Source organism: Orcinus orca, chromosome 6 (genome assembly GCF_937001465.1).
Source record: "Orcinus orca chromosome 6, mOrcOrc1.1, whole genome shotgun sequence".
NCBI lineage: Eukaryota > Metazoa > Chordata > Mammalia > Artiodactyla > Delphinidae > Orcinus > Orcinus orca.
Window position 1 is genome coordinate 117,713,870 of NC_064564.1, and position 282,545 is coordinate 117,996,414.

General features: G+C 56.7%; 3 protein-coding genes and 1 long non-coding RNA gene across 12 annotated transcripts; 1 reads left to right on the forward strand and 3 right to left on the reverse strand.

Annotated features, from left to right (window-relative positions):
- Positions 1–10,328: 10,328 nt before the first annotated feature.
- LOC101282129 (ficolin-1) lies at positions 10,329–18,562 on the forward strand. 4 transcript variants are annotated; one of them, XM_049711460.1, is made up of 9 exons: positions 10,329–10,481; positions 11,833–11,946; positions 13,418–13,480; positions 13,943–13,978; positions 14,754–14,786; positions 15,225–15,352; positions 15,851–15,980; positions 16,811–16,990; positions 18,085–18,562. In XM_049711460.1, the coding sequence occupies exons 1-9, from the start codon at positions 10,379–10,381 to the stop codon at positions 18,330–18,332; spliced, it is 1,035 nt and encodes a 344-aa protein (XP_049567417.1). In that variant the 5' UTR covers positions 10,329–10,378; the 3' UTR covers positions 18,333–18,562. The 4 variants fall into 4 exon arrangements, with proteins under 4 accessions (XP_049567417.1, XP_049567419.1, XP_049567418.1 ...); XM_049711462.1 differs by having other exon boundaries at positions 16,856–16,990; XM_049711461.1 differs by having other exon boundaries at positions 13,418–13,471.
- On the reverse strand, positions 14,256–15,853 carry LOC125964839 (uncharacterized). Its single transcript, XR_007478118.1, has 3 exons — positions 15,444–15,853; positions 14,941–15,025; positions 14,256–14,835 (listed from the first exon to the last, which is right to left on the reverse strand). It is a non-coding gene; the product is annotated as an uncharacterized LOC125964839 (long non-coding RNA).
- Positions 18,563–32,500: 13,938 nt separating the features above from the next.
- Positions 32,501–38,645, reverse strand: LOC101271084 (ficolin-1-like). Its single transcript, XM_049711466.1, has 8 exons — positions 38,401–38,645; positions 36,876–36,929; positions 36,369–36,404; positions 35,592–35,624; positions 35,025–35,152; positions 34,397–34,526; positions 33,385–33,564; positions 32,501–32,831 (listed from the first exon to the last, which is right to left on the reverse strand). The coding sequence occupies exons 5-8, from the start codon at positions 35,049–35,051 to the stop codon at positions 32,584–32,586; spliced, it is 585 nt and encodes a 194-aa protein (XP_049567423.1). The 5' UTR covers positions 35,052–35,152; positions 35,592–35,624; positions 36,369–36,404; positions 36,876–36,929; positions 38,401–38,645; the 3' UTR covers positions 32,501–32,583.
- A 13,942-nt stretch (positions 38,646–52,587) lies between these two features.
- COL5A1 (collagen type V alpha 1 chain) lies at positions 52,588–207,988 on the reverse strand. 6 transcript variants are annotated; one of them, XM_033415356.2, is made up of 66 exons: positions 207,474–207,988; positions 167,756–167,923; positions 161,496–161,709; positions 160,385–160,547; positions 141,031–141,162; positions 139,716–139,844; positions 138,782–139,033; positions 137,618–137,785; positions 137,432–137,485; positions 132,642–132,683; positions 132,387–132,449; positions 127,762–127,836; positions 126,809–126,901; positions 125,252–125,308; positions 124,360–124,413; positions 123,970–124,023; positions 121,526–121,579; positions 120,071–120,124; positions 118,812–118,865; positions 117,058–117,102; positions 115,632–115,685; positions 115,021–115,065; positions 114,379–114,432; positions 114,102–114,146; positions 113,164–113,217; positions 108,996–109,040; positions 108,605–108,658; positions 105,295–105,339; positions 104,542–104,595; positions 102,265–102,372; positions 101,542–101,595; positions 99,080–99,133; positions 94,836–94,880; positions 94,648–94,701; positions 93,306–93,350; positions 92,734–92,787; positions 91,649–91,702; positions 89,020–89,073; positions 88,144–88,251; positions 86,772–86,861; positions 86,622–86,675; positions 85,232–85,339; positions 82,971–83,078; positions 81,724–81,777; positions 80,605–80,658; positions 80,416–80,523; positions 79,526–79,579; positions 79,318–79,425; positions 78,047–78,100; positions 77,154–77,261; positions 76,508–76,561; positions 76,211–76,264; positions 75,292–75,345; positions 74,695–74,748; positions 73,814–73,921; positions 73,643–73,696; positions 73,498–73,551; positions 73,259–73,366; positions 72,058–72,111; positions 71,202–71,237; positions 70,755–70,808; positions 69,991–70,246; positions 68,968–69,080; positions 65,984–66,052; positions 62,195–62,428; positions 52,588–55,238 (listed from the first exon to the last, which is right to left on the reverse strand). In XM_033415356.2, the coding sequence occupies exons 1-66, from the start codon at positions 207,589–207,591 to the stop codon at positions 55,092–55,094; spliced, it is 5,526 nt and encodes a 1,841-aa protein (XP_033271247.1). In that variant the 5' UTR covers positions 207,592–207,988; the 3' UTR covers positions 52,588–55,091. The 6 variants fall into 6 exon arrangements, 4 of the variants coding, with proteins under 4 accessions (XP_033271247.1, XP_012394175.1, XP_004285061.1 ...); XM_012538721.3 differs by lacking the exon at positions 65,984–66,052 and adding an exon at positions 65,854–65,922 and having other exon boundaries at positions 139,707–139,844; XM_004285013.3 differs by having other exon boundaries at positions 139,707–139,844.
- Between the last annotated feature and the right edge of the window lie 74,557 nt (positions 207,989–282,545).

A 282,545-nucleotide genomic window follows, 5' to 3' on the forward strand; every position in this document is an offset into this window, starting at 1 on the left:
AACTCTGGTCATCCATCTTCAGGCTCCGGCGGAGTCTGGCTGGTGTTATTATCTCTGGGAAATTAAAACGCCCGAGGGTGAGGATTACTTCCTGCCAGAGCCTGGGCATCCTGTCTCTCCCGTCCAACCTCCAGGCACTGGGAGTGGGCAGCTGAGCTCCTCGGGATCCTGGGTCACTGGAGGCGGGGCCCGTGGAAAGCCCAGTGTGGCTGTCAGGCTGGGGGGCAGGCAGAGAAGAGGCTGAGAGAGCTGGAAGGGAGACAAGTAGAGAGAAGGGAGACAAGTAGAGAGAAGGGCAGTGGGGGATGGGTGAAGAGGCCCCTGTGCAGAGCAGAAGGCCAGGGTCTCTCCCCAGCCAGCCCCACTGGGCGGAAGGGTCCCCCCACCCCCGTCTAGGTCTTCAGGGCCCATCCCCCATGCTCAGGACCTATGTGCCAGTGTCCCCGGTCCATCCCTCACCTTCCTCCCAGAAAGAACCCTTTTTATGTTTTAACAGCTTTATTGAGATCTAATTCACATCCCAAAACATTCACCCTTTTTTTAAAAAATAAATTTATGTATTTATTTTTGGCTGCCTTGGGTCTTTGCCGCTGTGTGCGGGCTTTTTCTAACTGTGGCGAGTGGGGGCTACTCTTTGTTGCGATGCGTGGGCTTCTCATCGCAGTGGCTTCTCTTGTTGCGAAGCATGGGGTCTAGGCACGTGGGCTTCAGGAATTGTGGCTCGTGGGCTCTAGACGGCAGGCTCAGTAGTTGTGGCACCCGGGCTTAGTTGCTCTGCGGCATGTGGGATCTTCCCGGACCAGGGCTTGAACCCGTGTCCCCTGCATTGGCAGGCGGATTCTTAACCACTGCGCCACCAGGGACGTCCCCATTCACCCATTTTAAGTGCACAATTCAACGCTTTCTGTGTACTTGCAGAGTTGTGCAACCTTCACCACGTTCCAGTTTTAGAATGTGGTGAGTATTCTATAGTCTAGAATATTCTAGAATATTTTCATCACTTGCAAAGAAAGCCTGTACCCCTTCGCTGTCTCCCCTCTGTGGCCCCCGCCCCCACCCCTGGCAACCCCTGGCCGGTTTCCACGGACTCGCCTCTTCCAGACACTTTGCATCAGTGGAGTCGGGTAGTATGCGGTTTTGTGACTCGCTTCTCCACTCGGTGTGTTTCGAAGGCTCATCCGTGCTGTATCGAGTCAGCACCTCATCCCTCTCTCTGCTCAAATGACGTCCCGTTGCATGGCTAGACCACAATTTGTTTACTCACTTACCAACTGATGGACGTTTGGGCTCTCTCCACCCTTTGGCCATTGTGAGGAGGGCTGCTGTGGACAGCAGGGTCACGTTTTCGTGTGGACGTCCGTTGTCATTTCCCCTGGGACGCACCTGGGAGTGGAATCGCCGGGTCGTGTGGTGGCCCTGGGCCCTGGGAGCTGCGGGCGGTGTCCCCGGCGGCTGCCCCTCTTCCCATCCCGGCCTCCAGAGCTTTGTCGTCCCACTTTGTCTCCCACCCTCATGGGGACGAGCCACCCGTGGGCTGGCCCCAATTCCTGCAGAATTTAGGATTTTTACCCCAAGCAGAGTCCACATACAGGAGCTGGGAGACTCCTGCCTGTTCCGTGAGGCTCGAGCAGTGAAAGTATAACTGGGAGAAGGGCTGGACCCAGCTGGAGGCAGTCCAGGGATGCTGGCGTCAGCCTGCAGCAGCCGGGGTGGGCCGGGGTGGGGGGCGGGTTCCAGCTTCAGCACAGAAGTGTCAGAAAGCACGTCCAGTCCAAACACCCCCTGGCAAACAGGGAAACTGAGGTTCTGAGAGGGCGGGGGTGTCCCTGAGGCTACAGTCCAGCCTAAAGCCTCCTCGTCCTTTCCAGGACCAGACTGCGTCGGACGCCACGGCCAGCAGGACCTGGAGTGGGAGCGTTCATCTGGCAGAGGGAGACATGTCCTCCAGAGGCGTTTGCCGTCAGGGTCTTGCCTTTCATACTTGGTAGGTCCCCACCCTCGCCTCCCCAGGAGGAGAAACGAGGTGATGGCCGCTGAGGCTGGAAAAAAGGTAAGGCAGAGTTTATTCCTTTGCTGCCCTGACTCTTTGAACATGTGCTGCATTTCCCCAGCCAGAGCTGAGCTGCAGGTCAGGAGCCACCACCTGTGCGCCAGCAGGTGCTGCTGACAGAGCACGTGCCCCGGTGCCAAGCAGGACCCAGAGGACTCTGCAGGAGAGAAGAGGGATTGGCTATTTTTGCATGCGTGCCTGCATCTATGTGCACGTGTGTGCATGGGTATACACGTGCATGGTGTGTGTGCATGAGTGTATATGAGCAAGTGTGTGTGCCTGCATGCTTGCGTGCATGGAAGTATGTGTGTGTGTGAGAGAGAATGAGTTCTCATTCTAGAAACAAAGGGAACTGGTTCTTCTCAGCTCCATTTTTAGTGAGTCATTACAGTTCTTCCTCGTTAAATCATCTCTCTAGAAAAAAGCCAATAGAACCAGCAGTCGTATTGGGTATGCCTGCTGGACATACTGAACCGACAAAAGTCAATAACGTCTATTTTCACCAGTAATGATCAATTAGAAAATATAATTTTTCCAAAGGTGGCATTCATACAATAGGAACAGAAACCATAAAGAATCTAGGAATTAACCTAACCCAAACGTGAAACTCTGATAGGACCCTAATAAATAGAGAGACACCGTGCCCTCTGATGGGAAGACCTAATGTTATAAAGATGCCAGCTCTCTCCGAATTAACCTATAAATCCAATGCAATCCCAATCAAATTTTGTTTTTGCAGAACTCAAATGTGATCTAATATTTATGTGGAGGTATTAAGGCCCACAGATAGCTACTCCAACTTCATAAAAGAAGGGTAGAGTATGGACTGTCCTGTGAGATAGTAAGGCATCCTGCAAAGATGCAGGAATAAATGCCACGTGGTCTTGGCACAGAGCTGTGGACTGGAACCCAGAGTTCAGGGACACAGCCCACCAGCCGTATGTGCGATCTTACTTCACCAGAAAGGTGGCCCCGCAAATCCAATAGGAAAGGACGGTGGTTTGGTAGAAGGTTCCAGAAACTGGCCCATGAGATGGAGGGTAATAATGAATCCCTGTGGGGGGTGGGGTGGGGGGAGGTTACCTAGAGATTAGGAGAACCACAGGGAATTAAGAGCCAGATGGGAGAAACAGGAGAATAAAGTTAGAAAATGAAATGCAGGAGATTATCTTTGGGACTTTTGGGGCGGGAAAGACTTCGTAAACCAAACTTTAAAAGCAAAAACGATAAGCTCGGAAAACTTAACAAGGGCAAAGCTACTTTGATGAGCTTCGCTAAGGGGAGCTGACGGAAAGGGAGCAGATATTTGCAGCGTCTTAAACCAACACGTGATTCATGTCTGGAAAGTACAATGAGAAGGCAGTAACCTCAAGGCTATGGAAGAGCAGGTTATGTAAGAGGAAAGCCTTGAAGGTAAAGCGTCAGGACCGCAGGCAACCGTCAGAGCGCTGGGGAGTGCACAGGTGTGGGGAGTGGAGTGGCCAGTGTGGCCCCCGCCGGGGGCACGTCCCTTCTGAAGAACGGTCCCGTGCTATGCAGTCGAATTAAGGCTCCACAGACCACAGGGCCTGAAAATCCCACTCTTGCTGTGAGCACAGGACCCTGGGAGATTGCACAGTGGCCTTGGTGGCAGTGGTGGAGGGCGGGCTTAGAGGTCACCTGGATGATCGCCTTGGGAACGATCAGGCAGGTCCTGACGATGAACACTTGGAAGTTGAAAGCAGTGGACTAAATGCAGATACATATATCAAGATGTATGTTCCTGAAACTCGCACAAACACACACACGCACGCACACGCGATGCCCACGCACCTGACGGGAGAAAGTAGAATTCGGAATAAGCCCCAGTAAATGCCATTTGCCAATGTTAAAAAACACACACACACAAATACACTTTCCAAGAGCATCGTTAAAACCAAAAGATACCCCTGCTGGTACCTGAGGAGGAGAAGGGGGAAGGGGCGTGCGAAGGTACGCTCCTCGGGGGTTGGCCAAGAAATCAGGTCATCTTTAGGATTGGTGACACTGAAGAGGTGGTGATTCCAAAATTATGGGGTCTGGGGTGATTCTCCCTCCTGCCCCTGAAGGTATGTTTGGCAGAAATGTCTGCTGACATCTCTAGTTGTAATGACTCAGGGAGGGGATGCTCTTGGCATCTAGCAGGTAAGAGGCCAGGATGCCATGCAAGGATGGTCCCCACGGCAAAACCGGTCTGAGCCAAAATGTCACTAATGCTGAGACTGAGTCAGCCTGCTGTAGGGGCCTTGTTCATGGTGGGGGAGGGGCTGTTTCCGGCCCGTGAGGGGTGGGAAAGAGAAAAACTTCCCTCCGACAGCTGACATCCTGCCTGCAGTGCCAACTCCTCCCCCAGCCCCAGCTTTTCAAGGATGCTCCAGGAGTGTTCTTGGGAGGATCCCCCCTCTGGGGACCCTGGGCACTTCTGCCTTACCAGGCCCCTTCCTCCATAGAAAAGATTAAAAATTATATTTTACAACGATGGAGGTTCAAAGATGAAGATAATCTGGGCCGAATTTTATTCATTTTTTTTCTTCTGATTTTAAAAGAATTCCGAATCATTTTCGTGAGCACCTAAAACTGTCAATGGGCTGTAGGCGCTGTGCCCAAACGCCCTCACGGACCAGTGGGGGCCGCGTGTCCACATAGCCCCGCCCACCTGAGGGGCGCCGTCCTCCGGTCCTGGGTCTGTGCGCACAGCAGAGCGGGGGCCCCAGGGACACAGCTCCCTACACCCTCGACAAAGCATCCGTGGCCCAGCCCAGCTGCCGGAGGGGCAGGGAGGGAAACTGTGGGTGGGCAATAGAGGTTCCTCCAGCCACCAGCCAGCGGGCTCCACCTCCCAGGTTGTGAAACACCCACCGCAAACTGAGGCCTGGCACAGGCAGGGGGTGGGGGGTGGGGTGGGCAGGCCCTGGAGGGCAGCCCTGGAGCAGGCAGAAACGCGGCTGGGAGGGAGTCACGACCAGCTGCGTGGGGAAATGCAGGCGATGCCCACGCCCCCGGTCACTGACCCCTCGGTCCGTCCCAGACCCCACGCTGCTCACTTATTATCCTCACTCCACGAGGTCCTCCAACCCACCCTGCTATCCTGAGTCACGTGACAAAGAAGACTCAGAGAGGTCAAGTGACTGGCCCAAGGTCACACCACTTGGGTCAGGAGAACCCAGGCCTGACCTGGGTGGTACTGCCTGGGGCACAGTTCAAGGCAAGCCCTGCGTTCTCTTCCCCCCAAATAGAAAATCCCCAGGCAGGTCGGGAGGGTCCCTTTCCTGGGCTCTGGGCTGGACTGGGGTCGGCAAGCAGCCTCTCCCCCAGCTGAAGGGTCCAGGTGTAGATGGCCCTCACAGCCAAACAAAGGTGCCTCAGGGGGATCTCAGGTGTACTGTGTGCAGGACCCCACCAGGTCCGGCCGGCATGTGGCCCCCTTTCCTGCAGCCCTCCAGACACGAGTCCTTCCAGGAGCAGAAAGGAAGGAGGACTAGCTGAGAGACAGGGGACAGCCCAGCTCGGGGAACACGCCCTACTCCTGGGAGGGAGGGGCACACCCCGAGGCTGGCTCTGGTGGCCTGGAGTAGCCAGTTCTCTGCAGGGGCGGGGTGCGGTTTACACCTGTTCTCCCAGGTGCCCTGCTATTCCTGGAGACTCTTGCACAGAAAGATGGAACCTGCAAATGCTGTCGTTACTCATTGCATTTCCCCCAAAGACCCATCAACTCATCAACAGAAATCAGCAGTTTGATTGGACCCCCGTTGACTCAAAGTCCTTTCTCTGCTGCATCCACCAGTCCTAAACAATGAGGTGGCACCCCCTGTCCCAGGCCCCACTGGAAGACCCACCCTAAATCAGACCCACCCTTCCCGCTCTGGAGCTCCTGAAGCTCTGGTGGCTGGTGTGGTCCTTTACCCCCGAGGCAGGACCTGGGTGGAGAGAGAGTATCACCGGGTGGGCTCTGACATCCTTCCTGCAACCGTGGAGTCACGTGCAAAGCCCTCAGGAGAGCTCCACTGTGCAGCCCCTGGTACCGGGATGGAGGGCAGGTGTGCGGGAGTCCCCGGCCCCCTGGGACCACCTCCCCTTAAATGCAGTGTAGCGAGCCACGCCTGTGCGGTGACAGCCGGCATCCCAGGAGCTAGGCAGGACAGGGGGCCCTTGCAAATCTCTGTGCTTCCTGGGGACGGCTGCACTGCTGCAGGAAGCAATACAGAATGATTGAGGCCTCTGCATGCTCCATTTCATTTTATTTAAACTTTCTTTCTGAAGTGGAAGATAACACCTCCTCACCAGAGCGCATGAAACGACCCAGATGAAGCCGGAGCCCAGCGCCAGCCTCCGAGCCCCTTCCCAGTGCCAAGGCCCCCCTCCCGAGGGGGCTGCCATCCTGACTGGGGGCATACTTGCCCTTCTCTCCACATTCCACTCAGCAGGCACCCCCACTACGGCTGTGCAGAGTTGCCCGCTTTTGAAATTTACTTACAAACGCAATCAAACAATGTTTCTTCCCTTGTGTGGCTTCCTCTGCTCAGTGCCCTGTTCGTGAGTTTCCATGATGGTTCGAAGGAAGCAGAGATTTGTCCTGTTACCCTGTGCAGGTTTCTCCGGGCTTGAACACCCCTCAGGCCAGGGGTCCATCCTGCTCTGGGTGGACATTTCGGTTGTTGTAGTTTGGAGTGGGACGTTGTTCTACGTGTCTCCTGTGCCTGGACATGCACTGCCGTGGAGGAGGACTGAGCTCCAGGCTGTGGGACGTCGAGCAGGTACACGCAGGCATTTCTCTGATTCCTAATAAAGTTGAGCACCATTTCATTTTTCTATCAGCCATTGAAATATTCTCTTTTGGAAGTGTCTGTATAAGGCACTTGGCCGCTTTCTGCAGAAGTATTGATTTACAGCAATTCCTTATTTATCCTGGATACAACACTTTGTCACTTCTGTGTGTTGCAAATACCTCCTCCCCCCCGCCCCCGGCATGTCTTTTCACTCTCTTGGGGGTATCATTTGAGAGCCCAAAATTCTTAATTTCAACGTCAATTTTCAGACTTTTCCATTATGTTTAGTGCTTTTCATTCCTACATTCACCAAGGTTATTTGATATCTTACAATGTGGTCTAAAACTATTCCCATTTGGGTCTATAATTCTGCCAACATTGATTTTTTTTTTTATGATTAGGGTCAGGTTTCATTTCTGGTTTTCCCACGTGAATACCCAGTAGCTCACAGTGTTTATTGAAAGTTTATTCAAGAAGGAGAGGGTTGGAAGAGGGATAGAGTGGGAGGTTGGTGTTAGCAGATGTAAGCTATTATATATAGCATGGATAAACAACAAGGTTCTACCGTATGGCACAGAGAACCATATTCAATATCCTATGGTAACCCTCATGGAAAAGAATTTCTAAAAGTATATATATATAAAACCATATCACTTTGCTGTACAGCAGAAATTAACACAACATTGTAAATCAACTATATTTCAATTTTAAAAAGTTTATTGTTTCCCCATCGCTCTGCAGAGCCACCACTGTCACGCACCAAGGGTCCGTCTACGCCTGAATTTGTTTCTAGACCCTTTGTTCAGTTCTGCTGGTTTAGTCTGGATCCTGGAGCCGGTACCACACCATCTCAGTGACTATATCTTCGCGACAATTATTGACCTCAAGCAGAGCAAGTCATCCTTCCTTGTTCTAGTTCAAAACATCCTAATTATTGGCCTTTCAACTTTTAAACAAATTTCAAATTCACCCTGTCAAGTTTCCCAATAAAATGGGCATTTAATTGCTAATGCAGTGAATCTGCGTATCAAAGAGAGAAACTAAGGTTTTTACAATATTGAGCATTTGAATCCATGAACGGAGAATATCCTTCCAATTGTCCTAATCTTTTTAAACATCACTCATTCCCATCTGACGGTTTTCTACTGCCAGACGGAGGACTAGCGTGTATTTTGCTGGAATTATTCACAGTTACTTGATTTTAGTGTCACTATTGCAAATGTTTAAAATTTCATTTTGTAATTCTTTCTGGCTAGCTTTTAGGAACATAATTGGTTTTTACTAAGCTTATTCATTCTAAAAATTTTAATTTTAGATTCTCCTGAATTTTCTACCTAAATCGTATCTTCTGAAAATAATAACGGCCTTGTACCTGCCTTTCCAATTCTTTTACATCGTATTTGTTTTTTCTGCCTTACTGCACTGCCAGTGACACAATGTTGACCAGAAGTGGTCAATCTCTGAGGACGCTTTTCAATTTTCACCATTAACTATGTTGTCGTTTCAGTATCTGTAGCTTCTGGGGATCTGTTTCTATACTCTGTTGTTTCTATTTGTTCTTGTACATGTTGTCTTTTATCCTCATGAACCTGGTTATCTTTTATTGTGTTCTAACGTTTAATTTGGAAAATACATATATTTGCAGAAATCATTTAAATCCTGGGGTCATACTTTTCCCCTTCTGACAAGATTTGTGGTGGTTTCAGCTCGGAGCAAGTGGATACTAGTGACCTAAGGAAGACCTTATTAGAATTTCAGGAGTTGAGATTGTTTTTCCTGGGACACCTAGATGTCTCAAAACCAGTTTGCAGTCCACATTAGGTCTGCCTATGATGATTCATCCTTATTTCTAGGAAGAAATGCCTCTGGATCCCACCCCAAATCCACTCCTTTGACAGAACACAGACCCCAAACTTTGACCTTCAATGCTGCAAAATTGTCGAGGTAACTGACCAGCTTCTCAGCTACCTTTGGGGGATTGGCAAAAAGAGACCCCACATGCTGGTTTCCCCTCTCCAGATCTCTGTTGCTCTCAAGAACATAGCAAAGTAACCCATTCCTACGTGGTTCACTTGACTATGCCTTCAGGCAAATCTCTTTTTTAATGTTTTGTCTGTTTGTCTTTATGAGGATAGATGGCCCCAAATACCTCACCTGCCATTGTCAGAAGTCAAATGACCTTGACTGATCCCGCTTTAAGATACCTGAACTTGGCAGAGTCCTGCATTCTTTTGTGTTCTTAGACCCACATACTCTTAGGAACATTAAAGTGACACCTGAGTGTGCTGTCAACATCTCACCTGCATCCGTTCTATTGGCAACGTGAAAAAGAGGAAGCACCCTAGGATCGGGGTGGGGGGTTGTCACTGGCAGATGGGGTTGAAGGACGAAGACCGGCTGCCTCTCTCCCTGTCCTGACTAAGGCCAGGTGAACAGCCCTGAACGGGCCCCTCTCCAACAGATGAAATCCAGGCCCATGCTGGGGACAGGCTGCCCTGTCCAGGAGCTCAGGGAGGCTGAGCGGTGCCTGAGGCAATGCAACGCCTGAGGCAACACGACCTCTTTGTTCCCTCAGTCTCCGTGGGCTGGGGCCACCTCACAAAAATTTGCAAAGTCTAGTGTCATTCCAGTGCCCATAGAGGTGGTTGCTAAACCTCTGGTCAGGCCATCCCCGGCTTCTTTCCTAGTTGGACAGTGGGTGTGGTTGGGACACCAGCCCACGAACACTGGCCAGGAAAAATATCAAACCACAGAAGAGTTTCACGCTCAGCTCCTCCCCTCTTGTCCTCTTCCTACTCTCCTTAGTGACATTCTACACATCTGCAGAAGCCCTTTACGGAATGCCCACCACATGTCCCGGTTAAGGGCGATCATAGTACAAGATGTGGAGGATGGCCTCTGGGATCTGGGGGGAGATAAGACATAGCCTCGCCTTCCGGTGTAATGACCAGACCCAGTGGTCCTTGGAGCACTAGACAGACTCGAGGTAATGTCAGGCTCTTACCGTGTGACTTCAGTTTCTCCACCTGTGACATTTAGATAATAGTGTCTTCCGAATGGGGCTGGCATAAGTAGTATTTGGCACATAAGAAGTGCTTGGAATTTTTTTCTCTTCCGCTGTGTTAAGTGCTCAAGGACTGCCTCAGTCATTAGAATATTCTGGAAGTCAGGCGAGGGAAGGAGCATCTCTAGCCAACTCCTCCTTATACCCCAGTCAAGGTCTCAGAGTGTTGTTTGGGTGTAGTTGGGTAATGAGGAGGGAGTCTGGGGGACTGGGCTTTCCTTAAGCCACAAAGAAGGCAGACCCTTTCCAACAGAGGGGTCCTGGGAGCTCTCTCGACTGGGAACAGAGTATCCTGCCAGGGGAAGTAAGCCTGATTCAGCGGGCAGCATGGTGGGGCCCAGCAGGAAGGAAACACCCTTTGCCATCACTGGTACCTCCTGTTGGTGTAACCAAAGAAGCCGCAGGAAGTGGGTGTCCCCCACAGGCTCAGGCAAGGGCTGGCTTCCCTGCTCACAAGAGCAAGGTCAGAGACCAGAGGACATGGAGCTGAGTGGAGTGGCCGTGGCCCTGGGGCCCACCGGCCAGCTCCTTTTACTCCTGTGCTTCAGGACCCTGGCCGCCCAGACTGCAGACACCTGTCCAGGTGAGATGGACCTGAATTTCCAGTCCCTGAGAGCTGGTAACTACCCACTCGTTGACCACAGATAGTATCTAGGGTTAAACCCTCCGTAGGCATCTTCTTCTGAAGACTCAACAGCTCAACTTCATCTGCAGACTAGGACACCACAGGCCCAAGGTCACACAGGTCAGAGGGGGGGAGCAGGAATTTAATCCCAGGTCTGTCCAACTCTCAAGCCTGTGATTTTCCCCACGAGCTTCCCGGCCAGGTCTCGACGCTGCCACCTAGGAGGACCATGCCCATCACTTTCTCCGTCTTCTCCTGGACTTTTCAGAAGGATGTTGGAAGATGTTCTAATCCAAGGGCTCCCACGTTTACTTGGGGTTTGCTAGTGCAGATTTCTGGCTTTTACCCCAGAGAGTGCGATTCGGCAGATTTGGGTCTAAGAGGGGGTTGTGGTCTCCCTCCCGATCCCACGCAGGTGGATGGGGCCCACACCTGGCAAGAGGATGTCCCTGAGGACAGACCAGCCTCCCGCTGAGTGGAGGACGTATTTATGGGGAAAGCATAAGGTTGCCCCTGTGAGAGAGTCGCAGCTGGAGACAGACCCCGAAACGACAGTTGCCTGTGTCTCCGGTGAGAGCACAGCTGATTCCCACATCCTCTAAGTTGTCTCTCGTGACGATATTTCAGTTCTGAAATCAACAAAATTAACTATCTTTTTCTGAGAAGGAAATGAATCTCTGGTTCCAGTTCTACTGGAGTTTGCTCTGTGTCCTTGGATCAAATGTGTCCCCTCTCCAGGGGACCTACACAGACCCCTTCCAGTTCAGGAATTCTATGGTCAAAAGTCCAAGGTCTGGGGGTGAAAATGTTACTTTGACCCAGATTCCCCAAGTCATTTAAATATTTATTGTGGTTATTTAGTGAAAGCACTCACTGTTTATGAGGTTCTTTTAAAATGCCATGAATTATACTAAGAAGTTTAAATTCTGCATTATCTAATCTAATCCTCCCCACAGCCCTATTCCTGTCTCCACTTGGGCACCGAAGGGACAGAGCTCAGAGGGGTTGAGTGACTTGGCCAAGGACACACAGCACTGAGGCTGTGGGGAGGCTGGCTCAGGCAGGGTGGACCACAAGGCCAGGGCTCTGCCCTGCATCACCTCCACACCTGACCAGTGCCCACCAGAGGCGGGAAACTCACTGCCAGGCTGACCCTTCATCTGAGACGGGTGACTCGGGCCACAGCCAAGGGCCCAGGCTGAGGTCGCCGCGTGGCAGATCCCCGTGGCTCGGGTGGCCTGTCACGGGCTCTGCAGGGCTCTCAGGCCCAGGACGAGCTCCCTGACTGGTGCTCTGTGTCTCTCTGCAGAGGTGAAGCTGGTGGGTCTGGAGGGCTCCGACAAGCTCTCCATCCTCCGAGGCTGCCCGGGGCTGCCAGGACCCGCAGGGCCCAAAGGAGAGGCAGGCGCCAATGGACAGAAGGGTATGTGCTTGCGCTCGGGCATGGGGGTCACTGAGCACCGGCTCTCCTCAAATTAGAGCCTGGGTGGGCACTGCCCCCTGAGGGTCTCAGGTCGGGAGCTTGGGTCACGACCCTGCTCAGAGCTGGCGTCAGGAGCGACCCCTGAGGCCCACCGGGATCTGCCATTCCCTGAGGAGGGGGCTGGTCGCAGCTAGTCTATGAGCTCACATCGGGGTCCACTTCCATAGAACACCGGCTTCCCGGTCCTCGATCCAGCCCTGCCTTTACGTGGCCGTGGGCCAGATTCCAAGCCACGCGTACCCCGGTATTCTCACCTGAAAACTGCGGCCCCAGCGTTTTCTGTCTGTACCGCAGATGAGAAAACTGGGGCTCAGAGCAGTCAGCCATCAGCAGGGAGGGTGGGGCTGGACCTCAACGCAGTAGGAAGGCCCCCGAGCGCTCCACAGCCCTCCCGTCGACGTGGTGGCCCCCTTGTGGGGTTTCGGGCCCCGAGCCTGGTATGAAGGGCAGGTGTGCACGCAGCTCAAGGGGTGAGTGCCCCGGACCTGTGTGTGAGTGGGTGCTCCAAGGGCTCCGGACACAGGGCCAGCTCGGAGGTCCCCAGCCTCTCACGTCCTGGGAGGCATCCAGCTCAGGGGCCGTGGGCACCCAGGGCAGCTCCTGGGGATGGGAGGGCTGCGTGTGCTCACCACGATGGGCTCCAGGCTGGGGGTCCTGCCGGGGGGACACTGGGAGGAGGGGCCGGGCTGGGGCGGCTGCCCACCAGTGGGAGTTGTTGGCCCGCCCCAAGCCGAGCCGGCGCCCCCTCGGCCCCACCCCCCACACCCACACTCCCCGGGGAGGGCAGCCTGCCGGCAGACACTCCTGCTGCCTTGGCTAAGCCTGGGGCCGCCTCTCCTGACCCTCCCCTCAGCGCTCAGGAGGAGGGGCAGGGCCCTGGGTGGTCCTAGCCCCCTGCTCACATCAGTAACGCAGACCTGGGAGGCCTCGTGGCTCCCGACCCCTCCTCTCTGGAGGTGGAGAGAGAACCACCCCAGAGGGAGGCATAATTGCGCCCGGCCGCCCCTGCGTCCAGGACTGAGCACAGGGCAGGGCCCCGCCTCCCTCCCAGAGCCAAGGGGCCGGAGGGGCCTGTGTGACAGGGTCTCTGAGGATGTGCTCTTGGTCCCAGGCCCCCGGGGGGCTCCGTGACGGTGGCCTGGACCTGGGCTGCTACACTGAGGTGGTCAGGAGCCAGATCGCTGCTGGCTCCCTGGAGCCCGAGCTGGGCGCGCCGGCCGGTCGGCACCGGGGGGCTGTGAGCGCTTTGTCCTCGCCGCCTGCTGTCACCCTCGGGCTGCGTCCCAGGGCAGTGACCCTGAGGATACCGCAGCTGGATGGGAGGGTCGGAGCTGTATCCTTAGGGCAGAGATGCTCAAGTAGAATTCTTCAGGTTGCCTTTTCCTCAATGATGTATCTTTGGAATTTACAGGAGAGCGAGGTTCTCCCGGAGTCCCTGGGAAGGCAGGGCCGGCCGGGCCCAAAGGTACCAAAGGTGATGAAGAGCTAGGACCCCTGAGCAGGACCCCGGGGCCTGTCTACAGAGACATGAGAGATGGAGACAGAGAGCGAGAGGGGGGAGGTGGAGAGAGAGATGGGAGAGAGACAGAGAGAGGGAGGGGGGCCAAGTGAGAGAGGCACCTGTCCTATTTCCTGTTTCCAAAGAGCTTCGAGACAGCGTGTGAACTGGGTCCCGGGTCCGGGGCCCCAGGTCCAGAGCAGCCTCTCATAACCCAGGGAAGAATCCAGGCCTCTGAGCCCGCCCCCCGCAACTCGCCCGGCTGAGACCCAGGCGTTGGAAAAGCGTGGGCCGCGGAGCACGCACGTGTGGTGCCCAGAGCCTCAGCCCCGCCCCCCAGGCCCCAGCTCCCGAGGAAGTGAGCACTTGGGTGGTTTCCAGAGCGGAGGGTCGATGTCCACTGACCAGACGTCCTGTGCCTCTCCTGTCTCTCCCCAGGAGACCGAGGGGAAAAGGGCGCAGGCGGAGAGAAAGGTGAGCCCCTCCGCCTCCCTGGGGTCACTGGGCAGGCTTTGCAGGGGGCTGGGGCATCCGGAGAGCTCGGTCACGGCTACCACCATCTGGGGGAGGAACTCAGACCACACCCCTGGCCCTGTCCCTGCAGCAGATGGGTGCGGGAGGAGGGGCCTCTGAGCCTGGCCTGCTTTGTCAGCGGCTGGTGAGCGCTCAAAGCCCAGAGGCTCCGGAGTTGGACCCAGGTGACTGGCGATACCGCTTTGCTACATGATTTTGGACATTTTGCTTATAATGCTCTGATTTATGCTCATTTATTTAAAAATTTATAAAAGCAAGAAAAGGCAAAACGCCAAGACACAGTCACATGCTCTGGCTACAAATACAAAGTGTGAGGTTGGGGCCCAGACCCACATCCCAAATGCTCCCCAGTACTTTCCACAAGCAGAGGCTGTGCTGGAGACATGGGCTGTGGAAAGCGATAGGCCTGGGGGCGCTGCACCTCCACCGCCGTGAGCCGTGAAGGCCAGGCGAGGTGGCCGGCACGGCGGTCCAGCCAGGGCCCCGCGGGACGGTGCTGGCCGCCAGCCCTCAGGCAGGCCGGATGCAGTGGGGGCCGAGCAAGCCCAGGGATGCTGAGTCTAGGAGCTGATCCGCAGGGCTGGAGGCTGAGAGTCCTGCAAAGAGCTGGATAATGGTTTCCTTTCTCCACGCTGTGTTCATGGAGCAACGGGGCTGAGGGGTGGGGGCGCTGTTTCCAGACATGTGACGTGCATGTCCTCGCTCCCCACAACAGGAGAGCCGGGGCAGCTTCACTCCTGTGCCACAGGTGACTGCGCACACGCCGACCCCCGCACCTCCGCCTGGACCTGCTCCTGCTGGGGGTGGGTGAGGGGGGGTCGACCAGAAGGCCAGCTGCACAGACTCAGGTTCCACCTTCCAAGGATAAAACCCTCTCTGCACATATCTTACTCCCCACTTACCCGAGTGATAGGCAGCCATTGCCTGGATAACTCGAGTATATTCCTGGAGGAGGCCAGGTGCCCAGGAGACTAGGCGGGGGCAGCCCTGGGAGGTGGGGATGGCCAGGTCGACGGGGCCTGGCCATCACAGCCGGGTGGCCTTGGGGGCCGTGTCTCTGTCCCAGGACTCAGAGCCCACCTCCCCCAGGCAGGTGTCCCTGCCTCTCCCTCCTGCCCCCTCTCCCTCCCCCCTGCCCCGCCCAGAGCTCCTGTCCTGGCGTCCATTCCCCGGCTTCCCTTCCCAGGACCTCGGACCTGTAAGGAGCTGCTCACCAGGGGACACTTTCTGAGCGGCTGGCACACCATCTACCTGACCGACTGCCGGCCCCTGACCGTGCTGTGTGACATGGACGTGGACGGCGGGGGGTGGACCGTGAGTGGGGGGGACCCAGCGATGGCCGTGGGGTTCACCCAGCGATGGCCGTGGGGTTCCTGGCAGGGGTGGGCGTGCCTGGGAGCCTCACCTGGTGGCAGAGCACTGTTTAGTGGCCTTTGTGAGACCGTCCACTCCTTCCAGGCAGAGGCTGCCCCCTCCTTTCACTGAGGTCGGGAGAATCAGAAATGTCGGGGGGGCTGTGGGCCCACATGGGAAGGAGTCCCGTGGCTCAGGGCTGGGGGCTCAGGCCCGGAGGTGCCCGCTCCTCTCCAGCTGTGTGGCGTTGGGCCTGCCGCCTGCCCTCTCTGAGCCCGTCTCCTCCTTGGCCCATGTGGGTGTCCCCGGCTGCCCCTGGGCTCTTGGATGAAACCCACGTTCTGGTCCTCAGCCTGTGATGCCGGTGAGCTACCAGCGCTGCTCCCGCGCGTGGCCGGGGTGCTCTGTGGGGGGACGGCAGTGGGGCCCCGTCTCCCCAGCCCTCCCCATCGTGTGCAGGTTTTCCAGCGAAGGAGCGACGGCTCTGTGGACTTCTACCGGGACTGGGCCGCGTACAAGCAGGGCTTCGGCAGCCAGCTGGGGGAGTTCTGGCTGGGGAATGACAACATCCACGCCCTGACCGCCCAGGGTAGGGCCGCGGCCGGGGGCTCTGTGGTGGGGTGCCTGAAATGCACATGCCCCTGACCTCAGCCCTGGGCCATGTGGGCCAGAGGACCCTGCTCCCCCTGGCCCCCGGGGTGGTCACGTGTGACAGCAGGAGGGGTTATTACTCTGAGAACCTAGGACGTGTATTCTCTTACACTGTCTGAGTGTTCAAATTGGAGCAGGTGGATTATTGGAGTGAAGACGACTTCTGGTCTCGGGACCGATCGTGTCTAGAACCCGAGAGTCGGAAGTGAGGGGGAGGCCATCTGGATCGGGGTGGCCCTTCTCCCACTTCCAACGGTTGGTCCTTCCTTGAAACTGGGATCTTAGGCCCACGGAGCCCCTCCCTTGCCTCTCCCGCTCAGTGCATGTGGCGGTCCCCACGCAGGCCCCCTCACCCCACTTCTCCGTTCCACAGAATCAGCTTCACAGCTGGTCCTGAGTTCAACGGCAAACCTGTAAATCCTTTCTTAATCCTTCCACTCCCTCATGGCAACCTTGACGGTGTCCACTCATGTGCCTGAAATCCTTGCAGAAGAAACGACACATACAGAGGTTTCCTGCCGTGGCATTCACAGCTATTTGCAGGAGAATTTAGGGTTTCCCACTAGAGCGAGGCTTCATTCCATCCAGGTCCACTGACTGTGGAATTTCAGGCATGGCTGATGGAGCAGCAGGGGAGCTATTTGAAAACAGGGAGGCATCCCTGAGGTCCTCCCACCAGCCCAGCCTCTCACACCTTCCCGGTGAATTGTCCCGATGCCAAGTTCAGACGTCCCCTAAAGCCCACATTCCCACCCCCCGTGCCTGTAGGCAGAGGGTCCCTTCTGCTGGGCCCTGAGCACCCACCTCCAACAGGAAGCAGCGAGCTGCGGGTAGACCTCGTGGACTTTGAGGGCAACCACCAATTTGCCAAGTACCAGTCATTCAAGATGGCGGGTGAGGCAGAGAAGTACAAGCTGGTCCTGGGAGCCTTTGTCGGGGGCAGTGCAGGTGAGAGTCCGCGCGGGGCACAGCAGTGGCCTGGGCTTCAGCGCGGGGTTTGGGGAAGCAGAGAGGACCTGCTTAGCAACCTGGCTCTGTCTCCCGTGAGTGACCCTGGGCTGGGGCTCCACTTCCTGGGTCCAGGTTCTCCGTCTTTGGATGCAGACACGAAGGTACCTGAGTCTCTTTGTAGCATGGGGACCAGTGACGCCATCAGTTACCGCTCCCAAGGCTGTGTCTGCAGAGCAGTGAGCTGTTCTGAGTGGGGCTTGAGGTCACTGACCCCTTTCCCTGCTAACACCTGGAAGAGGCCGTTCATTTCACGTCAGCCCTTAGAGCCATATTCCCAAACTGGGCTCCACGGAACACAAACCCTGTGGGATGTTCTTTGCCAAAAAGACACCCCGGTCACAGGATGTGGGGAGGCATCTCTTATGGCGCACCCTCTTGAGAATTCCCAGTGTGCACTCTTTCAGGAAAGGTGCTAGGAGCCTGTCTGCTTGTGTTGAACCAGAGCTGCAGAGAGCAAGGTCCTCCCGGGGCGTGGGGGGGGAGTATTGCTAATGGGAGCCTTCAAGCACCCCTTTGCCACACGTGCCTCCTCTGAGCCTCCAGGGAAGGAGAAGGGCAGGGACCCTCCTCTCCATGCTGCAGGTGGTACAGCTGAGGGTCTGGCAGGGGTGAGAAGGGCAGTGGGGTGCTACAGGAACTGGGGTGAGTTGCACACCCAGGGCTGAAAATGGAGCAGGGGGCCCCGGGATGAGGCCGTGCTGTCCCTCTGGGATGACCGCGCAACCTAGGGAGTGGGTATGAAGCCCAGAAAAGCGATGCAGGCTCGGGGAAGGGAGGGCACCTCAGGGGAGAGGACGGCGCGGGTCCTGGTGGTCTTGGGGGAGCCGAGAGGAAACAGGTGAGGCTGGAGGAGGGAGGCATGCACCCTGGGGCCGAGCTCCTGGGCCAGGTGGCTCCATCTGCCCCAGGGTGAGGCAGGATCTTGACGCCCTGGGCGTCAGCTCACACGTCTCTAGAGGGAGGTGGCGCTGGGCAGGCGGCAGGGCAGGCTCCCTCTAGCCCGAGCAATACCCCCACTCCCTCCTGAGCAGGTGATTCCCTGACGCCCCACAAGGACCAGTTCTTCTCCACCAAAGACCAAGACAACGACAAGAGTTCCTCTAACTGTGCAGTGCAGTTCCAGGGGGCCTGGTGGTACAACAGTTGTCACTCGTCCAACCTGAACGGCCGCTACCTCGGGGGGCCGCACACGAGCTATGCCAACGGTGTCAACTGGAGGTCGTGGAGGGGGTACAACTACAGCTACAAGGCAACCACGATGAAGGTGCGGCTCACCTAGGTGGGCGGGGCCCGCAGCCCGACCCCACGCCTCCCCGGGCCCCCTGCCTGCGGCCTCCCAAAACCCCACTCAGTCCCCAGCGAAGGCCAGCACACATGCTCCCTCGCCGCCCCTTTGCTGAACAAGACCTGCTTGCCCAGCCCCTTCTCTCTCATCAAAGGGTCCGAACCCTCGTGCCCCACAGCCTCACCAGAAGGATCACGTGTTAAAGCTGTTTGCTTTCTGGCAGATATCCTCCCAGGTTTCATTTGCGTCTTCGAACATCAGCTGTTCTGAGTATTTTTCCCAGAGCCCATCCACAGCAGGGGCTGTGGTCGAGTCAGGGAGAGTTAGGGAGCCCATTCAGCAGATGTAACCACTGATGTTCCTAGAGGGCAAGTGGCTGTTCCACAGAGCATCAGCCCCCAGCCTTAAGCTCCCACTTAATTTCATCGACGGGTTGGGGGGGATGTCCCCTCCCTCACCCAAAGTCACCTGCTTCTTCCTGATGTTGGTCCCAGCATCTTCATTCATCTTTAAACAAGTCACTCTGAGACTAGAAAACTCTCATTAAAAAGGGGGGGGAGGAGTTAAATAGGGACCTTCCCGCTTTCAATCAGTGCTCTGGGCCAGCTTCCCTGGAAAGCAGCTGAAACACCAAACACAGATCCACAGGGTGGGCTGCGTCCACCCAGCGGAGCAAGGGCAGCTGGCTGTCCACACACCATACAAAACCCCGAGGGGCCTGGCCTCACGCCGCACAACCCTCGGCTTCGGGGCGATTGTAGACCTCAGGGTGCAAAGCGAACAGCCTGACGGGAGATGGTAAAGGAGAGTTTTCTCAGTCTCTCGGGCCGGGGAGAGGTTTCTTAACTGGGACTTCAGAAACACCAGGCATAAAGGAAAAGATTGATGGATTCAACCCCATTAAATCAAAAGCTTCTGTTTATCAAAGGACACCGTAGGAAATAAAAGGAGAGTCACAGAGGGATAGAATCCCTTGGTCACACGTAGGTTATTAGTTTTCTACTGCCGTCTCTACTCATTAACAACAATTTAGTGGCTTAAGAACAAAGGAAACGTGTTATCACAAAGTTCTGCCGGTTAGAAGTCCGACGTGGGTATGACTGGGCTGGAAGCAAGCTGTCAGCAGTGCTGGTTCCTCCTGGAGGCTCCAGGGGAGGGTCTGTTTTCTGACCTTTTCCAGCTTCTGGAGGTCCCTGGCACGTTCCTTGGTTCACGGCCCCTTCTCCATCTTCAAAGTAGCGACAGCACATCACTCCAACCCTGCTTTCATGGTCCCATCTCCCTCTGGGTATAGCCAGAACAGGTTCTCTGAAGGACTCACGTGATGCGACTGGGCCCACCTGGGTATCCCAGGACCATCTCCCCAACACAAGATCCTTCATTTAACCACACCCGCCAAGTCCCTTTTGCCACGTAAGGTGACATGCTCACCAGTTCTGGGGATTAGGGCAGGAAATCTTCAGCAGGGGAAACATTATTCTGCCTACCACAGCCTATTAAAAAATACCATGGTCTCATACCGAGAATATTTAAAGAACTCCTACCAATCAGTAAAAAATTTTAATAGCTCAGTAAGAAGTGGTTAAGAGATTTGAACAGACACTCCACAAAAAATGATATCCATAGGACCAATACATTTATAAAAAGCTTCTGTATTTTGTTGGTTCTCAGCAAAATGCAAATTATAACCAAAACGAGATGCTATGACACACTCATCGGGACGGCTAAAATGTGAAAAACTGACAACACTAAATGTCAGGGATGCTGCAGGGTAAGGGGGGTTTCATATGCTGCTGGTAGCAATGCGAATTGATGCCACTAACTTGGAAAAGTATTTGACATCAACTGTTAGAGTAGAAGACACGCATTCCCATAACCCGGCAATTCTACTGCCTGACGTGGAAATAACTGTTGTGTGCCCCAGGGGCCATGCCAAGAATATCTATAGCCAAGCTCTTCACAGCAGCCAAAACCTGTCATCCACCCAAAGGCCCGTCAGGAAGAAGGCAGATAGCAATGCAAAGATAGTCACGCACTAGAAAGCCACGCAGCAGTGCTAACTGGACAGCTACGGCCACACGCAGGACGGACAGAGCACGACGCAGCAGCTGGCGGAGAAAGCTGGATTCACGAGAGTATGTACTGTTGGCTCCACCTTGTACAAAACTGTTTTCTAAGCAAAAATGACCTGCCGTGTTTCGGATGCCTACTTAGGTGGTAAACGTATACCAGGAAAACAAGAAAGTGGTTGCCCTTGGAGTGGAATGGGGTGGTCACTGGGAAGGGCCACAGATGGCCTTTGGGGTTCTGGGTGGTGATGACAAGCATGTGGGCCACACGATAATAAAAATACCTAGACTACACTTTTCATTTTATAGACTTTTGTGTACATGTTACGTTCACGATTTTATAACCATTTTTAAAGAGAGGGCACACCCGCGATCCAGGGATGTGGGCAACGTGCACATCTTTTCCTGACGTCCACGGTCATTGACTCAGTAACTGAGGAGAGGTCCCTGCAGCCCACCTGGGATTGACCAGACCCCACCAGGTCCTGGCCACAGTCTCTCAACAGAAGTAAAGTCTGCTAGTTGAAACTACACTTTTCTTCCTCAGTAGGTAAGCATCTTATAAACCCAGGAAGATTATAAGTCTAGAAATGATTCATATACTAAAAGCCATAGAATTATGACTTTCATACTAAGAAATCTGGATAGGTTTGGTATCTCATAGTCTCATGACGTTTAAAGAAGTTGGCCTGTTGTAAAGAAAGTCTCATAAATCCAAAGTTAAATATGTCATTAACTCATTGACTTAGTCTTGTAATGTTATCTGGAAAGCTTGGTACATTTATTCACAGTACTGGAATATGTAAGAAACTCCGGGCTCATTGCATTTCTAAGTGAAATCATTAGATTTCTAAAAATTAATTAGTACTAAGAAGGTTTTGTCCACTAGGCTTTTGAAATGCCCAAGAAGGAATTGAATATATTACACTTATTATCACCATTCAAAGTTTTGAAAGTTTAATGAATTCGATTTGTCGTATTCAAAGACCCTTAAAAGCGACTGTTAAGATTTGCAGGTCTTGGGCTTCCCTGGTGGCGCAGTGGTTGAGAGTCCGCCTGCCGATGCAGGGGACACGGGTTCGGGACACGGGTTCGTGCCCCGGTCCGGGAAGATCCCACATGCCGCGGAGCGGCTGGGCCCGTGAGCCATGGCCACTGAGCCTGCGCGTCCAGAGCCTGTGCTCCGCAACGGGAGAGGCCACAACAGTGAGAGGCCCGCGTACCACAAAAAAAAAAAAAAAAAAAAAAAAAAAAGATTTGCAGGCCTTATGAATAGAAAAACAAGATCTGTATGCCAAACGTAAACTATTAGGCTAAGTTTTTGAATCTGTAGCTTTTGGAAACCAAACCTTAATTTTAAAAAGCAGAGTCTTTCCTAAACACAAATGCCTCTCAAACTCAAATCATCAAAACTCAGTGATGTTTCGAACAGCTCCGTGCTGGTACCTGGGGGAGGATCAAATAAGCGAAATCCCCCAAGTCTGGTTCCCAGCACCCTCTCCTGAGCAGGAGGGGAGGTGGGGCCCCACCAGCAAGGTTTCAGCGCATGTGGGGTCATTCCCCCAGCCTTGTTCTCATCACCTTTTCTCTTACTAGTGAATATTTTTATTACCCAAACTTCCCCTCTCCCAGCTTACGCTGTGGAGGCTCTTCCCTTACTCCTGTGGAGTCCGTGTTTGAGACGCCCTGTCCACCCCTGCCCTCTTACGGACCAAGACAAACGAGTCCCTCTACCACTGACCTGGAGGGTCTTTCAGCCCCGGTCAGCTCATTGCCCCTCCTGCCTCCTGTGTCACCGTGTCTGGCACACACTTTATCTCTTTATTTAACACCCCACCAGACGTTGCTCTTACAGGGTTGCACAGCCCATATTCCTCTTGACCTATCTGCATTCTCGCTTTTCTTTTTTGATTATATATAAGTTTTTAATATTTATTTTTTTACTGAAGTATAGTTGATTTACAATGTTGTGTTAGTTTCAGGTGTAGAGCAACGTGATTCGTATATATATATTCTTTTTCAGATTCTTTTCCCTTATAGGTTATTACAAGATGCTTAGAGTTCCCTATGCTATACAGTGGGCCCTGTTGGTTATCTAGTCTATATATAGTAGTGTGTATCTGTTAATCCCAAACTCCTAAATTATCCCTCCCCCACCCCCTTTCCCCTTTGGTAGCCATAAGTTTGTTTTCTATGTCTGTGAGTCTGTTTCTGTTTTGTAAATAAGTTCGTTTGTATCACTTTTTTAGGTGCCTCATATAAGCGATTTCATATGATATTTGTTTTTCTCTTTATGACTTACTTCACTTAGTATGATAATCTCTAGGTCCGTCCATGTTGCTGCAAATGGCATTATTTCATTCCTTTTTATGGCCGAGTAATATTCCATTGATATATGTACCACATCTTCTTTATCCATTCATCTGTTGATGTACATTTGGATGGTTTCCACGTCTAGGCTATTGTAAATAGTGCTGCTGTAAACACTGGGGTGCATGGATCTTTTCGAATTAGAGTTTTGTCTGGATATATGCTCAGGAATGGGATTGCTGGATCATATGGTAGCTCTATTTTTAGTTTTTTAAGGAACCTCCATGCTCTTCTCCATAGTCACCCATGATGTAGCTCTTACCCCATCTTCCAACTCTTTTTCAGTCTTTCTTGCTGTCCAACAAACCCCCTTTCATTTCATATATATATATATTTTTTGACATAGGTCTGCTGGTGATGAATTCTGTCCTTTTTTGTTTTCTGAAAACATCTTTACTTTGCCTCACATTCAAAAAGTATTTTCACTGGGTGTAAAACCCTAAGTTGGCAGGTATTTTCTTCCAGCACTTTAAACATGTATTTCCGGATTCCATTCTTTCTGCTGAAAGTCTGTTGCTCCTCTGAAGGGAACGTGACTTTTTCCCTCTGGCCCTTTACAAGGTTTTCCCTTTTTTGCCACGATGTGCCTGCGTGGGATTTTCTTTGAATGTGTCCATTCTCTCCACTCTTTCAAAGACTTCAGTTACACACATGAGCCTCTTTTTCCCCCGTGTTCCACGTCTCTCATGCTATTTTCTGTATTTTTATTCTTTTTTTCCCCTCCACATTCAGTCCGGATATTTTCTGTTGACCTCTATTCCAGTTCAATAATAAAACCCTTTCCTCTGCTAAGCTGTCAAAACACCTGCCCAGCCTCCCAGGATTGGCAAACGACCCCAGGCGAAGATACCCGCAAATACAGCCACCCGATTTCTATTTCCGCTAGACTTTATTCTGGGAATTCCTTGCAATTAGCCATCTTTAACGCTTAGGAAGAGTGCCTCTGAACTTTGTCCAGCTTTTAATTTATTTTCAGAGGAAGTGTGGTGCTCATTGTCTAATCCGTCATTACTGGAAGTGAGGGCCTGAATGTACAGTTTTCTCTTCTGACGCGAGTTATTTTCTCCTGGCCCTGGAGTTTGCTGGTTAAGCATTTTTAAATCGTCACTGAACATTCATTTGAGGAAATGGTCATCAGTCCTATGGTTGAATACTTCTATTCCAGCTGGTGTTTCGTGGCCACAACGTTGAATGAGCACATCCATGTACACAGCTTTCTCTCATCTGTGGGGTTTTCTAGAAGTAAGTTCCTGGTGAGCGTACGGATTCAAAGTGTGTGCACTTTTCTTTAGGACGTGACACTGTATGTGAAAGACTAAAATCATAAACCACTTCACCATAAAATTATCTGTGTAAGCCGTGTAAAAAGTCACTGTAATAACTAGATCTTAATTCAGGATTTTTTTTCGACACTTGACTTCCCTTTTCCTCTGGGTCACTCCTGCCCGTGCTCTGAGGATTGACTGAGAAACTGGGGACATGTGGCTCAAGGAGCCTGGACATGGTTTGGGGACACGCTTGGTCGTCACCTCTGTCCACTTGACATGCGGCCACGCAATTCCTACCATGGCTTATCTTCAGAATCAACAGGAAACTTCAAAAAATACAGGCTCCAGGCATCACCACTGAGATTTTGCTTTTGCAGGTCAGAGATGGGCCTCCTGAATCTGTATTTTTTAAAATTGATTTTATTGAAGTATAGTTGATTTACAATGTTGTATTAATTTCTGCTGTACAGCAAAGTGATTCACACACACACACACACACACACACACACACATTCTTTTTATGGTCATTTCCAATATGGTTTATCACAGGATATTGAATATAGTTCCTTATGCTGCACAGTGGGGCCCTGTTGTTTATCCATTCTATATATAATAGTTTACATCTGCTAACCCCAAACTCCCACTCCATCCCTCCCCCAACCCTTGGCAACCACAAGTCTGTTCTCTATGTTCTGAGTCTGTTTCTGTTTCGTAGATCAGTTCATTTGTGTCATATTTTATTTTATTTATTTTTATTATTATTTTTTTTTTTGCGGTACGCGGGCCTCTCACTGTTGCGGCCTCTCCCGTTGCGGAGCACAGGCTCCGGACGCGCAGGCTCAGCGGCCATGGCTCACGGGCCGAGCCGCTCCGCGGCACGTGGGATCTTCCTGGACCGGGGCACGAACCTGTGTCCCCTGCATCGGCAGGCAGACTCTCAACCACTGCGCCACTAGGGAAGCCCTGTGTCATATTTTAGATTCCACATATAAGCGATATATTTGCCTTTGTCTGACTTAACTTCACTTGGTATGACAATCTCTAGGTCCATCCATGTTGCTGCAAATGGCACTATTTCATTTTGATGACTGAGTAATATTCCATTGTATAAATATACCACACGTTCTTTATCTGTTCACCTGTTGATGGGCATTTAGGTTGTTTCCATGTGTGAATCTGTATTTTAAGTGCCTCCCCAGGTAGCTCTGAGGGACAGCTGGGCTTAGGACCCACTGATATGCTAGTTTCAGGGCTAAGTGTGCTGTTGGATGATTTCAGGGCAAGCAAATGAAAGCCCTGGGCCGTCTGGCCCATCAGAGCAGAGCTTGCGTGAAAGGAGACAGTGGTGCTACAGGGCATCAGAGCTGAGCTAGTTAACAGGAAGACATTTGGGTTAGAATCCCAGGGACACAGGAGTGGTGGAGCCAGACAGGTTATCAGCTGAGCGACCGGGAGATGCCCAGGCCGCTCGCAGCGCTCAAGCTTGTCAGACCCAGAAAGTCCTGCTTAGTTACTCGGCCGCTGCACCGAGAGCCTCCCAGCCTGCCGGACAGTCGTGGTTTTTGTTTTGTTTTCTGAAGATGCGCTCTGCCCTTGGTTCCCACGCCTCGGTCACCAGCTGATAAGGCCTTTCTGAGGTGGTGGGGAAACAACTTGGACGTCCTGCTGTCCAGGGCACCCGGCCCCCTCCAAGGAAGGGCTCTACGGAAAAGCAGGGCCAAATCCACAGGAGGAGGTGCTCCCGACGTCGCGACAGCTGCCCCTGGCCTCGCTGCACGAGTCGTCCAAGGCGACGGCAAGCTTCCCACACCCGCAGGTCTTTAGGGCAAGATGGAACGGGCACCCATCGGGGCTGCAGAGGAGCTGGTTCTCGCTCCATGTGAAAGTGTGGACCGGAGCAGCTGCGCCTCGCTTCCAGTGCCAAGATTTGGTGATTTCTATTCCCACCCCAATTCGAATTTAGGACACCCCTCTTGCAGGCGCAGGACTCTGGGAGGGCCGTGTTCGCTCCCTTGGGACAGATGGACGTTCCCAGATGGTGCCTGGTTCTCCCAGCTTCCTGACTGGGACTTGTGCCACAGAGTGGGGTGGGCGGGTAGAACTTGCAGCCTCCCGGGAAGCTCCAGGAATCAGATAATTGGCCGCCCCCCACCCATATGGCTCATGAGTCACTGTGACAATGACAACCAAGTTGAGTAGCTCAAGGGTGGCGGAAGAAATGGATAGGAAATTGACGGGAGGCAAAGTCGGCTCAAAGCCCAGAGTGGGATTCAGGACGAGGATGAGATTGCGGGTTCCCCCCTCCCCTCCCTGCACCCCATCCCTCACCTAGGCCACCTCTTCGTAAAGGTAAGTGACAGCTGACTATTTAATATACAACTTCATATCTCAGGGCTGTAATGCAATACAAACTTGTCTTGGTCGCACAGGGCGTGCGGGGGCGGGTCAGCCCTGCAGCGATCCAGACACCCCCAGCCCCGGACTCCAGCTGCTCCTTCCTGAGGCACGTCTCAGGTTGCATTTCTTGCTGCTTCACCTCCACGCCTCCCTGTATCTCTCATCTTAGGGAGGCTTGCTCAGAGCTTCCAGGCTTGGGCAGAAAGGCTCTCACTCCCGAGGCTGAGTAGCTCTATTCCAAAAAATATCTATATATACTTCACTGCTCGTTGGAACTCAAGGACTTTCAAAAAGTCCATCTCTTATTGTTTGGGGTCTAGAGCTGTTCGGGGATTTTCCAACTCGGTAATACCCCAAATTCCTGGACACTTTATTTTTTGCTGCTTGCAAATGGCTCGGGTCTTCCCTAAGCTCTTCTTTTTCTTGTAACGCCTCCTCAGACAGCCAACACAGAAACACACGCCGCTGAAATCCTGGATTTGCAGGATCTGTCCTCGGAGCCCCAGAGGACACGCCATGGGACTGCTTTCCAAGTTTTCAGAAGCAGGCCTTGAATCAAACAAGGTTTTTCGCCCTCGACGCCATGCGCTGGCTGCCAGGCTAATGCCGCCCACTGAGACTTGGTTGCAGTCGCACTGCTCTTAGGATGCAACTTCTGTTCAAGACTTCCGGGATGACAGCTGCTGTGACAAGCAGCCCTCACACTGCAGTGCAGGGCACACGCATGTGTGCTGAGGGCCTCGGGCTTCTCGACTGGGAGGCGGCCCGGGGTCTCTAGGGCTGGTCCAGCAAGAGGCTGCATGACGTCTGTCAACATTCCATCTGTAGCTGTTATGAATGTGGACGTCCAGCCGGGCTGGGCAGGCAGTGAGGAGGTGACGGAAGGCTGACTCCTGTAAGGACTCAGAGCTTCAGGCTGGGCCTGGAAGAAAGAAACACAGACGTCCCTTGCGTGTCACCCACTGCCTGAGTCTTTAATTTATGACGTTTGTAGGATGCCCCCTCTAGACCAGGAGCTCCTTCAGAGAGCAGATGGCCTCACCTGCCCGCCAAAGAGGGCTTTGCGGTCGCAGACGCCTCCTGAGGGATGGCGAGGTGGTGGCTGGATTCTGTCTTTCTTCATTAAGCAATTAGAACTGCTCTAGTGGAGCAAAGAGAAGGCCTTCCCTGGCCTTGAGGGAAGGGGGTCCAGGTTTGGGGTTTTTGCTCTGTTGCTAGTGGCTGGGCTGCAGTTTTAATGGCCACTGAGCCTCCTCTCAGGGTGACCAACCCTCCTGGTTTGTCCAGCTCTGAGGGGTTTCCCAGGATGTGGGAAGTTTGGTCACCGGGAAGACCCAGGGTGACCAGGACAAGGTGGTCACCTCACTCTTCCTGATCGGAGGCTACAGGGAGAGGACAGAAGCCATAGGGCAAAGGGCACTTTGGGTGCAGGGGGAGGAAGGGATGGGAGAGGGGCCTGTGAGCCCCAGGGGTCCAGGGCAGTGATATTCCTCTGGGGACGGGGTCACGCTCCCACAATGCACAGCTCTCGCTTGGTGGCAGGCTGTCCTCTTCTCTGCCACTTTCAACCGTTTCTAAGAATGTCGTTCCCAGCTCTTTGATCCCATCCTAGGTGATACCCCCTCCTTGGTTGCTTTAAAGTGCAAAACTCAGACCCCAGGGCACAGGTGTGGACCAACCTGTGCAGAGAGGAGCACGGCTCTCTCCTCCCTGGTTCTAGGCTCTATGCCTTCATTAATGCAGCCCCAAACAACATCCTATCTGTGGTGAGCAGTATCGTGCTCCATCTGGACCCAGCGGAGCCTGAAACTGACCAGATGGCCCCTTCCAGGTCCTTTTCTGGTAAATAGCTCTTAAGGCGTGGGATTGTTGGAAAAACTTGTAACCTCAGGGGAAGGAAAGGTGAAGGGGCACGAGACCAGTGGATTCCGGTGGCCAGGGCAAGAGTGTCAGGCTGGTTTCGGGGTTTGGGGCCAGTCCCAGCTCCCAAAGTTCAGCTCTGCTGGAGGGAGGGGTGATGTTCCTAATGCCAGCAGAGAGGGGGAGGATTCTGATGGCAAAGAAGGTAGACAGCAAGGCTTCAGCTCTGACCCCGCAGAGCACACCCCGCGCGGGTGTGCGCAGAGGCCATAGAAGGACAGAGCCTTTGCCAGAACCCCGCCCACCGACGGCGCCGCCCTCCTGTCCTGGGTCTGTGCGCACAGCAGAGCGGGGGCCCCGGGGACACAGCTCCCGACACCCTCGACGGAGCAGCTGCCAGCCCAGCTGCCGGAGGGGCAGGGAGGGAAACTGTGGGTGGGGGGGTGGAGGTTCCACCAGCCACCAGCCAGCGGGCTCCACCTCCCAGGTTGTGAAACACCCACCGCAAACTGAGGCCTGGCACAGGCGGGGGGGGTGGGGGGGGGCGGTGGGCAGGCCCTGGAGGGCAGCCCTGGAGCAGGCAGAGACGCGGCTGGGAGGGAGTCACGGCCAGCTGCGTGGGGAAATGCAGGCGATGCCCACGCCCCCGGTCACTGACCCCTCGGTCCGTCCCAGACCCCACGCTGCTCACTTATTATCCTCACTCCACGAGGTCCTCCAACCCACCCTGTTATCCCGAGTCATGTGACAAAGAAGACTCAGAGAGGTCAAGTGACTGGCCCAAGGTCACACCGCCTGGACCTGGCAGAGCCCAGGGAGTCCAGGTCTGTGTGGACACAAAGACCTTGCCCTTCACCAGCTGAAACAGAAACTTACCAGTTCTTGAGATTGGCCAGGTCCATTCTGGGACCCCTCACCTTGGGAGTCCCGAGCCCCAGAGCCCACAGACAGTACTGGGTGGCCAACACAGGCCCTATAAACCTGTGTTGACAGCTGGCCAGGGCAGGGAGCCCAAGGTGCTGGGTGGTCACCAGTGCCAAGGCCGGGGAGCCCGCAGAGCCCCGGGCTCGGCCCCCCAGCCTGGCCTGGACTGGAGGGGAAACTGGGTGGGGGCCAGACAAGAGCAACAATTGTGTCAAGAGCCCCAAAGCCACTGGGTGTGGGGATGGGGGTTCCTAAGGGTTCCATCCATAGGGCCACCCCCGCTGGACGGGAGAAGGGGCCTTCTTCCCATGGGGAGAGTGTAAGGTAGACAGAACCAGAAATCAGACTGGAGTCTGGGAGGAATTGTCAAGGGACAGAGTAGAAAGGGGAGGGGACAGGGGTGTGTGATGCTGTGGGGAATGGAAATCCAGGGGAGGGGGTGCGCCCTGTCCCGGAGGTGTTGTCACTTCAAAGGAGGGGGGCGTCTCTTGGAGATGTAGGCCAGCCTTGCTCACCTGCATCTGGACGACCGCCTCCCCGCTGCAGCCGGGATTTTTGGGTGGGCTGTCAGGACCTTCCAGATAAATGGTGTCTCGGTGAAGCACATTTCTCTACCAATCATCAGGGGTCCCTGCCACCAGAGCAAGGCCCCCCCAGGCTGGGCCTGTGCCCTCCCAGACCACAGTGAAGAATCTGAGGCCTTTGCTCAGGACCCCCCAGTCCTACGCCTTCCCTTCTGCCAGCACAGACACCAAGCCCTTGGAGAAGCAGGAGGGCAGGGCAGGGCCAGTAGACGGATGGGGAGAGCCCAGACCAGGGGACATGCCTGGCCCGGGCCCAGGCTCCAACCTTGCCCCAAACCCCTGCTTGCGGGGGGCAGCCTGCGGCCCTGAGACAGCTCTGGTTGGCCTGCAGGAGCCAGCTCTCACAGGGGGCCAGAGGAAGCAGGACCAGAAGCTTCTCTCCCCAGGGCCACCCAGAGCCGGCTGGCCTACAGTGACCTACGCAGCCTAGTTCCTCAGGTGCCCACCAGCCGGTTACACCTTCCCTTGGCCCCACGTGTCCAAGCACACACTGTATACAGGTGGATGCACATAAAATGCAAGTGAATTATTACATGAGGTCAGTTCCCTCAGCCCCCTTGCTCCCCAAATCCCTCGGACCTCATTTTCCTAAGTACTTAAAAAAAAAGTCTTAGCAAGTCCCAAAAGCAAGAGTGTTTGCAAATAAATTACAGCAACAGTCCCATTAAATGTTTCTAAAAATTGTCTTTTTTAACTCTTAGCCCATCTCTCAATTAAGCAGATTTTATACATAACACTTTAAAAAAGTTTCTGGTTTGCCAAGCAAAGCCTGTTTCTGTGTTTGATAGTTTTATTTTTACCTTCCGCAATAATGACGGGGCACTTAAGAAATTAAGCTTTTTCTCAACAGGAATTTCTCAAGATTTAATTTCACAACATGAATTATAACTTCAAAGTTAGGACTTCTGGAAGGGAGGGTCCTTTCCAGGAAAATCTTGGTTCTAGGACCGAAAGGCTGAGACACAAGATCAAATTCCTGTCCTGCCTTTTCCAGCGGAGGCAGTGGGCACCTCTCCGCTGTTGAAGGCTTAGTCCCTGTGAAACGCAGTTCGTAGGGGCAGGTCAAGGTGGAGGGTGCCTAGGAGAGTCGCCAGCACCAGCTCACAATCCTGACCGTGGCTCCTGGGGCGTGCAGGTGAGGTCTTTGCTGCTCTCGAAGATTGGGCAGCAGAGCCTGGGACTGACGTATGAAGAGTTGCATTATGTGCTCCCTGGCAAAGAGACCGCACCCCTCCAGGAACTGTCATCCCGCCAAGACCTCAAGGAACCAGGTCTTCAAGAAAAGAAAGAGATGATTGGGTATCATTTTATAGCAGCGGAATCCTGCATCTAACACTAACCATCGTGTTTTACGGTTTGACAGCTTCTGTCCTGGGGACCGATCGGGGCCCCTGGCTGAGCGGCTGTGGCCCCGTCCTCGGGCTCGGGGGAAGGAAGGGCTGCCCCCCTCTCCTGAGCCCACTCCCCAGGCTGTCCTGCACTGGCTCGTCTCAGGCCTCTGGGCCAGCGTGAGAAGCAAGAGTGGGGGTGCGTTCCAGGAGCAGTGGCTCCTGACCCTCAGGACACGGCACCTTCCGGCAAGGCGAGACCACCATGGGCCCTCTCCCAGAAAAATCCTGGACATGCCACGTTCTATGTGGCTTTGCACGGTTCTTAGACCCTTGGGGAGCAAGGATGGTAGTAACCACCTTGCACCTTTCTAGATTCTCTCCGGGTAGATGATGCTGCTAGAACAGACACAAGCGGGTTTATGAGGACCCAAATAGTCAGGCAAGGGTTAGGGAGCGGCCAGCGCCGGGACAGGCTGCCACCTGAGGACGGGGGGCTTCTTGGTGTCTGGCGGTGGAGGCAGCGGGAGGAGAGAGCGCGACCCTCCTCAGCAGACACAAGTACAGGTGCTGAGGGCACTGGCGTGTCTCTCAGAGACGGCTGCCTGGAGAGCTGGAGTCTCCCCGCCTGCAGGTCTGTGCTGGCGCAGCTGCAGGGCGCTGTGCACTGAGATCACCCTCCCCTCTCCTGCAGCGCTCCGAGCAGCCCCAGCCGCTCCTCTCCCACTTCCTTCTTTGTTGGTGGCGAGGGATTCCCAGGCCGCCATCACCCTTTGTGGACAGTGGGGGCCCAGGAGCCTGGGCGGTGTGGACTAGCTGGGGCCGGGAGGCTGGGCCTGCGCAGGCCACTTCACCTCTGAGCCTGGGGTCAGAGGACACTTTCTTGAAGGGCCGAGAGTAAAGACTTTAGGATGTGTGGTCACGTGGCTCGGCCTCTGGCCCTCTACTCAGCCTGAGCTCGAAAACTGCCTGGAGGCCCAGCAGGGAGAGTGACACTTGACTGGTACGCAGCCCCACGTGCGGGCCCTGCTCTGTGACTCTGGCCTCAGACCATCGGAAACACCTTCAGCCCAAAGGGCACCTGCAGAGCCAGGTCACGGGGACAGATGGACAGACAGGGGCGCAGGTCAGAGCATGGAAGTGACGAAGGAGTCCCGCGCCTGCTGTCGGGTAAGCAAGTGTCTTTATTGAGAACATGTATGTCTGGCAAGATCTGGATTAGCATTTCCTCTTATCCTCGTGAGTGGGACAGAAGGGTTGGAAGTCAGTGGAGGCACAGAGAGAGAGCCTCCTGCCCAGGGGACAGGATGCGGCTCTGCTGCTCCCGTGGCGCTAGTGACACGGAGGTCCGCGTCACCTTCCTGGGGAGGGCTCTGGACCGGCTGCCCCGCCGGGCTGTGTGCAGAGGGAGCTGCTCCCAGAGGCTCTGGCCGGCCAGCCCCGCCCTAGGTGGCCCGCACCTTCATCTCCGACACCTTGTAGCTGTAGTTGTACCCCTTCCCTGACCTCCAGTTGATGCCGTTTGCAAAGCTCTCGTGGGGCCCCCCAAGGTAGCGACCGTTCAGGTTTGACACATGACAATCCTTGTACCACCAGGCCCCCTGGTACTGCACAGCACAATTGGCAGTATTTTTGTCGCTGTCTTGATCTTTGGTGGAGAAGGCGTTGTCGTTGTGGGACGTCAGGGAATCACCTGCTCAGAAGGAAAGGTCGTCTAATTGGCACACAGGGCTAAGAGGTCCCCGACGCTGGTCCAGGTCAAAGCTGCTGTGTCCGGGTGTGCAACTCCAAGGGGTGCCCCTCACATGACCCCAGGGAGCATCCCTCTGCTGATGTAGTGGCCTTGGTATCCCCTCATCTGGTCTGCTCCTGCCAGCTAACAGGCATCCTCTCACTTAGGGGGAGAACTCTTTTACTCCTCAGGGGAGAATTCCAGTCACAAGAGTGGGAATGGAGCCTTCAGGGAAATGGGCTCAATTATCATCCTTCCCCGTTTTTCATCAGAAATGGTAGTTAATGATAATGCCACAGCTTTTTGGACTTTGTCATGGGTCACATCAGCCTTGTGGGTACACTTAGGTGTGCGTAGTATTACCTTACCGTGTGGATAAGAAACTGGTGAGGTTAAGTCCCCAAGAACATCACACACAGAAGAGGCAGAGCCAGGACGCTAAGCAGGTCCTCTCTGCTTCCCCAAACCCCGCGCTGAAGCCCAGGCCACTGCTGTGCCCCGCGCGGACTCTCACCTGCACTGCCCCCGACAAAGGCTCCCAGGACCAGCTTGTACTTCTCTGCCTCACCCGCCATCTTGAATGACTGGTACTTGGCAAATTGGTGGTTGCCCTCAAAGTCCACGAGGTCTACCCGTAGCTCGCTGCTTCCTGTTGGAGGTGGGTGCTCAGGGCCCAGCAGAAGGGACCCTCTGCCTACAGGCACGGGGGGGTGGGAATGTGGGCTTTAGGGGACGTCTGAACTTGGCATCGGGGCCAATTCACCGGGAAGGTGTGAGAGGCTGGGCTGGTGGGAGGACCTCAGGGATGCCTCCCTGTTTTCAAATAGCTCCCCTGCTGCTCCATCAGCCATGCCTGAAATTCCACAGTCAGTGGACCTGGACGGAATGAAGCCTCGCTCTAGGGGGAAACCCTAAATTCTCCTGCAAATAGCTGTGAATGCCATGGCAGGAAACCTCTGTATGTGTCGTTTCTTCTGCAAGGATTTCAGGCACATGAGTGGACACCGTCAAGGTTGCCATGAGGGAGTGGAAGGATTAAGAAAGGATTTACAGGTTTGCCGTTGAACTCAGGACCAGCTGTGAAGCTGATTCTGTGGAACGGAGAAGTGGGGTGAGGGGGCCTGCGTGGGGACCGCCACATGCACTGAGCGGGAGAGGCAAGGGAGGGGCTCCGTGGGCCTAAGATCCCAGTTTCAAGGAAGGACCAACCGTTGGAAGTGGGAGAAGGGCCACCCCGATCCAGATGGCCTCCCCCTCACTTCCGACTCTCGGGTTCTAGACACGATCGGTCCCGAGACCAGAAGTCGTCTTCACTCCAATAATCCACCTGCTCCGATTTGAACACTCCGACAGTGTAAGAGAATACACGTCCTAGGTTCTCAGAGTAATAACCCCTCCTGCTGTCACACGTGACCACCCCGGGGGCCAGGGGGAGCGGGGTCCTCTGGCCCACATGGCCCAGGGCTGAGGTCAGGGGCATGTGCATTTCAGGCACCCCACCACAGAGCCCCCGGCCGCGGCCCTACCCTGGGCGGTCAGGGCGTGGATGTTGTCATTCCCCAGCCAGAACTCCCCCAGCTGGCTGCCGAAGCCCTGCTTGTACGCGGCCCAGTCCCGGTAGAAGTCCACAGAGCCGTCGCTCCTTCGCTGGAAAACCTGCGCACGATGGGGAGGGCTGGGGAGACGGGGCCCCACTGCCGTCCCCCCACAGAGCACCCCGGCCACGCGCGGGAGCAGCGCTGGTAGCTCACCGGCATCACAGGCTGAGGACCAGAACGTGGGTTTCATCCAAGAGCCCAGGGGCAGCCGGGGACACCCACATGGGCCAAGGAGGAGACGGGCTCAGAGAGGGCAGGCGGCAGGCCCAACGCCACACAGCTGGAGAGGAGCGGGCACCTCCGGGCCTGAGCCCCCAGCCCTGAGCCACGGGACTCCTTCCCATGTGTGCCCACAGCCCCCCCGACATTTCTGATTCTCCCGACCTCAGTGAAAGGACGGGGCAGCCTCTGCCTGGAAGGAGTGGACGGTCTCACAAAGGCCACTAAACAGTGCTCTGCCACCAGGTGAGGCTCCCAGGCACGCCCACCCCTGCCAGGAACCCCACGGCCATCGCTGGGTGAACCCCACGGCCATCGCTGGGTCCCCCCCACTCACGGTCCACCCCCCGCCGTCCACGTCCATGTCACACAGCACGGTCAGGGGCCGGCAGTCGGGCAGGTAGATGGTGTGCCAGCCGCTCAGAAAGTGTCCCCTGGTGAGCAGCTCCTTACAGGTCCGAGGTCCTGGGAAGGGAAGCCGGGGGAATGGACGCCAGGACAGGAGCTCTGGGCGGGGCAGGGGGGAGGGAGAGGGGGCAGGAGGGAGAGGCAGGGACACCTGCCTGGGGGAGGTGGGCTCTGAGTCCTGGGACAGAGACGCGGCCCCCAAGGCCACCCGGTTGTGACGGCCAGGCCCCGTCGACCTGGCCATCCCCACCTCCCAGGGCTGCCCCCGCCTAGTCTCCTGGGCACCTGGCCTCCTCCAGGAATATACTCGAGTTATCCAGGCAATGGCTGCCTATCACTCGGGTAAGTGGGGAGTAAGATATGGGCAGAGAGGGTTTTGTCCTTGGAAGGTGGAACCTGAGTCTGTGCAGCTGGCCTTCTGGTCGACCCCCCCTCGCCCACCCCCAGCAGGAGCAGGTCCAGGCGGAGGTGCGGGGGTCGGCGTGTGTGCAGTCACCTGTGGCACAGGAATGAAGCTGCCCCGGCTCTCCTGTTGTGGGGAGCGAGGACATGCACGTCACACGTCTGGAAACAGCGCCCCCACCCCTCAGCCCCGTTGCTCTGTGAACACAGCTCTTTGCAGGACTCTCAGCCTCCAGCCCTGCGGATCAGCTCCTAGACTCAGCGTCACTGGGCTTGCTCGGCCCCCACTGCATCCGGCCTGCCTGGGGGCTGGCGGCCAGCACCGTCCCGCGGGGCCCTGGCTGGACCGCCGTGCCGGCCACCTCGCCTGGCCTTCACGGCTCACGGCGGTGGAGGTGCAGCGCCCCCAGGCCTATCGCTTTCCACAGCCCATGCCCGCAGCACAGCCTCTGCTTGTGGAAAGTACTGGGGAGCATTTGGTATGTGGGTCTGGGCCCCAACCTCGCACTTTGTAGCCAGAGCATGTGACTGTGTCTTGGCGTTTTGCCTTTTCTTGCTTTTACAAATTTTTAAATAAATGAGCATAAATCAGAGCATTATAAGCAGAATGTCCAAAATCATGTAGCAAAGCGGGATTGCCAGTCACCTGGGTCCAACTCCGGAGCCTCTGGGCTTTGAGCGCTCACCAGCCGCTGACAAAGCAGGCAGGGCTCAGGGGCCCCTCCTCCCGCACCCATCCGCTGCAGGGCCAGGGCCAGGGGTGTGGTCTGAGATCCTCTCCCACGTGGTGCTGGCCGTGACCGAGGCCTCTGGGAACCCCCAGCCCCCTGCAAAGCCTGCCCAGTGACCCCAGGGAGGCGGAGGGGCTCACCTTTCTCTCCGCCTGCGCCCTTTTCCCCTCGGTCTCCTGGGGAGAGACAGGAGAGGCACAGGACGTCTGGTCAGTGGACATCGACCCTCCGCTCTGGAAACCACCCAAGTGCTCACTTCCTCGGGAGCTGGGGCCTGGGGGGCGGGGCTGAGGCTCTGGGCACCACACGTGCGTGCTCCGCGGCCCACGCTTTTCCAACGCCTGGGTCTCAGCCGGGCGAGTTGCGGGGGGCGGGCTCAGAGGCCTGGATTCTTCCCTGGGTTATGAGAGGCTGCTCTGGACCTGGGGCCCCGGACCCGGGACCCAGTTCACACGCTGTCTCGAAGCTCTTTGGAAACAGGAAATAGGACAGGTGCCTCTCTCACTTGGCCCCCCTCCCTCTCTCTGTCTCTCTCCCATCTCTCTCTCCACCTCCCCCCTCTCGCTCTCTGTCTCCATCTCTCATGTCTCTGTAGACAGGCCCCGGGGTCCTGCTCAGGGGTCCTAGCTCTTCATCACCTTTGGTACCTTTGGGCCCGGCCGGCCCTGCCTTCCCAGGGACTCCGGGAGAACCTCGCTCTCCTGTAAATTCCAAAGATACATCATTGAGGAAAAGGCAACCTGAAGAATTCTACTTGAGCATCTCTGCCCTAAGGATACAGCTCCGACCCTCCCATCCAGCTGCGGTATCCTCAGGGTCACTGCCCTGGGATTCAGCCCGAGGGGGCAGCAGCCGGTGAGGACAAAGCACTCACGGCCCCCCGGTGCTGACCGGCCGGCGCGCCCAGCTCGGGCTCCAGGGAACCAGCAGCGATCTGGCTCCCGACCACCTCAGTGTAGCAGCCCAGGTCCAGGTCACCGTCACGGAGCCCCCCCGGGGGCCTGGGACCAAGAGCACATCCTCAGAGACCCTGTCACACAGGCCCCTCCGGCCCCTTGGCTCTGGGAGGGAGGCGGGGCCCTGCCCTGTGCTCAGTCCTGGACGCAGGGGCGGCCGGGCGCAATTATGCCTCCCTCTGGGGTGGTTCTCTCTCCACCTCCAGAGAGGAGGGGTCGGGAGCCACGAGGCCTCCCAGGTCTGCGTTACTGATGTGAGCAGGGGGCTAGGACCACCCAGGGCCCTGCCCCTCCTCCTGAGCACTGAGGGGAGGGTCAGGAGAGGCGGCCCCAGGCTCAGTCAAGGCAGCAGGAGCGTCTGCCGGCAGCCTGCCCTCCCTGGGGAGTGTGGGTGTGGGGGGTGGGGCCGAGGGCGCGCCGGCTCGGCTTGGGGGGGGCCAACCACACCCACTGGTGGGCAGCCGCCCCAGCCCGGCCCCTCCTCCCAGTGTCCCCCCAACAGGAGCCCCAGCCTGGAGCCCATCGTGGTGAGCACACGCAGCCCTCCCATCCCCAGGAGCTGCCCTGGGTGCCCACGGTCCCTGAGCTGGATGCCTCCCAGGACGTGAGAGGCTGGGGACCTCCGAGCTGGCCCTGTGTCCGGAGCCCTTGGAGCACCCACTCACACACAGGTCCGGGGCACTCACCCCTTGAGCTGCGTGCACACCTGCCCTTCATACCAGGCTCGGGGCCCGAAACCCCACAAGGGGGCCACCACGTCGACGGGAGGGCTGTGGAGCGCTCGGGGGCCTTCCTACTGCGTTGAGGTCCAGCCCCACCCTCCCTGCTGATGGCTGACTGCTCTGAGCCCCAGTTTTCTCATCTGCGGTACAGACAGAAAACGCTGGGGCCGCAGTTTTCAGGTGAGAATACCGAGGTACGCGTGGCTTGGAATCTGGCCCACGGCCACGTAAAGGCAGGGCTGGATCGAGGACCGGGAAGCGGGTGTTCTATGGAAGTGGACCCCGATGTGAGCTCATAGACTAGCTGCGACCAGCCCCCTCCTCAGGGAATGACAGATCCCGCTGGGCCTCGGGGGTCGCTCCTGACGCCAGCTCTGAGCAGGGTCGTGACCCAAGCTCCCGACCTGAGACCCGCAGGGGGCAGTGCCCACCCAGGGTCTAATTTGAGAAGAGCCGGTGCTCAGTGACCCCCACCCCCGAGGGCAAGCACGTACCCTTCTGTCCATTGGCGCCTGCCTCTCCTTTGGGCCCTGCGGGTCCTGGCAGCCCCGGGCAGCCTCGGAGGATGGAGAGCTTGTCGGAGCCCTCCAGACCCACCAGCTTCACCTCTGCAGAGAGACACAGAGCACCAGTCAGGGAGCTCGTCCTGGGCCTGAGAGCCCTGCAGAGCCGGCGACAGGCCACCCGAGCCACGGGGATCTGCCACGCGGCGACCTCGACCTGGGCCCTTGGCTGTGGCCCGAGTCACCCGTCTCAGATGAAGGGTCAGACTGGCAGTGAGTTTCCCACCTCTGGTGGGCACTGGTCAGGTGTGGAGGTGATGCAGGGCAGAGCCCTGGCCTTGTGGTCCACCCTGCCTGAGCCAGCCTCCCCCCAGCCTCAGTGCTGGATGGTCAGCCTGGCAGTGAGGTGTTCAAAAATGTTTAGTCTCCGCTTTTGAGAAGTGATGATTGCAACTCACTGTCACGAGGAATAAGGATATTGTCCAGAAGGGCTTAGCTCGGGGCCCAGCCCAGTTGGCTGTTAGCGCACGGGCCTGTGGCTTTCAGACCCGACCGCTGTCAGGTCCTACTCACCTGGTGTCTGACTCACCTGGACAGGTGTCGGGGGCGGAGGCCACGGCGCACAGGAAGGTGGTGGCCAGCACTGCGGGCCCTATGGCCATGGCCACTCCACGCTGCTCCATCGCTCTGCTGTTGGCCGCCCGAGGAGCCCCGTGCTCTTATAGGGCTGTGGCCACGCACTGTCACCTCTGGCCCTGTTTCTCCTCCCGGTGGGGACAGCCAGTTCCTCCCCCGGCTTGTGGCGCTTGGAAGCAGCCTCAGCTGGTTCTCTTCCAGGGCCCAGATCCTCCTTTCTGAGCATCTGACTTCCGTGCTCCCTGCGGACCAGCCCCACTTCCCCTTGGCAGGGACATTTCCCTCCAGCCACCAGGCCCCCTAGGCCCTGCATAGGGAAGGGCCAGCCCCGCCCCCCCCCCATCACCCAGCTCAGCCCAGGCCACACCTGAGGCCTTCTCGGCAGGGGGGGTTGGGGCAGGGTTTGAGGAATTCATCTGCATTTTATGGGCTTCAAGTCTACAGAAATTTAGAAAGTTCTCCTGGGGTCTAGGGTGATTAGAGGGGAGGGCGAGGAGAGCAGGATGTGTGCAGTGGAGATCTCCCCAGGCCGGTGTGCCGTGGGCTTCCGACTGCAGTGGACATGCAGCAGGAGAGAAGCAGGGGTGGCCAGGCCAGGAGCATCGCAAAGCGTGGCCCTGGGACCTTAACAGAGGCTGGACGTGAACCCGACTGCAGCAGTTCCAGCCTGGGGGGCGTGGAAGCGGGGCCAGGTGTGGGGTGGGGTGGGGGAGGGCATGAAATTGCTTGGGGGGGGCATTCAGCACCCACCCCAGGAGGGACCAGGCTGCGTGCTTTTCCCACACCTCCCAGGGAAGGGCCACACGCTGAGGCTAGCTGTCGCCGGGACTCCCGTTAGAGATGGAGGTGGCAAGTTTGTTCCCCCAACCCCGTCCCAACAGCCCCTGCCCAGGTGGGGTGTTGGGATCATGACCCCACGTCAGACAGACTCATGTGAGTATCAAGGGTCCATCGGAGACAATTTCAACGTCCATGGGGTGTGTGGCCTGAGTCTATGACCGCTGCTCAAAGACCTCCACTCTGCAGGGGAGAAAAAGTAACGTTCTCCCCACCCTCTGTGTTCTCAGCTGAGACCCCTGTAATGCAAGACAGAGTAACAGGAGAAAAGCACAGAGAAGGTTCTTAGCACAGGTACTCTGTCCATATGGGAGACACCCTGGGGAATGAGTAATTCCCCGAGGTGGCTTAGAATTCAGGACACAGTACTGTCTCAGGAGGGGAAGGGGAGGGGGGAAGGCATCTTAGACAAGAGGAGATGGTTTTAGGAAAGGGGCCTGGGCCTTGCAGGGCAGGCGGAGGTAGGCTAGTCTGTGACAGTTTGAGTGTGGTGTCCACCTCTGGTGTCCTCTCCTGTAACGAATCAAGGGTCCATCTTCCTGGTTGATGACGCCCCCGGGAGGGGCTGACAGCGGAGTTTCTTGTGGAGGCTCTGTCTTTAGGCAGAACGAGGGAGTGCACAGAAAGCTCCCCCTGTATTTGCTGGTTTTCAAGCACCCACAGCTCAAAATAATCAATACAGTGAAGTGTGTCATGCAGCGGATTGACGGGGGTGTGTGCTGCTGCTGGGATGTAAACTTCGCAAGAGCAGGGGATGCCAGACCTCATCCATCATGAGGACAGACTCGGCTGGCAGAGGTGGGCTCCCTGGGGATGTGGGCTCCCTGGGGATGTGCAGACAGAATGCGAGAGAGACCCCCCCGAGCTGGGGCTGGAACAAAGCCCCTTAGCACCTGTGCTATGGGGGTGAGGGTTGCCCTCCTGGCCGGGGCTGCGCTTCTCACTGAGTGTAGACGGGGCGAGAGGCTGACATTCACAGTGTTCGTACTGTAGCGTCAATAAACTGATGTCCATTTGGCATTTGGGGTGTTGGCTTCATTTAAGAGAATTTGGCCTGTTACAGTAACAGCCTGATAATCCAGTTGAAAGTGCGACCTTGAATAATGGAACGAGTTAGTGATTTTATGGGGAAATCTTGCTGTGTTTATAGTTGATAGTCGAGACCCCTAAATTCATCACGTTCATATGTTTACATTAGCAGATTTCTAAAAATGAGCTTCTACTCGGAAGGTTTTGTTAAAGGCAGACAACTGAAACCTGAAAGCACAAATGTGAATACATTCATTTTGAAAATGCAATTAAGACGTTGAAAGCTGTTAACTTAGTGAATTAATCATAGGCCCCTTAAAGGAAGTGATTCAAATGGGCCTGTTATATATAGAATAAAGTTTATAAGTCCAACTTAAAAGCTTCAGGTATCACGGGACTTTTGAATTGATAATGTTAATAAATTGAACAAATTGCATTTGATTTAATTTAAAAAGACAGAAGCACACCGAGTAATCTTCTCTGTGCCAGAAAGGAAACAAAAGTTAGCGATGAAGCCCCACGGAGGAGAGAAAGCCCCACACGGCAAGCTCAGGCACTGCTCAGCTGCGGTGCCTCTGAGGGCATCTCCTGTTAGAGACGGGACACTGAGACGCAGAGAAGGAAGGATGCTGTCTGGGGACAGCAGAGCCTGCCAGTGGTGAGGCAGGATTAGAACTCTGTTCCCCAGAGGTCCTGGGATGCTATGTCCTGCCCCCACCCCCTCCCATCCTCCTGCCCCATCCTGACTCCCCAGCACCTGCCTGCCGGTGCGCATCTCTGCCCCCCACAGTGAGGGGTTTAGGAACCTGTGCTCAGGTTACTGGTCCAGGGCACCTTTTCCTGCTCAACCCTCATCTTTAATGGCCCCCGCACAGGAATTAGACATTCCTAGCATCCCTGCAAGGCTCCCTGCTGGAGCTGAGAGGCTGCTCACACGGCAAGTGAAGGATTAATCCAGGACGATCCGAAATGAAAGTCTGGTCATTGGCTGCCTTGCACTTGGGCTATTCCTGCTCCAGAATTTCCGAACTCGGATGCCACTGGTGCCCCATGGGCATCCCCTGGGCCAGCGCACAGGGATTCGGTTTCCCGTTCAACTGGCCTCACCAGCAAGAGAGAAAGGGATGTTTAGTGAACACCTGCTACGTGCCCCGTGCTCCTCTGGGCCCCATGACACAGGGGGAAACAGAGCAGACGGCCCCTGCACGCTTGGAGGGGACTGTGTGCTACTGAGGGGAGACAGAAAAGAATCAAAGAGACAAACAATTACATCATACGAATACAGTATGAACTATGACGTCATTTGAAAGCAACGTGCGCTCCAAGGAAATACATGCAGAGCGTCTCGTTAGGGGTTAATCAGACTGAAGCATAAAACCTGAAACCTCTGTGACCTCGCATACAGTGGTCCTAACAGCCCAACGAGTCGGGGGTGACTTCAAGACCCACGTTCCTCCGGCACCTGTCTGCCACCTTCCAAAGACGGCTGCTGTCCTGAGGGCCATCTTCATCCCAGCCAGCAGGGTGGGAAAGAACATGGAGCGCCCCACGGGGGCAACATCGGGCCTGGGGGGGGCACCTCCCTCCCACCTTCCTTCCTTCCGCTGGCTCTGGACCACGGCCCCATCTGGCCACCAGGGTCCTGGGGAAGCAGCCTGGCCGTGTGACCAGGGAGTCTCTTCCGGCGGGTGCTGCCAAGCACACGGGACAATGGACTGAGACTCCGGAGGGCTCATTTTTCAAGGTCACTCTTTGCTTAGTGTGTGTTTTTCATTCATCAGCTTCCGCCCTGCCGTCCCTGTGCGGTGCGTTTCCCGCCAGCAGCGCATCGCGGATTGGATTCTCATCTGCGCTCACGTGATTGACACTTAGCGTGATCGCTGACGTCCCTGTGTTGGGTCGACCCATGGCCTCTTCCATTTACATCCCGTCGTTTTTCCCTCGTGCTTTGCTTCCTTTGTGTTGGTCGAGCATTTTTAGTATTTCATTCTATATCTGCCTTGAATTTGGGGTTCTTCCTCTGTGGTACACTGAGCGGTTGCCCAGGGGATACATTATAAACGAATACCGTCCCCCTCGGGGCTTCACCCATCACGTACCAACCCCTCCACAATCCTTTTTACTACTGTTGTTGTAGAATTTGCTTCTATCTATAGTTTAACCGCACGGTGCGTTTTCATTATGTTGGTCTTAAAAATTCAATAGTCTTTTAACAACGTTTTTAACTGAAAAAGAGTACTTTACACCTATCCTCGTACTGACTTTCTGTCACCCTTTGCCTCTTCCTAAGAATTTGCTTTTGCAACTGGGATCCTCTCCCATCAGCCTGAAGAACTTGCTTCCTCGTTCCTGGTTACGTAAATCTGCTTGCAACAAATAACCTTTATCCCTGGTGGCGCAATGGTTGAGAGTCCGCCTGCCGATGCAGGGGACACGGGTTCGTGCCCCGGTTTGGGAGGATCCCACATGCCATAGAGCGGCTGGGCCCGTGAGCCATGGCCGCTGAGCCTGCGCGTCCGGAGCCTGTGGTCCGCAACGGGAGAAGCCACAACAGTGAGAGGCCCGCGTAATGCAAAAAAAAAAAAAAAAAATTTTTTTGAAGTATAGTTGATTTACAATGTTGTATTAGTTTCTGGTGTACAGCAAAGTGATTCAGTTATGCGTAAATATTTTTTTTCTTATTCTTTTCCATTATAGGTTATTATAAGACATTGAATATAGTTCCCTGTGCTATACAGTGGGACCCTGTTGTTCATCTATTTTATATATAATGGTTTGTATCTGCTAATCCCAAACTCCTAATTTATCCCTCTCCCCGCTTCCCCTTTGGTAACCATAAGTTTGTTTTCTGTGTCTGTGAGTCTGTTTCTCTTTTGTAAATAAGTTCATTTGTATCATTTTTTTAGCTTCCACATATAAGTGATATCATGGTATTTGTTTTTCTCTGTCTGACTTACTTCACTTAGTATGATAATCTCTAGGTCCATCCACATTGCTGCAAATGGCATTATTTCATTCTTTTTTATGGCTGAGTAGTATTCCGTTGTATATATGTACCACATCTTCTTTATCCATTCATCTATCGATGGGCAGTTAGGTTGCTTCCATGTCTTGGCTATTGTAAATAGTGCTGCTATGAATATTGGGGTGCATGTATCTTTTCAAATTAGAGTTTTCTATAGATATATGCCCAAGAGTGGGATTGTTGGATCATATGGTAACTCTATTTTTAGTTTTTTGAGGAACCTCCATAGTGTTTTCCATAGTGGCTGCACTAATTTACATCCCCACCAACAGTGTAGGAGGGTTCCCTTCACTCCACACCCTCTCCAGCATTTATTATTTGTAGTTTTTGATGATGGCCATTCTGACCAGTGTGAGGTGATACCTCATTGTAGTTTTGATTTGCATTTCTCTAATGATTAGTGATGTTGAGCATCCTTTCATGTGCCTATTGGCCATCTGTATGTCTTCTTGATCCAATGAATTTTTTATTTCATATATTGCAATTTTTAGTTCTAATATTTACAATTGGTTCATTTTTTAGCTTTCTTCTCTCTCTTGAAACCCCCATTTCTTTACTCATTATATCCATCCTTTCTCATATATTATTGAATATATTTATCCTACTTATTTTGAAGTCCTTTTCTGTAAATTCCAACATTTGAGGCACCCATTCATTGGTTTCTATTGACTTTTCCCCTCTTGATTATGGGTCATGTTTTCCTTCTTTTGTGTGTCTAGTGAATCTTGATTCTGTGCCAGACATTGTGGATACTGTGTTACAGAGACTCTGAATTCTGAGCTCCTCCTCAGAAGAGAGATGAACTTGGTGCTGGCAGGCAGGTGGGTGGGATCACTTTGAGCCTGGGGGTCTTGGCTCTAGGCTTGTTATAATGGCTCTATTTTGTCCTTAATCCCAGGGCAGAAACTTCAGCCCTGGGATACTGTCCTTCTATTTAAGGGTTGGGCTCCCTGGGGGAAAGCCTGAGGTGTTTATCAAATCCATCCAAAATGATGGGACTTGAACTCAAACTATACTGTGACACTGGGCAGTGCTGAAATCTCCACTCTGCTGTGTTGGCCTCCCGGCCAGTTCCCCCAGTGCATCATGGGCATCTCACCTCACACATGTTCAGATCCGCCATCAGCCAAGGACAGGAGAGGGTCTGTAGCAGATTTAGGGGCTTTCCTGACGTGGCTTCCTCTTTCTTAGGATTTCCACCCCACTCCTCACCCGGTAGCCTGGATCTCTTACCCAAGTCCCCCGCCCAATGAGACAGCCTCCTCTGCTTGAATGATGCTACCCCTGCATCCCATGGACCGGGAGGGCCCTCAGCAGAAGGTCAGAGTAACTGTCGATCTTACCCCACATCCAGTTTCTATCTGCTTTTAGTCCCTCTCCATTGCCCTCTAATAGTTGTATTTTCATAGATACTCTAGACTTTATTGTTTAATTGGCAGGAGGGTTAATTCAATGTATGCCATCTTCCAGTGATTAGACCCTAGAAGTCTGGAGGGTAAGTTGTTTTAAGCTCTGAGTTCCACAAAGCCTCTCGGAAGAGGTGGCATTTGAGCAGGGAACTGAGACGCATGGGTCGGATATGCAATGTTTCAGGTGAGAGTCTTACAGCAAGAGGAAGAGATCTTGGTGGATTTGAGAAGAAGCAGGAAGGCTGGGGTGTCCGAGACAGTAAAGACGAGATGACTGCTAGGAGATGGCGCAGTAAGACCGACATCACCCCTGCCGCAAGCAGGACATTGGTGCAGGGCACTGGCATCCCCTCCTTCAGTCACGTTCTTTCCTCCCCACCGCACTGCCGAAAGACCTTCAATCAGGCCTCCCTCCACACTGAAATATCAGGTCCGCATCTCTTCCACTCAGCCCTGATCACGTCCATTTCCTGCTCCCCAAACCTTTCCCTGGATGTCCGTCCTTGACTCCAGGACAGGCTGTCCGCCCCAGAAAGGGTTCAGAGCCCCCATCACATCTGGGCCAGGCCCGTATCCTTGTCATCTTCGTTATCCTTTTGTCCCCTGGCCAGCCTGGGGATGCTCTCTTCACGACACATGGCACATGTGTCCCTGTCCCATGACTCTTCTCACAGTGACTGCTCAGCTGCAGTGCCCCTTCTTCCCTCCCTCACCTGTAAACCTCTTCTCACTGGGTCATTTCATTCTCTTCCGCCTGAGCCCCATTCATGTCATCCCAGAGGGAACGTGAGGTCAACCAGGGTGGAACAAACACCATGTGTGGCCCTGATGCTCCCCATCCGTGGTCATGTCCACTGGGGTCTCAGGCAGGAGAGAAATACACCCTCGTCCTCTGACAAGCGGTTAAAGAGGTGAAATCGACCCCACACTTATCACCTCCACCCGTCAGAAGCGTCCTGCATCCTTTCCTTTCCTCCTTAAACTCTGTCTTTCTGCACCAAATTCCACTCTGAATCAGGCTGTCAAACTGATTTCTATCGAAGGATCACTGATAAGAAGAAACACCGCTCAAGTCTTTGAGAGACTTGCATTTTAAAGAGATGCACTTTATACAAAACGAACAAATTTCTTTACAGTGTTTTTTTTTTTTTTTTTTTTTTTGCGGTACTCGGGCCTCTCACTGTTGTGGCCTCTCCCGTTGCGGCGCACAGGCTCCGGACGCGCAGGCTCAGCGGCCATGGCTCACGGGCCCAGCCGCTCCGCGGCATGTGGGATCCTCCCAGACCGGGGCACGAACCCGTGTCCCCTGCATCGGCAGGCGGACTCCCAACCACTGCGCCACCAGGGCAGCCCCACAGTGGAATTTTAGAATCAGGGGAGCCAGGGCTGGAGGGGATCTGGGTATGTGCTCGAGCCTTTGCAAAATCCAGCATGCAGGAGGTACCTGCCTTTTCTGTGGCCAGACTGGCTTGGGGTCAAGACCGGAAGAGCTGCCGATGATACTAATGCTTGTGTGTTTCCAAGCAGCAGCTGGATACCTGGGAAATTTTGGGAACTACAAGTTCCAAGCACCAACCAGAGCTGCTGAATCACCAGGGGAGGGACGGCCCAGGAACCTAGGTTTTAACAAACCTTCCAGGTGACCTAGATGCGGGCTTCTGCCAGCACTTTCCAGCACCTTCCAGGCCCTGAGCTCTGAGTACACAGGCTTTCTGTGCGCGTGACGAGGAAGCACCACCTCCCTCCCATGACAAACCTCTCTTCCTTCATTCTGAAGCTCTCGTATTGCCTGGTCCCAGAAGCCCCAGGCATGGATCCCCGGATTGACACAGTCTGTGCCACCGGGAGCCTGGCTATGGAGCCCAGACGGACAGTCCACTCCACTCCCAGCCAACTGTCACCAGAAGCAAAGCCTGGGCCAAGCTGAACTCTCGCTGATAATATTACCAGCCTCTGCCTCTAAAGAGTGTGCAGCCCGGGGTGATCCCAGCTCACTCACTGTACAGCCTTTGTGACGTGCCAGCCTCCACACGGAGCGATTCCAAGCCCATCGTGGGGGCCGGTGAGTAAGACTGCAGGACCTGACCCAGAGCCCCAGGCTGGGTGGGGGGAGACCCGCCTGGGGGAGCACGTGGTGGGATTCACGTGTTGCCCGTGCAGAGATGAAGCGGCAGGATTCAGAGAAGCCTGAGCCCCAGGGCTCCAGGGGTGGAGTGGATGTGGTGGGGGTGAGCTGGGATGTTTGCCAGCTGCCCCAGCTGGCTCCGTGTACACTCCTCCAGGCCCAGGAAGCCCCTCGGAGGGAGGGTCCCAGCCCAGGCGGGGGCTTCCCCTGAACCGAGCTGGGACAGGCAGGATCACGGGAGTCAGATCCAACCCATCGTCCCGACCTGGCCCGAATCCTCTTCCCCATGAAGTCTCCTGAGGATAGGTGTTCGTGGGGACCCCACCCTTCTCCAGGCCTGGCCCTCTTTCCTCAGCTTGCTGGTGCCTTTCAGGCAGCGCAGCTCACGAGACGAGCAGTGAGCACCTGAGAGCCCCGCTTCCATGTGCACGTGGACCTCCGCCTGCATGGGGGCACCTGAGGTCAGGGCCTGCATCTCCTCCGCAGTCACAGCCCTGTGGCCTTTGCTGTGGGCCAAGGTGGCGGCTGGATCAAGGTGGACTGGCGGTATGCGCCCCAAGCCCCCCACACAGGCTGCTTTGGCTCCAGTGGTGGAAATGGGGTTCCTTCTGCCAAGCCATGGACCCTGCCTCTCTTCACTTTTCTCCCTCATCTTCCGGAATGTCAGTTGCAGAGGACCAGCTCCAGCATCCAGCCTTCAAGTGCAAAGGGCCCTCTCCATCGACAAGCATTCCAACAGTCTTTTGGCAGACAGACAGACAGACAGACATCCCAGAGGTACGCACAAGGAATCCCAAAGGAATCTTCTGCCCATCTCCAAATTCTACCCACTGTCCGAGGCTCGGTCACACCTCCTGCTCACGCCAGCCCGCTCTCAGCAGACCCACCCCTCAGCCTGTGGATCTGATCACCGCTGGATGTTTCTCCGGGGTGGCGGCCGGGAGTCTGGTGTCTTCAGATGCACTTAGGCTCATGGGAAGCAGGATGTTCTTCTCTTCCCTCTATCTGCTCCCTTGCCAGCCCAGGGCTGCAGGCCCCGCAGGCGCTGGGCACTTAGAGATTGGTCAGTGGTAAACGTCAGAGGCGTGATACCCTGTAACCTGAGATCACCGGGCTTACGCACAGGGAGCGCACAGGTGGGGTGGGTGCTGGGGAGGCAGAGCTATCACACGGCAGGGACGCTGAGGCCTCGGGACAAAGCGCTTCTCATGCACGATCACATTTGACTCCACAGCCTGGCACAGCATTTCACAGGTGAGGGAACCAGGCAGCTGGACACCTCACTTCTGACCTGTCCCCGTGCATCACGGTTTGAAAGATGCCTGAGGCCTCAAAGTCGGTGAGGAGCACGCCCAGGACGTGCACACACATCTCATGGGATCTTTCCCCGGTTGGGTCTCCAGATGAGACCTTAGTCATAGGGTACCTTGCTTGTAGATTTGTTAGAAACCCTGACGTGAGGACCAGACAGCTATGTCCAGGTCCCTGGCCCACAGAAATGTCAGACGATGCCTGTGTTTTATTTTCAGCTACGTTTGGGGGTAATTTGTTATGTGGCAATAAACGATACAAATGCTGAAAGTGGTGTCCCTAGTCCGTCTCCCACAATTAGAGTCTTTTAGATCGTCCTAACCATTGAGGTTTCTAGTTTTAAAATGAACTGGAGAAAGTCCCAAGTGAAGCAAAATTCTTGCACCATCAAACACGTCAGCTCCCAACAGAGGCCTGGGAATTGGACTTCTCCCAAATCTACGTGATCTCCACTTGTCAATTTGGAAAAATAAAAATAAAAAAAGCAAGCAGGATGTTTTGTGCATGTAGCTTTTGTTGACGTCTTGACTCCTGGGGGATTACTGGAAAGTGGTTATCTTCCTGGCCGAGGCACCAGCTGAGTCCTGCCTTCCCTTCTCCCTGGACCACCTCTCAGAGGAAATCCAGGCGGACGTGCACCACTTCCACGTGCGCATGCCTTCCTCCTGCATCGTCCCCAGGTGCTGGGTAGGCCTTGCACCCTGAGTCCTGACACAGCATCATCAGGCTCTGTTTCCCCTTGTTCTGTGTTTCCAGGTTACTGTGTTTTCAAGTCAGTATGTCCACACTGTATCCATCTGAGGTCCTTGTCACCCCTCTTTTGGGTACCAGTACCTGGCACAGAGCAGGCACTCAATAAAGCGGCATTGAATGAATGAATGAATGAATGTCTGGTAGCAGAACTTTTGGGGGTGGGAGGGGTAGGTCGGGGCAAGGAAGGCAGGTGGGCTGCACGCTTTGTGCAGGAGTCCTTCCCCGAGGGAAAGCACCGAGAGCTGAGGCTGCCCCTCCTCCTTCCCTCCTTTCCTCTAAGAAGAGGTAGGCACTCTAGGCAAGGGGTAAGGAGCCGGCTCTCCCAGACTGACCAGCCGCCAGCCTATCCAGGACCCAGAAATCAGCAGGATCCCAGCCCTCCTAGGCCCCAGCCAGGCAGGTTGGCTGAGACAGACATCTCCACACCCAGCTACCATCCAAATGGAGGCGCTGCCCGAGGCAGGCTCAGCTCTCGGAGGCCAAGAGCCTGGGCAGATACGAAAGGACTTGTGCCCCAAGATCCGGAACCCAGGAGCCCCAGCTCTGCAGCAGCAGAAGCCTCTTAGCAAAGCGCCCGCCCCCAGGCCAGATGGGTGCGCACACACTTTCCTCCCTCCCTCCATCCCTTCCTGCCACTCCAAGGGCACCCTAGGGCATGGGGCAGCAGTGCTAAGATAAGGGGCACTGAGGGCATCTTTTCCAACATGGGAAGCCTGGATTAATTCCAGCTCCAAACGGTGAACGATGGCCTGCTTGCTCCTTTGTGGGGACAGGTGTTTCCCCTCATCCAGCAAGAACTAACGCAGCCCCGTGGGAATGCTAAAGGCCAATGGCCAGCCGTTACCTAGCTCCTGCGGGGGCTCGAGGCACTCTCTCTCCAGGGCGCCTGAGACAGATGCTGTGAGCTGCAGATACTCAGCCGCCCTGAAGCCAAGACCCAGGTTGGCACCCTCACTTCCACCGATCTCACCTCTCCCAAGACGGGGAGCAGAGTCCCGGTGTGAGGGCTCCATTCACGTCTCCAGAAGACCCAGCCCAGCTGCGGGTGGCTGCAGGGGCTTGATGAGCTCCTGCGGACCAGTTGCTGGGGCGTGATGGACGGTGCAGGGGCGGGGGGCGGGCCCTGGGGCTGGGAGAGCGGTACCCAAGTGAGTCTAGCTTCACTGCTCCCATCCCCGGGGATGCGCAAGGTGGGATTGCTCGCTGGTTTCTAGGCTCCGGCCATCCCAGCACCTGCAGGCTCTCCTCCTCTGGCCCAGCCTACGGGCAGGTGCCTTCACCTGCGAAGTCTCCAGGATGAGGAAGGAGGTGCAGAGAAATGGGGGCTCTGCAGGGCCTTGCCCCAGATGGGTCTCACTCAGGACACTACGATCTTAAACGCTAAGCCTCCTCCCCCACCTCCCCGAGGCTCAGCCTGCTCACCTTTGAGCACCCGCCTCCAGTGAGGGGAGGCCACCCCTGGTCTTCCCCAGGCCCCGTCACCCAGCCCCGCGGGGCACCTGTGGGCCAGCGCGACCCCTGGAGGCCTGCGGGTCACTCTAAGTCTCGGTCATGGACTCCTCAGGCCAGGCTGGCGGCTCTCCCTGCAGGACACCTCTCAACCAGGTCATCAGCTTCCGGCCCGTTGGATTTCACTGGCCTCCAAGGACCGGCGCCCGGGCCCATAGCTCCCACAACCCCCGCCTGCCCCACTCCCTGTCTTGACGTCGGTGCAGCAGCTTCCGACCTGTCCGGCTCTGACGGGAGCGCCACACTGTTTCCTGAGTCACTCGTTAGGCGCCGCTGCAATCCAGGCCGAGGTTTCAAACAAGTGCGTTGCTCAGACCTGTGATGAACGAGCTTTCACTGGTGTTTGTCCCACAGAGTGTTTCTCAGTTTCATCTTCAACCGTCGATGCTGAGAAACGGTTGCCTCTTCCAGCCCCGAAAACCCTCGAGTCTGCGGACTCTGTTTCCTCTCGTGCCAAGTGCAGTCGAGAGCAAGCGGCCTGCGTCACCGTCCTCATTCCGACCTCTTCCCAGGTCACGCGCTACTGCTCGTGATCGGCCTGTGAGCTCGCCCAGGTAGCAAAGAGCGATCTGACCTCACTTTCTGCCCCTGGAGACGGGGAGCCTTCCATCTTCTGACAATAGCCCCGCCTCCACTGTCTGGCAGGGGGACCCGCCACTTCGCATTGGTGTCTGTCAAAGCGATTGCCCACTCCTGGTCTCACTTTCCCATCGGCTCCGTTTTGTCCAGGCTGGTGGATCTCAAACCCGAGCCAACCCTAGAATCACCTGTGGGCCTTGTCAAAACACAGGTGACGGGGCCGCCCCCAACGTGTCTGAGTCAGCAGGTCTGCCGCAGGGCCCAGGAATCTGCATTCCTAACGAGGTGCTGACGCCCGTGCCGATGGTCCGTGGACCACGCTCTGAGAGCCACTGGGTCTAGGTTTTGCTGCAGTAACAACAATCCCTGACATCAGCGTTGGCTGAAAGCAACATGTTTCTCGCTCATGCTGTAAGCTCACGGAGGGTTGGTCAGGGACTCCCTCCGGGACCCACTCACTGGGGACGCAGCCACTCTGGGAACTGGTGGCTGGTGACACGCAAGAGGGAGCCAGTATGTCAGACTGGAAGAGCCACTTGCTACTTCTGCTCAGGGTCATTGGCCAGGACGAGCCAGGGGGCCGGGTACTATCATCCCACTCTGTAGCTGGACAGCAGAGGGGGAGCCTGGGGACTTGCCACCTCCACAGGGCGAGAGTGAGGCCCGCACACTGTCGAGGTCGGGATGCCCCAGGATTGTGGAAACTCCCCCAGGAAGCCTGGAGGGCTGGTGCCTGACCACAACCCAAGGGCACCCCAAGGCACAGCTCTGTCTCCGGACGCCCGCTGCCACTTCCTCCGAGGAAGAGCTCCCTTGGCGCGTGGCTTGGGCAGTGGCTTCCTTCCACTTTCTGTGACCTTGGCCGGGATTTTGAGAGCTTCTCCTGTCCTGAGACTGGGGTCAAACACTGGTTTAATGCAGGGGAAGGCCCTGGTCACACTTAAGAAGACAGCCGATCACATCTGTTTACGGTGGAAACATTAATCTTGATTTATTGGAAAAGGATTACAATTATTCCTCTGTTACACAGGTTTAAAATACTTCAAAACACCCTTTCCTGGGCATTACAGTTAAAACGTATGAACGCGCCTACTGGATTTTTAGGAAATGTACCATGTGTCACTCAACATTCTAGTTTTAAAGGCCCTAATGTCCTAGAATCTTTATCACAGGTTTCCTTTGAACCGTTTTCTTCTGCTTTTCGCCCACATGTGTCCGATTATGTAGATGAGGGGGAAAAAATAAAATTACGCCAGAAGAATTTCTGCAAATGCAAGAAGTAATTTTATTGCAATATACCATAGCTAAGTGGTCTGGGGAAAATGGGACACATTTTGACTTCAGTACAAATTACAACAGCTCTGAAGGGTCCAATGGAGGAAAAGATCGACAGAATAAAAGGAGAACTCGGGCAGGATGAGAAATCGAAGTGGAATCACATGACCTAGACAAAACCCACAGGGCGCCCTAGGGCGATGCTCCGACATGGCTTTTCTTTTGACGAGATGAAGGAGAGGGTCGCTGGCAGACGCTGGCATCCTGGGTTCGGAAGAATCTCGAAGCCAGGCTTTTCTTTGGCAACAGCAAGACTCAGTTTCCAGAGGAATCCAGGAAATCCTCGTGGGCGGTGTGTTGTTATTCTTGGGTTGCTCCGCAGTGGTTTCCTCAGCCGGAACCACGGTCCAATGAGGCGGGGTGGGCGGAGAACAGCACCAGAGCTGGGACCTGTCACAGCTCCTCCCGAGGAGGCTGCAAGGGGCCCTGGGGCCTGTCTTGCTTCTCCCATTGTGGAAGGAAAGGGCATTGCACACGGGCAGCTTTTCACAGTAAAGGGATCGCCCTTCCTCGCTGGCCCTGCCAGCCCTCACCCTCGCTCAGGGAGGACCAGTATCAGATGAAGCCCGGCTGGCCCCGAGCGCCTGCGCGGCTGAGACCCGCACCCAGCGCGTTTGCGGATGGAAAAATCCACATCGCTTTCGTGGGGAAAAGGCACCGCTGGCAACCCCGGAGGGACTCCCAGAGTTCATTGCACATGTGTCTGTCTGCTGAGGCTGCAGCAAAGGCGGCCCAGCTGAGGCCACATGCTGCCGCTTCAATTCAGTTCTTGCAACAAACGCAGAAATTAGCACCACAAACGTTCGGCAACAGAATACAATCCGCCATCGTTACACCGTGGACCACGCGGTAAGCGACCATGTGGTGTGTGTGTGTGTGTGTGTGTGTGTGTGTGTTTTCAGATCACAGATGCACGGCCTAAGTTTGGTACCTGGCCTGGGGCGGCTTCACTGCAGTCTGGGAGGAGAACGGGGCCATGGGAGGGAAGGTGACCCGCATTTACCTTAATGTGCTTGGCAAAAACCCGGATGGTGGAGGCAATAGCCAGGATGGAGAAAGATGGGAGAAGGAGGCATGGCAGCTACCCCCAGTGTCACCTTCAAGGAGATCTTAACAGATAGCACCACGAAAGAGAAGTGTAAAAATAAGCACCAATTTTCATTTAATTATCATCTACAGAAAATGTGGTTTCCCTGCCCTGGACATCCTCCCATCAGGCTCTGCAGGAAGAAACATGGAAAAAGGAAGCAATTAAAATTAACTTAAGCCTGCGTTTCCATCTAAGTGCATGTGGAGAAGGCAAAGTATAAAATCCTTTTTTTCTTTTTCTCCCTGTTAAAAAGTAAAACCCAGAGCTAATCAAAGACTTGTCTGAAAGGGGCACCGGCGCCTGCTTTGTAAATGGTGGGGTGAATTCTTGCTGCCCTTGGCAAACTTCTAATTTCTCACACGTCCTTGAGCGGGCAGGGGTGTGGACCACATCCCACGATGGACACCCCACCTGTTTTTTCAATTCTCCCGGTGGGACCAAAGCGGGGTTTACAGGCATGATTGAAAGTCAGGGACACTGTACATTTATGACAATACAATACAAATATTTACTTAAAACTCACAAAAACAAAAGCACCTTTAATCCATCGGAAAGGCACATGCAGGATGACATTGGGCCTGTGAATGGATCTTGTTAAAAACAGAGGCTCTGGAGGGTGAGGCGACCTTTACAAGGCTTGCCTCGGAACAATTTTTGAAGGTCGGGGGAAGTACACATCTTCAAGTTGAATTTTTTCCAAAAAAACAAAACATGATCTCCAAATACTGCAGCCACACCCGGGCCCCTGTGGACTCTCAGTGAACGAGATCCACGGGCTCGGGGGCGAGACGCGTGGGCCCCGTTCCCTTCCCTGGGGAGTGTGGTGTAGACGGAACGGAACTGGAGCAAAGCAGCGGCTGCGGGGCATCTAGGTCATGTGATTCGTCTCCGGGGCCGGGACTCCGGCTCTTTCCCTTTGCTCTCTCTGGGTGTGGAGTGGGCCCGGCGCGGTGGGGAGGGACGAGGGGCCTTCACCGTCCAGGACACCCGCGGGCGGTGCGCTGAGGTCACGAGGTTGCTCTTGGGGCCAGGCTCGCGCGGCTCCTAGCCCACGAAGCAAGCCGGCCCCACTTCAAAGCCAAATTTCTGTGACGCGTCACCAAAGTCGTTGAACATGATGTCCACGATGGGCACTTGCTCCACCTTGGGGGTGTTGATTTCCAGAACGGTCTTCTGATACCCTTTCTTTGTCTGGGGAAGGGGAGGGAGGGGGATGCGGGTCAGCGGGGGCTCCGAGATGAACCAGCCATCCACGCCCGCCACGGCTCCGAAAACCCACCCTCAGCAGGGCGAGCCGTGGGGAGCAGGCGGCGCACCCCAAGACGTCCGCCTCACCCCCCGTCCGGGAGGGGCACAGGAGCGCGCGTAAGGAGGCCGTGCAAGGGTCCGCAGCCCATTTGGACCTGTGTCCCCTCCCCGCCAGGTGGCACATCCACACCAGGGACTCCTTGTTCGAAGATGAGGAAGTCTGAGAATCCCAAGACCGCGACAGCGGATTGCAGGCCCTCCCTGGGGCCATCAGCGGGCTGGACCGCGCTCGGAAGTGAGAGGGATCCGCGTTCACAAGTTCGAGGACAGGGGCCTTACCCGCCCTCAGAGGAGTACTGGGTAAACTGAGGTATGGAGGGACCGGGCGAGCTTGGGGGAGGAGCAACTACTGGGATGAATCAGGCCCTCCCTTGCTCCGACCACCTGTTCCATCCCTGTGAGCATCTGAGTTCACGCTCAGCACCACCCTGGGGGACGTAAGCCCCACGTTTCCGATTAGGAGAGTGAGCCCCAGGAAAGGGACAGAACTGCTCCAGGAGTGGTGTCACCCCTCTGCCGCCCTCCACATCTCCCAGAATACAGGGGGTGAAGGTGCAGGTCCACCCTGGTCAGACAGCACCTACAGCCAACCCTGAGCATTAGGATACTTGTCAGGGAGGCACTGACCCTGTCCCCCATCAATTCCCCCAAGACGAGGGTCCCGGATCCTCGTAGACACGGTCTGCCCACCTGTCTGGGACCAGCAGCCTTCTCCACCTCGCACTGGACCAGGCACATCCTCAGCTGGATCTGGCCCCAGGGAGGCCCTCCCTCCCGTCTTTTCCCCAGCGAGGCATGTCCAGCTGAGGGAGAAGGCAGTGCCTCCCGGGGCCTTGTTCCCCTCCCGTGGGACAGCGTGGGTCCCTCCCTCTGGGGGAGGCCGTGACCATCACCTGTGTGACCACATAAAGCCCCTGGAGCCCTGCATGACCCTGGGGAGGCGCTCAGTAAGTCCAGCTGCTATGAGGCGGCCTTCACTCTCCGGGCGGCAGCTTCCACGACGGCCCCAGCCCCATATCCCCCACGGATCCCTCCCCGGGGGAGCCCACTTGGTGAGGAACAGCCCCTCACGAGGGCACCTTCATGTGACAGCAGCTCAGCAACCTCACGGCACCATTAGGGACAGACTGTGTGTGGCCCCCAGATCCAGGTGGGGGGGCCTTAGCTTACTGTGACGGAGTGGGGAGGCAGAGCCGTTGGGAGCCAATTAGGTCAGAGTGGAGCCTCATGAATGGGACTCGTGCCCCTTTAAGAAACAGCCAGAAAGCTCTTAACCCCGCGTGAAGGCGGCTGTCTGTAACCCGGGGGAGGGCCCTCACCAGAGCCCGTCAGCCGGCGCCCAGCTCAGACATACAGCCTCCAGAACCGTGAGAAACCACTGCTTGTTCTCGACAAGTCCCTGCTCTGCAGTGATTTGTGACGGCAGCTCAAGCAGACGGGAGAGATGCTGGACCACAGCCATGCAGCTACGCTGCCCCCAGAGTCCTGGCCCTCGGAAACTGAGTCAAATGACAGATATTTGTTTTTCTAGGTGCTACCTTTGGGAGGTAATTTGTTACAAGCCATGGATAAGTAATATGCTCTCTGCGGCTCATTTGTCTCCACTGGAACTCCAGGAGGTGGCGAGGATGGAAGGAAGCCTCATGGGGGCAGGGCTCCCGGCCAGGCCTCCACGAAGGCGCCGAGCCTGGGAGAGACCTGCTCTGTGAGCTTCTAGACGTCGCCTCCTGAAGGGCCTCCCTGACCCCGCGAACCTGTCCTCCCCACAGCCCTGCCTTAAGGAGAGCGCTCACTCCTACCCGCAGCAGGCCAGGCTGGAAATGCTTTAAAGCCAGGACTCGCACTTACGAGCCGACGTGCGTCCCCTCGGGAGCTCGTTAGCACTACCGGCTCTGGTCCCTCCCAGAGATGGGATTCAGGAGGCCTAGGGTGGATGCAGCGTCTGCCTGGTTTAGACGCAGCTCGGGCAATTCGGACACACGTGAGTCACGGCCATCCCCTGAGCGACACTGTCTGAAGGACCTGCTCTGGCGGCCAGGAGCTCAAGGGCACAGATGCTACGAGCTTCCAACACGGGGTCCCCAGAGAGGATGCCCAGCCACGCCCCTGCAGGATGGAGCCCTGGGAGGAAGCTGAGCCCTCGCCCTCTCTCGGCCAGTCCAGCGAGGAGGGGCCAGAGTCCACCCTGCCTGCCCCAGCTCTACCCCCTCACTGGTCCGACAACCACCCAGCAGGGACTCAAGTGAGACGTCTGGGCTGGCCTCCCGTGAGCCGCTGCTGTCACGGGGAGCTGTGCGGCCTCGGCCACAGGCGGCCTGAGCCTCGTGCACCCGTGAGCTGGGCAGCCCAGCCTTCTCCTTCCCCACGGGGAGTGGGGCAAACAGCCCTTGGCAGGGCCGGCGCCCGTCTCTTCCGCCCACAAGGGACGGTGGCGCGTGCTCAGCTGGCAGGGTGACTTCTCTCGGATTGATGGGCCCCAGAGCTCCGACGATCAGAGCGCTTAGCGGGGGCATCTGTAAGCTGTAAGCCGCCGTGCGCACACCGCTCCATTACCCCGTCGTTCCTGAGGCATTAATAACCATTATGGGCTGGCAATGGCCCCCGGGGGTGCGCAGAGCTGCACAAGCAAGGGGATTTATGTGGCATGGCTCCTTGGGCCTCCTGCCCGGTCATCTGTGCTCCTCCACAGGGCCGGCCCTGCTCAGTGGCCCACCCATGAGGCTACAGGGCCGCACCGTGCCAGCGTCCGAATCCCAGTGTCCTTGGCCCTTATTTTTTTATTTTTTTTTAAATAGATTTATTTTATTTATTTATTTTTGGCTGCATTGGGTCTTTGTTGCTGCGCACGGGCTTTTCTCTAGTTGCAGCGAGCAGGGGCTACTCTTTGTTGCGGTGCGCAGGCTTCTAATTGCGGTGACTTCTCTTGTGGAGCACGGGCTCTAGGCGCACAGGCTTCAGTAGTTGCACGTGGGCTCAGTAGTTGTGGCATGCAGGCTCTAGAGCGCAGGCTCAGTAGTTGTGGCGCACAGGCTTAGTTGCTCCGCGGCATGTGGGATCTTCCCGGACCAGGGCTCAAACCCGTGTCCTCTGTATTGGCAGCCGGATTCTTAACCACTGCGCCACCAGGGAAGCCCTGGCCCTTATCACCATGTGAATCAAGCAGCCCCCCCCAACCCCCGCCCCGGGGGAGGCAGCTAGCACGCATTCCTTCAGGCCTCCTGCAGGATTACCTGGGAGGGATGTGACTTTTCAAACTGTGGCTGAACTTCCGGTGGGCAGCGGAGTTGGGTGGGGTGAGCAGGCGCTGACCGTTCCAGGCCGTTCTTCAGAAGTGCCCCTATGCCCCACCTCCATGCTCTGCTGGGCCCAACCCTCCCCGGAATCCCCTCCCCTGCCTGAAGGAACGTGGGCCCATGTCCTCCATCAACAGGATTATTCTGTCTAGAGTCATGATCTCTCCACCTCCTCAAAGGCAACATCTTTTCCAGAAGTAAAAATGTCAAGCGCCAAATCCAGATATTCCCATGATGCTAAGTCTTGCCTCTGCATTGGCGATGCCCAGAGGACCACTACAGAGCTCAGAAATGACTGCCAGGATTCCTGGCGTCGGGGCAGAAAATTGGATCGGTGCTGTTGATTTTCTCAAGGAGAAGCTCACGGTCGGGAGTCCCGTGGATCTCAGCTGCGGAGCTCCTGGGCAGCAGGGCTGACTTCTTTGGGTGGAGGCGAAGGAGCCCGGTCCTTCCAGCCTTCTGAGCGATCCCCAAATCTTTGACTGTCCTTCCCGTAGAATGGCAGTTTTGTTCCCCGGGGCGCATGTGGCCATGTCTGGAGGAACTTCTGGTTGTCACAGCTGAGTGGGTAGAGGATCTAGCTGGTCAAGTCCAGGAATTCTGCTCAATATCCTACAGTGCACAGGACCCTTCTACTCCCCTGCCACACCCACACACAGCAAAGAATCATCCGGCCCCAAAGGCTGAGAAACTCTGGTCTAGAACCAGCTTTTCTCTGCATGCCTTAAGGGAAGAGAACAGGAATGACAGGTGGAAATAATGGGCAAACGGGTTCCAGCTCATTTCTCAGAAGAGCTTCCTAACACTGAGACTTCAGAACCGTGGCCTGGGCTGACTCAGGAGGTAGTGAGCTCCCCGTTGATGGAGGCATTCAAGGTGCAGCTATGCCAGGAAGGGACTGTGGTGGGAAGAATGCTGGGGTGGGAATTAGGAGATTCAGCTCTGCCACACCCTGAGGGTCTTGGCAGGTCACTCACAAAATAAAGCGAAGACCCTGATGAGTGGTTCTCACCCAGGAGTGGGGAGTGCTCCTCGTGCCCTGGGTGCATGGATGCTGGTGATGTCCTGAAAGGCTCAAGCAATGGGCAGCTGCCCCAGATGCTGACAGCACACCCACGTCATCAGGAGACGTTGGGCCAGAGGGAGAGGACTTTGGATTGCAGGATTAAGGAGGGTCCGAGCCTGCCCTGTACTGGGAACCTGCAGAGCCGGGAGGTCAGGTTCTGAGTTCGACAGCAGTACTGGAAACTTCTGGGCAGGGAGCTTCGAGAGGAAGAGGCATGGGGCACTTGAATCTTCCCAGGAAGCTCTCAAGAGTGCAGGAGGCTTCTGAGCTGCATTAGGGGGCCAGGGGCCTCTGCCTTTTCACCCCAGTCGGTTCTTCACAAGATACATTCTCCCAGCATCCCTTCCAGGGAACGGTCTCTCTTCCAGAAAACCAGTCTGCACGCTTTACCAGATGACACGTATGGGGCCACCCAGAGTGTTTCCCTTTCTGCCGTGGAAGCCAAGGAGCTCCAAGCCCCGTCCCAGGCTCTGCCTCTGCTCTACGAGAGTCCCTGTTTCTCCTCACACCTCCACCGTGACTGCCTTGTGCCTGTGAGCCCGTGTTGCCTAAAACAATCACAGGAACAGGGATTCTTCTGGGGCTCACGGCAGCTGAGCACGGCTCTGAGGTCGTTTTAGGCACGTTCCCCCTGGAACAGCCCTGTGACGCGGTGCTGTTATAACTTCTGTTTGTAGAAGACAGACGTGAGGGATGACTTTACCCGGTGCCTCACGGCCTTCTGGGAGCAGCTTGGCGTCTGCGTCAGGAACGTGAACACATGCTGGACGGCTGAGGCTTCCGGATGCTTCTGGATCTCTTTCCACAGGGAACTGCATCCCTATCTGACCTTAAACAGGGACCAGTTCTGCGCATTCCATGGGCAGGTCTGAAGGACTGACCGTCACCAGTCCCAGGGGCCAGGGCAGCGTGGAGGGGAGGCCGCCCTTCCGGGCACCCTGGCCCCATGCCTGCCCTGCACTCACCTCTAGCCCCAAGGAATCCCTTGGGGGTTATAACTGGATCCTTTTGTAGGGAGAAGGACTGGAGCTTCCCACAGCTGAAGGGTCCATCCCAGTCGCAGCGGGGCAGCCAGGGAGCAGGCAGGACGTGAACTTGGATCCACCCGAGTCCTGCCCTCAGCGGCTACTAGCGACCCAGTGGGTCAGCGCTGCCCTCCCACTTTCCTGCCTTGCAGGGCCATCCAGACACTCTGGCTTGGCCAAGTAGCCAGACCACCTCAGCAGGCCTTAGGGAGAACCCTCAGATCCCACACACACGCCCCGAAAGCACAGGACAGGAACGCCCAGCGGGGAAGATGGACGCACAGGCAGGAGCACTGGCTGCTCACGAGCACGCAGAGGCAGCTCAGTGCCCGGGACACCTGTGACCAGCTCTGATACGTGTCCTGGCCACTCTGTACAACAAGGGTGTTGGAGCCAAGTGGTGAAACCTTCTGGAACCAGGAAGAACCAGAAGGGACTGCACATGGTTCCCTCAATGTGGAAATCCACGGGAAGGGCCCTGACCGGAACTGGGGCCTGGGAATTAGCGAAGAGCTTTCCCGACCTCGAGACCAGAGGCACAGTGCCTTCCAGAGGAGAGTGTCCACAGGCGCCGGCACCGCGAAACTGGCCCTGGACACTAAGTGTCCCCCAAGGGAGCCAGGCTGGGTGGGAGGCCTCGGGCAGGGTCTCTGGGGAGCAGGTGGTGAGAGGCCGGGAGTCTGATGTCAGATGTGACACTAAGACCCGCAGAGGCGGTGCTTCCTGCTGACACCCCCATCTCCAGTCCTGGAAAGGGCACAGGAGGGACACGACCGAGGGTGTCACCAGGACTGGGCCCCGTGCACGGCCCAGGACAGGAGGATGCAGCTCGGACCCGGGCTGCCCAGGGCAGACGCAGCCCCGGGAGGCACAGTCGAGGGGCTGACCCTGGCAAGCGCAGGGGCCGGGGGCCGAAGAGCGAAGCAACCCCAGGCCTGACTGGCTTCTCGGGCCTGAGCAGAACGTCCTTCCCAGAGGGCGGCACAGGGTCCAGGGAGGTGACCCAGCGAGGGCCGGGGGTGTCACAAGGGCTGACACTGTCAATGCCCTCTGAGTCTGCAGGACACGTCCCAGCATGGCCACACTCCCAGGAGCAAACTCAGACTCAGCTCCGGACATTCCCCAAAAAGGAGGCGTCTCGACTTCCGCATCGGACCAAGAACGCTCCACGTCACAGCAGGCACGGGATCAGGGACCCCGGTCGGCCTTTGCCATCAGGTCTCAGCGTGGCCTTCCCGACCCCAGCTCCGCGGGAAGGTCCCCACCGCTGGCCTGGGGATTCCACGTCCGCCAGCCACGGTCAGTGGCACCGTGCCTGGGCCCTCGCTGCGCACAGGGCCCGGCACACGGTAGGTGCCCGAGAAGTTCGTGGTGTCCGAATGACCTGCGTGAGGCACCGACGGACGCCGTCCCCCATCCCCCCCCGCCCCAGGCAGGGCTGCGGGCGACACTCACAGCGCAGCCGTCCACCAGGGCGCGAATGTAGGGGCTGTTATCGTAGGACATCTCCTCATCGTTGGAGCCCAGGAAGCGCATGGCCTTGTCGTAGCTGCCCGTGGCGGCGTCCTGCCAGGCGACCGACTGGTAGCAGTTGTAGGTGATGTTCTGGTGGGCGGAGGCGCTGAGCAGGCGCAGGAAGGTCATCTGGACCACGCCCACGGGGTTGCCTTCCGTGTCCACGTAGGAGAGCTGCAGGGGCACAAGAAGGGGCGCTCAGCAGGGAGGGCACACAGGCTGCGCAGAGCCCCTCGTCCACACGGCCGGGGCTTCCAGAGCTTCAGCCACTCGCTGTCTCCTCTGGTCACCTGGGCCACGCCCAGAGCCCCGCCTGGAAACCTGCTGCACGCCCGGGCCCCGGGCCCCAGGCCAGCATGCGCTGGGCTCTCTGGGGGGTTCCCTGGAACACTGTGAACCACGCCTCATTCCTTTCAGGGACCTAGATAACCCGCCCACTCTACTTTACCTGGTTGGTCCCTACTCAGCCTCCAGGGTTCAGCTCATGTGCCTCTGCCTCCAGGAAGCCTGCCAAGGTTAGGTGCCCTCACCCACCTTGGCCCGGTTCAGTGTCCATCTTTCCTACTGGCTGTCAGGCCCTCCACACCAGCACTGGACTCCTGTGTCAGAGGCACCTGGGGCCTGGTCTGCAGCCCTCCCTGGACCATGAGTACCCTGAGGGCATGAGCTTGGCATGTACATCCCTGTCACTGTGCCCCGATGCCGGAGGAAAAACGGTGCTTGTTAGATTATGCTAATACATGAAAACCACTGGCTAATCTCTGTGACGTACAAGGACCTGGCTGGGGCCATGAGAATTGGAGACAGGAAGGGCAGGTGGCTTCGGGGAGGAAGGGGCCTGAGGCATGGGGTCTTGGCCAGCAGACAGGAAGGCTGGCCTGTGAGAGGGTCACAGGACATACGGCCAAGACCCAGAAGCCTGGAGGGACCAGGCAGCATCGTGGAGGCACAGGGGAGAGGCCCTTCTTGCCCCTGCCCGGGCATGGAATCCAGTGGAAAGCAGAGTGGGCCGTGCCGTGGCCTGGGGTGGTCAGCCCACACTGAGCGGGCAGTCCGGGGCGCTCTGGCGGCAGGAGCCTCGCTGAAAGCCCCGCTCTCTGCCAGCAAACCCAGGGCAGCACTGGGAGACAGTGTTGGTCCTCCAGTGGCTTCGCAGCATTGCAGGTCGGATGCACGCGGGGCTGAGAGCTCAGCCGGGCGCGGCCAGTGCCAGGCGTCCCGAGAGACGGATCGGTTTCCGCGTCTTCTAAACTGCAGCTTTCTGAGCTGCTGGACACAGCAGGGGCGGGGGCGGTCCTTAGCCCCTGGGACGAGGCGGCTCTCTCCTCTCCCTGAAGGCCCTCAGCGTGAGAGGCCAGGCTCTCCTCACACACCCAGCAGAGCAGGGTGGCCCATCACGTCTCCCCGTCAGACGACGCACAGACGGACGTCAGCATCTGAGACCCGCGTTTCTCCTCCCTGCTCTGTCTCGGACCCTAGCCCCCAGCCTACCCTAAGAGAGCCGTCCTGAACACACGAGCGAGAATTTAAGCCGATATTGTGCACGTATGTATAGAGATGTCTATACAGTTAGAGCTGAAGGCGGTGAGCCAGGCCTGGGATCCTGCCCTTGCCGCCGGAGCGGGGGGAGCGCAGAGCTGCTGGCCAGCTCCCCACACAGCCACCAGACACCGACTTCCAGCCGGACCTTGAGGAGGGAGAGTGAATACCAACCGCAGTCTGGGCCATTGGCTGTTCCTCCTGGACGGAAGGCGACTGACTGTAGGGAGGACGCATGCGCAGAGAGAGGCGGGCAGTGCTGGACGCAGAAGGACCTGAAGCCCCCAGTGCCGGGCAGGTGGAGGATGACAGGCACGGCCAAGCCCCGCCCCACGATGGAGTCCCAGAGCCCCGTCATGAGGCCCCGCCCTCCCGGCGGGAAGCAGCTCTGCAGTATCACCTTCACGTGGGGCGCCCAGGGCAGCCGGCCCAGAAAAGCACCTCTTTCTTCAGGGAGGGACCTGTATTTATGCCCTGTCCACTCTGATGGTCACAGGCTGCTAGAAATGATGCAGCAGGAAAATGCCAAAGATGCGGTGATGTTTCCCCTAGACTGTCCCTTCACCTCCATCCTTGGTCAACTGTTTGTGAAACAGGACCCAAGCAGCAGACAGGCTCTGGGCTGGTGGCTGAAAGTGGGTGTTCTCTACCTGCTTCCACAGAGCAACGGGGTGGGTGTGTGGGGCCCTGTCTGGAGAAGGCCACCAGCACGGCTGCAGAAAGGACCACGGCCCCGGCTCCTCCTGACTCCCGCGCCCCCCACCCCCCCACCTCTATCCACCCGGCTCAAGGGCCCCGGGCACTGCCTCCCCGAGTGGGCGTCCACTTCAGGTCCTTCTGCCTGCCAGTGGCTCCTTCCCGAGGATAGCACCGAGGAGGTGAAGGAGAGAAGAAACAGCAGGAGAAAAAGGGGGTGAGGGTGCCGGAGGTCCCCACACAGAGACGAGAGGAAGTCCCCTGACGTGGCAAGGTGAGCGCAAACCTTCAGTATCTGGAAAGAGCCGCAGTGGCTGGGAATCAGGGCTACGGGCCGTGAGATATTAATTGAGCACGAGTACCCCCGGGCCTAGGAACGGGGGGTCCCCAAGTGCAGCGGGCAGAGGCCGCTGGAAGGCCCTACTCTGAGTCCTGGGGGAACGTGGCCCTGGGACCCCCCGGGGAGCCAACTGAGGGCAGAGGGTCGGGCCCGCAAGTCGTGGACCCGAGAGCTGGCTTCTGAGTGAGAAGGACGTCCTTCAAGGATGGCCCAGGTGGGACACTAGCCGAAGAGTGAACGCAGGAAGCAAAGGGGGCTCTCGTGGCACCTGCAACGCGGCCACATCTGGAACCTAGTCCTTGAACTTGCCGGGAAGGGAGCACAGAACTCTGCACTTGATTCCGGAAACGGGCCCAAATCAAAACTCCCGAGATGCTCGGGGAAAACACCCTGCCGCGTGGCAGCCGTCGCCGGCCCCATAGGATCGGGTCCAAATGGCCTCGGCCTCTATACCGGCTAGAAAAGCATCACATCCAGAACTTTAGAGGGATGCCCGTTGCCTTTCACCTCCGGGATGGCCTATTCAAGATTGGCTCCCCAGAAGTTAACACAGGGACCAGCACGGTCGCGGGCGATGCCGCGGAGAAGCCCAGGGTCCCGTCGGCAACCGGAATGGCCCCTCGGGCCCCAGCCACAGCAGGGGCAGGGCACAAGTAGGACGGATCCTGGAAAGAACTGGATGGTTTAATGGTCCAGGACCCACTTCCTCCAAGCTGCCCGCTAGGACTTAGCAAAATAAACCCTCCACTCCTGGTGTCTCTGGTCTCAACTCCTGGCGGCACCCAGCGGGGGCTCTGAATGCCAGCTTCGTGTCCTCCACCCGAAGAGACAACCAACCATTCAGCTGCTCCCGGCTACAGTGAACCCTCGTCAGCGTGGCAGGAGGGGCCGGCCCGCGTCTGGCGGTCGTGGCCGTGGAGCAGTTTGGCCAGAGGGCGAGAGCAGGTGCGGCGCTGGGGGCGATTAGTCCCATGCAGAGCCGAGCCAGGCCGTGCCGCAAGCAGACAGCCCCGTGGCCACTTACCAGGGACCCTCGCTTGTACTGACTGTACCAGGTGGAGGGCTGCTCTTTGGGCCAGCGGGCCATTTTACTCTGCAAGATACGAAACGGGTGGGTTTAACGGACACTGCACACGAGTCGAAGGCCGTCTTACCAGTTTGCCACGCTTGAATTCACTGAACCAGGAACCCGGGTTTTCTTTGGGCCAAGAAGTGATTCTGGCCTAAACATCGAGGCGGGAGGTGGGGAGGGAGAGAAACAGAGAGAACGACAGTGTTACTTCTGCCTTCACGAGAAATGCTCCCACGTCCTGCACACACGCCTTCTCCCCGCCCAAGCGGGCCTGCGTCCTGCCCTCACGGAGATGCAAGATGGCCTCCTGGGAGAAGATCCCTTAGGTGCACCTAACTCCCCCAGAGCTGGGCACTCGCTCCAGCATGGACCCCTGACCATGATGGGGACGGGGGAGCCCTGGTGCCTTCCAGGCGCAAGCACCTGCTTCACGTGCAGGGCCACAAGAGCCTGCATCTGACCCGTTCTGGGTATCCAGCACCTAGGACAGAGCCTGGCACCTCGTGACTTCAGAAAACTGCTCGTGGAGTGAACTAATGAAGGGGTGAACGGGCGGATCCTCACTCGTCTCGCCCAGAGACTATCATCTACTACTGATAGGCTGAGAGCAGACAGGTGGGCGTTCCCTGATTCGATCCCCTGATCTGGGGGCGTGGCTCCATCTCCAAGGCCTCTACCTGCGGACAGAGTGGGCAGGAGACCCTACTGAGGTCCGGCTGGGTGTGAGGCGTGCATGTGTGTTTCTGCATAGGATGTGGGCGTACATGGTGTGTGTGAGCGTGGTGTAAAATGGTGCGTGTGCAGCGTGTGTGCCGGGTGTGTGGTGGGGTTTTCTCTCTGGGGAGAGTGACCACAGGTCCAGCCTGTTCCCAGCTGTCCCTCCGGTGCTCTGCCTGGGTGCCAGGTCCCGTTCCCCATTCCCTGGCTTCTCCTGAGCTGGCCTCGTGCAGGGGATCCTGAGAAGCGGCCCCACTGGAGGAAGAGCAAGCCCAGCCTGCCCCCCGCCCCTCGGGACTCTCCCCTCTGGTTCCAAACCTGCTGCTGTCAGCACTGCGCCCGAAAAGCACGAAGGCCACCTCCTCCCAGAGCAGGACCAGAGGCGTGGGCAGGTTGGCGCCTCGTCCAGACTTCTGCCCTCCATCCCCAGCCCTTCTGCCACCAAGGGGGCCCTGCAACCCGGGAGACTGGGCAGAATGCCTCAACCCGCCCGAGGCTCCCAGCCCGTGGGGCCCTGGCGGTCAGCACTGGTGCAGAGGACAGGCAAGGAGCAGCGGGCGTCACTCAGCGCCCCAAGCCCACCGTCCGCCTGGCTCCACCACCAGCAAGGGCTCCTGGGGGGCGTCCTACTGGCTCTCCAGCAGCGAGGCCGTTTGCAGAGGACAGACAGCAACAAAAGAATGAGCCAGCATTTTTCCACTTGATTTTCCTCCTGGGCCTCTGCCAGATGCAACGGTCCTGAGGTTTGAATTTCCTTGTGAACCACAGGGGTCTTGTTGCCAGGAGTGTGGGTTCCCAAGGATTTAAAATTCCAGGTAGGGAGAGCGTGAACATGAAACAGGGGTCCCCAAGACATCCACGTCAGTGCAGAGCCCCTGTTCCTGCCGGCCCACAGGAGTGCCGGAGCTCCCCTCGGTGACAGTGAGATTTAGGGAGAGGGCACCTCTCCCTCCAGAGGAAGTGGCTCTGGGCGCTGAGGCAGCCGGGAAGCCGAGGACCACAGGTTGCCCGGCTCCTGCCGTGCCCCACCCTGAACCTGCACAGGTACCATGGCTGCGGCTCCAGGAACCCACTGCCCTCGGCGTGCGGCACGGGATGGGGAGCCCTCTGGGAGGGACATTACGGAGGAGGGTCTGTCCAGGCAGATGCAAAGGGCACTGCGGCCAAAGTCTCCACCATCTTCCCAGGTAGAGACCTCGCCCCCCTTCCTCACTTGTCCTGGGCCACAGTGGGCCTGGCCTCCAACGCGTGCTTGAGAGAAAGCAGCACACGCCTGCCACACATGCCTGTCCCTGCACGCCATCCACACGCCACCCACCCGCCACCCACGTGCCATCCACACGCCACCCACACGCCATCCACCCGCCATCCACGTGCCATCCACACGCCACCCACGTGCCATCCACCAGCCATCCACACGCCATCCACCAGCCATCCACGTGCCATCCACACGCCACCCACACACCATCCACAAGCCACCCACGCGCCATCCACGTGCCACCCACACATCATCCACGTGCCATCCACGTGCCACCCACAAACCATCCACACGCCATCCACGTGCCATCCACCAGCCATCCACATGCCACCCACATGCCACCCACACACCATCCACAGGCCACCCACACGCCATCCACCAACCATCCACGTGCCACCCACACGCAACCCACACACCATCTGCACACCATCCACCCGCCATCCACACACCATCTGCACGCCATCCACCAGCCACCCACATGCCACCGCACACCACCTGCACACCCATCCACACACACTGGTTCACACCCTTCCGCACACACAGAGACCCCACCACAGAGGCGAGGACGCTGAAAGACCACAGAGGAGACTCAGATCGACACCCCACAAAATCTCCACGGATCAGAACCTCGCTGAACAGACTGTGAGGGACGCATGGCGCTCAGGAGCGACTACCCAGGAAGCTGACGCTAAGAATTTCAGCAAACGCCAGCTTCTAAAAGACGTATTTGGGTCACTTTCGCTCCCAAAAGTCCTTCCATGGGTTTCAGGTTGCTCTGAGGTCAGAACTGTAGGGTCATTTTAGAAAGGATTTGACCAACCAGTGGCGGAAATCCCAGCCCCAGGCGTGGTAGGGGGAAGATAGCCACGAGCCAACCACCCCTTCAACTTCCACAAATGAGGCTGCACTAAGCCCGTCCCATTGCTGGAAATTTCTTCCTAAGGCAGATTCAAGTCTACTTGCGGAGGGACAGCCGTGAGTTTAGATCTGGCCCGTTTCTGGCTTTCATTCTTAAAGCTGCCCGCACGTGAAATGCCTGGAGCCCTGGCCCGGCCCCACCGGGAGAGGAGGCCACGGAGGCGGGTACTCACCCCCTCGGACTTCTTGTCGGGGAAGACGCACGTCGAGCCCCCGGCTGTGAAGTTGCAGTAGACTTTGAAGGAGTCCCTGGAGCAGCCTTGGTTCGGATCCACCCAGTATTCACCTGGATCGCAGGGTCAGGGGTGGGGTTAGGGAGGGAGGCGGGTCGGGAGAGCTGCTCCTTGGACAGTTCCAGAAGCAGCTGCCACATCTCAGTCCAGCAGGGCCAGCACACAGCCCGGGCATGTGCCGCAGCACAGCCCTTTCTGGGCTTTGCCCAATGGCATCCTGCTGGGCCCACAGAGTGACAGGGACAGACGCATCACCAAGAGCACAGCTGGAGCGTGAGGCCCTCGGGGTCCAAGCTCTGCCTGCTGGCGGGTGGATGGGAACCCAGAGGTGCTCCAGGAAAACTCCTAGAAGTTCACGTACTTAGGGTCAGAGTCAACTGGAACCACAGGCATCCCTTAAACCTTGCAGAAGAGTTCATCCTTCCCAGAGCAAGCCAGTGTGATCTTATTTTCTAGCAGGTAGGTAGTGCTTGGCTATTAATGGTGAGAATGGGACTGAAGTTCTGGAGTCTAAATAGTACTTGCCCAAGTACAACATCAAATACAGCACGACGACTCCTGCTAACACTGACAGCAGCTGCGGCCAACACCACGTCAGGCCCAAAGCATTTCATACACTGTATACACGTCCTCTGATAGGCACGTGTTTTAATTCCCATTTTGTAGGTAGGGATCATGGGACTCCGGGTAGAGCAGGTTACCTGCCAGACAGTGGCTAAGATTAGACTAGACCCCGGCTCTGCGTGACCTCACAGACTTGACCTCTTTCCCCGGCCTCCCAGGACGGCTTCCCCTCCTACTATGATGCCTCGTCAGGTGACAAGGGGGACCTGCATCCCCACTGCACCAACGGGGACCTGAGGCCGAGCGAGGTGCGTGCCCGCCCAGGCCTGGGTCCCTCCCGCCACACCGGCTGCTCAGCCCCGACCCCTCCGTTTGTCCCCGGGTCCACGGTCGCCTTACCGTCGGGGAAGTCAGGGTGGCAGAGCTGAAGGTCTTTGCAGGTGCGCGCGGGGTTCTGCTGCGTGCCCAGGGGTCGCTTCATCTGCTCGATCTCCAGCTTCAGCGAGTTGAGGGAGCCGAAGATCTCCTCCATGCCGTCCGCGTAGTCCATGTAGTTCTCACCCTCCCCTTCGTCCATCAGCTGGCTGGCGTCGATGTTCCGCCGGGTCCTGGACGCCTGGATCGGCAGGGGCTGGATGACCTCGCCTGGGGGGCCCTGGGTGTGGAAGAGGGACAGTGACGGATGGGAGAGGACGAGGCGGCCCCGGGTGGTGGCCGGGCCGGGACCGCCAGGGCCGCACCTGCAGGGTCCTGGGCCGCAGACGCCGGCCCCTCCTGGTAGTACAGTCCTCTTCCCTCTTCTCTGTCTCTGGAACATTCCACACCCATCCCTCGGGGCCCTGTCTAGGGCTGCCTGCTCCTGCCACACACATGCATGCATGCACACACACGCACACACACGCATGCATGCACATGTGCACACACAGAGGCACCTGGGCATACACACGCACGCACACACACACCCCTCCCCCTTCCTCTCTCCTCAACCAGACTTCCAAGGCGGAGGCACCCTGGGCTGACCTGTGTCCCGGGGAAGGGGACAGGCCCCGCTCTGCCACACACGTTTCATAACGTTTTGGGATTGAACCACACAGTTGCTTCCACGATTCCCTCGGTGTTAGGAGAACCCCCATCTGGCTCCCAAGTCCTCAAGGGCTACTCACCGGCAGGCCGGGGGGTCCTGGCTGGCCTGCTTCACCCTTCGGGCCAGTTGGACCCTGGGGAAAAAGGAAAGAGAACCAACCTTGGTCACTGAGGCCTGATGTGACTTGAGTCCCCCTTGAGGTCTAGAATGATCCCCGGAAACACGTGGAGAAGGTGGAGGGACAAACCTAACATGCTGGGGCCCCTTCCCAGTCCCAGGTGTGAGAACTGGACACCCCAAGGAGGGGACTTAGGGGGACAGAGCCCTTTCTGCAAGGCAGGGAGCCTCAGTCTGAGATGACTCAGGGTAGAGGTGAGCTCAGGGCAGCCCAGTCACAGAGGAGGGGTGTGAACGACCGGCCCCAGGAGTCACGGGGGAAAGGGGACCCCAGGGCGGTTCTCATCCAAGGGTGATGCACGTCCCCCCCCCCGGGGGGCACGGGCCGCTCAGGGGCAACACCACTTACTGAGGATCCCTTAGCACCTTTTGGACCAGGAGGGCCCTGCGGAGAGAGGGGCAGAGCGTCAGCTGGTGGGCGGTCCCTTCCCCTCCCGGCACCAGCCTGCTCTTCACGCCCTCCTTGCACCCGTGTCCCCCCTCCAAGAGTCTACGCTCGTACTTGCTTGACAGGGGAGGTGAGCGGGGGCAGGCGCTCACCCACACGGAGGCCAGGAGTGTCCCGAGTGCCCCGGGTCAGCCTCCCACCCGCCCCAGCAGGGAAATCACAGCTCAGGCAGCCAGAGGCCCTGACACGGAGCCGCTCCAGCCCTCGCAGCAGCCCACAGCAGGTGCCAGCATCGGACCAGCCGGGGCTACCTTGGGCCACGTGCACCCGGGCCCAGGTGGGGCTCAGAGGCTGACTAGTTTCGGGTGAGAAGAGACTCAAGGCCGGAGGATGTCTTTGCAGTCCTGGGTCTCCCAGCTGCATGGGGGGGCCCCAGGCTGGTGACTAGAAGACGGGACACCAACTCCTCACATCCGGGCCGGGCTGGCTCTGCTCATGCTGACGGGGAGGGTGGGGGGCCAGCCCCCAAGGTGCCTACCGTGGGCTGTCCACATGCCCTACAATGCCCGGAGACAGAGGTTCCCCACTTCTCCTCCCCAGCCTGAAACCAGAGCCCAGTGACCGCACTTCCTTGCTTCCACTGCTCGGAACGCGCATGTGAATTAACGAGCAGATCAACCCGTGGTGCGGGGCACCAGGTCCACCTGGGCGGTGGCCCAACCCCAGGGGGTCCCATGACTTCCCTGTAACTCTGAGGCCCATCCCCCCACTCTCCCAGGACAACCCGGGGAGCCGCGCGCCCCTCCCAGATACGCACCGGCAAGCCAGGGGGGCCCGGGGGGCCGATCGGGCCCGAAGGACCAGTGATACCCTGAAAGGAGCAGAAATGCAGTCATCAGTGTTCGGATCAGGAGGGAGCCTGTCCTGCAGCCACGCCCCTCGGTTCTCGTTGGCCTCTTCCCCCAACACGGGCTGGCCACGTGCGAGGGGAGCCCTCGCTCCCTGCTGGGCCCGGCAGGGCCTGAACACCTGCTGTGAGGCTGGGCACCCGGCGCTGCTGCCCACAGGGCGGTGGGGGGGCGGCTGAGTGTGAACGCTGCCTTCTAACGTTCTAATGTGAACCGTCCCTGCCTGGTCCCCTCTGGCTGCTTTCCGCTCCCGAAGCAGGGGCCGCGGGGCGGGGGCGGCAAGTGTCCTGGGGTCCTGTCTGCTCTGTCTGTCCATCCGGCCTCCCAGTGGCTTTTCCCACACTCGGAGTTTGCAGCCTCTGAGCCGACCCTCTCTCCAGGTCTCAGTGCCGCAGGGAGACACCATGGACGAGGCCGGGCTGGGGGGACGTCACCCCACAAGCTTCCTCCCCGCCTCACGGCTCTGCCGCCTCCAGCTCTGTCTCGGGCGTCCTGTCCTCTTCCAGGTCAGGTGCAGGCCAAGGTGGGCAAAGCACAGGGGCACATGTGAGCCTGTCACACCTGGCTTGGGAAGCGGTCATTCACAGGCTGGAGTGCGGCCCTGTGGCCCTGACATGGGGACGGGAAAGACCGGCCTGCCAGGTCCCCCCGCCCCCTGCCTCCACTCGCTCCCCGCCTCTCCTGGCCATGGAATCCACTGCAAGCAGCTCCCAGGCGCAGGACGGGCGAAACCTGCAGGCTAAGCGTTCCCTGGCTGTGGTTTCCTGGGGGCTTCAAACTCCAATTAGCGACAGGGGTTCCCAGGCAAGTCTAGGGTCAGGTGTGCATACACGGGGTCAAGGTGGGAGCAAGGATGTGGCTGAGCGTCGCCAGTAACCTCCTGGACAATTAGCTGGGTCGGAGGGTCTTGCACAGAGTGGGGGGAAATGACCTTCACTTCTGAGGTCACCAGGACCACGAGGGCTAATGAGGGCCCGGGCTGGGCTCCAGTTCTGCCCCAGGTTGCTGTCACCTGGGCGAGCCCGTGCCCTCAGCTGTTCCCATCTTGATTTGATGGACGTGGGGACGTCCTTCCGGCTCTAACGAACACAGAGCCAGCAGCCCACGCACCTGTTCTCCCTTAGGGCCAGAGGAGCCCTGCGGGCCGGGGAGGCCGCGGTCCCCCTTTTCTCCCTGTTCGCCCGGAGGTCCGATGAGCCCGATCAAGCCCGGATGTCCCTGTGGGAAAATGAAGGGGCGTTGGCGGTGGCGACACCTCCCGTCCAGCCACGCGGGCCAGCTAGACGTGGCAGCACAGCTGAGTTTCAACCTGAGTTTCAACCACAGAGTCACCTGGAGCCCCATCTCACCTTTTCCCCTTTGGGTCCAGAGTCTCCTTTGAGGCCAGGGAGTCCTGGGGGACCCTGCGGGGGAGGCAGCGGGATCAGAATTCTCGTTCCCAATCCCGCCCTCCGCCACCACCGGGGGCTCCTCGGGAGCATATCCGGGACTCACCATGGGGCCGGGGGGGCCGTCGGGGCCTGGGGCTCCTGGGAGACCTTGCTCACCCTGAAAGACAGTTGACCCTCCGTGTGAGTCCCGCCCTGGCCATCCCTGTTCCCGTCCTCACCCCTGCTCCCCTCCCTCTGTAGCCGCGCCCCCCAGGCCTCCCCGGGGGCCACTCACCACAGGGCCAGGGATTCCTCGCAGGCCATCGGGCCCGGGCTTCCCAGGGGCCCCCTGGGGGCCGATGGGGCCAGTCTTCCCAGGAGGGCCTTCCAAGCCGGCTTCTCCCTGCAGGGCACCAAGGAGGACACGGTAGGACCCCAATGCTTGAGGCTCCGGTCACCCCAGCCCAGAATTGCTGCTCAGAAACCCCCAGGAGCCTTGGAGAGAACCCCAGATGCCCCCAGATATCCAGGGGCTGACCCCGATTCTCCACATTCCTTATCGAGGCCGCCCTGCCCAATCCTCCACCCACCAGTGTCCACAGTCAACTGTGCTCCAGCCTCCCAGCTGTCATGGCCAAAGCGGCACTTATGGCTGGCGCGGAAGCCCTGGTGGGCACGGCCGCCACGTCCTGGGCAGACGTGGGGCTGGACGAGTTCCATCACTGTCTCAGGCAATGCCGGAGCACCTCCAAGAAGAGGTCCCGCCCAGCACCTCCCGGCGGGGGGGCGGCCTCGAGGGCTCTGGGCACAGGGCTGCACCCTAACCTCACCGCACGGGCACCCCACCGTCTCCTCAGCCCTGACGTGGGCACCGTCACCATCTCTGCTTCACAAGCAAGGCAGCTGAGGCCTGGCCGGGTCAACGCCAGGCCCGAGGGCACCCAGCACTGGCCTCCCCCGCTCAGGCTGGCGGGGCAGACAGAATGTGACAGCAGAGCTGGGGACCCCGGACCCAGAGGCGCAGCCAGCCCGCCTCCCTCTGAGCCCGACCTGCCCCTCTCCGCACGTTCACGCATGTGTCCAGTCCCCACCCCTGCGGCCACCGTGCCGAGGCGCGCTCCGTAAGGTCTATGCGTGGTCGCGGTCGTGACCACGGCCGGGCTGAAAAGCACTTACCTTAGCTCCTTTCTCTCCCTGCCTGCCTTCGGGACCTATGGGGCCGGGGGGACCCTGGAAGGAGCAAGAGAGCGACACGTGACAAGTGGGTCCGCAGAAGCTCAGTGAGGAGCTGAGGAGGGGCCGTGGAGGTCACTCCCAGGCCCTTAGCACGAGGCCAGGGCCTCCACGCCCAGAAAAGGCCCCCGGTCGGGCTGCGGAGAGGGCACTCCAGCAGCCTCCTTTCCTGGCTGCACACCAGGGGCCAAGTTTACTGCAGCCCCAGAGAGAGACTGCATCATTCAATTAGCTGGTTCTGACTTTTCCAAAGGTCTGACCCAGGGGGAAAAGGGGTTTTTTCAGCTCCATGGGTGTTTTTCTCCCACGAAGGCCGTTACTGATGGCGTCAGCAGTGGGCTCATCTGAAACGGAGCGGAGCATCGACCTAGTGGGTCTGAGATTTGATGATGAGGCAGGAAGCTGAGCAGGGAATGCGCTTCAAACAGAAGCACTTTCCTCCTCGAGCCGCCTAGGGCCCCAGGGTCCAAGCCGGGGCGGGGGAAGGGCACACTTCATTCAGGAGGTTGACGGGCAAGGGCGCCTTGCAGGATCACTTACCCTTTTCCCCGGAGGCCCAGACGGACCTGGTTCACCAGTAGGGCCTGGGGATCCCTGGTGTCGGAGAGAGAACAGAGCATTTAGGAATCAGGGACAGTTAAGCTAAGACGTGGCAGGGCTGGGTGGGTCTGAGGCTAAGAAAAACGCAGAGTTTTCAGTCTGATTTGTCCTCGGCCAGCCCTGAAACTGCCTGTCTCTTCTTTTGCAGAATTAGCCCTACGTGGAGGTGGTCCTGGAATCCTCTGCTCTGACCTCTACACTCAGACCGTGGGCTGCAGCGGCGTAGGGGACCCGCCTGCCGCCTGCAGTTCTGCTACATTTGGGGAACGTTCCCACCACGCCTGCCAGCACCCCTTCTGCAGAAGTGGACCCCGTGGCATAGGGAGGGCAGGTGTTGTCCTGGGTCAGCGGCTAGGGAGTGGCAGAACAGCAGACATCTCTCCGGGGGAACTGGCCCCAGAGCCGGTGTCCCGAAGCCTTCAAAACTTGAAGCAACGTTTCAGAACACTTGACATCAGGTGAGAGGCAACGTCTAATGTGAGCTCAGCTCCAGGGGCTGATGTGGAAAGAGCCTTCTGAGGAGAGCATCTGACTCCCATCGGGCAGAAACAGGTCATCCTGACGTTCCGGCGGGGGGCGGGGGGGGGGGCTTCTTGGGGGGGGCGGTCGAGGACGCCGGGCTCTGTGTGCAGAACCACTGTCGGGACTGTGTGTGCGTTTCCCCTTCTGGGAGGAGGGTCCCCAGCTTTCAAGGTTCCTCAGAGGGAGCTCTCAGCCCCCTGTGGTGGTTGAATCACTAGTCTAAGGTAACTGGGTGTAGGTTTTTCTCAGAAATGAACAAAGCAAGCTGTAAACCCCAAGCCCTGACACCTCCCCGAGGAGCTGCGTCAGGGTCCTTAGAGGTCCTGGGCGGACTCACCGTTTGTCCAGATTCACCGTCATCTCCTTTGTCACCAGGGGGACCGTCTTGACCCTGTGGGGCCAAAAGCAAGTTCATTCTGCCTCCTGGACGGGACCCGAGTTCAGGCACCAACACACAACGCGTCCCCGGTCCTCACCCCAAAGTCAAATTCCATCCCAGAGGTGCCGGCGCCTAGGGCGCTCAGAGGTGGGAAAGGAGAGTCCTAACAGACAGAACCGTAAAGGAGAAAACAGGGCCAGCGAGGCGGGTCATGGGCTGTGGGGACCCAGGGGCTCTGCCACCTCGAGCACCTACCGCGGGGCCAGGCTCTCCGGGGGGACCGGGATCTCCGGGAAAACCGACTGGGCCCTGAAACAGAGGAAGAGAGGCATTGGGGCCCTCAGCAAGCCGGCCTGGAGCGCGCTGCCCTGCGTGGCTGCGTCCAGACTGCCGCCCTGCGCCGTCCAGCCCCAGAGCATCCCACTAGCTCTGACACCTCGGTGCCCTTCACAGCAAGGCCTTTCCAGAACATCCTGTCACGTGAGCCACGCAAGCCTGAAAGCGAGCAGCGCAGGCCAGCCCTCTCGACCTCTGGAGGCCCTCAAAGGGCAGGCTCTTGCCCACACTTTTGTTCCTGGAGCCCCCGGCTGACCCTGGAAGCTGGACCTTTAACCCCCAGAAGGCGCTGCTCTGCAGGCCCTCCTGATGCAAAGCCGGGGCAGGCTGCAGGAGGGGAGGGGGCCACACAGAGCCTGCTCCGTCCAGAAAGCTGCCTGGTCCACAGACGTGGCCTCCGAGGTGTCCCCCTCTCCCACCTCCACTGTTTTGGCTCCGTAGCTGGTGTGGAAACCTCTACACCTTAGGAAATCACCCCAAGACCAGCGATGGTCAGGCAGCCTCAGCGCACTGCCCGTTGAGCGAGGATGATCTAGGGGCCCCTTGGCATCTCCCAGGTACTCACGGGGCTGCCTTTGGGACCGTCGTCTCCAGGAGGGCCCTTGGGTCCAGGGGGTCCAGCAGCACCAGAAGGGCCCGACTCACCCTTCTCTCCCCTTTCGCCTTTGGGTCCCTGCGGGGGAAAGGCGGGCACCGTGTTCCCAGAGCCAGCCTTGCGGTTGCCTCGAGCAAGAAGCTTGCTGGAGGTGCGCTCCTCATGGGCACCGGGTGGGAAGGGAGCACATGCCTGTGGCCGGGCCTTGGCCCCTGTGGGTGCCAGCGGCTTCCCGAGCTCCACCAACCCTCAGCAGCTCCCTGCGGGAGTCTGGCTCCCCTGGGGCCGTGAGGGGGTCCGAGTAGCCCACTGGCTTCCCGGGGCCTCTGAGGCCGACACCCGACTTCTAGGTGGGCAGGGTTGACTCCTGACGAGACAGCAGGCAGCGTGGACCCCGAGGGGCTGCAGGGACCCAGGCCGCCCACCCACTCAGTGGTCCTCAGGTGGAGGGAGCCCAGGAGACCTCTGTCCAACAGCCGTCTCCTGGGCCGGAGGGCCGCCCTCAGGGGGGCCTCAAGACACGGCTCATCCGACCTGCGAAGGTCTGCATGTTCCGGGTCTGGGCTGACCAGGTGACAGCGATGGGCCCCACATTTACAGAAGCCAGTGAGAGGGTCCTGGAGCACGGACGGCTGTCCTGGGCGCCCATCACTACCGTCTACGCACACACGCGGACACACACGTGCACGCACACACGCTCACTCGCCACGGCACTCCCGCGCTTTTCCAGCAAGACGCTGAGGTAGGCACAAGAGGAGACGTGACTCCCATTTCAGGATGGAGAAACTGAGGCAGAGCAGGAGCCTCCCACCCAGGACCCAACCACACCGCATCCCCTCCTCCCCCAAAGCCCACCCACTCACCGGGGGGCCCCCTTCGCCGGGAAGGCCAGGCTCTCCAGCTTCGCCGGGCTCACCCTAAGGAGGAAACGTGATGTGATTACAGCAGCGATGAGAACAGCGGTTCCAGCGTCCGGCATTTAGCGAGTCGTCCCTGACATTGGGCTGGGTGGGGGAGGTTAGGGGGCCGGGGGTGAGACGCGGTCACTGTCCTCTGACGGTTCCCAGGACTGGAGGAGAGACAGGTGAGGGACCCAGGGATAAAGCGGTGACAGTGACATACACAGGCATGTGACACACACAGAGCGGGCACGGAGGGTACGTGGGGGCATTAAAGATGGCTTTCCCCAGGAAGGGATGCTGCGGGTGAGTTTTGGAGGACGATTGAGAGAAGCCAGGTGAAAGGAGGAGGGGGACAGCTAGGCAGATCCGTTTGCCGGCAGGTGGGACAGAGCAGGAAGGGCGAGAGTGGTGGCGGCCGACGCTGGGACGTGCCCTATGGCGGGTGGGGAGGGCACGGGGAGAGCGTGCTGCTCTGAGCAGAGGTCGCACACCATTCACTGGTGGTCTCAGCAGGTATGTTTCTCTGTGACTTTCCTATCATAAAAAATGAGCAACGATGGGAGACTTCTTTCAGCTGAATGGCCTGATGTCAGAAAACAAGTTCTGGAACGGCGTGAAAGGAGTGCAAACACAGGGGAGCACACCCATCGCCTTCCTTTTACCCCCAAGGAACTGGGATAAGTGCTTTAAAAGTAGTGCAAACTCCTGGGCCCAGGTGGAGTCAGACTCTGGCACCGTCTCGCCCGCTGCACACGTGCACGCGAGTAAGGCACGTATACACGTGTGCACGTGCATATGTCCAGTGTGCTCGCGTCATCTCCAGGGCCCAAGCCCTAACATTAACCAGATCAGATGAAGAGGACCCGGGGCTATGAGAAAACAGGATTTGACAGAAACGGGAGCTGAAAAGGTAGCAACGACACACTTCAAGGAATAGATAACTATGTCTATCAGAGCCAAATCTCAGAGGAGGAGGTGGCGGGGCCTTTACCGGTGGCTGTTATCGTTTGGAAAATCTCCTGGGTAAGGGCAGGGCTCCCAGGTCCACTGCACACATCTTCTAAGTTTCAAAATGCATCTGACAGGAATGGCCCAGCAGTGCACCTGGACATCTCCGTGTATGCGGTGGACACATACACATGGGTACATGCACGTGTACACGCATACACGCGCGCGCACACACACACATGCTCGCACGTCATACACCGGGATAGTGACGGGGCGTGAATCACCTTCTCTCCCACTGCACCAGGATTGCCTATTCCACCTGGGGGGCCTTGCGGCCCGTCAGCACCTGGAGCTCCGGAGGGTCCTCGGGGGCCGGGGGGACCTGGGGGACCCTGGGAGAAGAAGAGCCATTGAGCCCAGAGAAAACACAAACCTCTACCAAAACAGCAACCAGCCACCATGGCCGGGTCTCCACGAGCCAGTACCACTCACCATCTGACCCACATCTCCCGTCTCGCCCTTCTCTCCTGGAGGTCCCGGCAGACCCTGAGAACAGGAATTCATCAGAAACTCGGCACGTGGGCGTGGCTCTATCCCCCCAACACACAGCTTGCGCTACCTCCCCAGCAAGGCCCCAAGCCAGGCATTCAAAAGCCTCAAGAATGTGCTTTTCAACGTACAGCCACATGTGAGCACGTCCCCCAAATCCCAAGTTTCAGAATTAGCGCAAGGAAAGAATTAGAGAAGTATGCAAAGATTTCCTGATAAGGTGCTTACTGAAGGCGTCCCATAAAACAATGAACCCTCATGAGCCGCCAGCAGGGAAATGTTTGAATCAATTACGTCACCACCATATGCTGGGACACAAGGCAGTGACTGAGAGTCACGTTTTCAAATATAAATAAAAAGTGATGTGTTCCAAGAATGTTTAATGACATTTGACGCGATGTGTCATATAAAAGGAAGTGGGAAGAGCTGGATCCAAACTCTCTATACATGCAGCACGAGTCGCAGTTTGCAAAAACCGAATAGAATTATGCATGTGCGCGTGTGTGTGTGAGCACAGGCGCTTAGGAGGTGTGGAAAGGCACCACCACGTGCTGAGAAGCATTTTTGTTTCCTTTGCCAACAGTTTATCTGTAGTTCCCAACATTTCTACAATGAGCAAATTCACAAATGTCACCGGTTAAGAGAAGTGAATATGGGTGTGTCTGGAATTCTGAGAATTCACAGCACGTCATGTATGGAGATGCCCCTGAAGCCTCGCCTTAGCTTTCAGAAGACAGGAGGGAGGGGACAGGAGGGCCGGGCAGGGCAGGGGCGGGGAGGGGAAGGCGTCACAAAGATGCAGGAATCAGCGGAAGTGCAAACTCTGTTGTTACCTGCAGCCCCACGGGTCCCGGGGGACCGGGAAAACCTCTTGGACCTTCATCACCTTTCTGCCCAAAAAGGCCCTGCTGGCCACGAGGACCTGGCTCGCCGTCAGCTCCCTACAGGGAGATCGTTGAGCATGGTGAGGGCCAGGTACGGGGCCACATCAGCTCGAGGGATGGGGACTCTCTGATACTCACAGAGGGGCCTGGCTGTCCAATGGGGCCTTGAGGTCCTGTGGGCCCAGGTGGACCCTGTGGGGAAGAGACAGAGAGAGTTGTTTCCTGAGTCACAGCTCAGGCCGAGGGAGAAAGGCCAGCGCGCGCAGGGGCCCTGCAGCCAAGGTCATCGGGGCTGCACCCACGCTTGGCCGTCCTGGGCCAGGCTGCCGGCTCTGGAACGTGTGATGCTCTCTGTTCAACCCTGAGCATGTGCTGTCAGGGGCGGGGGGGCAGCCACACCGACGTCCCGCCAGAGGCCACCATGCATCCTCTCGGCCCCCACCACACACCCATGACACAGGCCCCGGAGGTCCCATTTTAAAACGAGGCCCGAGATCACGCGGCTCATCCGTGGCCGCGCGAGGGACTGATTCCAAAGTCCACACCTGGCAGCACAATGCCTGCCCCCAAGCACATTTCACTGTTGGCACAGGGAGAGCACGAGAGAGGCCAGCATGCTGTCGCTGTCCTGGGAAGCCTGACTGGCCCCAGGTCAACAGGGACGTGGTCACTGTCTGCCTGGGAACAGACACGCCTGGCGAAAAGGTCCGCCGTGCAGGCCTCCTTCCACGGCCACCGGGCGGAGCTGCCAGCCAAGTGACAGGCCGTTTGCAAGAACGCACCAGTATTTCTAAAGCAGAATTTTTTTTTTTAAGGGAAAATTAAGAGGCATTTGGTCAGGGTGCTGCCTCTGTTGGAACATCCTGCAGCCCTCAGCATCGGAGGGCGGTGATTATGTCTGTGGGACCGAAAACCTCAAGGACAAAAACGCTGAATCTGCTTTACTTCACAAAACCTGTGAGTGCTTTCTGCTCATCTGTCAACAAGGGATTCTCTTACAGATACATGTTACACGCACACGTGTGCACCTCACACACACCTGTGCATGCACACATGCATGTAGGCACACGCACACATACAAGATTTCAACAGGGAAGGAAAGCCCAAAGCCCAGCTCTGTCCCATCAGTTACCGGTGTGAATGTTGTTATATTATAATGGTTGTTCACGTCAGTGATGCGTGTGGGCCACACCGAGCACACAGCCCTGTGCCGTGGCTCCACTGGTGGCCCTGCACGTGGCTCGTGTGGCCCCTTACCTGTTCGCCTTTGTCTCCCTTGCTCCCCTTCTGTCCCGGTTCCCCGATCTCCCCCTGTGGGAACATGTGAAAGGCCCATCAGACGGTCCAATGATCATTTGCACGTTATCTGCTCCCCTTAATTAATTTTTCTTGGAGAGCGAGAATAATCTCTCCAGGGGGCCCTATAACTTTCCTAAGAAGAAACATTTTCATATATTAATTTGATTTCTTTTTTAATAAGAGAACTAAAAGGGATGAGGCCTTGATCTTACGCTTTGCAGGACTGCACCAGATTTGAAAGTGTGATAAAAAATCACAAGGGAAATGTTTACTTTGTCAAGTTGGATGACATGACAGTATAATAAAGACAACTCAATTACTACGCTTCCAAAGTTATTAAAATCTCTCCCGTGTTTCTGCCGTGCAGGGTTGTCTCCCACCCTGAGAGGCAAGGCATCATCGCTGCAGAGGTGACAAAGTCGGAAATGTCACCGGAAAGTTCTCATAAACAGAAAGTTAAACCGAAGAGAGAAATGTCACTGTCTTCATTAGACGGAGGATAAAATACAAGCTATGGCAGTAACAGCGTCAGGATTATAAAGCACGTTCTTAATGGAAGGGGGCCTTGATCACTGAAGTGGAGACATTTGAAAATAGACGTTGAGTAAAACCTCATTAAATCAGGCTCCACAGATTTAGAATCTGAAATGACTGAGAGCGTTCTCCCGTGCTCTGGCTGCTTCAGCAAACGTCTCCGGCAACACCAAAACTACCCAAGAGAAAAGCAGCGTCTAAGTCCCCTCAAGCATGTCAGAGATCTCATTTATTACCATTATTTGTGAGCTATTCCGAAATCATCCACTAACGCCAAGAATGTCGGATGGCAGTATGGGGTCCCTCTGTCGCCAGAGCCCCTACGTCACCTGCATCCCTTGGTTGAAAAGGAACCCCCCCCCCCCCGGGCTTCCCTGGTGGCGCAGTGGTTGAGGGTCCACCTGCCGATGCAGGGGACATGGGTTCGTGCTCCGGTCCGGGAAGATCCCACGTGCCACGGAGCGGCTGGGCCCATGAGCCATGGCCGCTGAGCCTGCGCGTCCGGAGCCTGTGCTCCGTGGCGGGAGAGGCCACAGCAGTGAGAGGCCCGCGTACCGCAAAAAAAAAAAAGAAAAAAAGGAGGAACCCCCCCGCCAGCTCTGACCTGCCGGCACTGGCCAAGCTTGGCTGTGCGTGGTCCAGGTTGGGGAACCTCACCGAATTCTTCTTACCTTATCTCCATCTTCTCCAGGGGGACCCACAGGGCCAGCTGGACCAGGGAGCCCCACGGGACCCTGCAGACCGTCTCGGCCAGCTGGGCCTTGTGGACCTTTCTCGCCCTAAAGAGGAGAGGAGATCCTTGTTCAAAGGCAGCTCCATCGTGGGAACATCCTGCCACCAGCTCATCCCCCACAGAGAGGCCCACAGGCAGGAAGTGGGCAGGTCCTGGGCAGGGACCATCACCACGGTCCTAATGGATTTCCCTCGGATACACCGAGGGGGGCTCCGAGTCCGGCCTTGTATCACCCCTTCCCCTGCATCTCTGCACTTAATCCTCGCCCATCCTAGGAAGGGCTACTCTTTTACAGATGGGGAAACTGAGGCTCGTTCATAAGCAGTAGAGCCGGGATTCAAACCTCGCCAACCAGATTCCTGGGTCCGTCCAAGCCAGTGGCCAGGAGGGCCTGAGCTCCGGCCTCGGCCAACTTGCTTATTACTCTCCCGATTCCCTGCAAACACCCTCCCTGCGAGAGCACACGGACCTGCACATATGTGCGCACACATGCGCACACACACACGCTCCGATCTTCCCTTCCTCGTGGTTTTGGTTCACTTTCCTACTTGCCCCCTTGGTCATCTCAAACGATCCTCACTGAGTTCTTGCTTAACTTTACCAGCCATGTTCCACGCTGCGAGTGGCTGGAACTTTCTCACCCAAGCCGGGATTCCCTTCTCCCAGCAGAGGCACAGAACGAGGCGTGGACGTCGGGGAGGGGACACGGGTGGGGAAGTGCACAGTCACACAGTCACCGACTTGGGCCGGCATCCTCTCCTACCCCCTCTTCCCCTCTCCTGCTGCACAGTTCGCTTCCTGCTCCTCGATTTAGTTCGTCCTGATGAAAGTTCTTCCCCAGTGAAGCCAGAAAACGCCCAGGCTGACTGTGGCTCACAGGGAACCTTCCTGCCCGACCTGACACCTGACCTTTGTTTGACCTTTTCTTCTCCTGCAGCTACTCTGGAAGCATGACAAGCTTTTCACAGGATGATACAACCCTGAGAGGTTTCTGCTCAGGTATTTACTCTCTTGAAACAATGAACTCAACCGTTTCCAACCGCATCTGTGTGTGCTCTACATGCGTCCAGCGCCCGACGAGAGTCAGGGTTCTGGGGCAGAATTCAGCAGGATCTGTGTCCTGGGAGCCTCACAGGAAGGAGCAGATGCCATCAGAACTGCCGATGACACACTGATCGGATTCTCCTGGTGCCCACGTGTCCAGCGTGGTTCCCACGGGGAGTCCTCGGCCGGGAAGGCAACCAGGGCCCTCTTTCTACCCATGCGCCATGGACAGGGAAACACATAAGGAAAACCACCCCTTCTAACAGAAATCAATCCACGCAGGTGTCTTAACTCAACGGGACACCATCCTCGTAGCCCGTCACCCCAGAACTCGGGCTCCTATGACATTCAGAATTCGAAAGGGAGGTTTGAGCTGGAATTTGTCTCCACGGCTGATTGAATGCAGGGGCAGGCGAGCGTTTCCAAAATCACGTGGCAGACGTGAAACGTGGCCGGGGTGAGGGTACGTCCAGGCAGGAAGGGGGCGCTCTGGGGAGTCGTTTGGAGAAGGGGCTGGTGGTTGGCTTCCCAGGAGGTGTCTAGACAGGAAGGGTCTCTCTAACCCCCTTCATGGAAAGCAAGACTCCAGACCCCCTGCCCCTGAGCTTTCACAAAGCCTCCAGGTTGGGGCGATCACACTTGGGGTTCACTGGGAGGTCGGCTGTCAGGGGTCTGGGAGGAAGCTGCTTATCTGCCGGTCACGTCTCCCGTCCCTTCCTTTCTCCACGCCTACCCCCAGACCAACAACACAAGCACCACCCCAAATACCCACCTTTCCCATACACTGACCAGCTGTGGGCCCGGGCCAGGGGGCAGGGGGCTGTGCACACAGGGCACCCAGAGCCCGGACCGGGGCCAACGCCACGTTTGGACACACTGTCTCCACCCCTCCCCGTGCCTGCACATGCTGGGGTCCAGATGCGTGGGTGTGACCGGCCGAGCCTGGCCCGGACGCTCCCTGAACACCCCTCCGGCTCAGGCAACTCCGGGAAAGAACCTGGCCGCCACCGTGATCGGCCCTTGGACCTCAATCAAGACAGCTGGGCACACACCACACACTGCCCCCATGTCCCCGATCCCGCGGACCCCCGGGGAAATGCCTGGGGAGGGGATAACACGGGGGCAGGGACAGAGCTCCTTCGAGGCAGTACTTACAGGAGCTCCTTTCTCCCCAGCCGGCCCGGGAGGTCCCTGGGGCCCAGGTCTCCCTGGAATTCCGATGGGCCCAGCAGCACCGGCCGGACCTCTCTCCCCTGGAGATCCCTGGGGCGAGGCAAGAAAGTGGTTTATTTCAAAGGCTCTCCAAATGCATGGGTACAACTTCCTAGAGCACCGCCTGGTCGTACCACTCACCCTCTCACTCTAGAGCCCACAGTAGCTCCCCAGGGCCCTTTGCAAACACAAACTATCTGGTCTAGCATTGGGGGCTGTGTTTCTGACACCCTCTTCGCTCCCCAACCCATAATTCCAAGTCGCTCTGCAGTGTCTGAGAACACATCCTCCCTCCGTGAGTCCTGGCTTTGAATGACCTCCTCTGGGACGCTGGCAGCCACTCTGCCCTTTGGGGTCTGCCTGCCACAGAGCATCCACCTGCTGCCCTGCTCCTCCACGCTGTACGTTTTAAGGCGAGGCTCTGGCCCAGGAGCGGGGCTGACAGGTGGACACCTGGACTAATTCTAGGGGTTCAGCATCGCGAGACCACTGTTGCCTGGGGTGTCATCCTGTTCCTGGCCCTTATCACAAGGAAAGGCAGTATTTGACTTCCCCGTCACTGTCTCTCTCAAATGGCCCATAACTCAGGGGAAGGGGGGGGGGTCATTTCATGGTCCACACTCAAACCCAGCCAGGGGCCAGGGGCAGCTCCTGAAGCCCCACTCTGTAGGTGAGAGAGGGGGCTGTCAGATGGGCTCATTTGAAGGGCAGGGGGAAGTAACGCAGATGTCACATTTCCATAAAAAGGCAAGAGCAGGGGGCCCGTGGGCGTGTCTCTGGAGTGTGGGCACAGCCTCTCACGGCCCCCAATTCCCCCAGACCACAGCCCAGGGTCTGGAAACTCTGGATCTCCAAGCCTCTTGTAGCTAGACTCAAAGTTGGGGGGGACCACCTAGGTTAACAGACAGCACAGCTCTGGGGGACAGGCCTCCCGCCTGTGCTGGGTCACCTCTGCCTTGGGCAGCCCCAGGCGTGCGGACAGCCCCACTCTCGAGGCCGTGGAGCTGTGTGTCCGTGCCCGTCCCGGCTGCTCCGGGACCAGACCCACGCGAAGCCTCCTCCACAGGCTGGGGGGCCCATGCAGCGCTCCTCCAAACCGCCCGGCTCTCCAGCTGTCCTCATACAACACGCCCCCGCCCCTGGCCCTTCGTCACCGGCTGCCAGCTCGGGCACACCGTCCACGTCCCTCCCAAGCTCAGCTCCACCACCACAGCTTTCCCAGGACCCACGCGGGGCCAGGGCAGGTGTGCGTGCTCCCCAGGCCTCGGGACGCCCGTCTTGCCTGCAGAGCAGAGGGTGGGAAAGAGGCTCTGTGCTGAGCCAGCACACTCACCGCGGGGCCTGGCGGGCCTGGGGGGCCTTCACTGCCTTTCAGTCCAAGCGCCCCCTGCAAAGCAACAACATGTGGGCAGGGCACCGAGGGGAGACGCCCCCCGGGCTGGGCAGCCTCCAGCTCCATCCCCCCGGCTGGCCCCTCACTCACCACTGGACCAGGAAGCCCTCGGTCCCCGGGGAAGCCACGTAGCCCTGGGGGGCCATCTTTTCCAGGAAGGCCGGCGGGGCCTGGGTCACCCTGAAATCAGAGCCATAGGTGAGTTTCCGAGCGGTGCCCCAGACCAGGGTGGACAGGGAGCTGGGCGGGGCCTGGTCTTCCAGATCCGCTCGGGACCTGGGTCGGAGGTGGGGCTTCCCCGGGCACTTGGCTTTAAAAGGAACCTCCGCGTCTTGACTTGCATCATTGGTTGGCAGGTCCACGTGCTGGAGCGCAGCCCAAGCTCACAGCCGGGGGCCCGTGCGGCGGGCTGGCTCTGCGTGTGGGTGGGGACGGATTCCGACCGGGACTCCAGTCGTCTCCACGGAGGCCCAGGCCCCCACCCTGTCCTTCGGGGCCACGACGGCTGAGCCGGGGCTGAGGGCCCCACGTCTGCCCTTCTCATGTATCTGGGGATCCTCGAAGACTGGGCTCAGGGGAAGGAGTCCGTGGCCGAAGCACGGGAAGCGCTGCCTGAAGAGGACTTGCCGCCCGAGACACTTGCCTCAAGCCTGAAACCACATATTCTGAAGATTCTCCACCTGGGCATGTACCTTCCCTGAAGTTCACTAAAGCTCTGACATCTTCCAGAACTTTCTCCGGGGTCCAACATGGCAGCATCTCGGTCTTCAAACCAGCATGCCCTTGGCTCCTTTTCCAAACTCAGAGAGCTCTCTTTGTGGCCAGACACCTGGCCCTGTATTATACACACACACACGCGTGTCGTTTTTCAAGCACATACACATGTACTCAAGCATATATGCATGCATGCCTACATACGTGTGTGTAATTTTTTCACTATTTGATTACTTCTCAAGTTTAATTTCTTGTATGTGTTCACACAAGGGGCTGGAGAGCTTATCCTTCCTGTGTCCCTCACTGAAAAGCTGAAAACGGGAAGGCTGTTCATTTTTATGCTAAAACACAGAAAGGTATAACCACCAGCTTGGGGTACCCAGGGTGGGGATAGGTATTTTTAATATTTATTCTTTCACCTCTTACAGCGGGCAGTGTTTTGAAGGGTCGCTTTCTGCTAAATCCCACTTAGACACATGAATTGTCAGAGTTGTATCCATTTCTGGGAATGGGCGTGGGCAGCCCGGGGAAAAGGTGGTCCCCAGCCCCCGTCACATCCATCCGGGCGGCAGGTGTGCTCAGCTCCCCTTCAAAGCGAGCAAAAGCTGAACTAAGTTCCTGGTTTGGGGGATCGATTGGCACGAGGAGCACCTGCTTGAGAATTACCCACTCTTCAGAAAAAAGCAGACCAAAGGCCTAAATGGTTCCTTGGGAAAGTCTACCTGGCACGGACGTCCCGGACACTCACCTTCGTCCCTTCTTTTCCGGCCAGGCCTGGGAGCCCTTGTTCACCAGGGGGGCCCGGGGGCCCAGGGTGGCCACGCTCACCCATGGGACCAGTTTCTCCCGTGGGACCCTGTTGGGAAAAGTGTGTCAGCCATAAACCGTGTTCGAGGGACACGCAAGGGAGTAACCTTCTCTTCCTACATCTAAGGACAGCCTGGCCACAGAGGCAAAGGGCCATTGCAAGCCCACTCGACCTCCACATTCCTTTGAAAGTCATCTCCCTCCGGTAAAGATCCAGAAAGGTCAAAGCGAACCAGGTGGGTGGTTTTCAACAGCCACTGCCTGGCCCTGTGGTTCTGTGTCTCCTCCCCAGTGAAGTGGGGCAGGGCCTGCGTTTCCCAGGGTGTCACGGGGAAACCAGCAGAGAGAGGGAGCGGGGAGCGCACCCGCATTTCCTGGGGCAGTACCTTATCCACTGCCACGTTAGGTGGGAACTTTCTGAGAAGCAAGGTGACTGCACCCTGTTGTGTGGCTCTGAGCCTGCAAGCCCGTCCTCACACTGATCCACGGGCGATGAGAACAGCAGCCCTGGGTACTGGATCCAGGGCGGGGAATCAGGCTGCGTGGACACCAAGGGGTGGGCTGCCCACGGGCCTGGCGGCCCCCATGGTTCTGCCCGCTCCGTGTATGTCCATGTCAACAGATCACTCCCCTGCTCTCTACACCTGGTCCCCTGCATGGAGCACGTCTCTAACAAGCACTACGGGCCTCGTGATGCCCTCTTGGCCACACCCAGACCTTGAGAACGGTGGGGAACTTCCGTCCCGAGCGTGACTCTCTTTCCTGTGTGGGTGGGGACCCAGGGCGACCAGTGACACCAGGGGATGCTGTATCTCACCTGAGGGCCGACCACACCCGGGGGGCCTGGAGGGCCGGTCTTGCCTTGGAAACCCTGCAAAGAGAGAGGTGGCACACTGAGATGTCCAGAGCGACCCAACAGAAGGCTCGCCCCCGCCAGCCCTCACCCCACCCCCGAACAGTGGACGTCCCAGCCCTCATTTCAAAGGGCCATTTCTCTTGTTTCATTTTGCGTGCATTTCAGGAAGGTCGTGAAGCCAGACAGATCAGTTTCACCAGCTGCTTCCCGTCGCCCTGGTTTGTGCTGAGAAATATGTTTTAAAACCGTTCATCTTTCTGATGTCGCTAAGCGTTCATTTTCTGAGCAGACTTGGTGTCCCCTGTCAGGAGCCACCTCTGGGCTGTACCTCGTCAGTGACTTTGTGGAGACTGCCCTGCTGCTGTCACCAAGGCTCCCGGGGCAGGGCAGGTGGTTTCACTACCGCGTCCCTCTGCACCGGCTGAAACCGGGACGCGGTGGGGACCTGCAGCGCAGCGGCTGGGAGATATTCTTAGCTCGGTTGCACAGGAATCTCTTGCTTCTGCTCTTCACAGCGGCACGGAGACACCCATCTGGCTGCACTGCACACACGCTCCTCCAGAGGAGAGGGCTGACGGCAAGGCAACGCGACTTTAATTTCCGGCACGTCTACAAGATGCCATCTGCAGGTGTCACGTGATGCTGGGGAAGACGGCAGATGCTACGCCCGGGAGGATTTTAGTGGAAACTCTTTAGAGTCTGGAGAGGGAGGTGCCCCGTTGAAAGCCACAGCGAGAGCTGCAGGGTGGGCTGCCCGCGGGGCTGACGAGCGAGCGCCTCTAATTCACTGCACGACGGCCAGCGTGCCGGCGACGGAGGCTTCACACTCAGCCGCTGGACCTCACAAACCCACAGGGGACTCAGCCCCTCGGCAGACTCCAGGAGGGCTCCCTTCTTTAGGCCCAGCTCAGTTGCATGCAATGGACTAATGCGGCCATGGTCGATGCAGCGTTCCCCGTAGGCAGCCTTTACAGGGTCAGAAATAAGGAATGGTGGACAGGTCGAGAGCACCTCCCACTCGGCGGGCCGGGCAGCAGTGCCCAAGTGGAGGCAGGAGCCTGGGTGTAAGGCAAGCAAGGCCCCCCGCATGGTCCACTGCGGGGACCGTCCACGGCTGCTGAGGCCGGGATCCATCTCTAGCCCCTCCTGAGAAACGGGCTTTGCGGTTGCACTTAGGAGATGTCATGACCTCTCGTGTTTCCAGCCTCTACAGAAAGCACAAGGCAACACCCCAGGGAAGACCTTTCTGGAGGCGTCTGGACTGGCCCGTGGAGGACATGCCACCCCAGGAGGGTCTGGATGGGGGTGCCCCTGAGTCTACGGGGGCAGCTGGGCGTGGCAGGTGGAGCCGGGAAGAACCTGTCCTACTTTCCCAGCAAAAATAAGCAACTTCATCACTTTGCCAGCCTCTTCCCAGAACAAGGCAGACGGGGAAAAGCACACACGACGTGAAACCTTCCATCTTGTCTCCTCAGAGAAGCGTTAGAGAAAAAGATGCAAAGCTAGGAACGTTTTCATTTTTCTCTATCAACAAAAGAGCAAAGTAACCTCCATTTATCAGCCACGGAGCGCCATGCGGAACCCGGGATGGTACAATTAGAAGACGTTTCATCGGAACGAGCCGAAGAGGGACAAAGGGATTTTTTTTAAGCGGAGTCACCAAGAACATATTAAACGTGCCCGCAAAATGCCCTTTCACAGGGATTGCTCTTCCTGGGAGCGCCCGTCAGAGACCTCTGGCCACAAGGACACTGGGTGCAGAGACAAGGGGGCCTCTCGGCCACTCTCCACCAATCTGGTGACAAGGACGTCACCAGGCGCTGTGAGTCCCCAGCTGTCCAAAGCCTGGAGCCCCAAGGTCACAGGTTTGCCTACGCCCTTCTGGGGCACAGGCCTGGAGGGGACACAACGTGAAGCTGGGCCGAATCCCCAGTGGCTCCCGGGACCAGAACGTCATCACATTTCCGATAAATGCTTTTCCTAGAACTAAGAAATGCGGGTGTCCTTTAAGTCCAGCTGACAAAGGCTGGAACGGGCGTTGCTACAAGTCAGGGCCAGGTCAAGGAGAGCCTGTGACAGCAGAGATGCTGGCCCTGAGCACAGCCAAGGGCCCAAACTCCACCCTGACCGGTCACCTGTCCTCCTTCCTATAAAAGGGGACTCGGAAGGAGCCCTCCAGGCCCCCTGCCGTCAACCCCGAGGCCGGAAGGGCCTGGACAGACAGGGCTGGGGGTGGCATAAAATAACCAAACGACAAACAGAGAATCTTCCCAACGACTTTTCCAGATCAGATGCACACAGAACAAACCGGCCACACTCAGACTGCTGCGGGAGGAAGGAAAGGCGGCTGCGCTAGGTTTTTGTTTGTGTCATGATGGTTTCATGTGTGACCTTGGACCAAACTGGCCAGGATGACTTTGCAGCCAGCGCCTGCCTTTGCACACAGAGTGTCACAGGGTTGCTGCCTGCGCTGGGCTCTCCCCGAGGCCACAGAAGATGGCCCGGCCCTCAGGGGCTTTCCCGAGGCTGACCGCCTCCCATAAGCTGATGGGCAGCGAAGGCCAGGTCCCCCAGCCCTGCCCATACTCACCGTCTCTCCTCTCTGTCCAGGGTGTCCCGGGAGCCCATCCTTGCCCGGGGGCCCCTGAAGAAAGCAAAGGAAGGAAGTTGCATTTTGTTCTGAGACGCACACACCTTCGGGGTTTCGTGCCACACCAGGCAACAAAAGCTGCTACTTCATTTCCAAGGCAAAGACGGCAAAGTTACGGTGACAAGTACCACGTGGGACCCAGGGTCTGGGCACCGTCCCCTTGAATGCTCCCAACCACCCTGAGGGTCACCGTCGTCTCCCACGGGGAGAAACCAAGGCAGCGAGAGGTCAGCAGCTCCCTGAGGTCCAGCCAGTGGGAGGTGAAGGAGGATCAAGTGTGTCTGGTTCAGAGGCCAAACTCCTCCCTAACCCGTGCCCCCAAGCAAGCGCCGTTAGGCACTAACTCCAACCACGAGGGGTTTTGCTTTCTCAGAGGAAACATACTGTGTCTGTTGTGAGTTGAACTGTGTCTCCCCCAAAATAGGCTGAGGTCCTAACCCCGGAAGCTGTGACCGTGGCCTCATTTGGAAATAGGGTCTTTGCAGATGGGATTAGGTCAAAGTGAGGTCTGAATGGGTTAGGGTGGGGCCTGATCCAGTGACCAGTGGATAGAGATAGAGAATCTGAAGACACAGAGCGACAGAGAGGCCAGGTGAAGACACAGGCAGAGATACGGGTGAGCACTTGCAACCCAAGGGCGGCCGGCAGGCGCCGGAAGCTGGGAGAGGCCTGGGACGGATTCTCCCCGAGAGCCCTCAGAGGAGGAGCCAGGCCTGCCCACACCTGAATTTTGGACTTTGGCCTCCAGACTGTGAGAGAACACATTTCTGTGGTTTCAAGTGACCGGCTGTGTGGTCATTTGTTATGGCAGCCCTAGCGCCCTAAGACAGTACCAACTAGAGAATCGTGATGGTCTAAATGAAAGAGGGGTCCGTGCTCCCCAAAAGCAGCTCTCTCCAGCCAGAGCTTCCGGGCAGGTCTCCCTCCCCACCCGCCAGCTGCCAGGAGGCCACTGGAGCCTCGGGGAAGATCCAACATCTCTGGGAAATCCTGGGCCAGCCCCACAGGGAAAACGCAGTACTCACCGGGGGACCCTTTGGTCCAGGGAACCCCGTGGGTCCTTGGGGTCCGTTGGGTCCCTGAGGACAGAGAATGGCCAGTATGAGGACAGACATCTTCTCCCCAGCATCTGGGGGGCCCGGCAGCCCTCACCGTCGGCGCTCTGAGCACAGGTACCAGGATCGATTTATCACTGCTCCCCATGACCTTTTCTCTATTTTTTCCAGCCCTTGCCCTCACCGATGCGAAAAGAAGTCCAGTCAGGGGCCGAGGAGGCCAGGTCACAGAGCAAGGTCCCTCGGGGCAGCACGGGCCCAGGACCCAGTTTCCTGACATCTCAGCCACTGTCCCCCCAAACCCCAAGGCAAGGGCCAAGTGGATGGGCTCTCCATCTCCAACCGACAGAAGACTTTACTCCCAGGGAAGGCTACCTCTGACCCCCTTTCCATTTTAGGAAAACCCTCTCCTTCGGCAGAGTCAAAGGCTAGCCTCCCTCTCCCCCGCCCACTGGGGAAGAAATGCAGGGGGGCTATTTAAGGCAGGCTGCTTTCCTGCACATGTTCCTAGAGGTGTTTCCGGGATGTGTCCAGATGCTCACCCGTTCACCCGGAGGGCCGGCCGGGCCATCGCCTCCAGAGTTGCCCTGGGAAGGGAGGGAAAGGTCAAGAAAAGCTTATTATTATTGCTACTCTTACTGTTTTTGAGCAAAGACTCTGGCCTGTAACATCATCAAAAGTTCAGGGTCACATACTGCACGCGTGCCCTCCTGGAGGCTCACCCCACCGGATTCTCAGTAAAGAGCCAGGCCGTGGCTCCCAAAGGCCACCCGTCCCCTTGCCTCTACTGGCACACCTGACACTGAGCCGGCGTCCCCGCGGCTGTGACATTCCAGGAGAACACTCTCCCGCTGTGGGACAAAGGCCACGCTTCCACCAGGGGGTGCAGCCCAAACTCATGAGAAGATGGGACACGGGCCCCGTCCCAGGGCCCACCCGGCACCGGGCAACAGCTGCGCGTTAAGTCAGCCTCCGGGGAGCGTGATCGTGGCTCAGAGCTCATCAGGGAAGGATGTGTGTAGCCCCCGGGCCGTCACATCCGCCCGGCTCTGCACCTCGGCCAGCAGCGGGCCCATCTCCTTCGCAGGAACGCACTTTGCAGATCACATCCTGGACAGGACGGGACAGGACCAGCCCGCCTGGCCGAGGTTTGTTTCCACACTGACGGTGGCGGGTGGGGGGGCGGGGGACGGGGCGGAATTGGCTTCAAGGCCCCAGGGCGGGAGGAGGGGACCCGGAGGATCTCTCACCAGGGCAGGAAGAGCTTGCTCTAGAATCCCAGCAGGGATGTCTCTGCAGCTTCCAAGCCCTTCTCAAGAGAAGAAACGAGGCCTCCCCGTCAGAACTAGGGCGGCGGGGAGAGGGGGAATCTGTCCAAAGCCTGGCTGGGCCTCGCCTCCTGGAGCTGCGGGGCTTCTGGCTGGGAAGTTCCACGGGGGGATGGCCCCGGGCAGCCTCTGCCACGTGACTCAACCTGACCTAACCCATCCGAGGGCTGGTGGAGGAGACCAGCTCCGTCTGAAATACCCCCAAGAAAACGTCTTTCTTTCTTTTATTTTTTCAAGTGAGAAGGGCCATGGGGCACCCTCAGGGGCTTGACATTCTGGTGCATCAAACACTTCGGTCCAGGGCTTCCCTGGTGGCGCAGTGGTCGGGAGTCCGCCTGCTGATGCAGGGGACACGGGTTCGTGCCCCGGTCCGGGAAGATCCCACGTGCCGCGGAGCGGCTGGGCCCGTGAGCCATGGCCGCTGGGCCTGCGCGTCCGGAGCCTGCGCTCCGCAGTGGGAGAGGCCACGGCAGTGAGAGGCCCGCGTACCGCAACAAAACAAAACAAAACAAAACTTTGGTCCATCCCGGGGCCACAGAGGATGCTGAACACATACCTTGGGGCCAGGCTTCCCAGTGATGCCTCGGGGGCCTCTTTCACCCCGTGGACCCTGGACCAACAGGAAACAAGACAGGTCAGCTCCAATCCTCGGCACCCTTGATGCCTCCTTCCCCCCACCCCCCGCCGGGCATGCTCCCACAACCCGCTCCCAATCTGGAAGATGGCCCTCACGCCCAGGGTTACCGTTGGGCCTCGCTGCCCCCGTGGTCCCGGCTTCCCAGGTGTGCCCTGGAATCAGAGAAAAAGGGTGTCGGTCAGTCACTTGACACACCTGTCACTGTCTGGGCGGTGGGCCCCCCTCCTGGGTGATGGAGAGACCCCGCGAAGTCAGAAGCTAGAAAAGACCCTCCTCATCTTTGTTTTAAAGGAAGACTTTTCAGGGTGACAGGATCCACTGCACATCCAATACACACAGCTTTATATTTCTGTACAAGGCCTGCTGAAATTCAATTTTCTCCCTGCTGCCTGATGGATGTTAACCACGCTTATCTGGTTTCCTTCCCTCAAAGCATCTAGCCCTCCCTCCGCCCCCCCTCCTCCCCCTTCATCTCTCTCTCCACTCTCTCTCTCTCTCTCTCAGCAGGGGTGGGGGGAATCGTTATTACAATAAAAGAGAAGGAAGTCAACCCCTTTCCTACATAATTTACTTTTGCTACAGTTAAGGATATTAGCCATTAAATTTTCAACGGGCGCTGCAAACGAACAAACTTGCAATTTAATACATAAATTATGTATCCAAGAGTCATTTGCTTCTCATCTAATAGAATTGAGACTCCTTCTCTCTCTGTGGTTTTGCATTTTCCAAACCAAGGAAAACAAATGCACTGCGTTTGTTTTTTTCTCAAGCAAATATATAACAGCCGGTAAGTGCAGTTTACCTACAGCACATGGAAGTAATGGATCGATCACGGCTCCTATATCTCCACCACTTCTCCATGCATTTTCCGGGAATTTTTTTTTTTTTTTCTGGTTTCTACAGCCCAAGATGGATCTGTATTGCCAAAGGCCACCTGATACATTTCCTCTCACCATCTTTCATTCACTGCCAGCATCAAAACTGCTTTCTAGAGCCTCCCGTTTTGAAGTGAGTTTAATAAAACCTTTTATAATAATGAGGTGATTATGCTTTTTAACGATGCACTCTGCTCTCGCTGCTTTCATTAGATGACGCGATCTTTCAGCTTCAAATAAACATTTGCCTACAAAAACGAATGAAACATCTGCTTTCTTCAAATGATGGACTTCCACCAGCAGAGACACCGCGACCCACCCAGGTGCCTCCCTGGCATTTGCGGGTGAGTCCAGCTGGCACGTCATCTCACGCCCAGCCTCCACCCCACACCACGACCCAGATCGCAGTTCTGATCTCGTCACCTGAAAGGCTCTGGGTTCCGACCTAAACTAACTGTGCCCCGGGCACTGGGAGCAAAACAGAGTCTCAGCCACGGATTCCGTCAGGCCTCCCAGGTGGTGCCAACGCTCTCCAGCTTTCCTTGTAAACGAACCCAGGGCTTTGCATCCCGGTGACTTACGTCACTGAACAGAAGGTGCCCCGTCCACGGCTTCCTTAACAGAATCTCCCGTGAGCGCCTGTCCTTGTGCCCTTGCGGGGGAGGCACGGGCCTTCCCAGAACTAGCCTTGCTCGAGCCAAGACGCCCGACGCAGGCAGCAGAAGCCTCTGGTCGCTGGTGGTGTTCCTAAGGGGTTGGCTCTTCCCAGGCAGGGCCGGCTGGGACCCCGCCTCGGCCCGGGGTGCGGGCCAGTGACAGGGACAGACTGTCGACTGCTGACATGACAGCCGGCTGTATGTGGAATCCACAGCCAGCAGTCCCCCAACCCAGCCAGCCCCTCCGCAGAGGCCAGGACGAGGCGGACAGAAGGGCACCTGCCGGCTCACAAGCAGCTGTCAGACGGGAGGCACACGCGTATCAGCACACACGCCACCGTCACGCGGAGCATCCTAGCACTTAGAAGCAACCACCGGACCAGAATGTCCAAAAGGAGAGTAAAACGACCTCTGCACAGAAGCACAGCCCGCCGGCTCCCTTCCCACCCGCTCTCCACACCAGAGCGGGGACCAGAGCTACGCTAAAAACCTCCCACGTTGCTCCCCCGATGAAAGCCTGGGTGGATTCCTCCTTCCTTCCATGGGAAGGTTCCAGAATAAAGGCGTCTGTCTCTCCGGAGGGGACGATGGGCAGACGTGCCGTAAGTGCTGAGTCTCGCGACTCCGGGGTCCTCTCCCGGGTGCAGGGACATGCGGAGCCCACGGCTAAACAATGAACGCTCGGGGTCTCAGACCCGGGGGCTTGTCCGCCTGCCAGGACGTGCACTAAAACGGCGGCGCTAACTTGTTCGCCGCGAGCCGGCTGATCTCAGACGGTTCCTGGGGACAGACGTGGCCATTTTCCCCTGGAAAATGTGCCTGGACACACCTCTCCCACAATGAACAGACGTGTGCTCCAGTCATGCCTGACCACGGCCCAACCTCTCCCTTCGGGAAAAGCTGGCATCTTTGCCATCCCAGCTCTCTCTAAATGCTGGCGGCCACACCCACCCATGTGGCCACGATACAGCCACATGCAACCCGACAATCCCTGTCAATCCCGAAGGAGATCGTTTCCTCGGGGTGTCCAGGTTTCAGACCCCACGAACCACGTCCGAACCTCAGAACAGGAGGAAGTGTCCCGGTCCCAGCCCCCCCTGCTTTCCAACAACCCATTTTCAGTGGTGACCCTGGTGATCACATGCTGACGCACTGGAACGATGGCCCGTGAGGGCCGGGGGGCATCCAGGCATCTGCCCAAACTTCTCGGCTCGGGACTGGGGAGGCCGAGAAGCATGAGGGGCAGAAGAGGGCGGCAGAGCTTGGACCAGAGCGCCACGGCCCCCAGAGCCACGGCCAGGCCTCTGCTGCTCGACGTGACCCCACGGGGCCTGGACCTGCAGTGCAGCTCCTCCACAGAAGGGCCTGTGTCACATCACATGACCCCGTTAACCGTCATGACCCCTCTGGGGACTCTCACGGCAACATGGAGCGGAAAGCCCTGTGCTCTCCACAAGCTCAGGGGCTGCCCACCCTGTCACCCCGCGGTTCCCACGCTTTTACCAGACCCTGGACCACTTTTCTCAAATGACAGTCTTTCCCTGAAGACACTAGTCAGACTGTCCCTACCAGGAAGAACTAGACAGACAGGTAGGCAGGTAGATGATGGACACACAGACAGTTACAGACACAGACACAGACATGATGTAGACATGACATACATCTAAACATTGCAGATACAGACATAGGTACAGATACATCTAGACACCGATACAGACAAATAGATAAAGGTCTCCCTGTGGTTATGCCGTCGACTTGCACTCAGAAAAGTCCCCGTCTTTCTCTTTTGTGAGCCTGGCAGACACGCTCGTGCACGTGGATTTTGGATGGCTGAAGTCTTCCTCCCTGCTTTCAAGAGATCTCACTGTCTCCGCTCAAACGCAGTAACATGAGTTTGTAGCGAGCACGCTGAGGAGAGGCAGCCCGTCCGTCTGCGTGAGGAGGACCAGCCCGGGGTGGAGGGGACCGGGCTGGGCCCAGCGTCTTCTCCAGGCCTGCTCTGCACACACCCCACACGCCTGTGGACAAGGCCGCTCCGAGTCCAAAGGCCCAGGCGGACCCTTCCTGTCCCATGATTTCCCTAAGCAGTGTTCAGGGCAGCTCCTGCAGGATGGCCTGGGCCGGCAGGGGGCCGGGAGGGCGGCTCCCCCAGCCTGAGCCCTCGGATCACCTTCCCTCAGGGGGACAACAGAGGGAAGCAAAGCGCGTGGCACCTGGCGGGGTCCCGTGACAGTGGCAGCGTGGGAAGAAGAGGAAGGAGGCGACTTGACCCTGGGAGAGCAGAGTCCGTGAGATACAAGGCAGAACTCCTTTCCTTCCTTTTAAACTTAGCCTGGAGGGAAAGTCACTTGGGCTGAAAGAGGAGAATCTGGGTTTCGCCAGTGACCCAAAGGAGATGGCAGGATGGCAGCTGTGCATGAGAAAGCACTGTTTTCTCAGCGTGCCTTCCCCTCAGGCCTGCTGCCCTTTCTACTGCGGCACTGCCCCTCCCGGGGGGCCAAGAGTCACCAGCGCTCAGTGGACAGGCTTAAGGTCAGCTGTTCCAGAAAGCAGTTTTGGCAGCAAAGTGGGTGAGATGTATTGGAGAATATACCCGCGAAATATATATATACCCGACAATAATATATATATATATAAAATATATACATTATATATATAATATATATATAATATGTGTGTGTGTGTGTGTATATATATATATATATATATATATAAAAATATATATATACCCGAGAATAAACAGGACGTATTGGAGAATATACCCGCGAAATACCAAGGCAGCAGAAGAAGCCGCCTGAGCAGAGGCCAGACTGTCCTTACCCGGCCGCCCTTCTCTCCGTTGGCACCAGGAAATCCGGGAAATCCGATAGAACCCTGAAAGAGAGTTAATCAGGGAAGAGGCTTGAGAGCCTGGTCAGGAGGACGAGCGATGCTGCCTGTGCAGCAGGAAGAGTCCGTTAGAGTTCATGGTCTCGGACCGAACTCACCCACTACCCACCACCCATCCACCCACCATCCATCCACCTGTCTACCCACCCACCACTCACCTATCTACCTACCATCCATCCACCTGTCTCCCCACCCACTATCCAACTATATACCCACCCACCCACCCACTATCCAACTATATACCCACCCACCCACCCACCCATCCATCCATCCATCCACCAATCTACCCACCCACCACCCACCTATCTACCCACCATCCATCCACCTGTCTACCCACCCACTATCCAACTATATACCCACCCACCCACCCATCCATCCATCCAGCAAATCACCCACCATCCATTCATCCATCCACCCACCCATCCATCCATCCACCCACCATCCATCCACCCACCATCCACCCATCCATCCATCCATCCACCCACCATCCATCCACCATCCGTCTACCCATCCACCCATCCATCCATCCGCCCACCCATCCACCCATCCATCCATCCGCCCACCCATCCACCCATCCATCCATCCGCCCACCCATCCATCCATCCATCCATCCATCCACCCACCATCCACCCATCTACCCACCCACCACCCAGCATCCACCCACCATCCGTCTATCCATCCACCAAACCACTCATCCACCCACCCGCCTCTCAGTATTTCCTGAGCATCTCACAGACTCCAAATTTAAAATCCAGAACTGAATCCTAACCAGGCTTCCCCTTTCTCCCTCTCTCTGCACTCTCCTCTCACACACCCATCTCTGCAAAACACTGGTGTTTTGGGAGAAAATGGAACGTGTGCCACTCAGATGAACTGGAGATGATGTGTGAACGTCACATTTATGACATTTGTTTTCTGCACCTTGTTGCCATGTTTCGTTATCTTCCCAGAACACCTCTAAATAAAGCATGGCAGCTTATAAAGTCAGAAGTGAATGCAAATTTATGCACCAACTGTGGCCTCGCACAGCTCTTTAATTCTAGAACTTTACAAGGTGCACACAGGCAGGGATGCACTTAAGGGCTTTGATTGGCCGGATATCCAAACACTTACCACGTGAGCTCCCAGTGACACTGTCTAAAGCATTTCTTCAGCACGTCTCTACTCTCTGCGTGACTTAAAATCCTGACCTGAACGTGTGCTTAGACCAGGAAAAGCTGACCGACGTTCAAACCCTGAACTTCTCCCAGGGCGCTGAGCTCTGCCAAGCCACCCATGTGCCCGCCTCCCTGCTCCGAACAGGAGACTGTACCGAGCTTCAGGGGGGAAAACCTGGGACGCAGCCTTCACAGAGCTCGGCGCAGGAGCTGGGTCACCACCCAAGGACTGTCCAAACCGCCTGAGCAGCTTCAAGGTTCTGCCCTCATCTTCCCAAAAAGCTGCCTGAACTTGATCTATATTCTCCCCAAACTCCTCCTCTCTCTCCTCTCCTCTCCCAAAAGGACACGCATTTCAGGAGAGCAAATGGGTCCATCAGCCTCTCTTCCTCCAAATACAGTGGACAGCACTGCAGTCAGCAACGACGTCGCGGCAGACACTACACAGAACTCCTGGTTCACAGCAAACGATCTCCCCTGCGTGGTGGCTGTCGGCTGCTGAGTGGGGGCCTTCGCGTTCCACGGGAAGGACTGACGTAAGCATTGCCATCAGCAACAAGGAAATACCTAGAGCTGCAGCCCAGCCCACGGGGCCCTTCCTCTGCTAGCAAGCGGGGTGTCCAGAGGTCTGAAGCCCAAGGAGGGCAGGATGCACGGACGCAAACCCCAGAGACCCACGAGTTCTCTTTTGCTGTTAATTATGTCTCTAGTGAAGGCAGCTGGTTATTTTTTAAGGAAGAACCATGAATAATAAAAGGTGAGATTAAAAAAAATCATGTTTTAAATGATTTGCAAAGCCTCAAGGAGCTGTTACACGTAAAATAAAGCATGATTTCCTATAAGAAAGGCTTCATCTTTCTTTTATACTCAGTTATGAGCAAATAACTTTTGGATCTCCAGGGTGAGTTAAATCTGAGAGAGGAACACGAGTTCTGGGTGTGGAGAAACCAGTGCATGGCGGTCCCCACGAGGCCAGGGGCACTGAGGACCCCGAGGTGCAGCCCACGCTCAGCTGGGGGGTCCCCTTCTGTGAAAAGGCTCACCTAACTGTCCAGGCCCCTGCCTTCTGACTTAGCCGCATTACCACAGACGGTGGTGAACGGGGCAGAACCGAGACGCAGCTACTGTGACCTTCTGCTTTGTCACAGCAGCTACGCCAGGGAGGGCGAATGGGTGATAGTGTGCGGGGCAGGGAGACGCCAATTGTCAAATCTAACAAGGGAGTTAGTACGTTACCTTTGGCCCTTGTCTTCCTGGGTAGCCAGGCAATCCTGGGACTCCGAGTTTTCCCTGGGGAAATAAAGGAGGTGAATCCACGGCCAGCTCTGTACTTCTCTGAGCAGAGAGAAAGCCAGCGTGGCTTGGCAGGGGACTGGAGCAGGCTGGAGTCTCCAAAGGCCGAGGACACGGTCATCACGGAACGCGCCCTGCCTGGTTTAAAGCAAAGGGCCCTCAAGCAGGGATGGACGCCACCGCTGAAGCAACAGTGGGTGGAGGCAATCGCTCCAAATAAAGGGAAAGAGTTCTTTATCTACGATATTTTGGTCAATCTTTTTGTAAAAGAGTTCCAGCCTTGGGGCAGGACAGGGCGGGATGACTGGGCCAAGCAGAGCTGGTTCCTGTTCGGGGGTGAAGGTAGGGGGTAGGGGAGCAGGACGGGGGTGGGCGGCCTCCTGCAGGTGTAGGAGCAGCTGTCGGGAGCCCTAACCCCGCCACAGAAGATGGTGCACGTGGGTGCCAAGCTCAGACCCCAAGCTTTGTGACCAGCGGGAGGAAGGAACTCTTCCAGGAGTGGATTTGGGGACAAGGGTGCTGGGTGGAGTCAAGGGGACAGGAACCACGTCAGGACTCGCGCCAGCTCCCACCTGGGGCTCAGCCCAACCAAGCCACTGCCTGGACGCCCAAGGCCATCGGGAAGAGACTGTCCCTGGGAAGCGGTCAACCTCCTGTGTCACGTACCTTCTCCCCAGGGGGTCCCAGAGGACCCGGGTCGCCATTCGGACCTCCACGACCCTTGGGACCTTCGGGACCGTCCTCCCCTCTGGGACCAGGTGGGCCGATCTCCCCCTGCAATTCAGAAAGAGAAGGTGAAGGAGACCCCCAGAGTCTCTAGCCCCCCGAAGTCCCCCCCCCGCCCACCGTCTGGGAGTGAGGGGCTGGATCCCAGGCCAGGGCGGTAAGAGCCGCTGGGCCGCCTCAAGCAGATGGACCCTCGTCCTCGCACCGAGGAGACCGGGGCTCTGCTGAGCGACCGACGCCCCTCGGGACCCACACTGAAGCCCTCGCTGCCCTGTCCCCAATGGCCTTCCCCAAATCAAGCCCCTCTCGGCTCAAATCACTTCGGTGACCACGGCAGCCCTGAACTGCTACTTCCCCAAAGAGCAGAAGTGCCTTGCACTGGGGCAGCCGCCTTCTTCTCCTGAAGCCCCAGGAGGTATCAAAATGGACCACAGGCCTGGCTGGGCCACGCCTGGGCGTCATGGCACACGGGAGACCCACAGGGTGTATCCAGAGATGGAAAAAACGAAATGTCACCTCATCCAACTTCCCCAAGTAACAGGTGGGGAGGCCTGAGCCCACACAAGGAAGAGGGCCTTGGGGCGTGGCCAAGTGCAGCAGCAGGGGCGTGGCCCGGCCTCGGAGTGCCCACCCGGGCCCTCTCTATCGATGTGTTCCCCTCCGATCACTGGTTTCCGGGAGCAGCTGCAGGACAGCTGTGCAAACCCCCAACAGAAATGTGCGCTGCACGCATAAAGAAAGCTAATGACTCCCTTATTCCCCAGCCCCAGTGTGTCTACAGGTCGAGGACTCTCTGTCCCTAAGAGATGCTTTTCTCGTTCAACGAAAGAATCCTTCCCATGTTTTCTGAGCACTCAGAATATTAGGAAATGCCAAGCACTGGGCAGAAATTCCTCTCTGGGAGAAATCAAGACTGAGGAGCCTCACTGCCCAGCTGAGGAAGTGTCCCCGCCCACCCCACCCCCGTCCATCCTCATCCAATTCCAGCCAGAGGTCCACTCAGGGTACGGCGTGCAACTGCGGAACGTCTTTTGAAAATGCACTCTCCTCGTATGGACCCAAATGTGTGCATCGAGTCGTTGGGAAGGAAGATAAAAGGGACTTTCACCAGCCAGACAGAGAGAGGCCCTCAGAAGTGGGGAGTCGTCACCGCAGAGAAGGTTCTAGAAAAGCTGTCTTCAGCAGCAATATAACTGGGACAGGACTATGAAATGAACCCCTCTCTTTTATTCCCCTCCCTTCTGACAGAGCCCCGGATCACGTCTGCCTTTTCAGCGTGGGACAAAGCGCCCAGTGTGTGGGCTCTCTGGTCCTGGCAGGTGCTGGTAAGGCATCTGTTTTGTGGAGCACAAGGAGGGCGGCCTGTATGACAGCCCTGTTTCCACGACAGCGTCCATCCAGGCACGTGTGCCGCTGCTGCCACAGCGGGCCCACCGGGGGGTGTGGGCATCCCCTCCCTTCTGCCTGGCCTCCGCGCATTCCGAACTTGTCGGGGAAACTTCCAAGTGTCCCCACGGAAGCAGGCAGCTGGCCTCCTAACCCCACTTCCTGAAGCACCACCTGCATCACCTGCTCATCTGCACGAAAACACCGCCAGTGGCTTCCTGTGGGGCGCCAGCCGCGTGGCACGTGCCATCCCGCCCCAGCACCCACCAGCTTCCCTGGAGCCGAGGCTAATCATTAAGAACCAACTAGGTTGTTGCAACGTCTGACAGCCCAGCAGGAGGTCCCGGAACACAGGGGTCGTCTGGGGATCCGAAGAGCAGCTGAAGAGGTGTTTGGGGGCCAACTCACTCAGAGCGCTGGTCAGGGTGTGGCCCTGCCAGTGACCGGCCGGTGGCCTTGGTCAGGCTGCTACCCTCCCTGGTGAGCTGGGTCGTTTCTGCGACCCCTTCTTCTCTCCCAGACGCCTGTCACCCTTCTTGACCCAAAAGAATTGCTCTGCAAACCAGGGTATCAGCCAGAAAAAAAACAAGTTCCCCCTGACCCACTAATGCAGGGCAAGGACACAGGGCAGAGGGGCCAGGTGACCCTGTAAGCAGGGGTTTAGGACCAGGTGCCAACTGCCATGGCTCCGATCTGGAAGCTGGGGAGGAGCTGGAACTGCCAGCGGCCCAGGAGCCTCCACGGAGGCATCACCTCTGTCCTGAGAAGCTGCCCTGTGGCCCCAGCGGGGCCTCCTGCCCAGCCCACCTTTCCCCGCCCCCGAACACTCACCCGATCTCCCTTGATGCCCATGTCTCCTTTGAAGCCCGGAAAGCCATCTTCACCCTGCACGGGGGACCGGAGAGAGCCTCGGTCTGTATGAGAAACCCCACCGCCCAGGTCCCCCCACCCAGACCCTCTGGGCCCCAACACCAGCGCCAGACATGCTGGGCAGAGGACTGTCAGTGCCCGGCCTCCTGTCCCTCGCGAGATGCGTTCCTGTCAACCCTTTGCATTCTGCGGTTCTGGCTGGCTTTGCAGCCTGCAGTGGGAGCGCTGCAGCCCTGGTCACCCTGTTTGAGTTTAAAAGCTCTGCACGGCCGGGTGGTGGGCAGCCCAGCACCCAATCTGTCAGCACCCGTTTCTCGGAGCACCTTTGTCTCATCCAAGCATCACTATAGGCCCAGTAGCGGCGGACGGGCAGACGTTTGAGTACGGGGAGCCAGCCGGAAGAGCCCCCAAAGGGAATGGGACTACTGTTGATGGCCTTATGGGTGGGGGCGGGAAGAGCTCTCTGGAAGGGACAGGCAGCGCCTGGAAGGATCTGGGGGCGTGCGCTGTCCTGCCTGCAGGCTGGGCCAAGGACGAGCAGGTGGCCGGCGTCTCTCAGTTACCTAGTCCCGCATTCCACGGGGGAGCTGTACACATCCGTGCTATTTGTGAACTGGGGGATTCAAAAGGCCAGTGGCCTACGGTCACTCGAGTTCCCAGGGTGGACCTTCCTGGCTCTTGGCCAAGCCCCTGAGGAAAGGAGGGGACACTCACCTTCTCGCCCTTGGTGCCCTTCAGACCTCGGATGCCGTCTGCCCCCTGCGCAAACAGAGAAGAAAAGTCAGCAGCCACAAGCCCGAGCCTCTACGGACCCCAAAAACGGGCCTGACCCCCAACACCAGGGGAGCTGAGCGTCCCGATAGACCAGTCCCCTCCCACCGCCCCCAGGCTAGGGGGAGAGAGCTCTGTGGCTGTGCGGGGCGTCTTCTAGAAACATCTCGGTCTCTCTCTCGGTCTCTGCTTGGGGAGCAGAGGGGGCGTGAGGCCTGAGCTCGGGCTCTGGAATCAGGCAGACGGGGTCAGGCCCCCCACGTGTGGCCTCTGACGAGGCCCCAGACTTCTGCTCGCTTGGGAAGAGGGGGTGATGACAACCCTCGCCCCATCGCTGCTGGGGGGAGGGGAGGGCGCAGGAAGCCCTGGGATGGGGCCCGGCAAACGGCAGGTGCTCAGTGAGGGGAGCTGTGTGCCACCCGGCGATTTTCGTTCTCCTTTGTTATTAACGTAGAATCATACGTTACGATGGTAGCAGTAATAATTACCACTTAACGACACCAGCCACTCCCACTGCCCTCATCACATCGGCTCAGGACGTTCTCATCCCCGTGACGAATAAGACTGTCGGGGCAGGACCAGCCCCCTCCCTGTCTCCCAGGTAAAACTACTCCATCCCCGGAATGGACTTGACAGCCGTGCCCCCCACCTGCCAGCAGGGTGCAGAGCCTGCCCCCGACCGACTGCCAGAAGCTTCCTCAGGCCACCAGCCCGCGGGGCCCCAGAGACGCCGGGCCTCCCGTTCGGGTCCAGCTGAGGCTGCAGCCGGGTCCCTCGGGCTGCCAGCTGCGCTCTTGTAGCAAGAACCTTGCACAGAATCTGCAGTTCTGAGCCTTTTCTCTGAGGCCCAGGAGAGCTGAGAAAAGCTGTGGAGGGACAGAGGGACGGGGCCGGACAGACGCAGAGAGCTGGGCTTGGCCTGTGCCCATGGCTACATCGGCTTCAGGACAGAGGGGAGGCCGGTTACCCCGAAACCCTGATGTCGGGGGCGGGGGGAGGTGGGCTCTGGCACCAGGTCCCCTCCCCCTTGCCGGGCAGGCCAGCTGGGCTTCCCCTGCCCACGCACTTCCAGAAAGAAGAGGGTAAGACGGCATTGCTCAGATCCCTCCCAGACCTAAAGTTCTACTGTCTCGTGACCCGCCCGAGGCCAGGGCAACGGGGCCAAGGAGACGAGCAGACCAGGGTTTCCCAGTCTCGCGCCATCGCCTTCAGGGTCTGGATAGTTTGTTGTCGCGAGGCTGCCCCGGGCAGTGGAGGGGGTTGGATGGCCTCCCTGACCTCTGCCCTGCCCCTCCAAGCTGAGACGGTCAGAAATGTCTCCAGGCGTCCCTGGGGGAAGACTCTGCCCTGGGGCTAGAGCACCCATCATGGCCCTGGTGGTCCAGCGCTCAGGGAGCGAGGTCAGAGGTCACAGAACAGCCCAGTGGAAGGAGTTGCTGGGCCAGCGGCTGTGAGGGCACAGCGGGGGACAGGGCCTTCCCAAGGCCTCCAGTGAGTGCGTGCGGGGGGACTTCCGCCAGCCCACCCAGCTCCCGTAGGCTCAGGGGGCAACTGATTTGATTTGCCGACAGTCAAGCCCAAACAGAGCCCTGAGGAAGGGGCAAGTCAGAGGGCGGCCCGGGGGATGCTTAAAGGTCAGTGAGATCAAAGAGCTTGGAGGGGCCCCTTTCCCAGGAGGAGGGCAGGGCTGCAGTGGAGGAAAGCTAAGGACCTTGGTCTCTGACGGTGACACCCGGACTTCCCACCCCACCTCCGCTACCAGCGCCCTCCGGGGCTCATCACGCCACGGGCTCTGCAATCTATTTCTCCAATGAGAAGAGCGTTCAGTCCTGCTTCTCCTTCCACCCTCCGCTTGCCCGTCTAGTGGGATTGCTCATATCGCGGATGAATTTAATCAGACCGACAAGATAAGAGCATTCTCCACAAACATCTCAGGGTAGACACCTTCCCGGCTCACGGAATCAGCATGTGGCACGGGCTCCTTGTGCAATGGGAATTTGTAAAACAAACGCGCACAGAGCTCACACAACCAGCACAGTTGCTAAGTCACCGCCCTTATAAACTCACTAGGCAGCATGTGGGGCAAAAGCCTGCTTCAGAGAGAAGCTGCCCATCTAAGGGTCCTGACCTGGGGCATCTCTCTGCCCTTGGCCTTGGAACATCCCAATTCTGGGAAATGGAAGTTGGAGCCCCTTGGGGTCAGGATGGGGTACCTGGTTAGGAATAAGCAAGTCCAGGGTTGAGTTCTGGCTTCTGCATGGATTTACGGGTAATTTGGGGTAAGTTAACTAAAAACTGAAGTCTCGGGTTCTGTGTCCTCCACACAGAACCCTGATGTGGAAAAATGCTTGAAAGTATAAAGGACCGTGAACGACACGGGGAGGGGACTCCGGAGCTTACGGGTGTGTTCCTGCAGATCCCCCAAGATAAACTAGATGTTTTATACACGTTCGTATATATGATACTTCGCATCAAATTACAGTCATTTTGAAAGAAAGACCCACCCTTAGCTTTCCTGTGGGTGGGAAGCCTGAGATTGAAGACACGGCAGCATCTCCACCCCGAGAAAGAAGGGTTCTCCCCACACACACCCCTGGGGGCACAGCCCTCTGCGTGTATACATCCAGAAGCAGCATCACTGAGACTGAATTGCACAGCTCAAAGCAAACCCAGTTAGCTCAGGGCAAACAGACAGGGCCCTGTGTTCGGAGTACTGCTCTGGACCTCTGCGCCCATTTGACACGGTGCCAGGAGCCTTTCAACACGCTGTGAATAAATGGACGTCTCCCACGAACGCGTCTCCCAACAACAAGGTCTGCCCAGATGTGATCGGCCTGGAAGAAACAGCTCCAAGCATCCCAGGAAAGGGCGCCCAGCTCGTCACCTGGGCTGAGATCCACTGCCTCTGAGGGGCTCCAGAGCAGCAGGTCACTTGGCAGGTGGTGACAGTAAAAGGATCATGGGGCAGAAGGGTGCCTCCCCGTCCCAGCAGACGGCCACCACCGCGTTGCTCGTGCTGTCCCAGATGCCCCGGGGAGCGTGCCCTGTTCCCCTGCAGCCCCTCCTGGCCCCGCAGGCCCCTCCCTCACCTGCTCCGGCCCACATTCTGGGACCCAACCTCCCAGACCAGGGCCACCCCAGTTTTGGGGCAGGAGGGAGGTTAAAGCACAGGGGAATCTCTAAAACCGGCCCAGCCGTGCCCCGCAGTCCCGACCTTGACCTTCAGGAAGACCTGAGGCTGTGAGACCCTCACCTTGACTCCACGAGGGCCTGGGTAGCCGATGGGGCCCTGGGGGCCGGGCGGACCCTGGAACCAGAGGGGAAAGCGCGTTAGGCCTATCTCAGGTGGAGGGCGCAGGGCTCACTCTGGGCCACCCCCTGCATCCTTCCAGAACAAGCCAGAGAGCTTGCCTGCCCCTAGCACACTGCCCTCTCACTCCGGGCAGAACGGATGGACGTGCCAGGTCGGACCCGCGGGGGTAGGCATGCGGGCACTGCCCAGCCCCACAGGGAAGGCGCGTCCGCAGGGGTGTGTCTGGATGGGTGAGGACAGGGCTGGAAGCCCCTTCTGGACTGGGCGGGGGGGCAGCCCTGCCCAACCCACAGGAGATGCTGGAGGGGCCGAGGGCACAGCCGGTACCCACCTGGCCTCCCTTCTCTCCCGGAGGGCCTTCTTTGCCAGGGTGCCCCTGTCAGGAAAGAGAAGGCTGGCGTTAGTCAGTGGCCTCTGGGAAAGCAGGCCTAGCCATGCTCCAGCTTCCCAAACTGAGGGTCAGAGCCCAGGTCCCTCCCATTTCCTCCCCGCCCCTCCCCACAGCGGCTTGGTCACCCCCAGTCCTTTAGCCCCAACCTCGGCTGCTTCATCTGTGAAATGGGAATAATGCAGGGCCCCGGCAACAGCAGAGGGGAATGTGCTTCAAAACCCACAGGTGGGCTCCAGGCCCCACTGTGCACCAGCGTCCCCTGACTGAGCCAGAGCCCAGCTGCCCCCAAGCGCAGTGGGAGGGGACAGTGACACAAGGGCGTTTGTTCAAGGCCACCCAGCAAAACCTAATCGGTGGCCAAACAAGGACAGTGAAGTGGGACCAGACCTCCCAGGTCCCAACGCACCCTAGGTCTTCAAAGCCACCCCCCAGGTGACACAGAAGCTGAGCGCAGGGGAGGATATACATCCTACCCCACAGACGCGGAGCTGAGGCCCCGCGGAACTGCTCATGGCTCCTTGGTCACTGCCCCCTCCACCCTGGCGCCCATCAATTCTATTCTCAGGAACTTGACCTTCTCTGACTTTCTGACCCAAGCTGGTGACTAGGTTCAATGCCTCTGAGTCCACGAGCCAAACACAGATGATAAAAACAGAAACAGAAGCATTCATTATCTGGAAATACAGTTCCACCCCCAAGGATTCCAGTAAAGAGAGGCCATGTGGTGTGGGGAGAATGCTGGCAGGGCAGGGTAGGGCGGTCTGGTTCTACTCCTGGTAACACCCAGCCCGCTGTGTGACCTTAGGTAAGTCACTTGCCCTCTCTGGGCCTCCACTTTCGTGTGTGTAAAATGAGAGGGTGGGTTGGCTGCTCATCCAGCTTGATTGTTCTCAAGTTCTAGGACGCTACTTGTAGAACACAGCAGCACTGCGGAGACCCAGAGCTCATCAACTCAAGCAAATGATATGTGTGTGTTCTTTTCAATGTGTATTAGTCATGAACTGGATCTGATGCCATAGCGAATAGCCTATCATGGTGGCAACACGACGGGAAGGATGCAGAAGTTCCTTTGCAGGGTGGGGTACCCCAGGGAGCCCTTGAGGACAGTTAGGCACCGGTCGGACCACGCCACCTGCCCGGGCCTGGAAGGGACACACTGCCCACCATCCCCCTTCCCAAGACGAGGCTCACGGCACCAGCAACCCAGGCCGGCAGGGCTGCACCCAAACGGTGCCCAGGGGAAGATCCTGCCCTGGGAGGGCTGGGAGGGAGGAGGGTCCTGCTCCCTTTGCCATGTGGGCTCTTCATGGGCCTTTTTTACAGTTTCCATCAAACCCAGAATTTTTCTGTGAAGGAGCTGAGGTGATGGACAGCTGTGGTGAAAGCCAGGCCCCAGAGACACACACGGGGGCAGATCCCACATCTCACTCACGTGGGGAAGAGGGCTGACCCCTTCACGTGGCAATGACCTCACTTACATGGTGGCGGTAAGAATAGACCTGATCACAGTGTTTTGGAAGAGATAAAAGAGAGGGACTGATGTCACCACGATTACTCTGTTTGTTTGCTTTCGGCCGTACCAGGCGGCCTGCGGGATCTTAGTTTCCTAACCAGGGATTGAACCTGTGCCCCCTGCAGTGGAAGCGTGGAGTCTTAACCACTGGACCGCCAGGGGAGTCCCTGCCATGATTACTGTTGTTTGAATCAAGGCCAAGCTTCTCAAATGCATTCTAAGTTGTAACTTTCTGGGCATGAGAGTAACTTTCTGGGGGGGAGCACAAGGCTCATTTATTTTAAATGTTTGAACAGAAAAAGATGGAGAGGAAATACATCAAAGTCAGAGCAGCCGCTTTCCCGCCGTGAAAGGCCGGGCCGTTTCCACCCTCCTTTCTGGCCTCCTTTGCTGGCCTTGCCCCAGTATTCTATAACCAGCAAGACTCTGTAATGGAAAAGTAATAAAACTTGAATTATGTGTATTTGATATTTTTCTGATTAAAAAAGCAATATATGTTCATTGTAGACAAATGGAAAAATCATAAAGCTTAAATTATTTGTATTTGATATATTTCTGATGACTAAAGTAATATACGTTCATTGTGGACAATTAGGCAAGTGGAAAAGAAAATTAAAACCCTTCATAACCTCACCACGCATAGCAACGGTGGCCAAGGGTGTGATATAGCACAGCTAATCTATTTTCTCTGCACATTTGCATGCAAAATCGGCATCAGAAGATGTATTTTTAATTTACTGTTATATCATGAGCATTTCCTCATGTCACTGAATATTCATTGGAATTCAATTTTTCCTGGCTCCGTAATATTCCCATGAGCCCACATCCTTTCTGTGTGCTGCCCAGAACAACCTCACGATGTATTCCAGAGCATCGAGTCTGCCCCGAAAGCCCTCACGCTTCTCAAAGGCTCTGAAATCTCTCTTCCTTTCTTTCTGCAGCCCAAGCCACAGCAAAGCAACACAAAGGGGCAAAGGAACAAACCCTCTCTTTCAGCTTGATCAACCATGAGATGCCTCTGTTAAGGAGAGTATTTTTAAATCTTCTGCTGCCTCCCAATTCACCTAAGACAAGGACTCCGCTCCCCTCAGCCTGCAGTGCTGACGTTTTCCCTTTTTATCTTTTGCTTTGAGCATCTTCAGTGTTGACCCAGCACAACCACACTCCCTCGGGTCCTTCACACACTTATAGTTTAAAGTGTGATGGTTGTTTGGGGAAGAGAAATGGAGACGCAGCCCCCTGGCTCCCTAACCCTCTTAAAGGTCCCTCTTTCCCCACAGAATCTGAAAGGAAACGGGTGACCCTTTAGGGACCCTAGTGACTGGAGTTTCAATTCAGAGAGAGGGATTCCAGGGTGTGACTAGGAAGGTCAGGGAGGCAGGGGCCGTGTAGGCACCGCCCCCTTCCTGACATGATGCACTGAGGGAAATGCCCCATGGACACCCAATACTGCAGAAGATGAATAGAAAAAATGACTGGAAGGATGTACATTCACCTGCTATCAGGGTTTGGCCCATAGGAATGGGACCAGAGGTAGTTTCCATTTTGTGATTTTATTTATTTTCCTAATTTTCCAGAAGAAAATATCTTATCATTAGAAAATGCAATTAGGTGTCAATGTAAGTGAAAACACATAAAAGACATATTGCAAAATATTCATCTCTTCATATCCAAACTCAGTCCAGGAGACTGAGTCCCCCAGAGCAGTCCCAGCAGGAATGGGATTGTAATCTGCTGGTTCAGACAAAGGTGGGACGATGGGTGACGTGTGATTCACGGGACCAAAGGATTCTCAGCCGTGAAAATGGAAAGACACCGTCGTCCTATGCCAGTCACCCATCACCAATGAACGGCTGACAGACTGAACTTCCTTGCTTCGCTTTTAACGGCGTTATTATTAACGCAACAAAATAACCGTGTCCGAAATACATAATTGCGCTCATCTCATTTTCTGAAATAGGCTCCCTATTCAGCATCAACTGGATATGCTAAAAATAACCGAAAAACAAAAAACCCACCGGCAACTCACACAAGGGGGGTGGGTGCAGATAAGCTCACGCAGATGGGCCCACAGCCAGCGTTTGTCACTTCCCCGCCCCTCCCCCTCACAGCTTGGCCACAGATGGGTTTGTCCCTCGCTCCCTATTTCTAGGCAGCATCTACTTAGCTCCACAGCTGCGTGTTCACACCCCTCTTCTCCGTGCGTGACGGCTAAAAATACACCCAGCACTGGTGACACACACGACTGCTCGGAGCCCAGCCCAGCCCTCCGCAGATTTAAAAGTACGAGGCTGGGCTCTGATCACGAGCGTCAAACCCCAATCAATAACGGACGTTCCTACTCATGCAATCACCACCCTCTGATTGAACCACATTATGGAAAGTGTGTCCAAAACCCAGTAAGTAATTCCTGAGCAATGAAGCTCGCCATCGGAGAGGTCTTCATCGAAGGAGTTGGAAGAGGAGACGGGGGCCACGTGTGCATGGCCGTCTCGAGAGCGAGGGGAGGGGCCGTTTGCCCAGATTCCCAGTGCCCACCCCTGTGTGGACATGGGCAGGTGGGGTGTAAAGGGTGAGGTGGGCAGTGGTACTCACCGGGGGTCCATCAGCACCGGGCATTCCTGGGAGGCCTGGTTTACCCAGGGGGCCCTGGAACAAACCACAGACTCCATGAGCAGATGCCCCAGGGATCCCCTCAGCTGCCCACCCTCTCTACAAGCCCCCAAAGTTACTCTTCAACATTTCTGCTCAAAGAGCATTTGTTTAAAAAGGTTGTGCTCACAGGCACCCGCTCCCACTGGCTACAAAGCTTCCAGCCGCGGGCAGCACCCAAAGGTAGTGGACCCTTTGCTGTTTCCAGAACCTTCAGTTTTGCTACTGGAAAAAAATCACCCGCCAAGTGAAGTCAGGAGTTCTCCAACAGGGGCGGCCGGGGGCTATGAGGCACTGAGAACCGCCCCTTGGAGGTCACTCTGCCGGTGTCGCCCCAGGTGCTGAGTTCACTGGGCACCTGGGGCTGAGCCACAAGATGTGCAAGGACCCCGGCTCCGGTTCTGTCCCCAGCATGTGCACTCGGGGTGCCGAGGATATATTTAGGGTTGCCAGATTTAGCAAGAAGAAACAAAACAAAACAACAAAACGAGATGCCCGGTTAAATCTGGAATTTCAGACAACACAGTTCAAATTTAACTGAGTGTCCCGTATCTGTTTTTCTTCTCAAATCTAGCAACCTTATACATAGCTAAAGAAAGAAGGGAGGGAGGGAGGGAGGGAAGGAAGGAGGGAAGGGAGGGAGGAAGGAAGGAAGGAAGGAAAGAAGGGAGGGGGAGGGGGGAGAGAGGGAGGGAGGGAAGGAAGGAAGGAAGGAAGGAAAGAAGGGAGGGGGGGAAGGAAGGAAAGTGGGGAGGGGGAGAGGGGGGAGGGAGGGAGGGAAGGAAGGACGGAAGGACAAAGGTCCACACCACAAGCTGGTGACCAGTGCTCCTAATGCACCCCACAGGCAAGCACCCCTATGCCCAGCTCAGCCCACCTACCTTTTCTCCTGGAGGTCCAATTGCACCCTGGGGGCCTGGAAGACCCTGGGAGGGGAAAGAGTGAGCAGGAAAGGTCAGGGAACTTTTCGACTGACTCAGAACCCCTCCCTGCCGTCTGTCCATCTTCCCCCGACCCGCTCCCTCATCTGGGTGCCGACCCCATCCTGGGTCACCTCCAGGCTGCGGGGCCCTCGGGGCTGCACTCAGCGGCCGCTCACGCCCCGGGCACTGCAGACCTGCACCTCCCGCTGCCCACAAGCCCGCCCGGCTCACTCACCTGGGCGCCTGGATTACCCTGCTGTCCCGGGGGGCCGGGCTCTCCCTGGGGACCCTACAGGAAACACAAGTGAGGCACTGAAGGGGGCTCTGGAGGGCGAGCAGGGGGTGCAATCTGCTGTCGTGCCCAGACGGGAAGGCAGGGGGCCAGATCCAGGCCCCCCCGGGCCGGAAGCACACGCCTGTGTCTGTGCAGGCACAGCAGACGGCTGGCCAGGAGGGGCAAGAGACAGGACCTACCAGAAAATATCCCACCCGGCTGAAAATTCCCAAATCCTCACGCCAGCTAAATTCTCCCGGGCCCTTAAAAGAGACGCATGAGACCCCTCTCTGTCTCAGTGGGCGCTGTCACAGCACCTGGCCACCACCAGCTTGCCACGCACAGCGAGAAAGAGGCTTCCCTCCACACCTGTGCTGACGCGGTCGGGCTCTGGATGGAGCAAAGCACCGACTCCGGGATCTCACAACGTGCTCTCCTGCTGGAGGCCTGCACCTCGTGGGGCCGGGGCTCAGAGTCTGCACCCTCCCCGTCACATCCTCATCTGGTTTTGGTGGCACGGATCCCCCTCCCCTGCCCCGAGCAGCTGGGAGTGAGCCCAGGGGTCACCGCCATGAGACCAGGGCACGGGACCCCCAGACTTACCACATTGCCTTTCGGGCCCGGTTGGCCATCCATTCCCGTCACACCCTGGGTGAATGACATTGAAACAAAAGAGACTGAAAATTAACAAGGCTCCACAGGAAAAGTCCACTCAACACAGCTTGGTCCCCGCCCGCAATGTCAGGGGACGCCACACCCTTTGAGGGAGGGGAAAGGCTTGATCCCAAATAAACCCCGAGATTGGCTAGGGTTTAGCGGGGCTGCCAGGCCCCAGCATCACGTGGGGCAGCCCTGAGTTCTCGGACAGCTGGGCAGGGGGGCCAGCCCCGGGGAAGCCACCCCCTGGATGAGCCCTGCCAGAACCACGGGCTTCTGTCTCCCTCCAGGAGCTGCCAAGATGCTACTGGAAGTGTTTTCAAGGGCGGGAAATGGGCATCCTGGTGACAGAGCGAACCCTGCACCTCCACCTGCAAGCCCACACCTGCCGGGGCTGCCCCCCACGGGTGAGCATCAGGGCCCCACGGACACCCAACGCGAACACTGGGCAGCGTGCACAGCCGTCAGTGCGGGCAGCTGCCGGCAGGCCCGAGTGGACCACAAGCTGGGGGCGGGATCTCGAGGGCAGGGATGGGACAGACACGCGAAGGACTTACAGGAGGTCCAGGAGGGCCTGGGGGCCCCTTCGGCCCCAGCAGACCACGAGGCCCCTGCGAGAGGAAAGAGCAAGGAAGGTTCAGACTCGGCCAGGAATCCCAGCCCCCTGCCCCGTCCCCAGCCTCCCTCAGCGACCCCTCTTCCCAGAGCCTCTGCTGCTGAGGCGGGTCTCCTGGGGAGTGTGGCCAACTCAACTCCCCCTTCTCCTCTGCTTCAACTCCTCACCGCACCCCAGCTCTCCACCCGGGCTCTCGGAACCAGAGGCAGGGCTGGCTAGAACTGATAGGGGCTCAGTACCCGCTCCCTGGCCGGGAGGGGCATGTGTGTGGGAACCGCCCCACGCACAGGGGCAGGGGCCACAGAGCGGCCACTACCTGCCAGGGAAGGACCCACATCCGGACGGCTCCCTCCCTCCCTGTCGGCTGGAGAGCTAGAGCCTTTCAAGGCACCGCGATTTCGAGTGCCTTTAATTTTGATCGGACCTTCTCAGATGCACTAGAAGAGAAACCCTTCCCACGTTCATTGCCACTTAAATGTTCCCTTCCTTCTTTTAATACCTAGTCACGTAAATGTTTTTCAGAAGTTGATAACCCAGAAGGCATCGCCTAGACCCGTGTTAAGGGGGGAGCTGTGTTGATGAACCCCATTGTGGCTAACCAGACACCTAGGGTGTAATTTAGTCCCAAGCGGAGGTGCAGACGCCGACCCCGGGCGGGCTCTCCACGCAGCGCCTGCAATATTTCTCCTCAGTTAACGTCCCCGGATGTGTATGGCCACGTTGACGTGGGTAACAAACATGAGATGTTTGAAAAGTAACAGTAAGTGAAAAGGAATTAATGTCCTTTTGTCACTGAGGAAATTGCTCTGGTCTTAAACAGAAGTCAGCTTAGGTAAAGAGCTTTCGGAGGCCCGGGTAGGGGCGCCCTCCTGGAGGACTCTTTATTTGGAAAATGTAGCCATCAGAAAGTGTGCCAGGTCAAGCGACTGCCCCTGGACACCTACCCTGATGAACCCTGGACACCCAACATGGTGGACCCTGGGCACCCACCATCATAGACACTGGACACCCACCATCATGGACCCTGGACACCCAACATGGTGGACCCTGGGCACCCACCATCATAGACACTGGACACCCACCATCATGGGTCCTGGACACCCACGATCATGGACCCAGGATACCCACCACGTCTGTACCTGGAGTCCCAACCACGACCCTCGGGGGCCGGGGCTTCCTCCCTGGCAAAGGCTCAGGCTGACTCCTTAACACTGTCCGCCCACCTCACCCGTTCCTTTCCCGGGAGATCCCCAGATTTGTGTGTCTCAAGGCTGAGCCCCTCTCGAATCTATGCTCTGAGTCGATCACTGATTCTGGCCAGAGCATCAAGGAGGAGACACAGAAGCCCACCCAGTCAGTGGACTTACAGGCTCCCCGGGCAGCCCTCTGGGCCCGACTTCTCCATCGTCACCCTACGGGGGAGAAAAGAGGCAGGATTTTAGGGATAAGCCATAAAACCTGGACACGAGAGAGACAATTTTTCCTTCATCCGTGCAGGATTCTTTGGCCTGGGGCTGCTTCAGCATACGCCAGTTACTAGTCCCTGCGCCAGCAGGCAAAGCGCCGAGTGTCCCCACTCCCAAAGGCTGCAGGTAAAAGGCGGGGTTTGGGGCTCACAGCCCCAGTGAGGGGAAAGCTGGGCAGGAAAAATCAATGGTTACCTGACAGGTAAAGACACGGATGAAAACTAGAATGGCAGAAACTAGGCAGAGATAGATGGCAGACAGGTAGAAAGACAGCAAGATAGAGAGAGATGATGTATAGATAACAGATAAATAGGTAGAGGATCGATAAATAGTAGGTAGGTAGCTTGATGAATAGATAATAGGTAGATCATAGATAGATAGATGATAAATAGATATAGATAGATGGTAGATAGACAGGTGATAGAGATAAACAGATATATATAGATGATAGATAGGTGATAGAGATAAACAGATACAGATAGATGATAGATACATAGGTGAAAGGTAGAGACATGAATGATAGAAACCGGTGTAGGGCAGGATCCTGAGAGAATCACCAGATGCTCTGGGCCAACCCCAAGGGGCCCTAACATCTTAAACACAGACGGGGAGCAAACCAGGATGAGCCTTTTCCTTCTCGCTCTACAAGGAAAGCTGCCTTAGCTTGCCTGGTTCACGACCAGGAGATGCTTGTTCACACCCCGCTTCTCTCCATCAAGGCACTGCCCCCTCCTCCTTCCTTCAGCGCACACATGCACACACCCTGTGCAGGCACGTGCACGCACACACACACCCACATGCACACAGACACACTGCAAATGCACGCACACATACCCACTCACAGTGCACATGCACACACACAGCCCTGCACACGCATGCACACACACACACGCGTGCACGCGCGTGCACCTGCATGCACCTCCTCATTCCAGAAGCACAGACATCTGGGGACCCCTCTCCCCTCTCTCATCTTACAGTGGACCGTGCAGGCTGAGGCCCCAACAGGAGACAGTGCCCTGATGATGCCACAGCCCAGGAGCTGTCAGGACACGCATGCCCCTCTTTCCCAGGTACTGGGGCTTCTAAACCTGTCCCCCAAATACCCCTAACGCCCGAAGAAACTGTCTAAGTGACTGGGGCGCATGGAGGGAGAGGGGCCGCAGGCTTCTCTGCCACAGGAGGGCTGTGCTTCCGTCTAAGGACATCGCTTGGTCTGCAGCCCCACCAAGACGCACCTGACAGAACCAGGACTCAGGGCAGAGCCCACCTGAGTGCCCGACCTAGCCCAGGCCCTGACCTTGGATGGCATCACCACCCCTCGCTCTGTCCACACGCTTCCCTCACCTTGTCCCCACCTCCAGGGCCAAGGAAGGTCATTTTCTGGACTCTCTGCACGTCACTCCTCACCCCAAATCCCAAGCTCTGCCACTCGCTGCCTCTGTCCGCCCCTCACTCAGACACGGAGCTCATCGGCTCCCCCAACATCAAGGTCTGAGATCTGCTTCTACAGGAAGGAAGTCCTGTGTGGCCGTCTGTCCACTCCCATCAACTCCCCTCCCCCCGATGCAGGTGCCGATCACTGCTGCCAGCATCTTGTGCAGTTTTCACCGAGGAGACGGGCAGCAGGTGTGGCCCCCACACAGCAGGATACGTACCCTTTCTCCGTCTTCCCCTGGAGGTCCCGGAGGGCCAGAAGGACCAGGGTCGCCCTGGGAAGCCAAGCAGGGTCAGCGTTAGGCCCGCGGGCAGACACGCACGGCTGTCTCAAGCCCCCCCATGTCGTCTTTCTCTGCTTCTGAGACTGAAAATCCCCACCGCCTCCCAAGACTTTCCCAGAGTCACAGAGGACCCCTTTGGAGACAGGGCCTCCTGGCGTGACGGGCTGCAAAGCTGGCTGGCAGGACTCTCAACCCGGGACTCGGTGTCCTGGAGGAGGGTCGGCTGGACCGGCACCCAGGGACCGGCGGGCACCCCAGGACACCTGGGTCTGAGCTGCACCCTACTGAGCTCTCCGTGTGAAGCAGGGGCATACCCCAGCCCCGCACGCCCCCTGAAAGGGCCACCACTCTGCACTGTGAAGGTCAGCGCTGGTCCACCTGACACCCCTGCAGCTTCAGGCCTTGCACACCATCGGCGCTCAGCACGTGCTCCTCTGTCAGTCCCACGGACTGGCCCTTCCCCCCGGTCTCCCCATGAGTGTCGGAGAACGTGGGCGAAGAAGCTCTGACTAAGGCACACGAGCCACTTCTCAGGGAGGCAGACATGACGGGTGACCCTTATGACAGAATCAACAGCGTGCGTGCGTGTGTGTGTGTGTGTGTGTGTGTGCATGTGTGTTCACGTGCACACGTGTGTGTGCCTGCATGCCCAGGACATGCCAAAACATGAAAGAGGCATCATCTACATCAAAGAAAACAGGTTAAGGGCTGCAAAGAGCATCTCATGGGGACACGTGGGACCGGGCAAGATAACAGGCGGGCCCCCGGCTGCAGCGTGCGCCCCGACCCCCATCCACGGGGCGGTCACGTGGGACCAGCCCACCTCCTGGAGCCGCCCCTTAACGGTGAGAAGGGTCCTCGGGTCCCAAAAGGGCAGCCCCTGGGTTTCCTGAAGGTGTGGAGGGCCCCTTAACAGAGTGGGTTTCCCACGGGAGCTCCACATTCCCTGCCTCACCCACTCGAGGGGGCCACTGGCTCTTTCGCCATCAGCTGCGGGTGCGAAATCGGCTCTCCTTGGGCTGACCTTCCATCCCCAAGGATGTCATGCCCGCGTCTAAGTCCACTGCCCCAGCCTCATGAGGCTCACCAACGACCACTTTGGAATCGAGTGCCCAACCCCCCAGGAAGCCTAAGGCTGCCCAGAAGAGCCTCCCGACAGCACCTCCCCCAGCAGCTCCCAGAGAGGAAACACTCACCCGGTGGCCCTTCTCTCCCGGCAGCCCAGCCAGGCCATCGAAGCCGCGGTCACCCTGCGAGGAGGACAGAGGGCAGCTCAGCCCGTGCCACACGGCCGCTCCACCTGCCTCGGGCCACAGTCTATGCAGCACCTGTGCACCCGGGGCCCCAGGACCCCGCGGAGGGGCCCCTGGCTGCCGCCCCATCACACATTCCACAGCCTTGGGTCCATCATCCCAATGCTTTTCCCCAAAACACCAACAAAGGCTGCAAACAGAGAGATGACCTCTGTCCCAGAGCCACAGACAGCGGCCCAGAGGGTCCTGAGACCTCAGCGTTTGGGGTGATGGCTGCGAAGTCGGGGTGTGTGTGTGTGTGCGCACGCGCACCCTCTGTCTGCCTGTGCCTCTTATCTCGACACCCTCGGGGCTCAGAGTGCCGCCCGCACACAGCAGGTGCGCCTACCCATCTGGCGGATGGCCCAGCTCCGCCCACCCTCGGGCACCCCAGCTCCCCGGCCAGCCCTCCTTCTGCCACCCAGGTGGCCTCCTGGAGTCCAGCTCCCCGCCTCATGGGTGTTGCAAGCCATGTGGGATTGAAGTCAGGAGAAGACTAGTTCAGGCTTGAATACTTTTGTTGGTGAAAGAAGGCCGTAAGCTACTGGGACAGATTCAGGAACCTTCTCCTCCTCCGTCACCGCACGTCCCTGAAAACCAGGGCCGCTCGTTCGCTCGGCGCTCACAGGAGCACCCGAGGGCCAATCCACGCCAGTTACCAGGGGAGCAGGTGCAGTGCCCCGTGGGGGGTTTGGGGACCCCTGAGAACAGCTGCTGTCCCCACTGCGGGCTCCTCGCTGGAGAAAGTCAGCACTTCCTCCAGCACCTTGTACGGGCTTTAGACGAATGCTTCCAGGGCCGAGAAGGAAGGGTCGACCAGGAACAGCGGGAGTTTCATCCCAGATTCGGGGACAGAGGGATGGGCACACCGAACCTCCGAACCCGAGAGGGGTGGGGCTTCCCCGGGCTCCCGCAGCTGCCCCCGGGGCACACGCACACGCCTCAACTCCACGGTCACCCACGCGCAGTCTGCTCACTCCCTGCAGCCGGGAGGGGTGGGGCTTCCCTGGGCTCCCGCGGCTGCCCCCGGGGCACACGCACACGCCTCAGCTCCACGGTCACCCACGCGCAGTCTACTCGCTCCCTGCAGACACCCCAAATCTCGGCAAGAGGACGTCCTGCCCCGTGGACTTGTGAGAGACCCATGAAATTCTCCCCACCAGCCCCTGTCTTCGTGCCAACGTGCCAGAGGAGCTGACCCAAACTGAACCTTCCAACCCCCGAGGTCCTACCCCCGGATGAGGGCAAATGTCCGAGTCATCACGTGTCATCACAACCATATCCGTCACATAGCACGTGCTGACGCCGTGGTGACGCTGACCGAGGAACGGGCAGCAGGAGGTGGCGGGCGGCACCTACCTTGGGGCCAGTCTGTCCAGGCATGCCTCTTGCTCCGTCGCTGCCAGCTCGGCCCTGGAACGGAGCGGGGCAAACTGTCAGTACGCAGGAGTGGCCGGCTTACCGAGACCTCTGGGTGGAGGCTCCCCGTGACACCAAGCGGAGGTTTCCACAGCCCCGGGGGGCCGGCTGGCCCAGGGGACCCCATCCGGAGTCCCGGCTGCCGTACGCAGGTTCTGGCCTTCCCGAGCCTCGCCATCCTGAACCTTGGAGCGGGGCTAACGTGCTTGCCCCCGTGTTGGTGAGGACGTGGTATGCACGAGACGGTGTGACGGGGGGCGACCCAGGGGCCGTGTGGGTCCGTGGGACCCGCTTCACAACCCAGGAGAGAGCCCGCCCCTGACATCGGCACATGTCCTGTCCACCAGCTGACATCAAGGGAATGCCCAGAGAGCCACAGGGCGAGAGAAAGCACCTGGTTAGTGCGATGGAGGGGGAGGAAAGTGAGGCCCAGAGGGGTGGGCTGGCTCTCGAAGGCCATGCAGCCGCCCCCAGGCAGGGTCTGGACGGTGAGCTCGACCCTCCGTACCCGGGGGCCACTCCCATGGCCATTCCTTCCAGCCGGGGCAGCAGGCCCACGGTGCCCACCTGGGGCTGGAGGACAGGGCCCCGACCTACCAGGTCCCCGATAAAGGCCGCAGTCCCCCAGGAGAGCCTGCCAGGCGTGAGGCCACCTAGATGGGGGCAGGGACCACGGCAGACGTCCACTCGCCGATAAGGAACGTCAGGCAGCTGAGCGTACATCCCTGGCCTCGATCAACACCACGTCCTCTCCAGGCCACACGTGCCTGACCCATGAGGCCTCGCCAGGGCCACCGGGGCTGCGCTGACGGGCAGAAAGGCCTCACGGCACGACCAGGACGGGGAGGGCAGCACGAAAGCGGCGAGGGTCTGGGGGGACCACCAGGAGGCGGCCTGCGCACCCCAGGTGAAAGGTTACAAGGAACCGCCAGGGATGAAAAGTCATCTCGGAACGTGCACCCGAGCAACGCAGCTCCAGGCGGAACGCGGACATGACCCCGTGAACAGAGGGCCCGACCGGGAGCCTCTCCTCAAATTTCCAAACGCTTTCAGAAATCAAGAGAAATCTGTCAGAAGAGCTGACAGGATTTCACTGCAGGACATTGCGGGCAAACGGCCGGACGCTTCTCTCACGCTGACGGGCTCCGCACTGCACAAAGAACTAAAGGGACAGCCCGCCATGCGGCCTTGAGCCCCTCCCGCCGTCCCCTCCTCTCCAGCCTCATTCTTCCAGCACATGCATAACCACGGCCCTGATGCCGGTGGTCTCTGCCACGAGTCACCCTACAGACCATCGCTGGCATCCTCCCCTTTTCAGTTTTCACCTCTCCCTGACCGAGAAACCGTTTCTACTGAAACTTGACAATAAGTGTTTACAGAGATACAAAAGACCCTCAAAGAAATAAAATGCCTTTCAGAACCAGGTCCAAGATAAGCCACCTCACTGTCTACCAAGAACCCCTGAATTCCGGCATCAGCGGTCCTTCTAGAATCATCCGTGCACCCCTCTGCCTCGTGCCTGGGTCCCCTCCACGATCCGTGAAGCTGCAGCCTTGAGGGGCCGGCATGAGACAGCCGTGCCTGAATGCTGGTCACTCCATCCCCTGCCTTGTAACTACAATTAAATCCCAGGACAGAGGCCCTGTAACCGCTAAGGAATTATGCATTTTTGCCTTGTATACTCTGCAGCTAAAGCAAGAGCTGGCAGCTCAGTGGCGACCCACCATTCCTTGCAGGGGTTCATCTAGGTATAAATACAACACAAGAATGTGTAATTTTTTCATTCGGTAGAAAAGTTCACTTGATGAAAAGATCCACTAGTTAGAGCCTGACGTGGGTAAATGAGGATTTCCCGAGCTCAACTGGATGGTGTTCATCAATTTATATTAGGTTATAAACACGCGCTCTCTGTCAGTAGCCACGGTCTCATGGAAGCAAAGCAGTTTCGTCCACTAAAATTACAACCCAAACAGAGAATCCAGGAGTCTAGGAGCACAGGTAAGGTGCGGGGGCCCGAGCAGCCGGCCGGCCATTTCCCCCAAACCAAAGCCATTTCTGGAGAAATGAGGCTGCCCCCGAAGAAAGGACCACTGATCATTTTGTCTTTTCCATACTTGCTCCCCAAGAGCCTGAGAAATTGCTTTAATTAAACATGTTTGTTAAACTACGTTCACATGCTCGGGACAGAGGCTGGGGGCAGGGGCGGGGCAGCTCGCTGCCCCCGTGGAACGGGACCCACCCAGCCTTGGACACAGACACGCCCTCTGAAGGGAGGGGAGCAGCTGGGCCAAGCCTAGCCGGCAAGGTGCAGCGTGACCGGGGCAAACGCACCGCAGGCTCCCGCCCCATCCATGGCCCAGCCGCTGTCACTGAGAACTACTCACCCTTCTTCCAGGCTTTCCCGACGGGCCAGGTGGGCCCTGCAAACCCCGGGGACCCTGTCGCGAATCAGAGGACAAAGGTCAGTAGCGTGTCTGTTTCTCAGAGGGAAAAAGCAAAGCCTGGCCCCCGTGCTCGTCCACCTGGCCCGTGGCTACTGTCCCAGCTGCCAGCATGTGGGCAACAGCAGGACAGGGTGCGGGACCCACTGCCCTGAGGGCGGGGACCGAAAACAGCCAGCTCGGTCCCCTGCCGCTGACACCACTGCTGTCCTACAACCAGCTTTGCATCAGGTGATGGCAACTCCCGCTACTTCCTTGACGAAATGCGGCATCGGGGGCACCGCCTTCCGGGGGGCGCCGCTTCAGACAGAGGAAGGTGAGGGGGGTACGTACCTGAGGCCCCATGTCTCCCGGCTCGCCCTTCAGACCTCCGCTCCCGGGAGGGCCCTGGGGAGACACGTCTGGTTAGGGGATGCCCGGCAGGTACAGGCTGTAGGGGTGACTGGGGAAGGGTCGGGAAGCAGAAGGGACACAGGACTGGCCTGTGGGCAGGGCTCCCACAGAGCCCGGCCGGCTGCCTTGGACAGAACCCGAGGGACAAGCAGTCACTTTTCCTCGTGTGCATCTCTTGCCAGGTTTGAGGGAAATCCTGGACAGTGGCGCGCACGAGGGCCACGAGCTCAGAACATGCTCGCTTCTCTCCAGGATGGATCTGACCACGGTCTGTCACAGCCCGTAGCCCAGGGCCGTGTGTGGACATCCTTGCCCACTGCAGGGCAAGACCCCCAGATGCTGGGAGGGCACCGACGCAGACCTGGGGCCAGGGGCCAAGCCCACCCCACACGGGGAATGGGGATGGGAGCACTGTGCGCTTCAATCCTCCGGCTCCTTGCAAGCTTCAAGGGCCATGCACACCCCCAGGGGCCCCCTTCACTGCCCCGAGTGTGTCTGGCTGCCCGAGGCTCGTGCAGCAGGGGCCGGGCAGGGGGATAGAATCGGGGTCTGCCCCACACTGAGGTGGTCTCGACTATAAAGAGGGATGGCAGCCTCAAAAGAAAGAGGCTTGGAGCCCCCGGGGTCACGAGGTAAAGTCGTAGCCAGTGCAAGTGTGAGGGCTTCCCAGCCCCCAGGGCACCACAGGCCCCAGCCGCCCAGGCCCCTCCTGCCCCAAGGTCCCAGTGACGTAAAGTGTGCTCTGACCTGGATAAGCTGGGAGCCTGATGGGCTGGGGGGGCAGTGGGAAGGGAAGGCACCCCATCCCCCAGGCTCCCCCATGACTACTTACCATGGGGCCGGGTCTCCCAGTAAGACCCATCGGGCCAGCCGGCCCCCTCAACGCCAGCTGAAAGGGAAAACGGGACACGCTGAGAAATGGCTGGTTTACCTGTACTGATAGGTGAGACGTGCCAGGTGGGAAGGGGGGCCGATATCAGAGGCCAAGGACAGGAGCCTCTGGGGGCGGAGGTCACATGGACCCCCAGACCCACTTTCTCCGATCCTCTGGGCTCCCGGCAACAACCACAAACGGAGCGGCAGAAGTGGGGTGGGAGCCAGGTGGGTGCCCACTCCCCGCTTTGGGGATGGGCGCTCCACCCACCTGGCTGCTCAAAGCCTCCTGCTGCCTGCCTCCGTCTCCCCAGCTGGCCTCGCACAGGCAGGGCCTGCCCTCAGCCCTGCACCCCGCAGAGGAAGCGTGAGAAGCAGCCCCGCGTCCGGGCTGGGTTAGGGTTCCACGAGAGGCACTTCCAGCAACCGGGGAGGTATCGGGGAGCCCTCCTAGGGTGAACTAAGTCATGCCCAGGAGAGGCAGCCAGGGAGCCTCAGCCACCCAGGGCCCCGCCTAGACACCTGCCCAGGTGGCTCCACGCCTCCCAGCTGCACCACACAGCTCAGCCTGCTTTCTTAGAGGGCTTCCTCCACGCCACTCTGAGACTGTTTCCCCTGCATGACGCCATTTTAATTTTGGAAGATTTTGTGTTATGAAATCTTCTTGGGAGCCCATCGCCCACTTGACTTCAGTCAAAACACACACATATTCGAAAGCCAGCCAGGCCGGCCCGTCAGTAAATCCGGTGGCAGGTGATGGGGTTTGCTACCCGCTGATTGTATCACACGACAATGTGTTCCGCAGCAATGACTCAGTACCCGCCGCCCTGTAATGCGTTATCCACACGTTCTGATCGTTAGCATCTATCCGCTGCGCCAGAGCTCCATAAATGTTGCCAAACAAGGGACTACTTAGCAGCTTGTTGCAGTGCCCCATTACGGGCACTCCACTGTCACCCACCCCGCCGGGGGCATCTGCTCTTATCACAGGCAGTCAGCAACCTGGAGCCTCGTCAGTGAAAAACACAATTCGCTAATCAGCTCATCTACCAAGAGCAAAGCAGTAATGGGGCAAGTGCTCCTCGGGACCCCCAGGCTGGGCCAGGAGCTCTGGGGCCCACGGGCTCTCCCCAGAGCGTCGGGCTCGGCCCAGCCCATCACAGGGAGCCCCTGCCAGGAGTACATGGCGGGGGTCCCTCCATCCCCAGAGCCCAGGGGAGGGCAGCGGATGGCTGAAGCTGGGCACACGGGGTCAGGAGGTGCCAGAGGGGCTCAGCAGCCGTCCTCATCCAGGAACCTGGACCCTCGGTGTGGGCGAGGGACCCTAAGAAATCTCCCCCACCTTTCCTTGTGCTCACCCGGGTCCCCCAAATGCACAGGGATGACGATCCCCGCAGGCTCCTGACTCGGACAAGCACACCCAAGCTGGCCAGAGGCACTTCCTCTCCAAGCTGGGCTCCGAGCCCCACGGGGCCGGGCTCTGCCCCCCAGCCCCCCGGCCCCAGGCCCCACTCACCCGGGCCTGCTGGAGGATGGCTTGAGCTTGGGACTCCTGGGCCGACACCATGGGTCCTTTGGAGCCCGCATCGCCGCCCCCTCCGAACCGGAACTGTAGGTGTAAGACTGGGGTCACCAAGGGCACACCGACGTGGTGCCCACTCTGGACCCCAGGGCTGAGGCGGTGCCCGTCGGCCTCCCTGGCAACAGCAGAGCCTTGGAGAGTCCGGATGGGCAGCTTCCAGCCCCAGTCCCCGTCTCGGTCACACCACCCAACTCTGCCAGCGCAGGGCTGCTCCAGCCCCGCCGGCCAATTTCAGCCCTGGGGCCGCCCGGAGAGCCTCCCTGCAGCGGGAAGCCCCTTCTGGCACCTGCGGCATCTCACCTGAGACCCCACGGCCCCGATTTATTTAAAGGAAGAGCCCAGGGCCCAGTGCAAACCCCGCACTGGGGCCCAGCAGGGAGGCGACAGGTCCACGCAGGGTCTCTCGAGCTGCACCCAGTCTCCCGGGCACACGGGCTCACGGAGAAACTGACATGGGCCCAGACCAGCCCTCCATCATGCTCGCCCTCCCGGCCTGGGCTCCCCATGAGGACCCGCAAAGTCACGAGCAGGCCAAGTTCAAGGAGGGGCCGGCTGGCACGGGGGTCCGAGTGGAGAGGGCAGGTGTGTGGTGACAGAAGCAGACACCACACAGCTTCCCGCAGAGCTGGACTCCGTTCCCTTAGGAGGGGCCAGCCCTGGACGCCGGCAGAGGTGGAGCCCTTGACCCTGGTGTCCACCGTGCCGTGTCAGCAGAACAGCCCCAAGGGGTCTGTATCTACAAGACAGTCGGCCCAGGTTGGAGCTAGTCTTCGGCCCGGTGACCGACCCCCCTCGGAAACAGCCCAGGGCCCCACACCCCCGCCGCACCTGGGGCCCCGAGCCCACCCACACGGCCGCCACCCCCCAGCCCTCACAAGGACACTCACAGGCAGCATGAGCATGGTTCCAGGAGGGCCGGGCAGCCCGTCAGCCCCAGGAAGGCCTGGGCGTCCAGGGGGACCCTGTGGACAGAAGGGCCAGGAGAGTGGGTCAGCACACAGGGTGGAGCTGGGCTGGGACGAGGTGACGGGCGGAGTCAGAAACGCAGGACCCCGGGAAAGGGATGTGCACACCCCAAGCCCAGAGGAGGGGGCTTCGCTGTGGACTGAGGACAGGATCCAGAGGAATGAGAGACACAAAGGCTGGAGCCTGCCGTGGGGGCGGGGCGTGGAGGACAGAGGCCACACCGCGGGAGGTGCTGGGCCTTCCACGACCACAGGAGTAACGCCAGGAACGTCCCTGCCAGGTGTCCCACCTGGGGGGGCAGCCCAAGGACACCTGCGCTGGCTGCTCAGAGGGCAGCTTGAAACAATCGTCAGCCGAGCTTTGCCAAGCACTGAGGTCTGTAACTCAAAGACTTTGTCCCCTGAGCCAAAAGATGGGGCTGCATCACAGCCGCCTTCCCACCCTTCAGGACACTGAACGCAGGCAATGACGGGGCCCACTCTGTCCACGGCCTGTCAGACACGGGACATGCTCCAGCCACCAGGCCCAGGGCAAAATAAGAAAAGTCTCCTGGCCTTTGTGTGTCCTCTGATCAGTGGCCTAAGTTGGTCAAACGGAAATGTTTTAAAGCACTGGCACCGCAGGGCTGGTCACACGTAGACCAGGTAAAGAAACAAGACTCCCCTTCCACGGTTAACAGAGGGTTTTCCTGAGGCCGTCCTGGCGTCACTCTGGCACGGAGATGAGGGGACAGAGAGCTCAGACCCTCTGAAAGTGGCTGTAGGCCCAGGCCCCAGGCTGAACGCAGGAGCCCGGGGCTCAGGACCAGCTGCAAAGCCGAGCTGCTTCCCATAATAAAAGCAGCAGGGTCGGGGAGGAGCTGCAAAGACCAGGGGAGTCTTTATGCTGAGATATTTTTGCTTTTGCTCTTAGAAAGACCCAGAAAAGGAGAGGAACATGCACCAATCCTCAGGGCCTCAGTATCAGTGGTTTGCTTTTTTTTCAGGTCGGCTCCTGTGCAGTTACAGCTTGGGAGAGGCCAGAGAAGTTCTCGGGGGTCAGCACCTGCTCTAGATCTGAAACCCGGCTACACCTGCGGCCGGGGCCAGAGCCCTGGGGGAAGGGGGCACCATGCACGCCCCCACCCCACCAGGAGCCTCAGCTGGCCCTGCAGCAGGAGGGGGCCGGGAAGTCCCAGCGGAGCTCACTGAGGTCTTCTGAGCCCGGGAAGCCCGACAGGCCTGGAGGGAGGCGCTGAGGTGTTCCTATCGATACTTTCAGCCTTGTCCCAGCTCAAAAGGTATCCCCACCCAACGTGCTCCCTAATATGAAAAAGGGTCTTTCTGGCTTCTAGGGGGTTCAAGAGGTTAACAAGACGACTCAGGTGGCCCTGGCTCAATCCTAGTGATGCCTCATTGACAGCACCGGAGGGGGGACGACCAGGCCACAGAGAGGACGTGGCCCCAACACACCCAGGGAAGGCCCGTGTTACTGTGGCTTGCGGCCAGGACATCACAGAGATACCTGGCTGTGTGGAACAGGTGAGTAACCAGGTGTCCCAGGTTGGATGGCCCCACAAAAGATGTCCTGGGCACACAGGGGCACTGGAAGGCGGAGCCGCCTGTCCTGTCCCCAGAAGGCAGGAGATGGTCGGACAACCTTGCCTTGCGGGCATCAGCGGTCACTCACCACAGCCTTTGTGAAGCTAAAAGCTTCCTATGGGCCTCAGTGGACTCTGCCTCTCAGCTAAGTTGCAGGGACCCAGCCTGTGACCATCCCCCTGGCCCTGAGTGTACATCCAGCCAGCCGCAGGGGGAGGCGGTGACACAGCTGGGCATCGTCCCAGCGGGCCCTGGGGATTAATGCAGGCACCTGTGAATCACGCTTTCCGTGGGTGTAATAACGGGGGTTCTTACAAGCCTTTTAAAGGACAGAAAAGACCCTCAAGCAAAATCCCGAAAGGATGTCCAACCCTTGAAACCTAAAGAGGTGGGAGGGAGGGGTTGAGATCTCAACAACCGGGAGAAGGGGCTGGAGAAGCTGTGCCCATGGCAGCGTCATTACCGGGCTGTGTGGACATGATATAGAGTCATTGATCCTGCTGCTCCCTGGCCCCGAGGGTATCAAGTGCATCCGACTCTGCAGGGAGGGAGGCACCCCCCGCAGGAAAGGGCCACTCAGACGAGTCTGCATAAACAGACCTTACTGAAACAAGCCTTATCTTCCATTAGTTTCCCCCACGTATTTCGCAGTCACTTCTCCATAGTTTATTGCTTTCTGTTAAAATGGTATATAAATTCCCAAGTCTAACCACTTCTCTGGGTTTCTTCTTTTTCATGAAGTCTCATGTAAAATTAAAAATATGAATAAACTCATTTGCCTCTTCTCCTGTTAATGTCTTTGGTCAGCTTAATTTGCAGGTCCCACTGAGGGTAAAGTTCTTCCCTCTCCTACATGGGAATTCCAAGGTCATGCTGCCAGCAAGTGGCACTGCAGGATCCTGACTCTGCATCCAATGTTCTTTCACAGCTAATCAGCAGACAAGCAGGAGATCTGGGCATTGCGAGGACGCTGAGCTGTGAGCAGGGACAGTTCCTGGACAAGCTGGTTAGGCAGGGCCCAGCGGGCGAGCAGTGCTCAGCTCCTGGCATCAGCCCCTCTCCCTGGGAAGAGCCCTGGTAAGGTCCATGGGCCGCAGGTTTCCCCTCCAATTCCAGGGACAGCGGGCTCGAGAGCAGGTGGTCCCTCTGCCTCCCTAACCCCAGTCCCTTTCTCCTGGACCCTAACTTGAACTTAAGAGAGACCAGCTCTAAAAGCACCGGGATTCCACCGTCAGGTGCCGTGGCTCTTCCAACTCTCAGGTCTCAGCACACAAAGCACCAGCAGGGTCGCTGCCTCTGGCCCGGACCCAGGTTCAGTCCAGAGGCAGGGACCAAGCGGGGAGGAGTGTCCCTCTGGTTCGTGAGCATTTAGACCCTCAGTGCTAGACCAGTGCCCAGCACTGTGGACACTCAGTGAATATCTGTGCTGGACGGACAGACGGACAGACACTTGGAGCAACACTGAGGCTGACGGGAGATGTCAGTCAGTATCTGTGGCCCCTGTGGACGGCGACCTTCCCTACGTCTAAGAGAGAAGACGTCTGCTACGGCAGGCCGTCCTCTCTCACTGACGTCTGGACTCAGTCACACCCCTGGGTCCATCTGAGGATGGCTCTGTGGGGGGACATGGCTGTCACCCCTCCATCCACTCCCAGACCTTTGGAGTGAGCTGGGTTACAGACTGCAGCCCCTGGGGCAGAACCTGACTGGCGTGGGTTCAGGGGTGGGGAGAGGACAGGCCCCTCACCTGCTTGTCTGGAATTTCAACTGTGGCAGAGGCAGGAGCGGCATGGGAAGTATGGGAAGGCCAAGCAGGTCACAGGCCAGCCACGGAGCAAAGCCCACCTACTCCGCCCCCAAAGCCACTGGCCACAGGGAGGCAACATGGCGGAGAATCCTGTTTGGTGCCCAGTCTGACCCGGCTGCCCTCAGAGGTCATGCAGCCACCTGCTTTGTCTGCGGGCATTTCCTCACATCACCCTGAGCATCACCCCAAAGCCCCCAGCACCTGACAGCCAAACGCCCCCTCGGAAGCAGACCCCAGCTGCCTTTCATCAGGACCAGACCCAGGCACTGTCCATCCCAAAACCGTGAGGTCTTTGCTCTGGGCAGTGTGCCAGGCGCTGGGGATAAAGGTCTGTTAGGATGCACACACGCCCCCAGTGTCTCTCATCTACAACTACACCCAATTATAGCTCTCAGTCTGACTGTGCTCACATCAATATTCATTAGACCAGCAGGAAAAACAAAAAGAAAAAAACATCAAGCTGGTCGAGAACCCACAGGGCAGCAGTACCCCCAAACGCCCACTAGGAGGCGGAACGAAATTGCCGCGAACTGGGCTCAGCCTGCATCTCTCCGGCAGCCACCCAGGGCGACCCGTGGATGGTACCTTTGACCAGGGAGACCACAGGATGTGTCCCTTTGGTCAGGGTGACCCCAGGATGGTCCCTTTGGCTAGGGTGGCCCCAAGATGGTCTCTCTGACCCAGAGCAAGTTTTCTGTGTCTGTTGCTAGATTTCCAACAAGGAAGCTGGAGCAAGGGGGTCTTAAGGCCAATGAAGTCCGCGTATTTAGGGAGGATGATTCGGACCGTGTGGGATACCCAGGCAGCACCAGAGCTCTTTGGCCACCGCAGCTGTTGTTATTGCTACCCTAATGCAGGGCCGCCACTGTGAGCTGGCCCCTGGAACCCGCCGGGGGACCCACAGCCCAGCTGAGGCTCACTCTTGCAGGGGTCTCCTGCCTCCAGCTCAGGGCCAGGCAACAGTCGGCCCCCTAAACATCTGAAGAGAGTGGACGCACTAAGGGGTGGCGTGAGATGCGAGGGGACGGGGCAATCTGGGGAAGGACGTCAGTGTACGGCGGTCACCCACACAGGTGAAGGCAAGGCTGCTCCCCGAGCAGGGAGGACGCCTGGACGAGGCCACAGAGCCCGTGATCCGAGGGGACTGAGCCGCCCTTACCCTTTCTCCAGGGTCACCCACTTGGCCAGTGGGACCCATCGTTCCTGGAGGTCCTGGGAGACCCTAGAATTAAAAGTAAAATCAGGCAGAGTTAAAGATGCAGCCACAGGGCGGTTCCCGCCTTGCCAGGAGAGGGTTCGAGAAAGTGCCGGTCCCAGGGCGTTTACCCCTCTTTTCCATCTGGGAGCTTTAAGGGGTCTCCCTCCACCCCTGAGCGCCTCCCACAAGTCGTGGGAAATAAAATGGGACACTCACCGCGGGGCCTTCGGGGCCGGGTGGCCCCTCCAGGAGCATGCCCTGGAAAAGACAGGGAGAGCGTCTGAGACCCCAGGACCCCTTCCCTCCATCCCCAGACCCCGAGTGCGCCCGGCCCCTAGCAGACCCCGGTCCTGAGGAAGCCCTCCATGCTGGGTGGACCAGAGGGCCACCGTCTCGGGCCTCTGGGTCTGCACCCTCCGTCCTGGGAGGGGTCCCAAGCAGCAGCCTCTGGAAGGGGGGCCACGGCGACCGTCCTCTGAGCGTTTCCAAGGCAGCCACAAGCCAGACAGCAACCAACAGGTTTCCCTCAAGAACCGCTTCCAGAGGAGAGAGGAGGAACCAGGACGCCCCGGCCACACCTCCGGCCTTCCTGTGCCCAGGGGGCAGCGCCCAGGCAGGCCCCGGTGACGGCGGCCCGAGGGAGCAGTGGACCCCAGGGCCAGGGCCCAGGGAGGGTGGAGAGACGACCAGCCGGTGGCTTCCGGGAGGACAGGAGGAAAGGGCACCACAGCTGAGGTCCCCGCCTAGAGAACCGTTAGGCCCAACTGCTAGAGCGGCCATGCTGGGGTCTCCAGCCCCCTCCTCCCTCCACCTGGGCACTCAGCTGCCCTCCTCCTCTAGCCCCTCACCCGGCTGAGCCGAGGTTCATGCTGCCTCAGGCCCCCGGGCCTCACTGTCTTTCCCCCCAAATAGGGACAAGGCCTCCTGCCCCCTGTCAGCCTGGGCCCTAGAGTTGGCACGGGCAGCGGAGGGGAGAGCAGGCTTCAGGTCTCTGCGGACACAGCTCCCGGCCCGGGGTCTCCTGCTCCCGGGCCTCGGCTTCAGCTACCTTCCCAGCACGGGCCTCCTCTCTACCCCTGTCCGGTCAACACCAAGGTCAGCGTCCTCTGTGTTCCATGCCCACCGCCCCAGCGTCCTCTGTGTTCCATGCCCACTTCAGGAGTCAGAGGCAACGCATGGCCTTCCAGGGAGGGAAGGACCTCTGGCCCCTGCGAGGGTCTGCATGCTGAGAACACCGTGGTGGATCGTTTCTGGGGGTCCTGGGACCCGGTGGGTTCCGTCCGGCCCGGCTGGGCAGGCTGCAGCCTCACGCGGGGCGCCTGGCTGCCGTGGACCCCTCCTCCCAATGAATTCCTGTGACGGCTGAGACAGCGGTGAGAGGGCTGGACATACTTGGCCCCCGGTGGCAGACCTGCCTCCTGTTTCCCCGGAACAAAGCAGGCTTGGGTCGCTTCTCTCTGGGGCTGATCAATGCTATTGTGCCCTGGGCTTTTCTTTGAAAGTGAACAGTTCTCTTGTGACACCTAGAATTGCCTCCTAGGAGTAAGAGGGTGTGCCCAGGACAGGCACCAGGTCAGCAAAGGTGTCGGACACCCCCCAGTGGGGGGCACCCAGGCCAGGGGCTGCAGGTCCCCTCCAAGCCCCTCATCCTCCCGACCAGGGCTCCCCAGTCGCTGGGAGGATGCACCCGGTGTTTACACAGATGTGCACTCAGAGAAATGTTTGTATACGAGATGTACACAGAGAGTTCATCCAAACGGCCTCATCAGTCCCACTTTCCTGTCTCCTCCTCTGACAAAGGCAGCTGAGGAAGCTCAGAACTGAGCTAGGCTTAAGAGAGAAATCCCTGGCTGCCATGGACCCTGCAGGACCGCAGCTGTCTTCCCAGACACACAACCGCTGTTCTCAGGGAGTGGGGGCCACGGTGGGTGGGCTCTCACGGGAGGATCATTGCAGGTCGGCCCGGCAAGGGCCGGAGGCCGCTGGATGGATAAGCCCAGAAGAGGGGTGCCGGCGCTCTCCCAGGTACAGTGAAGGGATGGACCCCTGACCACCACCCCAAAGAGAAGTGCTCCTAAGACACGGGAAGCCATGGCCTTCCTTCAACGGCCCTGCTCCACACCCTACCAGGGTGGAAGGTCTCAGCCTCAGCTGAGAACTCGAAACCATCCTTCACGGGGGTCCATTCATCTGCTACGTAGCACAGACCGAGAAAACCTCCCTTCAGCCCCAGTGGAAGGCAGACATGCCTGTTACGGGCCTTCGCCAGATGATACAGGACGTTGAATCTGGAGACGCCTGGCTCCCTGAGGTCCCAGGGCAGCCAGGAGCACCAGAGCTGACTGGCCTGAATCCGCTCGCCTGAGGGACTCCTGTCCTGTCGAGGAGCCGCTGGTGTCGCTGACCCACGACACAGGGTACCAGGTCTGCCCCTGTGTCCCCGGGATGGACGGATGCAAAGAGAAGGAGCTGGTTCCCAGAGCCCCATGGACAGTCAGCCACGCTCCCCAGAAGGAGGTCGCTGGGGCAGGCTGGGGAGAGGAAACGGCCACCCAACCTTCACGGGCCGTGACGCCTGCGCGGCCGAGGCAAGACCACGTCGGCCGTGGTCCGGGACTCGGCCATCTGTTTATAGGGAGCTAAGACTTTGAGGACATCTGGTGATGCTCCAGGTTGAGAAATTCCAACAGTTTCCATGATGTCTCCAGGGAGACCGGCCTCGGCCCCTCGGACACTCCGAACAGGCTGGGGGCTGGGCGGGAGCAAACGCTGGGGCCAGAGGGGAGGGCATCCTTCCCTAACTTTATCCAGATGACTCATTTCTCCCCGAACAAAGATGAAATGCATTTTCTGGAGACATGCCATTCGTGTTGGGCTGCTTCTATTTGCTCAGCCTGTTCCCCCGGCCCACCCTCGCCGGTGGAGCCTGGTGGAGCCTGGCCACTGGACGCCTCATCCACTCTCACCCGCCTCCACCTGGACCTGGGACGCTACAGCTCTCACACAGGGGCAGCCCGGTCTGAGGGACATGTGAAAAGGAAGCTCGTCCTGACCGACGTGCCGGCCAGGCCTTCCCAGAGCCAGGACCAAACCCAGGACTCCACGGAGCCTGGCCCCCGCCTGCCCGAGGGTTCTCCTCTTCCCAGGCAAGATGCCCCTTTCCCCAAAGCGATGGGGACACCACGGAAGGCACCCGAGTCGGCGGCAAGTCCACCGGGGACCAAAGCCATCTGGACCGTGGTCTGCACACAGCTGGGCCACAGGGAAGTCACACTGGGTGTGGTCCACCTTCTGGCACAGCCCCTCAAGGGCTGGCGCGGGTCCCCGGCAGCCCCGTGTCTTGAGGCGGCACCACTGGCCGCACTGCTCTTCCCCGAGGGTCGCCTTCCTCCCTGAGTCTGGACTCGGTGTGAGGGGTTTACATGTCGCCGAGCAAGGAGCCGCCTGGTGCTGGTGTCCCCCTTCGGCCCCTCTGCCCACTTCCTCTGCATCCCCATCTTCCGGCCCCAGACAAGCCCTGACTCCCTTGGACCCTTGGGGAGCACGGGGAAAGGAATGTTCTCAGCCCGAGAACAGGGTGTGTGTGCCCAGCGGCCACAGCCCAGTGGGAGCGGAGGCGCCCATCCCTGGGACATGCCCTGGGGGGCGGGGCAGGAGGCACAGAGCAGGACAGTCATCTAGTCCCCCCCCGTTCTGATGCCCCAGCCACGGGCTTCAGGTGCCTCTAAGGGGAATGAGGTTCCAAAAGAACCTTCCCAGTCCCACGGGAGGATGGGGGTCCCTCAGTCCTCCGTCCCGGAAGTCCCACGGGAGGATGGGGGTCCCTCAGTCCTCCGTCCCGGAAGTCCCACGGGAGGATGGGGGTCCCTCAGTCCTCCGTCCCGGAAGTCCCACGGGAGGATGGGGGTCCCTCAGTCCTCCGTCCCGGAAGTCCCACGGGAGGATGGGGGTCCCTCAGTCCTCCGTCCCGGAAGTCCCAAGATCGGAAGCGTCCTGGAGCCTCCACGTGGGGCAACCGAGTCCTGGCAGTAGAGGAAGCTGGAGCCTGGCCCCAGCCTCGTGAGCCGTCGAGTGCAGGACGCTGGCCTCCTCCCTCTGGCTCTTGGAGGACGTGGCAGGGGTGGACCTTGGCAGCCAGCCCCTCCCCACTCTTAGAGCTGCTTCCCAGCCCATGATGCCACACCCACCACGTGCAGCTGCAGGGCACCCCTCCCCCACCCGGCTGATCACCTGGCACCTCGCCCGCCCCGACTCAGCGCCTGGACCTCGGCAGCCCAAAGGCCACAGGGTGGACCCTGGTGCTCCCCGGCCAGGCACGGCTCCCTGAGGGCAGAGGACATGCCAACGCAGAGTGGGGCCCCCGCCGACACCCACCGCCCCACGAGGTGCACGTGGGACCCTCTTCCCTCTGATCCCAAGGTTAAGACGTTCTCAACAGTCATTTTGTTTAACTCGCCCCCAGCCCAGCACAGTGAAGTTTCACTCAGTGGGAGTTTCAGGGCAGAGCTGTTTTATTAAATCCCCTCGGCGTGGCTGACAGCCAGGCTTCCCTGTTCCACCAGCTGCAGCCACATGGCTGCACAGCCCGCGTGGAGAGCTGGGTCCGTGGCTAACTCTCCCTGCTCCAGACCGGCCGCCACACTCAGCCTGCTAACCCCCTCTGCCCTCCAGGGGAGCTCCCTCCTTCCCAGAAGCCGAGTCTTTTAACAAGGAGAAATCGACACACAGCGATGTGCCCGGATCCTAAGCGTGCGGCACAAAGGGTCCTGACCCATTCGAATCCCAGGCGGCCGCCACCTCATTCGAAGTCCAGAACCTTACCCCCGCCCAGGCGCTTTTCCAAGCAGCGTGTGGCATCCACGAGGTCACGCAGCTCCTCGTGGTAGCCCCAGGCATAGAGGCGCAGGGGTCCCACAGGTCCAGCCACATCCTACCTAACCCGCCACGTGCCCCCAGCTTCGACCCACCACCCCGCCGTTTCGGGTGACAATAAGAAAGTGTCTTACTGGCTCGACGATGGCAGGTTCTCCCTTTTGACCTTTCTCGCCCCGTGGTCCAATCTGAGGTTTGTAAGATGCAGAGAGAGGAGAGGGAGAACAGGAAGAAGGTACAGATTACACCAAATCCATACGGCTGGTGAAGCAGGGGGTCCCCCGCAAGGGCCCGGGGAGGCACCCTCCCTAGCCACTCACCCCTTCGTAGATGGTGTCCTGGTTGGCGGGCATGCCCGGCCCGATCTCCGACGGGGAGATGGTGGGGTCGTAGTAAGGGTCGTAGTAGTTCTCGTCCAGGTTCCTGATGGTTTCTTCTGTGAACTCTCCCTCCAAGTCGTCCATCCCCTCCTCCGGAGGCGGATCGGGCTGAGAGGGAAGGCAGCAGGGTCACCCAGAGGAACGGACACGCACAGGCCCCCAGCCCCCGGACTCCAAGCACCGTGGCATTCCGAGGTCACAGAACACAGGTAGCCTGGGGTTTCACTTGTTGGGAGTCATCGTCTCCCTCTCACGACGGGGAGACTCACCCCAAAGCCCCCAAGACCCCGTGGCAAATCAGGGCTGCAGAAGGATGGGCACGTGGCCCCAGGCTGCACCGTGTACTTGGGGAACCTGGGGCCGCCAGGGGCTCCACCCAAGGCCCAGGGTCTCGGGGTAACAAGTTCCTAATCCCATGCCCGCTGCCAGAGGGGTCTGGACCCATCAGAACCCCGTGTGTCTGCTCTGTGGCCATCAAGAATTCAGCATCACATGATGGCTGTTTTTAAGCACTCTCTATGGACCATGGGCTGAGCTCAACTCCTCTCCAGTCTGAAGACGTGGCAACAGCCCCAAGAGGCAGGGAACACTGGTGCCAGGTTGTAAATGAGATCACTGATTTTGAGAGAGGGGATATCACTTTCCAAGGCCACTGGCAGAGACTTCAAGTCAGGTCGGCCTGATGGGAAAGCCCATGGTCCTACCGGGCCTCATGTCTGGTCTGCTTGTCCAGACCCCCAGCTCATGTACCTGTCTGGCCTGCCCTCACCCGGGCCCCAGACAGGAACACTGTCTGTGAACACGCATGTCCTCATCCGTCACCGCCGAACCCCAAGAGACCCGGAGGGCGGGGCTCATTCCACCCATTCTGCTGATGAAAAACTGACAACACTGAGATGCACCCAGCAAGGCAGTGACGGCAAACTCACCGGGCATCCTCAGCCATCACTTAGAACGGCCTGGCTGCAAAGGGCTGCAGGGCCAGTTGTGGTGGGCAGGGGGAGGGCAGCTGCCCCAGGACAGCGAAGTGAGGAGTAGAGAAGGAAGAGCCCGGGCTCCAGCCCCCTCCCCTGGACCAAGCCCACTCGCTGGGAAGGCAATTACGTTAGAGGCATTGGAGGTGAGGACCGTGCTGGTGGGAACTTCGGCCCGGGCGCCCTGGTCGGGGGACCGGTCGGGGCTCTCGTCGGGGCTCTCGATGCCTTCGCCGTAGCTGAAGTCCTCGTAAGGGGGTGGGGTGTAGTAGTCCTCGCTGGGCACGTACTCGTAGTCCCCGATGCCGGGGTCCTCCTCCTTCCCGGCCCCCTCGCTGGTGTCGGGCACCGGAGGGGCTTCCGTGGGGGGCTGGGTCAGCTCCTGGGAGCCGGGCAGAGACGCGCAGGGTTAGGGGTGCGGCCGGCGCAGCGAGGACCGGGTCGGGGCTTTCCTCTGCGGCTTGAGAGGGAGGCTGGCCCATCAACCAACCGGCCCCTGTGGGTCGGGGCGCAGGGGTCCCCTCAGGCCGGGGGAGACAGCCCAGCCCGCGGAAGTGCTGTGCACGGCTAAACCCCGTGGTCATGCACTTGGCCAGGGTGAACCATATCTCAAATTTTTTTTAAGAAGTAAGAGAACAGAGAATTCCCTGGTGGGCCAGCGGTTAGGACTCTGCGTTCTCACTGCCGAGGGCCTGGGTTCAATCCCTGGTTGGGGAACTAAGATCCCGCAAGCCACATGGTGACCAAAGAAAAAAGAAGAGAACATTCCAGACTCTTAGAGCCTTATGGGCCAGTGTCCCGGCCACCCGTTGGGGAGGGGACTGGATTCCATCACAGCCATGTCCCCTGGTGTCCCCCGCACCACGGAAGGCCCTCTGCCCTACACTCCCCGTGAGGAGAAAGCACATACGGTCCCTGGTCCCCCGTTTCCCTGCCAAGCTCCCGCCCACCGCCCCTGCTCGCCACGCATCTCCAACGGCCCCCATGTTCGCCACGGCGCCCCCGGCCCCCCCGCCAACCACGGCCTCCAGGGACCAGCAGCCGCCCGGCCAGACCTCGGCCACCTCTGTGGTCTCTCGAGCTGCTTCCACTGGTGTCTTGGTGGGGGTGGGCTCCTTGCCCACGTCGTCCGTGTCCTCATAGTAGGGGTACTCGTAGTAATAGGTGTCTCCTTCACCCTCTCCTTCCGGGTACTGAGAGCAAACAGGGCCACGTGAGGAGGGTGCGGGTCCCCCACCCCGAGATGCCAGCCCGCCATCTCCCTCCCTCGTGGGCTCAACTGGGAAGATCGGACCCCCAAAAGTCGTGCCCAGCTCCAGGCACCAACCCCGTGGGCCCTGAAAGGAGTCTTCCCCCTCCATGCCCTGGGGGAGCAGAGCCAGCCCACGAGGAGTCCAGGGAAGGAAACGGGGACCCCCAGTGGCCTTCAAAGACAGATGAGCCCCAAAAGGTCCCAACGCTCCGGCCCTTTGGCGCCCGCCCAAACCGAGGCCCCCACCTTCACCGAAGGCCCAGGCCTCACGGGAGGGACTCCACAGCGACAGAGACGGCCTCACCCTCAGACCCACTTCTGTGTCGGGCCTGGGGAGGGTGAGGCGTGGCCAGGAGGCCTCGGCTGCAGCAAGCCAGCTGGGGGCACTGCCAGCCCTGTTCTCGGGGTGGGAAAGACACGCCTAGCCCAGGACTCCACAGCTTCATGGGGTCCCCCCCTCCTTCTCTTCCGACTGCTCGTGAAAGAAGGGAAGCTCAGAGAAGAAATAGAGAGCAGGACTGAATTTTACTTAAAAGAAACAGGAGTCCACCCTGCGCAGGGGATGGGAGAGGATTCTCATTTGGAAACGGTACAAAGAACTGCAAATCCAACTAACGGAGGTGCTGCTGGGGCGTGAGGGCGGGTGGATGGGAAAGGCTGACCCACTGACACGCGGGTCACGGCCAGAGGACAGTGGCGTTGGACACGCTCCTGAAACTCTCGGGCCGAGGCGGCCCCTCAGAGTAGCTGCCGCCCTAGGGGTCAGAGGGGACCATCATCCGCTCCGACAGCCCTGAGCCCCTCCTGCTTGGCCAGCTCCAGACGGCCCGCCGGGGGCACCTGTGGCGTTTCCGCTCACGGCACCCCACCCAGGTGTTGGTCCAGGGGGCGCATGGCTCTCTTCCCCCAGAAACTTGGGTGAAAGATTCTTTACCAACGTCCTTTTTGACTCCATTGCTTTGGGAGCACAGAACCCTTCGTAAAGTGAGTCAGGAGTCCACCTTGCCCCGGGGATCAATTATAGTCTCACCCAGTGCGTTTGCTTCAAACGGGAGTCCCACAGCTTCTGTGTCCCTCCACGCCCAGCACCCCGAGACGGTCTGCCCACGGCTCCCACCAGGACTCACGTATTCATCGGGATTGGGGTCCTGAGACTGGGGCTTGTCGGGGACCGCAGTGTCACAGTCAGGGCTGTAGTGCTCGCAGTAGTCGTAAGCTGCCCGGTGGTCCGAGACGAAGAGCAGCTGCTGGATGTCTCCCTGGAAGAGGACGAAAAGCCTGAACAGGCAGCACAGAGGGCACCCACGTGGGGACCCAGGAGAACTGCCTGATGCCTGAGAGCTTGTCCTCGGGGCCAGGCCTCCTCTGGGGGAGCTGCTACCTCCAAGAGCCATTCAACCGACCCGGCCATCCAGGCATTACTGATCCATCCACCCACCCACCCATCCACCTATCCACCCATCCATACACCTATCTACCATCCATCTGCCCATGAATCCATCCATCCACCCAGCCACCCATCCATCCAGTCATCTACCCACCCATCCATCCACCCAACCACCCATCCATCCAGCCATCTACCCACCCATCCATCCACCTACCCACCCATCCAGCCAGCCACCCATCCATCCACCCATCCACCCACCCACCCATCCATCCATCCATCCATCCACCCATCCATCCATCCACCCACCCATCCATCTACCCATCCATGCACCCATCCACCCACCCACCCACCCACCCATCCATCCATCCATCCATCCACCCATCCATGCACCTATCCACCTACCCACACATCCATCCACCCATCCCCCACCCATCCATCCATCCATCCACCCATCCATGAACCTATCCACCGACCCACACATCCATCCCCCCATCCCCCACCCATCCATCCATCCACCTACACATCCATCCATCCACCATCCACCTATCTGTCCATGCACGCATCACCCACCACCTGACCACCATCCATCCATCCACCCACCCACCCATCCACGCACGGACCATCCATCCTTCTCTCCGTCCACCCATCCACTCATTCAATAGTCATTACTGAGCACCTACTAAGTGCGAGCTACTGCACCACACATGGCGGATGCACGCACGGCCCAGAACCACTGCCTAGGGGTGCCCACACCCTGCCTAACACCTCGGGCTTGCCCTGTGCCCCACGGGTAAGATCCCATCACACCCGGACCGTGTATTCATCAGATTTCCATCGATTCCTGTGCCAGTCCCACTGCCCCCTTCTGACCAGAAGCCTGAGGCTGCCCCTGCTGCTGAGCCTCTGCTCTGCCAGGATCCAGCCAAAGGCTCGCAGCACTCCTGAAGGGCGGGGCCGCGGGCGGAGCAAGAACGCGGTGCCCATCCGCACATGTCAGAACCACAGGCCCAGGCAAGGAAGCCGCACCCTCCCTGCCAGTCATTTGGAGAAGGTGCGCGAGGCCCTTCTCTGTGCCAGACCCCAGGAGGAGAGAGAGGCGGGCCCCCAGGCAGGGGCCAGATGTGGCCTCTCATCGCTGGACCATGGCAGGGCTGGGGTGATGTGTCACCCAAAGTCACTAAGCGTGGGTCCACGGATGGCCTCTGTGATCTGTGAAGCAAGGTGCCGGCCGTGTGCACAGCTCTGGGGACAGGACCCTCACCCTCCGTGGCTTCCCAAAGGCTCTATGGGTAACCCGACCTAGAGACGGGGTGACAGTCCTGGAGTCCAGCAAAGGCCCATTCCTACCCGATCCCTGAGGCACAGTTCCAAATACGCGGCCTCCCAACCCGGGTTTGAAACTGCCCCCTGACGAGCGAGGACTCAGAACTACCCCCAGCAGCCCGTCTCCACGCAGGGGGCTCGGAGGGGTGGAGCCTGGCCCCCCCACCCCGACGTCCAGCACTGTCTCCGGAACACAGACGGACCCTCACCGTCAGTGTCACCGACCACAGCCTGGCCGCAGGCCCCCGGGGCTCAGTCTGCAGCCCCTCTGCCTTCCTGCCAGTGGGAGGAGTGGGCATGCAGGGTGAGCAGCCTGTGGGGCTGTCACGGGGGCAGAGCAGGAGAGGGGCGCCCCCCGCCCGGCGCCCACCCCCTCGCTCAGCCACCCCTTCTCTCTCCCTTTGGATGTCAGAGGCTCCCGGCCCACGTTTTAAACTCTCCAGCACACAGGAACCATATGACAGGCCCAGTGAATCAAAACCACACGTTTTTATTGAACAACATGACTTCTAGTTCAAATTTCATCCAATTCAAATAAAGTATTTCTCCCTACGGACTGGCAGCTTGACATCTGAATATACGCTCTCCAAATGCGGTTACCGGAAAAAAGAACAGGCTCGGGGCATTTGGGGGGCAGCTGTGACCCCGGGCAGGGGGTGCGGCCCTCGAAGGAGCCGCCAGCACACTCATCACAGTGGCCCGGCGGAGGGCCTGCCTCCCGGGAAAGCCCAGGTCCCCGGGTGGCGGCCGCGGCCGGTGCATCTCTGTGTCCCTGTATCACAAGGTGTCCGGCCCAGTGCCAGGCCTCGCAGGCCCCGCACGGGGCGACGAGCAAAGCCAAGGGCACGGCATCCACTCCCACAGACAGGCCCCGCCGGAGCGGAGGTGCTTCCCAGCACTCAGCCCAGGCTCCGGAATGTGCCTGCCGACCCGGCCCTCGGCCAGGCCTGCTTCCCCGCCTGCCCACCCGTGCCCCAGGCTGCAGCAGTGACCACGTGGTCCGTCGAGGGCCCTGCCGGCAGAAGGCCCCCTTCATCTCCAGCACCCACCCTCCCCTGCAAGTCCCCGCACGTGTTGAAAATCATTCTTCCCGCCAAATTCTCAAGTGGGTTTTCACACCAAAAGAACATGCCTGTTTGTTCTGGGGGCGTGTCCCTCAGAGGGCAGGGGTCTACTGTCCCCCACCCACTATGGAGAAGGGGAAACTGAGGCATGGCTGCGAAGCCCCCCAGAAGCTCTGCACCCGGATCCTCGCCCAGAGCTCCCTCCAGCCCTCCCCTGACCTCTTCCCGCACACAGGGAGGGGCTCACATCCCCGGGCACCCCATCGGGGCCAGGAGCTTTGGGGCAGGACCCTGGGGTGACAGATGTGGCACTGGCTCTGCCTCTAGGGTCCCAGACGGAGCAGGTGGCTCCCCTGCTCCCAAACCACCCAGGGGCGTCACCTCCCGAGGGCAGGGCAGGGTGGGGAGGGGGCTTCAGGACGCTGCCCCCAGCCCCCAGCAGCAGACCCCACTGAGGGCTGGGAGGCAAAGCTGCGGCTCAGGGAACAGCGGTCAAACCCACCTTACACAAGCCAAGGAGACACCTCCCCGGCCTCATGGGAAACACCAGGGCTGCGTGAAGCGAGGGAGGACCTCAGCCTCCCTCGGGGGTTCTGACCAGAGGCAGGATGGTTCCTGGACCCCAAAGCACTGATGGGGCACTGGGGGCACAGGGGGACGCTGGGCGGCCCTGGATGAGGTGTCCTGGGGCCCTGAAAGCCATGACCTTGACACCTCATGAATACCCTGAGGCCTCCAGGGCAGAGGGAAGTCCTGTCTCCCCCGCCCCACACCCAGCAGGGGCTCCCGAGGAACCCGGGCCCCTCAGACACTGCCCTAAAGGGCTCGGGGGCAGGGCCTGGGATCGGGGATCCCTAAGGCTCTGGTCATTGTGGGGGCAGCCAGGCCCTAGAGCGGCCCCTTACGTCTTCAGACAAGCTCTGATCTTACATTTGGGTCAAAGGCAGCCGCTGCTCTGCACCCCGAGAGTACCCCTCCTTCCGTCCCCCGTGAGGCCTCAGGAACTCCTCTGCCCCTTCTGCGGCATCCGATCAGAGCCAACCAATTTCTCTCTGCAGCAAGGGGGCATGTGGGCGACTGTCCTGGTGGCCGGCGACCCCAGACAGGACGCAGCCCCTGGGCTCCCCATTTAGCCAAAGGAAACCTGGGGCTCCCCTGCCCTCCTCCACCCTCGGGTGGTCCAGGAGAAGGGCTCTGCCAGAAGTTTGGAAAATCAAAATAGAGCCTCTGCTGTCGAGGGAGGCTGGGAGCCAGAATTAGAATTATTCGAGTCTGCGCTTCAGGCTGGGGACATGGAACACCTCGCGTGCCCCTCCCAGAGACCCCGTCTCCCGCTGTGCTTTGTCTCATTGAGACCAGAGGCAACTCAGAATCCTTCTCAACACAGGGCTTCCGGCAGCACCACCCGGCGACTTGGAGACGTCGTGCCCCCCAGCTGCCCTAAGGGGTGCATGTTGCCCTTCAAACGTGCAATGAGTGATCACAGCTTTATGACTGTGTCTTGAGAGCATTTTCACGATGCCTCGGGGGATGGGAAACCAAGCTCCAAACTCCAGGCCCGGAGGCCCGTCACGGAGCCCCTGCCCTGGTGCGGCCTTCACAGCGGCTGCTGGTGGGAGATGCCGGAGCCCAGCTGCAGCCCCTCGGAGCCCAGGGAGCACCAGCGGGAAGGTCCCCACTCGCCGAGCCGCCCCGCCCTCGCTGACCTCCCGGGACGTCCTGCCTCCCGCCTCCGGCCCCTCGCAGGTCCCTCGGGACGTGGGGACCTGGAGCTTGGCCTGGCCAGGGCTTCTCAAAAAGGGTTCCGTGGAGGGGCCTGGGTCCTAGCAGGTTGTACACATCAGGCCGCCCCAGAGGGATGTTAGTTAGGAAAGGGTTTACGGGCTTCCTCAGAAAGTCAAAATCCTTGATATAGTAAAACCGTCTCATTTTACAGATGGAATCTGAGGTCAGCAGGGGTGGGTCCCGCCAGCCTCAACAGCAGCTCAGCCCCAAGGGCTCCGAGTCCGGGGAACTGTGACGCCGTGACGGGGGTCCAAAGTCTGCCTGGCCACTGCTGGGTGCCCCCCACAAATCCCTCCTGAGCCTCACTGCAACCGCCACTTTACAGATGGGGAAACGGAGGCCGTGGGGTGGAAGAACTTTCCAGAACCAGGAAGGTCCCACTGTGTATCTCCTCACCCCGCAGCATCCGTGCTGTCTTACACTTGACCAGGGCCTCGGTCCCCTCATCCATGATGCAGCGAGCGCTCACGGAGGGTCCCCACTGTGCTATCTCTGCTCCCCGAAATCCCCACCGTGATATGGGTGAGGCCGTGACCCCCCTGCACGGTCGCCGGCCCAGGCGCACTTCTCCCCCCGCTTTCGGCCCACCCTGCCCGGAGCCTTGCCCTCTGAGCCCCGCAGAGCCTGGAGCAGTGGGGTGTGCACCCCGCATGGGGAGCTGCTGACCGACTGCCCCCCACCTTGCCCCTCCCACAGCCTACAAGCCCCCCGACAGCAGCATTTCTCGCTGCGACCCGCAGGGGCACGTGCCCCGCTCCAGCCCCTGACGGCGGGCCTCCTGGATCCCACGGACGACAGGACCCACGAGTCACATACGGCCCAGCCCAGAGCGGGCAGCAGACCTACGGAGGGTGCCGGGGGGGGGGCACCAGGCGGCTGGGGCTCCGTCTCCTCCTTCAGCAGCGACCCAGGGCCCGGGGCTGCACGCGCCCACCCCGCCCCACCTGCCACCCGACGGGATGGCTTTCCGAGCACCCACTGCCCGCCGCAAGCCTCTGCCTTTCCCATCCCAGCCCACCGCCCCCCGGCCCCTCCAAGAGGGAGCTGGACCTCGTTTCCTCCTTCTCATCCCCATGTCACAGATGCACCCGCTAAGCTCGGGGCGGGGGGGTGGTCACTCTCGCGAGGGCACGGAATGGGGGCTCCCTGGAGCCGACTTCTATGTCCCGCACACACATCAACCAGAGCTTCCAGCTCCCATAAACGACACCGTCACCTCGTCCAGGCAGCCCTCTGTGGGGCACGTCCCCGCCCCACCCGCCCCACCCGCCCCGTGGGTGCTCCTGACACCAGACTCCACATCGCCAATGCAGGCCACGCCCTGTAATCGCTCAGGTTACCTCTAAAAGCCGAGCCCCAGACTCGGCACCCCGCGCAGCCTGCCCTGCGGTGGCCCACGTCACCTGCCCAGAGAAGCAGGCGCACTGCTTTCCCTGCATCCCTCGCTCCGACGATGCCCAGGGCGTTCTCGATTGACGTGCCTTATCTCTGCCCCCACCAGGTCAGTAAAGCTCTACAGACCCCCCAGAAGCTTCTGCACCAGCCCGCGGTCACCACGGCCATCCCACTCCCCACACAGCCCCGACGCCCAGGTGGCCAGCGGCTGTCCCTCTTCCTGCAGAGGACAGGCCGGGCAGCCCGCGAGGCCCCAGCCATCGGGACACACAGGACACAGGTGTCGCTGGCTGAGCCGGGCCTTCTGCTGAGGGAACCAGTCCTGCCTTTTCCCATAATGAGATTGTACCTAAGCTGCGCTCCTGCTGAGGAAACTGCAAAGTGTTCGTTGGAGAGCTTTGCAACCCTAAGGGCTGTGGACTCAGAAAACATCTCTGCCCAGATGACGGAGGCCCTCGCCCCTGCTTCCCGGCCTGGAGCGTCTGTGCCGCTGCGCTCTCCAATGACGCGCCCGGCTTTTCATTTCCTCTCTCCAGTGCTATTTAATCTTGCATCCCTCCTTTCAACAAACAGCCATGGGTCCCCCGGGGAAGCCAGCCCTGCAGGGACTGCCCCGCACCACGGGCCCCTCCCTGTCCAACCCGAACCGGCCCCGAGGGGCTCCCACTGCGCACTTGGCTCTTCCCGTGGTTTTAGCCAGAGCGCTTCACCCTCGTAAATGGAGACACACGGTCTTTTGAGAGGACGGACGGACGGATACTTCTTGTCCCAGGTTGGGGTAGGAGCGCGCAGTCTACGGAGCAAAAACAAGAAGGAAGCATCGACCTTCGGCTGCCAGGGGTCTGGTCACAAATCTGCCCCCGGTGAGGACAGCCCAGTCTGAGTCCACTTGCCAGCAAGTGACACAGAGCAGGCACACGTGTGCACAGAGCACCAGGGACACGCAGGCACACATGGTCACTTGTCCACCCTGCAAAGCTTTCCTTCCCCGGGGGAGCCTGGTGGGTCTGACACTGGGACCAGCCTGGCGGACACAGGGCAGGGGGCTTCTATGAGGCACCTTCCTGATGTCCCAGGAGACTTCGCACATGAAAGCCCTCCTGAGTCCCCCTTCCTGTTCAAGCTCTCACGGCCCAAACAGGTCACACTTTACGTCTTGTGACATTTTTCATCAAAAGTCACACAATGGGGCTTCCCTGGTGGCGCAGTGGTTGAGAGTCCGCCTGCCGATGCAGGGAACACGGGTTCATGCCCCGGTCCGGGAAGATCCCACATGCCGCGGAGCGGCTGGGCCCGTGAGCCATGGCCGCTGAGCCTGCGCGTCCGGAGCCTGTGCTCCGCAACGGGAGAGGCCACAACAGTGAGAGGCCTGCGTACCGCAAAAAAAAAAAAAAAAAGTCACACAATGGAAAGGGAAGAACCCAAGCCAGGGGGGTCTAAGTCACTTTTTCTATGATTTTCGCAGCACCCACAGCGTGAGAAAGCGTCAAGCACCATTCAGGTGAGAGTGAGTGAGTGAGTGAGCGTTAAAGAAAGATCTCCACGCGGCTGGAAGCCACTTCCTGCTGCCCCCCAGGTCCCGCCTCCATGGTCCATGTCTGTGGGCTTCCCCCCACTATGTGGCCACCACTGGTCCCAGCCCAATTCTCACCTGCGCCACCCACCCCTGGTGTCTCCTCACACCTGCACTGGTGCAGGCGGTGTGCACCACACCTGAGTCTCCACGAAGGGGCCAGGGGCAGGGATGGTGGGGGGATGGTCAAGTCCCAGCCTCATCAGACCTGAAACTAGCCACAGTGACTAAAGGGTCACCTTAGTGAACTCAGAGAGTGGACACCTCATCCCCAGACCAAGGGACAGGGCAGCAGAGCCAGCGGCAGGGACCAGGCTGGCTCACGGGCCCACCGGACGCTATAAAGGGCATGGGTCTCACATCCTTTCCCCACTGGCTACGCGGCCCTAGATATTTCACTCCAGACATTTAGGTGAGCAGCCCAGCCTAGGCAGCACGTGAGTGAAGCTGTCCCGTCCTTCCCCCACCCCAGACTTTCAGAGCAGCAAGCCTGTAGGCACTGGACTGACCACGCAGCACAGGAACACATCTGTCGTGATAAGCTCCACAGAGGAAGGAGCACGACTCTGGGCACCACCGCAGGGAGGGGTGAGGCAGTGACCACAGGTGGCCTGGGTGCAGGATTCCGCCCCTTGCAGGCTGTGGGGCCTTAAGCACATCACTGAGTGTGCATTTGCAAAGGAGATAACGAGATCTACCTCACTAAGGACTAAGCGTGATGGTACGCACAGCATGCCCGGTGAGCCTGGCACCTGGTGAGGCCCAGACAAAGTGGAAACTGCCATCCCTGCCATCACCACCACCATCACCATCACCACCACCATCACCATCATCACCACCTTCACCATCAACATCATCATAATCACCACCATCACCACCACCACCACCTTCACCATCAACATCATCATAATCACCACCATCACCACCATCACCATCACCACCACCATCACCATCATCACCACCTTCACCATCAACATCATCATAATCACCATCACCACCATCACCACCACCATCACCACCTTCACCATCAACATCATCATAATCACCACCATCACCACCATCACCACCACCATCACCATCACCACCTTCATTACCATCACCAACACCATCACCACCAACATCACCATCATCACCACCTTCACCATCAACATCATCATAATCACCACCATCACCACCAGCATCACCATCACTATTATCATCACCACCACCATCACCATCATCACCACCATCACCATTAACATCATAATCACCACCATCACCATCATCACACCATTACCACCATCACCACCATCACCATCACCACCACCATCATCACCACCATCACCATCAACATCATCACCACCAACATCAACATCATCATACTCACCACCATCATCACACCATCACCACCACCATCACCATCACCACCATCACCATCATCATCACCACCATCACCACTATTACCACCATCACTCCCATCCCCATCATCAACATCACTACCATCACCACCACCATCATCACCATCATTACTATTATCATCACCATCACCACGAGGACCACCACTGACCACCATGACCATCACCAACACTAACATCACCAACATTATCATCACCACCATCACCACCACCATAACTACCATTCCCACTCCCATCCCAGCACCACTACCATTGCTGTCATCATCACCAACAACATCACCATCATCATTACCATCACCACCAACACCACCACCTCCACCACGACCACCATGACCGCCATCACCACCATCACCATCAGCCCTGGATCTCTGACAAAGGCTCACTACCCTCTCCCTCTGAAGGCAGTCAGCTCTGATTATTCATTCTTTCACCCTTTCAACCAGCATTTTTAGCACCCCTACGATAAGCTTATTGACACCAAGACAAATAAATCAGTGCCCTTGACTGCAAATCTCAAGCTCTCACTGATTCCTCAGGAGGCGCTCAGGTGACCTCCTCTGCCTGGCAAGGTCAAGGAAGGCATCCTGAGGCAGTGGCCTCAGAGCGGGGCCCTGGTGGAGGAGGTGGATGCTGCAGGTTCATACGTGTGAACGCCGTTCCGTGGTCCTCACTTTGCCACTGCCTCACCCCACACCCCTGGACGAGACGCTCTACCTCAGGCACCAGCTCCGTCTCCCTCCTGCCGCCCCACTCTAGGCGCAGACCTCAGGTCTTAGTTCAGCCTCCGCTGCGCACGTCCAGCCCCTCGATCATCCCACCCTCTGTTCCGAACGCATCACACCCATGGTCGCTAATGGGCTTGCCACGCACAGACCCCTGCACCTCCTCCACGGGAGTGTCCTACACCCACATCTCCCCATCCCGCACCTGCCAGCTGCTTGTTTTGAACCCAAGTGCAGAAATTCACAGTCACCTTCACTGAATTTCACTTCCTTGGTTCTAGAACACGGTCCCAACCTGAAAGACCTTTCTGCGGCATCTTATTCTGTCAACCAACGAGAGAAACTTGGCATTGTTTGTGACAGACCCCACGCAGGTGTTTCTGCAGGTCCACAGCCATGAGAAGGACTCACACTGCAAGCAGAACACACACTTCCCTGCAGGGCAGGCAGGGGAGTGGTGGGGAGGAGTTGATTTTAGAGGCCCAGGCTGCCCCACACGCTCCAGGCCAGCACCCCCGTTCTGAGCAGACTCTGTGCCGTAATCCAGCCTCACTTCAAGCACTGAGGCCATGCGGCACAACGCCGGCCAAGGTCCCAGGCTCTGCCCCAGACCCGGCAACCTCGACTGCAAACACACACTGCTGGACGTGGGAAGGATGGGGTGACACAGTGTGGCTGACTCATGGGGACAATCTCACGACCCAACCCCTGAGAAGTAGCCTCAAACACAGCCTCCCGGGAGCACTAACTGCAAGCAGTGGGGCTGGGCTCTGGAGAAGGTGGTGTGTGCTCAGGGAAATTAACTTGTAGAATTATTTATATTAATCGATTTGTAGAATTCCAGGCCTCCACGAGGGTCAAGAGTCACTGCAGTGCCCTCAAGTACCGGCTGCCGCCTGGTCACTCCCTGGACCTTTTGGAAAGACCTGCTTGTGGACAGACTCTGGACCGGCCGCAGCTGGATAGACATCGCCTGGAGGGGCCTGGAAAATGCAGCTCAGACTAGAGAAAACGGCGATTCCGGGTTGAAAGTGAGCAGGGCCAGGCCTGGGGGGGAGGGGGCTCACTTTGAGTGGAGACACGCATAGTCCTTGGAGCTCAGGAAGGACTGAGAACCAGGGGCCGGCTGGAGGGTCACCCCCAAGAGGGGAGTGAGCAAACAGGGGCTCCATCAGGCTGGAGGGTGAGACCCCCAAAGGGACAGGGACAGAAGTCTGACACTGGGGACCCAGCAGCCCCCATCTGACCCAGGGAATGCTCCAGACCTGGGCCCCAAATCCAGCCCTGCACTTCCCTGCTGTGTGACCTTGAGCAGGTGGCTTTACGTCTCTGGGCTCCAGGTTCCCCACGGGTGCTACGGAGCCAACACAATGCACATCCCCTGGGCTCTGTGAAGACTCATGAGGTGAAGGAGACCAAAGAGCACAGCCCGCACACACACCTGAGCTTCCCGGAGCTGAGAGCTTCCAGGAAAATCCACGGCGGCAGAGTCAGAAACGAGCTGAGATGGATTTTCCGTGTCCTCGGAGATCAAGACCATCAAAGACCTCTGACGAATGCTCTGCACAACTGTTATCGGGTCCCCCCGCCACCGGCCCCTTCCAACCCCAGAGCACCCTCGAGAAGGGGGCACCCAGCAACCTCGTGCGCTGACCCCCATCTCGGAGGCTCTTTTCCTGGAGGCGGTGGAAGGGGTCACAAGGGTTCCAGGCCTGGAGGCACGGCGCTGGGGGCCAGCCCCTCCGCGCCTTCCCCTCTGCCCCTCAGGAGGGTCTCACTGCACCCCCAGAGCCGCCCAGCTATGGCCCACGCCCAAGGTTTGCAGGTGAGGATCGAATCCCGGCTGCTCTCCCTGCAGCTGAGCCTGCATACCGTCAGGCCCCCCTCCCATCCCGGAATCCGCCCACCTATAGCACAGCAACGACAACCCATGTTATCACGAGAACCATCTTAAGAAGAAAACTCCCTCCCCGAGAATTCACGCGACGCCTGTGTCCCCCCCGCCCGCCAGGGGCCCTCCACCAGCATCACCGACAGCAGCGGGACGCCCAGTGCTGGCTGGCGGGCTGAGGACTCTGTCAGGCACTGTGGCCGTCCATCGTCACCGCAAGCACGGCAGTCCCACCTTCAGGGTGAGCGGGCCGAGTCCCGGGATTGCCCAAGGCCCTGCGGACGGTAAGTGAGGCCGGGGCTGCCCTCAGCGGCTGGCTGCGGTAAAGAAGGAGGCCACGCACCGGCAGGACCCCCTCACCCTCCAGCCATCCACAACGGCAGCTCCCTGGCTCGAGTGGGTGGGCTCCCCTCGGCCACTCCCCTCACCTCCCCATCCCACCCACTGCCACTGCCGGCGGGACCACGGGACTCAGCACCCACAAGCTTCGGCAGCAACGGCCTGACCCTCGTCCGGCACGACCCAGTCCGTCCCCAGTGTCCTCCTCTAGAGCCGCTGCGGCCTGCGGCTCACCGGGCACCACCCTCCCTGGGGACCCACAGATCAGAGAGTCCACTGTAAGCTGCGTGACGCCACAGGGCCGGCCTCCAGCACCGCGTCAGCCTGTCGGGTTGGGACGTGGGCCTGTTGCTCACAGTTTCCATGGAACAAACCTGCAGCCCTCTCGGGCCAGGCAGCAGAAGGAGCCAGGTCCCGAAGCACGTGGGCCAAGCAGGGCCTGCCTGATGCTCTGGGGTCTCTCTGGAACCCTCCTTGCCGGGCCCAGGTAGAGAGGTCCCCCACCCACTGCTGGGCTCAACGCAGATCACGAACACCCGGCACGACCCAGGAGAGCACCCCAGCCCCTGAAAATCACTGCCCACCTGAGGAGCGATTCCAGGAGAAAGCCCTTGGCGGAGACCTGAACGTGAGATCACGGGATTCCTTCACTGTCACCCTGCTCCCACCAGCCTCTGCTAAGGGGTCACACCCTCCCCAGCCCACAGGCTGCCGGCCACCTGCCCCAGGAGGAGTCCTGGCCCCGGCTTGCCCACAGCCCAGACTCTCCTGCACCCTAACTGGAGACAAAAACGCACTTCAAACTCCCTGCCCACTGCCTTCACTGGTCGGTCGGCCGCCCATTCAAGCCGGGAGCCGTGCACAGGGCTGGCCCCCTAGCCCCTCCAGCCGGCAAGAGCTTACCCCCCAGCCTCCTTGCGCAGACACAACTCAGCAGCCCGAGACAAACCTCGATTTGAAAACAAGCAAATATGCATGCCCAGAGGCCCGCTGTTAATTCCCCACACGTGCCCCGCAGGCATTACTGGGGAGCAGCCCCTCCCCACGCTGGCCTGGGCAGTGGGCTGGATACAGACCCCCACCCCAGGGCCAAATCCTCACCCCTGGAACCTGGGAAAGTGGCCTTATTGGGAAACAGGGTCTTCACAGGTGTAGGGAAGTGATGGGTCTCAAGAAGAGAATCAGCCTGGATTAAGACAGACCCCGAACCCAATGACTTGTGTCCTTACAAGAGGCAGACAGAACAGAGACGCAGGGAGGAGAGGAGAGGCCAGGTGAGCAGGGACAGGAGTGATGCGGCCACAGCCAGGGACACCTGGGCTTGTGCTTCCCCGGGAGCACCTCCCTGCCCTGCCAGGCCACCCGAGGCAGCACCGCTCCAGATTACTCCACCTGCTGCTGGGCCTGGCCACGCCCACTGCCCTCCAAGCCGGAAGAGGGGGAAAGGACCCTCCCCTGGAGCCCCTGCTGGGAGCTCTGCCCCACCCATTTCAGGCTGCAGAGTTCCAGCTTCCAGAACCAGGAAGTAATAAACTCCTATCTTTTCAAGAGACCAAAGTGGAGACGTGTGTTTCTGGGGTCCCAGGAAACACACGGAGCCTGCAACATCCCTGTTCTTGCCAGGAATCGGGGAAGGTCCCTGTGAAGTGGGCAGAGCTGAAGCAGAGGGGCCTCTGCCCTTGACTCACTCACGCCCCTCTGCTTCCCTGGGGTCTGCCTCGCTGGGCGCAGGGCTGCCGCCTCACGTGGCCTGACGCACCAGGACAGTGATCCCGGGCGATGCACAGATGGACGCGAAGGAGAGGGCCGGGAGCGGGGTGGACACGGTCCTCAGCCAGGCCCTGCCCAGGACATGCGGTTTGTGGTAGGAAAGGCTGGGTCTGAGCTGCCCCCTCGGGGACTTGGACCCAAGACTTAGCCCTGGGAGCTTCCACACCACCGACTAAGGTCCGAGTGCACGGCCTCCACTGTGAGAGCTGCCGTGCAGACACTGGGCCCTCCACGGCGGCTCTGCGTGCCAGGGCAGAGCATGCGTTAGGGGTCTTTGATGGTTCGCTCTGAGTCTTGATCTCTGAGAACATGGGGGGCTGTGTGCGCAGCAGGCCGGCCTCAGCATCAATCTTGAACGCACTGGCCCGTTTTCCAGATGGAGCCGCGCTTCCCACCCGGTCTGGCTCCAGAGCCCAGCTCCTCCTATGCCCAGCACCGGTCTACCCAGCAACGCCAACTGGAAAAACACCCGTGGACCCAGGGAGGGGCACCTGGCCTGTGAACACTGTCAACCAGTGGGGATGGAAGCGCAGAGACACCCCCAGACAAGCCCGCAGAGCTGCTCACTGCCTGCAGATGCCCTCTGGCCGTATCCCCATCGCACCCACCTGTGTCTGAATGGACACGAAAGTGAACCCACAGTGGCCCCACTGGCCCTGCAAATGCACCACCTTCCAAGGAAGGGAAAAGCGCACTCTGGAAGTGTCTGCAGCCCCTCTCCAGAGAGACGCTGGGGTCAAACTGACAAAGCCGCGGGAAGGCAGACAGAAAGGGAGCAAAGTGCAAATGAGGGTCACGCTCAGACACAGCCAGCTCCAGGCTCATCGCCACCGGCAGGACGAGCGCTTCCTCCAGCAGCGTCCCCGGGTGGGACAGGACACAGGAGGCCTCGTGCTACCCAGCTCTGCAGCTCGCCCATCACCACACCCGTCGCCCAGGTGCACGCCTGCCTGCTCCGTGGCCTCTAGACCCACCAGTGTCCTGCACCCCAGGGGGCTCTGGGCAAGTGATCAGTGACGGGATGTTCCCAGAGTCAAGGGTCACAGGCCACAGCCTTGGCCTCTGACACCAACTCACTGCTCCCTCTCCTTCGAGACCCTGACGCCAGCACCCCGCACATCAAGGAGGGTGAGTCTGTGCTCGACAGGCATCCCGGGCCAGCTCCGTGGATCGCTGGGAAAGCGCCTCCCCCGCCGTGGCCCCGTTCCCGCCCCGGGAAAGCTAAATTCCAAGGAAGACCATGTCAGTGGAAAAGACAGGCCCCTGGAAAAAGGGAATCAGGGATTAAGTAAACCACTGGGTCTCTCCAAACGGCCGAGGAGAGCAGACAGACGGCAGGACCGTGACTTGAACGCAATGCCGTTCTCTCCCTGCCAGCACCCGGGGATCCCGCGGAGAAAAGCTGCAGTTTGCTTGGTCTTGCTGCCCCTTGAAACATTCAACAGCTTAAAAGCAGACTTGGCTCCTGGCCCAGAACTCACCGGCTCCCCGTCCCCCAGGGCAGGTCTCCTCTTCCGTGATCCCCTCCATTTGAGGACCCAAGAGGAGGGCCCTTCCCCTGCAGAACCCAGAGCAGATGCTCTGGCTTGCCCCCCAGTCCCACCCTCCGGATCCCTCCATCTGGAACACCGGCCGGCTCCAGGACCGCAGGTGAGCCCAGGGCGGGTGCGGGGCCCACCAGTTCAGTCCCACGTTTGAGAGCCTGGCCCGGGGGAGGGTGCCGTGCAGGCCACCAGTCACGCAGGGGAGGATATAGCTCTGGCAGCCACCGCCCCTGCTAGCAGCTCGTGCTGGCTCTTCCTGGAAGGGTCCAGGGCTTCAGATCCCACAGCCCAGGGGACTCCGGTGTCCCCGGGGCCTGTGCAGGACGATGGGAACCGAGCAGCCTGGAGCAAGGCCAGGCACCCACCAGTACGTCGGGACCACCAGGGATGCGCCCTGGCTGGGGATGGTCCTGGTTTCCTTGGTCAGGTGGATAGAGAGATGCAGGGGCTGCCGTGACTGTCACACCCGCCACGACATCAGGACAGGCCATCGGCTCTCAGCAACAACAGACCAACCCCGCTGCGCTGCAGTTTTGCTGGGTGACCTTCGGTAGGTTACTCAGCCTCTCTGGTGCGGGGAGGGCAGAGCACACAGGCGGCGTGTTGTCACAGGGCCCTGCCTGGCTTCCCACCCAGGTTTGCCACTGAAGAAATATAGCCACTTCCCCCTCCTGCCAGACACACTCGCTCTCCTGGCAGTCTTGTCTGTTTCTGAAAACACAAAGCTTGTCCTAAGCCCGGGGTGAAAACAACACTTTCTCCTGCACAGGGAGGCCCGCAGGACCCCACTTCACAGAGGTCCGAAGAATACCCTCCACTTCCCCCGACGGCGGGCCCTTGGGGGGTGGGACGAAGACCCGGGACCCCCAGCTGCTCACTGGTCCCAGGGCACGGGTACACCCCAGGAGAAGGGGCAGGACACAGGACACACAGCTCCCCAGGAACATCACTGTGGACGCCCCCCACAGGCAGGTCCTCAGGCAGCCCTGTAGTGCACACGCTCCACCTGGAAGCAGGTGGGCAAGGACGGGGGCTTGGCCAGGTCAGCGAGGTGGGCGGCAAAGCCGTGACCAGGGAGCCAGCTCGAGCCCCTTCCACAGCACACCACGGCACCCTGAGGGACAGTCCCCGCCTGGGGGCTCTGGCCGGGAGCATGCACCCTGGCCAGGGCAGCATGACCCACAGCCAGTCCCTTCCCCTTTGGGTTTCTGGGCACAGGAATGGGGGGCCCCCGTGAGCCCAGGCGGCTCCACCCCCTGCACGGCTCAGGGCCCTCATCTCTAAGGCGGAGGTCCAGCACCTAACTCGCACAGTGAGATAAGGGACAGCTCGTGACCCTGTGCCACCACAGAGGGAGCGGACCTTGGTCACAGCCGCTGCCATGGTTGACAGGTAAATGCAGGGGGATGCTGATGGTGGGCCGCCCGCTCTGACTGCCAGGGGTCTGGTCGGTGTGGTTCGCGATGGTCCTCACAGGTGCAGGCATCTTACAGAGATTCCCTCGGGCCACCCCACGACCCCTAGCACTGGCCCCGTCACGCCCATTTTACAGATGAGGACGTTGGGTTCGGACAGGTTCAGTGTGGGCTCCAGGCCATCAGCCGGAGAGGAAGAGCACGAAAGCCTGGGGGACCTTGCTACGCACCCCACTTCCTCCCTGGCCCACGCACACCCCAGGAAAAACCCCAGTGGTCCCAACAGACTCTCTAGAGTTCAGCAAAGCCCTGTTTGGAAACAGCACACATCACAAAACCCAGCGTGTGCCAGCAACGACTTGGCCCTCCACCAAAGTACCCAGAATCCTTCCGGCTAAGGGGAAGTCATCCTTCCCGGGGAAGAACGTGGCTGCCGGGGAATCGGTTTCAATGGTGCTGGCCCCTCCTTTTAAAGACACTTCTCCAGAAACCAAAGCGGTGACAAATGCCAAGTGTCATTATCTGGAGTCTTCTGGAAAGTCAAGAGTTAACTCACTTTTATTTATAAAAATTCTGTTTCACTCGCCACGAGACAAAGCGGGGCTGGGGATACGAGGCCAACCCACCCAACTTCATCCTTGCTCTCTGAATAAAACAGCAAAAAGTGATGCTCTGGGGCCCCCGAGGGCATCACCACCTCTAGCTGGCTGCTCTTCATTAGGAAAGACAGGTCGCATTTTCCGACGTGGACGCATCCAACAGCCAGGGAAGTCCAAGGCTACGGAATCACCTCCTTCAGAACGCGAACGGCTTGTGGTCAACAAGAATCTCTGGTGCCTGGCGGACACTCTCCCTCAAATCGAAAGCCACGACCAGGAAGAAGGGCTCCCCAGAACGCGGTACGTATTTTTGAGCTACGGCTTCCATCAAAAGCCTGCATGCTCTCAGCCGCACAGCAAGACCTACCCAGCTTGCTGGGAGGCTAAACAGAGGAGGAAACCAGTTATCCGATTTGAGATCCATTTCTTTTTTTTAATTTTTGATTTGGATTTTATTTTATTTATTTATTTTTATACAGCAGGTTCTTATTAGTTATCTATTTTATACACATTAGCGTATACACGTCAATCCCAATCTCCCAATTCCTCCCGCCACCCCCCACCCCACGTTCCCCCCTTGGTGTCCATACGTCTGTTCTCTACATCTGTGTCTCTATTTCTGCCCTGCAAACCGGTTCATCTGCATCGTTTTTCTAGATTCCACGTATGTGCGTTAATATACGATATTTGTTCTTCTCTTCCATTTCTTTTTGGTAATTATAAATTGTTTTCCTTCTCTAATCATAAACGTGGGTAACAGCTACGGACCGCTGGCCGTGGGCCACGCGTATGCCTCGGTGGTCCTTAAACACACCTCACCCACACAAGCACTTCAGAGAGGCGAGGCAGTCACCCAGGATCTCACAGCATGTAGACAGTGCAGCTGGGGCTTGAACCCAGCCCTGACGTCCCTAGCGCTTTCCCTACAGCACCGGAGTCTTAGCAGACGTGTGCTCATGGGGAAACTGGCTCAGAAAATCAAGGAAGCAGGATTCCGTTTAGGATCCTTATCTTTTTAAAAGACAGATAAAGCTTCTTCCTGAGTCGTTACAATAAAAGACACACCATCGGCGCACAAAAGGCACTAGAAATCGGGAAGATGTGGCAACAGTGCGGAAAAGCTACCACGCGGTACATGAATTCAAACCCCAGCCTCGGCACACGGACCCACCTCCGCATTCAGACCTCGAGCAAGGGTGGCGGCAGTGACCCAGGCTTCCGGGCGCTGAGCAGGTGACCAAGCCCAGGTGAGCCCCCGGCACCTCTCGAGGCAACACTACCAGTACCCACGTTTTACAAATAAGTCCTGAGGCTCACCAAAGCCACCTGCTTTACCTGGATCCTCCCACCAGCAAGAGGTCTACGCCGGCAAAAACTTAATCCCAGTCGGGGCGACCCCCAAGCCTTTGACAGTAGCTCCCCGGGAGGACCCCGATGCCGCCCAGCCGCCTGCAGCCCATCCCGGGTCTCTGGGCAACTGTGGTCGGAGTCGTGCTCGGAGGGGGTGTCGCCGTAACTCGCAAAGTTCGGCAGTGCCTGCAGAATCCAGGCGCCCAGCCCACCCCGCTGCCCACAGGCTGCGGCCGTCCTGGACTCCTGCTGGGCTGAGGGGCTGCCAACTTCGGCAGGATCCACGGACCCACCTTCACACGCTGGTTCGCCCATCCCCCAACCCCCGCCTCCACGCAGACGTGGCTGTTCTGATGTTTCCTTGCTCAGCCACATCTGACCAACTGGGCTCTGTCCACCTTTCCACCTGCCCCGACGCTGGGTTGCTATCAAGGCTGACACACGTCAAGCGCTTGCCATGAGGAGGCCGTGGTGCTTTACAGCATTCAGCCCCACGTAATTCTCGCCACGTTCTGTGAAGGAGCTGCATGCGTGATCCCATTTTACAGATGGAGAGACTGAGGCTCAGAAACGTCAGAGCAACCTGCCCAAGGCCCGGAATCAGCAAACGAGACAGTGGAGAGTCCGGCCCCGCGGGCCTGCACCGAGGCCAGCTCCCCCGCCCCCGAACCTCTCATAGTTACGCACGTGGCCCCAGTAGGACCCCTGAGGCAGGTGAGACCCAAACCTCATCCTCCCCACCGGCGCAAAGCCCAAGGGCCCGTTCAAACGCCCGCCCGTCTCCACCGGCAGACATCACTCCTGCCGTTACCAGAAGCAGGACAATCAGTAGGTGTTCCCTCCCCCCCACCCACGCCCCCAGCAGAGCGCCAGGATCCAGGCAACACGGCGTCGGCTTGGCTGGCCCCAGGCCCCCGGCCCCCTGCTTACCTCAAACACCTCCTCATCCAGAATTCGGGTGCCAAACACGATGATGCCGTTAACGTCTATCACGGGGTGATTGCTGCGGTCCAGGGATGTCGTTATCTTCTTCTTACAGTCCAGGATCAAGGTGACATTCTTCCTGTGGATGCTAAGAGCAATTCTGTGCCACCTGCAAAGAAACAGACAGCCAGGCAGGTGAAGGGGGGCCGGTGTCATGAAGTACCAATACGAGTGCCTCAACCGCAAGTCCCTGGGGACCCAGGAGGACATCTCTTTCCTGCACTGTCACGGGGCTGAGCAGTTCAGAGCCGAGCCGCTGTGGGCAGACAGGCGTGGGCACAGGTCCACACCGTGTGCCACGCGAGACCCACTGGACTCAAAAATCAGGTCTCTCATCTCTGGGATGAGAGCAGCTGTGCAGCCCGGAGCACAGCCCTGAAGCCTGGAGTGGGCTGGTCAGTGGGTCAAGGGCGGGGAGACCTGACAGTACTTCCCTGGGTACCATCTCAACCCCCAACAGCACATGCAGGCTGCCGGGGAAACCGAGTCTGACAGGAAACGGTGGGACTGAGGGATCTACGTGAAACTCCCAATTAGAAATGCAGAAATCATGGCCTGAGGTCTTCAAGGATCACAGCGCGTGGCCTCAGACGTGTCAGCCAATTAATTTCAAACTACCGGGGTTTAGGGATGCATCCAACAGAGAATTCTGGAAAGACCTGACTCCTTTTTCTTTTTTTTTTAAAATCATTCACTCTCACATCTGTGTCTGTATCCTTGAGGATGCCTTAAATCCTTTCTGGAAGAAGTTGGGTATAACTACACAGTCTCCCGTGTCCCTTCGGACACTAAGAGGCTAGCATTTGACACAGGTCAGTGCATTTTACAAAGGGGACGTGGAGGCCCAGGGAGAAGAAGGCCTCCCCAGAGCCACAGAGGATGCGCCCAGACCAAGACCCAGCTCCCAGGACTCCAAGCCCGGTGCTCTCTCCGACCTGCGGGCGTGTCGGCACCATCCTGCTATATAAAGCACATTCTGCTATAAGGTCCCCGGTTCGGCCGGCGGCCCCGACCCTCCAGCAGGAGAAGGAGTGGGTTGCTGAGTGGTGCCACTTACTTGCCATCTGACAGGTTGATGCCTCTGAAGAGGGGGTAGTCCTCCGGCCCCGGTTTCCCTGTGTGGTCCTCATAGAGGAAGACCGGAGAGCGGCCCATCTCCAGGCCGATCTGCTGGATGCCCTGCTCATTGTAGATGGAGACCAGGAAGGCCTGGCTGCCCTTCTTGGCTTTCACAGTGGTTAGAATGGAGAAGTCCTCGGGAAATGCAGATGCTGGAACAGAGGACAGAGACAAGGCAGTCGGGAAGCCCCCAACCGTGCCCAGCCACAGCTCTCTGCAAACAAACCAGCTCAGGGACCTGGCAACATTTGCTGGATATGGTGGTGCATTTGCTGCACATCTGCCTCTTGATCAAACTGTTCCTGCAGCCTTCCCCTAACACCACATGGTCAAACCTACCCCCTCCGAGGCTCAGTCCAAATGCAAACCTCATTGGTCCTTCCAACTGTGAGCCTTCACTGCTTTTTCAGTCCCCACACCTCAATATATCTATGCATGAATCCCTCTTAGAACTTTCTAGAATGTGAGCTTCCTCTGGGCAGGCGCTGTTTCAGACGCGTCTTTTACCCTCCGCAGTGCCTAGAGCTGTGCCTGGCAGAGTGTGTCTCATTTTGCGCCCTCTGGAGGGAGGGAGGAGAGAGAGAAGAGGGGAAGGAAGGCAAGAGGCAGGGAATCATGACGAGAATTGCACTTCTTGGCATTTCCTGGTTGACATGCAAATCAGAGAAAAAGTAAAATAAATCAGAGGACTTCAAATTTAAAAGGGAAACCCAAACCCTGGTATGTTGGTGGGAGGGAGGGTTCCTTACAACACAGGCTGGAAACAACTTGAGGCCATTAAAAGCCAGAGCCGCGCTGGCCCTGCCGAAGGCACAAGGCTACTCCAGAATCCTCCACACGCACGCCCTCCACGCCCTGCCTCACGGACGGGAGAGGAAATCGCAGCCCCGTCCTTCCATCCATCCTGGTTCTCTCTGTGTGCAATTTGCAATTCCCCCGAGAGCGAGGGCCCGGGGCTGACCGGGGAGCTGGGCTATCGATGCACAGCCAGGAAGGCTCAACCCAGGTCAGTGTGCTTCTCAGAACCAGGCTGAAGAAGAGAGCCCGAGGGGTGTCAACGGGGACACCCGACAGAGGAAGGACAAGGCCCTGCGGCTGAAGCTGCCTCGCTGCAGCGCGCTGAAGCCCAGCCCACGGTCCTGGGCAAGGACAGAGCCCATCATCAGACCCACCCCTTCTTTAGAACTGTAACAAGGTCAACCAGATGGCCCGCGTGGCAGAGCGGGGGTCAGTGCAGCTTTTAGTGGGGATGCTGTCCTTGGGCGCCCTCTGCTGGCGGAACTGCTGCACGACGGGGCAGCTGGCCTCTGGTCCCTGTGAGCGCTGCTGATGCCCTGCTGAGGGGAGGGGGGATGCCACGAAAAGAACTGCCCCTGCAGCCCCTGGAGGACCCAGGGTAGACACACGGTCTCTCTAGCGTGAGGACAAGAGGGGCCACGGCAGCTTCAGGCAGAGAAACCAAACCCCAAAAGCCAACAGAGTTGTGTGAGTTTTCAAGGCCGTGATGGAGAGCAGGTGGAGAAATCCATCCCACGGCCCCCAAAGCTCTGGCTAAGGTGCGGATCTGGAAAGGCCCAAGGCTCACAGCCCAGTCAGAATCTGGTCCCGTGTTAAGGAGCTAGAAGTTGGGGTCTGTTTTCTCTGCTCAGCACCGTGGCCCAGCCCATCCCCCGGGGCAGGAACCAGCTGGATGCCTCCGCTCCCGGAGAGGGGGTAGGTTTGGCCATGTGCTGTTAGGGAAAGGCTGCAGGAACAGTCTGATCAAGGGGCAGATGTGCAGCAAATGTCTGAGCGCCACCATATTCAGCAAAGTTTGCCAGGTCTAGGTGGAGGGTGAGGAGGTCAGTGTGGTCATCTGTCTGAGGAAAGGCTGGCTTCACTGAGGGACCAACTCAGGCTGCCCTTCCACGGACAGGAAGCCATTTGGAAAGAGGCCCGTGGAGGCCACTACCGTCACAGCTGTCCCTCCACGCTGCCGTCTAAACGTGGGATGTGAGAGGGAATCAGAGATCCCGGCCCGAGTGAACGGCCGTGGTAGGGGAGGGGGCTTGCGTGCAGGCCCCAGGGGGAGACCCCAGCCAGGCCAGTGGCAGGACCTCGGTGGTGGCCCTTTGGTCCCTGGGGGTGAGCGGGCACTAAGGGGCCCAGGGTGGTGTCTGACCCCAAGCATCTCAGAGGTCCCTGCTCACGTCCAGGATGGACTTCAATCACCATGTGAGTCCGTGAGCCCCTCACTCTCATCTCAAAGGGTCGCCTGCCTCCCATCCCTACCCCGTGATGACTCCACGCCTCTTACAGTCACCCCCCTGCCTCAGATAACAAGAAGAGCGGACATGGGAGTGCCCCTCCCCCTCCCTGCAGCGTGACGCACCACCCAGGCCCACGAACGCCCCTGCTCCCGACTCATTCAGACGCTGCCTCCCAATTTCTAAATCGCTACAGTAACACACGCTCTCAGCTCAGAGAAGCTGAAAGGAGAAATTACGTGTAATATTCATCTCCCTCCTGGCAAAATAACAAAGGATTTGCTGTCACTGTAGAGACCGTTCATTCTCGTCTGGACGTGAGCCGCACGCTGACACGCTTTATAATCTACAGTGTCTGGGAGAAACTCGTCTGCTATCCAACGCTTCATGTTTTGTTTCTCAGAGAGACGTCAAAACTGAGGGGTGAGCTGAGCAAGAGGCCCAGTTACTTCCTTAGACCGTTTCCTTTCCACCTGGCTGAAGCCCAAAGACACAGAGCAGTTTAGGTATACAGTGGGCGTTTAATAAGTGCATCTGCTACTAAACTGAACCCTACTAAGCCAACAGTTACAGGTTCTGCTGGACGGAGGCCGATTCTGGAGGTCCCGCCCCACGGTGCAGGGCAGGCCTGGAGCGAAGGCGGAAGAGTGAGCGGGGGCCAGAGCTATGCCCAGGCCCCGTCTCAGATCCTGAGCAGGAAGGGAGTCTCAGCGGCCCCGAAGTTACCAGAGGGAGTGCGAAATGGGGAGAGGACCCCAATCCTAGGCACGGGAGCAGAGGAGGGGGCCGCGTGACCACGGGGAGGCTGGCTTGCCGGGATGTCTTCGGAGGGGATGGCTGGACCTCAGTGATGGCCGCAGGCGCGTGGTGCCGGGACACAGGGGCACAGCCCCAGGGGCCGGGGCAGCCTCGTGGGACACGCCTGCCTCCTGCATTCAGGGAGGGCCCATGACGGCTTCTTCTAGGGTCTCAGGCCAGCCTTACGCTGACGTGCTGCCCCCCACGCCCGCAGGCAGAGGCCCAGGAAACGCCCCGCTCCAGGCAAGCTGCGCAACCCTCTCTGGTTTGTTTGTGGCCTCCACTTCCCCCAAAGCGTCACCGTCCCAGGTTCCGCTTTAGTCCTTACGGCCTGGACTACCCAGTGTCAGGACCACCCAGCGCCAACCGTCAAGGTCTGTAACCTGGAGTTGCACTCCTGGCCCTGGTGATTCAGAACCCGGATTACAGGCTCTAAGCAAGACTAGAAAATCCCCTTAGGATCGGGCAGGAACAGTAGGCCCCGTCTTGCCGGCAAGTGCAGAGAACACCAAACTGCTTCTCTTCACCTGCTGGGAAGGGGGCAAGTCCTCTGAAGAACCCCAGCCCAAGGAACCTTGATTTCCCCAAAAGAAACGGCCTGGATCGCAGGCGATCTGTACAAAGTGGGAGAATCAATGACGGTGAGGCCGGCGTCCGGGCTGGGGAAGGGGGACAGGTCCTGCAAAGGCTCCCAGATCCCTGCTCAGTTTTGGCCCCCAAGCCCGCATCCACGACCCAGACCCACCCGGCCTGCACAGGGGCGCCTGCATCCCCAGAGAATCCAGGTGGCCTCTCGGGAGAATGATGGGGGTTTTCTCGTTACAGAGACGTCACGCGGACCCGGACCTCCTTTGCACTGAGACGTTTAAAACGTCTATGCTCAACTCAGGCCACCACGGCCTCCCACCACGGTCTCGGCCCGGCTGGGGCCACCTGACCACACCACCCCTTCCCTCTGCAGCTGCCCAGCAGACACAGCATCTAAAACGCAGCCAAACGCCATGGCTCCCAGGAGGCCAAGCAAAAAGCAAGACAGGTGGGTGCCCCTTCCGAGGTTTCCAAGAGAGGAAAGGCCAGAGCGGCTGTGTGGTTTCATCAACCCTGGGGCCTGCAGAAAAGACCCTCCAGAAGTTCCCACTTAAATCATCCCCAAAGACCTCCAGTTCCATTTGGCATTAATGAGACAATCATTATATATGGACCCATTGTACCCCATAAGCTAATGATGGCTAGAAGGCCCTGTAACAGCCTTTTAAACTCTTTGAGGATCTAATCAATATCCTAATTTGACAGGTTAGGAAAAATGTGGGCTTAAAAAAAAAGATCCCTGGGCTTTCCTGGTGGCGCAGTGGTTGAGAGTCCGCCTGCCGATGCAGGGGACACGGGCTCGTGCCCCGGTCCGGGAGGATCCCGCGTGCCGCGGAGCGGCTGGGCCCGTGCGCCATGGCCGCTGAGCCTGCGCGTCCGGAGCCTGTGCTCCGCAACAGGAGAGGCCGCAACGGTGAGAGGCCTGCGTACCGCAAAAAAAAAAAAAAAAATAGATCCCTGTCTGCTGTTGAGGAATTCATACCAGATCTCCAATAACCGGCCTGTATTCTGAGACCCTCTGACATTTCTCGCCCCAGGATAACCGGGGTCCGGGGGGTGGGCAGGGATACTAACTCCGATGAATTGGTTGTGACCCTGAACTGGGTGGCAGGGATCAGATTTAACTAATTTTCAGCAAAGCAACTACAGATGACCTCGAGGCAGGACACCTAATTCCACAGGACGGCCTTGGAAGGTGACCACGTCACACACACGTCAGGCAGTGGGTGTCTGTCCCAAAGTGCAGTCACCACTGTCCGGGGCTGTGAGCTCTCACAAGCCTCCCCTGCCCCTCAGTCCCCCTAGGACAGGAATTCTAAACTGGGGACTCGGGGCAGGCGAGCAGACAACTTCTGGGTGATTCTAAAAGATACGCTGGCCCCAAGAAAGGATAAGAAACGCTCCTCTGGCCGTGAGGGAAAGTGAAATCCCCATGGTTCTTTGTGGCGAGTGACCCAGGAGCCCTGGCAGTGACCCCTGTCTTCAAGGATGGTCGAATGCTCTGGAAGGGGGATGTCTGGCTCCCGAAGGCGGTAAAGCGGGGGGGCTCTTTAAGATAGTGATGGGGCTGAGGGCCCCGGACAGATCTCACCGACCCCAAATGACATTCCTGTAAAGAGCAGACCCAGCCCCTCTCGCAGAGACAAACCCTTAAAAGTCGCCACTGGATTTAAAGGAAAGCTGAGAAAACAGCTGGGGTGAAGCAGAGTTATGAGTGAAAGGGTTAGAGGGAGCCCAATGCAGCCCCTGAGGGAGTGTGTCCTTCCGGGCCCCGGGGGGGACGTGACGAAACAGAGACGCCATTACTTGTCAAAAGGTTGCCCGATACAGGGCTCAACGTCCAGGGTGCATAACGCAGTCACCAAAACGATGTCGTATGTCTTCTAATGACTGCAAGACACCTCCTGAGGTGAGTCCATCTGCCCAAGGTCCCCTGGGCCCTTTCTGATGTGAGTCAGGAAGAAGGAAGTCCTTTGAGGTGGAGGGAGAGGTAATCAAACCTGGGCCTAGTCAGCCGGTCCAGGCCCCGAGGGTGTGAGGGGGGCAGTCAGGGACCACCTGGATGCTGCATCCGAGCAGCAAGCGTCACTTCCCGCTCTGGGTACGTAACTAAGAGCAGCGACGTGACACCGGGCAACGGATTCTCATTAAGAGCCTGCACTCTCTTGCTGGGAGCCGTGACGTCTGATTCACGTGTCTCTTAACGTCCTCGCCCCCAGTTAAGCTTCTGTCTGGAAGTGTTTCCTTTCCCGTGACCCCAGGGTTTCTCTTAACCCCATCACCCGGGAACCATCCATCTCCTTTTTGCCTTTGGAGTCCTGACAGCCTGTCCACAGCTGGAGAGACACCTGCTTGGAGAAGCAGTGTCAACAGATGTGGCCCCGCTGTCCCTTTGGTGGTGGACGGTGAGGGGTGCCGGGTTGTGTTTTCACTATCCTGACATCAAACCAGGCTCATTTGCGGAAAACCAAGCACGTTTCTCCACCCCACCGGCTCCCGGCTCTGCTCCCTGGCTGGGGGCGGGAGACGGAGCCGCACCCCACCAGGCACACACGCCGCCTCTTACCAGGGTACAGCTGCTTGGTGGGCGCGCTGAGTTGGGCATCTTTTGTGACCCTGTAAGCGACATCCGGGCCTTTGGAAGATCGCCGCGCTGCACAAAAGCCTGTGGTCTTGGTTATTCCGTCAGGCAGGTTGTGAAAATCTAGAACCTTCAGGAGATCTGCTGGCTGAGCTGAAAGGACAAAGAGGAGGTGTAGGTTAGCCACGGGCAGGCAGGGAGTGCCTACGGGGCAGGCCCACCCTCGGGTGAGCCCCCGGAGGGTTCAGATGAGCTGGAAACCAACCTTCACCACCTCCCTTCACCCACACCTCAATCTCTGACACTCAGGAGATAGATACCAAGGGATCAGCTCAGAAACCGGGTGCTCTTGGGGGCAGGACACCCCACTTTGTAGAAATGCACACGGCCAGAAATTTTCCTGACCTGGTCCCTGCAAGCAGCCACCCCCCAGGAGCAAAGCCTCCCTGATTTTGCAATCACGTTGCTCTGTTTCCCCAAGTGCCGTACAAGCCCCGGGCTCCCGGACACCTCTCCTCATTCGTGCCACAGAAGACCCACCCCAGACACAAGCTGAAAGGCGGTGTTAGATCCCACAGCTGATGGAAGCAGCTTTATAAAGGCTGGTCCCACGAAACGGGAGTGACTGACAGCTCACGAAATCTGTTATGTAACTGCTGGAGCGCGTGCCCCTCCTGGGTGCCACTGAGAACAGCGGGCATGCCCCTGGCACATTTTATCCCCCATCCTCATCCAATTAAAACGTAATTTCCCCATAACAGTTTACACAAATAGTCAGATTCTATCTGCCCCCAGAAGACCGGCGCATACAGGGCAATACAGCGCAGAACCAAGAGCAAGAGAGGGGCGGGTCCCTGCATCGCTTCTGGAAAGTTCCTGACCTCCCTCCAGGGCCCCGCAGAGAAGGGAGCAGCCCCTGATGGCAGGGGAGAAGCTGGCATCCTGGTGAGCTCAACCGTCCCCCACAAATGCAAAACATAGCCTCCATGTGCCTGCACATGCCCCAACCACGTCAGAAAGACCCCAGACCTCCAGGCGGTGAGGACCGCAAGCTGGCGACCCACACGCCCCCCTGCCCTAAACAAAGCCAGTTTCGTATGGAAAGTTCAGCTCACGCTACTACAAACAAGAGTCCTGGGAGTCCAGGCAGAGGCAGTAAACTTGAACTTGGAGTCAGCGTGACAGGACATCTGTGCAGCTGGGCTTTTGGGGAACCCAGTGGCCAGCACCCGCCTATCCATGTGGGTGTGGGTGGGGCTGCCGCACCCCCTCCACTGGAGCATGTGGGCCTCTCTGGCCAACCAGAGCACAGCACCACCCTGTCCCTGGGGCTTGGTCCAGGGCTGGGCATGTGACTGGCCCAGGCCCAGGAAGCTCCATCCTGGGGCTCTTTCCTCTCTGCTCTGCTGCCTTCACTCACGGATGATGACCCTGCAGCTGCAGGTGGCTGTCTTCTGGGGGTTGGGGGAGCGCCTGTCTGAGGATGTAGACAGACAGACTCCGGCCACACAGCTTGGGCTCCTGGATCAAGCCGTGCCTGAAGAAAACTCATCTACACAAACCAACAGGTTGTCATCATGCTTCTGCCAATTCGGGTTAGATGCTGATACTTGCTACTAAAAGTCCACATGCACTGCTGGGTGCAACAGCGGGCTGACACAAGCTCGCCCCTGGGGTCTCTGGGCTCCTTAACTATTCAGTTCCCCGGCCCACTGACCTTCCTCCCCAGAGGGTCGTTACATGCCTGGGACTCGCTCAAGAGGAAAGTTCCACCTTCTTAACAAGGGTGATAGCTTTGGAGGTGAGAAAGGACCACCAGGGCCGCTTTCCCCTTGGCCGCGTTCTGAGCAATCCTGCAGCCAAGCTGCTGCACGTGGAACCCAGCACAGCCGTCGGGGGTGGGTGGCCATGCAGCCCCGCTGCGTGTCCAGGTAAGTCCTTAGCAAGAGAATCACCCAGATGGAAGCCTGGAAGGGGAGCAGGTGCCGGGCGGGGCATTTAGGGCAGGCATGGTGGACGGTGCCAGAGGAAGGGGGGAACGGTGCCCTGTAGGCCATTCCCACCATGAGGAGCTGGGCATGAGGGGAGGACGGCAGGTTGGGCCAGGCTCTGAGGGGGACCAGGGTGGAAGCGAATTGAAGCTGCTCTCCATCACTAAACACACACCAACCCCCGGCCCCGCCCACAGTTCCCTGCAAGGCACCGTAATGCCCAGATTCCAGGGTTCTGAGGTCCCCCTGTTCCAGCGGTGTCATTACTACAACTCGGCTTTGCTGCACACCTCTGTCACTTTAATCAAGGGACCAGAAACCTGGGGGATGAGGATTTCCCACCTCTGCAGAGGGAGGGGCACGGTAGGGACCCAGGACACCCTTGGTCCAGGCTGGCGTCCACCACGAATAGAGTTGCTGCTTCTCAGGGCCTCCCTGATTCTCCTGGGGGGCTTCAAGCTCCTGCCCAGAGCCCTCCCCCCACACAGGGGGGTCAGCCCCTTGCGCATGGGTGGCACCTCCGAAGCGCTTGGCACCAGCGACCCCTCCCACCCCGCGCCCCCGCCCCCCAACCAGAAGCTTGTCCACTTGACATCAGAAGCAGAGCCAGACGCAGGTGCCTGGCACAGCCCAGGGCCTCGACTTGGCCTATGGGGAGAGATGGCCATGCCAGCCGCTGGCTCACCTGCCCCGTGACACAGCCAAGCTCTGGCTCATCTCTGAGATGGTCGGCTCCAAGGTCGGCTGTGGCCAGGAGTGGCATCAAAGATCCGGGCTGGGCGTCTGGGGCTCACATCCCAACAGACGTGATGCTCTTCCCAGACGCGCAGGCTTGCGGACCTGCTTCTTCCATGGCCAGCAGAGAGAGCTGTTTCCCAGAAGCTCTCCAGGCCATGTTTATGGACCTCTGTTGCAACAAGCTGAAAAGGCCGCCGACATTTCCAGGCCCAATGCCACCCCTCCTGCTAGTGCCAGAGCTAAAACAGTATTTTTTTTATTTTATAAAAAGTGTGGTAACGGCTTCCATGGTCTCTCCTCCCTGGGGACGCCAGAGGCCCCCTCTTTGAACTGGGAGCCTTGGTTCCTCTATCAGCGCAAGAATTCCGCTGGGAGACAGCACCAGCTTTGGGGACAAGTGGGCGGGGGCTTGAGCCCAGCATCACCCCCCAGGGAGAACATCTCAGGGCCACTTCCTCTGGGAAACAGCCCAGCGCAGTTCCTGGGACACCAGAGCCTTCTCCTGGCTCCTCCCTCCGAGCAGAGAACGTCCCGGGGCTCCCTGGGGATCACCGTGGTCCACTGGTTCAGGGAAGACAGAAAAGGAACTGACCGTGCAGCCCGTGCATCCTACCGGGGGCCCCTCCCCACCTGAGAACCACAGGTGACGTGAGCAAGGCAGCTCCAAGGGCTTCGTGGAAACAGAGCCTGGTGGCTTCCACGTAACCCTGGTCGTGACGGGGATCGCCCCCGCGCTGGGAGCCCCCAGGAGCGGCGGGCGCCAGGCCTGGGCTCACTCAGGCTGTTCCAGTGTCTTCCTGTTCCGCGGAGCCTGGGCGGCTGAAAACTACATTTCCCAGACTCCTCTGCGGGGAGGGCTCGGGATGAAAATTATGTTCCACACTCAGAGGGGAGCTGGAACGGGAGAGAAAGAAACCCTCTTCTTGCAGGGTCTGGGACCAGGTCACGGGGTCCATTGACATTTGCAGACTTCTTGAAGTCTGGGTGCCCTCCCGCTCTGGTGGTGTGACCATGAGTGGGGGGGGGTCCTGGTGACCCCACCACTCCTGCTCTGCCAGTGGCTGTGTAAGCCCCCGATTCCTGCACTGTCTCCTTCCCCTACAGTAGCCTGCTGCTCCCTTTCTGCTTGTGCACTGAACCTGCCTGAGACCGCGTAGATGTAACCAGGTATTACACCCCCAGACCCGTAAAGGAATGGACGCCGGAGAGGTCAGTTTTAAGGCAGAAAGGGGGCAGCTGAGAAAGGATTTGGAAATGTAGAGTTTAGTTCCAGTTGCCCTATGCCAGAAGGGAAGCATGAAGGCCCTGAAAAGCAATGGCACAAAGGAGGAGCTCAAATATAGAAGTGTACGCTGTACACCTGAAACTAACACAACATTGTAAAACAACTAGACTTCAATAAAGATATATGTATAGAAGTGCAGGATTGATGGATGGATGGACAGATGGATGGATAGACAAACAGATGGATAGACGGACGGATGGATGGATGGAAAAATGGATGGATGGATGGACGGATGGATGGACGGGTGGATCGATGGATGGATGGACGGGTGAATGGACGGATGGATGAAAGGAAAGATGGACGGATGGATGGACAGACAGATGGATAGACAGATGGACGGACGGACGGATGGATGGATGGATAGATGGATGGATGGAAAGATGGATGGATAGATGGACAGATTGATGGAAAGACGGACGGATGGACAGGTGGATGGATGGATGGATGGATGGACGGACGGATGGATGGATGGATGGATGGATGGATGGACAGATAGATGGAAAGATGGACGGATGGACAGGTGGATGGATGGATAGATGGATGGATGGATGGATGGATGGATGGATGGATGGATGGAAAGATGGATGGACAGATGGACAGACAGATGGAAAGACGGACGGATGGACAGATGGATGGACGGATGGATAGATAGATGGATGGATGGATGGATGGATGGGCAGATGGATGGAAGGACGGATGAACAAGCAATACACATGTGAATGGTGCAGATCAGGAGGTAGATGTCCCAGAGACAAATTTTACAACTGGCCTGCTAAGCAGTCAAACATTTCAACTGCCAATGGCAACGTCTCCACCAACCACACAAAGATGACCTCTCTGCCTCCCCCGGAAGGCACTTCCAGAATCATCCCTACAAGTCAGCTGCCCTGTGCTCCTCTGGACACAGCATAACGGAATAAGGGAGTTCCATGTCACCCGGGGTCCTGCCGGCCCTCATTCCACAGCTGCAGGACACGAGATGCCAAAGCAGCCGTGCAGAATGACTGCAGCACGCTGCACACCCAGGACACTCATGACTTGGACCACCAGCACGCTGCACGCCCAGGACACTCATGACCTGGACCACCAGTGAGTCACTCCGGCCGGGCACGTGGAACCAGCGATGGCAGGACCAAAACCACACTGGTGAGGCTGGAGGACACGGCGCACACCCCCGCCGAGAAGAGTCAAGCTCCAGTGGCCAGCTGGTTGGTGACACAGCCGGGGACGCATCACTGAGCCTGCCCAACGCTCCGCTCCCCTGCCCAGAACTAGCGGAGCTGCCGGGGGGTTGGCGAGGGCATCCAGCACCTAGGAGAGCAGACGGAATCAGGTGACTGCTTTTGGCAGGAATTTAAATTGGTTTCTGGCAGTCAGCTGGCTTCTGGACACCCCTCCACTGTGCTCAGAGCAAGGAAGGGGCCACTGAGGCCAGGGCGCCAGCCTGCCCAGGCTTGAGGGTCCATCTCAGGCTCAGCAGCTCCTCTTTTGTGACGGGAGCCCCTCATGGAAGAATGTTTCTCTGCCAACAATGCCAAGTCACAGCCCGCTTTCAGGAACGGGCGGAGGAGGGAAAGTAGGGAGAGGACTTAGGGTCACCACCCTGAGCTACAAAAGACGCGTCCTCAGAGTGGTATCAGAATGTTCCAGCCGGGCGCTGCCGACCAATGCCACCTGTCTTCTGCCAGCCCCAGGGCACAAGAACACCCGGGGCTGGGGGCTCCTCACTAAGTGCTGACATCAGCACCTCATCCCCCCCAGTCTTCCTCAGCCCTCAGAGCTTGATGTGGGAGGTGGGGTTCAGAACAAAAGTGACTCAGCCAGAAAGACCCACCTGAGCCCAGAGGCCCAGGGAGAGGGAGCCATTTCCATGGTTTAATGATTCACCAAATTTAATGTCCCCAGGTGTCAGCGGGGACACCAGTGCGGATGGAGCTTAGTCACCAGCCATGCAGAAGCTGCTGCACACACCGGGCACTCAGCCACGTTTGTTGAATGACTAAGTGAGCAAACCCACAGCTCTTACATATGACAGGCAGAGAGGGGGGACGTGACAACTTGAACACTGCCGCTACCTCACCTTGGCACGCTGTCACCGTATCACGTTGGACTTAACTCTCGGAGTGACACTGAGCTGCAAGCAGGGGACACACTACCGTTCCACGTGCTGGGAAGGAGCTGGGCCGAGGTCCTGAGAGTCAGGCCTCCTGAACGAGGCTTGCCAGGGTCTGCCCTGGCTCGAACTCCACTCCCGTTTCTGCTTTTCCCCCAATAAGCTATGAATATTCTTCAGCACATGCTGTCGGTAAAGACTGCCTTTGAAGCCCATGCCAGACAGTGTGTTCGGTCACCATCTTCCTCCATCCCAGAGGCTCAGGCAGGAGTCTGTGACGTATCAGAACTGCTTGCGGTGCGCCTTGAGATTCCACCAGGTAAGCCATGACTGAGTCCCATGCGGAGGCAACCTCGTCCTCAGCCCCCCGTGTCCCGCTCACCGTCTGCACAGCCCCCATCCCATACCTGCCTTCGCTGGTCTGGGAAGGCCATGGCCCTGGTGACGCACGCACAGGACACTCCAGACCCCGGCTCCCAGGCAGCGCTGCTGGGTAGAGTGAAGCCAGCTTGAGTCCCCGGCACCCCAGGGGGCATGATGCTGATCTGGCCTCTCCGGCCAGGGGCGGGGGTGAAGGGGCTTTTGCTCACTCCAAGGTCAACGCCATCCCGTCTTCAAAATTCTCTGAACTGTCTAATTTCAGAGCTAGAAGGGGTCATAAATAACACCCAGGCTGATGACCTTTCTTCTGAAAGAGGAGCTATGTGGAGAAGGGTTGTGGCCATCTCGAGTTCACACAGCAGGCGGGTACAGAGCTGCCCGCAGCTTCTGATCCACCCCAGTCCTGAACTCCCTTCCACGCGGCACCAGCAGATGAAAGACGGAGCTGGTGACGGGCCCCGAAACCGCAGCCCCACTGCCCTCACTGCCCTCGCCGCCCTGGTGTGTCTGTCGTTCCCTAAGTATAAATACACCTAATTCCCTGCGTGAGGTGGGTCTGCCTTCCTGGGCTGCGAGCCTCAGGAGGGTGGGGGCCCGGCCTGGCGTGTCCCTGCTGAAGCCCTGTCACCCGGCCGGCTCTCACGTTACCTGCCACCGAAGGCAGCATCTGTTCTGCATTTGCGGGGCGCCCAGCAGGCTCACCCGCGAAACACACCTGCCCTTCCCGCTGTCCCTGCTAGATCCCATCTTACGCTTCCCGGAAGCAAAAAAGAGTCATGGCTCTTACAGGACGGAGGGACGGCCAGTGAGTGGGGTGGGGAGAGCCGAGGGCCCCCTCACCCCGGGCCAGGGCCCCTCCCCAGCAGCCCTCCCCGCGGGTCCCCGGCACAAAGCACGTGGCCCTGTCGGGAAGGTCAGCCCAGCAGGTTGGAAAACAAACAGGCTGCCTTGGAGGCTACGAACGAAATTCTTCTTCAATGACCCCACTGCGGGAACGAAGCGAAGGGGAGGGCCGGGGGCAGGTGAGGCAGGACACTGGGTGGCCATCCCCTGCCGGACCTTCCCCGGCTGCCACTCACCCAGGGATGTCACAGGGGCAGAGACCTGAGCCCAGCGCAGGGGAACTCGGGCCGTGGCCACAGGTTGACAGGCTCCTGCGCTGACAAAGACCACCGCCCTCAGCTCTCCTGGGCGGGTCCCCTAGAACCTCCCTCTCCTCCACCCGGCCTCGAGGGCGCTCAGCCCTCTGACCCCAGCCCTTCCCAGGGGCCCACACTCCTCACCCAGGCCACACGTTACACGGTGCCCATGAGCGGCATCCCGGGGGGTGCAGTGCCCAGCGCCCGCCCTGCTCAGGCGGGGGGGCCGCCTGAAGGCCTCTGAGGCTCGGCAGAGCAGAGAGCGGCGGGTTGGAGGACGGAAGGGCCAGGCTCGAGCCCAGCTCTGCCCGCCCTGTGCCAGGGCGCCCAGCGGGAACGGACGTGAGGGGCCTGCCCGCCGGGCAGGGGAGCCCCTCCATCCCCTGTTCAAACCTCGCCTGCCTCACACCATCTCTGACCTCCTGTCCATCTCTGTCGCTTCCTGGGGACGAGGAACGGCCGCCAATGAGCCCAGCTCGGGCCCACGGGGGCCGGTGACAGTGCGCTTGTCCCTTGCCTCTGGTCCATTTTGAGGACCCACCAGCAGGGCTTCTGGGAGGATTTCTACCGAAGGAGACAGCGCCATTGTGTGTCATCGTCCCCGCAGACCCGCCTGACTTGGCCTCCCCCGCGCCCCCAGGGGTGACACAGAACACCCGGGTTAGGGTGCAGTGGACGTGACGCTGACCCAACGCCCTTGTGGGCCACGTGGCCCTGGTGACAGGGAGGGGTCACTTGGCAAGGAGGCAGCACCAGGACAATGGCTGCAGGGGTCTGCGGCAGGGCTGACGGGCGGTGGCACCCAGCCTGGGGGAGGGGCAGCTGGGCCCTGAGCTCTCCGCTCCCTTAGTCATCAAGACAGCTCACCAAGTAGGCACCTGCCTCTGCAGATGAGGAATCTCAGGTTGGGAGACGTCAGGGGAGTCATCCCAGGTCCCACTGGGATGCAAACAGCTGTCTGGCGGCAAAGTCTCCCGTCTCCCCCGACACTTCGGGGAGGAGAGAGGGCAGGTGCTCCCGTGACACCTCCAGAGAAACCACTGCCGAGCTCACTCTCCTTCCAGGGAGGGAACAGCAGACAGCACGGCAGCAGTGACGGGGTGGAGCAAGGTCGCTCCAAGGCAGCGAGAACCTGCTCCTTCTAGAGGTTCAGGACCTGGGAAAGCCTGGAGTAGAGAGAAGATCCTCAACCTCCCCCGTCAAGGGATGGCGGAGGAGCTCAAAGCCCCGGGCTAAGAGAAGAATGACAGGTCAGAGGATGCCTCTCCTGTTTTACTTTCTACCTCATCAAAATACTGGTCGGAACATCAACTGAGAAAGCATCTCAGAGACACAGTCCTCTCCTTTGTCTCTTCAAAGTACCACATGGGATGCTCAGTAAACCCTCACTGAAGGATGGACACATGGGCACAGGGATGAAGTGAATGGAAGGATGGAGGATGGATGGATGGAAGGATGGATGGAAGGATGGATGGATGGAAGGATGGAAGGATGATGGATGGAAGGATGGATGGATGGATGGATGGAAGGATGGATGGATGGATGGAAGGATGGATGGATGATGGATGATGGAAGGATGGATGATGGATGGATGGATGGATGGAAGGATGGATGGAAGGATGGATGATGGATGGATGGATGGATGGAAGTATGGATGATGGATGGATGGATGGATGGATGGATGGAAGGATGGATGATGGATGTATGGATGGATGGAAGGATGGATGGATGGATGGAAGGATGGATGATGGATGGATGGATGGATGGATGGAAGGATGGATGGATGGATGGATGGATGGAAGGATGGATGGAAGGATGGATGGAAGGATGGATGGATGGAAGGATGGATGATGGATGGATGGATGGATGGATGGAAGGATGGATGGATGGAAGGATGGATGATGGATGGATGGATGGATGGGTGGACGGACAGATGGAAGAAAGGATAGAAGGACAGATGATTAATGGAAAGATGACAAAAAGGAAGGACGGATGAAGCATGACTTCACAGATGACTGAGCAGACGGATGGATGCAAGGATAAATGGATGGATGAGTGAGTGAATGAAGGAAGGAATGCCGTCATCTTGAAGATTCAGTTGATAAACGTTCACTTCTCAAAGATTTTAGCTACCAGCCATTCACCTGGCCACTCCCTGCCCTAGTGGCCTCACTCTCCCTCTGGGCCGGAGGTGAAGTCCCGTGTGATGTGGGTGTCTTATTCTGTGGCAACCTCCTCCCCGAGCAGAGGCAAAGGCTGCACCCTGGCTCAGCACCCTTGAGAAGGGCCTGCCTGGGGGTAACGTGTGGTATGTGCTCAGGGCTCTAGGTCCTCCAGGGAGTGAGGCAGTGCAGAACGGACCACAGAGAGGACTTGCCGCCCAGCCCCCATCACCAGCAGGGGCCTGGCGTAAGGTGGCAGACCTGGCAATTGGAGCACGTTGTTGATCACCCAGCTCCTGGCCCTCTCCCAGCTCCATGGCTCTCCTCTCCTGGCCAGAAACTCAAGAGCTCTGAGAAGCTTTTGACAGGTGGTTGGGAGACTTTATGGTGAAATGTCAGCTGGCGAGGGCATCGCCCTGCTTATAAACACAACGTTACCAGGGGGCGGCCACAGTGGGGAGGCAACTCCCCCATCCCCGCGTTCAGAGATGGGACGCGTCTGAAACTTGCTTCCCCCGGGGTGTGATGGCCGCCTTCCACTTCTCCTTGAGGCTGACCCGAGTGTCTGGACACCTGGCACCTCCACATCATCCCACACTAAGCCCAGATGCTGGCGGTGCCTCTGCAGGTTTCTAAAGGATGCAGGTGCCACCACCCAGCCTGAGGGCACCCACAGTCCAGCCTGGCCACCCCTCAGCATACATGCGGCTACTTAGAAGTCAGTCATGTCGCCCACGAGGACTCACTCGAGCGCCAGGTGACCTGCAGAGCCCTCGGGAAGGAGTCCTGCAGCAGGAGGAGAGAGGAAGACGGGGCTGCCGGGAGCCGGCAGGGGCCTCTCGGCTAGTCTGCGGCCACGCGAGGAATGTTCCAGGCTCAGACGCTCCCCCACCCAGCAGGGCAGCATGGGGACATCCAGGCAGGATGGAGCCGGGCCACACAGAGCAGGCTCGTTCCCACCGTCCTGACGGCTGCAGGTGCTGCAACCAGACTTAGACCCCACTGCGAACTGGGAGGAAACGTCACAGCCGAGGGGCAGGAGCCCTGAGAAGTACGGGCATGTCCAGCTTCTCCCTGCGTTTACTCTGCACCTCTTCCTCTCATCGGTCATCCCTGCTTTTCACCTGCCTTTATAAAAACGTGTGAGCACATACGTTCCTCTCCCCTGTCAACCCTCAAAGGTTATGAACAGAACAGACACAGCCACGGACATCAATCCTGCATCTGACTGCCAACGATGGTGAAGGCAGCGAGGGCCGGCGCTGCCGGCAGGGGCTGGTCCAGGAGCGGAGCCCACAGGCGTGATGCAGAAGCAGACGATTAATCTCAGCTTCCTCAGAGGTAATTTATCTCCTTGTTCTGGAGGAAAGGGGTGCAGATGGCGCCCAGCGCCAGATTCCACACGCTGGGGTTGGCCGGGTTTGCTCGGGCAGGCTCTGCACAGCCCCACCTGCTTCCAGGAGGCCCAGAGGGAGGGCTGGCTGCCATCGGGCCAGCTGGGGTCACACTGGCAGAGGCCCCTCTGCATCCAGGGCCTCGCCCAGGCGGGGCACCCAGGGAGCCGTGCTAAGGAGGGACACGGGTACGGGCCAATTACAGAACCGCACCAGCTGTGGACCAGACCACCCCACCCCAGACAGCATCTTGAAAGGGACCAGCAGGACCTGTCCCTGAGGCTGGCCTGAGCTGCCACGCGGGCTTCGTTCACTCAGCGATGCTCTATGAGCATCTGAGCTTTGGCATGTGGGCAAGGTCCAGGCCGTTTCTGGACTCACCCTCCCATCACTGCAGAGGCCAGGCCGGGCCCTGGCTGTGCTGACCTGTGCATTTGCTGCCAGCGGGTCCCCAGGAGGAGACTGGGCTTCCTGCACGTGTTAGTGGAGTCCTCAGGGCCCGGGACTAGAGGCAGTGACACCCACGATGGAACAAGTGCTAGCACACCCCAACCAACAGCAGCTCCATCACCCCCCCGGGCCTCCTGCCTCTCTCGGGAAGCCGTGAAAGGCCGCTGGAATTAACAGCACCGGAAACGCTGGATCTCCAGACTCCTTCCCTCCCTCGAGAGTTACAATGACAAGTCAGAGTGGTGGCCACAGGAGACCCCTTTGCTTCATGAAGACCCAGGAGAACAAGAGGCCACCGTACACCGGGGCGGGCCTCTGCCTCCTCCGTGTCACCCCAGCTCCCCACCACAGTCTGCCCTGGACGGCAGCAGGTGTTCCTGCAGCCCTGCCACTTCCCCACCTGTGAGCTCCCTGAGAGAAGCGACAGTGGTATCCTTCATCACAGCGGAGGAGAGAACTTAGCCTGGGGCAGACACTCAGCATACTGAATGAAGGAACACCCAACCAACCGGCCATTATGAAACCAACCAACGTCCAAAGGTGCCTTCTGGGGACCCAAGATAAACGCCAGTGGGAGAGAAACCTTTTGGGCGGGGTGGCAATTATGCAGCATTCCAATTAGGCTGTACACATAGATGGACCTGGTATCCCCCCCTCTGAGGGGAAATCCTGCACAAAGGCCTGTATACATGCAAGGACATCCAAGGCGGTGTCGTCTGTCATAGAACTGGAAACAAGGTAACTGCCCATCAGTCAGGAGGCTCATCTGTGAAATACTCTGCAGAGGCTGCAGGAGGGGGCTGATCTAGATGGCCTGACACAGAGAGACAGCCGAGACATGTCATTACGGGAAAAGAGCGAGTCACCGAACACTCCCAGAGCACCATATCCCTCGGATGTTAAAATGAGAGACGTCTGTTGTAATCTGAAAACACACCAGGTAAATGCACACACGAAAATGCCCAGAACAGTACCAGCCAAACAGTGAAGGGCGTACACCTGGGAAGGGGCTGAGAACGGGTAGAACGGCGAATGGGAGGGTCTGCTCCTCTCTGTGTGCCTCTCCTCCCGAAAAATGTTGTACGTCTACATCCACCTAAAATGTGCACCATTTTATTAACAACAACAACAAAACGCTAAAGCATATGTTTTAAGTGTGGCAGTTTAAAAATGGCCACAAAGTCTTTAGCACAAGTGCCCGTGAAGAGGTGGTATCTGTGCCGCCCCCCTTTAACGAAGGTGGGCTCCGTGACTATGGGACCAATAGGATGTGGTGGAAGTGATGCGTGCTTGCTAGCGTATGGATCTAGGCTTTAAGAAACTGACACGCTCTACTTCCTGTGTCTGGAATACTCTTCTTTAGAACCAGACACCATGCTGTGAGGAAGCCCAAGCAGCCCCTTGGAGGCTCCCACAGGAAGAGAAACCCAGGCCCCCAGCCAACAGCCCCAGCCAAGCTCCCAGCCAACAACCAGGGCCGACTCGCCAGCCGTGTGGGAAAATCATCTTAGAAATGGACCATCCGGCCCCAGCCCAGCCCCTCTACCTGACGTCATGGGAGCAGACAAACCGTCTCTGCCAGGTTCTGCCCCAGGTGCAGACTCACAAGCAAACTAAGATTGCTTTCGACTTTAGACACTACATTTTGGGGTGGCTGTTATGCAGTAACAGGTAACCACAACAATGGCAAGCAATAAAGAAGAGGAGACACTTGTAACAGAAATACAATTTATGTATGTATGAAACTCCTGTGGCTAAAAAAAAGACGGGGCAAACAAATAAATAATATTCAATGTCACTAGAAGTTAAATAAATCTAAATCAATCAAGACTCCTCTGTCTCCCATCCAACTAGCCAGGGGGTGGGGAGAGGAACATGGGAGACTTTTCGAGGTAAGGGAAATGTTCTGTATCCCGACTACGGTGGTGGCTACCGGACTATACATTTGTCAAAACTTACATCCTTCTTTTCACCCGCTGGCCACTGGCGACCACCGATTTTTTTCTGTTTCTATAGTTTTGCCTTTCTCCAGTGTCATATAAATAGTATCATGTCCTATACAGTCTTCTGTGCCTGCTTCTTTGACTTGACATAATGCTTCTGTATCCGTATTGTTTCATGCATTCATTTTTCTTACAGCCCAGTAGTATTCCATTGTATGGATGTGTCACAATTTGTTTATCCATCTACCAGTGGATGGACACATGGGTAATCCCCAGTTTGGGGTGATAAATGGCATATGAACATTCACATACATGTCTTTGTATGGACAATATGTTTTCACTTCTCTTGGGTAAATACCTAGGAGTGGAATTGCTGGGTCCCTCTGGCAGGTGTACAACTAACTTTATAAAAACCTGCTAGAGGGCTTCCCTGGTGGCGTAGTGGTTGAGAGTCTGCCTGCCGATGCAGGGGACACGGGTTCATGCCCAGGGCCGGGTAGATCCCACATGCCGCGGAGCGGCTGGGCCCGTGAGCCACGGCTGATGAGCCTGCGCTTCTGGAGCCTGTGCTCCGCAACGGGAGGGGCCACACAGTGAGAGGCCCGCGTACCGCAAACAAAAAAAAAACCTGCTAGACTGTTTCCCAAAGGGGCTGTACTGGTTTGCATTCCCACCAATAATGTATGAAAGTTTCTAAAATCACATAGCATGAGTCCCCCAGTATTCGTCTTTTTCAAAACTGTTTTGGTTATTTTAGGTCCTTTGCATTTCCATATAAATTTCAGAATCATCTCGTCAATATCCATTTTTAAAATGCTTACTGGGATTTTAATTGGCATTACACTGACTCTGTGGATCAATTTCAGGGGAAAATGATACCTTGACAATATTAAGTGTTTCTGTCCGTAAGAATGGTGTATCTACCCAATTCTTCAGATCTCGTTTAGTATCTCTAAGTGATGTTTTATAATTTTCAGGTATTTTATCATATATATCTCTAAGTATTTCATATTTTTGATGCCACGGTTTACGTTTCTATTTCTAACTGTTCGTTTCTACTATCTAGACACAGGACTGCTTTTGGTGTACTGATTTTGAGTCCTGCGACCATGCTAAACTTACTCATTAACCGTAGAGGCTTTTGGGTAAATTCCTTAGAATTTTTAACACAGACAATCACGTGGTCTTCAAATAAAGACAGTTTTAGTTCTTCCTTTACAATCCACATGCCTTTTATTTCCTTTTCTTGCCTTACTGCACTGGCTAGGATTGCCATATAATATTGAGTAGGTGCGCTGAGAGCAGACATCCTTGCTTCTTTGCTGATCTTAGTGCGGAAAGCATTCAGTATGTGGATTTGACAGGAATATCCTCTATCAGATGGAAGAAGTTCCCTTTCACTCCCCATTTACACAGACCCACTCATCATATTTTTCATTTAAAACTATTACAAAGGAGTATGTACTCCCAGTTTTGTAAAAGCGGGTGTAGAAAAAATACTGGAAAATAAATACATCAAAATGTTCAATTGGTAATTTATTTGGCTGCACTTAACAGAAACCACCATGGCGTCAGCATCATGAGCACCACGGTTTAAACAAGTAAGGGATGATGAGGATGGATTTTTTACCTTAACAATTCTATGATGGACGTGTATTTGTATAACAAATTAATGGCATCATAAATGCCAATCGATGTCCAGCAGGAAATGGCATTATATGATTAAATAACTGTCCACTCTCCATGTCTACCTAAAAATGCAAGATAGTCACAGATCTCTTGTTCTTTGCCTTGATAATGGACAACGTTTAACTGGTCTTTATAAGACAGAACCGCGTTTGCACTTCTCTGGACTGTCTATGCTTCCCAGAGTCTGACATTTGAAGTGGGCCACCCCACACCAGGAGTCCTCACAGGGCCCCCTTCGTCAGGCCTGGCCAGCTCGCCCCTGCCCTTCTGCACTAACGTGTGGACAAGAGGCAAGCGCATCTGTTGGGCTCCTTCATTTTCCATCACTGGCATCAGCTGGGCTTTGCCTTGAAATTCTCATTGGAAAAGCCAGCTTTGGAAATAGAAGATGGTCTAACACCTATTAAATGTAGCAATATTTCCTGCTCCAGATTGAAGCCACTGTCTGGACCATCAACACCTTCACACACTCGTCCAAGTGTGCGGTTCCTCACACAGCCCCAGACGGAGCTGCTTTCAGAGCACACGCTGCAGAACCATCCTGGTGTCTAGGCGGTTCTATGTATTCAGCGCTGAAATGACTTTATTCAATTATGTGATTCAAGGAAAAGAACATTGCACTGGGTCACTCTGACCTTTAGAGAAATATGTCACAGTGCTTCCCCCAGGACCAGAAGGCATCTTTCAATCACTAGAGCTACGAAAGCCTTCAAAACACTCTAACTAGGCCTCAAAACCAGCCACGTGGACACAAAATGAACTGCGCATGGACTCCATCAACTCCCCTGGGAGGCACCACATACAGGGAGCGGGACCGAGCCCTGACTTCCACAGTCACTACCCACGAGTCCGTACCACCAGTCCCGGCTGAATTTCCTGGGCCCCACATTCAGTGGGGTGACGAAGCCAGATTTCAGGGTCCCCCCCTCCCCTCCACCGGGTGGACAGCTGCAGGCTCTCCAGGAGTCACGGTCACCGTCTCAGAGAGCTCCATCCACCTTCCGGAAGTGGGTGAAGGGCACGAGTGCTGAACTACACGGAGCCCGTTTCCACTCCTGGAAGATCCATGGACAGGAACACATCCTCTGCCCCAGACCAGGTGAGGAGACTGCTGCCCTTTCCTCCACACCTGCCCCACCCCAGCCCAGGCCAGCCCAACCTTGCACCCATCTCTGTAGCACCCCCAGATGCGAGCCCCACCCTAGCCCACTCTTCCCTCGTCCTCCAGTGTAGACGCCAAGCACACTCATTCGATGTGACCTCCTTGGTGGGGAGAAGATCCTACCAAGCTGGACCCCGATATCACTGTTCACTCAACCAGCCACAGCAGGCACTCAGCAGATGCACAGAGGGCCCAAGAGAGGGAGAGAAGGGGAGGGGAGACAATTAGCATCTATTGACTGTCTAGTAGGTTCTAGAAGATGCCCTTAGGTTTTCTGACTACATGAGAGGAGCTGCCTAAAGCCAGGCACGCACACGAATTATAACTGTTACTAATCATCCAACTTCTACCAACGACCCCGTAGAGCAGGAAGTGCTACTCCATTCTCCAGACGAGGAAACCGTAGTGCCCGGAGGCCCAAGCGACCTGGATGAGCCACAGGCCCAGCAACGGTCACGCCAGGCCCCAGGCATTAAACGACAGCTTCCTGCTGCTTCCCAGGAGGAGAAACGGGGGACTGACTGGCTTACGTGGGGGTGGGTAACCCCAGTTCTATCACATGGGGTCCACCTGGGCACAGTAGCTGGGGCAGTAACTGCCCACCCTTGGCTGGAATGTAATTCTGCAATGAAAGGGCTTTACAACATTCTTGTGCTCAGATGCAGTGAGTCAATGTCTAGGAATCCACCCCAAGGAAATAATCAGAGAGGATTCACCAGAAGATGTTCATCCAAGTGTTATTTATAACACAAACAACAAACGACCCAAATCCAACATGAGAGGCACAGTGAAGTGAACTCCAAGGCAAGCCTCTGATGGAATGTCGGAAGCCATGAAGATACTTACAAAGAGTCTGTAATGAATGACACGGGAAGCGTCCACGAGGAAGGCACACACAACACTGTTTCTATACATGAGCTCAGCCATGAAAAGGGGAAAATGTGAGGAAAGTCTGTGTCCCCCCCCAAAATCCAGAGAGTGAAATCCTGACCCCCAAAGACGACGGCTCCAGAGAACTCCCTTGCCCCTTCCACCATGGGAGGACACAGCGAGGAGGCACCAGCTATGAACCAGGAAGAGGGTCCTCCCCCCGACCATGCTGGCATCTCGATCTTGGACTTCCCACCCTCCAGAGCTATGAGAAATAAATTCCTGTTGTTCATAAGCCACCCAGGTTGTGGTATTTTATTATAGCAGCCCAAACAGACTAAGACAGAAAGGAAAGAAAAAGGCGTTTTTATAGTTTCCTATTTCCCAAATTTGCTAATAAGTGTGCTTTATTTTTATAGTCAAGAAAAGTTAACAGAGGTATTTTGGAGAATTAGTAGAATCTCTGAATGGACAACCAAATATCCTGAAACGTGAACACTCCACCTCCGGGTTCCCAGGACGGAATTTATCTTACGTTACTGCCAACTGGAAGGCTTTCCGTGCTGCTCTCCACCTGTCCACGCCCCACCTCTGCTGAGAGCTCCAGGTCACCTCCCACATCCCCAGCTGCTCCAGAGCCACAGGCTTCCCTTCTCTCCTAAACTCCTAAAAAGCTGCCAGCACCTCACTGCTATCCTGACTGCACTGCCCTCTGCTGCTGCAACTGTACTTATCCTGTCTCTGAGTGCAGGCCAACAAACGTGAGGAGAATCTCGTGGTGCCTGGTACTACGCTCGGCACTGCAGAAGCTGAAGGGAGTCAGCCGTTCCTGGCCCTCAAGGAGCCCTAGGTGGAGGGTGGGAGTCTGGGGTGGGCATATACACCCTGGTGCAAAAAGGAAAAGTGGTTTGGTGGAGGGGGCAACCCAGAAGTGTGATGGAAGAATGGACGGATCAGTGGGTGGGCAGATTTGATCTGGATCAGTGGGTGGGTTCAAGGTCTGGGTCATGGGTGGGTGGGTGAATGGATGGATGGATCAGTGAATGGATGCCTGGTTGGATGGATGGGTGGGTGGGTGGATGGATGGATGGATGGATGGATGGGTAGGTGGATGGGTGGGTGGATGGATGGATGGACGGATGGATGGATGGATGGATGGTTGGATGGACGGACGGATGGATGGATGGACAGATGGTTGGATGGATGGGTGGGTGGATGGATGGATGGACGGATGGAAGGATGGATGGATGGATGGATGTACGAAGACAGCAATACACCTTCACCAGTTTAAACTGAATTTAGGGACCCAAAGCCTCATCTCTTATAAAGCCCCACCCTCCGCCACCATCACACTATGCTCTAGTCAAGCGAAAGCCTGCATTCAAAGACCAGGATCACAGAGTGTCAAGGCCCTTGCACATTTAGTTCCCAGCACTTGGAATCCTGTTCCCCTGCCCTCTACGCCTGGTGAATCCTTTCACCTTGAAGGCCTCAGCTCAGGCATTACTGCCTCCGGGAAGGACTTCCCCGAGCCCCCCTGCTGGATCAGTGGTCGTCCTCAGTGCCCGCTCTCATGGAATGAGATTGAACCATGTAAGATGACCACTTGACTATTTCAGCCCTTAAAATGGCAACTCCACGTGATTCAACCAAACACACGCATCACCAGGCTAAGGCTGTCCATCCCACCAGAACGCGAGAGTCGAGGGCAGGGAGCCTGTCCATCCTTTAGTTACCAGCTCTGGTGTCATGATCAACCCAACGCACCTGGCACACCCACGGCCCCATCAGATGAACGGGTGAACCAAGGGCTCTCAGCCCCTCCCCCACCCCCACAGCTCTGTGTTCCAACAGGACAGAGCAGCACCCTGGTGGGAATAATAGTGACTGAAACTGGGGGAGAGCTCAGGGAAAGATGACATGGAGGGCCCTGGGAAACAAGTGGGGACTTCAGTCTCCATCGTCCCGTGACCCCACAAAGCCCCCTCCCCTGACGGTCAACACCTGAGGTCCTCCAGGTGCGGGACCCCCAAGGCCTCTCGTCTGGGCTGGCTTTCCAGGAGGCAGGGCACCTCTCAGCTGGTAAGGGAGGCTGGAAGGATCCTGTGCCTCGCAACCGTGGAAAGGGACAAGCCTCATGACAGCTGGTGAGGGAGTGCAGGGCCATGATGCAGGGTCATGAGTGACCACAGAGCCAGGGTGGTGCTCACAGGGTCAGAGGTCACAGGGCCACACCCACCACCCACTACCACGTGCTGAGCTGAGCCCCAGCCTCCCGGCACAGAACCTGTCCCACGAAAAGCTGTCATGTCTACGACCCTCTCAGGCTTTGCCACTGACACCACGAGGGCCCCGGCTGCAAACGTTTCTGTGGCCCCTGGTCCTGGGAGTGCCTGGTACCTGAGAGGCTGTTACCTGAGCAGAAGGTACAGTGCGTGAGTGTTCAGTCCACAGGTGGGCGCCAGGTACCGGGCAGGGTGCCGCCCTCAGAGTGTGCAGTGCTGGGGAAATGATGCAGACTGGACTGAATCTGAGACCCACTCCCTGCCCTGCGGTTCTGGGCAACATCCTTCATGTCCCTTTTTATAAAGTAAACACATTATCAGAACCTACTTCTGAGGGTTAAAACAGACGAAGTCTGCAGTCCTCTGCCCCGTCTGCTATGCGACACCAGGTGATATGTGTACCAGCCTCAGTCTCCCACCTATAGAAGGCGTGGATGGGGGGTGACAAGGACAAATTCAGTTCTGCAAATTGACAGGTGCACATTCCTATTTTCAAAGGATCACTGCATGACGCGTGCTCAGTCAATCCAGTCCGTCCCTTCCTGAATTGGTCTATTGGTCTTGTTTCTTTTCTTTACTTGTTTTTTGACCATAAACTTTTTTAACTGACCAAGTCATTCCAGCCAAGTGCATCTGCCTGTCAGCAGGAAAGGCACGCAGCTCCCAAGGCAGCCAGCCCACACTCCCCTGTCTCGTGTCTCTGTTACCTACACACTTGCCCACCTTCCAACCAGCCCACCCGTTTTTAACAACACATTCATCCAATTCAAAAGACAACACCGAGACTTTGTGACCGCCTGGAGGGGTGGGATAGGGAGGGTGGGAGGGAGGGAGATGCAAGAGGGAAGAGATATGGGAACATACGTATAACTGATTCACTTTGTTATAAAGCAGAAACTAACACACCATTGTAAAGCAATTATACCCCAATAAAGATGTTAAAAAAAAAAAGATGCCGAGAGAACTGCACCCCCATGCACCCAGATGTCCCCTCTAGAGAAAACCATGGGTCCCAATTTTTGTGTCCTTCCTTGACATCTACGCATATGCAAGCCTAGATTCTGCGGGGGTTTTTACTAGAGATGGATTCATACCAAGAGGAGCATTCTTTACCTTGCTTTTCTTTACTTACATACCTTGGAGACTGATCCATTTCAGGAAATGCAAAAGCATGTAGACCCCACGCCCGCAGCTGCTTCACTGACTCCCCCACAACTGCTCAGTGACTTATCTAAACTGGTTGTTTCGACCCTCTGCTCTTGCAGATGGCGCTACATGCCTGTTGTCATCACAGGCGTCTATACACACGTGCGCACGTATCCACAGGAGACATTCCAAGAAGCAGAGTCATCAGCTCCAAGAGTGTGTGCATTTTAATACTTCGACAGATGTCACAAAAGCCTTTCCTGGGAGAACAATCTGTGAGCACACCCACTTCCCTCGCGGGAGCCAACAGTGCCTGTTCTCAGGGTTCTTTGTCTACCTGGCCAGGTGAGAAGCTGTGTCTCCCTGGGGTTCACCTGCATTCCCTTCTTGTAAGGTCAAACACCTTCCCACCCGTGTAAAAGCTACCGGTGTTTTCTTTTCTAGGAATTATTCATGTCTTTTGTCCATTTTTTTGGTTTGATTCTTGGCCCTTTCTTATTGATTAGTAGGAGTTCTTTGAATATTATAGCATATCAATCCCTTTTTATTAGACCATAATTGCTTTACAATATTGTGTTAGTTTCTACTGTACAGCAAAATGAATCAGCAATACGTATACACGTATCCCCTCTTTTTTGGATTTCCTTCCCATTTAGGTCACCACAGAACACTGAGTAGAGTTCCCTGTGCTACACAGTAGGTTCTCATTAGTTATCTATTTTATACACAACATCTATTAGTTATCTATTTTATGTACAATAGTGTATATATCTCCCAATTCATCCCACCCCCCTTCCCCCCTTGGTATCCATACATTTGTTCTCTACGTCTGTGTCTCTATTTCTGCTTTGTAAATAAGATCGTCTAGACCAGTTTCTTCAGATTCCACATATATGCGTTAATATGCGATATTTGTTTTTCTCTTTCTGACTTACTTCACTCTGTGTGACAGTCTCTAGGTCCATCCATGTCTCTACAAATGACCCAATTTTGTTCCTTTTTTTGGCTAATATTCCACTGTATATATGTACCACATCTTCTATATCCATTCCTCTGTTGATGGACATTTAGGTTGCTTCCACGTCCTGGCTATTGTAAATAGTGCTGCAGTGAACATTGGGGTGCATGTGTCTTTTTGAATGATGGTTTTCTCTGGGTATATGCCCAGGAGTGGGATTGCTGAGTCATATGGTAGTTCTATTTTTAGTTTTTTAAGGAACCTCCATACTGTTCTCCACAGTGGCTGTATCAATTTACATTCCCACCAACAGCGCAAGAGGGTTCCCTTTTCTCCACACCCCCTCCAGCATTTACTGTTTGTAGATATTGTTGATGATGGCCATTCTGACCCGTGTGAGGTGACACCTCACTGTAGTTTTGACTTGCATTTCTCTAATAATTAGTGATGCTGAGCGTCTTTTCATGTGTTTGTTGGGAATCCGTATGCTTTCTTTGGAGAAATGTCTACTTAGGTCTTCCACCCATTTTTTGACTGGGTTGTTTGTTTTTTTGATATCGAGCTGCATGAGCTGTTTGTATATTTTGGAGATCAATCCTTTGTCAGTTGCTTCATTTGCAAATATTTTCTCCCACTCTGAGGGTTGTCTTTTCATCTTGTTTATGGTTTCCTAAGCTGTGCAAATGCTTTTAAGTTTAATTAGGTCCCATTTGTTTATTTTTGTTTTTATTAAAGGAAGAGGACTCAAATCAATAAAATTAGAAATGAAAAAGAAGTTACAACTGACACCACAGAAACACAAAGGATCATAGGAGACTACTACAAACAACTCTATGCCAATAAAATGGACAACCTGGAAGAAATGGACAAATTCTTAGAAAAGTACAACCTTCCAAGACTGAACCAGGAAGAAACAGAAAATATGAACAGACCAATCACAAGTGATGAAATCGAAACTGTGATTAAAAATCTTCCAACAGGGCTTCCCTGGCGGCGCAGTGGTTGAGAGTCCTCCTGCCGATGCAGGGGACACGGGTTCGTGCCCCGGTCCAGAAGAAAAAAAAAAAAAAATCTTCCAACAAACAAAAGTCCAGGACCAGATGGCTTCACAGGCAAATTCTATCAAACATTTAGAGAAGAGCTAACACCCATCCTTCTCAAACTTTTCCCAAAAAATTGCAGAGGGAGGAACACTCCCAAACTCATTCTACGAGGCCACCGTCACCCTGATACCAAAACCAGGCAAAGATATCACAAAAGAAGAAAATTACAGGCCAATATCACTGATGAACATAGACACAAAAATCATCAACAAAATACTAGCAAACCGAATCCAACAACACATTATAAAGGTCAATCCCTTTTCTGTGATACACGTATTTTCATATTCTTTTTTTATAGTGATGGGCTGTCTGGGGGGTTTGTTTTGGCCAGCGAGAAAATCTTGACTTTTATGGGGTCAATTTTTTTTCTTTCATAACTTCTAGGATTTCTCTGTCATACAGAGAAAGGCCTTCTCATCCCAAGATCATAAAACCCAGTCTCCCGTATTTTCTTCTAGTAGTTTTATGGTTTCGTTTTTCAAGTTCACATCACTGGTCCATCTGGAATGCATTTTGGGGCAGGACTGAGGCAGGATCCAAGTTCTTTTTCCCAGATGGCTTCTTCCCTAACCCAGCCCATTTCAATGACTAATCAATCCTTCCTTTCCCAGCCAACTTGAAAGGCTGCCTTTATCAAACCCTAAATTCCTGCGGGTGCCAGGCCTTAAAAGCCACAGAGCGATGCCTACGCACCCCCTTCATGCCCCACATGGAGGGGAGGTTCTGCTCCTCAGCCAGACCCCCCCCAGGATGCTCTCCTCCCCCAAGTGCAGCCCAAGAGGGTAAGTGTGAGCCTCCACAGCGGATGCGGCTCAGGGCAAATCCAAGTCAGCATGCTTCACTGACACACAGATACTGACAATGTCCAAAAAGTGGGAAACAGCCCAACACCCAACACTAGGAGACTCTTCAAGTAAATTAGGCTTTTTACAGGCCGTCATGGATGTGAACAGAACACCTTCCTTTCCAAGTGAAATGAGAACGTCCAAGCCAACTGTGCTGGGGTCGGAGGCCTTCCCCTTCAGGGAGGGAGTGCCCCGTGGGGGACAAGGCCCCTGAGTAGGACCGCCCCCCACCCGCGCCAAGAATTTCCAGATCAGCCACCATGAGGTATTTCCTTCCGTTCCTTATTGTTTGTACTCAGACCCAGTGGAGTTCGAGCCTGGGGGTTATGGGTGATTTTTATTTTCTTCTTTATCCTTTTTCTTATTTTCCAAAATGCCTATAATGAACATGTATCATTTTTAATTTTAAAAAAACATATATACATATATAACTAAAGAGGGAAGAGAAGTAGGGGGAAAACACTCCAGGAGAGGGACACAGCTGGAGAGTCAGGGGCCGGCCTTGCCCTGGCTCCACCCACGCCATCAGCACGGGTCTTCAACTGACCTCTGACCCCCAGGGTCCAGAAATGCTCTTCCTCCTTCGGGGTACTGTTATAAGAACAGGGCAGCACAAGGAAAGTGACACTTGCTTGGACCGGGAAAAGCCAGGGGCCCTGACTCCAGGACGGGGAGCCCCAGTTTCCAAGGCCTCAGGGTCAGCCCATGTCGGGCAGGGGCTTCCCCCTGCACCCCCCAGGGCCCGGCTGTGAGCCCCTCACACAGGGCTGCACCCGGCTGCCCTGGCACAGCAGTGTGCAGACCGTAGGTGCCCCTTAAATGCTGAACTGCATTTCAGAAAAGCGGTCTCTTCAACCAGCCCCTTGGCACAGCCACGCACGCTTCCCACGCTGTGGGCGCCCACAAAGACACTGGGCAGGTTTAATCCAGAAGCAGTGTTTCTAGAGAGTTTCCCACCATGCGCCTAACTGGCAGCAGGGCACACGGCGATGCACAGACACAAGTTCCCCAGGCAACGATTCCTCCCATGGCCAACAGCTCCGGAGTTTCGGGTTACAGGCTTGGGCCCAGACACGATGAACACCAGACCCAGGGCACCGTTTCCCAGGCCAAGAGAGCGCCCCAGCCAGGCCGCCCTGCCCCACGCTCCGTCAGGGAGGCGGGGACAGCCGCGACAGAAAGCGCTGCACACCTGGCCAGCATCAGGCCGGATCTGGCCCCTTGGCACCGGCTGGGTGACAACACCAGCACCGAGCTTCCCAGGGCACTGGGAAGTCAAAGTGGAAGGAGGAATCTGGGCTGCGAGAGGAGAGAAAGCAGTGAGTCGTCGGAGAAAAATGCGCCGAGCGTGCAGCTGACGAACCCCAGAGATGGGTGGGTGCTCAGAACAGCACAGATGTCAGGGCTTCTCCTGGGGGCAGATTTTCATGGCTGCTTCCACTACGACAGACATCAGACCAGAAAACACTTTAATAAGTGACTAGAAAGAGACCAGACTACCCCTCTTCAGAGGATTTTTTTTTTTTTTTTTTGGCCAAGATATTGACCAGGCATCAAAGTTTATGGGGAAAGGCACATGCCTGGAGCCCAGTGCTTTTATTGGGGCTTAAATTCAGCACAGGAGGTCAGATCGTGGAAACCCAGAGGCAGCCCAGGCTTGGCAAGAGCAGCCGTCCCGGGGAGGGCAGCTTTGAGCACGTCATGCTCGGAATCCAGGCTGGGGGGGCGGGGCGCAGGAGGCAGCGTCCTGGGACAACGTGAGCGACCCCGCCACCGGCCCAGAAGTCCTGGAGGACAGAAGCAGGTCAGGGTCAGGGCTTGGAAGCGAAGAAGGGCAGGCAGAAGCTGACCGTATTTAAAGAATTCCAAATCACAGCCGAAAGGGTTTCTGGACATTATTTATAGGGTAAGATCATTGATTCTGGAACGAAAGGGGCCTGAGGCGAAAGGGCCTGGACGGATTAAAGACAAGAAGCAGGGTGACAGCTGGGGAAATGAGCCAGGAGACCGAGGAGTGGGTCTTCGCAGAGGAGGCAGCCTGGGTCCCGCAGGAACCGCGTTCTAATCCCCGGTCTCTTCCCTGTTGGCTGACCCGCCCGGACAAATCCTCACACGACTGACCTCACGGGTTTGTTGGGTGGAGTAAGAAATCATGAGTTTAGTAAGGCACCAGGACACAGCGCATCTGTGCTCACGGGGCAGGGGACACCGGGAGGACGGTGCTCACACCTGCTTAGGTGCGCATGACGTGCACGAGCGCAGGCACACATCACACACGCTCACACGCACACACCCTGCTGCAAACGGGCCATTTGCTTGGGGATCCCGTGAAAGATCTGGGGTGGCTCAGGTTGCTCTGTGAAGCGTGCTGGGCACTGTCAGTGTGTGACAATCCAGCACAGCCCTGAGCCCACAGATTCCATCCTGCGCGCTCCCTGGGCTGTTCTCCCACAGTCGCCTGGCTGAACTCCAGAGGGACCCTGGCAGACCTCCTGCTTCCTCTCTCCTCTGGCCTCTCCAGGGGCATCAGGCCCAGAATACCCGCCTCTACCAGACAGTGAGGGGCCCCCATCCTCCGCCCAGAACAGCCCAGGCCCCCTCACGTCCGCCCACCCTGCTTTGGAGAGCCAGCTCAAAGCACGTCGGCCGACACCCTCCAGGCTCACCAAGCATCTTCAGCTCCATCCCACAGCTCCTGCAGACACGGTGGGATGTGACATACCCAGAGACCCCGTGTGTGGGGAGATCCAAACTGCGCCTCCTTAAACTCTCTACGAGGAAGACATCCCCAGCTCTATTTTGCACGTGAAGAAACAAGAGACATGGAGGAGACATGACGTTTCTGAGGTCACAGCTCAAGAGCGAGGCAGCCCCAGCCCCCCAGCCTCGCCTGGGTTTCCACGGCAGGTAGAGCTGGCCTGCAGTACCTCCCTTGGCCTCTAGGTGACCACGCCCACACCTGGTCTTGAGGCTTGGATGTCATGACGGTGAACTGGGGACTTGCTTCCCCCACTGTCTACCGTGACTTCTGCCCAATGACGTGACCTTCATCTAGAAACGCCTGGGGCCACATGTGCAGGATGAGTGTATTCCCGTGGTTTCAAATAAGCTGCAACGCCCTAACTTTTCCCAGTAGAACCTGCCTGGCCCAGTCAGTGGGGTAGGTGGGCCACTCAAGGAGCAAAATTTCGGAGGGCTCTGACAATTCTCTAGGACTCATGATCCGTCCTCAGGGAAAACCAAGTGCAGAATTCTTTTTTTTTTTTTTTTTTGCGGTACGCGGGCCTCTCACTGTTGTGGCCTCTCCCGTTGCGGAGCACAGGCTCAGCGGCCATGGCTCACGGGCCCAGCCACTCCGCAGCCTGTGGGATCTTCCCGGACCGGGGCACGAACCCGCGTCCCCTGCATCGGCAGGCGGACTCTCAACCACTGCGCCACCAGGGAAGCCCCAAGAGCAGAATTCTTGAGCCCAGTCCTTGGCAAGCCTGTTGACTCTCCTAAGATAAAGGGCGGGCTCAGAAATCAGACCTCTGGGCATTGCTTCTCTCAGGGGTTTTACTTTTCTTTTCTGAAATGCTGATGGTTTAAAGATGTAGAGTCTGCCCTGACCCAGCAGCGGTGACGGCTTAGCTGCACCAGCTTCACTCCTGGAACATCTCATGGGTGGCTCAGTCCCCACCTCGCCTTCAGAGGGGCAGCGGCTTGAAGCGTGCCCTACCCTCATCCTGTGCAACATGTGGCTTGTGGGCACCGAGCCCCACGTGTCTCTCTCAGCGTGTGTGAACCGATATTAAACAGGCAGGACCTCCCTGGCTATAATCCTCTCCTATCACTCCTTCCTCCCCACTAAAATGGAAAAAATGACTCATCCAGGGCAGCTCACCCCTGTATACAAACACAGCTGAACGCTGGGCTCAAGATCTAATCCTGCAGATCTGATCCAAGAAGCATGAGGAGGACCCAGAGCAGCCCAGGACTCAAGGGGGCTTTGGAAAGTGGGTGCTGAACACAGCACTGCCTCCCCCTGACACCAGGCAGGCGCCCACCCCCAGCCTGGGCCCCGGAGACAGGGGGAGGGCAGCCACCAGGTTTCACCCACCTCCCCCCCTCTGCCGGGATGAAGACCCCAGAGAAAAAGATGGGGCTGAAACCCCACCTCACAGTGATATCTGCTCTCGGAAGGCCCTGTTCCCAGGAGGCTGGACGAAACCCAATTTCCACAACTCAAAGGCTATTTTAAAGGTTCCAAAAAAAAAAAAAAAAAGGCTCCAAATCTGCCACTTACTGGCTGTGGGGCTCCTGTGAGCCTCAGTTTTCTTGCCTGTAAAATGGGGATACCTCTTACCTAGGAAAGATGTCACCAGGACATCTTTCCTGATGACAGGAAACAACGTGTGAAAGCACTTAGGATAAGAAAGGAAGGGAGGGACGGAGGGAGAGAGAAGGAGGGAGGGAGAGAGAAGGAGGGAGGGAGGGAGAGATCTCTCTGACTCTTCACCTTCCGAGAAAATTCTCAAGCAGACACTCCTCTTTCTTGTATCATATGCTCTTTGAACATAATTCACATTTCAGTTGCTGGGTTAAGGAAAGGCCCTGAAGGGGCGGTGACCCCAGGGCCAGATGGGACCAGCTGTCCCTCATCCTCCAGGCCCAGAGGCTGACCAGCCCTCAGCTGATCCCCACTGGCTCACAGAGGGGTGGGAGGCAGCTCTCTAAGGAGCGGACCCCCTCCCATGCCTCCCAGCCCTCGACAACAGCCCTGCCCCGGGTTCGTAAGTCCTGCTTGCGGGCCAGGCAGCTGTTTGTAATCGGACAGGCCCTGGCCAGGAAGGGGAGGTGGGAGCCTGTCCACACCGAGGGGCCCAAGGCGCTGCAGGGTGTGTGAGGACAGGCTGCCTCCTGGCGGGAATACCACAGCGGGGAAGGCGTGAAATGAAAGAAGAGTGAGCGTCTGCACTTGGGAGCAGCTTTTGTTTTAGTTCTGCGAGCAAGGAAGCTTCAAGAGGCTCACAAGCCCCAGGTCTGGTGACATAAAGGTTGAAACCATGGGCTCTGGAGGCCAGGCTCAGGCACATTCCGTCTGGGTACCATCTGCCTGCACGGGGTGAGCTCCCCGACGGGGATGCCTGGCAAACAACCGTCATCAGGTCTGCCCTAGACAGAAGGGACCCTGGGACTGGACGCCTGAGTTCCCTTGCAGCCTCGGAATCTCAGAACAAGTCTTCGAGGCTCAGACACCGTCCCCTGATGGCAGAGCTCCGAGACCACCGGGTTCCCCCAGCCTCGGGAGCTGAGCACGGCCCACCAGTGGGTGACGGAGCCAGACGCTGGGGCCTGCTCCCCCTGCCGCCCTGCTTTCAGCAGCCTGTGACCCTGGAGACCCCCAAGTCCTCTAGGTCTGAGTTTATTCGTCTGCAAAACGACCCCAAGGCCAGAGGCCGGATCACTGACTCTGTGAGCCCTCCCGGTAAAACAGCCAACTCCTTCCCGGGGGGCTGGGCCTGTGCACCATCAGAGCCCCACACTCCTGGCAAAGGAAACGAGCCGGAGGTAGCTCCCACATTAAATGCAGTGGAAGGGACTTCCCTGGTGGTGTAGTGGTTAAGAATCCCCCTGCCAATGCAGGGGACACGGGTTCGAGCCCTGGTCCGGGAAGATCCCATATGCCACGGAGCAACTGAGCCCGCGAGCCACAACTACTGAGCGCACGTGCCACAACTACTGAAGCCTGGGCGCCTACAGCCCGTGCTCTGCAACAAGAGAAGCCACCGCAATGAGAAGCCCGCGCACCACAACCAAGAGTAGCCCCTGCTCGCCGCAACTAAAGAAAGCCCGCGCGCAGCAACGAAGACCCAACGCAGCCAAAAATAAATAAATAAATAAGTAAATAAATTTATAAAAATAAATAAATAAATAAACGCAGCGGAAGGTTCCACAGAGCCCCCACCCCAAGTATTAACTGCAAACTGCACCCCCTGCCCCACCTGGACTCACTCCCCGCCCGGGGCCCTAACTGGGCCCTTTGCACTGACAGTTCAGCCTCCTCTGAGGCCCAGCTGTAGCCCCAAACCTGTGAGTGGCAGCTTTATTCCTACTTTGAAGCACTTTATAGAAACTTTATACAATTACTGCCTCTGTGAGCTCCACTAGTCATAATAACAATACAAAATAACAACGATATAGAATAATTAACAAAGGCAGTTACTGTTATCAGTATGATCTAGCATTTGCTGTCCTGCATTGAAAACGGGATGCAGGACACCCCAGGAAGGGCCCTATGTCCACACGCAGGTCACCTCCTTCCAGGTGGTGCCAGTACCTCTGGTTTGGAGATGAGCTAACTTGGATCAGAGAGGTTAAGCATTCGAGGTCACACAGCCGGGGGTCCTATTCTCCGTGCACTGATGCATCACTGCTTCCCAGCCCCATCTCCTGAACTTTCCTTTCGAAAGTCAGAGGAGAGGCTGACTGTCAGCTGGCCACAGAGGCTGGACCCACACAGGGAGAGGGAGGGCCAGGAGGAGGTTCAGACCTTCCCATCTGGTACACCCCACATTTCCCAAAGTGCCCTCGACTGGTCACTGGCATCAGAACTCGAGCGGCAGGCCCCAGGCTCCACCCTAGACCCTTGGAGCCCGGAGCTGTGAGGCGGGGCCCCATGGCTGCGGAAGCTCTGGTCTCACCGGACCCCTTGCTGAAGCCCGTCAAAGCCCACCTCGCAGGAAACTGGACCTCCTCACCAGCCTCCTGTGCTCCCAGGCAACCCCAAGCCGGCGCCCCACGCCCAGAGGACTCCACCCTCTGCAAAATACCAGCGAAGCTGCTGTCTGGGGCCCAGGCCTCCGGCTGGAACATTCCTGGGGGTTCCGAATGCTGACGTCGTGGCTTTAACACGTGGCAACATAATGACAAGAGCCTTTAGTCCTCCCAGCAGGCCTCTGAGACAGGTACTAGTTTATGCCCATTTCACAGATGGGGTACTGAGGCTCAGAGAGGCTTTCCCAGGTGCCGCAGCTCCTGTGCTGAGCCCAGGCACACCGGGACAGGCAGGAAGCAAGGGGCCTGCCCACTCAGCTCACCAGGGAGCTGAGAGCCCGGGGGTCGGCGGCGCCCACCCTCCCACTTAGGGCACTGCACCTGGCTGAGCTCCTTCTCTGTGTCCCTCGGGTGGGGATGCCCACCGTCCCTCACCCACTGAGACGGAAGTACTCACTCTTGATGTGCGGTGAACACAGAGGAATAGTTGCGCGAGACCTGATGTCAGGGATTGGCTTCAAAGTAACTGGGTAGACGGGAGTGGGTGGCGGCTGGACCACGAGAGTGTCCTGGGGCTGATCATCGAGCCCAGGAGGATCTCGATCTGCTGTGCTGTGTTTGAAAGCTCCCCAAACAACAACGACGGCAATAATAATGACAACACTCTCAGAGCTGAGCCCGAGTAAACCTTCCCACTTGAGGCTCCGTACTGCGCTCTTGCAGAATAAGAGTCTTTCCTTAGGAGAAGAGCAAGCTTGCCCCCAGGCAGGGAAGGAGAGCAAAGCATCACTGCTCCTTCCAGAAAGTGGGGCCACCGTGAAGAAAGCGGGGAGGACACGGGGGGTGGGGAGCATCTGCCTCCTCCTCTCTTCCTTCCTGGCACGCCTCCCCTCGGAGGTGCCCACCCCCATCATGTATGCTGACACCTGCAGTCCCCCTGTTTCAGGTGAGGGAGGAGGTCCTGAGAGACCACTGGCCGCCCTCCCATGCCCCCTCCTCTCGGTCGGCTCCAACTCCTCCCCCGGAGATCCTGGCATCGCTGGGCAGAGCCGCCCCACCGCCCTGCCCGGGTGTGAGCCCTGTATCCCCACCCCAGGCCCTCTCGAGCGCCAGAGTCATCACACCGAGGACCCCAGGGTGCTCCCCGGGATACCAGAGTTAAGTGACATGTAGCCATCGCCCAAGCAGTGCTTTCTGAACTAAACGGCCACAATTGAAACTATGAACCTAAATAACATTAGTAATAATTCCCTGGAAAAGAATTACATTCAGAAGCCCTGTTCCCTGCACTTCTATCCAAGAATGAGCTATTTGCCCTACCTTCTCGATGTGAACATTTTCTGGTCTAAAATGTATGGAAGGCGCAGCGCCCCTTCCTCCCCCACTGCTCAAAACCAACCGGGACCGTCTCTCCCTAGAAGAGCAAGGTCTACACAGGACACTGACGCCAGAGGCTGTCTACTCCACCTGCATCCCAGGAGAACACAGAACTGCCTCGAAGGAGGAAGCCAGAGCTGCCCGTCAGCATTTCAGATTCTCCCCAAAGAAAAAAAGCACAAAAGAAGAGAAGTAACGGTAAGGCGGGTCCCAGAGACTTCACCCCAGCGGACATGAGGACACTATCTCCCCAGGCAGGGCCCTTGCAAACTAAACCTGGGGGCCCAGGCCAGAAATGGCCCATCTTTCCTTCTCAGCTGCACCCTCCCCTGTGCAGGGCTCTGGGCCCCGGCCAGCTCTCCCCTCACCTGCCACCCAACAGGGTCCCCTAATGGACCCCCGTGAGCCAGGGCCCCAGGTCCCACTGGTGCACAGCTGCCCACTATCCCCCCAAAGAAGAAGACCTTGACATTTAGCAAGACAGGACTGTACGCACACCCAGTTTTATGCATCAGAAATGAAGGAGGAATTGAGGCCGAGGTGCAGAGGCTACTCACAGTTGGTGGAGGCCGTGGACCTCTTCCGGAAGCACAAGGACCCGGCCACCAAGGGACTGTCCCACGGCAAAGAAGAGCTGGAAGCTGCTGGAGCCCCCCTCACCTGGCACCTAGTATCAGTTTATATGCCGGTAATGACCTACACCAAGGCGGGGTGTGATTTTCACTGGGATACAGAGGGCAACCATCACTCCTTTGTGCCAGCTGGGCCCACAGGGCCTCCCCTTGCACATCTGCAGGATGGGGCCAACCCCACCTGGTCCAGGTAACACCCCAGAGCAGGGTTTGGTTAAATATGAACCGGAGTCAAAGGACAGACACACATGGGAAAGTGCCACTTGCCTCCACCAAGGGACTCCTCCCTTCAAACTCATCGGGTGGGACACCAAAAGCCGCAGGCCCTGGCAAAACGGGCTGGTCTCTGATTGGCCAGCGCCCCACTGGGGCTGGCAGGTACCTCCCTCTGATTGGCCAGTGGCCCACTGAGGCTGGCAGGTACCTCTCTCTGAGTGGCCAGAGCCCCACTGGGGCTGGCAGCTACCTCCCTCTGATTGGCCAGTGACCCAGGGGCTGGCAGGTGCCTCCCTCTGATTGGCCAGTGGCCCAGGGGCTGGCAAGTGCCTCCCTTTGATTGGCCAGAGCCCCACTGGGACTGGCAGGTACCTCCCTCTGATTGGCCAGTGGCCTAAGGGCTGGCGGGTGCCTCCCCCGATTGTCCGGTGGCACCACTCTACTAGCTGATGAATGTTTCACTACCTCCCACTTTGCACTTCACTGGATACAATCGCCTGTTCACAGGTCTGATTCCTTCACTGCACCGGGAACTCCTGCAGGGCTGGGATGCTCACCTACCTACCGCTCACCTGTGCACCTGCTGCCTGGTGCCCGGCACAGGTCTGCCTCCCATTAGAGGTCTGCAAATGCTTCAAGCACAGCCACTGTCACTCCGGAGTTTCTCCACAAAGGACCAGCCTCTCCTGCATTTCCTCTGCACCCACACAGGAAAGGATTCCACTAAAGCCTACCCACGGCGCTCTGGGTTACCCTGCCAGCAGAGTGGAAGACAATGGCTTCCCACCTTCCATTCAGATTAAAATGCTCACTCTTTTTCATTGTTAGGTCACTAGTCTTCCAATGCAAGAGTCAGAGTTTTTAGTTAGATCACTCCCGTCACACACGCACATTTTGATGTCATTTTATAGCATTTATTAAAAAATTAATAAAGAGACCAATAAAATCCCTATTGCCAAGGTGCTGGCAGAAAAGAACAGGATAGAAGAGTGAATTTCCCCCAAAGGAACACAGGTCTAGGAGACAGGAAATAAAGGAATCCCCCATTTCACGCACAGAGACATCGCAGGAAACGGGACCCTGGAGCTCTGTGTAATGAGACGTGGAAAAAAGTGGGTCAGACTGTGGTACCATTTCTTAGGTCTGAGTCACCAAAGAGTGGCGACATTTACTCCTACTGTGGGTTATGACATAGGTTGGGAACCTGCCAGAAAAACTAGCGGGTGAGTCTAAGCTGATGGGATGACGGCTCAGACAGCATGACATGTAACACAGAGCGACCCCCCCATCACCCCACCACGAATCCCCACGCATCCAACAGAGCATTCATTCATTCATTCTATGGGCTTTGCCCCAGACGCTGGGGCCGCACGGGTGCAGGAACAACGTCTGAGTTAGCAAAACCCCCAACGCACCCGCCCCAGATGTCCTTCCAGATCACCAGCCATCACCCACCGTCATGTCTCTGGGGCAGAAGACCAGAGTCTTTGAGGCGGGACGTGGGCAGGTCCATTCCCATCCCTGAGGCCCCCATTCCTCCTTGTACAGTGGGGGTGGCCTGAGGAAGAAGGGGAGGGGCGTGCTGCACGTGACCCGCCCCACGACTGCTCCGGGATGCAGGCGCCTCCATGCTGGGGCACAGACCGCAAAAGTGGCAGCAAGGGCTCCAGTAAGCTTACCGGGGGCTGTGTAACCCCTTTTCATGCTCACCCGCGAGGGGGCACCAGGGTGACGGTTCCCAGGACAGAGGGGGTGACTCATACAGCCAGCCAGTGAGCAGAGCCAAGAACTCACCCTGGACCCCAGACCTGCTGCTGCCTGGGGGCCCAGGGAGGACGTAATAGTGACAACGGTGACAGGGGCTTGCTCTGCGCTTTGGACACGCGATGCGCTGAACCCTCTCGAAAATCCTGCAGGAGTCACAGCCATCACCCCTTCCTGCAGATAGGGAAACTGAGGCAAAGTGCACCGCTGGCGGGGGTGGGGCGGGACGTGGGCCCAGGCCGCCGGCCCCGAGCCGTCCCCCACACCGGGTCTCCATGCCGTGTCCTGTGGCAGGGGCAGCTCTGCCTGGGAGAAGGGCCAACGCAGGCTCCACCTTCAGGACCTCAATGTCTCCAGGAGCCAGGCCAGAAAGCTTAAAACTAACATTTGGCCAAGGGCTGACACCAGATGAGTCGATTACAAGGGAGAAATAAACAGAGGGAGAAGCAGAAGCTATAATATAACATCGCCCTCCTGTGAGCAAAAAGGGACTCATCAGAGTATCAGACCCAGCTGGACTGAGTCTGTGCCGGGGCTGGACCCAACGCCTCGTGGCCGCCCAGGGGGCTCCGTGGCCACGGGTCATCTCCTCGTCTCCAATCCCGCAGGGCTGGGGCACGATAAGGAGAGAGATGCGGCCTTGCCGTGAGCACCTCAAACACACCAGGCCCCGCCTGAGCAGACCCTGAAAACACAGGGACCTGTGCGTGGATGTGGGCGTGCATACTCGTGGACACGTGGACACACACGGACACGTCACACACATGCATCCAAAGGAACGCTCACATCACATGCACACACACGCTTGGACACATACACACAAACGCACACACAGGCGTACAACCCTCCAATGGGCTTGTAACGCATTTTCACATACGCTGCCTGGGGTGACCTTTACTGCGACCCCACGAGGTGTCGTGGGAAATGGACCCACGGAGCATATGGGGGTGCTGAGGAGAGCGAGGGGGGCCCGGGCTGAGTCACTTGTGGATGGCAGAGGACTGGGGGTCTCACCAGCCCCCAGAGCCTCCTGGGACAGACACGCCTCCCTCAGCTGGGCTCCCGCTGGAACACTCGCATTTAGAGAGGATCGTGGCAACCCTGCGCTTTTTCCTTCTGCAGAAACACCACCCAAAACAGTAGCTATAATAAGACCCTCCGCTCATCAGGGGCTTCCTGTGCCTCGACATTCCACACGCGGTCTCTGTAGATCGCCTCAGTCTCCGTAACCACTCTCAAAGCGAGAAAGCCGTTTCTCCCCGTTTCCCAGAGAGGAAAGCTGAGGCACAGTGGCTGGCCCCCACCCAGCCAACCTCTTAGAGGCAGAGGAACCGTCCACGCTGCCCTGGGTTCAACAATCTGACTGCCAAGGACTGTCCCCCCACGCCCCTGCCTCCCCAAACAGGGGACCCAAAGTGCGCAGGACCCGCCCAGGCCAGGGCAGGCGGCATCCCTCAGATCATCTCTTAACCCAGAGAGGGTTAAGGAAGGCCCCGGCCTCCCTCCTGTCCCCTCAGAGGCCCCCTCTATCTCACAGCGGCCACTTCTGCTGGCACAGCACTGCCGGGGCAGGCGGTGCTGGAGGCGCCCTGCCAACCAAGTTAATGAGGGGCTTTCCAGCCAAGGGAAGCAGCTCCGGGAGAACAGTGAAGCGGCGGGGTGGGATGTCTGCGGGGAAGAGGCACGGAGGAGACAAAAGCCAGAGGTGGAGGAGGGCACCTGCGAAGGAGGCCCTTCGGAACAAAAGGAAGGGGAAGAAAGGAAAGGTCAAGTTTAGCATCACCTCCTCCAGGAAGCTGCCCCAGATCTCCCCAAGGGGCCAACCCTCCAGACACGCTCGGCAGGAGAATGAACAGTACAACCAACGGTGTCCACATGCGTGCCTCGCGGCAGGCTGTGGGCCCTGGAGCTGGGCGCTCTGTCACCTCAGCCTTCCCACAAGCAGGCCCGGCGCAGGCAAAGCCTCCAGGGGTCATCGGGTCACGCCAGTGAGTGAAGGGCCTGGTGAAAGCGGAGTGGAGACTGCAGGCCCCAGGTGCCCCTTGATAGCATTCGGATAAAAAGCAGGGGTGTAGGGGGCAGGAAGGAACCGAAACAGTCTGCTGGGGCCCAATGGAACCCCTCCCTGGTCCCAGGGCCGTGTCTGGGCTGAGCCCCAGGCTGACAGCAGCTCCAGGCACTGGGCCTCCCCCGTGGAGAAGCTCACTCAGCGCCCAGGTGCAGAGACCAGACTGACCCAGAGCGTGCAGTCCCAGCCCCCTGTTCCCTGGGCCTCTCAGAGTGCCAGCACCCCCCCTCACCTTGCAGGCCGGGATGAGGGTCCAAGGAGATGATGTGGGCACAGGGCTAAGAGCAGACCAGGCAAATGCCAGCAAATTCATTCCAATCGGTACCACGGGCGCGGGTGTCCCAGGGGCCAGCGACCCTGCCCGGCTCCGCGCTGCAAATCCCAGGCTCCACCGTGGGCACAGCAACGGGGCCTCGGGGTGCGCGTGACTCATCCTCGACCCTCGGGGGCTCAGAGCGAGTCTGTGCTCACTGTCACCGTTACTCAGTGCGGGGCAGGGGGCAGTGGGTGTCGGTTCCCCACACCCCTCTGCTCCACCCAACAATGTCTGTGGCCCAGGGAACAGGCAGGAGTGGGAGACGGGGGCCAGACAGCCAGAGGGCAGGGGCGGGGCAGGCGGGCATCAGCTGTGCTCGGCTAAGGGCGTGGCTGCGGGAGAGTCCAGAGATATCTGAAGGGTGGTGTAACGGGGCAGGCTCTGGCCAGCACCCCAGGAACAGCCAGGGAGCGACATCACGGGACAAGGGAACTTTGTGCTTCCTCCCAAGGAAGAAACTCCTGCCCGTGGCCACTGCCGGGTGGTCACAGCGCTGGGCAGCGACCCGAGCTCCAAGCCCTGCAGCCACTAAAATCTGGACCAGAGGAGATAGAGGGCTTCGGGGAATCAGCTTGGCTTCTGAACTCCTCCCACTGACTGCTCTTTTATGGGGAGGAGGGGGAAGGGGAGGGGAAGATGGAAAAGGCTGTCTTTTCAGCCAACTTGATTGAGTCAGAGGAAATTTAACCATTCGATGTCTGTCAAGTCCCACAAAATTTGGACAACTCTTCCCACCAAATTATTGCCAACAGCGATCACGTGACTGGCGTCAACCAATGATGTGCCGAGGAGATGACCTCAATTTCCAAATATTGGGGTCATGTTTCATTTCACTTACTCTCCTTTGCCCGTTACAATGTTAAACGGCCCCAAATGCAATCTGACTTTTCATTCCTTCACACGCTTGGCCAAGAAGAAGGTAGGAAAAAGAGCCATGTTCAGAGGGAACTCAAAAAACATCTGGTGGATCTCAAAATGGAGAAGAGAAGAGCTGCCTGCGGACGGCCTCTCCTGCCCCCCCGCCCGCCCCCGCATGTCAGTGGACAGCCGTTCCCGCTGGCCACGCACTGACGATGACTTCCAAAAGTCACCCTCGTGGCGGTGAGGGGAGGTCTGTGAAACCCACCCAGAGAGGTGGCTTCTTCACAGGCTCTCAGCGTCTTTTCGACAAGAGCAAAATGTCCAGCTATACAGCCACGGTCCAGGCATCCACCTCACGCCACACTCAGTTAGGAAGGGAAACCGGAGACGGGCGGGGGGCAGAGATGGGGAGTGGTACAGACAGCCGACCCCAAACCCAGGCGAACTAATGCTCTGTGTGCTCCCCAGCCAGTGCCCAGCCCCGGCTTTTGGGGGTGGCGACTCCCCTGAAGGAGTCCCACCTGACTTCCTAGAGGAAAGCCCGGCAGAGGAGCTGGGACAGGGCTATGGCCCTGGGCCTACAGGGGTCCCATGACCACATCCCCACCCTGCTCCGTGCCACTTTTCTGGAGGCCGCCACTGTCCCCCATCTCCAGTGACCCCGGGGGAAACACAAAGCCAGTTAGCCTGGGATCCAGGGCACGTAGGTGGTAGCCCAGGGCTAAGACGCCAGGTCCCCAGAGCCAGGCCAGGCTCCCCTCCGCTCCCCCAGCCCCTGACTGGCTGGACACCCTGATTCCTGCTCACCCCCTCTGGCCCACCAAGCACTCACTGTACCAGGAAAAAGGGACAGAATGTCTTAACTGGCAAGTGGAACACGGAAGTGATTCTTCCCACATGTCTTCAAATGACAAAGCGGAGAGAAGAGCGAAGGCAGTAAAGCGGTGTCTTCTCACAGGGGACCCCGGCTGGTCCTGCTGTCCACTGAGCCACCGTCCCATCCCTCTGCCCGCACTTCCCTTGACCCTGCAATAGCGCCTCTGAACCTTGTCTCCGCGTTTGTTAATGGGGCCCCAGAGGTCGGGGCCTCGGGCTCCGACGACCGAGGCTTGTGAGGTCCCATCCCACAGGTAACCACAAAAGGTGATGCTTAGAAAAACCACTGTCCTGTCAGGAAGCTGTGTGGGAGAGAGCTGGAGCTGCAGGCATCTAGGCAGGCACACTGTCAGTGCTGGCCTGGCGGACGCCATCCACTGGAGACAGCTCCTTCTAAGGGCAGACCTCTGGCAGCAGGAGTCCCACATCTGTGTGTCATCTGAACCCCTCACAGCCAACACTCCAAGAGCATCTCCCGCCTTTGCTCCAAGAATCCCGTCTCTGGGCAGCTAACCCAAGAAAAACTGCCTTCCAGGAGGTCGAGAGGTGGGATTAGAGCAGGGCTTCTCCACCACCCCTCCCCGGGGCTCCCCAGTACCACTCACTGAGTACTTAGATGGTGGGGACCACAGGAAGCTCTGTTCCCTGGGAAAGGGAGAGTCAGCCGGGTCTGGAGGCAGAGGAAGAGGGTGCTTGGAGAAGTCCTGGGCTGGGGGGCTCAGCTGCTGGAATTCTCCCCAGCGGCCCCCCATCCCAGGAGGCCCGGCCGGAACTGGCCCGCTGCGACTCTAGGGGGCGACCCTTCCCGGGTTTCAGGAAAGGAAGTTCTGCAGCGGGGCTGTGTGGGCCAGAGCTGCGCGCTTGTGATGTGGGACAGAGAACGCAAAGTTTCGGGACAAAAGTTTGCCTGCCTGGTGGACAAGCCCTCCGGCTGATCCAACGCAGAGCCCTTCCTCGGCTCCCCGACAGCCCCACCCGCCGGCCCGTTTGACGTGGGGAGTATTGTGCCGGCGCGTTTCCCTCTCCGGGGCCCCCAACGAATGGCATTCGGAGTCCCGGCCCGTGCATTCCACAGCCCAGTGGGGGAAGGTCGTGCACGCGCGGAAGAGGCCGGGCGCCCGGGGATGACAGCCGCGCCGGCCCCGGCCCCCCGGCCCCCCGCGCCCGAGCGCTCAGCCCTTACCTGCGCGGCTCGGAGGCGGCGCCCACAGCAGCAGCAGCAGCAGCAGCAACGGCGGGGACAGCAGCGGGGCGCCCGGGAGGAGCGGGCTGCGCGCTTTCCAGCGGGTGTGGACGTCCATGCCGGCGGGGCGCGGGCGCGGGTTGGGCGCGCGGGGACGCACGGGGCGCGGGGCACAACTCAGCGGGGCCGGCACAACTTTAGGGAATCATGGGAGCAGCCGCCGACCCGTTCTCTTTGTGGCGGTGGCTCTCTGGAGGGTCGGCTGGCGCGCTCGCCCACGGGCGGGAGGGCTCGACCTTGGCCCGCGGGGCGGCCGGGACCCCCGCTCGGCTCGCTCGCCCTGACCTCCCCCGCCTCCTCCGACTCCTTCTGGCCTCCTCCTCGCCGCCGCCGCCGCCGCCGCCGCCGCCGCCCCACGACTCGCTCCCCGTGGGCGCTGCGCTCGAGTGAGGTCCTGCGCCGGCCGCGGGGACGAACGAGGAGTGCGGACCTCGCCTCGGGCGCCGAGCACTTTTCCCCCTTTCCCTCCCTCCCTCTCTCGGGGACGGCACCCGAGGAGGCCGTGGCTCCCCCGCGCCCGCAGCAAATCAGAGCCGGCGCTCGGCTCGGCCGGGCCGGCCCCCGCCTGCCACTGGGCGCAGCGGGCGAGGGGGTGGGGCCAGCGGGCGAGCGGCAGCGAGGAAGGGGCTGGCCCGGGGCGGGCGGGGACTCGGCGAGGGCCCGGCGCCCCCAGCTCTGCCGGCGAGCGCGGGCGGACGGGGCCCGGCGGCCCACGCTGCACCCCGCTTCCCCCCCCAGGTGCCCGCACCTGGCCGAGCCCCAGAACCAGTGTGGAGGGGCCCCGAGTTCGATCATTTGGGGTTTAAAAAGGACGTTGCAGCTCACCCCGCCTTTTTCGTTTACTTGGAGTTCAGAGCTCCTCTTCTGGGTGGAGACTGAACTTCCAATCCAGCCAGATCGGGGCGCCCAAGACTGTGGCAGACATGTCCACCCCGAGAGAGACGACCCGCCCTCCACCTTCCCCCACTGCAGATTGGGCATCCGTGCCCAGGCTGGGGTCGAGGCTCCCAAGAGTTCTCCGAGGGAGCTCGGATGCCACACATCCTCGATATTAATCAGGCGAACTTGGCCAGCACCCGCTCCCCACTCACTTCCTCCTACTGCGTGGAGACCCCTCTGCCACAAAAAGGAAAACAAAGAAGACACCCCTTGGGGAGATGACAGCAGGCAGAGGGGTGAGGGGTTGGGGCGCTGCTGCCCTGGCACTGACACTGGGCACTGCCTCTCTCCCTCCGCTTCTTTAAGCCTTGGTGAGGTCTCCCTGGAGCAGGACGCCTGCCAGGCTCCGGTGGCCGGTAGCAGCCCCTCCCACCTGGCTCCCCACATAACCTGCTGAAACCCCGCTCACACCCCTTCCTCGAAGAGCAACAGCTGGTTTTTAAAGAGGAGGGAAGGTGAGTCGGGGCTTTTCAAACCCTAAGCCATCCGCATCCCCTTTGAACAAACAGTTCAGCAGTGATGCTCCAGTTACATCTCCAGACTGGGCGTGAAGCTCCCCAGATGCCCTTTAATTCCCATCATTCTGGAAACAGGAAGGGAGGGGAGGTGGGTAGAGGTTAGGTTTGCTGGGATGGCCACATACTGCCTCGAGCCAGGTGGTGGTTCACTGGTGCTACCCTGATGGTCCACATCTGCCCCACGTACCCTTCGCCGCGGCACTAAATGTTGCTCGGGAAAAGGATGAGATTTACAAAGTAAAGCTAAACGGTCTTTCTGGTTTTTTACAGTCCTTTGTTGTTGTTTTACAACCTGTATAAATCACATATATGATCGGGGAAATGTGTGTGTGCGTGTGTGTCTGTGTGTGTAAGTTGTGTGTGTTGGTTCCGTTGGAGCTGGTCCTTTGTGTGCCTTAATGAGAGAGAAATTCCATCAGACACTCCCTGAGCCCCCAGCTCCACCTTCCCCCCACCAGGGGAAGGCCAGCTTCTCCCAAAGACTTGGGATGCTACCATAGGTCAGTGGTCTAGTTATCAGAAGATAGTGCAGACTCAGGGCTCCAGTTTCCCCCAAGGACACAGGATGCTCCTTCTGTGACAGTTACGGGTGCCTCTGTGCTGGCCAGCCAGCCCTCCCAACACCTGGAACTCAGGGCGGGCATCTGGTCCCTCAAGAGCTGATAGTCAAGGGACACCCAGGGTCCCCCAGAGAGCTGAGCTCACAGTAAAGAGAAAGCTTGAGACAAAGGTGGGCTCATCCACACCTAGACTTGGGTGCGGAGGTAAGTTTCTATCCCACCGGAAAACTCGAAAAAAATCCCCAAACTGAGCAGCCTGGCCTGTCTGCCCAGGACTGTAGGAGAGTAACCGTGACGCCTGGTCACGATTGTTATTCCAGTGGGAACAGCAGAAGTACCAGCCAGCCACATGTGTTTCCCACTTTAAAGCCACTCTTGCATCAGGTCACACACAGCAGTAGGGAATACTGTCATTTCTCCCCTCTACAGACAAGGAAATTGGGGATCAGAGAGGGTAAAGGACTTACCCAAAGTACCAGCCCATCCATCCGTGGCCGAGGCTGAATTTGAAACCAGATTTACCTTCGGGCGGGAAAGATGCAGATCGCCTCGCCCAAATCCTTGCAACAATGCCCGGTGGTGGTTGGCCCCAAGCGGCATCCCTCGGCCCTCCCATAACTGATTAAATTGGAGAGTCCTTTGAAAACTGTTTCTTTCACTCTGGGTTCTAGGATGTCTGCAGTGAGCAAAGGCACCCAGCCCCCCGGCCAGCCCCCAACCCAGTCTCTTCCCCTCAACTCCTGTACGGTGAGCAGAACCTGCTTGCCTGTGTGCCTCCCTCCCCTCCTGAAATTACTGCCACGTTCCCACCCGGTCCCTCCCTGTGCGTGGACTTCTACTCATGGTACTCCAGCATGGGAGGGACTCACCGCCATCCAGGGCTCTGCACACCCCTGGTCGCCCATGGCTGTGCATCTCCCACAGTGCCTGGCAGGCCGGGTGTGCCCCCAGCTTTGCACCTGGGACCTGCTGCCCACCTTCTCCTTCCCCTGCTGTAAGTTCTTCTCAATGATTTTTTTTCTTTTCTCTTTTCTTTTTTTTCTTGGCTGTGTCGGGTCTTGGTTGTGGCACGCGGGATCTTTTCATTGCGGCGTGGGGGCTCTTTCTTGGGGCGCATGGGCTTCTCTCTAGTTGTGGCTCATGGGCTCCAGAGCACATGGGCTCTGTAGCTGTGGCGCGCGGGCTTAGTTGCCCTGCGGCGTTTGGAATCTTAGTTCCCAGACCAGGGATCGAACCCGAGTCCCCTGCACCGGAAGGAGATTCCTAACCACTGGACCGCCAGAGAAGTCCCCCCTCATTGATTTTTCTCAAGCGGCAGAGTTGTGGTTCTCAGCGTCCATGACAAGCCCCAAGTGTTACCCTCTTGCGGGTTGTTTCATTTCCCACCCTCCCACCTTAAGGGGCCACCCAGCCTCCCAGGGTCATCGCCTGGCTGGGGAAAGCCTGGGGAAGCCCTCCGGGACAACTGGGCTCCTTCTCTCCTTCCCCCTCTCACAGGCGGGTGCTCACAGACCCACAGAGCAGGTGGAGGAACCCGGTGACCTGCTTGCCCTACAAGAGGTCATGGCCCACTGGGCCCAGGAGGGACTGGGGAGCTGCTGCCTGGTGGACTGAGGGGCTAGAGCTGCCCCCAGTTATTCACAGCAGTGGAGGTGGCCTCGAGGTTCCCCCAGGCTGCCCGAGGAGGATGCTCCAAACCTGCACCCCGCACCCGTGGCCGCAGCTGCATCCTGCAGGGGGGTGTCTGGGGCCAGGCCAACTCCAGAGTTCCCAACTCAGCTGCAACTCCAGCATCAGGAACCGCCGGCCGGGGGAACTTGGGCCAGTGAGTCCTCACCTCTGCTCCCCAGTGCTGCTTCCTGGGAAGTGGGGTGAGAAGCCGGCCTCCGGGGATCCCTGTGGAGCTTGGAGGAGAAGCCAGGCAGGAAGGCCTAAAAAGCCCTGCTGGGCATTGGGAGGCCCCGGTGCCCCCTCCTGCCCCCTGCATCCTGCAGCTGGGTGGTCTTCCTGCGACCCCTCTGAGCCTCCTGCTGGATCCTCCGCCCCATTCACCTGCACCACTGGCTCAACAGAGTAAAATCGCTCCCTTGGGCGCAGGAGGACGCGGAGACCTGCTCCAGATGCAAAAGTAGGGGGAGGGGTGGCCAAGCCTGAGCCCAGAGCTCCTGCCGGGGCCCCCAACCCCGTGTGAGCCTGCTCTCCAGGACGAGGGGGGCTGTCGGTCAGAGGGCCGCCGGGCTGGCTCCAGGGTCCCCCTCCTCTGCCTGCGCTGCCCCTGACTGACCTACCAGCCCTGGGCCCTGCCCACTGCGCCCTGCAGTGCTGGGGCTTCAGCACACCAGGGGCTGCTGCCCCGCCCACCCAGTCAGCAGGGCTCCCCCTCCATGCTGGGGTGGGGTGGCTGTTAATCCCAGGGGACTCTCCACAGCTACTAGGGGAAATCCACCGCTTTAAGGCCTCCACTTTGACACAGTGGAGGAGCCGGGGAGAGAGCCTAGCCAGGCCGGCCAACGGCCAAGGGCAGCTCCCAAGATGCCAGGCTTCTCAGGGGATCAGTTTCCTAGGGCCACTATTGTGTTGTGGCTTGAACAACAGAAATGTACTGTCTCATCCCGGAGGCTGGAGGTGGAGCTCAGGGTGTGGACAGGGCTGGTTCTCCTGAGGCAGCCCCTGGGCTTGAAGACGACCCTCTTCTCCCCGCACCTTCCCTCTGCAGACTTGTCCTCATCTCTTCTATAAGGACAACCAGTCACATTGGACGAGCTCACCTTAAAATGAAGATGGCTTCATATTACCTCTGTCTCTTCTTTAAAGGCCCTTTCACCAAAGACAGTCGCATCCTGAGGTGCTGGGGGTCGGGGTTCAATAGGTGAATCTGGAAGGGGGGCACATAATTCAGCCCATGACACCTTGGCAATCCTAGTCTGTGGACCTTTTGGAGACACCCAGGGATGGGGCTCTCTGTTCTCCAGAACAACAGGGACATTCTGATGCCCGTGAGGGTGGGGGCAGGACCCTGCCCAGCGGGAGGGACCTGGATGGTGGCTCACCCTGACCTGCCGACAATCTTGCCCCTTCTGCACGTGGAGCTAAGTGTCTTATCTGTGATGCTGTCCACACCGGGCAAGGGAGTGCGGCGGCGGGCGGCGTGAGGAGGCAGAATGCGGCTAAGACAGAGCCACCTCCTGCAGAGGCTCCGTGCCGGGGTCTCCTCTGTCCATCCCTAACCACAGCACCTTGCCCTTCCCGAGGAGAGGCCCAGGGCTGCAGGGAAATGCACCACAGTCCCCGTGACAAGTGTGGGCAGATGCAGCCCAGTACCGTGGGTGGAGCCGGGCCTCAGAAGGCCACGTGGTCATGCCACGTGGTCCCTCCCTCCAGGGACCTGATCTCGGTCAGCATCCCGGGCCGGCCCCCAGCCTGTGCTGCATTTGCTGGGTGAACCAGGGAGTGAGTGGGGCTGAGCTGGAAAGAGTTGGCACAGGGAATCAGGAGCCTGTGCTCTGGTCCTGGCTGTCACACTGCACTCCAGGGCCCCGTGATTGCACCTAAAATTCTGTGGGTTTTCTCTAATGGTTTACCCATGAAGCCCCCCTCCACTGCGTCAAAATTTCCACACAGCTCCAAGAAGTGAAGGCCTCTTCACCCAGCCAACCCAGAGTCCAGCAAAGGAGCTATTTCCCTCCCAGAGCTCACGTCCAGGACCAGCAGCCCTGTACAAGCAAACCACTCAACGCTCAGCTGGTGGCATCACGCAGACCCGACACTCGGGTCCACCTGAGGCTGGAGTTCTTCGTGGCTGCACAGCGCCAGCCCAAGGCCAGGCAGCATGGTTCTCAACGGCCAGGGAGCCGCCCCCCATCGAGGGCAGGGACAGGACAGCATAACTGCTGGAGCCGCCCACAACAGGCGCGCCCAGGACCGGCTGAGACGTGATGGGTGAATCAGGCCTGTCGGCCCCTCACTGCACGGCCCTCTCCCTGCTCCGTGCGGCACGGCTGTTTCCATGTCATGCCCTCGATGTTTCTATCGGGGGCCAAGTAAACTTCACAAAATAATGGCATTTCCAGACAAAACGGACCGTGATGGGCCCCAGTCGGACTTTGGACGCACAGAGCGAGTTTACGATCGTTCAGACAACAGGATGTGGATCGACCTCTCCCGGCCTCAGGCTCGCTGGGCAGGTTACCCTCCTGGAGAGGTTTCCTAGACAAATGTTGAGTTTGCAGCCCAGAAAAACGTCAGTTGGAAACATCCCTGTGGACTCTCGGTAAGAGCAGTCTGTGTAAGTGAGAGCTGCCCAGAGGTAAAGGGCTCCGTTCCCCAGACGTAAAGGGCGTTTCTAGACTGCCCAGGACAGCGTCTGCTGATCATGAGGATCTCATCCCGTCTTCCCCGCCGGCCCACATGGGACCCCACCTTGGGAGGGGAAGGCACAGGTGTCCACGGAGCCTGGAGCAAATGGCCCTCTGTGTGCACGGAGCTGACTTGGACCCCAGCTTCCTGGTCTGGAAAATGGGCCAGGAGAGACCCCTTTGCAGGCTGTGTGATTGCTTTGGGGGGATGAGGCAGGGACCGTTCCAGGCACAGAGCACGTGCTTACGATCAGGGAACAGAACCTCAGAGGGGTTAAGGCACTGACCGGTGAGTGGAGGCAAGGAGGGCCCAGCCCCACGTCCAAGGCAGAGGAGAGCCGGCAGAGGTGCTTTGCAAACCGTGAGAGGTTCCCGCTTTCAGCTGCTGCAGGGGCCGAGGTGCCCTCAGAGATACGCACTCCTGTGGCCCTGCAGGGAGTGGCGGCTGCCCAGGCCCTAGCTGAGTCCCCCGAGCCCCTCCCTGCAGGGTAAGCTCACTCCCACGCCTGGTTGGTGGGTGGGCTCCCGGCCCTTTTGCCTTGCGTGGATTCAAAGCAGCTCAGAAGGGCCTTTGCCATAGCTGCGTGGACCCCTGCCTGGGCCTGCCGCCCTCGCCCTCCCTGTAAGGCCCTGTGTGCGGGCCCCGGGCTCAGAGCCAGGAGCCTGGTCAGACACCGAGGCAGTTCTCGCCGCTGGCAGCAGGAGCTCAGAGCCTGGGGCTGGGGGCTCAGGGCAGGGCAGGTGCCCTGGCGGGGAAAGCAGAGACGGCTGTGTGCTAGCATCCGAGGGCTCCGACCTCTGGGGGGCTGGGGGCTCCCCGAGGAGGTGACCCTGAAGCTCAGACCCCAAAGTCGCAGAGGAGTCGCTCAGGGCCTGGTGCCACCTCTCAGGGATGTCGTCCCTGGATGGTCCCCACCAGCAGAGGGAACACACGCACCCAGGCCCAGCAGAAGACTCTTGGGGCTGCACCTCGGGCCGTGATGGAGCAGAGAGTGGAGGAGGCCGGGAGCCGGGGGGCCTCCGCTGGCCCAGGCAGGGGGTGTGGACTCTTGCCAAGGAGAACGGGGCCGCGGAGAGGGTTTTAAGAGGAAAAGGCTACATCAGAGTTGTGTTCTGGAAAGTTCTCTGACTGCAGGGTGGAGAATTGCTCAGAGAGGCAAGAGCAGGTGTGGGGAACGAAGAGGCCAGAATGGGGATGGAAGTGGGAATGGGGAGGCAGGGGCTGGGGTCAGCCTGGACTTGCCAGGAGCCCAGGACCCAGCCAGGAAGCCGACCCGCCCGTTATGCACCCTCGTCACGGACGCTGTCCACTGCACGATGTGAGTCTGGGGCCCGGCACCTCGCGGGGCCCCCAGCAGCCAGGGGGGGAAGTGCTGTCTCCCCTCCTGTCCACAGATGGGGGAGCGAGGTTCCCCACCACGGGGGGCCCTCGACCCACCCAGGGTGGGTCTATATTCTGTTCTCCACACAAGCACCCCCTTCTCACATCCTCCTACACAGCCACCTCCCGGTCCCCATTTGCCTGGCCCTTGGCATTTCATCAGCTGTGTCCTGTGAGGAGTCAAAGGCCAGTGCCCCCGTTTCACAGGTGAGAGCACCAAGGCCCTGAGAGGGCGGCGCAGACCCCTGCATCTCCCTACAGAGTCTCTCCCGACTGGTCCTCCCCGCACGTCACCCACCACCACTAAGGGATCAGATGCGAACACACTCTGCCCCCGAGAAACAGGGCTGCCTGCGCTTTCAAAGGTCCTGGCCACGGGACACGTCCACATGGCCCCATCCTCTCACCCACGCCACACACAGAAACTGAGGGCGACACCAGGAGGATGTGGTGCGTGGGGACTGGAACCTGGGTGGTCCTAAACCCCTCTCCGCCTGGCCCCGAGGACAGCTGCATGTTGAGGACCACAAAAATCTGCCGCTTAACAAATAAACAAGAAGATAAATCAACTATCCTTCAATTTATAAGAAGGAAGTCACAGAAGAATTCACGAAGTGAAAACAAAAATCTGTCACTACTTATAGGGAATGTGTCTTAGCCTTGTGAATAAATACATGAATTAATCTCTTAAAAAATAAAACTAAAACATAAATAAATGAGAAGAACTTAACAGCAGTGGAAGGAGAAGGTGGGCCCTAAATTCGCACAGGCTTCGTGGTGGGATGCCTATTTTTATGCTTATTAGTATTCCTGAAAAGTAGACCAGATGCTATTTTAGGGCAAAAACCTTCAGATCTGTTTTCTTCACCCCTCAGAGCAGTGGCGTGGGTCTGGGTGGAACAGCATCCAAGCAGGGCAAATACACCACGCCCGTTCCTTGAAACAGCCATGCTTAATTTTTATTTATTTATTTTTTGCGGTACGCGGGCCTCTCAGTGTTGTGGCCTCTCCCGTTGCGGAGCACAGGCTCCGGACGCGCAGGCTCAGCGGCCATGGCTCACGGGCCCAGCCGCTCCGCGGCATGTGGGATCTTCCCGGACCAGGACACAAACCCCCGTCCCCTGCATCGGCAGGAGGACCCTCAACCACTGCGCCACCAGGGAAGCCCAACCGTGCTTAATTTTTAAGAAGCTCCTGTCCTGTGGTCATCATCTTCACCCTGGTCCTCATATTAGTGTCCCAGGGCTGCTGTAACAAATGACCACAAACCGGGTGATTAAAACAACAGAAGTGTATTCTCTGAAAGCCAGGTGCCAGAGCTGCCCTCCCTCTGGAGGCTCCAGGGAAGGGTCTCCTGCTGGCCTCTTCCAGCATCTCGGGGCTTCCAGCATTCCTTGGCTTGTGGCCACATCACTCCAGTTTTGGCCGTCATCTTCACGTGGCTCCTCCTGTGTGTCTGTTCTTTAATCTCCCTCAGCCTCCCTCTCTTATAAGGATCCTCGTGATGGCGTTTAGGTCCCACCTGGGTAATCCAGAATGCTCTCCTGCTCTCAAGATTCTTAACTTCATTACATCTGCAAAGACTTTTTTTGCAAGTAAGGTCACATTCACAGGGGCCACCATTCCACCCTCCGCCGTCCCGAACACAATAAAAGAGGCCTCCGTGCCTGGAGTTTCAGGTACTCCCCAGCTCGGAGACTGAGAAGACACTGCAGCCAGCATGGGTTGGAATGCCGGGCCAGTGGCGCAAGAGCAGAGAACCCACTACATTCCCTGCGTCCCGAGGGTAAGGTCCCCAACGGCAGGGGACAAGGCCAGGGACAAGGCAGCTGGTGAGAGGACATGCATCTCAGTGGAGCCGTGCCTGCGGCGGCACGGTGCCCAGGAGTGCCAAACACCGCCTGGGGTTGTTGTTTTTTCCAGTAGGGGTTAGTTTTATTTGTTTTCATTTTTAGTATGAAACCAATATTTTGAATGGAAATAGCTCCCAGATTAGATTTTCTTCCATAAGAGGAAATAGAAGAGAATATAGAATTTAAAATGAGTGTCCCAAAGTGGAGTTCAACCCAGACACCGAGTTCATTCATTCCTCCGAATCTTTGAGCTCAGTCCCTGAGCTGAGCAGCTGTGGAGCTGCAAGTGACTCCGGGTTCCTGCAGAGGGGGAGGAGGACGAGGATGGCAATGTTGGCTGGAAGGGACATGGCAGCTGCATGACCTTTAACCCTCACTCCTGCCGTGACACAAAGAGCATCTGCGATTCGCAGGTAAGGATTCAGACTCAGAGCATTTAGAAATGGGGGCCAGCGCTCTCAAGTCTCCAAGTGGAGAAGCCAGGATCCCACCCATCCACCCCAGGGCACACGCCCTTTCCCTGCTGCCCTCCAGCGGAAACAGTGCCAAGCAGACCCACACTGACTCTCAGGGCCCAATGCGGGGACCAGGGCACCGAGAAGGAGGGTGTGCAGAGCTGACACTGGGGACCCCGGACAGGTCTGGCTGTGGGATACTGACAATGGCTCCCAAAGACACGCCCACACTCTGATCCCCAGAACCTGCAACTGTGACCTTATTTGGGAAAAGAATCTGTGCAGATGTGCTTAAGTTAAGGACCTTGAGATAAGGAGATCATCTTGGTTTACCCCTAAAGTCCATCGAAATTGTCCTTAGAAGAGGAAGACAGAGGGAGGTTAAAAACAGACGCACAGAAGAGGAGAGATGGGAAGACGAGGCTGGGTCTGGAGTGACCCACCAGAGCTGGAAGGGACAAGGGAGGTCCCTCCCCTGGAACCTCCAGGAGGAGCGCGGCCCTGCAGACCCCGTGGACTTCCGGGCTCCAGAACAGGGAGAGGGTGAAGCTCTGTGTGTTAGCCGCCTGGCTTGTGGTCGTTTCCTATAAGAGCCACCGAACACTAATACGCTGTTCTTCTGAGACCTCCAGAGGGTGGGGCACCTGGAGGGGGACCCGGACGGAGGTGGGACGTATCAGGAGACAGGTCCGTCTTGAGCCCAGGCCCCTTAGCTGACATGGCCCAGTGGCACCTGTCCCCTCGCTGGGCCAAGGGGGTGGTTCTGGGAAAAGGCTTCGGGCCTGGGGCAGCCCTAGATGGGCTGAGGGGGCTGCCGCTCCAGGCTGGGTTCCGAGAGGCGGGGGTGGGCCTAACTCCAGTGACAAGCGTCCTTATAAGAGATACAAGGAGGGGAGACACGAGGAGAAGAGGAGAGGCCACGTGACCACAGACGCAGAGACAAGGGCGATGTGGCCACCAGCCCGGGGCCGCCTGGAGCCACCAGTAACTGGAAGAGGCAGGAAGCCCCCTCCCCTAGAGACTCCTGCCCCTGCCACACCTTGGTTTCAGACTTCTGACCTCCAGAACCGGGAGACGATGAAGTTCTGTGTTTCGAAGCGCCCCTCCACGTCCCCCGCCTCTGGTGCCTTGTTACAGCAGCTGCAAGAAGCGAATAAACTGGGCAAGCCGGGCTCCCCATGTGTCCTCATCAGAGACCCAACGCTCCAAGATGTGGGAGGCCAGCTGGTTCCCACCCGACCCGGGGGCCGTGGGGCACCCCCGCCCGGGTGCGCGGCCCATCGGTGGTACCTCAGTCTCACCAAGCTGCCCGAGCTCGGAAAACGCTGGCTCTGCAGCTGAGCTTGCCAGCAGCATCCGCTCCGCACTCACATCCCACCTCGCAGCCCAGGAAAATGCAGACATGGTGCCAAGGAAAATGAGACAGAATGTGTTGGGCGCTAATGAGACCCTGGGCTTGGACATCTCCGGGCCGCGCCCCCCCGTGGGGCACTTCCATTCTCCAGCGCACCCCGCCAAGGCCCCTGCCCGCTTTGGAATTTCCCCTTTGAAGCCCGTGGGCCTGTGCCAGTTGGGAACTCGGGATCCAGCTTCTTGTGGGAGAGTAAACGCGGCACGCCGACGGCAAATACTGGCGTCGACTGAGTTCTTTTTATTTTTGTCAACAAGGAGATTTGTTTTAATGGGATCCAGGAGCACCGAAGCTGCAGATTTTCCACTCCTGCAGGTCTGAACAGCAGTGGCCTGGCTTCCCACCCCAGGCAGGACAGCTGCGAATTCTGTGGGCAGAGGGGGAGGGGGAGGACGGCATCCTGGAGAGAAGGGACCTCAGCTCCACTCTGTCCCTCACTCCCTGCTGTGGGCTCCCAATGCCACCCCCAGGCTGCTGCCCCCTCACTGCACTGACCACAGGGACAGATGCTGACTCTTGTCCCCGGCTCGTGACAGAGAGGCACCAGGAACAGACGTGCTCCGAGCGAGCGGACCGCACGTCTTGGTCAAGATACCCAGCCTCTCTGTGCTTCAGTTTCCTCATCTGTACAATGGGAACCTCACAGGCTTTCATGAGGATTCAGCAGGATGAAACACGCCCTCCTGGCCAGGCGGCAGAAGTGCTTGGTCCACGTCTACTAATGTCAATCAGACTTTGGTCTGGATTGGGGAGAGTCAAACTGGCGAGACCTTGGTGGTACATATGTTTCTAAACTGGCCAGCGTGCAAACTTCAGACACTCCAAGGTGTAGACATTAGAATAATTCCCGGGATGGTAGGAGCCTCTGCCCCACCGTCCCGGGGACCAGGCCGCACAGACTGCCCCTCTCCTTTACCTCTACAGACCCTGGAAGATCTCATCTTCCCCCTGACTGTTTCCCCTGAGGCCTGTCCACTTGTCAGATGTTAGCAGAGGTCCAGAGGTGGGCCTGGAGCTGGCTGGTACCAGCTCACAACAGCCAGTCGTGTACTTCTTAAAATCAGCCACGGTGGGAGTATTTACACCGCAGAAATTGGCAAACGCTACAAAGCTAGGCCTTTTCCTTAAAGACTCAGTCATTAAACGTTTACCAGCACTCCACTGGTTTCACCCTAAGTGGCCCTCTGACCCTGATCTATTTCCTGGAGTCCCGGGTGGGGGCCAGCATCTTCCCCTGAACCCTTTCGGTGGTGTCTCAGGGCTTCAGGGGAGAATGGGAAGGCGGATCTTCCCCTATTCCATTTGTAAAACTCAGATTTCCTGTGGGGTAGCCACCTGCTTTCCTAAGAAGCTGTCTTTTCTAAACAGCTGTGCTCAGATATTTGAAGGGCTGTCATGTGGAAAAGGAGTCATTCCATATGGGCCCTGAGGACAGCAGAAACACCGCAGAGCAGATACTTGGGAGAATGGTTTTCCTTTCGCTCCAGATGTACCTTAGAGCCACAGGGAGCCTTCCCAGGGTTTATCTTGTCTGAGGGCCCCTCAAAACTCAGCTCATTTCCAGAGCGAGGAGATGCTTTCATTGTAAATGAATCCCTCCCGTGCCCACTTAGTAGGTGTGCCTAACTCCTCCCGTTGGTATGACCTGGATGTCTTCCCAGGAAATGGTGACACACACACAGCTTTTCGCACAGGCCTGGCCTGTAGCAAGAATTCACTACATGGTGACCAAGAGGCCCCTTATTTGCATCAAATCACGGAACGTCAAAGCTGGGTGGGCTCTCGGAGGTGGGCTAAGTGCCAACACTGTCACTCCGCAAACACCCGAGGAGGACAATGTCTCCATCATAGACCCTGAAGCAGGTGCCCTGGAACAATGAGTTCCCGGTCCCCCGCCCTGGTGGGGGCTGGGGCTGCATCTCCCAGCAGCTGAATGGCTGGCTTTCTTTCAGACCATCAGCTGGACACCCCAGATACAAAGTATGCTGTCTTGTTTTGTTTCCTTTTTAAACAAATATAATTGATCACAATAGATTTTTATGTATTTTTATATTTATTCCTTCTTTTTTTTTTTTTTTTTGGCCATGCCATGCAGCACATGCAGGATCTTCGTTCCCCGACCAGAGATCGAACCTGTGCCCCCCGCAGTGGAAGTGCAGAGTCTTAACCGTGGGACCCCCAGGGAAGTCCCCACAGTAGATTTAAAATTGGGTTGACTAATGGTCTTTGGGGGGCCGGGAAGGGAGTGATTGCATTTTCCTCACATCAATCTTAAGTTAGTGTCACGGGAAAAGGATGGGTATTATCCAACGAATGATAAGTATTTCCTTCCATTTGCTTGTCGTTTACACTTTAGGCCATGCTTTCAAACACATCCTTTCTTTTGTCCCCCACGAGAAGCTCACGAGAAGTATAAGGAAACTGTGGAAGCCAAGTCTTGCCCCAAATCATAGCACTGTGTGTGGCAAAGCCCAGGTGAGAGCTCTGGGCCCCTGGCCACCGGTTCAGCCTCTGTTCCCATGTGGAATGGCTACATCCAAGATAAAAAAATGACAGCATTGTCCAAAGAATAGGTCCCAAGAACTGAGTGCCTGGTGCCTGACAGGCACTCTGGGGGTACTTGAGACACAAAACCATATTTTATCCTTGCAGCAAATCCCAGAACACGGATGCCGTACCTTTGCTTCGTAGATGAAACCTGAGGCTTAGAGAAGGGAAAGGAACATCCGGGCTGGAATTTGGGCCGAGTCTCTCCAGCGCCACAGCTGTGCTTCGAGGCTCCGTCCTCACACCCCAATGCCCTCATCGCTTAGGACCCCACTAGTTCCCTCCTCTGCTGAGATGACTTGTTGGCCTGAGCCGGGGCCAGGGGAAACCGTGCTGCTTGATCAGAAGGAAGATGTAGGCTTCTGTGCCCATGCCCACGGCAGTGTGTGAGAGGCTGCTGGGTCTGTCTGAGAAAGTGTTGGCTTTAAAGGCAGGAGGGTGTGTGGGGTTGACCCACTGCCTGATCTGAATAGCTGGCCTGCTCTTCATCCTCTTCTCTGCGATGAGCCTCACAGCTCCAGAAAGACGGAACCACCCACCGCTGCACACAGGCCGAGTGAGTCCGTTGGCAGGAAGGCGTCAGTCACCCTCAGTGATGAGCAGTTGTGCTGGGGCGGGAGAGGATGTGTGGGTGGGGAGGTGGTACTGGAGGCACCGAGACGGCACCCATCCTCTGCAGAGTATGGGGACGTCCACAGACACGTCTCACGCCCCAGCCCCACGGGCAGGCCAGCTGGTGACTAACGAGCTCGGGGTCATGCAGATGGTAAGGTAGGTGGACCCTGAGCTGGGAGAGCCTGGTTCAGGGTACTGTAGGATACAGGATACAGAGTCAAGTTGAGCAGAAGGCCAGAAGGTAAGCCTGGCATTGGCCTTTCTGAGCCCATGTAGTGGTTGCAATAGGGCTTCTGGAATACCATGGAGGCTTCTGGAAAGTTCACAGTTCCTTTGTGCATAGATGCTGCACGAGGTAGACCAGATGTCCCGATGATACTTCGGTTTCATTCTTTCCCATGGGGTTTAGAGATCCCTTTTCTTGTCTTTTTTCTTTTGTTCTTTTTTTTCCCCAAAGTTCTGAAGGCTCTCTCTGAGAGAACTGGAAGGCCCAAACGTAAAAGAGCTGACTCTTTTATTCCTACATCACAGTGAAAATCTTCGAACGGTTTGAGAGACAGACTGACAAACTCCTGCCTGGAAATCCTGGCCAGTCTCACACCGCTGAGCGATTTACTGGCCCCTCTGAACTAAACTTCTGCCTCCTGGGTTCTGGTGATGAAAAGGGATAATGTACACGATAAGCTCCTCTGCTGCTACCGAGCACAGAGCATGCTCTCTGCAGGTCTTGGCTGTAAAATTCATACCTGACCTTTGTCTGGTGCTGCATGGCTGTGGCCCTAACTAGCTCGACGGTTCCAGAACCGTGCTGTACATCGTCCTAGCCGCTAGCCACACAGGACCATTTAAATATCAACTTAAAATCCATTAACATCGAATAAAATGTAAGAGTCAGCTCCTCAGTGGCACTAGACACATCGCAAGCGTCCGACGGCCACAGGTAACTCGCGGTCCCAAATTGCAGATATAGAACGTTCCCATCAGGGCACCGAATCCTTTTGGACTTCGGACAGTGCCGGTCCAGAACCTCAACAGGCCCACCATCAGCCAGGACATGGGTTGAAAACTCTGATCTACTCCACGCCTGGAGAAGCTGCTCAGAGGAGCCCAGGATTTGCACGTATAAGAAGCTGGCATGTGATTCTGCTAGGCACCCTACTAAACTAGGAGCATCCCTTCGTACTCAGGAGGCCTCTGAGGCCCAGCATCTTGACAAAACCCCATAGCTAGCGAAAGGGCTACCCAACCTTGGGCTTTTGCTCCAGGGGCTCTCTCATGTGTGTCCCTCATCAGCTGAGTGGCCCGGTTGGCCCCAAAGCCTCAGTCCAACCTCCATCTGCATCTCCAAGGCCTCCATGTCTGCGGGTGAAAGGGACTCACACCCTCGGCTCCCTTGGCCTCTCCAGATTGTGGTCTGCCACGCTCCGGGCACACAGTGATAGAACTACTCATCTCATCATTAAAACCAGTGGCTCAAAAACACTATAATTGTCGTAGAACTCGTGTGTGAACCCAATCCACTGAAAAAGTATCCTCCACCCTCCAGAACGTTTTAATGGAAACAGCTTTCCAAAGGAGAGAGAACAGGCCAGCAAGCCGAGAACTAGTTTCTTGAAAATGATTCATACGGTGCTGGCCTGAGCCCGGCCCTTGGTCTCCCCACAACCGATGCCGATTTCTGTCTCTTCAGGGTTTGTAAAATCTGTTCTGGATTCATTCGCGTTCTGGGAAATTCATCAGCGTGACCCAGAGGAGGGTTCTGAATGTCCATTGCTGCCCCTGCAGCCGGGGCAGCCCTGCCCTTCCTCCCCTCCACCTTCTGCCAGCCGTCACCAAGGAACTGTCCTCCGTTACCTGGAGCCCCCGGAGGCCTCTCGTCCAAAGCCAGCCTCTCTCATGTGACTGCTGGCTGATTCCATGTGATGTCAGATGGCTCCGGGCCCTCATTCCGTCATCAGAGAGCTGAGGCTCGGCGGCCTGGGGCGGGTTTGGCTTGAAGCCCTGACTACAAAGTGGGACAGACCGAGCACAGGCCCTGCCTGTAGGGGCTCCGTCAGCACCTCCCTACGGCGCACCCCAAGAGCTCCATGTTAGAAGCTTGTACAAAGTGGTGTGTAAGCGCGGAGTGTGTGTGATTCTGGGTGGGAAGGAAGACGGAGGGAGGGCGGCTTCCAGAAGGTTCCAGTTGCAGGCGAAGCGCAGAGGGCCTTCCAGGGACTCCCGTGAGGCGAGGATGGAGAGGGTGCGGGGCTGTGAACCACAAAAGGCCTTGTCTGCCATCAGTGATGTGGTTTCTGTCCCCCACCTTCAGTGAGATGAACCAAAAGCACAAGTCCGCTTTCTTTTGCACCCCATTCCTCAGGACGGAGCACGGGGCTGGCACGTGGGTGCGGAGAGCCACCGTGGAAGGCTCAGGGCTGCCCGACCAAAGCAGAGGGCCTGGCGGGTGCAGCCCATCACATCCCACCCTGAGCGCTCCTGACTCAGCGAGCGGGGTCAGACTCCTGCTCTGCTGGGTTTTCTCAGTTTCTGCCTCTTCCAGTCCCATCTGACCCCTCCCCACTGATGCAGGCCTGGCCCGATGACGCACACAGCGGCTGGAATCAGACTTCTTTACGGCAGAGTTCACAGCTTCAGCCCTGTCAACATTTGGGACCAGATAATTCTCTGTTGTAGCCATCCTATGCGCTGCAGGAGTTTAGCATGATGCCTGGCCTCAACTCGCAAATGCCGGTAGCATCCCCCCATCTGCAGTGAAAACAGCATCTCCAGGCCTTGTCGTATGTCCCCTGGGGGCAAAACGGCCCTGGTTGAGAACCACTGATATCCATGGATTTGGGGGTCGTTGGCTGGCGTACTGGACAAGCCACAACCCCCCTCAAGCTGCATGCACAGGTTATCTCACGCACCCAGCTGCTCTTGTGGGGAGAGTAGCCATTACTCTCAGCATATGCTCGTAGGGCCCCCAGCCTTTGGTTGTGCAGAGCACCAGGAACTTTTCCTGCAAAGGGTTAGACAATGAATATTTTTGGCTTTGCAGGCTAGAGGGTATATGTCGCAGCTACGCAGCTCATGCTTGTAGGGTGAAAGCAGCCACAGATAATTATAATTAATGACGGGTGCAGCTGTGTCCCAATGAAGCTTTATTTATGGACCCTGAAGTTCGAATTTTATATAATTTTTACATGACAGAAAAGAGTCTTTTTCCTTCTTTTTTATACCAACCATTGAAATATGGAAAAACTGTCATTAACCCGTGGGCAGTACAAGCACAGGTGTCCAGTTCTGAAGCCAGAGCGGCATCCCTGATCTTATGACCACGGCCCGCACTTGGCTCATAAGACCGATCCCAGGAGGGGGCTCAGCCCAGTCGGCCTCTCTCCGGGGACACACTTGAAGCTGGAGAAACCGTTCTCTTCCTGGAAAGAAAGGGAGCGTCTGGTGGTGGGTGGAAAGGGATTGACATTACCAGGAAATTAACCCGTGAGAAAAGTCACCTGCAGTCTCAGGAAAGCCTGTGGGCACTTGGCTTACCAGAGCCCAGAGCCGCTCTGCGGGTCTGGCTCAAGGAATGACAGTTCCATCCCGGGGACAAGCGCGTCCACCAGGGCCTGTCTCAACGACTGTGCTGTGCTGCTCTAAAGCACAGCGCTGGTCTGAAACACCCTCACCCAGAAGGAGTCTGCCCGCCAAGGACAGGCTGCCCTATTTATAGCCCTCCTGGGCCTTCTCAGGACAGCAATTTCACGCCCATCCATAAATCTCTCCTTCCAAACTGGTACTTGAAGGTCAGCAGAGGGAGGACCGAGAACCACAACTGCCAGCCTCCCCATCTAGGGATAGGGAGGACCCCTGGTGGGCAGCGGCCAGGCTTCATCCGAGGGCAGGACACATCGACTGTGGGCGAGCGCGGAGCCCGGGAGGCCGTGTGGGCGACCATCCTCAGAGAGGCCGCCCAGGCAGCCGTGAGTGAGCTCTGCCGGCCAAACCCCGGGGGGATCGCAGGGACCCAGGATACCCTGACCGAGCCCCGCTGTGTGTGCCGTGCTGGGCGAGGTGCAGGCTGTGTCCCCAGCAGGACACAGAGATATCCAGAGCGACCCCAGCCCGCAGGGTCCACCGGGGCCCTGCTTACGGCTCACGGTGTCCGAGTGCCCACCCTGGACGCTCCACGGACAGGACACTCACCAGGCCTCTTGCCAAGGCTCTGCATAAGGATGAAGGGCTGGATGCGTCGTAAAGACACCTGCAACTCACCGGATGCTTGCCTCACGGAGAAGCCTGGGGGCCCGGGAACCCACGTGAGGGGGGCGCCAAGCGCAGAAGGGCACCAGGCATCAGCTCAGCCTGAACGGAAGTCAGACCTGGTCCTGTGCCAGCTGCCAGCTGGCTGGGAACCTCAGGCACGTGGGGGAGCTGCCCTGGGCCCTCTTTCTTTCAACTCTAAAAGGGGCGACTGGACTAGATGTGTCTGTGGTTCAGTTACGATATTGCCGCAGGTCCAGGTCCTGCCTCCTGGTGAGCCTGTGCATGAGGGTCTCCCCAGTGCCCAGAGCCACCCGCTGAGCTGGCACCGGGCTCCTGTGTCCTCCTCCAGGCAGGCTCAGCCCTGGGTCTGGTCTTCATGAAGCAGCGCTTTTCCTAACCCCGCAAGTGTCAAGGGTGATTCTTGACAAGATCTGGGGACAGCCCACAGCTGATAGCGTATCTTTCCATATGGCGTGTTCCCTCCAGCCACACCCACCAGAGGCGCAGCCAGGAGGCTGCTGGTCCCACCGGAGCGGACCCGCATCCGGGCGACGTGGAGGAGAACGTCCTCAGACCCCACATGGATGCTGCCGTGTCCTGTCCAAGCCGATTGCCTCAGCGAGGAACAGAAAAGTCACCACAAACACTGTCACCTCTGCATTCCTGGGTGTCCCCCCACCCCAGACCCGCCCTGCAGGACAAAACCCTCGCTCCCCAGCCTGGCGCTCCCGTCCTCTGCCATCCTGACCCAGCTTGGTCTCCAAGGCAGTTACTGAGCTCCTGGGATTTCCAGGCATTGCCATTCACCCCCCGGAGCTTCCCAGGGGACAGAGTACAGCCCCACCCGCAAGGAGCCCTGTCTGGCTGAGGAGAGACATGGGGACAGATCATTAGAGTACACCTTGGGGAAGGCGGAAGGGGCCAGCGGGGTGCCCCAGAGACCTGGGTGAGCCCCGGCTCTGCCGTAGACTGCAGTCTGATGGCCAAGTCCCATCTCTACATCCTCAGAATGTGGTAGAGACAGCAGCGACTCCACAGGGTCGGACCCAAGAATAGCAGACTGGCCGGGGAGCATGCTCGCACCCTGGGCCAGGGAAAGGCCAGCACGCAGTGGGGACGCTGGCAGTGGCAGGATGGCAGAGCAGACCCCGGCGGCCTCCCCACCCCAAGGGTCTCCTCCGCAGCACAGCTTTTGCGTGTTTTCCTTCCCCAGGCCCTTCTCTGGGAAGATGGTCCGTCCTTCCTGGACCCAGAACCCTCCCCCACACAGCATGACGGACCCCCTCTTCCCTCTGCAAAGGAACCAGGGCCCCTCAGGTACCTCGAGCTGCCCGATGGGCCCAAGCTGCCATGCCGGGCAAGGTGGGCGAGGGGCTTGGTCCCTGCGTGGGAATCACGTGGCCTCCACGTCCACCCTGGTCCCCGGGTTGGGAGGCGGGGGCGGCCAGGAAGGCTGGGCACATCTGTGAGTCCCAGGAGGGGAAATGAAGGAGCCTTGGGACAAACAAATGCTGATGAACTGGAGGAAATGGAAAACATCAAATCTGCTCTCTGGCAGGAGAAGCAAGAGAAGTGCTGAAGGGAGACAGGGAGGGTTCCGGCCCGGCCGTCAGGCTGTGGAGCAGCTGGTCTGAGCATCAGGACGGGGGTCCAGCGCTTGGCATTCCAGGTGGAGAAAACCCACGTGTGCGGACCTGCAGGAAGCTCATAAAAAAGTCACTGTTCTGAGTCGGAGAGAGGAGCAGGAAACAGCCTGAGGGATGCGGGGGCGCTGGAGAGAGGGCTTTGCCGGCAGCCTTAGAGCACGGCCTTTCCCAGCGCACCCGGTCTGGGGACGCCAGTGACCGCAGGGGCAGGGAATGGGGTCTGTTCTCTTCTTTGTCTCCCGAGATCCAGCTCCGTGAACTAGAGACGAGCTCTCTGGGGCAAAGGAGCCTGGACGTGCAGGCCGTTGACAGGGACCTGGAATTCAGAAGGCAGTGAAGCTGGCAGAAGGAAGGGGTAGGAGGGGATGTTGAGTCTGCCCAGAGGTCGGTGTGAAGGAGCACAGGCCTTAGTAAGAAGGAGGCTTCGTCTGCAGCCCCAGAATGCGAGCTAAGAGGTCCGGGAGCCAGGGGAGATGAGGTCTCGGGAGAGAAAGACGCGCCAAGGTGATGCCGCCGAGGGCTGGTTAAGTCGGCAGCTCAGGGGCACCTCCAAGGCCTGGGCCCTTCCCATCTGTCCGTGCAGCCACGCTCGGCCTCAGGCAACCCCGGGCATCTTCACACACCAGTCTCTCTGAGAACTGTTCTAAGAGCTAAGAACTTCTCTCAGGATTACCCCTCCACCCTCACTCTGGCAGAATTCCCCTCCTGGCCCTTCCCACCTCTGTTTCAAGGAAGAACAGCAGAGAATCACTGTGATTAGCTGAGCGTAGAGACGCGTCCCCTCGCTGGGGCCGGGGATCGGGCCACGTTATGGAACAAGGCGCAGGCACCCCCTGAAGCCCCTTGTGTCCTCCCCTGTCTGCTGGCCCAGTCACCCCCGAGGGGCCAGCTCTCTGTGGGCCTTGAGCCAGGCCAGCGTGGCCTTGTCACTCTTCACACCCAGCCTGGGTACCTGCTGTCTCCCACCTGAGGCCTCCCATACAAGGGGACCTCGCTCCTGAGTGTTCTGTGTCTCTTCCTATGGCTTCTGTAGAGCTTTACCTTTCATTCTTCAACCCCTATGTGCCTCAGTACGCATGCTTTGAAATTTACATGAATGGACTCTCACTCTCCTGTGTTTCTTTGCCAACATTTTTTCTCTGAGATTCACCTCTTTTGTTGAAGGCGGCCTTGGTTCATCCGTCTTTGCTCTTGTACCCTCCACTGTATAAATGTGATACCATTTCTGCACCCATCCCACTGTCGATGAAGATGTGGGGGATTTTTCGTAATTTGCCATGGTCAACACCATTCCGTGAATACACACGAGGATACAGCCTGAAACAACCCCGCCAGCCCACCCTTGGGCGCACACCTGGCACGGACGGCTGGGCCATATGATAGCATCTATTCAACTTGACCTGATAACGCTGAATTTTGTTCCGAAGCAATTGTACAGGCAGTTTATATTACAAGGAACAATGGTAAGAATGCTTGCTGTTGCACATCCTTGCCAAACATGTTATTTTTGTAATTTTTGATTTTTACCAATATGGTATATGGGAAAGCTTATAACATTTTGGGTTTAATTTGCATTTCCCCATTACTGATAATGTTGAGTATCTTTTTCTATGTTTATTGACCTTTCAAGCATCCTGTTTTGAAAGTACTTATTTCAAGTCTTTTGACCATGTTTCTACATTTTAGGGTCTTCTATTGATATATAAAAAGCCTTTGTAAATGTCGAACACTAATACTGTTTTTGGTTAGGTGGGTTACAAATACAGTTCTTCACGTTGTGTTCTGTTTAATGAGCAAAAGTTCTGAATTTAAATACAGGCAGTGAAATCCAGCTTTACCCTTTTGGTATTCGCTGCTTTGGTAGGGTTTGTGAAATCCTTTCCTATCCTGAAGTCATAAATATATCACCCTATATCATTTTCTAAGAGTTGTACAATTTTCCTTTTTTTTGTTTTGTTTGGTTTTTTTTTGGGTTTTTTTGTGGTACGCGGGCCTCTCACTGTTGTGGCCTCTCCCGTTGCGGAGCACAGGCTCCGGACGTGTAGGCTCCGGATACGCAGGCTCAGCGGTCATGGCTCACGGGCCCAGTCACTCCGCGGCATGTGGGATCTTCCCGGACCGGGGCACGAACCTGTGTCCCCTGCATCGGCAGGCAGACTCTCAACCACTGCGCCACCAGGGAAGCCCCCAATTTTGCCTTTTAATTAGGATCTTTAATTAACTTTTCAACATACTGTGAGATGGCCGGAGTCCAGTTTATTTTATTTATTTATTTGTCTATGGACAGCAAACCACCCTTTAACAATTCATTTAAAAGTCCATTTTTTCCTCTCTTGATCTGCAGTGCTGTCTTCTCCACAAATCCAGGTTCCAGATAAGTCTGTTTATGAGATCTCTGTTCTGTGCCATTGGTCTTTTTGTTTGTTCCTGCAGTGTTTTAAGGCCTAATTAGTTTTGTAATAATCCTTGAGATCTAGAAGGCTAAATTCTCCCACAATGTTTTCTTTCAGGAACATCTCTATTACCTATGTTTCCTTAACCTTCTGTATAAATATTCAAATATGAAATTTTTTAAGTTGCACTCACATACTCATGTACACACACACACACACACACATGCATACGTTAAGAGTTTTATTAGAATTGCATTATCAATAGATGAATTTGGGAAGAATTGACATGATACTCTATCATTCCCAAACATAACAGCTCTCCATTTATTTAGATTTTCTTCCAAGTCTCTTACTACAGTTTGTAATTTTCTCCACAGTAAAAGTATTGCACACAGTTTATTAGATTCATTTCCAAGTATTTTCTATCTTAAGTGTTATTATTAATGGTACATTTTACCAGTATTTTATTAAAGTATAGTTAAATAGGGTAAAATGCAAAAATCTTTAGTGTACATCTCAATAAATTGTACATGTTTGCACCCACATGACCACTACCCAGATCAAATATGTGACTTTTCCATCACTGCGGAAGGTTCTGTCCTGACTTTTCAGTCAACACCCACCCCCAGAGGTAACTCCTATTATCAGTTTGGTCACTGAAGATTAGCCTTGCCTTTTCGTGAATTTCAAATAAATGAGATTATGCAGTATTTATCCTTTTGTGTCTCGGGATAATTTTGAAACCCATCTGTGTTGCTGTGTGTATTAGTAGTTTGTTTTTTCTCTTTTTACTCCTGAAAAGTATTTCACTTGTCCACGTACCCCAGTGTGTTCATCCCTCCCCTTTGGTGGGTATTTGAGTTGTTTCCAGTTTGGGGCTACTAGGGAAACAGCTCCTATAAAATTTTTGTGCCATGTTATTATTATCTTGTTTGAAGTAGTTCTCTACGAGTGAAGGCTGGGTTCTCTTCAGTTTAGATCAGAATGGTGTGTGTGTGTTTGCATCTCATTATGGCTTTATACGTGCACTTCTCTGGTGACTGATGATGGTGAATATCTTTTCATGTTATTAGCTATGCAGTAACTTTTATTAGGAAGTTTTGTTAATTATTTTGTCAATGTTTAAACTTGGGATACTTATCTGTTTATTAATGTGCTGTACTGTTCTTTATATATCCTGGTCCAAACTCTTTGCAGATGTGTATAACACAGACATTTTCTCCCTATCTGTCCACTGCCTTTTTAATTTCTTAGCAGTATTTTTTGAACATGGGAGGTTGAAATTTTTGATTAAATCCGATAGATCAATTATTAGTTTGATGCTTAATGACTTTTGTATCTTGTTTAAGGGGTCTTTGCTTACACCCAGGTCATAAAGATGTTCCCTGATGTTCCCTTTCAGAGACTTTATAGTTCTAGCTTTCACATTAGCTTTGTGATTCACCTCAAAATAATTTTGTTCACGTGGCGCACTAAGAGTCAAGGTTGTTTTTTATTGTATCTGTAGCCATTTACCTCAACACCATTTACTGAGAAAAATCTCATTGTCCCAACTCAATTCATTTGGTGTCTCTGTGAGTCTATTTCTAGAGTCTCTATGTTCTATTCTTTTTTTTTTTTTTTTTTTTTTTTTTTTTTTGCGTTACGCAGGCCTCTCACTGTTGTGGCCTCTCCCGCTGCGGAGCACAGGCTCAGCGGCCATGGCTCACGGGCCCAGCCGCTCCGCGGCATGTGGGATCTTCCCGGACCGGGGCACGAACCTGTGTCCCCTGCATCGGCAGGCGGACTCTCAACCACTGCGCCAGCAGGGAAGCCCTATTCTTTTTTTTAAATATACATTTATTTATTTATGGCTGTGTTGGGTCTTTTTTGCTGCGTGTGGGCTTTCTCTAGTTGTGGCGAGCGGGGGCTACTCTCTGTTGCAGTGCACGGGCTTCTCATTGTGGTGGCTTCTTTTGTTGTGGAGCATGGGCTCTAGGCACACGAGCTCAGTAGTTGTGGCTCACGGGCTCTAGAGTGCAGACTCAGTAGTTGTGGTGCACGGGCTTAGTTTCTCTGCGGCATGTGGGATCTTCCCAGACCAGGGCTCAAACCCGTGTTCCCTGCATTGACAGGCAGATTCTTAACCACTGCACCACCAGGGAAGCCCAAGAGTCTCTATGTTATATTCTTGTGCCAAAATCACACTGTCCTGAGGACTGTTAACTTTATGAAGAGTCTTGAAATTTGAGAGTGTAAATTCTTCAAAATTTTCTTCTTCTCAACAATTATTTTGGTCATTTATTCTAGGCCCTTTTCATTTCCACTTAAATGTTTAAAAAAGATGAAACCTTTTCATTAGCCCATGCTCATCCTGTATCAGCTTTTCAGTTAAATGTTTACTTTAGAAACTACAATGTGTATTATTGATTTATTATAGCCATTGAAACATATCACAGTCTAAATACTAAAAAGTCAAAACAAAATCTTAAAAATAGCCTGTGGGTGGTGGTGGGGAAAAGGTAGGAGGCATTTTATCTTCAAAGGAGCAACAGCAAGCATGATGGCTGACTTTTCCACAAAACTATGGAAACCAAAAGACAATGGAATGACGTCTTTTAAGCACTTAAAGAAAAAAGTGCCAATAAAGAATTCTATAGCCAGTGAAAATATCTTTCACAATTTGAGATGAGATAAAGATGTTTCCATACAATAAAAAAGAAAGCTAGTATTCCAGATGGACTATAGTTCCAGGTGGAATCACAGAACTACAGGAAGGAATGAAGACAGCCCCAAAAGGTAACATGTGGATAATTAGCAGCAAATATTTATTTAAGACAAGACTAATAGTAATGTCTTCTTGGTATTATAATGCTGGGAAAAGCAAAATATATGGCAACAGTAGCACAAAAGGCATGGAGGTGTAAGTGGGGTTAAACTGATGGAAAGTTCTTGCATTTGCAGTGAGGAAGGGAGTTATCCTAGTGAAGTTTTTTTGCCTTAAAGTCAATTTATCAGATATTAATATAACTCTTTCTTTTCTGTTACTGGGTACTTGGTCTCCTAACTTTCACTCTTTCAACCTCTCTGTATCCTCATGTTACAGGTATGTTTCTTTTAAACAGCTTATAATTGGATTTTTTAAAAAATACACTTTGGCCATTTTTATCTTTAATGGAGGTTTTAGACTATTTACATTCATTTTAATTAGTGATATATGGTTTTATTTTCATCATTTATTTTGTATTTTTTATCTTGCCTTTTTTGTTTCTTTTTCTTCTCTCTTCTATTTGATTGAATATTTAATTCTAATTTTCCCTTTATAGTTATACACACTCTTTATTTTATAATTGGCTACCTTAGACCTTTTAACATATATGTTGAACTTATCAAAATTCAAGGTCAATCCATATATTTACCCTACTCCCAAACAATAAAGATTTAAAACTCTTTGACTCAGACTGTTCCTTCCTGACTTTTCTATTCTATTATGGCAATTTTTTTAACCCAATAAAGTATTTTTATTGCTCTTCACAGTCAATGTCTAATTACCTTTGCTGCATATGTACTTTGGTCACCAATTCTCCTTGCATCTAATCTCCCACCTGAGATTGCTTTCATTTTGCCTAACATGCATCCTCTAGAATTTCTTTGAGGGGAGATTTATTAATAGAGACACTTTTATTTTTCCTGCATTCTTGAAAGATATTTCCTTTGGGTATACATATTCAAGGTAAATAATCACATTTTTGCCATGGAATAATGATTCCATTTTCTTCTGGTGACCACTGTTGATACTGATGAAGTAGATGTCAGTCCAATTGCCATTCCTTGGTGGAATATTTGTCTTTTCTCTTTGATACTTTTATTTTTTTTAATTAATTAATTAATTTATTTTTGGCTGCATTAGGTCTTCATTGCTGCTCGCGGGCTTTCTCTAGTTGCGACGAGCAGGGGCTACTCTTCATTGTGGTGCATGGGCTTCTAAGCGCACAGGCTTCAGTGGTTGTGGCACATGGGCTCAGTAGTTGTGGCTCGCAGGCTCTAGAGCACAGGCTCAGTAGTTGTGGCACACGGGCTTAGTTGCTCTGCGGCATGTGGATCTTCCTGGACCAGGGATCGAACCCTTGTCCCCTGCAGTGGCAGATGGATTCTCAACCATGGTGCCACCAGGGAAGCCCCTCTTTGGTCCTTTTAATATATTCTCTTATACTTTAGGGCTCTGCACTTTCACTCCCATGTCTTTGAATATTGAGAGGTTTTTATATGTCCTGTTTGGATTTGATGGGCTTGATGAACATGAAGATTGGTATCTTTTTATCAGTTCTTGGAATTCTTGGCCATTATTTCACCAAATATTGCGTCTACTCTGTATGATTAGAATTGAGTTAAACCTTCTCACTCTATTCCCATGATTCTTATCTCTCATTTATAGCTTCTGCTCCTTTTCTCTCAGTGCTACTTTCAGGGTAATTTCTACAACTCTATCTCCCAGTTTATTGATTCTCTCTTTAACTGTGTCTAATCTGTGGTTAAACCCATCCATTGAGTTTTTAATTTCAGTTGAAATTATTTCCATTTACAGTGATTATATTTGGCTTCTTTTCCAAATTTGCTTGGTCATTTCTTTAAATACTCTCCTGCTCCTTACCCATATTTCAGTCTCCTCTTTATTTCTTTAAACATGTTAAGCATACTTATATTCTTTTCAATACTTCCAATATGTGAGGTCCAGTGTGTCTGATTCTTACAGTTGCTGCATTTTGCTTTTTGTTTTTCATTTGGGTCTTATTCATGGGGCCCTGTTTCCTTGTGTGTAATGTGATTCTGATTGTGAACTCAAGCCCCTTGTAGTGGGTTTATTTGGGGGATTTTTTTGAGGCCTGATTTAAAGGTGAGTTTCCCCAGACAGGGTTTATATTCCCTTCCTTCAAGTACATCACAGTGCTGCCCACCCACAACCACTCATCCCATGACCACTCTAAACTAAATTTTCAGGTTGAGACTCTTTGGATCATCCAGGTAGTGTGAACTTGGGCTGAAAACCATGTGTGGACTGGCTTATGGTTATAAATTCTCAGGGAGAATTTTTTCTCCACTCAATGCCAAATTCGTTATAGACAGTTTTCCTGGCTTCACCGGGGGGACCTTGGGGGTATGTTTAATAATGCAGATGTGAGTCCCTTGGAGTTTTAGCAATAGACTCCGTTAGAATTGCCTCAATAGACAGGCTGTGGCCTTTCAGTGTCCACTGCCTCTTGGAAGGCCATGAACCCAGAAGCTGGTGTTCACCTGAGGTCATCATGGTGAAGGCCCATTTTGGTGCATAGGTGCCCACTTGTACTGAGTTATTTTGCCACAGAGAATCCCTTCATTCCTGCCAGGAGGGCATTTTGACAAAGTGATTCTAAAATTAACCTCAAATAAATGAGTGAGAATAGTAGCCAAGGCCTTTGGGGAAAAATCATAGCGAGTCATGATACACACTGTCCCGCATTTTGATCGTTAATTGTATGTGTCAACTTGATAATTGTATGTGTCTAAGGGAGGCCCAGATAGTTATTAAAATATTATTTATGGGAGTGTCTGGTGTTTCTGGAAGACATTAACATTTACATTTGTAGACTGAGTAAAGAAGATGGCCCTCCCCAATGCATGGAGACATCATCCAATCCATCACAGGGGCCTGAATAGAACAAAAAGGTGGAGGAAGGGAGAATTTGCCCTCTGCTTGACTTGGGACATCCATCTTCTCCTGTCCTCAGACATTAGCATTCCTGGGTCTTGGGCCTTGAGACTCAGACTGGGTTTTACACCATTCTCCCCTCCCCCACCCCAGTTCTCAGGCCTTTGAACTCAGACTGAATTACACCATCAGCTTTCCTGGTTCTCCAGCTTGAAGGCAGATCCTGGAACTTCTCAGCCTCTATATAGTGTGAACCAATTACTATAATAAAGTTGTGTGTGTGATAAAGTCGTGTGTATACACATACATATATCCTCGGTAATTTTAAATGTATGACACCAGCTCATGTCACAGCTAGTAAGAATCGGTAAGAATGCACAAAAGGTCTAGGAACAGACTGTGTAAGAGGAGGTTTTCAAATAAGTGGAGCTAGAAAAGATTCTTCACCAAAGAGCCAAGAGCTGGATAACCAGTTAGTCATTTAGGAAAACGGCCAACTAGAGTTCCATCTTACGCCAAAACAGAGTCCAGATGAATCAGAGCGGAATGTAAAAAGTGAAGACATAAAACAGCATTAAAAGTAGAGGACAATATTTACACAAGCCTCAGGTAGGAAAGACATTTGTAAGCATAAAAAGCAAAGGAAAAAAACATTAAAAATATATTTAAACCTCCATCAGTAACAACAACAAAAAAAGAACATGATGAATCACAGTGAAAGGCCAAGGGAAGCTGGAGAAACCTCTGGAAACGAACGAGAGAAATGTTCATGTTCCTGGCCTTTAAGGAACCATTACCAATTCATAAAGCAAAGGTGTCAAATGACACGAACAGAAAATTAACACCGAAAGTGCTCAAGAAACTTTTGAAATAAACGTCCAAGTTCACTAGTAATCAAGGGAGGGTACATTGAAAGAGCATAGCTTCCAGACTCATCAAGATTTTGTCACTGATAGTCCTCAGCATTGGTGAGCTTTCGGGTGGATGAACGTTGCCTATCCTGATGGCAAACTGCATTGCCATTTCTGAGGACAATATGTCCAGGGCTCCAAAAGCATTCCAACACTTTTGACTCAGCAAGCCCCTAGGTAAATCCATGACAGTACGACAGTTACCAGCAAAATGATACAAAACAGACAATCAATACCCAAAATAGAAACTGGATAAATATATTATGGTATGTCCAAAGGATATGACACATGATGAGCCAAGTATGAAAAATAAGGCTTTGGGCTTCCCTGGTGGCGCAGTGGTTGGGAGTCCGCCTGACGATGCAGGGGACACGGGTTCGTGCCCCGGTCCGGGAGGATCCCGCGTGCCGTGGAGCGGCTGGGCCCGTGAGCCATGGCCACTGAGCCTGTGCGTCCAGAGCCTGTCCTCTGCAACGGGAGAGGCCGCAGCAGTGAGAGGCCCGTGTACCACTAAATAAATAAATAAGGCTTTGGATAAAGGCAACACAATGGACAAAGATAGTCTTTCAACAAATGGTGCTGGAACAACTGAACAGCCACGTGCAAAAAAGAAAAAAAAAAAGAATTTAAACACAGACCTTCATGGAAACTATGTCAAAATGGATTACAGACTTAAATGTAAAATGCAAAATTATAAAACCCCTAGAAGTTAACACAGGAGAAAATCTAGATGACCTGGGGTACAGTGATGACCTTTTATATAAAACACCAAATCATAATCCATGCAAGAAAGAATTGATAAGCTGGACTTTATTAAAATTAAAAACCTGCTCTGCAAAAAAGAATGTGACGAGAACGAGAAGACAGGTCACAGACAGGGAGAAAATATTTGCAAAGACACATCTGATAAAGAACTGTTACCCAACATATACAAAGGACTCTTAAAACTCAGCAATCAGAAAAGGAACAACCTGATTGAAAATGGGGAAAAGACATGAACAGAAACCTCACCAAAGAAGGTAAACGGATGACAGATAAGCATAAAAGATGCCCCGCCCCATACGTCACGAGGGAAATGCAAATCAAAACAATTATGCGATGAGATACCTCTACGTACCTGTGAGAATGGCCAAAATCAAAAACACTGACAACACCAAATGCTGGGGAGGCTGTGGAGCGGCAGGAACTCTCACCCACGGCTGATGGGTGCAAGGCAAAACAATACAGCCGCTTTGGAAGACGATTTGGAGTTTTCTTTCAGAACTAAACACACTCTGACCGTATCATCCAGCAATCACGCTCCTTGATATTTATCCAAATGAACTGGAAACATATCCACACAGAAACTGGCACGCAGATGTTTATAGCACATTTATTCATAATTGCCAAAACTTGGAAGCAACCAGGATGTCCTTCAGAAGGTGAATGGATAAATCAACGGTGGTCCATCCAGACCATGGAATAATATTCAGCACTAAAAAGAAATTAGCTATCAAGTCACAAAAAGACATGCAGGAGCCTCAAATGCACATTAGTAAGTGAAAGAAGTCTATCTGAAAAGGCTTCAGACTATGTGATTCCAGCTATATGACGTTCTGGAAAAGACAAAACTATGGAGACAGTAAAAACACATCAGTGGTTGCCAGGGGGTGGAGGGGGATGAATAGATGGGGGAGTTTCAGGACAGTGAAATTACTCCATACGAAACAGTAATGATGGACAGGTGTCATTGTATATCTGCCCAAATCCATGAATGTCCACCACCAAGAGTGACCTCAATGTAAACTATGGGCTTTCGGTGATAATGACATGTCCACATAGGTCCATCAGTTGTAACCAATTACCACTCTGGTGGGAGATGGTGAGAGTGGAGGAGGGTTGTAAGTAGAGTGTGGGGGGAGGAGGGATACGGCTGATCTCTGTACTTCCTACTCCGTTTTGCAGTGCACCTAACACTGCTTTGAAAAATAAAGCTTATTAACTAAAAAAATTTAAAAATAAAGGGGAAGAATCAGGGTCTATCTAGCCGCAGGGAAACTGCCCATGACGCCCCTTAGCACATACCACACAGTAGGTCCCAGTTTTGCAAGAGTTCCCATGGGGAAGCTGCTCCCCGTCACCTCCTCTGCTGGGTCCCTCTCCTGTGATCCTTTGTGGGCCGCACAGTGGCTGCATTGTTGCTCCCCCGATGGCTCAGAGACCCACAGAGACCGCCGCTTCTCTGTGGCCTTTATCTCTCATCGCTCTGCTGTGGAGCAGGGGTGATACCCACTGCAGATAAAAGCTCAGTAGAAAACGGCCGGTTTTCACCAGCATGAGGAAATCAAACAGCAATTAACCAGACAGGGGTTATTCATCTCTTTACCAGCACTGCTAGCACGTGGAGTCCTCCCGGGGGACCGCCTTGCTGGGGGATGGCAACGTGTCCTCGGCTAGAACAAGGGATGGACCACCCACCTCCACTCTGGCCAGTATTTTCTTTCTCTAAGAAGAAAAGCGACAGCAATGGGAAGAAGAGAAAATCCACGGTCTTTGTCAGCAAATGGCAGTATTATGGACCGTCAGCTGTCCTGCGGGGTCAGATAACTACTGGGCTTGTCAAATAAAATCAGTCTAAACCGATTTACAAAGAGCCGTCTGAGACGCCGGGAGTCATCCAGGCTCTTAGCCATCTCCTCCTCCCCGATGCGGACGGTGCTTCATGCAGGAAGAATGCGGTGCGTGTTTTCCCAGCTTCCTTCTCGGGCTGCCACCAAAGGTGGGAGTAGGGCAGCCTCTGGGAAGCACAGACTCCTCAGCTTTCAGAAATTCCACAAGTCGATCTGGGACGTGAATCACGCTTCAGGTTTGGAAAAAGTTGCAGAACCAAAGCCGACGGAGGTTCAGGGCCACCCCACCGCGGTGGCAGGCCATGGGGGTGGGCGGGGGCGGTTCTGGAGCCTGGTTGGGCTGAGTCCCTATCTGTTCCATCTGGGGGTGGCAGTGGGGGCTGTCAAGCTATAGACAGCATTTAGTCACAGGTCAGCTTTTCCCAAAACTGGATTCATCCCGTTAACTCCCTCAAACCACAAACATGGCCGTTGAGTCCTGGTTCTACAATTCTCTGAGGAGCCTCAAATGATTTCTTGGGGCGTCCTGGAATTCCATGAATAAAACCATTCCTTAAGCAAGCACACAGAAACCCCGTAGTGAATTGTCACTGAAAACTTCTGGAATGTTGGTGAGAGACCAGGACGGGGGATGGGAGAGTCTCCCTACCCAACAGTCAACGGTGTCCCAGTAATCTAGCTAAGGAGTAAAGTAGCCCTTGCAAGGTGAAAGGTCACGTTTTCCTTTTATAAACAGAAAAACTGAGGCCCAAACAGGGGATAGGAACCCCCCCACACACCCAGGTCTCAGAGTATCATACAACACAAACCACTCACATGCATCTAGTCCAGAAATGTTCACTCTTCCATTTACTCCCTAAAGACCTTCCAAACACATGTATGCATTTTTCAACTTTATAACCAAAATGCACAAGGATTCACATGGAACGAATGTGTCGCTGCCACCCCCCACCTCGTGACCTCCCCTCAGCGAGTGTCCCCATCTGGCTCTCTTGAAGAGCTGGAGCGCAGCCTTCAGGAATATCTTTGGAGAAGGACATGTTGCCTATAGGAGGATGACTTCCTGTTGCCACCTCGCAAGGTTAACGGGCATGGACGGGCGTGGAATTTAGGGTCAGGACCTTTATCTTTCAAGTTCACTAGGATGTTGGTCCAGTTGGCGTTTTGTACTGCAGAGAAATCTTGAAACCAACTTGGCTTCTGCTCCTTTGTACAGAAACATTTTTCCCCATCCTGCGAGGATGGAATCATAAGAAGGGGCCTCGGGTCATTCCCAGGAGAAAAAAGGAGCAAATCAGCCCAGATTCCCCCCCACCCCAATCTCCCAGGGTCCTGCTTTGGGTCAAAGGCCAGCCTTGGGTCAGATAGCCTTGACTTTGTTCTGCCGCTAGTTGGGTCCATGACCTTGAGAAGTCATGTTACCTGTCTAAGGACACTTCACTCCTTTTTAGTAAGGGGGAAATATTTCCTTCCTGTATCTGTTAGCACAGGCTAGGTTATTCTGAGTAACAAACATCCCCCAATTTCTTCATAGTTTAAAACAACAAGGGAGTGTTTCTCCCTCAGGCTACATGTACCTCCTGACACTTGCACACAGTGACCAGACACTGGCCCATCACCTGTTCCATGGCAGGAGAAATGACCAGCCTTCTCTCTGCCCAGGCATGGAGGGGGCTGGACACTGGTGAGTAGTGGGAATGACTGCCACACCTGTCCAGACATGTTGTGCAAGCAGGCCCTCGGCACCCAGGTTACCAGATGGCAGCCAAGATTCCCTGGCAGAGGCTAGTGGGAAGCTGGAAAAGCCCAGATGACGGGAGGTGGTGCCTGAGGGCATCCAGGGAGCAGGGGCATTTCCAGAGGTACACCTTGGGAGGGCAGAACGCAGACAGCGAGGCTGGACCAGCCCAGCAGCGGGTCTTCTGGTGACTACCTGACTGCCAGAGTGAACTCCAGCCACACGTCTCCCTTCAGCCCACGTGGTCAGGGACCCTGCTCTGCTCAGGGGTCACAAGCAGGCACAACTCTACAAAGGAAGAATGTGCCAACCTGGCAAAAACGCGATCATCTAATTTTCTAAATCCCTGGTTCCTCTTGATCTTTAAAAATCAGCTTTTTTTAATCTGAAGCTCAGGATGTGACAGAACTCAGGTTGGAGACTTTGGTTTCCAGTGAAAACTCCAGAATGGAATGTGCATCTCAGCCAACATGCTGGGGCTGCCGACCCTTCAGGCTCCTGTTCCCTCTCTCTGTCTCTCTCTGCTTGTCTCTCTGTCTCTGTCTCTCATTCTGTGTCTCTGTCTCTGACTCTGTATCTCTCTGTCTCTGTGTCTCTCAGTCTGTCTCTGTATCTATCTCTGTCTCTGTGTGTCTCTGTGCATCTGTCTCTCTCTCTGTATCTCTGGGTCTCTCTCTGTATCTCTGGGTCTCCCTCTCTGTCTCTGTGTCTCCTTCCCTCCTCCGTCTCTCGCTCTGCATCTCTCCCTCTGCCTCCCCACCCCCTCTCAAGCCAGACAACAACAGATGATGTAACTTGGATCCCAGGCAGCCAGCTAGTTGTATCTGAAGAATCCACGTGTTTTAGGTGTTTCAGAATTACACCCTCTTTCTCATGGGAACACATCTGGGGGCTCCCCCTCCCCCTGGAACAGAGCACCCAGACCCTGACACGACCAGCCAGGTGCCCCAGGATCTGCACCCCCTGGAGCCCAGAGACCTCCTTGCTCCTGGAAAACAAGTCTCTTTCCGTCCAACAGCCCTGCTAACAAGCAGGTCATGGCCGCTGGCAACAGCACCTTAATGACAATCGCAGACTCGGCCAGAGCAGCCAGCCTGGCGCAGACGGACAGAACCACCTCCCCCTTCCAGGTCATCATATTCGAGCACTGCACTGCAGGTGGGCCTGGTGGGGACACACGGGCCACTCACCCCCCGCATGGGACATGACTGTGAGCGGTGGTGCCTGGACCCGTGAGCACGCAGTGGCCATTCCTGTCCACCAGGAGCGCCTTTGGCACAGGAGAAAAGAAAAGCCTACGTGTCCTTATGCAGTGTGAATGCAAGTTTCTGGCCCTGAATGAGACTTTTTCTAACCAGCGATGCGTCAGAGCCCCACTGGGGCTGTCAGGAACCCCCAGCACTTGGGTGTGTGTGGCGTGTTCCCTCGTTAAGAAAGGGTGGGCACATGGAGGCTGAGATCAAATGGGATTAAAGGCTAGAAAAGCATCTATACTGTTTGATCTCAGTTTTGTTTGAATAGGTTTTCAATGCAGAAAAGTCTGAAGGTGGAGGGGAGAAAAGAGGGAAAATCATTCCAGATTTTTACCTTTACAGAGGCACAAATAAATTGCAGGCGAGATAAGGAAAGGGGGAGAAAGGAGAAGACTCAGTGCTCCGAAGACAGCCTGGGTCCTCACAGGGCGTGGGCAGGAAGGAGCGTGTTCTGGGGCTGCCCCCACCCCTACCCCCGAGAGAGACCAGCGTGCGTGGCTGAGGGGCAGGGATGTCCTGGAAGATGCAGAACATCAGGACCCATGCTGTGCTGTGTGCAAGTTAGAGGCTGTCTCCCAACTCCTCCAAGATTACAGATGGAGTTTAGCACCAGTAGAGACCATGGATGAGAATCTAGGCTTCCTTTACAGATGGGGAAACCGAGGCACTCATGGGGAGTGACTGGTACCTGGCCCCGGTTCTGTCCCATTTCCTCATTCTTTGTCTACAACTTTCCCTTTAAATCTCAGCCGTCTGGGGAAAGGAAAAAGGCTGTGGAACAAGTGTGCAGTTTCTTTCAGCCACTGAGGTTGAGGCAAGGAGTGGGCAGCACGATGGTCATTCATAACCATCTTATTAGTCAGCTCGGCTGCTGTAACAAAAACCATTGCCTGGGTGGCTTCAAAAACAGACATTTGTTTCTCCTGAGTCAGGAGGCTGGACGTCTGGCATCAAGATGCCTGAAGCTTTGTCTCCTGTGAGGACTCTCCTCCTGGCTTGTGGATGACCACCTTCTCCCCGTGTCACTTCTCACTCAAACGGCAGAGAGGGTGAACTCTGGTCTCTCTTCCTCTTCCTATAAGGAAGCCAATCTCAGTCTGGGGGCCCCACTCCCATGACCTCAGCTAAATCTCATCACCTTCCAAAGACCCCACCCCCAAATACTATCACCTTGGGGGTTAGGGCTTCAACCTGTGAAATTGGAGGGACACAAACATTCAGTCCATAAGCCTGGTGCACCTGGATAGATATGGCCACTGCACAACTCTAGGGGGCACAGGTCACATCCTGGTCTGTGGACAGATCCCCAGGGTTGTGCAGTGCACAATTTGTACAACCATCCAGAGTGAACCTGAGCCTGGCATCCACCAGTCACTTTGAGCTGGCCTGCATTTGGGGTCCTCTCCCTGCTAGTGGGGCCTCCTTTAACAAACAGGTGATGCATTAGAATGTTAAAGCAGTGAAGAGGCTACAACCCAGGTGCAGGAGCCCAGGAGCCCCGGAGAAGACAAACCTGTCCCAGGAACATGGGCCTGGGACGACTTCACCCCGCCTTGGGTCCGTTATCCGATTTTGTCCTCTCCTCAAGGCCATCAGGTAGGCATTGCTGTCCTTGAGTTACAGGTGGGTAGCACTGGGGCTGTGAGGCCAGACCGTGGTTAGACCCTTGAATCCCAAACTCCAGCCGTAGCTGGCTCCAAAGCCAGAAAGCAGCCCTGGGTCCTGCAGCCTCTGTCGACTGAGAGGGGCCCAGGAAGCAAAAGCACTTCACAGTCAAGCGATGGGCCGCCGGGTGACCACACATGCGCCAATGTCACCCCGTGAGGCCCCTGAGCGCCATACCATCTGCCTCATGCAACGCAAACCTGGTAAGTCACAGGGGCTGGCTCTCAGCTGGTGTCTTCCATGGGCGGGGACAGAGCTGGACATTTTATGCCCATCAGCTCATATCGGCAAGCATCAGGCAGAGACCCAGACAAGCAGGAGATGCGGACGGATTGACCACGTGTTGGCTCGTGGGCCTGGGGCGCTGGCAGGGCAAGTGGGAGACCCACAGGGCAGGCTGCTGGGGGGCGGGCTGGCTGCTCTGGGACAGGGTCTTGGCCCCTCAGGGAAGCCTCCACTCTGCTCCGGTTGAGTCCTGCCCTCCCCTCCTGGATTATTGAGGAGGGTCTCCCTCATCCAAGTCAACACACCCACCAAACACCTAGGCTGCCATGTGACTGACTCACTGGGCTCCAGCACCTCCTCAAGGGGACTCAGGAATCGTGGTCCCGATGTTACCTGCAGTTGACGGATGGTGGCATAGAGACCCAGAGAGGACATGCAGCCCGGCCAAGGTCAAGTGGCCAGCCCGTGGCCACAGGGGGATGGGAGGCTGGGCGCCACCTCCCCTGCAGCTCTCGGGAGGCCTCACTGAGGTCCAGGTCCCCAGGAGTCTCCACACTGTGCCCTCCAGGGGAACAGACCGCTCACCAGGTCCTCCGCACAGAGGCAGCCGAGACAGATACATGCCAGTCCTCAGGAAGCTCTGTGCTGGGCACCCGGCGGGCTCTGGACAGATCATTCATTCACCGGCAGGAGGTGAGGTGCCCCGGGATGCATGACAACAGGGACCCAACTGGCGGCGCTGAGGAAAGGCTTCTCGGAAAGTGACATTTAAGCTGATTTCAGGATAACAAGAAGCAGTGAAACAGGCTACCAGTGCCTGCTCTCACCACGGAGCCTGCAGTGTTCCGGCAGGAGCACGGCCTCCCATGTATGAGTGTATGTTACTAGACTGGGGGACAGTGGGTCTTCAGACATGAGTCCTGGGCAGCATTCAGTGGCCGAGGGCAGAGCATCGATGAATCGATCCATCGGACCCGTCCTTCCTGGGCACGTTGGCTGGGGGGAGGGTGCAGCCCTCGCAGGGAGACAGCGGGGTGATGGCTCCTGGGGTCCTGCACGGAGCACCCGCGGAGATGGGCCTCGCCCGTGTTCCCCCTGACTGCCCACGCCATGTCCACGGCAGGCGCTCCTCGTGACTCCCTGGGGCCATGCTGGGCTACCGGAGGATGAAAACCAGGTCTGGAGCTCCTCCGGCTTCCTCCATGCCCTGCCATCCCTCCAGACCTTGCAGGGGACCCCCGTGATCTAGCAGATGAGGTCTCTGTGGCCACCACCTGGCTGGACTAGACGGGTGACACCTTCAAGCCTCCTGTGGAGGAGGAAATGTTGCTCTGTGTCCAGTCCTGCATGGGGAGTGTCCTTTTTAAGTGCTGCCCAGGGATGGGGCATGGTACAGCCTCACAGCACAGTCCCACACACGTGCAGGCACCTACCCAGGCTCCAGCAGCAGAGGATGCCCCGGATCAAGGGTCCTCATACCTAACGCCTGCCCCGACCACGGAATTATCCCAACATGGGCATTTGGCCTGGAGGGTGGCCCCAGAGAGCAGCACGCACGGCAGACCCTGCTGCGTGGGCCCATGTGGGCCCCCCACCCTTACCAGCCCTCCAGGGAGAGACCTGGGGGCGCCCTGAGGGACTGGAGAGGGGCCCAGCCGGCTGGACCCCGAGCACAGCACACGTGAGCCTGGCGCTCCGGAGACGCTTCTTATATATTTGCTGAAGGCAAGACTGAGTCCTCACAGGGGCTCCTGCCAGGCCTCTTCACTGAGCCAGTCGTTCTACACGTGTTGATGGAGCACATTTTATGTGTTAAATTATGCTGAGCCCTAGGGAAACCAGCCTAAAAAGAGAGAGATGGATGGACAGAGGAAGGAAGGAAGGAAGGAAGGAAGGAAGGACGGAAGGAAAGAGGCAGGGAGGGAGGGAGGAGGGAGGAGGGAGGGAGGAGGGGGAGGGAGGGAGAGAAGAGGGAGGGAAGAGGGAGGGAGGAGGGAGGGAGGAGGGAGAGAGGAGGGAGGGAGGAGGGAGGGAGGCAGGGAGGGAGGAGGGAGGGCGGGAGGGAGGGAGGAGGGAGGGAGGAGGGAGAGTCCCTGCCCAAGATGCCTGCTCACCCGAGAGCTGAGGATGGAGGACAAGAGGGTGTGGGAGATGCCTGCAGGCTATCACAGTGGGGTCTGCCCGAGTTATTCATCCAACAGTGACCCGCGGCCAGCTGTGCTCCGGGCGCGCCTGGAGGGTGGGGCCTGAGCTTGGCAGTGGACGGGCAGAAGGCAAGCAGTGATCCAATGCTGACGCGGATTAGCACAGAGGAAGAGCAGGACTGCAGGGTGAGGGTCTCGGAGGGTGATGCCCAGTGAGAAGGGGCTGCCAGGTGAAGGGGGGAGGGGCACAGGTCCAGGGGGCTGTTCGGAGCATGAAGACAAGGCGGCTTGACTTCGACGTGGACGTTCACCCACAGCCAGGCCTTTCCCGGCCCTGAGAGCAGACAGAAAGTGACCCATTGCTTTCCTGAGAAGGCTAGCCCCCGGCAGAGGTGGCCCCAGGTGAACTTCAGACTGTCGGGAGAGGCTTCCAGAACCAGGCGGCCAGCTGGCCCGGTGCCTCACCCAGCACTGTCCACCTGGGGGGGGGCAGTGTCCCCCATCAGAGAACCCTGAGGCCCGGGCCTGGGAAGCCAAGGGGCCTGGTGGTCGGGCGGGAGGGGGACGGCAAGGCCAGAGGGCAGAGGATGTTTGCACAGTGAGTCAGAGCAGATTTGGGGCTCTCATTGCACACTGGTCCACGGAGGCTGGAGTTGAGGCCTCACGACGGCCGACGCCTCTGCTACCTCCCACCGGAGGGGCCCTGGATGGGGGCAGGGAGGCGGCCACAGACAAAGGCGGGGACGCACAGCCCGTGGCCAAGGGCCAGTTTAAATTAGTGAACATCTGAAACGAAGGAAGTTTTGTTTTGTTCTAAGAACCCAAGTGTGTTGGAACAGTCGGCCCCAGATTAGCGGCCGGGGAACACCGCCAGCCCGGCGTCTTACGGGGCCTGATTGAGGAACAGATATAAATACCTCGCTTTCAGATCCTGGATCATTCAGTGGGTGAAGGGACACAATTACAGGGACCCGAACGCAGCCCCCTTTGGGTCAGCTCCCTGCCACTCAGGGTCCCCAGCGGCTCTGCGGTGGCTGCAAGCCCAGGGCGCGTTATCCCGTGGGCACACGTGCCACGGAGCGGGCTCTGCTGAGGGCTCAGGATGAAGAACCTAGAGCATCAGGAACCTCACCAGTGACCCGCCCGCCGCTTGCCTCCACAATGGAAAAAAACCCGCTCAGAAATTCTCCTGCGGCTAACTCATTCCAGAAACCACCAGACCGAATATCGCTACTGTAAATACATTTCTTCATTATCCTGGGGCATCTTTTGGCCAAAAGACTAAGGAAAAAACCAGGAAAGACTCAGTAAGTGTCTGGGCCCCCGGCAGGGGTGGAGGAAGGGGGCAGAGGGAGGTTGGAAAGACAGCATGTTCTCGCCGAGGATGTAATCTGTGCCGTTTATGAAAGCGCTCGCTCGGCTAGAGGCTGTGGGCTGTGCATCTGTGAGAACCAAGGCGGGAAGAGGCACAGCTTAACCACCCGGGAGGGGTACAGTGGGCGGCGTTTCACCATGGTACCCGGGATTTAATTTATAGAGGTAACCAAGGGAGGACACGGGTGAACAATGGCATCGAAGAAGAGTTTACCACTTAGAGTTTTCAAGGGGAGGAGCCATGCCGGGCCACGCAGGGCCACACGGGGAAGCACCAGGGTGGGCCATAGCCTAGGAGGGAGGGGGAGCTTGGCCCAGAAGCTCCACTGTGGTTTCTGAGGTTAGGGCCTGGCGAGGCAGGCTCAGCACTGGTGGGCTTGAGTCACTCCAGTGGGCCCTGAGCCATTGGGCACCTCTGGCTCTCAACTACCTGGCTGGAGATTCAAGGCTGGGGATCCTGGCTTGTGTAGGAGTTAGAGAGGCAGGTGGTCGCGGTGGGCTCTGGACTGTTGGTCTGCATGTGAAAGGCCTGTTTGCAGGGAATGGCTTGCTGTCTCCAGGAATTTGCTCCCCTCTGGTGAGGGACAGTCTCACTGAAAAGCCCCCAAAACGTCAAAGCATCATAAGATCCAGAAATGTTTAAACGTGACTGATACAAGCAGATGGACGCTCCTCCGTCCTGGGGTTTGCACTCTTTTCCAGAGCACTCAACGCAGCTGGCCACTCCCGGGCCTCGGGACGGCCTCCCCTGGAGCTCCAGGACTCCTTCTGCTCCTGGAGTCTCCTTGGACACGCTCAGGGCCCGGTCTTGGGTGGTCTTCTGCCTTTACCACCACCCCGTGACCTCCAGGGGGCACGCACAGGTGCTGGGTCCCCATCTCCACCTGCTTCGAGCCCCTCTCCTGAGCTCCGCACCTGCAGATCCACCTGCCCCACCTTTCACTGACCTTGGCCAGGCCCCAAATCTTTTCTCCCACGTTGGTTTCTCCTGCGGGCTCTACCTCCGTGAACGGACCCTCTGTCTTCGTCACCCAGGCCGAAGTCCAGGCTCCTCACTGTGCTGTTCATTGTGTCTGCTGATCCGTCTCCTACCCCTAACACCCAGAAACTTAGGGAGTGCCTGGTACCCCCAAAGTGGGCAAAAACCAGCTGGCAGACAAGACAGGGGCAACTCCAAGGCCCTTGGGGCCTGTCCCGGGTTGGCGTGTCTTCCCCAGGAAGGCCCACCCTGGCAGCTCAGCTCTCTCCCTCCCCCTTGGAACCACAGCACTCAGAGAGAGCAGATTGTCTGAGCCCCCATTTTACAGAGCGGAAAACCGAGGTCCAAAAAGAGGAGGCCGTTTGGGAAGAGCTGGTTAATGGGCGGAGGGACCAGGCCTGGGACTCAGCCCTAAGCGTCCTGCTGTGGTGTTTTCTCGACTCACTGCTGGGCCCAGCGAGGCCCCAGGCATAGCAGCAAGGCCAGTGTGGCCAGAGCAGCCTGCAGGCCGGGTATAGGGTCAGAGGTCGGGGCAGGGTCACAGCCAGTACCCTCGCCGGGGTTTCCTTCTCAGGAAAGGGTGGTGACCAAGAAGAGGGAAGTTTCTCGGGCACCCGCTATGCGTACTCGTTTGCTCCCACCGAAGCAGAGTACAGCCTCGGGGCGGGGATGAGGAAGTGGGCTCAGGGGTCCCACAGCACCACTGGAGTCCTGGGGACAGTGCCCCTGAATGTCTGCACAGTGCAGGACCGCTCGGGGACGGGTGGCCATCAGGCCTGGCTCTGGGTGGCAATAGTAGGCCAGGAGGGACACAGCACCCTCTTGGGGGCTGACGCCTGGGCCCGCCCACCCTGGGCGCGGGCACTGTCCCGGCTCTCTGTGTGGGGTGACGCCGTCAAGAGGCGTTCTCTGCTTTGCGATGCCAAAGGGCATCCGAGGTCGGGAGGAAACGTGCCCACCCTATAGGGCCAGCTGCGGGATCTGCAGGGCTCAGCGCAAGCGCAAAATGGGGGCCCGTGTTCCGCAAGTGGGAACGATTTCAAGGCGGCAACAGCAGAGAAGACCCAAGGGCAGGGCCGTCTCAGCTCAGCCCGGGGAGCAGCCCGGGGCCGTCTCGGGAGAGGGGGCTTTCACCAGGAAGTGGGAGCAGGACAGGGGGTCCCAGCCGAGGGGCCAGAAGGAGGTGGGCTCTGCCCCAGGCCCAGCGTGCACAGGTGAGGGGTGTGCAGAAAGAGGGACAGAGGCCGGAGCCTGGTGGGACCCCTGGGTGGTTTTTAAGCAGGGAATGGAAAACACTAGAGTCTTGTTTGGGGGAGAATAGGCCAGCGAGGTGGGGGGCAGGGTCTTCGTGGCTCCCCATCCCCTGGGCTACGCCATCCAAGTGAACCCCACCTCCCGCCCGCCTCACTGGCTCCAGGGACCCCATTCTCGATTGCATTAGCTTGGTGGGGAGGACCTGCAGCTCAGTGTACCCGTAAAAGAGGGGGGGCACCAAAACCGGGGGTCCTGACCTGATGGTAAGCGTTTGGGACCAACCCCCAGAGAAATGCCATGGGCATCCATGTGCCCACACCACGCGGCTCTCAGGCCCGCTTGAAGCCCACCCTGCACCCTGTGACCGCACGTGCCGCTCCTGGCCAACGCATCAGCTTCAGGGCCCGACAGGTGGCGTGTGGCCTGGCGTCCTGACCCCCTGGCCCCTCAGTTCCCAGAGGAGCTGCACATTCCAGGGGGCCCACATGGGAAGCAGGGCCACGGCCCCTCAGAAGTCACCCCATGCGGCCTCTCGGGTTCTCAGTGAAGTGAGGCTCCCACATCTAGCTCTAGCCCAGGTCAGTCCCTCCACGGCAGGCCCCTCACAGCCGCTTCTCCCTAGCGGTGACCTGGTGCTTAGATGGTCGCGTTCTCCCAGGGCCCGGCCAGGTGGCACGCCCCTGCCCCCAGGCCCTGCTCGGCTCACTGTCTATCCGCTCCAGCCCCATCACCCTCTTCCCAGAGGCCAGGAAGACAGGTCGGAGGTGGATGGCGCCTCTAGGGCCAAGCGTGGCCATGGTCCAGAAGCAGGTTTTGGAGTCCTCAGGGCAGCACCGGCCAGGGTTCCAGCTGCATGTGGAACCTGTCTGCCTTTGCTGCCCGGGACAAGGCCAGCCATGCGCCCCTGGCAACAGGAGAGGCCCCAAGTGGCAACAGGGGTCCACAGGCGGGAGACTCAGGGTGGTCTCGGGCTCGAAGTGGGGAGGATACCACTGAGACCCACCGGCCAGGCAGGCCCCACCCCACCGCTCCAGAGCTCCGGTCCCAGCCACACGCCCTCTCCCAGTGCCCTGTCCTCTCCTGGTCATGGGAAACTGAGGACACCACCTCAGAGGGTAATTGTGGGGTTAAAAGATAAGGCCTGTGGAACCTCCCAACCAGTGGGAGCATTTAGTTGGTGTTTAGAAGAGATCTAGTGCTTTCTACAGCTTCTGTGCTCCCTTGTACTGTCTGCTTGAAAACAGTTATCACACCTGTTGTCATTGTTTGCCCAGCTGTCTCCCCACCAGACATTCAGCTTCAGAGAATAGGGTCGTACAGTTTCATATGTATTTCCCCAGTGCCTGATAAGGTCTGAGTGCGTCCTAGTCACTCTGACGGTATTCACTGAACAAACGAATGAGTCAAATGGAAGGGAACCAGTTCTGCGCCGAGCACTCAATTTCTGTCTCACTTCTCCTCTCCCTAAAGGCTGTCCCATAATGGTTTCCTGGCTCCCGCTGGTCCTACTACATAAGACATCATGTGGGTCTCAGCAGTCCTCCCCCCATCCCCCAACACTGTTCCCCGGCCCCCACCAAGGGTGACCGCTGCCCTACCTTCAAATGCAGTAGGATAAAATGTGCTTGTTTTGAACTACGGATAAACGGAATCGCACAAGTGTTTGTTTTTATTTCTGCCTAAAGTTCTTTCCCTCTGCGTTCTACTTCAGAGTTTCGACCAAATCGGTCCACGTGGCAATAGTTGTTCACCCACATTGCTGCACAGTATTCTCTTATGGAATATGGCCATCCACTGACCTATCCTATTTTGATGGACGTGGGTTTTTCTAGCTTGGAGGTATTACAAAACAGCTAGGATGGACACCCTGGCACACGTGTTTGCTTGCGCCTGCGTACGCATTTCCGCTGGACATGGACCAAGGAGCAGAATTGCTAAGTCACCAGGGTTGCATGTTTTCACGCGTGCGCGTTCCAGTTGCTCCACGTTCTCATTGACACGTGGTTTGTCGGTTGTCTTTAACTGGAGCCATTTAGGCAGGTATGTGATTGTGGTTTTTAAAAAAATAATTTATTGAGTGAAATGCACACACCATAAAATTAACCACTTTACGGTGAACAGTTCCATGGCACGTAGTACATCTACAAGGTCGTGCTACCACCACCTCTGTCTAGTTCCCAAACATCTCCATCACTCCAAAGTAAAACCCTTCAACTCTTCAGCCATTTCTTCCCATCCTCCCTCCTCACTGGCACCCACCAATCTGCATTCTGTCCCTATAGATGATCTATTCTAGAGAGTTCATAGAAACGGAATCGCACAATGTGTGACCTGTGGTGTCTGGCTCCTTTCAATTAACGTAATGTTTTTCAGATTCACCCCTGTGGTCGCATGTATCAGTACTTCATTCCTTTCTTATGGCTGAATAATATTGCATCGGACGGATGGACCACAGTGATTTTCACCGTGATTTTAACCGGCGTCTTCCTGATTACTCGTGAGGTGAAGCACCTTTTCAGAGGTTTATCAGCTCTCTGAAGAACCTCTTTTCTGAAGTTCCTGTTGACGTCTCTTGCCCACTTTTCAGTTGGGATTGGGGTCGTTTTCTTACAGATTTGCTTTTCTATATTCTGAATTCTAGTCCTGTATCCATTTTCCGTGCTGTAAATATCTTCTTGTGCTTTGAGGTTTGCATTTAATTCCTTCACCTGTTCCTCACCCATTCTTTCTGCTTCAAGTCCATGACTGTAGTGTTCAGGCTCAGAGCTGGCTATGGGCTGTCAGATCAGTCATGACCACACCCCTGCCCCGGATTCTATGCAGTCTTAGAGCAGAGGCTCACCCCCAGCTTCCCTGCCCCCCCGGTCGTCTGGAGGCGCGTCCCAGAGACGCTTCTCTAGAGCTCGTCTCCTTGACTTCCTGCAGCTACCTGACCACAGACACCCCCAAACCCCAAGCCCACTGCCAGGGGGAGAGCCCAGGGGACCCCATCAATTCAATGCCATTGAACAAATCTTTTATCCACACGTGCTCTGTGTCAAGGATGAAAGTCAACCCCAAGTCTGCACAGATGGCTCAGGACCTGCTGGTGAGGTGCGCTGGGATGAGATGCTGCTGCAGCATGGAGAGGGGGGCACACAGCCAGGCTCAGGGTGTCCTGGGCCATCCCCCTCTCCCCCCACCCCCCAGCATTCGCTGGGAGCATCCCAGTGGACGCACCTGTGAAAGAGAGAGCCAGCACACAGGGAAGGACGTGGGGCCCCCAGGGCCTTGCCTTTGGCCAGCAGCTCACGCAGGGGTGTGGAAGGGCAGAGGGAGATGCTGCATCCACACCACCCATCCTGGGAACCTCCGGGAGGACGGGAACCGCGTGGGTGGATGCGGTCGGCTGATAATGGCCCCAGATATCCCACGTCCTAGTGGCTAGAACCTGTGAAAGTCACCTGATACTGCCAAAGGAATGCTGCAGATCTGATTAGGGATGTTGAGATGGGAGAGTACTCAGATTGTCCGGCTGGTCCCAGTGTCATCACAAGAGTCATTGTGAGAGGGAGGCAGGAGGCCAGAGGAGAAGACGCAGGCCAGAAGCAGAGGTGGGAGGGCTGTGTTTAAAGATGTAGGAGGGGCCGTGAGCCAAACGAGGCGGAAAAGGCAAGGGAACAATGGTCCCCGGAGCCTCCAGAAGGAACCAGCCCTCTGGAGCGTCTTGATCGTAGCTCAGTGACACTGACTTTCTACCTCTGGCCCCCAGGGCCATGAGCAGGTCAACGTGTGTTATTTTAAGCTCCTCGGGTTGTCATCTGTTACAGCAGCCGCGGGGGGGGAAATGAGACGGGACTGGAGTTCAGGGGCTGTGGGGAAGATGCTCAGGAGAGCGTCCGGGTTTAGACACCCGGATGTAGGAGGCGCATCTTAATGGGCTCCCCAGACCACACACCAGAGAGCCCAGCTAGGCGCTGGGACAGATAGCAGAAACGACGCTCTCGCCTAGACTCTCGGGGATTCTTTGACCGTGATCCCTAGTAGCACGATGTCTAAAATCACTCCCCTGCAGCCACATCACAGGGCTTGGAATCTAGGTGAACAGAGGCTCAGGAACCCCAGTACCTCATCAACTGCCACCCGCTCGTGCAGAAAAGGATAATCCCACCAGCAGCCCCCGAAACAACACCTCCCGCTCCCTGGGCACCGGGTCCAGTTACGAGCAGCGTGTGGGCTCCTGGCAACCCCTCTCACAGGCCTTGCTGCCCCGTCTCACAGGTGAGCCCCAACGTCGCTTAGAGGATGTACTTCTTTTTTTTTTTAATTTTATTGGAGTATAATTGATTTACAACGTTGTGTTAATTTCTGCCGTACCGCAAAGTGACTCAGTTTCGTGTATATATATATACTTTTTCGCATCCTTTTCCGTGATGGCTTATCACAGGGTATTGAATATAGTTCCCTGTGCTCTGCAGTAGGACCTTGTTGTCTATCCATCCTGTATGTACTAGCTTTTTGTCTGTTTAGCCCAAACTCCCAATCCTTCCTTCCTGAGGATGTAGTTCTCATTCCAAAGCCATTGCCTTTAACTCTGATGCCTTACGGTCGTTCTACTGCCCCAGAGCCTCTATGCTTTTAAGTAAAACAAAACCACAAACACTAATTTGGGCGACACTAATTCTGCTTTTGCAAACCTTGGGCCTTTTCTTAACAAACCATTTCCTCATGGGCGATTCATGTCCTCGGCACCACCGCCAACCAGCCTTTGGAAAGTCTGAGAAAACCTGGACACTCTCTCACAGCTTCTCTTGACTCTTTGCACAGAAGCAAACAGTCCTTTGCTGTTCTGCCACCTGGTCCTTTAAGGATTTCCAGGAGACGATTTCCAATAACCCACACATACCTTTCCAAAGCCCGCAACGTGTGCTCCAAGCCAGGAGAGTGCATTTACACTAGCCCATTTATGCAGACGTCTCCCAAAGCCAGACTGGCCCATCTAATTAATTCAGGGGAGTGGTGCTCATCCAACCACCGGTACCCACCGGCCTCCACCCCTCCAGCCAGCCTCTCAGTGCTGGCCTCCATCCTAAGTGTTGTGGAGGCCGAGGCCACAGAGCTCGTCCACTGCACAGAAAGCGGCCAGGAGGAAACCGGTCCATGAGGCAGGCATGGCCCAGGGGTGGCCCCCACCTGCTAAGTGTGTTGACTACCCCAAAGGGATAGGCACCACAGCCTGAACACTAAAACCTTCCAGGGCTCCTGGGCCCCGCTCACCAGGTCAGAATGAGGTGTCAGGGAGGACCCAGGGTCGCCCCGGGACACACCCGGCGCCCTAGCTCCCTGCTCTGCGTCCTCTTGCCCCTGGAGCGTCCCTGCCCCTTCCGCAGCCTCACGGCGCTCACGTTCAGCTTAGCGACTGCCAGGTTTGGGAATGCTATCAACAGGTAAAGTTTTTTTTAAAAATCAGAACCTAGCAGTAGCCAACTTTTAAGCACGATTTAATGTCACCTCTATCTCATGACAGTAGAATAAAGGACACTGCTGAACGTGGAGTGAACAGAGTTTTATGCAAAAAAGCTGTCCTTGTTTAGTTTCCTCACCGTGGACCTGTGGAGATGTCACCCACATTTGGGACACACGGGCTGGGAGGCTCTAAGCTCCTGAAAGCTCCTGACACTCTTAAGTTGCCGGAAATCCAGGTCAGGCTGATTTCACCGACAGGTGTCCTTGTCCATCTTCTCGACCTGCAGAAGCTCTTGGAGGACCACGCTATGGTATCCTGTCATTCTGAGCATCCCTTCTCACTGCTAAAGGCGATTTGTTGCCTAAACACGCACATGCACAGGCTCTGGGCAGGATGCCGAGTGCCGCCGGCACCGGCCGTCGTCCTGACTGAAGAGCTCCTTCATCCCTCTTGCCTCTTTCATTAATTGTCTGCTTCTATTTTTCTTTTCGTCTTTTGGAAAATGTGATTTGTCACTTTCAGGGAGGTCTTTATTTACAGACTATCGTTTCACTTTCGGTGGGCGTCTTCCCTGTTTGTCACTCACCTTTCCTTCTAAAAACACGGGTATCTCGGTCACCTTGATGTGCACCTAGACAGTGACACTGTGACAGTCACCCGAGTGATGCCTCTGTCCCTCAATCATCTTTGCCTTTCCTCCTCCTGTATTTTCTTTGAATGAATAATGTCCTCCAGACTGTTGTTGGTTCACTTTGTTTTGTCTTTTGCCAAAATGCTTTATGAATTTCCTACATCCTAACATTTCAAAAGTAAGCTTCTTTCTTGAAAAGCGTGCAATCCTTTGTTAAGCCTTCAAGCAATCGACAACCTCCGTGTCTGTGTCAGAATCCGGCACGGAATCAACAGACGTATTACAGCACATTAGCGTGGTGACAATTGACTCTGTTACTTTAGGGCAGCTGTTTAAAATACCAACCTCCACTGATCAGAGTCAGCTTTGGTTTCTAAATGTGACCTTTAGTTAGGGTTCCACCAAAGAAAATAGCCATAGATTGAATATTTGGACTCAGTAGCTACAAACAAGACTTTTGGAGAGTGTGTGTGTGTGTGTGTGTGTGTGTGTGTGTGTGTGTTCACATTTATTTATTTAAATATCAAACAAGCAGACTAAACCCATTCCTTGGGCTTAGGGTTGGCTGGGCTGACCCCGTGCTCTAGGGAGCGAATAATGTCACAAAATTTAAGGAAATACCTGATTCTGGAAACAGTCTGTCCAGGGCCACCAAGACCTTGGTACTTGTCCCATCCTCACTCAATTCCTTGACATGAAGTAGAGGTGGATTAGTGCCTACCCCACATCAATCCCAACACAAGGGTTCTGCAACTCAGCCCCCCAGATATCTGGAGGTAAACAGAGAAGAAGGGTATCTCTGAGGGCCAGGAAAGCTAGCTCAGGCACCACGTAGCTCCCAAGACCACAGCTATGGCCTGTGGGAGCTGTCAGGGCTGACCCCTCAATCCTCCGGCCAGATCCTTCATGAGCCTCAGGACACCAAGGCCCAGAAGAGGGCTCTGGTTGAGGTTACATGGTGATGTTGAGGTCACACTGCCTGGGCCACAGCTCTGACCCCTGCCCAGAGCTGTTTCCTCCGCACCATAGATGTTTGACTCAAGGGGCTGCTTAGGGTGTGTGGGACGCAGTGTAATCAGTTAAGGGCCTGACCCAACTGGGGCGGGGGCACTCAGAGCTGCCCTGCCTGGACAGGAGGTGGAAACCACTTCTGAAGCCACATTCCAGGCAAGAAGACCCACAGGGACGTATTGGTGGTAAGGAGGACAGGTGTGGAAGGAGGGAAGTCAGTGCAAAACCTGCTAATGGAGACAAAAAGGAAGTGTGAGGGGCACCTGAACTTACCAACTCCCCCAGCTGGGACCCAACCCAGGTCAGTCCAGATCTGCCATGGGTTGAGACTCACAAAGATGCTACAGTTCAGACAGCTTCATTCGTGATGACTGCAAAATACTTGACCTTGTAAGTTGTGCTAGTGTTTCCTTTGATGTTTTTTAGTAGAACCCAACAGGAGGTTCCTGAAAATCTGTTCTTTTAAATCTTTTGATAGAGGGGATGGGGAGAGGGAGGAAAGAGGGAAGGAAGGAAGGAAGGAAGGAAGGGAGGGAGGGAGGGAGGAAAGGAGGAAAGGGAGATAAAGACTATTACTCCATCTCCATCTCACTGGCCAATAACCAGAAGGCCACGTGCATCTAGCTGGAAGTGACAGATTATCTTTTCCAAAGATGGAGACAGCCACACCTTCTTTCCCACACACTCTTTTACAATGGGACCTTACTACTGTCTATCAAGAGATGTGGTCTACATCCCTTCCCCATGGACTTGTCACTGCTTTGAGCAACAGAGTATGGAAAGTTAGGCAAGTGACACAGAAGGCTGGGTCACAGGGCCCTGCACCTTCTACTCTTCTGCTGAAGCACTGACTACTGAATCCCTGAGCTCCCAGGTGAGACATCCGACCACCCTGAGGTGGCTGTGCTCTGAGGAAGCCCAGGGCATGGGACCTGCTCCATGGAGGTTAGGAGGTCTATGTGGATGGGGAGGGGTACCCCTCAGACCAGGATCTACAGCCATTGCCCATGACTTTTAAACTCTGTGTGCAAACCTGGGTATTACCTTAAACTTTTTTTTTAATAATATGTATTTTAAAATGTTTTAAATACACTCACAAGTCCTAAGTGCACGGATCGATGAAATTACTCAAACTGAACACAGTTCTGTTTGCGGCACCTGTGTCAACAAAGAGATATTGTCAGACCCCAGAGACACCCCCATTGGTTCCTTCCCTGTTACTACACCTAGGATAACCACTGCTGTGATGATATAAACTTAGATGATATAAAACACAAAAGTAGTGAAAGTAAAGAAAACAATAGTGTGTTTACTTTTTTGTATTAGATTTTTTTCATTTCTCACATTGTTTGTGAATTTAAAGTTGCATAAATTTGTATATCGTTCATTGGCATTGCTGTACTGGATTTCACTTTATGAATATCAAAGAGTGTTACCAAAGAGTGATTCTAGAGAAATGGAATTTAAGGAAGAGTTTTAGTTTGGTTCTTGGGCCAATCCATTTTGCATGTGAAAAAGAAACAACTTGGGGTTCAGAGGTCTGAGAGTTATAAGCTGAACTGCATCCCAAATCATTATTAGTGTATTAGTGTATAGAAATGCAACAGTTTGCATGTCTTAATTTTGTATCCTGCAACTCTACTGAATTCAGTTGTTAGTTACAATGTAGTTCCAAGGCATCTTTAGGACTCTATATATAGTATCATGATGTCTGCAAACAGCTACAGTTTTGCTTCTTCCTTTCCAAGTTGGAGGCCTTTCATTTTCTTTTCTTGTCTGATTGCTGTGGCTATGACATCAATGCTAATTTGAATAAAATTGGTGAAAGTGGACATCCTAGTCTTATTCCTGATCATAGAGAAATGCTTTCATCTTTTCATCATTGACTATAATGTTAGTGTGGTCTTACCATATGTGGCTTTTATTATGTTCAGATATATTCCCTCATTACCCACTCTGTTGAAAACTTTTACCATGAATCCATGTTAAATTTTTTCAAAAGCTTTTTCTTCAATGCTTGAAACTTTTTACTCACTGAGTTTCACCACCTAAGACTTCCTCATTGAGTGGATTCCAAATTTGTTTATTTATCCACTTTCCTGGTGATGTGCCTGCAGCCTGTTTTCTTTAAAAAAAGAACAAACACCTGGGACTTCTCTTGCAGTCCAGTGGTTGAGACTTCACCCTTCCACTGCAGGGGGTTCGGGTTCTATCCCTGGCCAGGGAACTAAGACCCTACATGCCTCACTGCATGGCCAAAATATAATAATAATAAAAGATAAAAATCTTCATTGAGGTATAATTCACATACCATACAAATCACTCATTTAAAATGTTCAGTTCAATGGTTTTTAGTGTAGTAATAGGTGTGTGCAACCATCACCACAGTCCATATCATACTGTTTTCATCACCTCAGAAAGAAGCCCTCTACCCTTTAGCTATCATCCCCAGTACCACAGCCCCCCTGCCCTAAGCAACTACTAACCTACTTTCTGTCTCTATGGATTTCCCCTTTCTGGACATTCTCATAAATGGAATCATATAATATATGACTTTTGTGGGCAGCTGCTTTCCCTCAGCATGTCTTCCAGGATCATCCAGGTCATAGTGTGTGTCAGTTTCTTCATTCCTTTTTATGGCCACATAATATTCCATCATATGGAAACAGCACATTTTATTCACACATTCATCAATTGATGGGTATTTGGGTTGTTCCTCCAGTCTGTCTGTTACAGATAATTCAGAACACTCGTGTGTCTTCATTTCAGGAATTGGAATCGCTGGGTCACATGGTAGCTCTGCATTTAATCGTTTGAGGAGCTGCCAGACTGTTTCCCACAGCAGCTGCCCCATTTCACCTCCTCTCAGAAGTACAGGAGAATTGGATATACGCATCTTTAACTCCACAAGATACCACCAAATTGTTCCCAAGGTCCCTGTGGCAACCCAAGTTGAGCCCCGCTGACAGGGCAGAGTATGAAAGTGTCACATTCTCACCAGGAAGTGGCATCACCAGACGTGAACATCTGATGACCACGTGGGTATGCAGTGGTCACTCACCAAGTTGGAGCTTAGACTTCCCTGATTACCAGGACAGAACCATGGGAAAGCACCAATATTCTGTCGTGCTGACCTACTGAGAATATTATTTCACAGGGCTCAATCTCATAGTAAGATCGAGCTTCCTTTAAGGAATGAATGAATCATTTATTTCTTTATTTACTTCGTCCACATTGATTTCCTCTGCTGTGAGTTTCGTATTCATATATTTTGCCGATTTCCCTGCTTTTTTAAGGAAAGGGGTCTTTTTCCTTTTGATATAGGGATATAGGGATATTATTTATGCATTTGGGATATTAAGCCATTATTGCACGTATGATGAAAATATCTTCTACTGCTCTGAGGCTTGCCTTTTCACTCTGCCCATGGTGTTGTTTCACGATAAGAGGTTTTTCATCTTAAAACAGATGAACTTATAAACCGTTTTGGGGTCTGTGCATCCTCTTTGCTGCCTCCTTTAAGAAATCTTTCCCCACCTTGAGATGATTCAAGATAGCTTCCTTCTTTCTCTTTTAGTAATGCTGACATGCTCATCACACCAGGTCCTTAAACCATCTGGAATATATAATTTGTGAGTGATGTGATGTCACAACCTGATTTTCTCTCTTTTCCGCCCTGATAACAATGATCTCCACATCGTTTGTTGTCTGGGCTCCCCTGAGGATCACTTGTCCCTCTGCCACTTGGTGAGTTTCCCTGTGGGAGCGGACCTGTCCCCGGGCTCCCGGCTCTGACCCACTGGGCCCCTTTTCTCTCCCCGCTACACCAATCTCCCTTTTTTTTGCCATCACTTTATAAGACTTAATAACTGAAAATGCAGATAACACCACCTCCTTCTTCAAACTTGTTTTGCTTATATTCCCGCCCTGATCCTTGCTCAGCAATGCTTATGGTAGAATCAGTTTTTCAAGTGTCATTAAAACAAACACAGTCCTCCTTGAGATTGCGTTGGCATTCCAATGGATGAAAGCATGAAGTGAGGACGGATGACATCTGTAGGACGCTGAGGATCCCACCCATGAGCCTGGGGCCACTGCCTCATTCTTTTTTCCCAGCTGTTTTCCCAGGATTTCATCTGGGGCTGCATCAAAAGTTATGTAAGCAATTCTTCCCTGGTGAGCGCTCAGCTAGGGTTGAGGGTTTTCTACTGTAAACACTGCTGCAGTGAGCGTCTCCTTGCGTGGGTCCTGGAATCCGTGTGAGAGGGTGGGGTTAGGATGCATCCCTAGACGTGGGCTCGCTGGGCCGTAGAGCATGAATGCTCACAGTGCGGGAAGGTGTGCCACGTTTCCTTCTGGAAAGATGATACCAGTTTACGTGGCGAGGGGCCAGACCTCATGGGTGAGCAGTGGGCTCAAGGCAGTGGGATTCACTTCGTTCTGATCCCACTCACAGGCTGGCAAAGGTGGAGGTGTCCTGCCGTGAGTGCATAATCGCAGCAAGACGCGACCACCCCCCATACCCACCCCACCACTGTGGTCCCTCTGCTGGTCTCACTGACCAGGCTCGGGGGAAAGTGGCTGGAGGTGTGTCTCCTCCTTCAGCTTCGCCCCCAGACCTGGGGTGAGGTCCCAGCCCAGCCAGGGTCTGTGGAGCTCATTTGAGCTCTTCTATGGGTATAACCTCTGCAAGGGAAGGAGTGGAGGCCAGCCCTTCACGCTGCATCCCCAGGGCTGTGGCAGCACCCAGGCACAGAGCCCGCCCTCAGGATACACTTGGAAACTAATTAGATTAAGGACTGTCCCAGCTGTGACCGGAGTCTCAGGCTGCACACTTGGCAGAAACGTCCCTGTTCCTGTTAACAAGACACACCCTGATCGGGTCCTACGTGCACATTCTCCAGACTCCCAGAGGCACCTGAAGACACCTGGCGCCCCATGACCCAGGGAGCCACGTCTCCTGGGAGCTGGCTTTGCGACCGCAGGGATAACCTGCCCTCCCAGGAAGCTCCCCCCGAGCCTGACCTCAGCCAGATGCAGAAGCTCTTGGGCACAATCTCCGCCATGTTTCCTCAGTCAGTGTGCACACAGGGCCAGCCCCGATGCAGGGGAGGGAAAACGAACTCCACCTCTCAACAGGGAAGTGGCAACAATGCACCAAAGAAAGTGATGGTGGCCACCTGGACCCTGGTCATAATGTCAGCATCACCCATAATGGAGGTCATCTGCCAGGGTTGATTCTGGGCCAGGCATTGGGCACCTACGCTTCTGGGTACATACTTTTGTTCCCATTTCATGGATTGGTGAACTGAGGTTCCTGGGGGCCTTATATCTAACAAGTAGCAGCACCAGGGTTCAAACCCTCTTCCGTCTTGTTCTCAAGATCTTACTCTTTCTACTACATCAGGAGGCTTTGTGACAAGAGCCACCAGGGGCCTCCTTTAATTGTTTTCTAGGATATCTTTCCAAGGACACTCAAATTGCTTCAGCTCTCCCATATAGTTTAATGTTTTAAATTATTCTAATTTTGAAGATATATAAGAATATATACATTATTATAAAGCAAACAGCCATGGATTCACCACCGAGGTCGAGACAGACAGCTGCAAACAGCCAGATGCCTCCGCCCTGACCTTCCCGAGCACGGCCCCCCTCAGCCCTCCGGAGGTAACTACCACCCTGACTTTTATGGTAACTGCTCCCTTCTTTGTCTTTTTAGCTTTACTATCTAATTATGCAGCCCTAACAATACAGTTTAGTTTTGTCTGTGTTTTAACGTTATATAAATGGAATCATACCGTAAGCGTTCTTTCATGTCTGGGCTTTTTCTCCCCCTCAACATTATGTTTTTAGGTTTATCCGTGTTGTTTTGTGGAGCTCAGTTTACGCGCGTGTGGATGTGTGTGGGGTTTGTGGGTCCCGGTTTTTGTTGTCACTGGTTCCTCGTGCCGTGTGCAATTTCTTTGCATGAATACGCCACACTTCACCATTTCTCTCTCGACGGGCATTTGCACACACGAGCCCAGGCTCCATCAGGATGCTTTTCCAGGGGTGGGACCGCTAGCTCAAGGGCAGGCACACTTCCAGCTCTGCCAGGTCGTACCCACCCATTTCCCCACGTCCACTCCGACAGGCAGAGGTTAGGCATCCAAAGCTTTACATTCTTGCCAACACGTGATATTGACAGATCTTTTCATTTTCCTCCATCTGGCTAGACATTATGATACCTCGCTGTGAGTTTACGTTCCACAGCATTTTAAAGCCCATTTCCACGGCACGATCGATGAGTAAACAGCGCTGAAGAACGACGCCCTCTCGCATCTAGAAGCACCGTGGGGCTCCAGGGCTCCTTCCCCAGCTTGTTCTGGTTTTATTCCTATGATTTTTATTTCAGTGATCGCAGCACCTGTCTTTCTTTGGTGATGAGGTTGCAAAGCCAGGGGATGGTTGTGAGTCCCCCCCACAGGTGTCCAGTCACAGCCCTGAGGTTTGGCCCCCTGCCCAGGGCCTTCCACAGTTCCGAGAGCTAAGCAGGGTGAGCTCGCCACGCCATCCACAATTACGGACAAGGACAAAAGCCACGTCCTGTGTCCCGTGCGCCTGGCTAGCAAGCCCCCCACCCTGAGGTCTCTAGTCGACGACCAGGGCCTTTGGTGAGTGGCTACCCTACATTCATTCATCCCTTCAATCCACCTTTATCACATGCCAACTCCCAGATAGGAATGGCGGACACCACTGTGCACCAGGCTGTTTTGTGCTGGTCTCAGTCTATCCATAGCGACGCTATTGGCTGGGAAGGGGATACTGGCCAGAGAACACTCACGTGGTCGCCTGCTTCTTGTGGCAGCTCCTGCAGACATTTCTCCACCGGAGCCAATGTTGGGTTGCACCCACCCTTGTGGTTCTCCTAACTGCAAGTCGCATCTCAGCAACACCCTTCAGGGAACGATGGAAAAGCAAGGCTTGTCACTCACGGGTCCTGGAGGGTCTACGCCTCACATAGGTCTGACCCCACATAGCGACGTCACAGGTAGAGAGAGCATCGACTGGAAGTTCTGCCTTTTCTGAGGGATCCAGGGTGGAGTCACTCTTTATTGGCAAATTTGAAACCCGAGAGAGAGAATTAAGGTTCAGGAAGGGAAAGGCGGGGCCATTTGAAGGCCAGTTATCTTGGTCCCCCAGGATTTCCTAAAAGAACGTCACGAGAGGGGCGGCCGAGCTCTTTATCTAGTTGTGCAGTGGGAAGGTGTTTATTGAGGAGGGATGTCTTTGAAGTGGGTCAGGCACCTGCCTTACAAAGCCACTGTCCTCAGCATTCATGCCGTGTCAGCTCACTCAACCCTTAGGCAACACTGTGAAGGAGGTACAAGAATCTTCCCTTTGGACAGACAAAAACACCAGCACAGAGAGGTTAAGTGAATTACCCTAGGTCACACAGCAAGCAAATGGTGGAACTGAACTGGGGATCAAACCCAGGCACTCTGTCTCCAAGGCCCACACATAGAAGCGTCCTGGGCTCAGGGCACCTGGAAAGGATGCCTGTCCCCCTCCTCCTAAAGGGCTCGTGTTGCCCAATTTCAAGACACACTACAGAGCCACAGACCACGTGATAGAAAAAGGATAGACACGGGGATCAATGGAGTAAGATAGAGAGCCCAGAAAGAGCCACGAACATCCCCAACCGTTTTGTGCAAATGCAGTTTAAATTTTAGAATAGCTCTGAGTTTACAGAAAAGTTGCAAAGATAGTACAGGGTTCCAGTACACCTGCACACCCAGCACCCAGTTCCCCCATTGTTAGCATCTTACGTTACTACATTACTACAGTATAGTTGTCAAAAGTAAGAAACAACATTGGAACATTTGTAACTACACTGGTTTGGAAACTATAACAAAACTCCACTTCATTCTGAGCTCATCAGTTTTTCCCTAATGTCCTTTTTTGTTCCAGGATCCCATCCAGGACACCGTACTACATTTAGTCATGTCTCCTTAACTTCCTCTGAGCTGTGACAGTTCCTCAGACTTTCCTTGTTTTGGGTGAACTTGGCAGTTTGGAGGACTGCGCAGGTGTTTGGGGGAAAATGCTCCTCCGCTGAGATGTGTCTCGGGTTTTTCTCATGACGGTGCTGGGTTCGAGGAGTGGAGACCACAGAAGCGAGGTGCCACCCTCCCAGAGGTACAGGACGTCCACTGTTGAACTTGACCTTGAGCCCTGGCTGAGGTCGTGTTTGCCAGCCTTCTGCCCCGTGAAACTTCTCTTTTCCCTTCCACACTATCCTCTTTGCAAGGAAGTCACTGAGTGTAGCCCACTCTCAGGGCTGGTGGGGGTAGACAGGAGGGTCTACATGAATTATCTGGAATTCTGTGTGGGAAATTTGTCTCTTCTCCCTGTTTATTATTTATTCAATCATTTACTTATATCAGTATGGAATTGTGGGTATTTATTTTCTAATTTGGGTTACACCCCCAATTCTACATTTTGGTTTTGCTGCCCCAACTATGGCAGCTTTGGTCACTGGTAACTCTTTCAGGTTGGCTCCTGTGCCCCGTCTGTTTTCTGAACCCACCCTTACCTTCTGTGCCTACAGGATGCTCCAGGCTCATCGTGTGTATCTCCCACCCCAGCCCTAGAATCAGCTGTTTCTATAAGGAGCCCTGCTTCCTTTCATTGGAGGATGGTGTTAGAAACCAAGATCTGGGCACTGGGTGTGCTCATTGCTGCTGGGACATCATTGCTTCTCACTCTTCTCAGCTGACAGAGCTGGGAAATACATGTGTGTACAGTAATCTGCGTATACAAACATATCTGTAATTATTTCTGTATCTGTCCATCTCTATCCACATTAAGCTAATATGAGTCCACACTTTTTTTTTTTTTTTTTTTGGCGGTACGTGGGCCTCTCACTGCTGTGGCCTCTCCCGTTGCGGAGCACAGGCTCCTGACGCGCAGGCTCAGAGGCCACGGCTCACGGGCCCAGCTGCTCCGCGGCATGTGGGATCCTCCCGGACCGGGGCACGAACCCGCGTCCCCTGCATCGGCAGGCGGACTCTCAACCACTGCGCCACCAGGGAAGCCCCGAGTCCATTCTTATGAATCCAACTTTAATCCAGTACCGTATGGTCCTTTCTAACTTTCCCCTTTGCTTGTGTGTAACCTCCCCCTTCAACACTGAGAAACCCAGATTCCACTACTCACCTTATATTCACTTATTTGTTCCCTGCCAGTGTGCCTGCACAGCACCTTCAGAACTGTTAACCCGGACCCCCACGAGAAAGAACATTCCCAACCAGCACAGCATTTATGCACAATGCCTTTCATCTTTACTCTTACAGTTTCTAATCAAAATACCCTTTTCCATAGTCACTTAGGTCAGCTTCTTTTCCCCCATTCCCTTCAGAGATGTTATATTACACGTATCTAATACAGTTAGTCTTTTGTCACCATCTGCCTTCCATCTCGGGATCCCCTCACATTCTGGTTGGTTTTTTACATTTTATATATCAAAGTTCACTCCATGTGCTGACAAGCTGTATGCGTTTTGACAAATGCATGGTGTCACGTATCCACCAGTCAGTGCCATGCGGAGTGATCCCACCGCTTAAAAATCCCTCTGTGCCTCTCCACCACCTCTCCCACACCCAGCCCCTGGCAACCACTCATCTTTTTCCTATCTTTATAGTCTGCCTTTTCCAAAACGCCACATCCGTGGAGCCCTACCATATGCAGCCTTTCTGGTCTGGCTTCTTCCACTTAGCAGAATGCGTTTAAGCCTCATCCATGACGCTGCATGAACGAGCAGCGCTTTTCTTTTTCTTGATCGATTCTGTGCCAGTGTCCAGAAGCACCACCGTTGGTTTGTCCACCTGTTGAAGGGCATCACGGTTGCTTCCAGCTTAGGGTGATTATGAATCGTGCTGCTTAAAAGTTCCCACGTGAGCTCTTCCGTGAGCGTGAGTTTGCAGCTCACATAGGTAACAATACACAGGAGTGTGATTCTGGGTCCCACGGTAGGTCTACATCTAACTTTAGAAGAAACTGCTAAACTGGCCTCCAGAGAGGCTGCGCCATTTTGCTCCCACCAGCCCCGAACGAGCTTTCCTGTGGCTCCACGTGCTTTCCTGTGCCTATTTGCCATGCACCATTTTGGGTGAAGAGTTTGTTCAGATCTTTACTCGTTTTTAATTGGGTTGTTTTCTTATCATTGAGCTTGGGGTGTTCTTACTATGTTCTAAATACATGTCCTTTACTGATACAAGATTTGCAAATCTTTATCCCCATCTCTGGTTTGTCTCTTCTCTCCACATAGTTAAGAGTTTGATTTTTTTCACCAGTGTTTTGTGCTTTTCCATCTATAGATCCTACACATACTTTATTAAGTTTACGCTTAAGTAATTCATTGCTCTTTGGCGCTGTTCAACTGATTTTTGACAATGATGTGAAGACGATGCGACGGAGAAAGAATAATCTTTTGAACAATCGAGGCTGTAACCATTGGTCATCCATATGCGAAAATAATTAATAACTTCAACACGTACCTCTCAGCAAACAAAACGAAGTGAAGGGGATCTGAAATTCCACATAAACCAGCTCTCCCCTTGGCCTCCACTGCCAAGGACCCAGCGGGCCCAGGGCATTGGGTGAACCCACAGGAGAAGCGGCCAGGGTTTGAGTCCCAGCTCCTCCATTTCCCAGCCATGAGAATTGAGTGAGTGGCTTCAGCACCTCTGTGTCCCAGTTTCTCCAACGGGAAAATAAGGAGAATAATACAGCTGCCTGGTATGTTGTCCCGAGGAGTCCATGAGCTAACACACAAAATGCGTTAGAACAACGTCTGCTACACACAGAAGCTGTGTATCCTTTGCTATGTTGTCGAGGTCGCAACAACCTCATCGACCTTTGCTGCTCCTGCATCCCACAGCCCCTCCCCTCCCTGCAGAAGGTCCCACCCCAGGATCGCCAAGGGTCCTTCCGTGGTTCCGGGTGGGTCCATCCCTGGATCTCAGTGATCTGCCTCCGCCGTGAGGGCCCCTGTAGTACTTGACCCAAAGCTGCAGCCCAGGGCCTGGGTCCTACTGAGGCCGCGTCAGGGTCCGGGCAGAGGAGGGACACATCCCGTGAACAGGGACTCCCCCTGCAGGCAGCATTACCTCTTGACCAGGGAGTCAAAGTTCAAAGGCCCCGTGGCTGCCCAGGGTCGCAAAGCTCTGAGTGGTGAGTGAGGATTTGCACCCAGGGGGTCTGATGCCATCGCTGGGTCCTTACCCACTGGGCCGGGCTGCCTCCCAACCCGGGCTTTATTCTCTCCAACACGCAGGGGCCAGCTCTTCGCGAGAGGGCCTTGGCTGGGAAACCTAGGAACCACATTTTACCGGGAGCGTTGCAAAACTTCCTAACCTTTCATCTTTTCCAGCGTGTTCTTCTCATCAGCCACAAGCCTTGAAACCATCACCCTGACCCAGGAGAGTAGCACAGACAGAAACGTGAGGGGACCCGATTGCATATGGCAGGTGGAGACTCGCCCTGTGACTGCTGGGAGACTCGAAAGGTAAGGAGACTCTGCCCTCTGACAGACTCCTCGTTCCCTCATGTGGGCCCCTGTCTGTCCTCCGCGTACATCTGCAGGCCAAGTGGCTGCTCCAGGAAGCTGATTGGCTGGGCCGGGGACTCTGAATCACGGTGCGTGAGGCGCACAGCCCAGCTCCAGCTCACTTCCTGCCGATTAGAACATTTCCCCCCGGGGCATTCCTGAGCCCCCAGTGTTCTGGCGTCAATCTGTTTCCTTGCAGACTTCACATCTCAGGCAGACACATGATGTATAGGAAGAGCCCGGCCATCTGGGCCAGAGGCTCTGCAGGCGCAGGGCTGACGTGGTCCAAGTGGCCCCACCCCCGACCATGCTGGTGCTTTCTCTCTAATGCACGGTCCAGCCACCATCAGTGAGAGACGGCTCCCCAGTTCCCGCCCCAAGGCAGCCAGGAAAGTTTGGCAGGAATCCGCCTCTGCCGTGGGCACGGAGCCCAGCGGTGAAGCGCGGGGGCTGTAGCCTCAGGCAAAGCTGGATGCAAAGCTGCTCTGCCCTGACCCTCATGCAGCCCTGGAGGAAGCGGCTGACCCCGCGGGTCTCTGTTTCCCCATCTGTAAAGCGGGGCGCTCAAAACTGCCCAACATGCTGGGAGGACGCAGCGACCACTGCCGCTCGCCACGTTTGCTGGTTCCCTGCCCACACCCTGGACCCTGCCCCTGGCACCCGCAGTGCGATGTCTTCAGGTGGACGGACAGGCCCCCCAGAGAGCGTGGACTCTCCTGACGCAGGCTGGCACACAGCAGGTGCTCAAGAAACGCTCCCATTGACCCCGTTCTGCTCACACAGACCTCAGGTTTTGCCTCGTGAGACCGGAAGCTCTTTGAGGAAGGAGCATGTCCCGGAAACACCCAACAAGACGGCAGCTGGGCTGGGGGAGACCTCCACTCTCTACTGCTTTAGAATCAGAGCCTCCGGATTAGGCTGCCTCCGGGGACCCCGGAGAAGGCCCCGCCTGCTCTGGGCCTCACTTTGCTGTCTGAAAACAAAGGGGTCTGTTTCATCTGCCGTCCAAGCTGGCCCTCAGTGCCTTGCTTCCAAAACGTGGTAAGTAATGTATCAAAGGCTTCAAAGTGTCCTCCCCACCCTGACAAGTTCTGTGGTCGAGAGAGAATTCCCATGACCTTCAGCCTCTTTAATAGGTTCCAAGGCGTTTCCACACCAGGGTCCCACACTCCCCCAGCTGTCCCTTCATCTGTGCCGCTTCAACAACTGTTGGCCTAGAAGGCAGCATCCACGTGATGATGACCACCAAGGGACGTGGCAGATTCATCATAGGGAAACAGTGGCCCAGAGAGGGCAAGCGACCTGCCCCAGGCCACACAGCACAGTCATGGTGAGTGGGATGGACACCAGGCCCGAGTCCTCCTCTCTACCAGACACACCTCAGGCGCCCTCCCAAAGCCCCAGTTTTCTTGTACCCAGAGCATCCGAGAGTCCTGCAGCCACTGGACATTCCCCCCATGAGGGCTCATCACCTGGGGACCACTTACCCTCTGGGCTTCCCTGGATAATTGGAGCCCCACCCTGATCCCCACCCCCAGCCCCGGCCAGCTCGTGTGGCCTCATGGGAGCTGCTGGCCCAGCATGAGAATGAGCTCAGCCTTCGTGTCTGCTCTCCAGATGCCCCAGTCCCAGACCTCCTCTGATCCCTGCCCCAAGCACACATTCCACGGTTTGTCCTCAAAAGACAAAGGTCACACATCATGTGTGCTTGCTCTCAGCCCAGCTCCTCCCTGGGACCGTGGTGGACCCCTGGCCAGGACGGCCACTGGATGTCACCTTGTGTGCCGCTGAGGTGTCTCCCCGGGGCTGACAGGACAGCAGGGCGAGGTCAGCCTCCGACCGGGCAGGAATGAGGCGGGATGGATTGGTGATGTCTGTCCTGCTGCGAACAGACAAGGGGCTCACCTGTAACTTACCAGGTGACCACCTGAGCCCGCCTCCAGAGTTTACTGCTGGTTACTAATTTGTGCTCAGTCCAGGGCTCGGCCTGGGTGGCACTCCTCACTTGCAGACTCGCAGACGGCTCGCCAGGGTGGACCCCTGGGGCCTACATGGACAGGACACTGTAACAGCTGAAGTGTCGTCACCTAGTCCTCCCAGAGGCACAGCAGGAGTCAGCCCGCGTCTCAGATGAGAACCGAATCCCAGGGGCCAGGTAACAGTCAAGGCAGACTCAAACCCCAGTCGCTCTCAGACCAAGGAGGAGGGAACCCGGCTAAGCCCCCAGCCTGCGCCAGCCTCCACTCCACCTGCCTCCTCTGGGCTGGGGCTGGGCCACCCCCTCTAGTCCTCACACTTCAGCTCTCACCCTTGCCCATCTCTCTATATGTGCTTATCTGAGCCCCCTACTTCCCTGCATTCCCGCATCAGCTCACCTGTGTCGCCTGGAGCGCCCGCCCCACCTCCCCGCACCTGGCTCTCTCCCCCGGGCCTGCAGGACCCAGCTAGCTCTACGGCTCCCTCAAGACCCAGCACTGTCCGAGCCCCCCGAGTGGGTGGGTGTCCCTCTGTGGCCAGAGCACTCCGTATATTCATGGGAAAATTAAACGCCCCCTTCCCGACCTTCCTCCGTCTCCTCTGCCTGGAATGGCTCTCAGCAAGAAAATGTAAGGAGATAGATAGAGATGTTCTCAGCCTGGGATCTCATCAGAGGTGTCGGAAACAGCAAAACATCACCATCATCACCAGGTGCATCTGCACGTTTTTCTGTGAAGATGGAGGGACCTAGAACCTTCCAGAGTCGCCTGGGAAGTTCCCTGAAGGCTCTGGCATTGCACCTGGGGGAGCTGGGATTCTAGGGGCTACCGGGGAATTGAAGGGTCCCAGAGTATGAGTGGAGAAGCTCACACAGATGTGAACCCTGTGTGTGTCTGTCGAGTCCTGGGGGCTGGAAGTGGCCACCTGCGTCATCACAGCCGGCTCCCAGGGGGACTCACTGAAGGTCTGGACACAAGGCACAGTGCGGGGGTAGGGGGGTGGCTGCCTCTGTCCCCTGCCCCCCCCGCCCCGGGGAGTCCAGGAGAATGGGGCGGAAAGTGCCGAAGGAGACCACAGCCCCCGCCTCCGCTCTCCCGACCCAACACGGAGGCCGGGCTCATACGGGCTGGGTCCGCCGGACTGGCACTGTGGCTGGCACGCAGTGGGCATTCTAGAAGCGTCTGCTGTGTGCAGGTCCAGTGACAAGAGCCATGGCTGTGGCAACGTTCACAGGCCACCGGGGGCGTCCTCGGGGCAGTGCCCTCTGTTCCTTCCGCCCCAGATGGCTGGCAGCTGCCTGGGCTTCTGAGCGGCAGCAGAGCCACCCAGGACCCAAGAGGAGCGGCATGGGAAGCCACGCCCCTAGCCCATCGCTATCCAGCCTCCAGACGCCTCTGAGGCCCGAGGAAGCTGCGGGGTCGGGAAGCCCCCGAAGGCCTGCTCACCGACGGCAGTCAGTGTGGCCACTGTCCCCGCCGCTGGACCCGTCCGGCTTGGTGGCGGCGTTCCGTCACTCCCAGCCCCTAACCAGTCACTTCCAGTTGCTTGGAGAGAAAGCACGGCAGGCTGGCTCGGCCGAGGGAGGATGTGTTTTGTGAGGGGCCTCGGCAAAACCAGAACCTAAACCGTGGAGCCGCTTAAGCTCAGAGTTTATCCTTCGGGATGTTTACCAAGGGCCTGAGGCCAGCGCCCGGTGAAAGGCCGCGCACGGCCCTGCCCGCGAGGAAAGCGTGGTCCAGGAAGGGTGGCTGCGGGATGCAGGCACCGGCGGGAGCAAACCCTCCGTTTTCTCACTGCTAAAGGGACAAACAGCACCAGGGCCCAGCCTGCAGCTGGTGGTCCCCCTGCGGCCACGTGGATCGTCTTAGGTCACCGACAGCAGGTTCCCCAGGAGAACCTCCCCCCCCAGCTCTTGAAAGACCCTCTCCATCTCCAGGGGTCCCGGCCGTGCCTGCCCAGCCCACCGCTCCCAGGGATGCCCACCCGGGCCCTGTCCGCCAGCCCCCAGGTCAGCAGAGCAGAGCACTGCTTGGCCAGGCAGGGGACCCAGAGTCCTGCTGGGCACGGACCCCAGCCCCTCCCCTCGCCCCCTTCTATTCGACTTGGCCATCCTAGCTTCCCTTCTGTTTGTCATTTCAATCATCTCAGGGCAATTTCCTTTCTCATCTGCACACTGATTCCCCTCCAGATGGCTTCTTCCCCCCATCCCCCTCTACCAGGGTCTCGGGCCAAACCCCAGGGCTGAAGGCGGGGAAGGAACAGCGGAGGGTGGCTGGCGGACAGGAAGTCGCTGGCGGCGGCGCCTGCTTGGAAAGGGCCGTCCTCTGCAGAATGGCTGGCTGAGTGAGCTCGGGCTGGTCCCACCAAACCAGGGGCAGTGGCCACAGCTATGCCATGAGCACATTTTTAGACTGTGAGTCAGCTGTTAATAGAGAGATTTTTTTTAATCATCCCAGAGAGAAGGCTGATTTATAGCTCTCCTCCGCTGGGGCTGCACCGTCAGGGAGGGGGTTTGAAAGAGGCTTGGGTGGAGGGAGAGGGCAGCGGGCCCCAGACCAACCACTGGCTGGCAGCGGAGCGGGTCAGAGAAGGGCGTACCGACCTCCTGTCCCATCTCCGTGAGGAGGCTCCCGAGATGAACGGTCCTATCACCTAGGGCTCAATGGGGCCTCCATCGGCTCTGACACCCGCTGGTGTCACTGTGACTCTAATGCCTCATTACGAGGGAGCACGAATCAGTCACAGAAATGGCTTTTCTCTGTCCCCAGCCTGTGCCAAGGCTTTGGGGATTGAGGGAGGAATAAGACAAACCTCTTATGCAGAACAGTCAACACGTGTGAAAAAGAGCTTTCCAGATCTAAGCAAGGGTGAATGGACGTGTCCCTCTGCGCCTACAGAGCAGGGGCCGGAGGGGAGAGGGGCCGTCAGACCGGACTGCCTGAGCTTCAGGACAGCTGCGATCGCAGCTCGGCAGCGGCAGGCGGGGCCGGGGAGGCTGATGCAACAGAGCCAGGCCGCCGGGAGCTCCAGCCCTCCCCGCCCCATCCCCGCAGAAGCCTCACTCCCTGGCTCGAGCAGGATGCCCTCTCACCTCGGGGGCTCCTGCAGGGCGGCTCCCGGCACCTGGGGGGTTTCTGCTTGGGCTGGGGGACGGGGAGCCAGGACACGAGACCTTGGTGACCCAACCTTTCCATTTTCTGGGACGACGGCGCCTCAAGCCCACTTCGCACCCAGCCTGACAGCGGGCTCTGCCCCCGGCTATGTAGCTTCTCCAGGCCTCGGCTCCCTCAGCTCCAAAACGAGGGCGGGCACCGTGTCTCCCTCACAGAGGGTGTAAAAGGGGTGGAGGTGTCTACTGCAGGACAGCCAAGGACAGGCGCCGATCTGACCTGGCCCCTCTTCCTTCTCATTCCCAAGACAGACATTGCTAATCAACCACTGCTCTCCTTCCTACAGATTCGAGTCTGCCTCAGAATCCCTCTCAACACCGCCGTAGGCCACCACTTGTAACTGATCAGAACTGTCAATGAAAAACATCTCTCTATGTAGAGATGAAAGGGAAGCCCAAAGGCGAGCAGGGACCTGCCTGAGCTCTCAGAGCTGGCAGTAGAGGGGACACCAAGCTACAGTTGTCCAGAACATCGGGGAGGAGAGGACAGGGAAGGCAGGGCTCTGGGGGTGGAAGAAGCAGCAGGAGGCAGCACCTGAGTGAGCAGGACCCAGCTGGGTAGCGTGACCACCACGGAGATCAAGGATGCTCCCTGCTGGGGATCCTAGCCCATCCCCAGGGGCTTGCCCTGTCCCTGCCCTTTCCCCGTCACCACTCATGCTGTCTGGGCACAGCCCAAAGATGCACCCAGTCCTGGGAGGAGGGCTGGGTGAGCGCAGAGAGGGCTGGGCCTGGGGGTCCGAGGGCTGGTGAGATCCAGGCCAGGGGCTGGCACTGCCACTCACGGAGCTGCGAGTGCTGGTCATGGGGCGTGTCCCCTTGTCCCCCTTCAATTACATGGGAACTGCAGCAAGTGGGCCATGGGTCCCAGGTCTGGGGGAGGGACACAGATGGCTCCCCAGGGGCCTGGGGGTGAGGGTCTCCCACAGGCAGCAGCTACAGCCTGTGTTTCCTTCAGGTCTGCTCACATGTCCACCCTGGTTCCCCAATGCTGAGCAGGGGCCATAGCTGAGCCCTCCGGGTGGGCCCCGTGCCTGCGCCAGGCTGACCTTGTGCAGCTCAGCAAGGCTTGCTGAATGCGTGATGCCGAGGACGCAGTCCTGAGGGCTGACCAGACGCGGGAACGGGACGGGGCTCAGAAGCTGAGAAGCAGTGAGGTCACCGTCTCGAGCCACCAGGCCCCCCTTTTGCCCCAGAGCAGGTTCCCGTGACAAACCAGAGATGGGGGTCAGCGGCTTACAGTGAAAGTTATTGCCATCAGACAGAAAAGCTCCTTTTCTGATGGCGGGAAAAGAGCATGAACTTGGCCCAAGCACTTGGAATGGATATTCCAAACGTCCCACAGGCAGCAAGAGGCAGAGGAGTAGAGGCAGCCGGAGGCCCGAGAACCTCCTGCCTCGAGGTCAGCTCAGGGAGGCCCCCGCAAGGTCCCTGCGGAGCGTCGGAGCAAGCCCCCCAGCTCTGACGGCAGAGCACCCCCGGCCAGGGAAGGCCTTCAGAGGCCCACACGCCACCAAGGGCAGCGCCCACCTACCTCCGCCCCCCAGGATGCAGGGCTAAACAAAAAACAAATCGTGTACACTGGAATAAGGGAAAAGAAGCCTAATAAAACATTTATTGGGCTTCCCTGGTGGCGCAGTGGTCGAGAGTCCGCCTGCCGATGCAGGGGACACGGGTTCATGCCCCGGTCCGGGAAGATCCCACATGCCGCGGAGCGGCTGGGCCCGTGATCCATGGCCGCTGAGCCTGCATGTCCGGAGCCTGTGCTCCCCAACGGGAGAGGCCACAACAGTGAGAGGCCCACGTAACGCAAAAAAAAAAAAAAAAAAAAAACATTTATTTTCTCCCAAATGACAGCCTTAATGCTTTTTACGAAATATTTTAAGAATGTCTCAGTGTCTCTGTCTTGCTAAGTGTGTGTACTATGAATTGCATGTGATTTCAGCCCAGCGTGGGGCTGGGAAGTCTGGCTTTCTCCCATAAACCACCCGCACAACTCTGGAGGCAAATGGTACGGCTGGGGCCCTCAGCTCCTCCGGGGACCAGTGTCCCGTCCCCTGCACGCCGTGCCGACCCCAGCCCCAGGCTGGCACCGTGGCTCCCGCTGGGCAGGCAGAAACCCAGACAGAAGCGCTCAGGAGGCTCCAGGGCTCCCTCCTCCGAGGCTGGCCTGTGACGGGGATTCCACAGATTCTGGCTCCCCGGGAAAGTCAGCAAGAACCCGAGAAGTTCTGACGCTCTGCTTTGCCCGGTCGCTCACCCTCTGAGAGGCCAAAGGCAGTGTCCCGACAAGGAGGGACTTGGGGAAGGAGTGACTCTGTTGATCTCCGCGGTCAGAAATGGTTTGGGTGTCAGCGACGGAATGAATTTCAGCCAGAAGGGAAACATAACCAGACACATCCACGGGACAGTGAGGGTTTCAGGAGGCGGGGTCTGCAGTCAGACACACCTGGGTTCAATGTGGGACTCTGGGAAGTTCCCTGAACTCTCTGCACCGATTTTCCCCATCAGTGAAGTGGAGACAACGCCTGTATGATGGGGCTGTAGTGAGGGTGAAAGACGGCAACATACACGCGTGCGATACACAGACCCAGGCACGCGTGCTGCGTAGCCGGGAAGCGCAGCTGTGGGCGCTCCCGCTCTGTGCCGGAAAGTGTTTAACTACCAGCTCAAGGGGTTGGGGGGAGGACAGCCCCACTTTGATCCACTTGCCGATTTCCGCGGTGTGAATATTCCCACCTTGTCGGATTCCGAGCTCTCATCGTGACGTCTCTGACACAGAGCTGGGGGAGACGCACACCATCAGCTCTGGCGGGTCAGCCTGCCCCGGCTCGGGCATTCCACGTCCCAGGAGCTGTGGCCTGACGGAGCCACGGACAGGCCTTTGAAGATGCAGCTGAGGGGTCAGCTTGGAGACGACACCCTGTGAGCGTAAGGACGGGGCCCCCTCCTGGACGTGGCATCCCCCCTAAATCAATGACCTGTTGCCAAGAGGGTCAACACACAGACGGGTCTAAGAGTCAAGGGGAGGGAAGGCTGGGTGGTCCTTCCCACCAGCACTCCCAGCGATTAAGTAGGGGGAGCTTGTCCTAGCCACACAACTCCGGGTTCCAGAGAGAATCGCTTTCACCAGACACAGTAAGAGCTCCCCCAGCTGTCCCCCCAACCGCCCCCCGGTAACTTCAGCCTCCTCGTGCCAGGAGACCAGCAGCTTGAGAGGGAAGGAACTCCACCAACAGGGTGACTGGCCGTCCTTCTCCCCTTTGAGACCAGCGGCAATAGGGCAAGGGGGGGGCATGCTGTGTTCGCCCCCAACCTGTTCTGTTAAGTGTCCCCGGAGAAGGGCTCAACCGGAGCCCAGGAGGAGCTGTTTTCCCAGGTGGAGTGTGTACCCCTGGGGTGACTGGAGTGGCCACCGGGCCAAGGCTTGTGCGGCAGGAACCTGGTGCTCACGGCCCACGCTGCAGCCGCGTCTCTCTGGCAACCGCTCTGGACTAGGGGAGCCCGCTGTGCAAGGTCATCCCTCCCTGGGCCACCCACATCCAGTGACTCGTCAGGCAGGATACAGAGTCTCTGCCCCTTCCCTGGAGGCCGCCACCCGCTCCAGCATTCCCCGTGGGGTGCGCTGCCGCCCTGGTGCCTCTGCTCCACAGCCCATCTCTCCCTCTGCCCAGGCCCGTGCTCCTCACTCTTTTAGGCCTTGGTCCCCAAAGCACCCCCCAAAACCATCTGCGCATAATTCTGTATTTCCAAGGCTTCCATAGAATCCATCTTCCAGTCGGAAGCCCAGACCCCGGCCCCAGCGTTGCCACGACCAGGTGTAGAGGGAGGGGTCCCGAAGCTGCACCCTGCATGGGGGGGGGCATGGGCACTTGATAGGCAGCTGTCCCCGACGGTTCCCCAGACGTCCCTCCAGCAAACAGGGGCAGGAGAGCACCAGGAGCCTCGTCACGCGGCGAGTGTGCTTTTCATTAGCTGTACGAGGAAGTCATAGGGATTGACTGTCCACTGACTGCGTTTCGAGGGGGTGTTGGAAGAACTTGCTGCACGTAAACTAGCCGTGGAAAAAAGCGCCGCCGCTCCGTGTGCACGTGGAATTCTCGACTGGGATTTGCAACATGGGCGGGAGCCAGGCTTAGATTCCTCTAGGAAAACATCTGAGATTCTACTGAAAACCAGTGAGAAAAGAACTCCATGTACACAGTAGGCAGCCTCATGCTAGAAAGAGCTCAGGCCTGCCTGGATCTATACAGACTGGAGATGAACTTTCTAAGGTGTGGCATTTAGAGGGTGAGAAACAGATCCTCTGGGCAGATGCTGAAGAGTCTGGTAGTTTTCAAACAGTGTTTTCTGGAGCCCCAAGGGGTCCACTGGGCCTCAGAGGCTGCCCGCGGGGCTGGGGTACTGCTCCCCCAGACGATGCCGAGAGCATCCCACCTCAGTCCATTTCACCTCCTGGACTTCCGCAGGGACTTCCTGTGACAGACGCCGGGGAAACTTAAAAACACGCTGGTAATGACAGCCCCGCTCTCGCAAGGTCCTGTCGGGAACGGAGAAGCAAGACAGCGGTGCCTCTGCAGCCACATGCCAGTTGGGCACTGAACTGCCCAGTTCCACGTAGGCAGCAGCTGGGACCACGTGGTGGGGGAAGGGTAACCATGGCAACCTCCCCCCAGTCATCGTTAAGTAATTCCTCCACAATGTACAATTGCTCTGTTTATAGGAAGAATGCTGACCATATATTCTGGTTTTCCATGCACAATACTTCACTAGGAAAGAATGCAGAACCCACCAGAAGGAGCTCACGTTGCACTTTTCCCAGTCAACCAAACCTCTTCCTGGTCCTTGGGGAATATGATGGATGGGGTTCCACCGCTCTCCCTGCAACCCGAGAAGATGTAGGCTGCCCGGCCTCGGATCCACTGCCCAGAGGAGGGTCCCTATGTGTCAGACCACGGATGCCTCCCACCTGAAAACCTCCTGAAGACATAAGGGACCGTGGACTGTGCCAGCCGCGGGTCTGGAGTCTGTAATCGGGCCAAACCACCACGGCCCTGGTTGGTCAGAATGAAAATTCAGCCCGTTGAAGCGCAAGGGAGTTTGGCTTCTCGCTGACTGAGGCCACAAACGCTGCTCTGTAACTTCAGCTGAGCCTCCGTTCTCTGGGGAAGAGGCACACACGCTCGCTTCCTTGCGACATGAAGTTCAAACTTAGGAGGGCAAGATGAGTCTCAGGCGCTAAAAATAATCCATGGGTTCTTTTCGAGGAGGGCAATCCGCCCCGCTGCTGGGCCCGCCTCGGGAGAAATGCTTTCACTCCCCATCCCGCCTTTGATGGATGTGGGGGCCGTGTCGTTGGTATTCCAAACGAGGCCTGTAATTTCCTGCGACCTGGAAATCCAGATGTTCCCCGGCTTAGACTTTACCGCTCAGAACAATGAACTTTACTAAAATGCACCCTGGAACTTTTTTGAAACTATTTTTTCATGGGATGCGCGTGACGGGAAAGCGCAGAAATCAACCAAGTGTGGCTCAGTGAACGATCACGGAGTACGCGCCCAGGTGTCGACAGCCAGGTGGCGGCCGCTGAGCGCCCGTGAGCCCCTCCCGCCTCTGTCCCTTCACCTGCGCCCAGAGTGGCCCCCACTGCCTCGAATGACGCCTTAAGTGAGATTCATCTGTGTCGCCAGGTACGCTCTTTTTTCCCATTGCTGTGTAACCACATCGAGGCCTTTCTTAAAAAGAAAAGAAAATTAGTTTGTTATTTGAAGGGGAAACCTACCCCGGCGGGAGCTCCGGGTGGGAGGAACTTTGGCTCTCCCGGGCCACCGTCCATCAACGGCACCCACGTGTGACTCACCGCTGGTGTCTTCAGGCTGCCTCCAGCGAGCTGGAGAAGGAATCTCAGTTATTAAAGGCTGTGCTAATTACAAGCGCCTCCCGCAGATGGTCCAGGGCGGGGTAATCCTTTCCTTTCCCTGTCCCCAGTTTCTACATTTTTTAATGAGAGGAGGCAGAGAGCTGGTCTAGGATGCAAAAGATAAGCTGTTCTCCCAACTTCAAACACCCTCCCTGCATCTGGAGCCTAGACGCCCCACCCAAGCCCCGTCCTCTGCAGAGACGGTACCCAAGAGATACACGGGCTTGGCATCCACCCTGCCCAGGGCCTGGTCACAAAATCAGTGGACAATATCGACCGCTTTCCTATAAAGAAACAAAGCCAGCAAGAACACGTAAAGGAAGAACAGAACCTATTTACAAAACACTAAAACATTCCAAAATGACTAAGCCTGTTTGACAAAGATATCTATACGAGGAAAGCATTGAACCTAAGTTCTAGAAATCAGACAAAAATGGAAGAGGAAACTCTTCGTGGATAGGAGGCATATTAAATATAAGACTGCCATTTCTTTCTAGAATTATCTATTCATGGAACTGAATCCTCAGTAAAATATCAGTAGTATTCTCCGCGGTGGTGTTGCAGGGAATTTAAGAGATAATTTTTCAGTTCAAATAAAATAATGAACTCATGAGGACAGACTAGAAATTTCTGCTTCAGTACCGAAGTCACCAAAGCAGCCCTCTCTGACATTAAAGCCACCACATTTAAAACAGCTTGGCACTGGAGATGTCAGCCCATTGGCGGAACTGAGCAAATCCAGAAATAACCCCAGAAAGACATGTGGGCTCTTAGAAGATGACAAATTGGAAGGAGAAGATGGAATGTCCTGTAAATTATGGTCCCACAAATGACTAGTCATTTGGAGGAAAGAAGCTTAAGGAAGAACTGAAGTCCTACTCTCTCCTTGCACCAAAACAAATTCCAGAAGGATGGAGTTTTAAACATGAAAAATAAGACCATAAAAAGTAGGGGCAAAATCACACATGGATTTATAATACAGTCTTGGAGTGGGAAAAAACATTCTAGACTGTACCCAAAAGAAGTCATATCAGAGAATATTGACTGATTTGAATACAAAAAATTTGAAGGTTCTGCAAAGCATACACATGTACACATATGTGTGCCTATGTATGTCCTTATAACATACGGATGCTATAGATGCTATTACACATGCATGTGTATATTACACATACACATATATATGTAAGTATCTCACATACATATCCAAATTCAAAGATAATCTAGCCAAAAACCAAAACCAAAATCCTGCTACAGGATAGACCGAGGCTCCATTCCTTAATAAACTCAGAGCTTATACAAATCAAAAAGCCTCCAATTAGATGAAAAGATGTGAAACCCAACTCAAGTGATTTCTGAGCTATTATATTGGCAGAAATGTGAACATTTTCAATACCCGGTATTGGCGAGGGTTCGGCAGAAGAGGCCGGCCCGAGGCCACGGTGCCAGGCCAATCGTGTTCTCGTTGGCAGGACACTCTGCTCACCCCAGTCGACGCTTAACATGTACCTTCAGCCTCTCAGTTAGGAATTCCGCTCCACGACTTTACTTAATTTTAAGGAAGTACGCCAAGATACACACAAGAGAGTGTTTACAGCCCCATTGCTTGTAAAGGCAAGAACACTGCAAACAACGGAGGTGTTGCCCCAGCACTGAGGCACTAGCCGCGGGAGCTGCTCTGGACGCTTCCCTGTGACGTAGACACCCTCATCATCCTCGTGATGCAGACAAGGAAACCGAGGCACAGAGAGGTTGGGTCCCTGCCCAAGGTCACACAGCAGGTGAGGCCTGGCACGGAACCTGGCACATGGCGGAAGCCGCTCCCCGACAGCCAGTGTTACTCTTATCACGGTGGGCATGAGGGGCTCGGGCTAACGGTTTATTTCTTGAAGTGGTTTGTATCATCCTTGCAAAACGTGTGAAGCTGATTCTCTTCACCTAAGCACTCTAACAGCAAATTGTAGGGCGGACCTGACTGGGCAAGCAGTCCTGGAAAACAGGAAGATTTGGTGACTCCGCTGTGTCCTGAGCAGACCATCACCATCCTGGAGGCCACAGGAAGGTGCCAGGGTCCTGGAAAGGAGTCCAGAGCACCCGCGGGCTCCACAGATGCTGGACAAGCGAAGCTGCAGCCCCTCCTGCCTGCTGGAGCCCAACCAGGCTGGCCAGGCAGTGCTTCTCCCCTGCACGGAGCATTGCTCCCCGACGAGGCCCCGGGGCTGCGAGCCACACTCGGCCACTTCCAGGAAGTCATCTGAAGCCAGTCGTAAAGGCTGGGAGGATCCCCCTCCTCTGGGTTCCGGCTCTGGAGCCGCTCCAGACGCGCTCCCCACACCCTTGGCAGAGGTCCAGGGGGATTCTTCCCTCTAGTTGAACCAGAGAATCTACAGGGGGGGCTTGTCCTGCAGATGAGGCGTGGCTCCCTGGGGCACTGCAGGCCAGTGTGGAGGTCACTCTGAGGGCAGGGCCTGGGGACGGGGTGGGGGGGCGGCAGGCCTCAGTCCCCGGGAAACTAAGAACAAGGTATTAA

What these genes read in the sequence shown, in the direction of transcription:
- LOC101282129 (XM_049711460.1), top strand. Translation starts at nt 10,379, where the DNA reads ATGGAGCTGAGTGGAGTGGCCGTGGCCCTGGGGCCCACCGGCCAGCTC. An exon ending in CGGGCCCAAAGGTACCAAAG is followed by an intron (nt 13,481 to 13,942) that starts GTGATGAAGAGC and finishes GTCTCTCCCCAG; the next exon opens with GAGACCGAGGGGAAAAGGGC. An exon ending in GGGCGCAGGCGGAGAGAAAG is followed by an intron (nt 13,979 to 14,753) that starts GTGAGCCCCTCC and finishes TCCCCACAACAG; the next exon opens with GAGAGCCGGGGCAGCTTCAC.
- LOC101271084 (XM_049711466.1), bottom strand. Translation starts at nt 35,051, where the DNA reads ATGGACGTGGACGGCGGGGGGTGGACC. An exon ending in TGGACGGCGGGGGGTGGACC is followed by an intron (nt 34,527 to 35,024) that starts GTGAGTGGGGGG and finishes CATCGTGCGCAG; the next exon opens with GTTTTCCAGCGAAGGAGCGA. An exon ending in CTTTGTCGGGGGCAGTGCAG is followed by an intron (nt 32,832 to 33,384) that starts GTGAGAGTCCGC and finishes CCTTCTGAGCAG; the next exon opens with GTGATTCCCTGACGTCCCAC.
- COL5A1 (XM_012538721.3), bottom strand. Translation starts at nt 207,591, where the DNA reads ATGGACGTCCACACCCGCTGGAAAGCGCGCAGCCCGCTCCTCCCGGGC. An exon ending in CCACCCTGACTTCCCCGACG is followed by an intron (nt 69,081 to 69,990) that starts GTAAGGCGACCG and finishes CCTGCGATCCAG; the next exon opens with GTGAATACTGGGTGGATCCG. An exon ending in CCCTGGTGGACGGCTGCGCT is followed by an intron (nt 55,239 to 62,194) that starts GTGAGTGTCGCC and finishes CCCCTTCCCCAG; the next exon opens with ACAAAGAAAGGGTATCAGAA.